This window comes from Prinia subflava, chromosome 1 (assembly GCF_021018805.1).
Source record: "Prinia subflava isolate CZ2003 ecotype Zambia chromosome 1, Cam_Psub_1.2, whole genome shotgun sequence".
In the NCBI taxonomy this organism is placed as follows: domain Eukaryota; kingdom Metazoa; phylum Chordata; class Aves; order Passeriformes; family Cisticolidae; genus Prinia; species Prinia subflava.
Window position 1 is genome coordinate 3,953,046 of NC_086247.1, and position 288,358 is coordinate 4,241,403.

Below are 288,358 nucleotides of genomic sequence, written 5' to 3' on the forward strand. Positions count from 1 at the left end.
CATTGACTGCAGAGATCTTTCTGGACCTATGAGCTACCCAGAGAATGCATTGCTTTGAGTCTTTTCCCAACCCCATTCCCATATATTACACTGAGCTCCCATCACAAAGCTTACCTGCCTGGGAGGCTTGAGGAGGTGTAAAGATTTCAGCAGACATCAGCAGGAACCAGCTGCCACACTGCAGAGTGACTCACGCTGTGGAACTCTGCTGGCAGGAACACAGATGTGCAGGAAGCAAACCTTGGTCAGGCTGAGTAATCCAGGTGAGCACAAACACAGCACCTGAAGGCACGTCCGTGTGTGATGTACAGACTGCAACCCTGTGTCCTTGGGGAGATGCCCTCAGGGGTCTGTGTAATGGCTGCCCAGCCCTGGGACTGTGAACCACTGTCTGCTGTCATGGAGAGGAGCTTCCACCTGCCTGCACTAAGACAATCACATGCACCTTACCTGCCATTCATTCTATTTTTCTCTCAGCCCAGGGATGCTCTGATTACCAATTCAAGAATCCTCTGGTTTGTCCCAAAGCTCCCTGAGATCAGGGCAGACATGGGAGGCTGAGGAGGAAATGGGATATGAAGGCTGGCAAATCTCACCTGAAGAAGAAAAGAGACTGCATTTGTTGAAACAAATTATTTTTAAAACAAATTACTTTTGAAACAAATTTCAAACCTCACTTCTGACACTGGAACTGGAAGGGCAGCTGCTACAGGATACGCAGCCCCACAGGGGTTATGTACTGCCAAGAAGGATGTCCGGCTCCCTGATGCTGTCCCTGACCCCAAATACATCCCACAACTTCCCTTTCACCTCACTGCTGTGTCCCTGACCCACGCTGTGCCAGCCCAGGGAGCTAAACCTGCACAGTGCCCTCCAGGCCACAGAAGGATTTTTGCTGGTGCAGTTCCCAGCATCAGCATGCAGCAGGATCAACACAGAGGACTCAGTGGAAATATGCAGCCTGGTGAGCCTGATCATCCTTTCCAGCAACACCTACCTGCTAATTAGGATCACAAATATGATTAAATCTCACTCTCAGCCTCCTAATACCCCTGTGCCATGCAGAGAACAGCAGTGGATGCCAGGGAGGAAGCAAAGGGCTGTAAGGCAAAGGAACATGAACTTATGAATGACTGTGAGAATTAATTTCCACCATAAAATATGGCTCATAATATGAAATGTCTGTGAACCATCTCACAACCTTGTCCTCCAGCAGTTAATTTTAAAAGTATTAGTTATGGCTTGACATCACCTGAAAGCAGGCAAATGCCTCATTGCACAGCCTGACAGGCAGGGCTGCAACCAGGGGAACCTGCAAGCCCATTAAGGCGTGGGGGCACAAGGAGCACCACGGAGAAAAGAGAAAATGAAGGGCACCAGGGGAAGCTCCTGATGGCAACAGGCACCAGCGTGTGGCTTAGTCATGGGCACAGTGTAGTAGTTTGCCAGACAGGAAAGAGGGAGACCCTCCCATGTGTGGAAGTGAAGGGACAAGGGGAATATCTGCTTGAAAGTTCTCTGGAAGCTTTTCCCGTTGTTTCAGCCCATGCAGACGGGTGGGGAAAGGGCAGTTGATAGGGAGGAATCTGGAGGAGAAGGGTCTGCAGTGCTCTTCTGGCTCCCAGCAACGCCTTGTGCTGCTGCAGGCGTTGATGCAGAAAGCAACACGTGCCAAATCAGTGTGCAAACTAGGGGGTGACAGGGACACATCTGCTGCCTGCAAACTGACCTGGAGGGACAGGGAGGGATGTGAGCAGCTGGATGTGTAAGCACGTATCCTATCGATTAGTGAACGGGCTCCTGGAACCGTCACAGCTGCAGCTCAAATTACTGAGAGGCACTTCAATGAAGAGAAAACCCAGGAACGAAAAGACCTTTGGAAATACCATCAGGAGATGGTTATTTCTAAATCGCTGCCGAAACCAAGCCATATTGTTTGCATAAATTACCTTGGCCTGAAGCAGAAAGTTCAGAGGCTGCCAAGGGCAAAGCCAGACACAGGTGTGAGCTCACAGGAGCTTACCAGTCCCGTGGAGTTGAGATGATCCCATCAGGGACAGGAAAGGTCTAAAGAAAAGCCAGGGTGTGGGAAGAAGGTGTGTCAACGTTCTTGTCTCTCTCCAGCTCCAAGGTCAGGATAAAAATACATGGGAGATGCAGATGTCAAGTTTGGTCTCTGAATGTTTATTATTTCTTATCTAAGTTACAGTTTCACGAGGTGTTAGCCCTGTCTAAGAAGGCAAGAAAAATGGCTACTTCTAACTTGTTTCAAGGACTTTTAAACTATAAGCAAAACCAATTAAAACCCGACGCCTAAGTTATTTTTATTTACAACCCAATTAAAGATCACTCAATGTCCTCAATGCAAGTTTTCACCAACCAATTAGAAAAGATCACCCAAACTCGAGAAGAAGGAGGAAGAAGAAAGGGAAGAAGAAGCACAAAGACAACACCCAAAATCTTCCATCTTAACTCATATGTATTACTATACACTAAAACCCCAAATCTAAGTTTTCACCTTGTGAGATCACACAGCACTACCCAAATTACACACACACACTGTTTCTGTGCTGTCACTCACTTCTTGAAGCCTTTTCCAAGGTCTTAGGTCAAACAAGGTGTTTACTTGACAGCTGGCACCCTTCAACTCAGAAAGCTCGAAGTTTCCAGCCTTCAGATTTCCAGTAAAGGTGCACCAGGTGACCTGCTTCCCTTGGGCACACTCCTGAGACAGGGTCTTTGTGTGGTGACAAGAAACACCTCCAGGAGAGCAACATGGCCTAATCCTGTGTGTAACAGACATTGTGCATCCTTTACATGCAGCCCAATGGATCAATGGAGTTATTCTGCTCCAAGCAGTACAGCAGGAGACCACTCAATGCAGAAACACTTTGACATTCAAATCATCCCACAAAATAGGAGGCTTGCTGTCATTTTCAGGCATGCCACTAAAATTCCACTCAACCCCCTAACCCATGTTTAAAGAGAAACTATTCAGGTATCTCCTCTCTACCATTAGATTTAGGAATAATCTCTCCTGCACACTTGCATCATCCCCAAGGTGTATGTGCTTTTCGTAGTCACCCAGTTCTGGCTCTTAAATAAGCTGTTATGTACTGACATCCTCTAAACTGAACCCAGAAGTGTTTACTGGACTGAAAAAGACATCACCAGATGGCTCCAATATCAGCCTAGAAGGATTTCTGTTCTTCAACAGGCGCTAAATGTGTCTGAAAAACCAGCAGGCTGCAGAGTGTCTGCATAGTCAAATCACCTCTAAGAGGCTTTGTAATTGCATTCAGTTCTGCTGTGCTGGAAAATGAGGATAATAAGCTCAATGTATTACACTTACACTGGGGCTAGACTCCATACAGAGTGGTAATAAGAAACACAGGCTGAGGTTTTAACTGCAGTTAGTGGGGCTCAGCACTTTGCTTAGCGCAAAAGGAGATGCCAAGTTACCTTAGCTCCCTTGAGAGTTACAACCATGAGCTCCTAGGTTCCCAAAAGTCCCCAGAGATGGAGGATCACCTATTTCAGATAGAATCATAGGCTCATAGAATGGTTTGGGTTGATAGTCAGTTTTTCAAATCATTATTGGTTTTGTCTTGATTTGCTCACTTTCATTTCTAGCTTTCATTTTCCAGCTCTGTGCTGATGAAATGTGCTGAGGAATTTACTAAGAGGTTTCTATACCATCCACCAAGAAGTCTTGAACACTTTTTCATTAACATCTCTCTGCATCAAATTATTTAAAAAAAAAACTAAAAAAGACCTGGTGTTCTACTATTTTTAGTCTATTTTTACTGCACCGGAGTTGGAGATCTGGGTGGATAAGTCAGTAGGAGATAAGTGAGAAGACAAGTGTGTGAACAGATAAATCATTCCAGTGAGTTTCACTTTAAATGAGTCCTTTACCTTCATGCCATAGGGTGGCAAACACTTTCTCTCACTGCTATGTCAATTTGAGCAATCCCAACATCTCCTCCTGCTGCCCACTCAGTTGTGTCAGTACAACATTCCATGGGCTGTCCAATAAATCCTGCAGGGATCGATCTGGGATAATAATAACCTGACCAAACATGACTCTCTTTTTTTTCTTAAGCCCTTTTAACCCTCATTGACTCTACTTAGCTCAGTGCTGCCACTGAAAAATTGCACACCAGGCTGCAACAAGAGTGGAGGGGAATAAATCTGAAAGTTGGTTTCAAATTACCTTAGTGAGTCAAACAGCCACATCGTGGTATGGAAATTCAGTTCAGTCTCCTGTTTTCATTTACCATCAGTCTTGGGTCAGAGAATCTGCAGCCCCACAAACTTTCACTCTGGTTGTAGCTCTGTTCCAGGCACAGCCTATTTTTATGTGCCACAAAACCATCAGCAAAACTGGTCCCACCATGGAAGCAAAAACCCAGTGAGGGATGCTGAAATCCTTCTGCAGCCCCTGGGGAGAGCAAGGCATTTTGTACAGACAACATGACACCACAAACACCAGCCCAGGGGTTGTGTGGAATGAACCAAAAGGAAACACAAAACCCATGGCTGCACCAGAACATCATCAATGTCCCTTCCAACCCATTTGTGATTCTAAGACCTCACCTCTGGGCAGCATATAGGCTACAAAATGAGCCCCTCCTGTTAGCTTGGCTTTCAAAGCTGCTTTCTGGGCCTCAGCACTGTGGGGAGGAGTGCAGTGTTCACCAAAGCCATCCTCAGCTGGTTTGTCACCCAAAGTGTTCTCTCTGCTTTTGGTTAGGTACATTCGGAGGATTTTTTGCAAAAGATTTTTCAGATCAGGCAATGAAACGCGGTATATGAATTATCTCACCTCACTTTAGCAGCTCACCAAACGCAGGGCTGGGACACAAGTGGCCATCTGGCTACCAGACACCCAGTGCCATATGGGCTACTCTGTGTCACCCCAGACCTCTATCCAGTGTCATCTTCTGTGACACTGAACACACAGGAGATCTGCGCATTCTGCAGTGGCAACCAGCAGAGCTTTTGTCACCTTTGCTGAGGCACTTAATGTCATTCAAGACATCCACATCTAAACTAAACGAATGGTCTGGGTGCTCATCAAAGATAAAAGTGGTCCAGTCATTGGCATTAAGTATAGGGTGTTGTTCACCCAAACCATGCAGGCGTCTTCTTCAGGACACCAATTACACCCTGTGTTCAGCTGACAGGGGCCTCTCACCCTGCTGATTGCAAAAGTGACCACAGTGGGTTCTCAGGACCCACCCCATAGATCCAAGTTTAGTCAGATGGATCCTGGCACTGGAACAGGTCCTCCAGGGCAGTGGCCACAGCACCAAGTCTGCCAGAGCTCAGACAGTGTCTGGAAAATGCTCTCAGGCACAAGGTGTGATTTTTGGGGCTGTTCTGTGCAGAAACAGGACTTAGAGTTCAATGATCCTTGTGGATCCCTTCCAGTCCAGGATATTGTACAATTCCATGATTTTATGATCTCATGTCCAGGAGTTTTCAGGATGTGGTAGCTGCTTAGGCAGGATTGGCAGGCCTGCAACTCCACCAGGATCATTGCCTTAACCAAGAAGAATTTGCTGACGTGATCATTTGCACCTTTTAGGACACAGACTATCTCAAAATACAATAAAAATGGATGTGTCTTGTAGGGGTCTTCACAGCACTTGACAAAGTTCACTACAAAGATGGTGCCTTGTTCTAAATAGTTTATTGAACTGGTTTACAAGTTACTGGTTCCAGTGCAGGGCCCTCTAAGGTCTTTGCTCCTTGGATGTCAGAGAAGGTCATCCTGTCTGTTTAAGCTGTTGGTGGCTGTTACCTGAGCACTGCCAGCCCAGTGCTCCCAAGACTGTTATGAGGTGGGTCACAGGAGATCAGGGTTCCTTTGCACAGCCTTGGCTGGGAGGTCCAGCAAAGCCTGCAGAGAAAGTCAGCCTGTGGTGCAGGAGCCACTTCTGACTCAAAACTCTGAATTCTATCCAAGTTTAGCAGTTATGCTCTCTGGACTTTTCACCTCTTCACATCGCCTTCTATGCTCATTTTCTCATCTGCATGGTGTAAAACACCATGGGATCTCCCAGTGCTCAGAACTGGGATCATCTTTCCATCACAGTTACCTGGAGTTGCATTCCAGTCACCAGCTTGTCACTGGGAAGTTTCACGCCATGCTGCTTTCTGATGCTCCTCTCATTTCCTTCAAGTTTTTGGGATGTTTCTGTACAACCCAGGCTGTAAGTCTCCGCCTAGCATGGACTATTATTACATTGCCTGCATCATTCATTTGCGTGGCTCATTCGAGACAAATCAAATAACTGGGTACTGCCTCATGCTGTAGCTTAAATTAGAAAGAATAGACCACAAAAACAACTGCAGCGGTAGCAGAAGTGGCTATAAATAAAGCAAAACATTTCTCTTATAAACCTTTATGCCACAGAGGGAAACTGTAGAAGTGGTCCAGGATATTTTTGTTGCTGCTTTTTAATTTGAAATTTCGTTGTTGGAAGTGCCTGCAGACGTAGAGGGTTGTGCAATGTTTTCACTGCAGTACAGCAATTGCTAAGATTAGCATGGTAACAGATCTTTTCAGAGTAAATTGCATATAATTAATAGGAAGCAGGAGGAAAAAAGGAATAATTGCATTTAGTCCAAATGCAAGTTCAGTTCTCCCAGAAGGTGGAATCAGCACTAAGGCCATGCTGAAGACAGGCCTGTTCCTTTCCGTTCCATTCAGCTGGATAGTGGACAACAATTACGTGCCCCTATTGCAAATTTCCATTTCCAATTTGTTTCAGCAAAGTGCAGGGATGTTCAAGATGGAATTTCTTTTAGAGCTTTCCTAGCAACGCTGGAGATTATTGGTTTTTGCTTCTGGCTTGTTTCCCATCCAATGTCAAAACAAGTTAAAGCATTAAAACAACATTTCCCTCTGAAAGAGCTAAAAAAAAATCTGTGCAACACAACTTACATTTTGGCCAAACTCTTTTGGAGTTCATGGTTAATAGGGGACCTAAATGTCCAGCAGGTTGAGGGAGGTGATTCTTCCCCTCTCCTCTGCCCCTGTGAGACTCCACGTGGTGCTCTACATCCAGCTCTGGGGTCCCCAGCAAAGGAGATATTGACCTGTTGGAGAGAGTCCAGAGAGGGCCACAAAAGCAGAGGGCTGGAGCCTCTCTGCTTTGGAGACAGGCTGAGAGAGAAGGGGTTGTTCAGCCTGGAGAGTGATGGTTCTGGAAAGACCTTAGAGCCCTTCCAGTTCCTAAAGGGAACTTACAAAAAAGAGGGGGAGAGGTTTTTTTTACACAGGCAGATAGCAATAGGACAATGGGGAAGGCCTTTAAACAAAAAGTGGAGATATTTAGATTAGATGTTGGGAAGGAATTCCTTACTGGCAGTGGCACAGGTTGCCCAGAGAAGCTGTGGATGCTCCATCCCTGGAAGTGCTCAAGGCCAGGTTGGACAGAGCTTGGAGCAACCTGGGATAGTGGAAGCTGTCCCTGCCCACAGCAGTGGGGTTGGAACAAGATCTATAAATTCCCTTCCAACCCAAAGCATTTGATGATCCTATGACCTGTGCTGAGGCTTCACGACACGTCGCATAATGAGCTTCCATCTTCCCTCCCACTGAAGCACCCAAATTTCCCAGTGGGTCATTGTGTGCAGCAATATGGAGGGACAAGTCCACACAGCTTCTTCCCTCAGCACATCTCTCAGCTCTTCATATCCCCACACTGACATTCCTCCCTGAAGCTGCTGCAGCATCCCAATATTGCCAGATGCACAGCTCAATAAACGTACCAAAATAAATCATTGAGCCAAGGTTTCACTTAGCTGCTGTTATTAATCATTAGCAATAGCTATTGCTAATTAATGTCATTACACATCATGACTATTAATCACAATCTGCTGATGCAAAACATATTGTCTCTCGCAGATAAGGAAGAGGAAGAAAGCAAGTGAGCAATTTTCAAGTTATTATTTTGAAAAATTATGATGGGCAGCGTTGGCAAATTTACATTGCACGCTTCATGCTAAAAGACACGAGACAATGTCTCTGCCCTGGTTGCTGCCTCTCAGCTGTGCTTGTGCAATGCCATTTGCATGAACCCACGAAAACTGGGCATACAGATTTAATATATTACTTAGTATATGACATTTTTTGATGAGACAAGCTCTTAAACCATGGGAGAATGAGACTTCATTTAAACTGTCTCATCCATAGCACTACACTGTTCCCCACTCCCTCCCTAAGTACACATTAATGTTGCCTTTACATCAAGGTCTTTCAAAAAGGGTTAAACTCTTCAGTTCCAGTACAAGCTGTTGGACTGTATGTAAAAATCACTGAGGAAGTGCCCATGACCTTTGCCAGGTAGAAGGTGTGATTAGCTGACCCTAAAGATCATTTGATCCATGAAGTCTACAAAATGCTATGGTGCAGCAAATCATAAAGTGCTGGGTCATTAGGATGTGTTTGTCATTAAGATTTAAACACTCATTAATCACTTTCTTTTTTTCATTATAAGGAAGGAAAGGGAGATTTCCTTCATTTTATAGTTTAATCTCAAGTGAAAATTTAAATGCAGGAGTGGAATCAATTCTGTAGCTCACAAGATTGATTTGTCCCAGACCTGAATTTGCAATATTCCCCCTTAAGCAGGCAGTCAGAGCTGCAAGCACTCCAGCACTCCTGCTTTCCCTGCAGCACGGGTGAAAGCTCACACAGAGCCTTCAGCTACCTGCCTTCACTCTGATGGACATGGACATTGCCTGCTCAGCAACGAAATCTCTAAGCACGAAGCTCTTGGCAGTGTTTATACAGCAATTCCCTGCAGTAGGAACCTCACAAAAGCACAGGGCAAAGGGCAGGACGTGTCTGCTGGCTTTGGGTGCACAGACTCTGGGGTAACGGGGTGCTGAGGATGGTCGTGGGGAGGAGAAGGAGTGAGCCCTCTCAAATGAGGTATTTCTGCAGCATGTTCGGATGGCCACGTCTCCAGCTGCTATGGGAGAAGGGGCTGTTGGTCACAGTGGTGAGCTCATTAAAATGAGATCAATAGAGATTTAATCTAATGCTGAGGATTACTCGAAGTGGAATGCTCAATTAAGTGTGGAGAAAAAAAAAATGTAACACATCAATTGAATTGCCAGCTGATTTCCCTGCTTTATTTGGAATTTAGCCCAATATCGAGGAGGGCTGATAAGCTAAAGCAGAGCTGTGAAAAAACAGCTGATGCTGGGGGTAGAGGTCTTCAAACACCAGTTAAATGTGCCACATCATTACTCACACATTTTGCAGTGAACTCCACAGGTACACAGAGTTTTACTGGGATTATATATTTCCAATTTCCACTTCTGTTCACACCAGTGGCTCTAAAAATATTTGAACGCTGCTAAGGTGAGGATTTGCATAAACAGGATTTGCCACGGCTTTTGGAAAATTGGAAGAGTTAAGTGCGGTGAGTGCTACAAAACTTGTCTTTTCTTTGCAGTTCTTCTGTAATCCAGCCCATTTCTTCCTCTCTGCTTTCCAACCCCAAAACTGAAACCCTAGCCACCTCCCCAGCTCCTTCACCTCTCTGAGCAGCAGCCACACAGGGACAAAGAGGATTCTGTTTTGAATGAAACATTTTATTCTCAAGGCATGAAAAATGGGGGACCAGGAAGAAAGCCAAGAAGCAAGAAAAGAGAAACATATTCATTAATTAAAACAAGCATTGCTTGCTTTGAACTAGGAAAATCATGTTACAAAAAGATGGAGCGATGAGTTCCTGGCTTCTGGAAGAGAAGAACACGCTCCAGCCCCACCAAGCTGCACTGCTGCAGGAGGAGTGCAGGATGCATTCCCCAAACTCTGTAATTGGCAGGCACAGGGCCCCCGTGCCTCTCACAGAGAGAATTCATCCTGACATGAACAGCTCTGTAGCCCGTTGGCACAATATCACAGCAGTTTTTTACTCCAACAAGGCACATTTAATCTCTGCCCAGACATTTCAAAGCAGAGCTGTCTTATTTCTCCCATTAGGGCAGGACACCTTCCCACGCCATTCCCTGAAGTCACAGTTTTTGGGAGCATAGCAGGATGAGGTCCAGCAAGACACAACCTCCCTTGTGAGTCTTCTTCTCTTCCTTTAAGAGCCTCTCCATCCCTAAGGCTTATGATTGCCTCTAAGAAGCTCAGTAATTTCCCATCCTGAATATTCTGCCCAAGCTCCCACACTCTGTCCCCTTCTTCCTGACCAGAGAGGTTGAAAACACCCCAAGGCTGCCCACTGTGAGCAGCAGATGAAGCAATGTTGCCTCTGAGGTTCTCCATGGTCCTTTGTGTCCTGGGTGGGAAAGGCCAAGCACAGAGTTGTCTTCTGCTGCTGATTGCCACACACCCATGGCCCTGTTTCTTTTCTATTTATCACTGTTGTTGTCACTAGTTATCTCTATTATTGTCATCTCAATTTATCTATGGTCTGGGGTGTGCAGCAGGAGTTTTAATCCTGTTCTCCCCATGCTGTTCCACATACTAAAGAGATAGTTTGTTTTCTGGAGTGGATCATGATGGGTGGGAAAGTGGATCAAGGGTGGGAAAGCTCAAGCAGTACCTGTGGCTACAGACTCCTCAAAGCAGCTGATTTTGGTATGTTTTGTTGCAATTCTCTACCCTATTTGGAACAATAGTTTTGCAGACCCCCAGCAGCAATCCCTCCACTGTCTGTTCTTCTGCTTCTGCAAAGTTTTTCTAGAATTTTGACAAAGCTTTTTTGAACTCAGAGGGATAAGAACCACACTGGCACTGGGAGGTTGCATTACCCCATCTGGCCCAAACTGCTCAAAATGCCTGTGGTATTTGCAAGCTCTCCTGACATTGCCACAGGAGCCTCTCAGCCAATCCTGCAGAGAAGAAACTGAATTCATCCAGGATTATAAGGCAGAAGATACTCAGATTATCACTCAGCATTGATGTCTCTATACCAAACTGGCAGAACAGCACTAAAAACCAAACCAGCTGTTCTAGGGTGAAGCAGAGAGATTTGATAGAAATTTCCTCCAAAGTCTTCTTATGTGTTTATATGGAGGAAGAACATCCTGGACCTGTGGGGTATGACATCCTGCCTTGTCCTGGCACTGCTGATGTCACAGGACCTGCTCAGCCTTGAGAGGAGCCAGCAGGGACAGTGAATCTGCTACAAGAGTTTCAGCAAAAATGCCCCCACCAGTGTTTCTGGTGTCAGCATGTTGTCAACAGTTTGTAAAGTCTAGGCTAAAAGCTCCAAATAAGAGTGGCATTTGAAACTTAAAAAAAATCTTACATTTCTTGACTCTAAGCTCCTTAACCCCACGATGAACACACTCCACATGCCAGCAGGTGTAATGCTTTCTGTGGCATGAATAGACATGCAAATGGAATTTAGTAGGACCTACTACTGGGTGAAAGGCAGAAGAGCTTGAGGGACTCACTAGTTGAGTGATGACTACTAGTTGAGTGGTGACTACAACACCCAGAAGGCTTTAACTTTGCACAAATAAAACAGATAAATTCAAAGCAAACAGTACTCCTTGGAAAAATGGGTAAATTATGAGGCAAAAAACACAGTGTGATTTATATATAGCATAAATCTGTATGCTTGGGTTTTTTACAGTCATAAATTCAAGACTTTCTGTAATATTCTGGCAATGTTTTGTCTCAGGGTTATTTTGAGGCTGTTAGGGACAGGGAGTGCCCAGCTTTGATGAAGTGGAGGGTTGCTGGTGCAATTCCACCCTGACCACGCTGTCACCTTGCAGTGGCCAAAGAAAATCGTCATTGGCCCCAGTGCCAGTGTGATTGTCTCTCAAGTGCCAGGATCAATATCTTCATACAGAAATACCACTGTGGCTCAACACTCCTTTGGGCAGCTGAGCAGTAGCTGGTGCTTCCATTCTAGTCCTTGTTAGAGCCAGCAGCAGGGAAAGCTTTGGGAGATGAAGAAAAATGCCCAGACCAGGGCGTTTTCAAGTAAAAGAATAATCCAGAACTGGTGCAGAATCTGGTAGGTCTGCACAGACCTGAGCACACTGCATTGTCCCTGGTCATGCAACTCTTTAAAAACAAGCAACTTTTTGCAATTATTTGCTGGCACTCCATGAAAAGCATTGCCTCCTCCAATTCTTTCTTTTTGGGTTTTTTTATTGAAACCAGGCACTCAAAAAAAAATCCATTTCTATTGGAAACAGGACACGAGGACAGTTTTTGCCTGTGTGGTAATTTTCTTCTTGCAATTCACTCCCGGGGACAGCCTATTCTTCTCCAGGACTTGAAGGTCTTCTCCAGAACAATGAAGGTCTCAAACAAAAGCAGCTCACACAGCTGGGGAAAGGATGCTCGAGGTCTGGACTCCCCCCCTAACCCCTGGTAAGGTCAGTGGGATGGGCTGTGCTGGTCCTGCTTTCCTGGGTGAGACTTCACAGGGAGCTGCTTTACCAAGCCCCAGGGTGGGAATTCCAAGGTCTCCTGCAAGATGGGGTCCACCTTGCTCTCAGACCTGCGGGGTTCATCCCCTTTTGCTGCAGAGAGGTCACTTCCACCAAGGTCAGCCCTGGGCTGAGGGGCTCCCTCCATTTACTCTAATTTGACTCCTCTGTGAAAGTAATTTTTAAGCCACAGTTTAGACTTCCTGGTTCTTTTCGGATTTTTTAACATTTTCTAAGCCAAATCCACCCATTTAGAAAAACACACATTCAGAAATGCACAAATATGTATTTTGTGTGCAGCTCTGGAACACTTAATAACATTTTTTCCCCCTTTTGGACTGCATGCCCCTCTTTAACATGGAAAACCCATTTGTCTACCTCACTGGATACCGAGTGGATAAATACATTAAGTACTTAGAAGCACATTGGCCTCTTTTTTTCCCAGTCAGAGCATCAGCATATCTGCACCTCAGTCAGACTCCGGAAAATCAGTGAACCACGTAAACCACAACACTGTGGGGAGACTGAAGTGAGCTAATGCTCAGTTCATACAAACCACGTGGTCACTGAAACTCCGGATGAAAAAGAAATTGATGACAGAGCCAGGTAAAACTGGCACATTTCAGTGTATTTGTGTAGTTCAACTCCTATTTTCCCTGGCAAGGCAAGACATAAATGGCAAAGACTGTCATTGCTCTCTCCATTTTTATTTCTTCCCTGTCACTCAGGGCCAAAATGCCTTTTTTTGCTGGAAACTTTGCCTCTTCCATCCACACGGTCCTGCCTGGTGCCTCCTCTTGCTGCTCTGGAGCCTTCCTGCCTCAATTTCACAGGTGCAGACATTTTCATGAAATAGTAGTGAGCAAAATCCCCAGAACAGCCACCACAAGCAGACACATTTCCTTCTGCCATGTAACTTGGGAGGGACCTTCCATGTTCAGGACAATCATTTCAGTCCCTGGAATCTTCCATAGTGGGAATCAGCAGGAGCTAAAAACAGTTCTGTCATTTTCTAAGATCACAGGATTCAGGTGTGCAACAGAGCAGATTCTTGTGGCTTCAGCTGGCATCAGCTTACCCTGAAATGTGGATGTTGATGCCCTACAGGGAGTTTTTGACTAAAGGAATGGCCCAACATTAGGCATCACTTAGCTGGGGGTGGCCATGCCATTATTTGTAGATAAAACCCTGGATGCTTTCAGCTTGTGCTCAAAGGGCCTCATGACAGAAGTCCAAAATGGTAGAAAAATCAAGGATTTTAAGCCATTAATGTGAGAAGAATTTTTACCCCAGTCTCCAAGTGTACAAGGCTGCAGGTATGCATTTATGCTACTGAAGTTGAGGGGGAAATTCCCCAGTGATGGTAGAAATAGAAATTCCTTCATGCTCATACACCAAGAAATCTCAGTGCTCTTGACTTAAAAAAAGCATGTCTGGAGCATGATCCTGCAGCTCAGGATGGAGGGATATGGAGATGCCCTGTCTTTGCCCCCGGCAAAGAGGTTGAGCTTTTCTCCTGCAGCATTATTTGATATAAATATCTATTTTGTGGCAGCAGAAGTAACCTACAAGCGCTGGAGTGGCTCCATCCCAGCTTGGGACTTCCTCACCTCTTACATTTGTGTAAAGCTGGAGGCCACACTGGAAGTATCCCATTCCCAGTGAGTTGCTATCACAAAACCATGTTTATTTTTCATCCACTGTGTTTGCAAGTGGGATGTTTTGGTTCTTTTCTTTGGTATATTTAACATGTTTTTACTGCTGAGACAGAAAGGAGTTCGCTATCACCCATGAATCAAAATTCAAGTCAGCACTGGTGGGTTTGTTACCTTCTGGTAATATCTGTGTGAAGAATGCAAGAGAAAAACTGAGTCCCTGAGGGAAAAAACCCCAAAAAACCCCAAAAAAACCCCACCCCTGTCTGCAAGGACAACTCCCCTGGTGCCTCTTTTTGATGGTGACAGCCCCAAAGCAGGTGACAGCTGAGCAGACAAGCACAGGGCTTCATTTCTCTCTTCAGAACAGAATGTGAAATTCAGTCACTTCTGCTGGTCAGGGCCACCTGTTACTTCTAAACTTTTTAATAACCTTCTCAATTGGAGCCAGCTCCCCCTTTGATGTGGTGCTGCTTTCATTAGTACTCATTCAAGGTGAATACCTGATTAGCTATGGGGAGCTGGACGGGTTTATTCTTCTGCTTTTTCTTTCAACTTTCATAACACTTACTACAGACAAAGAGCCCCCATGCCCTTCTCGTGTTAGAAATAAAACAAATGGTATTAGGCCAGAGTAAGTGAGTTTGTCCATGTCTGGCAGTTAAAATGAATTAAATCTCACAGACACAGCTGAACTTTTTGTGCAAGTTTTCTCCATGCTGAGCTTTGTGATGTTTTCAGTCTTTTGGGGCTCTTTCCTCTCTCAAATCCAGGGCAGAATGGCTGGGAACAAGCATTTCAGTGCCCCCCAGCACAGTAACTCTTCTGCATGAGGACCATGAGGGATTTGTGAGCACACAAGGTCTTACTGCAGGTCTGAATTCTACACCTGTAAGAACTGAGCTCTGCAAATGGATGAGTTTCAGCAAGGTCAAGGCTCTTTCTTCCAGTTTTCTAAAACAGACCTATCGACTCACTGGGAAATAGCTCTTCTGAAATGCCAGAGAGATCCTAAATGTCTTTTTATTCCTTCTTTTTCCTGGGAAAATACTGTAATAATAGACAGATTATCTTGTATTTATATGTGTGTTCAAAAAAAAGGTTGTAATTTGGGAAAAAAAATATGAGAAAGCTTTTTTACCAGAGAACTCCTAAGAAATAAAGTCATCTGACCCCTTGCAAAAACTTCACAAGATTTCTCTTTGATTTCCTTCATGATTTTAAGACAGAATTACTCAGAGGCTCATGGAGATGCTACAAGCTGTTGACTGAATTTCAGGCCAGTTTAGACATCACTCCTTCTGCCTTTCCAGAGCCCATAAATGTCTCATTCTAGATAAGAGAATTATCTATCAATTATTGGTGCAAAGGGAAAGAAACTTTCTCCTGCTTTGGAATCATAATGTAACCACAACGGCAAGCACTTAAAGATCCATTCTGCACAGGAAATGCCAATTTGCTCTTTAAAATACTGTGTTACAGCCAGGCAATGGACACATGGGAAGGTGGTGACTTGCCTGTTGCCATTCAACAGAGCTGAGATGAGGATACAGGTCCCCTGAGGTGCATGTAGTGGCATAGCTAAAGGCAGCTTTACATAAAACCTCCAGCCTTTTCCACAATATTTTCCCATTTCACAGTATTTCTGAATTTGAACTTATCTTTCCCTCTATCCTAGTAACATGCCAGGACTGCAGGACCCAAAATTCTCATCTATTGGTTCTAACATGGGGTTTGACAGCTTATGAGGTTCCATACAAAGGCAGAGAGCCTGTTCCTCAAGTGTATCTTGCTGGGACCAGCCTCACCCAGCAGCCTGCTGAGTCTGCTCCCTGTGGCAGACAATGCTGCATCATTCCAGGAAACAGTGTGGAACACTGAATAAACTTTGTATAATCAAATATCACCAGTGTTCTTACCAGCATCTCACTGATTCAGAGATTTCTTAAATCAAAGAACCACCAGCTCAATTCCAAGAGTGCACAGTACAATCTCCTCCCCTAGCCCTGTTCCCTACCCAGTTACCTGGTGCTTCCCCACAAAGCACACAGGCACAGATGGGATGTCACCCCTTGGCTTCTTTTGGATAAACTAACCACTCAAAGTTCTTACATCTGGCTACAAAGCATTTCTGGTGGTCCTTGGGATTGTCTCCAGCTTTTCCCTTCCACCAACATGAGCTCATCCCAGTCTTCAACCTTTTCTAAACCTGAACATACAAATGGGATGCAGCATTTCAGCCATCAAAGGCAAAAATTCCTCCTGGGCTGCCCCCCCAGCTTTCCCTGGTAGTGTGGGGATAACGTAGCTTTGCAGTCCACTTTAATGTAGATTTTATTTGTCCCAATCAGTTTATTAAGTCATTTATCTCACACTGAGTGACATCCTGCCTTTTTAGCAGGATGGGATTTTAATTAAAATTGCCCTCACACATCACTGTGAAATCAAGGTGGCTGGTCAGCTGGTAAAATCCTCTTATAGAAAGCCCAACTTTCATTCTTTTTATGCTGCTTCAATCCTAGGAAATTATCCCTTTGGAGCTACCCAATATATTCATTACTGTGCTGGTCCATCCTCTGCCTCTATTGAAACGGAGTCCCGGCCATATGTTCCTCAGATACCGTCAGCTTCCAGCCAATCTGTCAGAATGGAATCTGAAATACTGTTATCTCGTGTTGGGTGCAATATCTCCTGGGCTAGAAAATGATCACACGTCATTTGAGGAACTTCAAAGAGATTTATTTCTGGTTATATGAGACTTCCAGCATACATCTTTATGATTGAAATCTCCCATTACCCAGTATTTCTTTCCATTTATTATGGATAAAAGCTCCAGAAGCAGCTCATCTCTTAATGTGAACCCATGGTCTGTAATCCCCTTTACACTCACCTCTCACTATATCCCCCTGCCCCAACTTTGATAGTTACAGCTTTAGTATCTCTGCATTTAATACTAAACAGGTCACAGTCTTTTTTCCTTTCTCTTTCCACCTTTTCTCTTGGGCACTCACTGCTGTTCACAAACAGGCTGTAGTCAGCAGTTTTAATGCTCTAGTCATACAAATCAGCCTCCTCTCACTCCCTTTTGGCAATTATCTCAAATTTCTTTTAATGAACAAACATTTGCAATTCCTGTCATAGTCAAAAACATGAAGATTGAAGGTGCAGTGTTCATATAGCCAGCAGAAATTAAACCATTTGCTTGGGCATGGGAATTGCCTCGATGGATAAAACAAATCTGCCAGTGGCATTTTGGAAGTTGCTTTTAGGCAAACCACTGCCCCTGCCCTGCTGCACCAGGCAGTGTGATTAAGGAGTGCTATTAAACATTGTCAGTCAGACATCTGGGGAGTAATAAATAAAATTCAGAGAAGAAATAGAAGTAGAGAGCTGCAGGGGACTCTACAGCATCTGCAGAAGACATTCAGAGCCAACCTTCTGAGCATCCTGCTCAGAGGAAAACCCTTTGCCTTTGTTTGGGCCTCGGCAGGAAAGGATGTTTATAGGCTATGTCTTTTAAAGTACACCACGATTGAGTCAGAGCATGTGTTTACATTTGGTGTTGGGTGTTTTAAATATCTGCACAAAGCCCAAAGGATAAATTACTACAATGGGAAAATAAGCCAATGCAACTTGGTACTGATGCGACAAAATTTAGTGCTGCAAAGCTCATGGGCAGCAGGACAAGCCTGTGCTTGGTGATGCACGTGGTGCAGTGCATCTGCAGTGGTTTTGCTCACAAAGTGAGCCCTGGCAGGTCCATGGGATTTGGGACAGAAAAACACACAAGGTGGTATCAAACACCACTTTATCAATGGCAGCTTTTTGGTCCAAGGAGATGTGAACAGGCCAGAGAGGAGGTGTAGCAGTAATTGCTCCAGGCATAGGAAACTGCCATTCCTGAAATAACCAAAACTTCCTCAAAGTTTCTGAAAACTCTCATCAGAGCTACAGCAAGAAGGAAATGGGAGCAGTTCATACAGGCACTACACCAGATATTGGTATCCCTGTCCCTGGTGGGGAGTAGTTCTCTCCTGGCAGAGCAAAGCATCTTTGAAATCTCAACCAGACCAGGAGGAGTTAGACATCAGGAAAAAATTCTTTACTGAAAGACGGATTGGGCACTGGAATCACCTGCCCAGGAAGTGGTGGAGTCACCATCCCTGGGTGTGTTTTAAAAAGACTGAACATCACACTCAGTGCCATTGTTTAGCTGATGAGGAGGTGTCCAGTTATAGGTTGGATTTGATGATTTCAAAGGTCTTTTCCAACCTAGTTCATTCTGTGATTCTGTAAAATCTTACTGCAATTCATGGAATCATAAAACAGATTGGGTTGGAAGAGACTTTTAAAGTTCATGCAGTCCAACCTACCTGCAATGAGCAGGGACATCAACTAGATCAGGTTCCTCAGAGCCCTGTCCAACCCGGCCTTGAATGTTTCCACAGATGAGGGATCCATCACCTCTCTGAGAAACATTTCCCTGTGTTTTATCTCCCTCTGAGTAAAGTATTCCTTGCTCATAACTAATACCTCCATTTCTTCCAACCAGTTCCCAAGAGCCTGGGCCCATCTCAAAAGAAATTGGTCTCAGTTTAGTGAAGAGGCTTGGACATTATGAAACTCAAATGAATGGGCAGCAGAAACAGGTAAGAGGATTGGAGGTGAAATCTTTAAATAAGCTGGCCCAGTGTTTTCATCAGGAGGGCCTCGTGTGCTGTTCACAATTACTTCCTTCTGTTATGTTTGTTTTATTCTGTATTTTTATACACCACTGATATGGTGGAGCCCTGCCAAAAATGGATGTTAAAATGCCAAAAGGAGGAGAGGCTCTGCTGGAACCTTTCTAAATCAGTAGGAGCCAGGAAGCAGGGAAGCCACAGGCACTTCTGTTCGTGCACAGGTTCCAGCCCCAAAGTGCTGTCTCCGGAAGCTGCATTTTAGCTAATCGTGGAATTAAACCCATAATGATTCATCACAGCTTTAAGCAGGTGCACTTTTAGCAAGGCTACTAATTGCCCTGAGAGAGCTGCAGCCCAAAAAGCCTAAGAGAGTCCAAATCCCTCTGCGAGGCACTAACACTCAGTACTAATTCACACAGAAGACCTTTCTTTGTTTGTTTTTAACATGAATACTGTCCTTGGCATCCTATAAGACATGCTACATTCCCATGGGGATAAATGGAGATTTGTTGCAGCTTTGACTGGTCTCTTGTCAGACACACAACATCTAATTCACTTCAGTATTTCTACTTGTCCTGCTCTGGTTGGATGTACATACTCCCACCATTACACTGCTCCTTCTAGCTGGGAGGGCTCAGATCTTTGATTGCTTTATCTCCTGTAAAGCAAATGAAAGGGGGATGGAGCTGGAGACTGCTGTGTGGCTCAGCCTCAAGGCTGAGTCAACATATCTTAAAGGACCTTTCTGTTTACACAGAATTTTATTGTGGGGTTTCCCCACAGGGAGCACCCAGTGTCTCACTGGGTGCTCCTCTCATCCCAGTCTTCAACTCTCCTATACGTGCCTACCTCTGGATTTGGTTTATGATTTAATCACAGGTTCAGGAAGGATGTGGTTCATCTCAGCTTAAATTTGGTGCTGAACCTGCTTGGGTGAACTGGCCCTGGGATGAATCTTTGCCATCATCAGTGAAAAGGGGAGGGCGGCTGCTCAAATGGAGCTGTTCTCATTGTAGGCCTCACTTTTGGGTTAGATCTGAGGAAAAATGTAGAGACCTGGCCTCTGATTGTCCTTGCTGAGCTAGGAAAGAAAGCCTGTCTGACACAGCACATAAAACGCTTCCCTTCCCACAGCCTTTTCCTCTCTTGTCAGTGAGAAGATGACATTTATATTCACACAGCATTCAGTACGAGGCACCCCCCACCCCATTTCATCCTTGGGCGCCGCTCTAGTAAAAATAATAAACAGCTGAACGTGGTGGTGGGGTTTGGGAATGATTCCAGCTCACAGTTAAAGGACAGACCCGATTATTCCTTGATGAATAACAGCATTTACAGAAGGGCTTTCACCCTGAGGTGTTTCACAAATTATAAACATACATTGCCACATCACAGAACGGGTGAAACAGCCAACTTCAAAGTTTCAGTTGGGAAAATCCCACAGCCAGCCCAGTGCAGGGAGACAGCCACCTGCCAGATAGCAAAGGGCAAGGCAATCCTACACACAGGACTGCTGCTAAACTGGGACATGCCCAAGCTGCAAAGTAGACCACAACATCACCTTTCTTCTCTCTGGAAATTATCTGTATGGTCTTTAAATGCCTGTGTTTAAACAACGTCACTCCCTCGGTGCCAAAGTTGAAACCATCTGTGTTTTATTGTGTTTCAACATGTCTGTAAGGTCCATGTGATTGTTCACCTTTATTTCCTCTCCAAACAAATGTTCCTCTCTATTTCCTTCACACATGCTTGTGCCAGCCACAAATGACTGCTGGTTGCTGCAACTCTACACCAGTGCAAAGACCCAAAGGAGAAACTAAAAACATGCATAAAAGATATGTAAAAATGACAGCTAAAGGAATCTTAAAAAAGATGACTCAGGAGTTTTAGCTGAGAGTGTGTCAGGAAAATTCAGCTGCCCAACTTGCAGTTACACCTTTGAAAACCTGAGAGAGCGAAAGAGCCTGAACCTGAACATGGAAGTGAAGAGTGCACCCAAGGGTGGGTAAGGAGCTTCAAGGTGCCTGTGTCCTGAGGATCCAGCACCTTCCCTCTGACAGCAAATGTGGGACTGAAATGTGCATCACTGACCATCACTGACCACCCATGTGTTTATCCATCTGTCTTCAGGAGCCTGGAGAGGGATCAGAAAATGGAACCTCATGCTCCTATTAGGTAACATTTTTACAGGGGAATCACAGGACAGAAATTTTGTAAAAAGCCAATGATCCAGTTGGTGTCCAACTGGTATCCTTTAGTTTGCATCCACCAGTTTGTATTAGGACTTTTTGCTTTCTAGACGGCTCCCTGCCTGTTCCAGTGAAGATCAAGAGGCTTCAGAGCTGGTGGTGAGCACAGAGGCTTTGCAACTGGGATTTTTCCCCAGTTTTAGGTACCACAACACAGGTTCATTCATTCTCAACTGGAGCAGACTGAATCAGCAGATAGATGAGAAAGCAGCAGGACACCATTATTATTTCTTTATTATTCCCCACTTAGAAGTGAATAGGGAATAATAAATTTAAATATTTGGATGTAACTGTCCAAAGAAATATGCAGGTCATGCAAAAATAAATGCTTCTCAAGAGTGTAGTTTATGAGACTACAAAATAATCACAGAAATGAAATATAGGAACCCCCAAATTTGAGACATTTAGAAACCATCTGACCACTTTCTTCCCCCTCCTGGTTTTCCCAGTGCTCTGACTGCCCAGTTTGTTCTGCAAGGCCAGATTTAGTTTCAGAGTGATTAATTATTACCAGAAGCAACAATTTTTTTCAATCCCTTCTGGAGATCAGAGGAGGAGAAAAAAAATGCAGCTCTGCCTCATGATTCCTGCTCTCAGCAGGGCTGGACTCTTGGAACACCACCAGGAGCTACAGGTGTAGCAAGACCATCAGGAGAGGATTTGCTCCATGTCCCAACTGACCCAACTGCTCACCCCTTCCAAGCTGACCTTCCTTTTCTTTTCTGTTATTTATATGAATGAACTCCTCCCCAAAGAGACTGATGGACGATAAGAACTCAGATCATCCATTACTCACCTTGTGTTGGGTGGCTGCTGTGGTTGGAATGAGATTTGCATGTGGTCAAACACATGGTCCTACAATCACAACCTCCCCTAATTGCATTCTAGCATGAGTCAAAGCCTGGCTGCAGAGATGCTGCCTTCCTATTTCATCCCTGTGATGGTTTCTGTTCTGGCTGCTGCTGCTGCTGAGAAATCCCTGCTTCAGATTAAAACTGAATCTGAAAGTGTTATTGAGCTTCACCACAAACGAGTCATTTTCAGACAGCAGATCCAGTTCCCAGTGGAACAGCCTTGCCCTTGCTGAGTTAAGCTCCCTGTGTCAGTGTTTCCTGTTTTCTCATGGTCTTTGGAACTTTATATTTAAGTCATATACAAGCATGAAATCAGAATTTAGGTACACTAAGAAATATTGGAATTATAAATTATCTAATCCTAATAAAAGTATAGAAATAAATAGCTATGGAATACTGAAAAGGTATCTCTTGGGTCTGTCCTCAGTGAAGGACAGACAGTGTAGAAGACATGATTACACATTCTTGTGCCAAGAAGTGAGACCATGGGATGCGTAGACATTATCTCATTAGCATCCTGTTCATTCTCAAATCTAAATCCAGATAGCAATTGTTTAATTTGAATTTTGTGTGTATGTATCATTTGTTCATTGTCTACCTTTATGTAAAGTCAAGGCATTCAAGGCTGCTGCAGACACATGAATTTCATTCCTGTAGCAGATGAGCAAATTCTACAGGTCCTCTCTCTGGGTTCAAAAGGTGTCTTTGAAAAGGACAAATGTTTAAATTACTCTCTTTGCACCCAAGGAAATGAGTGAATTTGTGCTGACCATACCACTTACAGGTCACTGAAATATGTACCATGACCTAAACCCTATTCCTTCCTTCTCTATCAGGACAAATGCATTAGGAGCATATCATGTGAGATGCTGCTATAGTTGGAGAAAGGAAAGACAATCTGATTAATCTAATTCCCTGATTAAAATCACACCAACACCCTGGGGGAAGAGGACAAAAATCCTGTCTCAAAGTTTCATTCCACCCGTGTTGCCCTCCAGGTTTTGAAGCAGTCACTGGTGCTGCACTTTGTTGATATCTGAAAGGAAGGCTGAGGTTACCTCCAACCGATTTTTTTTAACACCTTCAGATTACAAATCCTTTATGGAATTACAAACAAGAGGTTCTCTGGTTACAAAGGAGTGACATTAACCCCGGAAATTCAGACTCTCTCCCAGGACATTGCTCTGTGGATCATGGAACCAGCTTCCGAAGGGAGAGCCTGAAACACCAGCACCACCTGCAGCAGCCTTTCATCTTGCCAAGAGCAAGGCTGTGGGGGCAAAGATAACTTTTATAACACTGTGCTGGTGTTCCCACCTTGCTGCTGATACCCAAATGTGGCATTTTAATACTGTATCTATCATTGTACCAGTTTTAATGCAGCCCAGGGGAGTTTTGTGTCAGATTTTAAGTCTGACTGATGAGGGAGTTGATGTTGGGCTTCTGCAAGAACTTTGTCTTTTAACAGTACAAAATGCTGATGAAGTAACTAAAACAGTACAAACCCACTGTGAAACACATTAAATGGATTAAGAATTGGCTAACTTCAGGTCTTAAATATTATTATAACCAGAGAAATTTTCTTAGAGTGGGTGTGTGTTTGGACAGGTCCCGTAGGGACTACTTCTTGGCTCTACACTATTGGATTTTATCAACAACTTAGGAAAAAAAAGCCTTTAAATCATTATAAATATTTTTTTCAGATGAAAAAGGCTGGGAAAATGGTCAAAAGAAGGAACCCAGGTCACTGATACCAATGGGTAATTGGCAGTCTGAAGGTAAGCAAGTACAACCAAGTTAAGTCACAACATTGGAGAAAGAAGGTATTTGACTGGTGGGGGGCTGCAGTGGTTCTACACTGGAAAGCCATGACCAAAAAAGGGTTGCAAGTCACAGTGAGTAATCAGCTGTCCATGAACTGACCTAATCTTTGTATGTATAAGCAGAGGAAATCCAGGGAGAAGAGGGTGATAATGTTGTCTGGGTATTCCCCATCTCCTGAAACTGCTGCCAACACATTGTGCCCTGCTCTTGCATCCACAATGCAAGTGAGAGGCTGAAAAGCTGGAGACAATTCAAGAAAGAGGCACAAGAATGTACACAAGTCTGTGAAAGATGAGTTACAGGGAGAGATTTAAGGAGCTTGGTCCATTTAGCTCATCAAAAGAAAGCTAAAGGGTGGCTGGACCCTGATCCAAGAACCTCCAGGGAGAAATTCAGTATCAGTTGTCTTTAATCTCACTAACAGGAATGTCCCATGCCACCAGCCTTGCTCTGAGTTCCCACACCAGGGGCACACCTTGGGCGTGTCCTGCCACCTTAGCAGGGGGACACACTGACCTTTCTCTCAAAGGAGTCCAGGTACATGCTCCAACCAGAGCTTCAGCAGACTCTGACAGGGCCCCCAGCTGCTTCAGCCAGGGACCAGGAGCCTGTCGCACTCCAGATTTTCAGCATGAATGTGGCCAAAGAATTTGGGGCTGGGATCCTCCAGCTCTGCTTTCATTCTGTGGTTTTTGTCTCCATTCTGATCCCGGTGCCAAAGAAATTTTGCATTGTTTGAGAGATGTGAATCTGGTGGCATAGCCTGTCTCAGGACAAGCACTCCCAGAGCTCTCATCTGATCTCTCAAGAGAGAAGCTAAACCAGAAGACAGAGACTGCAGGCTCAGGCAGAGAACTGCTGTGCCTTTTCCCCCAAACTCCAGCAAAGATTATGCATTGACCATCTTGAGCAAGAGAAAAGGGAAAAGGCTGGAGAGCAGCAACACTTCGAAATGTTGTACATGAGAAAGACATTAAAAATAAGTTATTTACTAAGCCCATATCTCAGCAGCATTTATCTCCCTTGTCCTACCTGCCCCTTTTGGAGACCTCTTATCCCATCACTTCAAAGGCCAGCAGCCAAACACGACAGTCACACAAAGGTCAGACTTGATGGTTCACATCAGGATGACTCCATCTGGCTGCAGATCCTGCCTGCACTGCAGTCCCTCCCTTTGTGTGGGGGTTTTCTTCTCAACTCTGCTGGGAGATGGCTGGAAGCACAATGAGAGGAAAAAAACAAAACCGGTGAATATGTAACGGGAACAATTTGTTCTTGGATTTAAGGCTGTCCTCGGACAATACGTAAGGCAGTGTTTAGGTGAAATATCTGACTAATGAACCCTGCAATAATTAATTAATGCCTGGAAGTGATATCCAGGGTTATGGAGAAGTTGGAAGTGGGTGTAACAGAGTGGGATTACAACAGTAGCTGAGAAAAGCCCACACCGTTGGAGGTAGCTTTTCATAGGAGAACAAACTGTGAAGAAAGTACATGCTGAAGAACAAGCTGGATGCTTTAGCACACTTTAAAAGTGTCTTTAACACATTATAAGAATGTGCTAAAAACAGTGTTCCTGTATTTTGCAAGCTGCATATTTTTAATTGCAGCAAATTACTGACTTGCACAAGCTTTAGGCAGCTCTGCTAAAACTCGGGCTGTTATACTTAAGAATAATTGCATGAACTACTTAAATATTCAAACACTGGTGAATAAACAAGTATTGTTATGTAGCAACTTCTCAAGAAATTATTGCTTCTTCTGGTTAAACCTTGTGCTGACTGTAAAGAAAACTTTCTTATGGCACTGCTAAAAACTTCTGTGCAAGTGCAAGATATAATTTGAGGCCTTTTTCCTTAGTTGCCCGCTCAGCTGAATCCTACACAACTGCTACATTCCAAAAGGGCAAAATTGGAGCTGTTTGTTTATTTTCTCTTCAGTGGGAAAACGAAGCTTTCCAGGGAGGAGCGACTGCAGCTGAAATGAATTCAGCATCACAATGGCAAAACAAGAAGTGCATTCATGTAGCAGCACGTTGGAGCGTGAGCGCTGGAGCCCCTCCGCAGCGTGGTTGCTATGGCGTCTGTGGGTGGTGGTGGAGATGACAGGAGAGCCTCAGCAGAAATGCCAAACCACGCTCTAATATATCTCATACTGACCTGCTATTAATTCAGTGGCTGCTCTTTTATCATAAAAGAAAAAAAAAAAAAAATATCAGCTCAACTTTCACTTCCAGAATGGATGTGAAATTCAAACCAGCAGTGGCTGTAGGGGTGTAAATCACAGGACAGAAACTTTAAAGGTTGGGCTTTTTGATGCTAGGGCTTTCTGAAACCATAGAAGGATTGTAAGGAAATGGGAATAAGCTGATAGTTACATTAAAAAGTGACTGTACACTTGCCCATGGATTTTGCTTTAAAATGTAATGATTGCTAGAAATGTACATTAAGTGAAATATGAGGTTTTAATTCCCTGCAAGTTTTTCCTAGGAAGAGGTCAAACCTGTAGCAGAGCTGGGTATTCTTTGGTCCCATTCTCTTTATTTACAAGAACTTAGGAGGTTTCTTTTCCTTGATCTGGAGAAGAATCAATTTAAAAAATTAATTCTTGGCCCTTTCCTTGCGACTGTGTTTACCATCTTTGTGCCAGAGGCTGGGACTTCTTCATCAGCTCCATGGAAGCTGTTTTCCATCCATGTGTCCTGCACATGCATTGTTTGGGCAGAGACAGACAGTTTTGTGTAATTTCAATTATCTGTGTCTTTATCAAAGATGACTGGCTACTTAACAGTTACATTAACTCTAACACAGCTCCACACCAGTCTTGGGTATTGAAATACAATTATATAGGAAGCAGAAGGAACAGATCTGTGTTTTCTACTCCAGGTTAGCCCCCATGAGCATCCTGTCTGGACCACTCTAGTGGCTGATGGCTTTGTGCTTGATAGGAGGTGACACCCTTCCTGCAGGCACACACTTCTGGAACTGCTCTGGAGGCTGATATCAACAGGAATTCAGGCTCTGCTGCCACTGGGATCTTCCCAGAAGAAGATTAAACCTGGGCTTCTCCAGTGATTGTGAGAGGCTGTTATGTGGTGAAAGGTGGGAGTAGGACATTGGTGCTGCTTGCCCTGAGGAATAAAACCACACCACAAACCCGCTCAGCAGAGGATGTGAAACCAGCTCAGAGGTGCCAAGGCTTGTCCTGTCTTTCCCTGCATTGTTTCCTGCCCAGCAGATCCTGGCCAAGGTCACAGGCAGGGATTTGCCCATTTTCATCAGCCCCCAACCCTAGAGCCAGCCTGAGCAGGGAATACTGGGGCCATTGACAGAGAGCACATGGGCTCACTGCACAGAGACAGCCAGGGATTCTCATTCTGTGCAAGCATTTCAGTTCATCTGCCTTTTTCATTCAGGAGCATTAACCTACAGTCTAATACAATTATGTACTATATGCTCTTAAATTTTTAATTAGTTACATGCACTCGAGTTCAAATGGTCCCTTTTTCCCTTGATACACACATAGAACTCCTCTCAGACTTAATGGGGTTTACATGGGTTTATCAAGTGATAATAAAAGCCTAAACATTGCCTTCTGCTGACATTTACTGGGTAATTCCTGCTCTCAGCAGACAGGGAGTGTACCTGGGCACTATTAAGGGCAATGTAACGAGGAGAAAAAAACATTTAAGGTTAATGCTCACCTTTACCCATGTTACATACACGGTTCTTTTGGAAATGTTATGACAAATCCCACAGAAGGAAGCAAATCAAAGGAAAAACTGGTTTAAAAGTCATGGGTGGGTGTTTTCTCCCCTGCAAAGGGCACATCTGTACATTGAAACATCTGGGTGAGTGTCTGTAGGAGGCAGCAGGAGCAGAGCGGGTGGCTGCGTGCAGCACCTCACTCTTGCTCTGGGGGATACTTGAAGGAGATAAGAGCAGCTGGGCTGCTTTGAGCTATTTTCATGTGCCTCCAGTCTCTTGTCAGGCAGGCGTGAAGCAACAAGTCCTTCAGTGCTACCTCAGCATTCCTTGGGGCTGGAAATGGGGTTTATTCCCAGAGAGTGGCACTTACCTCTCCCATCTTCAGCTCTTTGCACCACAGGGGCCTCCCATGTCCCTAAAGCCTTGTTGTCCTTAAAGCATCTAAAGTCCTTCCCCACATACTGAGAAATAAAACTATTGCACCTAAAGTTCAGTGACAGCAATTCCACCTGCATGAGTCTCCCTGGATACTCTGTGATTTCTAGCTACAAAGCCATGGCCTGTTTTTCCCCCTGGAAGTGCCTTGGTCTCTATTGGTGAGAAGAAACCACTAAAATGGGTGTGCACAAGGTGTGTCTCACCCCTGTTCTGCCCAGGCAGTTTTGGGACAAGAAGGGCCACATCATAAACTGGATTACTGAGACACAGCCATTGCCACAATTGCTCAAAACATTTTAAAATCTTTTCATAATAGCAACATTTTTAAATGCTTTGAGGACTGAATTTTGCATTAAGAACTTACTTTCTGTCAAGGTTTTTCATGCAATACACAGAAACACACAGCCTGGATGTATTTTGTAGGTTCAGTGCAGAATCTCAACATTGTTCTCCCAGCCACTTCTGATGTGCCATAGCAGAGGTGACTTATAGAATCATCAAATGGTTTGGGTTGGAAGGGACCTTTAAGTTCATCCAGTTCCAACCCTTTGCCATGGGCAGGGACGCCTTCCACTGGACCAGGACTTTCAGAGAGGCAGCAGGATGGGAAGGGAGCATACAAACACAAGAAAATTTATTCATTGTTCATACAAATTCTAGCCACATGCTTAACCACCTCCCAGAGAAAACCAGATTGGTGTTAGCAACACCACACTTTTATTGGAAAAATCAAACAGGAAAACCTCTGCAGTGCATGACTGCTCCAGGCTGGACTGCTGTTGGACAGATGCTGAAAACTGATCTCCCCAAGCACCCCACAGCCAAGAGGGACACGCATTTATTGTGCCACCATAACACAGCTCCATGGAAGAGCCATGTGATCTGCTGCCTTTTATCCAGTGGCTGAAAAAAAACCAGGAGAGGACTGGGGGGGGTGTTAACCTTTCATTTTGGAAAACTTGCCTGTTCCAAGGGGAATGTGGTGCAGGCTCAGCTGCAGGCAAATACAGCCAGAGGCATCCCACACACATACCAGCACATACACAGGGAGCCATACACAATATGCAAACACCCTGAAATCCCAAACAAATATCTTGAAAATCACTTGTGCTCCAGAGGGAACAAGGGGCCTGCCCACACACAGAATTAACAAGTTAATTAGTGTTTAAATATTTCCTTGCTCTGGTGCTATTACTGCTTCAGTGAGTGTAAAACTAGCAAGAACAAGTGACTGGTGGAAGAAGAATGACTCTGGTTTCAATATGCTCTGATAAATGATAAAAATCATGCAGGTAAACTGTGCATGGTTTTTATTACAGCTTTACTGTGGCATGATTGTGAACTGAGGGAAAAGCTTCTTTTTGAAAGCATATTCATTTTGATCCAGGAGTGACCTTTTAATATGTTCAGGTCCCTGAAGGGGAGACAAAGGTACTTGTGGTCTTCTGTAAGAAAGGATGAGGGAAAAAAGCACTTCAAGATGACATAAAAGCAAGGATCAGCCAAAAGGAAATAAATTTTCACCCACTGAAGTATTCACCAGACTTGATGATTTATTCATTTTGATACATTCCCCTGTGTGACCTCATGGTGGGATGGGGTTTGTTGGTTCTGCCATGAAGACTCACCTGGAGCTAGAGGAGATGGGGGCAGCTCTGCTTTAGCTGGGGGCAGTGAAGTTCTGCTCACCCCTTTCTGCAGTTAATATTTACCCACCTGGGAAGGAAGCTGTGATTTGTTATCTCCTTTGAATGGCACCAGCTGAGGTAGTGCTGGGAGAATCAGAGATGTGCATGGCTCCTTGCTGAGGTTTTTACTCTCCCTTTACGGCTACTGTACAATTCCAGTGGGAATAGATGGATGGTGGAAGAGAGAATGGATTCATACCATAATCTGCACACCTTGGTTTTGTTGTTGGTGGTGGTGGTGGTTTTCTGTGGTTTTGGTTTTGTTACTGGGTGTGGATTTTTTTAAAATAGAATCATTTAGTTGGAGGGGACCTACAATGAACATCTAGTCCAACCACCTGACAAATACAGGGTTGTCCAAATGTTACAGTATATCTTAAGAACATTGTATGAAGTTTTTTAATTCAGTTTTTAATTTACCCTTAGTTTGTCAAGTTTGTAGATTGCCTCTGAAGCAACCCTTTGCACCACTTGTGCTACAAGTATTGAAGTTGTACATTTCTTTTCAGGCCTCTGGGGACTGAGTTATAATTTAGGTGCTTCTGCTTCCAGAAACATGACTAGCAAGTCAAAATGCAAAGTCCTTGAATACTGCATTTTAAAAAAGCGTGAGCAGTGAAGGGTTTGCAGGCTGAAGCACTCTGTGACCAGAATATGTGCTTACCTAGCTAAGAGTGTGGCAAATAGTTTTTCCACAGGACCAAGGCTTTATGGAAACATGCATCAAGGAGGGAAAGGGAAAACGTGACCACTTTAGTGCCTGGCAATTGCTGCCTGCATTACAGTGGTGACAGCCCAACACTTCACAGTCTGCCTCTCTTGAGGGCTGATAAATGGTTTGATTTTATGTGAGATCCTTTGTCTAGAGAAGTTCCCTCGTATCCACAAGAATCAGATCAATGTTCTGAGCACAGCTGCAGCAAGGCAGCTGGCTGCCATCAGGACATATTAATTCACCTCTCAGTGTTCTCCAGCTTTGCCACCAACCCTTTTTCTGACCTTGAGCAAGGCTTTTTATCCATTCAGGTGCCTCCTGATGTGCCTGCAGATGGGAATCCTTCCTTCTTTCAGTGACTGTTATCCATTAGCTAAACCTGAACCTATAATGTGCTTTGAGCTCTTCAGATGACACATCACAGTAGTGCAGGTGTTACTGAAACATGCAGGTAGAAGCACTGAAAAAGTCTGGAAATGACTCTCACAGCCTCAACTGCCTGTGTGCATTTGTCCTTGTTGCATTCTGGACACAAAGGTCTGAGTGTGTTTTTTTCTTTTAGGCATGGAGAAGGGGGTGAGGAATGTGAATATGGCCCAGAAAGCAAATCATGTCCTGGGCACAATCAAAAGCATCATGGCCTGAGTGAAGAAGGGGATCTGCCCTTCTGCTCTGCTCTGCTCTGCTCTGCTCTGCTCAGACCCCACCTGCAGAGCTGCATCCAGCCCTGGGGCCCAGCACAGGAAGGACAGAGAGCTGCTGGACCCAGTCCAGAGGAGGCCACAGAGATGATCAGAGGGATGGAGCAGCTCTGCTGTGAGGAATTGTTCAGCCTGGAGAAGAGTTTGGGGTGATCTAATTCTGGCCTTCCAATACATGAAGGAGCCTGCAGGAAAGATGGAGAGAGGTTATTTACAAGTGCATGGAGTGGCAGGACAAGGAGGAATGGTTTCAGATGAAAATAGGGCAGGGTTAGACTGGATATTAGGAAGAAATTCTTAACTGTGAGAGTGGTGAGACACTGGAACAGATTGCCCAGACAAGCTGGGACTCTCCCAGCTCTGGAAGTGTTCAAGGCCAGGTTGGATGGCACTTTGAGCAACCTGGTTTAACACAGGCTGTCCCTGCCCCTGGCAGGGGGATTTGGATCTGGATGATCTTGAAGGTCTATTTGAAACCAAACCATTCTGTGAAATCTATGATTCTGTGCATATTCCTTAATTTTATTAGAAAACATTTAATTCCTTTAACCATTAAGATAAAAACTAAATAAATGGAAGTAAACCTCAAGGGTTTTCTCCTCCCTTCTGGTTTACACAACTGAATATGCATACTCTAGGGGACTTACCTTCCAACTTTTAATTATACTTAACAGCTGTATAAAGTTGAGCAACCAATATGGGCTTTTTGTGAGACAGGCTCCCTATAGCCCAGTTCCCAACCCAGTCCCTCAAGCATCTTTACTGACACTGTTACAGTGCACAGGGCTGGAGTGAAAAGTCAGAAATTACATCACTTTAATTGATTATTGCTTTTGAGGATTTAACATTTCCAAACTCTGTCCCAAAGGACTATGCCATTAGGAAACTGCAGGCCTTAGAACCCCAAGGGTGCAAAAGGTTTCTGCCACAGCGAATGACCCTGGCCCTATCCAAGGAGGGCAGGAACAGGAGAAAAGAAGGGAAGGGAAAGAAAAGAACTGTTAAACCTGCAACCTGAGGGAAAAGGCAAATACAGCACCACAGACAGACTGTTTTATGCTCAAATTCCAGTTCAGGATCAGGCTCATGCCATGAGGTTGTTGGTGACAGCAGGACACTGCAGTGATGATTTATGAGCTTCCTTTTAGTCCCAATATTCAGGATGGCCCCAGTCTATGTGCTGCCAAACTTTTATCAGGATACAACCTCAATACCAAGTATTTCCTTGCATAAAAATAATAATGGATACTAAATAGGAGCATTTACTGTAAAAAAATAAATATGAATAAAAGCAGAAGATTAAAAGCTTGTTCCTCAGTTGAGATGAACAGGGGCAGCTCTACTCACTTCTGTGGCCACACTACAGCAACGAAGGATTTGGTTCAGATAAAATAATGTACCAAAAAAAGGACTTGATCTTCTTTTCCTCTAGGAGTATCATTAGCTCCTTCCTTAGTCCTTTCCTCCAAAATTCTGCCAAAGAAGAGAGGAAAATGGATGAGTCATTGCAAAGCTGCAAATATTTGGCCAGTCTAACAGAGTAAAAGCCATTCTCCTATAGAATCTCTTCCTCTGTGGGCTCACTGCAGTTTATTTTAGCTCATGAATGAATGTAGCAAGTTGTCTCTTGAAATTCAAGACAAATACTTTAATTCAGAGTGAAAAGGCAAAATAATGAAGGATTGTTGCTCCATGTGCTTAAAAATAAACATCATCAAGCCTGTATTTAAGGATGTCAGATATTCCTCAGGTGACTTTCCGGTAATTCTAATATTTCTCTCTACAGCTGCAGCATAAGACAACAGAAGCCTAAATTCCTCATTTATTGTGGTCAATAGTCATGCATTTGTGTTATTTTTCTGAGGGGACATTGTTCAGCTCAGTAGCTTAAAAATAACACTCCTATTTCTATTGAATTGGTTCTTTTCCATTTTTGTTTCCTGTGAAAAATTTCTCAGGCAGAGACTGACTGAAGTGGGGCAGGGACTGGATCTATCCACAGAAGAATGAGTGCTGAGGACTTTCTCCTAATTTTTACTAGATGTGAATAAAACTGCTGCAACTCTTCTCCAGCCCTAGAGAAAGGGTATAGTCTGCACTGCAGGGATATTACAGATAAACTTGAATTCCAGAAGCTCCACTGCCAAACTTCATGTATGTAAAATTCACTTTTCTACCTTTCCACAACCACACTGCTTTCAAATAGGTCAGTGGTTAAATCTCTCAGGTACCATATTAAAGGAACTTGTGTAAGACAACAGCCCTGTGCACAAAATAAGTTAGACTTCATTTGGGATACAATTACCTAAGAAAAACATAAATAATTGCTTTGAAAGTTTTCAACTCACAAAGAGAAATCCAATGGTAAGAGTGAATATATGCATTTGTGATCAAAATAACAACTGGAAAATTAATAACTACTTTTATTAATAAAATTTTGTAAAAGAGGAGTACTAATTTATACCATGAATAGTTTTAAATTGAAAGAGAGCAAGTTTAGATTTAATTTTAGAAGAAATTCTTTATTCAGAGAGTAATGAGGCCCTGGCAGAGATTGCCTGTGGTTGCCCCATCCCTGGAAGTGTTCAAGGCCAGGTTGTATGGGGCTTGGAGCAACCTGGAACAGTGGAAGGTGTCCCTGCCCATGGCAGAGGAGTTTGAACTGGATGATCTTGAAGGTCCCTTCCAACCCAAACCATTCCATCATTCCATCATTCCGTTCTATCAATGTGTACCTCTATGGACATGAATTTGCATTTTAAGCATGAAATCTGCCAAATGTCTGAAGAGGATTTTTTCATTACATATTTATACACATTTTATAACATATTTACTGCTTCTCTTTATTACATTGTGGTCACATTAATCGGATTTAAATCATAGTGTAAGAAAACACTTAACAGGATCATGAAAAAAATCTCCACACTTGCTGCACCTGCTTGGTAAATAAACAAAGCAGCTCAGCCTGTAACTAACTCAGCATAAACAGATTTTAAAAAAAGTCTGACGCAGGAGCTGATGTAGCAACATCAAAACAAAACAGTAAGGAAATCTTTGCTTCTCTGTTACACACAGCTCCAGTCCCTCACTGAAACTGTAGGAGGGTTTTTATTAAGATACAGATAAGAGGGTTGGAAAAACAACAACTGTAGGAAGAATGAGAAAAAAACCTGGCTTGTACACTTTGTTTTCAGTGTTCAGCAGCTTCAACCTCTTTTCTGAAGCTCTCTTAATTGTAACCACTGGTATCTTCCCATAGGATCACATTGCTATGCCAATGTTATGGACTAGAACCTGAGGCATCAAAACACTGAATGACATTAAAAACTACACGAAGTTCAAAGCAGATAAAAAGACTTAACACTGTACTGCTGGTTCTGACTTGTAAACAATGTGACAGGTAAAATCCTGTATATCTGTTCTGAGAAATAACACTCTTACAAAGTTAATATTGTGATGTGTAAAAAACGATTCTAAATAAAGAGGGTAATATTTCAAGAACAGAGGGAGAGAAACATTTTAAGAACAAATTCTGATTAAAAGCTGTATTACAGAACATACATCTGTTATCAATTCACTTTTCTATCCCTAATGGGGATGCTGATGCAGGATTGTTAGATTGCCCCAAAGAGCAGAACTTCAGTGCAAACTGAAATGCACCTGGTGGGATGAGATGATCTTTCAGGTCCCATCCAACCCAAAACATTCGATGAGTCTGTGATTTTCAGTCAAACCACAGGTCTTCTCTCTCACCTTTTTTTTGGCGTGGAATATTTTTCCTACAAAGTAAAAAAACCCAGGTGAGGTATTGGGGCAGTCACACACAAAGGCACTCCACAGAACACCTCAGAAATTTGTTGTGCTTGTACTGAGAGAACCAGGGCAGAACTGTGTGTAACATGGAAAAGAAAACTATGTCTTCTAAACACACCTGCTATGGTTTTTAGCTCTATACTTTATCTGGTCCAGAGAGTCTCTTCAAAAACTTTGTTTTGCTGCAAGAGCAGTATCCTTTTTCTGCAGACTCCTAAATGAGAATAAATTATCATTTTTTAATTAGGCAACTGAAGAGCTCAAGAAAATTACAATGCTCTTTTATTCCATTTTTATTCCAGCTGTCAAAGGAGCACAGGATGAACAAATCAGAGGAATGGGAGAAATCTTTCTATGTCCTGGCTGACTTAAATTCATGAGGTCACTGTTTCAGTGGTTCCCAAGTAATGATTTCATATGGACAGCAGGCACTGTATGCAGCCATTGTAAAATGAGCTCACACAGGTCAGCAGCCTCTCACCCATAACTTAGGGTAACTCTTTTTACCAAGAGGGAAGTGTAATGCAGGAGGATTTTCTCTGAAACAGGATAGAGGACAGGAATACTCACCCCTGAGAACTGGAGAGGGGCTTTTTCCAAGGGCATGTACTAAGAGGAACAAGGGGGATTGGCTTCAAACTCACAAAGAAATTTGTAGGTAGCACAGATGGACAGACAGAGAATGAAAAATAAAGAAAACTGTAAAGAAAATGAAATAAAATAAAAATAAAAACATGAAATAAAGAAAAAAAAGAAAATAAAGAAAATTGTAAGGATCAGTATTCATATATATGCCAAATCATTCACTAAGCATGAAGTTGATCAGCAATGACCACTAATTCCCCCAGAAAACAGTCTCTCTACTTAATGTACTTGGGTCTGTATTTGAAAACACATTTTCAGAAAATTATTCTCTGGTATCTAAAATGTCATTTGAAGTGTCCAAAAGAATTGCAGAAAGGAGGTCTTTCATTATGATGTTCGCTCAGATGTTGGAAAAAATGTGACAGAAAAAAAGACAAGTTTTCTCAGATGTGGTATTGTAATCTTTTAGCTGATGGCCATTCAGAATATTAGCTAAAATTATCATATATGGAAAAAGCTTACATAGGCTTAAAAATAAAGATGCAGAAGTGTTCTGCATCAGTCATCCCTGCCCTCCTTGCTTGCTGGATGGGTGTCCCAGGGGCCCAGTGGAGATGGGAGGACTGGATCCACACACTCACATCCAACTGCTGTATGTGTGCTGAAATTTGCATTAAGTACAAGAAGCCTTTGATCAAAACATTGCACACATTTTACACATCAAGGGTCTCGAGGAAAAGTGTAAGCTTCCAAAGCAGCTGGAGGGATTTGGGGAGGGATTTTACAGAGAACAGAGTATGATGCAACTGTCACAGTTCCTGCAGAAAACTGACTTGATGTTTTAATGACAAAGAACCAGGATTACATAAGGACAAAATATATTAAAAAAAATAAAGAGATTTTTTGATAGCAGTAGGATCTGGGCTTGGCTCAGAACTGAACGAGCTGAAAGGCTGTGTCTTCCTGGGAAAGCCACCATGAGCAATCCTGCAGTGTAAGCCCTGGGGCTCCAGTCCTGGCTATCCCAGGAGTGTGCTCCACTGACTGGGGACAGTCCTGAACACCCTCCTGAGCCTTTCTGGGCACCACAGCTCAAGGCAGCAAAATTAGAGAAAACAGCAGAATACAAGTCAAAGTATTCACATGTTTCTAAATATCCTTAAGACCTCCATTCCTTCATGCTTCTGGGTCTCAAGAGAATGCAATTTTAAAACACGGGGTTTGATTTGGCTCAGCACCAAGTTTGCCTGAGGTTTAGTTGGGGGAGAAAAAAAAAACAAACCAAAAAAAACCCCCAAGAAGTTAAGTTCAGTGCTGGAAGCCAAAATAAAATGCAAAGGCAAGACTCTGTGATGGGAAGTTTGGCCCTTCAGGAAAGATCATGAATTTCACTTCCCTTGCTGCTGCAATAGGGCTCCACCTGAGAGGGTCCTGACTTCATTCCTTCCTTGGAACCACTCTCACTAAGCCAGTGTGGGATCTTTCCTTTCTTTCTAGAAATCAAAGCTACCAGTCAGTGGAGGGATTTTGTTTGATTTTCTAGAAAGATAAATGAATTCCTGGGTCCCAGGACTGCACCTGGTCATGCTGCAGGGTGACCTGTTGCTGAGGTAAGTGTTGTACAGTACCACTGGGGCAGTGATGCTGCAAACTCACATCAAAAGATTCAGACTCAGTGCTGGGAGTGTTCCCTTCATGCCATGTTTGGTTTCAGCCAGTTAAATCCAGAACAGAAATTGTCTTGTTTTTGTTTTGTTTTGTTTCCCACTGGGAAATCTAGGAGGTTATTACCCTGCCTCTAATTAACACATTAACATTTGCTTTGGAGGTCTTAGTTAATAACAGCAACTCATCAAGTGGGTCCCCCAGCTGCTGATTTGTTTTTTTCACACCAGATTTTTTACCTGAAATTTCCTTCCTGATCCTGTGTGTGTTTTCCAGTTTCCCTTGGAGCTTTTCTTAAGAATTTCTTTGTGGGTTTTTTTGTTTAATAAATTAGAAAAACCTCTACTGGTGACTTTCCATTCAACTCCAATTCCAGGCACTGCTGAGAAATGCTGATATAATGCTTTATCTTTTTTTTTTTTTTTTAATCCAGAAAGAAGCAGAGATGTATAAACATTCACATTTTGGTGCGTTTAATGGTATTTACTATGTACTTTCCCTTCACTAATGGCAGAGTACCATGTAGACTCCTTACATATGCAGTTGACTTCTTCATCTGAGGTTGATTTAGGTGATTTTAAAAAAAGTAAATCCTCTTCCAAGGAAGGATGTTACTGTGTATAATGTGAAATATTTAGCATCTTGCCATTTTCTCTTTTTTTCCCCCCAAATCCGTATTTCATCAGCACAGCTTGAAATAGCCCTACAGTTCAGAGCTACCTGCTCATTCTGGTTGCTTTAATGAATATTTACCATCCTGCAGAATGGTGGATGATGCCTGGCTGCAGCTGTGCTCCCAAACACCGGAAAGAACTCGTTCTCTTCAGAGCCATCACCCCCAGCTCTGTCACTTAATAGAGGGAAAGACAATACATGTTACACTATAATGAAATTTCCTACCTTTTTGTTTATACCAAGTTTAATAAGCCCTGTAAATTAAATGAGGTAATGGCATGGACTGCTCAAATAATATCAGTAGTATTAAACTAAATGTCTTCCCTCCATATTCATTTCATAATAAATTATAGGGGACACTTGTCTTTTCTACCTACCAACAACCTCTGTGTAGACAGAGCAGGCAAGAAAATAATTTTACATTTCTACACAAATTGTCAAGAATCAGAAGAAAACAAGGATCTCAGAAGACAAAGGAGCAAGTCACCATTTATAAAAGTTTAGCTGAGTAAAGATTTGGGCTAATTACCAGGGTCTCCCTCACTTAATTGAGAAAAATAGGGATTATCAGACAGCGATTTGTTGGAATCTCAATAGGCAGGAAGGATGGATGGATGGATGGATGGATGGATGGATGGATGGATGGATGGATGGATGGATGATGGATGGATGGATGATGGATGGATGGATGATGGATGGATGATGGATGGATGGATGGATGGATGGATGGATGGATGGATGGATGGATGATGGATGGACGGATGGATGATGGATGGATGATGGATGGATGGATGGATGGATGGATGGATGGATGGATGATGGATGGATGGATGATGGATGGATGGATGATGGATGGATGGATGATGGATGGATGATGGATGGATGGATGGATGGATGGATGGATGGATGGATGGATGGATGGATGGATGATGGATGATGGATGGACGGATGGATGGATGGATGGATGGATGGATGGATGGATGGATGGATGATGGATGGATGGATGATGGATGGATGGATGGATGGATGGATGGATGGATGGATGATGGATGGATGATGGATGGATGAATGGATGGATGATGGATGGATGATGGATGATGGATGATGGATGATGGATGATGGATGGATGGATGGATGGATGGATGGATGGATGGATGGATGGATGGACGGATGGATGGATGGATGATGGATGGATCGATGATGGATGGATGGATGGACGGATGGATGGACGGACGGATGGATGGATGGACGGACGGAGGGATGGATGGATGGACGGACGGACGGACGGATAGATGGATGGATGGACGGAGGGAGGGATGGATGGATGGATGGATGGATGGATGAATGAATGGACGGGCTACTGGAAGTGCCTCTCTCATATGCAATTAGTTTGGATGAGGCCCCAAAGCTGGGGGGGAAAAATGGCAGAGATTTGTATGCGAGTGCCTTGCAGTGCTGACAGAAACCCTGACTATCACCCTGCTCATGCCTCATGAGTTTCTGCTGAGATTATTGGTTTGGATAATGAAGAAACTTTTCACTGGACATCACCACAGCTCCCCTCTCCCAGCCAAGAGCTCAAATCAGCAGCTTTTATGGAGCTTTCTCTACATTTGACTAAAGCCTGGGTTCTGGAACACAAGAGAGATTCCCTCACACTTTTATCAGTCAGTATGTTGCTGAAGGCTTCTGCTTTGACAAGTAATCTTCTGATGAAGGAAAGTAACAAGAAACCAACAAAAAAACTGTCACCAGGACCTGAAACAGAATGTTCAGGATTTACTACAAACCATCAGTTTGATAGATTATTTTGGGCTTGCCTTCATCCCATTAGAATCAATGGGAAATCTCCCAGGGACTTCAGACAACATCCTTTTTTTCCATATGAAAAAGTGAAACTATCAGAAGATAGAACAGAATGTAAGAATCAGATTCACAGCTCTACCACTGCTCTGGTTTTCTTCTTTCTGCTCCATAAATCACCTAAATAAATCTTTAATAGTTTTTCCACCTGTAAATTGGAGAGAATTGGTACACTGATATTCAGAGAATCTGCAGAGCAATAAAATTCTAAAAATACATGAATAATAACTATTTATTAAAGCAAGGACATTTGAAAAAAATGCCTAAATGAAGAACATTTGTTAAACCTTTATATGAAATCAATTGAACATACAACGCATGACAGAAAGTAGGGATTGCTGCTGTCCTGAATGCACAGGATACAGCCCTGGAGAGGAACTACTTGGGTTAAGGCCTGTTCATCCAGAGAATTATTTGTGTTTTTGGCAGCTCAAATGCTGTTTCAGCTTTCCAGTGTGAAAAATGGGGATAACTATGCTCTTCAGAAGTTTGCTCAGAGGCTACAGCACTCTGACATCTTTGGGTGAAAGCAGAGACAGAGGAGGAAATGATCAGTAATTGGGATCAAATGCTGGGAAGGGTCATTTAGTGCAATTCCCTGCTGTTGGTAACAACTGAATCATAAAAATTTATGAAGCTCCATTTTCCCTTTCATTTTCTCTTTCTAGTATTTATACCACCCCTTCTCTGTATATTAATCAGAACACACACTCCTATTCCACTCAGTCATTTCCTTCCATTTTTACCATTCCAGTCCTCAGGAGCATTTGGTTTTTCCTGTGTGTAACCATGAACATTGTCTTTATTGATGTCTCCCAACTTTCTGGCATCAGTAATTTTAATTAGCACATTTCTACCTTTTCTGGCAAGAGCATTAGTAGTGATCCCAAGACCAATAATTATAAAATGACTGAAATAATTCTTCCCTCCCTCCATCCCTCTGTCATTTCTGCATAGCGATCCAGCTTCAGCAGAAAGGATGCAGTGTGTTTGGCATCCTATCTCCAGGATATCCAACAGCCTGCCAGTTGTGTCCCAGCATTTCTGCAGAAGATTGATGGGAATACTGGACTGCTGTTTAAAAAAGAGTTTCTAGGAATCATTTTTATATGGTGCTCAGTGCATTTGTATCATGCTCAGAGCTTACCTAATGGATTTGCTCCTGGAGGGGCTTGGGACATTTCAGGTGAGATTCACCTGAACAACTGCATTTACTATCCAGGTCCCTACTTGTTCCACATCCCCCTTGAGTTTCCTTATGGTGCCTGGTAAACTAATAAATGTAGGTAAATTTAAGAGTGAGACTTGTCTTAGCATGAAGTAAACTGCCCAGATTTTATCAGTGAAATGCACATTCCAAATACCATGGATTATATTGAGCAGTTCTCTATCAACCTCGCTAGATGCAGTCCGGGAGCTGGACTCGATGGTCCTCGTGAGTCCCATCCAACGCAGGGTATTCTGTGATTCTGTGCCCTTGCCTCCAGTTTCCAGACTCATGGTAATTTCCAGAGGTGGAAATCTGGGATCTGCTCAAGCTCCAGCTGCCTGGGGCAGGCAGGAGAGCAAAAACTGAGTTCAGCAGCCATGAGAGATAAGGGAACAATAAATAGAGACATTTAAAATGGCTCTTTCCCCAAATTACAGAATCATTTAAGGTTGGAAAAGACCTCCAAAATCATCCAACCTTTGAGCAAACACAACCATGTCAACTAAACCACAGCACTGAGTGTCACGTCCAGCCATTTCTTGAACACCTCCAGGGATGGTGACTCCACCACCTCCCTGAGTAACCTCTTCCACTGCTTGAAAACCCTTCCCATGAAAAAATTATTCCTGATGTCCAACATGAACCTCTCTTGGTGCAGTTTGAGGCCATTTCCTCTTGTCCTGTCACTGGCTGCCTGGGAGAAGAGGCCAACTCCCACTTTTCATCCAGAATGTCCAGCTCTGGGCTCTTTAGTACAAGACATGGAGCACCTGGAGTGGATTCAGTAGAGGTGATCAAGGGACTGGAACATCTCTGTTCTATGAGGAAAAGCTGAGGGAGCTGGGGCTGTTCAGCCTTGAGAAGAGATGACTGAGAGGGGACCTCATCCCTGTCAGTGTCTGCAGGGAAGGCTCAGAGCAGGGACCAAGCTCTGCTTGGTGTTCCCAGCAATGGGACAAGAGGAACGGGCAGGAACTGATGCCCAGGGAGTTCCACCATTGCCCAGAGAGGGTGTGGAGTCTCTTTCACTGGAGATATTCCAGAACTGTCTGGACACGATCCTGAGCCTGTGGTCTGGGATGGCCCTGCTGGAGCAGGGAGGTGGCACCAGGTGACCCCACTGTGGTGCCTTCCAACTTTTCCCATTCCATGATCCTGTGATTTCATTATGTCATTAAGTATACAAAATGACTGATGGGCACTCAAATGCTGTGGTCATTTTTAAGGAAATTCCAATTATTTCCTTGAAAGAGAACATCACAGAATCACATAAACACAGACTGGGTAAGGTTGGAAGGGACCACAGTGGGTCACACAGAACATTCTGAGTTGGAAGGAACCCGCAAGGATCACCAAATTCAACTTCTAATGGCCCACAAGGGGACCAAACCCACAACCTTGGTGTTATCAGCACCAGGCTTTGCCCAGAGTCATCTGCCCGACCTGGCTCCAGCAGGGTCACCCCAGAGCTCAGACACAGGACCTGGGATACTCCAGGAAGGGAGAGTCCGCCTGGAATATCGCAGTGTTACAACAAGAGACCAACTGTGCCAGCCGGTGCCACTGAGCGAGGACAAGGATTTAAATTCGCCTCTCGCCGAGAAAATTCGCCAGATCCCGTCAGGATCTGCGCTGCCTCGGGGAACGAGAGAAGCAGGGAGGGAGGGAGGAAGAGGAGAGTCCCTGAGGCGGGCGCGGGGCCGGGACGCGCCCTCCCCACTTGCCCCGCCTCGCTCCCTCAGGGGCGGCACCGTGACCCCCCCCACAGCCATGTTGGGGGGGGAGCAGCGGCGCATCCCATGGTGCAGCGCGCCGGGAGGGCGGGGAGAGAGGCACGGAGGGAGGGAGCGGAGGAGGAGGGAGGCGGCACTGCCCGCGCAGACCCTCCGGAGCCTTCTCCTCCTCTTCGTCCTCCTCCTCCTCCGCCGCGGCTTCTCCTCTTCGCCGCGGCACCGGAGGCGGCCGTGCCCGCAGCGCGGTGAGTGCCGGTGGCGAGCGCTGCTCGGGGAGGGGGCGGGCGAAGCGGCCCCGATTTACATCACGGGGAGGGGGCGTAGGGGGGCAGCGGCGTCTCCTTCCGTGTCCCCCGCCCCAGCCCCCGGCTCGGGGAGCGGCGGCGGCTCCGCAGGGAAGGGAAGATCGTCCCTGGTGCCGCCCGTTCCTGTGTCCCCGGGGAGGGGCTGCCGCGGACACCGGGGCGCAGGAGACACCGGGCGGTGGGCTGCGGGTCTCTCCGGGCAGAGCCCCTTCGCTCTCCGGGAAGGCAGGATGGGAAGGGGATGGAAGAGGAGGAGGCTGCGGGGAGAGGTCATCTGGTGCCCCGCCTGCCCTGTCCCCCAGCCCGGGGGATCCGGCCGCCCCCTGCGCCCTGCCCGCCCCGCAGCCCCGGCCGGTCCCACCGGATGTGTCGGGAGGCGGCGAGGTGGAGCGGGACGGTCCGTAAAGTAAACAAAGGGAAAGGGAAGGGAGGAGGAGGAGGTGTCCCCTCGCTGCCGGAGCCGGACCGCCTGGCTTTGCCCCTTCCCCTCGTCAGGCGAGCGCGTAAATTGGCGCCTGCCTCTTGAAGCCGGAGAGCAGGGGAAGTGCTTGAGGTTTCTTCTCTTTAGGGTTTAGGGCTTTTTTTAGGTGTGTGGGCTTTGGGGGTTTATTTTTGGTTTGTTCTGCTACTGCGCTCGCTGGGACCGTGTGATCCAAAGAGAATCGGGGCAGCGCTCCGGTGCCTTAACCCGGGGACAGCCCCCGGCGTCTGCAGGGGGAGGGAGCGGCGTCCCCTCAGCGCGGCTCGGGCTCGGCCCGGTGCTGCCACAGAAGTTGGATCACACAGAGGAGCCTTTGCACTTCTTGGAGAAATCCGATATTTTTTCTTTTTCCGGTTGTAAATCTGATTTGGGAGTACAGTGAGAATTGGAGCTGTAACAGAGAATCGTTCTCCTCAAATCCCCGCGACTAATTGTGGAGCATATGCTGTACCTTGCCAGTTCTCGCATCTATTCTCTTCCCAGACCTCCTGTGCTCTGGTGATGCTTTTTTGGGACAACGGGTAGACTTTACTCTTTGATTTCCCGTTCTTTTTTTGTTTGTTTTCTGGACGAAGCGGTGTTGGTTGTGTTGTTTCTGTGTTAGCTGCCTCGCAGCCCTGTTTAGGGTCTGGGAGCCGGGTATCCTGCAGGCCCTGGCACTGGAGCCCAGTTTTTGGCACTTCCACTGGGATGAGAGCAGTGCTGCAGTAAAGACATTAAACTAAAAGTTCACTTGAAAAGAGAAACATTTGGGAATTCATATTGAAGTATTTAATGCAAATACTAGTGTAGGAGTGAAGTGGTATTGCAGTGTCCCTTTAAAATTCACACTCCTTTGACATTATGTTGTGGTTGATATATATATTTTTCCCCCTCCTGGATTAATGGGAAAAGTCCCACATTCCTCGAAGTTAATCTGTCTTTATCATCTCTGGTTCTGTTAAACCTGAGTAAGGTCAGGAGCATAACTGGATTGGGGCCACAAAATATTAAATGTTACACAGTTTTTTGGAACAGTTTGTTATGTCACTGATGTTGCCCACATCCAAAATTCCACCACTTCCTTTCCCCACCTGGCCCTTTTGTTATTACCCCTGAAACCAGGCTGTTCCCTGCCCCCTTTGCCTGTGTGATTTGTGGATGGGGAACACAGCCCTTGGATTTCTTGAAGCAGGGTTTGTGGCTGAGATTCTGTACAGAATGTGTGTGTATCTTTGAGATCAAGCCATACAGGAAATTTAATGGACTTAAAATGTGGGATCCTGTTAACAGAACAAAAAGGGAAGAGACCCTGGTTGCTGGACAAATTGTCTCTCACAGGACTGCAAAAACTCCACAGGCAACTCAACAAGAGAAAAACAGTTCTGAAAGTAATTTGTCTTTTGTGCTATTATGTCTTAAATGCAGTTTTTGTGGAACATGGCTGGGACTGATGTTTGTGTTGGTTGACCTGTTATTTTGCAGGAAGGTTAAAATGTATATATGAAAGGAAAATGACATGGTGCTTTTTTTTTTCAAAAGCTCTGTGCTGTTTTTGGCCTCAGCCTTGGGTATTAAAGGTACTAAGCATGTGTAATCAACTGGTAGCCTATTGGAATACTTCATCCCGAAAGGAATATTCTTAGAATAGCACTCATGTCTTGGATGTGTAATTTGCTGAAATAACTTTAAAAATTCTACTTAGTGACTTGGCTTCAGTGTTGCCTGTTGTGGAAAGGGCCTTTTTTTAAAAATATCATGGTTTACCATATGACTAATAATTGAATGGAGCATCTCAGTATTATGAATTCCACGAAGATAACAGATATTTTGGGGAGGATGAGAGGAGGAGAGAAAAGCAGGAGTGTTTTCTAGAGATTAAATAGTACAAGAGGTGGCTTTGATGGCTTAGGAGATTGTGTTCTGTTTTTTTAATGCATCTATGAATGTGGTGGGTTAGTTTTGTCTCCACTAGGAGGGTAACTAAAGGATCAGTAATTTATTTCTTGCCATTTATATAACAAAATGATTTTTCCCCCCTGGAAGGCACTGCTGTGTGTAGTAGTATGGTCTTTATTTTGATATAATATTCATAATAACAATACAGGCTTTTCCCGTTCATTTTACATCTTTTAGGATTTATGGAAAAGTCCTTTTCCCTATGAAAAAGAACTTTGTCTTCTCAAAGTGTAGTTTGGAAGAATACTGGTAACAATAAATAAGTTGTAATTTTGCTGTTAAATGTCTATAAAAACACGCAAGGTTTGAATAGTCTCATGTGGTTTTATTTGTCTTAAATTGGACCTTTGTACTTTTACATTTTATGGAGATTACTGCCTAAAGTGTATTTTCACATTCTGGATAAATGTCAGTCACTGGGCAGAAGGTGCTCAAAAAGGAATTTGTACTGGAATTCATATTCCAGATCTATTTCCTGGTGTAACTGATTTAACTCCATCAGATGTGGTTTCCAGACTAAATGTGTGTTTCCTTTCTCTCGTTAGTGTAATTCTAAAGTTTCAAGTACCACTGAAAACAAGGACATATTGACTTAATTCCTTGAGAAGGTTTTAATTGCAGGTCAGAATTTTAAAAACGACAATAAAGAAATTCTTACTGCATCACTTGGTGTTCCTGTATGGAATAAGAGCAGCAATTATGGAGAAACACTCTAAAAGTCAATTTAGAATGCATTTATTTAGCATCTGAACTACAGTGATCCTTGTCTCCCTGAATGGAAACTTTTGCAGGATAGTTATATGCTAAAAGCTGTCTTTTTTATTCTAAGTGTCTGGGGGAAAAAAACCAAACCCAAACCTAGAACTTTGATGCAGATTAATACAAGAGCAGAGTTTATGAATTGTTAGCAATTTCAGTCGAGTCTCTTGGTTTGTACAGAATGCCACTTAAAAGCCTTGAAAGTTGTGTGTTCTACCAGTTCAATAAATGTGGTTTATTGTATCTGTCAAAAAGACAGGAAGCTGAAGGAATGGGAAATTAAGTGGAAAACATGATATCCATTCAGATACCTGGGTTTAAACAGGGGATTTTGGGGTGTGGGAGAGCAAGGACTTCTGTGGAGATGATCAAGTAGATCTCTATGAAAGCTTTCTTTCCTCGTGTCCTGCTCTCCATATTCAGGCAGTGGTTGATGGCTAATAAGAAAAGCTATGGAAGAAAGGGGTAATTTAGGGGCTGAACAGTTTAAAAACCTGTGAGTTTGGGGTTGTAAGCTGAAATTTTTATGTTCTCTATCCCATTCCTGTATAACTTTTGAGTTTTTTCTACCATGTAGGCTTCCTAATATAGTTTATGGCTTGTCCAGCATTGTACTCCTGATGCTGGGATACAAATCTTGTATTTGGGCAGACTTCTGAGTGTTAGGGCTTTTATTTAAAAGAACCCCACAGAAATATAATCAAACAACCAAAAGCACAAAAAACTTTGTTTGGCTTGATGTGGTTTTGTGGGTTTGTATGAAAGCAGACACGAGAACAGCTGTGATTACCCAGGTGTATGGTAGTGTTCCAAGCTGCCATCTCTGTGTAAATTTTAGCAGTTCATACACCTTTCAGCACATCGGAGGGATGGGTTGTTGGAGGGAATTGTGTGTGGAAGAAAAAGTTTCAGAGGTGGCAGGAGGAGCACAGAAATTGATTCTCTGTGGCTCTGGCAGTGCTTGAGATGTGGAGATGCAGCTCAGTGGTGGCGTCAGTGGTTGGTGGGCACTGCTAGAAGATGACCTGTGAAATGCTGATGGAGCAGAGACCTTCCTGGCTACTGAACATCTCATGGATTATATCACTGGAGAGTCCAGACTCTGCTTAAGGACTGTGAAAAGAAGTGGATACCTGGTTAAAGAGGTTCATTCACAACTGCAAAATGCATCATTTAATTCATTCTCAGCCTCTGCTAAACTCAACTTCTGGTATCGCCTTGAAACCTAGTTATTAGCAGCAAGAAAACAGGAAAAAAGATTTAAAAAATAAAAAAAAATCAAAAAAAGAAATAAAAGGAAATCATCTGCTGCTTCAGATCCTTCCTACAAACTTCAATGGGACTACAGGAAAAATTATCTCTGCCTTCCAAAGACATTTTAGAGGCTTAGATAGTCTGCTTCTAGATTAGGAAGAAAATGGAAGATAGTTTCTGAAATCTGGTTTACAGGGTTTGAATGCAATTTCTGTCAAGTAAAAATCAGAATGGAAGACGTAGTTAACAAATTCTGAAGGCAGCAGGCTTTGTTAGAGAAAGTCTGATTCATTAGTCTGAATTCTGGGTGCATTTAAATGTTCTTCAGCTCTGCAACAATCCATGGCTGAACTGGCAAAGATCTCCTATTTGGATCTCCTAGATTGGATTTCCTTTTTTGCCTATGATTTCAAGATCTCTTTCCTGCCCTTTGATTTTCTGCATTATTCCTCTGCCCCACTTTGTCATGTTCAGTGCAGAATGGGCACATGAAAGAAGTTTTAAGTAGTTTTTGTTAGCTTCCTGTTGCATAGAAGAATTACTTGTTGTTTTTCTTCTGGGAAGGCAACCTGACAAGCACTCAACTCTTTCATTTTGCTGCAGAGTTCCAACTTGGTAACAGGGTAGTGTAAGTCAGTTTAGAGTTAATCCTTCTAATGTTGACTCTTCCCTGCCCATGAGTAATTTAACTCATTTCAAGACCCAGACTAATTTCCTTCCTTTGGCCAGAAGTGTATAAGCAAAACCTCCAACCACTGCTGTCAATCCAGCTACGCTGAACAATAAATTTGGGAGTTTTAGCCTGTGTATGTGTAAAGAGTCCTTAAATGAGGCACTTGTTGCCTTTGCAGAGATAGAAGTGACTGAGCTGAAGCTGTTCCAGTGCTGGGGACAGTGAGAAAGGGGCCAGAGGGCTCTGCTGACTCTGAACTGCTCCTGCTTCCTGCTGCCATGCTTAGGCCTTGCTTTGTTTACCCACACATAGAAATGTGCAATTCCTGCTTTTGTTTTATTTTGCTTCAGAGGAGGAGAGAGGGAGCAGACTATCTGAGTCTCTAAAGTGTCTTTGGAAGGCAGAGCTTATTTTTCCTGTAGTCCCATTGAAGTTTGTAGGAAGGATTTGAAGCAGCAGATTGATTTCTTTTTTTTTTCTTTTTTAAATCTTTTTTCCTGTTTTCTTGCTGCAAGTAACTAGGTTTCAAGGCAATACCAGAAGTTTAGTTTAGCAGAGGCTGAGAATGAATTAAATGATGCATTTTGCAGTTGTGAATGCACCTCTTTAACCAGGTATCCACTTCTTTTCCCAGTCCTTAAGCAGAGCCTGGACTCTTCAGTGATATCATCCATGAGATGTTCAGTAGCCAGGAAGGTCTCTGCTCCATCAGCATTTAATAGGTAATTTTCTAGCAGTGCACCCAAGATTACTCCATTGAAGGTACTGCTGAGAGACTTAGAAATGCCAATGTCTGAGTTACACCCAGTGGTGGAGATTCACATCAATCAATACCTGTTTCATCCTGTCTGTTGTAGTTTTTATGTTCAGCATGAATGCTGAGGCAAGTTTGTTCTCAATAATGCTCTGCAGCTTTGAGATTCTGAAATTCTGTGATCTTCAAAACAGCATTTCCTCTTACTGATTTCAGGCAATCTTTTAAATACTTCTATGAAAGACAGAGTGAAAACATAAATTCTGCCACCATTTTCTTACTTGCACATATGTATTTGATCTTGATTTCTTTTTTATTTTTTTGAACTGTGCAGTTCCAATCTTTCTGTCTTCAGAGGGGCAGATAGTCTGTGTTCTGGGTCAGTATGCTGCAATTTCTATTGCCCGCTTTTGTCAAGTAAAGGTTAATACAGAAAGAAGAAAAATAAAGTTAGTGTTTAAAAGAGTACAGTTCCTTTTTATTTTTGGTTAACCAACCAAGTTGTTTACCAGTTTTTCCCCCTGCTGTTTCTAATACTCTTTTCAAACAAAAATTCCTTTTGCTGGTGGCTGAATGCTCTTGTGGTTCTTTTATGCCTGGGTGTACCTCAGGTTTTAGCAGTCTCCTCCTCCATCCCCTTTGCTGCTTTACTGCTGCTCTTGCAGTGGAAGCTCTTTACAGGCAAATCTACTTCATAATGGATTTCCCAGTGTAGGCACAAAGGGGATGTGTAACAGGTAGCTTTGGCATCCAGTTGTTGGAACTAACTTTTTGTGAAGGTGAACTTCATACTTTAGTTTTGTAGAAGTCCTTACCCCTCTTTCTTCACCCTTTCCCCCACCTAGTTTCAGAACTTGGTGGAGATGTTCTTATATTTTTGCCACTCTAGGACCTTTCATGCCTGGTAACATTGGGTTTGTCAACCAGTGGTGCAGGCAGATGGGAACCCCCAACACAGGCACAGTATCAGAAGTTGGGACTGATCTTATCTCTCCTGTTGGGGCTTTTCTTTCTTTTCAATGGCAGAATTAATTCAGGGGCTGTGTTGTTCATTTCCCTTTAATATAAGGACAGTGAACCCTGGCACAAAACCAGCTCAGTTCTGAGGTGCTTCCTGAGGAGGGTTTGAAGTGCCCATCACCAGGAGGAGCAGAAACCGTGAGGTTGGATCCAAGTTGTTAATTTAAGGTGCCATTTTACAGCCTGGAATGAACCTTTGCATGGCCCTTGCAGTTAATTCATGTTTGTCAGTGTGCTTGTTACCCCTCATCGTGCCTGACTCAGAACAGCATTTGCTAAATAAAATACATCTCATTTTACAGGTATGGCAGAAAAAGGGCTGATAGATAATATATGTACATAGAATTGTACCTCCCAATTAATGAGCCACAAGTTGGAAAGTTTTAATCTCTTGAATTCCATTTTTAATTGTATCAAAAACTATTTAATAGTGTTACATTTTTAACTTGTTTTCCATTGCCAGTTTTCACCCAGGAAACCTTCACAGACTGCTGACATGTGTTGGTCTCTCGCTCTCAGTGAAGCTCTTTGCAAATGTTACAAATTACAGTTTCAGTTCTTACTCTGGTGTTAACAGCTCCATTATGGGAACACTGTTAATTAATGGCTAAAGAAGTAATTCTGAATTTTTATCAGCTCTCATTTTCTATTTCAGGCTTAAGTACTATATCCTAGAGGCTTCTAGATTTCAGTTAGTTTATTAATTATCTTGTCATTTCCACTTCAGTTTGTATAAATCACAAAGCCGGCTGTTTTCTGCACTTGTTCAGCTCTACAGCCTCTGTTATTACTCCATGTTTAGTGCATTTTGAATTCTGTTGTTCAAATGTTATGCTCAAAATCTGATTTTAAAATCCTGCAAGAGCTGCGTGAACTGGGGTGTGCAGGTTATTGATTGATGGGTGCTCAGTTTGTGATTAACCTTGTTCTGCTGGTGCGGGTAAAGAAATGCTCTGCTGTGGTGTAGCAGGGGGGTAAATAATAAATTTACTGCTGGATTCAGCACTGGTAGGATTTAATTAGAATTCTGTTCAGTTTTGGGCACTGGACATCAAGGAAGGGTTTTCTTTTTTTGGATGCTTTCAGTAGCAGATGCCTGAGAATATGACATCCAAGAACTGAACAAATTAAGATGTTAAGACTTAACAAGAGATAAGAAGTTAAGTTATTCCCATGTGTTAGGCTACTACAAGGATAAAGCTGATAAAGGATTACAGGGACTAAAATGAGAATTAGTTGATTTAAACAATGGGACCAAAGACTTGGGTTGCTACCTGGGGAGGAAGACTTCTAATTCCAAGAATAACAAACCATTGGAATAGATTAGGGAAGGGACTTATCCCTGACAATCCTCAAGAACAAACTAGATGTCTGTCAGAAAGGGGATGCTGTGCATTCCTACCTCAGGAGTGGCAGCTTGACAAGGTGACCTCTTGAATCCTGTTCAGCACTGATTTTAGTGATGAGAACAGGTAAAGAATGTGGGGTTGTTATTTGCAGAATGATAGTGATAATCAAAAGGTAGCTGACAGTAACCCCAGCAGCTGAGAATTCTCTCTGTGCTCTCTGTTATCTCTGCAGTTACCCAGCACTGTGCAGCTTTGATGTGAATCTGGCCCAGGCAAAGCAGATTGTGTTTCCTTTGTGGAAGGCTGGAAAATTTTGGGGAGAACTCTTCTGTTAATGAAGCTGTCATGTTCTTCTACAGATGTTATTTGTGTAGGGCTTGGTAAACAGCATTATAACTGGTTACTGATATTACAACAATTAGTTTAGCTGCTGTTTTATTCAATTGCAAGGAGAAAAACTTGCAAGACTTTCAAACTGTGCAAACAAGTTGATAAAATGGCCTTAGGATGACTTTTCTTATTTCTTGCAGTATTGCCCTTTAATTATTAAAATATATTAATATATACTAATAAGATGAGCTTTGTGTTCAGAATAATAGGAACTTCTGTTGACTCTTTGTTTTTCTGTCAGTCTTCCACTCTTCAGTATGATAATTTGTATTTGATATTTTACTACTAGGCTTTGTCTTAATCATAGCTCACATGAATCTGCTTTAAAGCAAATCAGAATGTTCCTCAGCATTTTGCCATGGCAGGAACAAGTTGCTACTGAGATTGGGAAACAAAATTAAGTAATCTTTAGTGGAAATGTGTGTGAAGACAAAATGAAATCCTGGCTGGCTGTACCTGGTACAGCTGCTGCTAAAAGCTGGGATTCATGGAGCAGCCTGCATTTGAGATGATCCTCAGGAAAGGGTAAATGCATGGATCTGGCAGCTTTTTAATTGCTAGGTTAAAAATTAGAGGCAAAAGCTGTTGAAATTAACATTTCAGTGCTGCATCTGAATTTTTATGGTGTCTTTGGGCTAAAAGGTGAAGCTAAGAGTGTGTATCTCTGCAATGTGTGGGAATTTGTGTAAATTGCTGTGGACTGGGTAAATAAATGTCATTTAAGAACCCCCAAATTGATGTAGAAGTAAAGGGAAGCCCTTTTCTTGTCATCTGCATTAAAACCTGTTTAATCAGTTCTAAAAGCTGGTTTCCGTGTTTAGGATTGTCTTTGTAAATTGTGGGATTTCAGGTGGTGGCTGTGGAGAAATCTCCACCAAGTAAGAGGATTGCAGTTACTATACACCTCAGTGAATATGTAGAGAAATTGTTTTATACATATTAATCAATGGTTATCAGGAAAAATCAATCCATTTCCATAGGTGAAAAATACTGTTTTTATTTTGCCCAGGTATTTTGATGATACAATTTGAGGGTTAAAATTTATAAGAGAAATAGTGGAAAAAAGTATATAGGATGTGTTTTTTGGGGGGGGAAATTCTGACTTTGTCTCTTCTCAAACACTTTGTGATTTTTAGATTTAGTCCCTCTATTTTTTGGGTTGTGGATGGAAAAAAAAATCAGTCAGAACCTCTGTAAAACTTGGTGAAAGAGTGAAGTCAAAAGGAGGAGTGGGAAGTAACACTGAATTCACTTCTGTTCCATTTCCTGCCTGGGTTCCTGACAGTATTTCATTTGTATAAGAAACTGAGCTTTGGTACTCGGGAAATTTGCTCCCTTCATGAATTTATTAAACGACCAAATGAATTTTTTTTAGATTAGGCCCCTTTAGAGGAAGCTGGTGTGCAGCACGAAATGAATCCTCAGATGGGGATTTAAATGAAGTGAAAGTTTGGTTGTGTCCTAGGCTCCCAGCTCGGTGAAGGAGGGGTTTCTTTGTGTGACACAGCGCTGCTCCTCTCACGCTGTTCCAGGCTTCCAGCAGCCAGGGCTGGGCCTGGCTCTCCTTTCATCAGGAGAGGAGAGGGAATTCTTCAAGACAGGAGTGTGTAAGGTTGGCTTTGTGTTACAACTGAATCAGCTTTTTCTTCTCTTAAAGGCAAACAAAACCTTTAAACTGTTTCACAATCTGGACAGAGTATTGAACAGAGCTTCCCTTCCTAGGAAACAGATTTTGGAGTTCTGTTACGTGTTTATATGTGTGACTTTCTGGTGTTAAATGGAAATTGCATTGAAGTTCTCTCTTTCAGAACCCTCTTCTACCTCTGTGAAAATAGATACTGAGCACCAGTATTCTTAAGTGGGAGTAGGAACATTGGTCATATTATACCAAGGAGGAGATCATAGAATGAAAATACTAAAAGGGTGAGGACTGCGCAAGTTGTGAAAATAAATGTACATAAAACACATTTCTGTGAATACCTTACTCTTGAAGTTGATAGAAACAGAAAAACAAGGCAAGACCTTGTGGGTGGCTGAGTTGAGACTGGTTTTGGAAAGGCAAGATGAAAGTGGTGAGTTTGAGAAAGGATTTGGAGCACAGTCAAAATGAAGTGGAGAGGGTGAGAGTGGTGCCTGTGTGCATATAATGTGAGTCCTTAATGCACAGCTGTCGCAGGAAATATGATAGTTTTTTGGACTGAGTCTGTGTTACAGCAATTTGAAGTGTTATGTTGAACTTGTGTTCTATGTTGTTAAAGCTTTGTCTTTTTAGCTGATTTTATCTGATGGCTCACGTGAATAGGAGGTGATACTAAGTATGGACTCTGGGTTTGGGTTTGTTTTTGTGTGTGTGTTTTTAGTGTGTTATGGAATTGAGATCTTATTGAAGTTTGTACTTCTTTCCCCAATTAAGTTATAGCAACCTGGTTAAAATTTCTGCAGAAGTACTGGTGGTGCAGCTGACAGTGGCCAGAGGGGGGTGTCTTTTGGGGTGATGTGCTTAGGCTCTGTGCTTGGGTCCAGTGATGTGTGGAGATTCTGCTTCATGGACCATATTCTTACTATGCCATGGTAAGATGAAATTAGTGCTTGTATGCCAATTATCCTGAAGCAAGACTATTAAATCCTCACAGCACTGTCTGTGAACCCTTAGATCCTTTTTGCCTCCTTAAAACAAGTGGCTGGAGAATAATTCCCTATGAACAGTGCACAGTGCACTGATGGAAATTTGTTTGTGCTTGCTCAGTGACTGCCAAAGTTCACTTGATTCAGTTGTTTGTGCAAGATACAGGAGAGTACAGCTACAGGAATAATAACACTGCAGATAACTTGGCTATAATTGTCTCATCTCTGCTAAAGAAGATATTACTTGTGCCCAGCAGTTCCTGTTCTTTCCCTGCACTGACAGAGGTCTTCAGGTCTTTCCTGTCTGCTGTGATCTTTGTGGAGTTTTCCTTTGACTCACTGTAGAGCCAAAGGGGCATCATCAGAGACCACATCAAGCCTTCTGTAAGGATAAAAATGTTGCAGTGCATAAAATAGTTTATTTGCTTTGTTGCTGTGGATCAGAGTTAGGAGAGGGAGTGAAACAAGTAACATTGATCATTAGTGGTCCATCTTAGGTTTTGTGAAGATTCAGGTCATTGGGGTCACTGCTGTGTTGAAATGGAATGGAGAATCTGGGGAGGGATTGGAAGGAGAGGTATTTGTGTGTGAAACAAGTGAACACATTTTTGTGAAAAGCACAGTCAATAGCTTTAAAGATAGCTGGAAACATAAGGAAGCTGAGGAAGGAGCTCCATAGCTAGAAGATAAATTAAGATTTTTACTCCTGGATAATTGTCTAATGACTTGGTGTCCTTGGAGAAGGAGTCAAATTAGAGCGGGAACAGATGACACTGGAGGACAAAACCTTCAGGCCTTGTATATGGACATTTAGATCTGCAGGTAAGGGATCTTTTGATTACAAATAGGTGGAATTCTGTATTGATTTTAAGATGAGAATATGGTGTTACAGGGGTAGATAGAACAAGAAAAAATAAGGAAACAAAACTGGACCAAGTGGGTGACTTGCAGCTGGTTGGGAAAAGTCTAAAAGGGAATGGCTTTTCGCCACAAAAAAGTGTTAAATTCAATGAATAAATATTGTCACTTTACTGAAAACCTTTCCCATATGGAAAAGGTAGAGAAATTTCAAAAGCTATGAAAAATCCCCCTCTCCTCTAATTTTTTTTCCCCTGAGCAGATATACTTGGTTTGTTTGTTTGGTTGGTTTTTTTACTTTTAAGAAACTATTTTGTAAGATCCATACATTTTTTTACAAAAAGTCAAAATAAAAGCACAACTCTTCAACCCAAACCATTTTTTTATGTTTAATCTCCTTTTGACCACTTCAGAAGCTTTCAGCATTTTATCCCTATTAGAAGGAGACTAATTGGTGTTTTAAGAAGTGTTACAACTGGTTGGACTTTAGCATAGAGTTCTTGTCACCACTTGCTTCCTAAATAATTGATTAATGAAATAAATCAATAAGTAACGTGTGAAAACAAATATTGGAAGGTGTTCATGGAAAAGGCTTTTGGTGTAAGGGAGAAGAAATGATCCCATGTTTGAATTATCCTTGCATTACTTGTAGCAGCTAATGAGCAAACGAGAGGCCCTTTATCCATCCCCTGGGATTTCCTTCCAACATCACCTCAAATCACAGTGCCATGCATTTGTACACTGAATTTTACACACATGGGTGGTTCTATTGAAAATCAGTGGGAGAACTTGTGTGGAAAATTTAACATGCCTGTAAGTGTTTACATTATTGATGCCTCAGCAATTAAAATAATATTTTTCTAGGATTTGGTGCTTTTTTTGATGCTGCATGTAAGTCCCATGGTATTACACACACAATTATTTTAACAAGTGTTTTAAGAGTGCTACTGATGTAACTTCCCAGAGCAGGGGAAGGTCATTACTACTGGCCTTGGAAATTAAAAGTAGCTTTTGCCTTATCAGGAAACATCTTTAGTTAAATCAATAAGTGCACGAGTTTCTCAGTCGGAGAAACAGTCTAATGAGCAATTTGCCTTTTCATAAAGGACTTGCCATGATATCATTCCCACTGTGTTAATTATCAGTGTTTTTACAAATTGTCCCAAATCATGACTAATTCCATAAAAATGTTCAGAGCAGGCGTGATTCTGGGGAAAGCTGTTGTTTGCCACTCAGTCTGGCAGAGCTGGTGGGACAGCCTGACTTAGCAGATTCTGTGTTAACCACAAAATCAGGATTTGGAGGCAGTGCCATTTGTCTGATGTAGCATCATAAAAGCAGTTCAAGTTCTTGCTGATTTTTTTTCTCCATGGTATGGATGTGTATTTCAGGTAAATGTCTGTGAGTCTTTTTTCTGATTTTCATGTTGAAATTCAAGTATTTTACTTTTCTCTCCCCCCCACACCCAGTTTATTACAGCTTAGATGAAAACTTAAACTCTGCAGAGATTATTTGAACTTTTTATGTTACTTTATCTCATGAGATTTTTTTTGTGGAAATCTTTAGGTAGCCTTTATATGTGTGGAAAATTAAGTATCTAAGGTGAATAGAGTTTGGGAAACAGTTCTTAGAAATCCAGTTTTAAGTGCATAATATATAAGCTTGGGCTTTCTACTGCTACTGTCTTTGTCCCTATAGTATATATTTGTTTGAATGGGAAAGAAGAAAAACAAAGTAATAAACTCAACTCTCTACATTACTTGGCCCTGAAATTCTTTTAGATCAATTCTTTTCTTTAAGAAACAAACCCCCAGCTTTCTGTGTGTTACGTGTGTATTGAGAAATATCTCTGTATATTTGTTACTTCAGCTGAGAACTGGCTTGGCTGCCCTGTGATGCACATAGCCTGAGGAAATAAATACTTTTCACTAGTTCCTCCCACACACTTTTTATTTTCCAGGGAAGCACTTTCTAATTCTAGATCTAGATGCTGCTAGTGTTTTGAATCACTCATCACAGTTTTCAGCACTCACTTGATTTTGCTAATAAATGTATATTATCAATAATAAAAGTTAATTTTGTGATGCCTTAACCCTTCTCCTTCTTCAAAATAACAAATCCATATAACTTGGGAAATTTTTAGTTTGCTTTCATAGGACCAACAGGATTTCAGGCAACTTGTCTATTTTGAGTTCAAATATAAGTATCTGGCTTCTACTTGACAAACTTTGGTGTTTTGTTTTAGGTTAGGTGGTTTTTTTTCTTTCCTTGGGACTTCCAGCTAAATAATCTGCACTTGTAAAATAGGATATATACTGCAGCTGGATCCTTAGGGAGGTTATCTTGTCTTCATAACACAAATATCAGTTAAATTGCTCTTAAGTTTTTTGGATGTTTGACTACTTTGACATTAGTTAAGAAAATACCCTAATGAACTCTAAATATTTGTTTCAGATTTCATGTTTCATTCCGTATTGAGCATCTGCTGCTGAGAGCTGGAAAGTCTACTTAGGGTATGTAACAGCTAATGATTTCAATTTCACACTGAGTTTTATCCTGGGTAAAGCAGGTCAAGATGAGATTTTGTTGCTGTTGTTTTCTTGTAATTGTTGAAAATCCTGATTGTTAAACAGTGGGTGTTAGAACAGAATTTCTGGGGTTTTTTTCCCTGAGCATCCTGGAATTTGCTTTTCTCTGACAGCCTGTTCATGGTCCTTCCATTTAGCCTGAGGGTACAGAGGTGGGCAGACCCTGCAGCAATTAATTTATTGTTCATGGGAGCAGTTTGCAAGGTGTATTCTCACCTGCCAAAGCCACTTGGCTGAAAAGTGTCTGACCTGTCCCATGTGCTGCCTTTTGGAGCAAAATACAAATAATTCTCTATCCTCATGTTCTGCTTTTCTGTCGTATGGAAGAAATGAGTCTTAAAGCAAAATCTTTGCTGTAGGGACACTTGGCCTAATCTGAAGAAGTTTAGCTTGAAAGCATGAGAATTTACAGCCACAGTATTCTTTGTATTATAGGAATTTATTTCTGGTCTGCATATTTTTGATTCCTTGTGACACCCCACCCCTCCATCTCCAGGGTGAATGGTTATATTGGAAAATTTCAGTTTTACTCCTCAGTGTAGTTGGTATTTCTGACTGCTGTCTTTATTGCTGCTCATATATATGGATGTTTGGAATATTCTTACATTTGAGTGTGGCTAGAATAACTTGTTGGATTCTTATTTTTTCTTTGTTGTTTGGTTTTCCTCCCTTTCTACAATCTGCCCTGTGGTTGGTGGTTTGGGAGCCTGGATTAATTTTTTTTTTCCTATTGCTTAGGCCTGGCAGGTAACAAAATTCATCTTCTGCTACTTCAGGAGCACTTTTGAATCTAACTTGTGGATGTGGTTACCCTTATTTAAAACTTTGATATCGCCTAGTTTAGAGTTGTTAATGTTCTTACCTGGACTGTGATACACTTGAGAACAAAGGAGATGTGGCTGCTTGCGTTTCACAGGAGCAGGCCCCTAATGGGACTTCAGGCTGTGATCTTGTATCCATAATAAATTTATTTTCATTTGTAAGAATCAGCAGAGGGTCACTTAATGTCTCCTGACCATCTAAATTTGCAGGGATAGATACTTTTATTCTTCAGTAGCTTACTTCTGGATATTGTTAGCCTTTCTTAAACATCAGTTTTCAAGTTGATGGTGAATATTTGCTTCTCTTCTACAATTTCTCCCTTCCCTTTACTGGTACGGGATGATGTTTCTTTATATTATGCAGTTTGTTTTTTCCAAGGAATTCCATCTATCCTCACCACTCCAAGGAAAAGGTTTGAGTGGCTTAAAAAATAGTAAACTTCAGTTTAGTCACTTCAGTTGGAAAAAACCCAAAGTATTTCAGATGGAACCAGTACTGATATTTTTATCTGTTAAAATCAAAATTTGTAATCTTAATGCCTCATTTTAATTCTGACTCATGATTCAGATGGAAACTCTTGAAAAATATTTCCTGGACATGGAAAACTAATAGTGTGGGAAATCCAGAAAACAAGGGCAGGGGGTGGGAGCAAAACATTTTATCATATATAAAGGCCTGCAAATCAGATCTGTAATTTCAGGGGGTTTTTTAATGCTTCCTTTAATTTTGTTTGACCTTTTGAAAGGAACAGCTCTGACTGTCTTGATGTCACAAGCGAAAAAGTGCACTTGTATGTTCTGTGAACTGAGGCCATTTGCTGCCTGGAATACATGGTTCCAATGAGTCATATCCTGGTAAAACCATGACAACAAAGTATTTATTAGTTTGTTAGGTAAATATCTTGCAGTACCTGCCTAGATAAGACTTTATAGAAAACCAGCCCAGTGAATAACAAGACTGTGAAATATAACGCAGAGTAAGAGGAAACAATGAAAAATCTTAAATGTAGATTGCAAGTACTTCTGACTTGTCAGGTTTACATTCAAGTCTGTGATTATTTTTTTTAAATTTCTGGCTGGGGATTTGATAGGAGGAAGGGATTAGTGCTACTTGCTCTTAAAAAGTGGTACTGTATGTGCAAATACTGCAATGACAGTTCCAGTGGAAGTGACAAAAAATGTACTGCATCTCTTACTTATCCAGATGCTTTATAAACTGTTACTTTTTGTATTCATATTGCAAAAAGTCAAGCTGTTACTTGTACCATGATAGTATTTTCATCATGTCATCACATACTTTGTTCCACAGAATCACAGCCTGTTTGCTCCCAGGACCCTTGTCTGTTCATGACAGTATTCAAGCCCTCCTCTTACAGGATGGAGTTTTCAAGTGTGCTGTGGTAGTGCTACCCTCACCCATTCATCTTATGGTTTTATTAGTATTTGTACTGGACAGAGTCAGAACTTGGGATGAAAGGTTTCAGTTTTGGGTCTGGGCTCTGACATGCCTCTTTTTGTTGTAACATTTAAAATTTGCACTCAGAGCAGATCTCTTGCTGATTTGAACAGCACTGAAATAATTTGGCAGTTCTGTATTTAACTCACCAGGTATCAAGGCCATAAAATAAAAGCAGGAAACTTGACAAAATGGCTCTGCTAACATCATCTAGAATCCCTGAATGCAGGAAAGGAGGTTGTGGACAGGTGGGGATCAGGATCCTCTTCCAGGACACAAGGGACAGGACAAGAGGAAATGGCCTCCAGTTGCTCCAGGAGAAGGAAAAATGCTTTCACCAAAAGGATGGTTTAGAACTGGAACGGGCTGCCCAGGGAACTGTGTTGAGTCCCCATCCCTGGAAATATTCACAAGATATGTAGATGTGACACTTGGTGACATGGTTTAATGGTGGCCTTGTCATTGCTGGGTTGATCCTTGGACTTAATGGTCTTTGAGGTCTTTTCCAATCAAAATAATACTATGATTCTCAGATAATGAGTGCAGAAGACACTAATCATACAATAGGGATTATGAGCAACAGTTCTGTTTAGCTTTGTAATTCTGATTTATTCCTCAGGCCAGTGATTGAGCATGGTATTGGTGCAGGCATTGTGTTGATAAAAATGTGTAATTTTACATGTACTTATTGTGTGATTTCAAACATGCTAGTCAGCCATTGACAGTGGGTGCTGCCAGCCCTTCCACCTAAGAGCAGCTTCCAAAAGATATTCTCTGGATTGTGTCTCTACTGCAAGTGACTTCAGGTGCTTTCCAGCTTTACAGTTTTATTTCAGGTGGAATTAAACTAGTATTGAATGAGAAACCTTGTTGTATCCAGCGTAACACTTGTTTAAATACAGTATTGCAGATGGAGAAATTAATGTTCCTTTTTTATCTCTTATGGTTAGAAACACTTCCCTAGTGAAATCTCAGAGATCTGGGTTCTTGTGTATTTTGGATGTTATGCATGTAATTTTGTTTTAATACATTCGGGGCTTTTCTCTTGATATAAAATTTATTTCAAAAGATTTCAGTTGGCACTTCAAGGTGTGAAGAGCAACCACTCAGTTCTCAAGTGTAAAACTAATTAATGGGTGTTGCTCTTGCCAGTAAGACCAACATGCTTATAGCTCCTCCTGGCTTCTGGAATCGGAATTTTGCTGGGCTTCCTGGCTGGTTTGTTATTCTGGACTTCTGGGTCATGGCAGGAAGATTTACTGTGCCACCAAGGTTATGATGAACTTCAGCTTCTTCCAGGGAGGCTGGGCTCACACGTGTGTGAGTTCAGTACAGAACATCCTCTTCTCTCAGGCTGGGCCTTTGCAGGGGCTCTGTGCTCTGTCTGTGCTGACAGAAAGAAAATGGGCTTGTAAGGAACATAAACCACTCTGTGTGGTGCCTGCTGCCTTTCTGAGCTCTGTCCTGGCCTTTGCTCAGCATAGCTGATACTCCTCAGCCTGTCCGCAGAGCAGCTGTTGTCTCTTACAGGGGACTAAGTGGGCTTGGGGAAATAAATTTCAATATTTGGGGTATTGTCCTGCATTGTCTCATCCCTCCATGGAGCTCAATAAAACTTCAGCCTGTCTGGATTATCTTGGAATATGTTATTGAGATAGAATGAAGTAGAGCTTCAGTTTTCTCTCTGGAGGTGCCAAAGGTCTTCTGTATCCCAAACAAAATATTTGTTTTGGTTGTTAGCCCTCTGCTAAGTGTGAATAGGGAAACATCAAGCACAAAACAGAGTCTGACTCTGTAAATAGAACGCTTTGTAATGCAGCTTGGATGGGCCTGGAGCAGCACATTCTGATGATGCCAGGGATAGCCATGCAGTGCTGCTGCTGCTCCCTTCCAGGCTGTTTAAATGGCAGATTTAAGGAATGATATTCTAGTTATTATTTGAGGTAAAGTTTGTAGCTCTGCTTCTTTGACAACACTTAGCTTGCACAGTGGTAATACATAATTGGCCTTTCATCCCATGTCTTGGTTAGTGGGTTAAGGTCTGCACTGGCTGTTGTTTATTCTGGGAAATGCACAAAAGTGTTTAAGACTGATCTAAGAAAGTTTCTGAAAGCAGCAGGATATTCTGAATCTTTGAACAAGACCATTCTTATACAAAATAATCAGTGATAACGTGCTCCTCACTGATAGGTGGTGGATTTCTTAACTTCCCAGTGTGTCCAGTTTCAGACACTTAGAGAATCAACTCCCTACCAACCTTGCACGTCCTAATATACCTTGGTGTTGTAAGAAGAAAACCTGAAGAGAATTTTCTGGAAATGTAAGAATACCAAAATTCAAACCAGATGGATTCAAATCTTTTCAAGGGTTGAAAATTTCCATTTTTACCTTAAAAACTGAGTGAAGCTTTCCAGGCTTCTTGTTCTCTTCTATGGCAGTGTGTGTTACTGGTAGAGAATCTCGAATTGTAATGTGGGGCAGGTTGTAATGAGTGTCCTTACAAGAAAAGAACATTAGGGGATACACAAGTACTGACATGTCATAAAATATTTGGAGAAAAAAAAAGCCAGCTTGATAGCAGGACCAGCAAGTGCCAGCCCAGGGGTTGTCAAGGTTGGTTTGTGTGTGCTGTGGCCAGGGAAGGATCTGGGTTATTTCCTGGCAGACATTCGTGGAGAACTTCCTCTGAAGGGAAGTGGGCTCAAGTGCACTTCCTGAAATGTGTTTTAATTAGCAGTGCCTGGGAGGCAGGGAATTTTCACTCCTGGTATTTTAGCCTAGCCCTTATCAGCACTGTGCAAAGTGAAACCATTACTTGTCTCCCTCCTGTTTGGCACACCCTGTTCACAAGTACCAACATAATACTGCTTTTTATTGATTTTCTCCCTTACCTCAGTAGTTTTGATAGAATCACAAAATAGTCTGAATTTGAAGAAACCCACGAGGATCACTGAGTCCAACTCTATATGGCCCATATGGAGATCAAACCCCCACCCTTGGTTTTGTCCCTGTCAAACTCTGACCAACTGAGCCAATAGTCCTTGTTCACTTTTGATTACTAAACCCTCCCTGTTTTCTCTGGTATTACTGCCTTGCTTGTAATCTCATTTTGTTTATGAGTGTTGGTTATTCTTTCTTAGTTTTAAAGCTGGTGGAAAATCATGGGTTGATATTGCAAGCCTCTGATGTGACTCCTTTCCTTCTCATGTGTTTCTGAGACACATCAGTTATATGTGAACACCCCATGTAAAACCTTTGAAATCAGCCTGACTCCCCTTCATGCCTAAATGCCTGTAGATAATTTGGTTTGGTTATTCTCTGTTCCTTTGAGATGTTGCATAAGTCTTCCTGATGCATCACAACTCCTCAGATGGCAATTTCTTTTGCAGCTATTGAGTTTTTGAAACAATGCAGTGTTTCCATGTGCTTCAGTTTCATGAAATCCATTTTCAATAACAAGGATTAGCAAAAAGAGTGGTTCATTTTTTATGCTTTTGTGTACTGCCCACACATACTGCTGTCTTGAGTATAGACTAGATGAATATGAGAAGTGATGTGATTTCTTTTATTTCTTTCTGACCAGTAGCTGTGTATCAGCACCCTCTTTTCCAGGCAAGAAGTAAAGCAGACAGCTTGAGTTCCCTGTCAAGAGTCCAGCCAAATGCAGCTTGGGCAGCATTTTTTTTATTAAGGAGGATGAAGAGTACACAAAGAGGCAATAAGAGTCTCTAGCTGCACCTGAAAATGAATGCATTAAATGCGATGAAATCTTCTGTACCAAGAGGGAGCCTTGATCACCCGGCAGGAGTTAATTGCTGTTCCAGGTGCCACTGAAACGCTGCCCTTTAACAACAAGTGGAAAGTTTATTGTTAGCAGTCCACTCCCAGCTGTGCTGTAGAAGGTGCAGTCTTTAAATTGGTTACCACGTTTCCCATTAAAAAAAAAGGTCATTTCTTATTTTAGGATTTAGATTGTGCAGAGCAAAAGGGCACATAAAAAGTCACGGTTGTCAACAGGACTCCAAGTTTGGCATTCCAGGTTATTTTTGTATGTATTGTAAGCAGGTGGCTGTGTTGTCATTTCCCTCTTTCAGGATCAGTCTACTCAGCTGAACTTTCAGGAGAGAATGGTAAAAGCTTGGCAGAATTATACAGAGTTTTAAGGTCCAAAGGAATTGGGACATTTGTAATCATGGAGTTCTTCCTTCAGCCTATTCCTTTATTCTAAATGATCTCTGTTAAGAGCAATATCCAAAAGGAGTGGTAGGCATTTTCTAATAGTACAAGTACATGATCATTATCCTTCCTTCCATTTCTGAAAGTCTTCTTGTATTTTTTTTTTCTGGTAGTAATATCCCTGGTAGTCTAAACTGTATTGTATCCTAGTTATTTTAAACATAACAAATCAGGCTGTATTCCTATGCCTGTAATATGACTGATGCTGACTCTCATAAATCCCTCTACACATAAATTTGCATTGGTCTCTTAATATGGTGAATAATTTACCTTAGAAGCCTCTGCATAATTATTTTTGGTTTGAAAAACATCCCAAGTAAGCAGGATATTAATTTGCACCTCCTTTTTGTGTGGTGCTAGGGGCTCTGTGTGAATCCAGCTTTGATATCTTTAAAAAAATTTCCTAGGCATAGGATGTATTTGTATCCAGTTTGAGCCTTGTGCTTCTACTCCATGCTAAATCCTAAACAGGAATGGCCCTAAATGAGGGAGGTTAATGAGTAGTGACTTCTGCATCTTTTTGGAAAGTTTTTCTGGTGATTTTATTTTTAATTCAAGGCCCACTTTCTCCAGATCTTGTAGTCATGCAAGCATTCCATGGTATTATTCAATAGAACATTTGGTGTTGGTGGTGAAATCCAGGCTCCAGTTCAGAGTGTTCCTCTTGATAAGGGCTGAAGAGAAGCCAAGCAAAGCTACCTGGAAGATTTTCTTTGGGTGTGTGTGTTTATAAACATATGTGGTGTGAAACTTTCACCAGCTACTCTTCATCTTTTTGAAGGGAAGTGTTAAGTAAGAACTCCACAATAAATCTAGAATTAGAGTGACACAGAAATCACTAAATCTTGATATTAATACAAGGAGTTAGTGGTTTTGGTGTTACTTTTGATAGTAAACACTTAGCTTTTAAGACATAACCTAATGCAGCTCTCCCCCCATAAAGGAGAAAAAAGGACATAAGGGAAACAATAATTTACATTGCTCAATATCCTGATGGTCTCTGTATTCATATATCCATATGTCCAGAGAATGCTGCTGCCATCCCTGCATTATCTGTATATCAGGAGTGTGAGAAATAGGGGTCAGAAAATGCCAGTCTAGCTTTTCTGACTAAAACTCCCACTAAAAAATCAAAAAAAATTTCTGATTGTTACATTCAGAGGAGCATCGCAGATTGAAAAAGTAGCTGAAATGTTAATACAGAGTTATTTTTTCTATTGGCATCTAATGCTTTTCTGCTGTAAGTTCTGCATTTCCAAATTTTTAGTGGGCAAGATGTGAAAGTGCTAGGGTGGGGAAGGAATGTTGCACTGAACTGGATGGCTCTACAAAGTTGCTTCACTCAAATTCCTCACCTGGTTTGTATTTTTAAAGAAAAATTTATTTCCTCAATTTGCATCTGACCTGTGAAATATTTTTATCAGAAAAAACCCTAATTTCTGTGTTATTTTGGTGAGTTAGATGGAGTTTAATTTTGTTACTTTAGTATGTACCTCTTTTTTCCTGTTTTTGTAAAATAACTTTTCAAGATAAATGAGTGTAAGCCTGTGGACATTTGAAAGGCAGTTTGTAGGAAGGACACAAAGTTTGGCCTCAGGGCTAAATTTTTTCTAGTTAATTCTGGAATATTACAGAAACTGAACAAATGCTGGTTGCCTTTGGGGTGGTAAAGTTATTATTTTTCTCTGGCCTGTTAAGTGGCAGCAATGTAGAATTTCTGCAGATTGGCCCAATGCTGGTTTTTGTGTTTTCAAGCATTCATGTTTTCTGTGAAGCTGATCTGATGGCTAATTGAGGTCACACACAGTCTGTTCAGGAAATCCTGGTAACTTTGCATTTTCTTATTTTACAGTTCTCTCACATCATTAAAATTACCTAAAATGTGTTTTGAAGCAAGGATATGTCTTGATCTGCCCACTGTATCTCAGATTTCTGAAGAATGCAGAAATTTAAAGGGAGGGATGGTGTCAGGGATGTGCACAGCCCAAGGAAAGGAAAACCTCTCCAGTACTGTCATATTTCTTATGGTAGAAAGAGAAATATACAGAAAAGAAAAAAGGTCTTGGATGATGCAAATAATGATACACATGAACCATTTGTAACTTAAATGGGTTGGTTGCTCACAAATTTTTGTTAAAATCTAGAGATATTAAAAGACATTACATTGAAATATTCATCTCTAATTCCTGAGGCTGTTGGTAGTGCATGTTAGTATTTATTTCATTTTGTGGTTTATAATATGTACTTTGTGCATAGCTTCTGATACATTTTTAGGTCCTGCACTGATGGCCAATTAAATATTGATTTGTGCATTGCTGGGTTTTGAGCTTCAAAGCACTTCTGAGTTGTGGTAAATTGATCTCCAACTCCAAACTAACACATGGAAGTTCTGAGACCAAGGCATCTGAATTATAAATTACTGTATGTTCTACACATGTGGTTCATGTATTTAACCTGTTTCACAAACAATATTAACTAGGTGGTTGTGCAATTTGCTCTTAAAATGCCTGTAAATATGAAGGGAAAATAAGGAGGGAACAACATAAGAAAGAAGTCAGTGCTGGCAAGTTTTCTATTGGCAAAAGTAATTTTAATTGCATGTAAAATATTTGAAAATTCTGCGCTCCTACCGTTGACACTGTCCCTCTCATGTAATTCAGTTTCCCAAAGACCCCAAAAGACCTCAATTTTTCTGGAGCTTTCAGTCACATATATCAGTACTTAGGCATTAATCAGGGCTGCAAATCCAGCCTGGGAGTGTTCCCCAAATAGGTTTCAGCTCACTCAGGCTCACAACTTAATACACAGGAATTAAATAAATTTCATCATCTGTCATGTTTTTCTTGAATGAGAAGATTTTGTGCCTAAAAATAAATTTTTGTGGCTGCTGTCCGAGGCCATATGAGTGGTTTTTAATATTTTATGCCGTTTAAAAGTATTTGGATTTCTGTTCCTTTGGTTCTTAATAATGTTACAGTTGGCCAGAGGACAATAGATGTGGCTCCATCCACCAGCAGTTTATAAGGAGACAAATGTATCCATTCATGAGCTATGTCAAAGGAGTATCACTGAAACTGTTTTGTGGGGAGAAGTCTGTATTTGCTCATTCCCACTGGGAAATATTTGCATTTTGAATGACTTTAGTTTTAGGGTTTGGAACAGAGGCCAAGGAGACAATGGAGAGTCAAATCCTTTGGCACTTTAAGTCCTGGAAGAATAAAGTCAGTTCATTGTTTCTCAGTATATCTTGGTATTTTTGTACTTTGAGGAAGATTTGGAGGAGTCAAAATTTTAAAATATTAGTATTAACTTCTTCAAAAACCAGACTTCTCAGAAATAGACATTCTGGATGTAGGACACTTCAGGAAGATGAAACTCAGTGGTCTTTGCATTCAAGTGCTTTGGCAAGAGCTTTTGGGTTGAGTCATCACAGTCACTGCCCAACCTCAAAGCTGCACTTTGTGATTTTTGGAACAGTGTCTAATTAATTTGGAGATTTTAAATTTTAGAGCTGTAGGTAATTACCAAACCTGTTGACATTATCTAATGTCTACAGACAGATGTGACAATGTCTTCATTAGAGAAGTGTGGGTGGGAAATACCTAAAATCCTTTTTGGTTTTGCTTTTCTGAGGTGAGCTAAATGAGTGTTAGTTGATACATTATAGTTGTACATCACTGGGTTAAGCCTTTTCGTGTCTGCTCTGTGGCAGAGGTAGTTTGGAGCAGTTGATGCCCTCGTTCCCAGCACAGAAACTCACTTGGACAGGGTGAAACCACTGCAAGTCACCACCCCTGCCACCTTTCTATGGTTGTGTTATTAATGACAATATTGTCTGTTGCAACCTCGGTTTCCTAAATAACAAGGCTTGTGCTGCTTGCCATCTCTCTTTTATCCTCTCCTCCATATATTTTTGGCTATAAAATGGTTCCTACCAAACTCTGCAAGAGGCAGAAGCTTCAAACCTCAGCTGAGTGGAGCTGCTGACTTGGAGCTGCCAACAGCAGCGTTCACACCCAGAATCATGGAATCATTTAGGTTGGAAAAGACCCCTGAGATCATCAGTTGCAGAGGTCTTTTCCAACATAGATGATTCTGTGATTTCCCTTGGATGTCCCCCAGACCTGGGACACTTGGAACTTTGAACTATCCAGAGCACTGTGAAGGAGGGGGTTGGAGGTGAGGTGGATTTCAGAACTGTGCTGGCTTTGGGATAAAGGGGCAGCAGCGATGCTGGTGGTGCCTTCTCCTTGCTCAGGGGTGTTCGGAACACTGCCATGGTGTTGAACATAGGGGTGTGTGGTAAATAATGCTATTAATGCTTTAAATGCTATTTTAAAGTTTCTCAAATTCAATTTTGGTGCTTCTTAACAATGTATTGAAATATTTTAATACTTTAAGAAGGTAAAAGTGTGTTGGTGGTGAAACACTGGCAGAGGTTCTCAGAGAAGCTGTGGCTGCCCCATCCCTTGAAGTGTTCAAGGCCAGGTTAAATGGGGCTTGCAGCAATTGGTCTAGGGGAACCCACCTAAAATCCCACCTGCCTGTGGTGGATGGGTTGGAATTTAGGTGACCTTTAAAGGTCCCTTCCAGCCCAAATCATTCGGTGATTCCACCTTTGCTGGGTTGCTGGGAAGTGCTTTAGTTATCTGACAGACTTAATGTAGCCAGATCTGCTCCAGGGATCTGAGGAGTTCAGAGTTGCCCAGTTTACCCCAAATTCTTCCCAAGGATTTCTGTAGTTTTTCTCTTTGCTGTGGAGACACACTTCATAGGTTTCCTTGGGGCCTCATGACTTCTGTCACTCTGTGGTTCAGGAATTGGGGAAAAGGGAGATAAACGGATTTAGTTAAATTGCGTTGATGTGGCAGTAGAGTTAACATCCCTGTCACTTTGGTGAAAATAATTCTTTTGGGTCCTTTGAGCTTCCTGTGGTTTGCTCTGAGCTTTCAGTGTCCTGTTATTAAGAGCTTGTGCATTTCTTCTTCTGTGGGGTTCAGCAGACAAATACAAGTAGAAATTATTCCAGCTCCAATTCTGTGACAAGTTGTTTGCATATGCAGCCTGAAATTCCTTTGTACTGTCACAAATGCTTAGTTTGCAGGATGACAAAATAAATATTAACTGTACCAGAGCTGACACTGGCATAAGTACACTCTGCAGTTCTCTAATTTGATCTCTTTCCTCATAATCAATGAAAAAAGATGTGTTCAGAAGTTCCTGAAATACTGGCAAACTTGTTCGGTACCTGCCTGATGTTGTGCCAGAATTACTTTACTGTATTCAAGCAAATTTAAGTTTGCATCCACTCTGAACCTGATTAGATCTTGAAGGGCTTGAAAATGAGTCTCTTTAATAATTATTGGAAATTTGGATAAGGTTTTTAATTTGGGCCATTTCTTTCTCATTTATGCCTCAAGCTTGAACTCACAGGGTGAGTCTTATGTTCAGGAAAAATTTGGAGAGGGAAGACTGGGGAACTAGAGACCTCGATCAACTGAATGTTTTTTCAATATTTTAATTTAAATTTTTTAATAAGCATTGCATATGTATTCTGAATATTATGAGAGGCAGAAGATACAGTTACAATGTATGCTAAATAATTTAGTGTGCTTGGGGTACCTGACACTTCATACATGATAAACTGAAAACTAGATTATAGAGTAATTAAAAAATGTTCACCTTCTTCACATTACTGAGGTTAGAAGTGCATGAAACAACTGTCAGGTCTGCTCTGGATCATCATTGTGACCAAGTTCAGTTCTTTGTTCTCACTCTGGAGGAATTCAGTGGCATTCAGGGGATTCTGACTCTGTCCAAGTTGGATCAGAAGCAGAGAAAGCTGGCTCGATTTCTTTTAGTTCATCTTCTCTGTTTTCATGTCTAATGAATAATCAGAAATGGAAAAGCTTTTTGGAGAATAATCCTCAAATAATATATCCTTGTTTGAAATAATAAAAGAAGTGAGCTGATGTTTTTTCATTCTTGTGAAATGGTGGGGCAAGGAATAAACTGCAGTATCAGTGAAGAATTTTAAAAGCTTAACAATGTTTTTCTTGGTTTAGGCTTTATTACTCTTGCTGTCCTTTTTATGGATTATATTTGGGTACAAAAGATTTACATTTTTCTGCTTCCCAGCACTCATTGCTAAGGCAGAAGCCACATTTATACTGTACACTTCTTTGTGGTCTTGAATTCTTATCTTTGTGCAGAAAATATTTGTTCACTGAGTCCAGCCTACGCTGGACTGTACCAAATGCCCTTATATAATTGGGATATTTGTGGCTCTTTTCTGTTTATTCTTAAAGGACTGCATCATGATTCCCTTTATGCTCCAGCTAGCTTGGTTTGCTGATAAGGAATTGTTACACATCAGCAGGGTAGGTATTCACCATTAGTATTGCATTTTATATATCAACAAAGCAAGCTGAAGTAAGATGTAAATATACAAGTGTATACACTATGTAATCCCTTGACATAAATGAAAAAAGCTGTTGCTGAAATATTTGTGCTTTTCAAGTGAAACAGCGCTGGTTCTTAACATCAGCAGGAATAGTAAATTTCAGAGTGTTTTAACAGTAGATGCATTTTGTATTTCATTTTTCTTTTCTAAGAACTTGTGTCTAGGCACAAAATCATGATAGCTTTAAAATACATTTCAAATAAACCTGTAATACTCTGCTTAAATACTTACAAGGCAAGTCAGAGTTTCTAAGGGACTTAGTGATTCTTAGCTAAGAAAGTAATGAGTGTGCTTTGTGAGCAGCACGCCGTCAGGATTCCTCTCCCCGCCGCTGGCTGCAAAATTGGCTTGTTAGTTATTTATGAGGAAAATTGGTTTGACAGCCCTGAAGGCAGAAGAGCTCCATTCACAGTATGAGTAGTGCCATCGTGCTGTAGCCTGGCCATGGGATGAGAGGAGCTGCTTCTTGGAGAATTCTTGGGACCATTTGGGTACCTCCAGCTCTGGGACTGAACTGTGGACGTAACTTGACTTATCTTGGAGCTTCAGACTATCTGTAGAGACCTCCTGACATATTTATATGGCAGCTTTCTGTCACTGTCTTTTCACCTTCTGGGGATAATCTAACTAGTTTAAATTGTATTTTGGGTAGGGGTGTGAGCTGTTTATTTCATCCTGGACCTAGAACATGTTCTGTTCTGACCTGTGCCTTTATCCAGTCTGGGTTTGGCCAGAAGCCTACACAGAAGGTATAAGGTATAAAATGTATATAAACCAGAAGTTTGCTTTGCTGTCTTTGTTCCTTCTCCCTGCTGTCTGTGCAGTTTGTCAGCATTGTACAAAATAGTATTTTAGGAGATCTGACTTCAAAAATCACAGTCATGGCTTGTGTAGGAAGCGTGACTTGGGTTAGCTGCTGGGGGGTAATTGCAGCATTAACTAAAACCCACAGCTTTTAGACTTAGAGGTTATAGCATATCTAATATTTATCTGCCACCCAATATGTAATGAATCTTAAATCTTTCTGCAAGTATTTCTGGTGGTCTTAATCTGTTTCATGCCACAGGCAGGGAGAAATAATGCTTTCAATTTTGTCAAATTAAGTTTTTACTGTGCATTAAATTGATTAAATAGAGCAGGAGATCAAGGCGAAAAATACTATCTTAAATTGCAATTCAGGGCTGATAGAATCTTAATGATGCCAAGCTGAAATTTTTCAGTGGCTTTGTGGAAATGAGAATCCATTAATCATCCGCGCTCGACTTCGCGCGGGGCCGAATCGGAAACAAACTCTTTGCATCATTCCCTTTGCCCACATGAGTAACGGCCGAGCTGGGAAGGTGCAGCCAAGGGGATGTGGGAGCTGCACGTGTGTTGTGTTCTGTCAAACCAACTGGGTCTCGTGTTTGATCAGGTTCTTCCAGAGAGCAGACGTGTTGGGGGCTTCCCTTACACCAGCGTCGCTCCCCGACAGCCACATGACAGAACCAATTAGGAGAAGAAAGCCCGTCTCATGTTGTGTGTGCAGTTCTTCTGTCTGCACTCTTGTTCCCCCACTACCCCCTCTTTACCTTCCTAATCTAGTTTTGTCAGTCATCTCTTTGGGTTTCTTTGTCCTGGTGTATGTGTGTATTTTTCTTTTATTTTTTTATTCTGCCCATGGTTCCTCCCTGCCTCACTTGTCATCTTTTTTTGTTGTCTTAATTCGTTCTCTGTCTATTTTCCATCTGGAAAACTTTATAAAAGGGGACACAGAAAACACAGGAGATGCTATGGAAAAGTTTTTTCTCCATTTCTGCTGGTGCATGAATGTTGTGTTGTGAGGAGAGAACCAGCCTAACACAACTATGGCTAACATGCAACATATTAAGAATTTTCTCAGTTTAGATAAGCACATAATATATTGCTCTGTAATGTCTCTTCTGCTTTTTCCTGATTTGTTGTCTTTACTTGTGTTGCCCCTAAACTCCTGTTTACCCTCTGAGGTAGACTCTGTGCCTTTTTGGCTTACGAAGAACTGTGTATTCTTGTGAAATGACAGAAATAACATCTGGTTTCATCTCCCTGCTAATTCTCATTGCCTTGTGTCTGCTCTGGTGTTTGCCAAATAATTTACTTGACCTAGATGCTTCTTGAATCAATGTTCCTTTGTAATCTCGGTTTTGGAAATCTTTTTTTGACTTTTTATGAAAGCCCCCTTCCCCAGCAGGATGACCCTTGGCAGCATGTTGTGTCTCCAAACACTGCAGTGCTTGGAAGTGGTGTAATCTGTGTCCCTGGGAGGATGTGTAAGACTTGTGGAAACACCCAGATGACATTAAAGAAGTTCTTCCCATTCATATGGTGGTGAATTTATTGGGCTTTTCTAGCACACTGAGTGTCCTTAGTTCCCTTATTTTTTACGTGGTTAAGATCCAAAACCGTCATGTCTTCACTGCAGAACTGATTTCAGTCTCTGTAGCTCTGGCTACAAATGCCCATTTGTTGTGAAGGGATGTTGTGCTTCACTTTGGGAACAAGCTCCAGCTGAAGCAAATTCCTTCTCCATCCACAGTGTCACAGATGGCCTAAGAAAACCCAGGTATTCTCATTACAAATAGATTTCATCTTATTTATTGAGGCATGTTTCTGTACAGAGCAAAACTTTTGCAGCTGCTGTCACCTTCTTCACGTTACTGAGGTTAGAAGTGCATGAAACAACAAAGTGTGAACACTGGAGCAATCCCATTGTGAGCAATAAAACATGTTATTTCTTAGGCAGTAAGTCTGTCTTTCATGGATGGAAGTGTTAAGGCCCTCTCCCCCTTTTTTTTTTTTTTTTTTTTTTTTTGGTAAGAACAATGTGTGTGTAAAGGTGATAATCTCCTGTTAAATTCCGACAAACACCTTCGTGTGTGTTCTTTACTGGAAGACTCCTAAATTTTTTCTCCCTCACTCTGTGCTGGCTGCATTGATTATCTTCAACCTTATTTCACCCATCTGTAACTTGAAATCAGAAAAATGTAGAACTTTAATTACAGCTCCTGAAAAACTGCTGTAACAATGGAATCCATGTGTGGGCCAAAACCATGGAAACGGCATAATTTTACAGTGGTGAAACATGAAAGGAAGTTGACTCGCCCAACTTTCTAAGAATTTGTGTTTTAACAAAAAAAAAACCACCCAAAACTTGCAAAATACTCTTCTAATATTCTAAAAAAGAAACTTTGGGTATTTTTTCTTATTTTGCATCATTAATCTATTACTCTAAATCCTTCTAACTAGTCACCGCTTTAAAACCAAAACAAAAAATCCCACTCTAAAAAACCCTCTCTAAAAAACCCCCTCTAAAAAACACTCAGATTGCAGTTTGCTCTTACACAGCTTTGTCTTGAGCTTCTTAATATTTTGCCTGAAGTAATTTCTCCTTATTCTCACCCCTTCTGGTTGTGCCCTTGGCACTCATTTCTTTACCTGGAAACACATTTATTTTACATTCTGGAACACCTCCGTGCTCTGTGCTAAGTTCCTGTCATACCTCAAGCACAAACCAGCCTTTGCTGACATGTAGAGCTAATTTGTATTTCAGTGCAAGAACTACACAATCCTGTCACCTTCTGAAGACGTGGGTGACTTGTGGTGGCACATTGTGTGTCACAAGTCCTTCACGGAAAATGACAAGGGAGCTTCAATCATAGCAAGCAATGTCAAGACAATGTTTCTTGAAAGAAAAACATCTACTAAAGCTATCACTTGGAAGAACAAGCACTCTGTAGTACAAATAGGGGGTAGCTGCACACGTATAGAATACATGTCTGCAGCTTTCCCTAAGCCTGCCTGAGGGCCTGAATTGTTATGTTCATAAAATGTCACAATATTTCCATCAGGATTATGTGAGTACAGATCACAGTGCTGGAGATATAGATCTGAACTACTGCCAGCACACACATGTCCCTCCTTAAACATCTTAAATGCTTTTAAAGTTTCCTGGGCTTGTTTAAGCACTCCTTTTGTGATAAACCATTAAAGGATAAGAATATTCCTGTAATGTGGCTGACATTAGAACAGTACTTTTGACTGAGTAGGTGTTCTTACAGGTGATGTTTAAGCTTGTGACTTCACAGAGGCACAACAGGGAGTTTAAGACCATGAGAATCACAGAATCATTTTCCTTTGAAAAGACCTTTAAAATTGATAGTTCCAGCTGTTAACCCAGCAGTGCGAAGGCCACCACTCAACCCTATCCTCTTCCAGTGTTTGACTGCCCTTTCTGTGAAAGCGTTGTTCCTAACCAGGCTAAACCTCCCCTGGCACAACCTGAGGCTATTTCCCCTTATCCTATTGTTCATTACTTGGGAAAGAGACTGACCCCCCTCCCCACCTGGCTCCAACCTTCTGTCAAGGAGTTAGAGAGTCAAGATCCCCCCTGAGCCTCCTTTTCTCCAGGCTGAGCCCCCCAGCTCCTGCAGCTGCTCCTTATCAGTCCAGCCCCTTCCCCAGCTCTGTTCCCTTCTCTGGATGTGCTCCAGCCCCTCAATGTCTTCTCATGAGAGGCCTGAATGTGGCCACAGGACTGGAGGTGTGCCCAGCACTGGGGGCAATCACTGGCCACAGTGTTGCTGATACAAGAGATGCTGCTAAAGGAGACCAGCGACTGCCCAGCCCAGCCCTGGCCCTCGATGGCAGCAGAAAATGTTATTTACATAAGAGTTTGCATGCCTGACCCAGTGGCTGGTGGCACCTCTCTCCACATTTGTCTCTTGAAGAATTGCAGGGAGCTCAGTGCCAGCTGTGGAGAAGGCACTCTTGCTGGTTTGAACCTAATCTCCAGTAATTTCCTCAGATGTTCCCTAATGCTCAGACTGGCAGGATTTGTTGAATGGTGGTGCTGCATTGATTTGCTTTTCCTTTTTCTATTTTTTCCTCTCTTCATCCCCCACCCCCTCCACTTGTGCTGTGATCATGTTCACCCTGAGCCTCATGTCCTCCCTGCTAGGGGGGCCCCAGATTTGGTAATGTGGCCTTTCTTGGCAGCTGCTCCATCCCTCAATCCCTTCAGCTGCCCAGCTCTAGACATCTCTTCCTTTTTCTGCTGCAGAGACCAGAACTGGACACAACATGTTGATGCTTTTTAGTTTTGCACAGTAATATGTTTAAGTACCATGTTTTCAGTACCCTTCCTAATGAGACACAAAGTTTTGTTGCTTTTGGCCAGCTACTCCAGATTGAGCTGATGATTTCAGAGAAAACAGTGACTCAGCCTTCCTCCCGCAGTTGGAACTGGAGAAAGTGCAAGTGTTACTTGGTTAAGGAGGTATTGCTCAGAATTTTTTCCCCAGATGCATTACATCACAGCTCTGTGTTGAAGTGCAGCTGCTGTCTTAGCAACTTGCTCAATTTTATGAAATCCTTGTTGGTTTTTTTACCCCCATTGATATGACTTTTGCTTACCGTAAGAGCTTAATATGACCCTCAGGCTTGCACAGTTCACTTACCCATTTTGTGATGCTGAATAAAACCGATTTTTGGGGAACTGCTCCATCCTCTTCTCCGCCCAAACCTCTCTTCCCCATAGACAAAAGGTGCATATAGTACTTGTGTAGATATTGAGACTAAATTCTTTATCTGAGTTGCTTAGATACTGCATGTTCAGTAACTCAGTATGTAATGAGATTGATCCCACCTGCCCTGAGTAATGACTGAGTGATTTCTCTTGCTCTTCTTAATCTCCTTAAATGTAACTTCCACCAGAACCTTTTCATTTAATACCCTACTGTTCAGTGTTCCTGCTTGAAAATTTGGCTTGTGGTGGCTGCATAGATAACTCAGTGGTCATGCTCAGTGATGTGGTATAAATGAATTTGAAGTGTCAAGGTGCATACAGAGTTCAGGGCAGAGTTCAGCTGAGATTGAGGAAAACACAGGTGGATTATTCTGATGGACTTAATCAGAGTTTGTATTTTTTCAATTTCAAAAGCTAGTATTTAAGAAGCATAAGCAGGGTGATTTTGGAGGAGTACCAGTAGGAGGGGGGAAACTGAGATTTAAAACTCTTGAAGGATTTTGTTTTTGGTGTAGATGCTATAAGCTAAGGAGACTCAATACTGATTTTGTTTTCAAATGTGAAGAGGAAAGCAGGTACAAACAGAAGAGTGGGATAGTGAGAGGAATGTGACAGTAAACTGACAACAATTTGAGAAATTATGGAAACAGATATGAACTGAAGGTGTTCCTGAGGTATAGGATGAATCAGCTGATGCTTGTACTGGTGTAACACCACAAAGCTTTTGCATATTTAAAGCCACTTGAGCTATGTCAGATGTGGTGATCATCACACCATAAATGTGCCTTGTACCTGTTTTATCATCCAAACACTTAATTTGAAAAAAACCTCTGTGTGTTTTGTGCAATATTTCAGTTGGCCCTCATTTTTCCTTGCTAAATTTGTGTGGCTTTTGTGTTTGAGGCAGCAGCTTGCCCTAGAAGCAGTGAGTGTTTAAAGAGAACCTCTCAGAACCCAGCACAGGCTGTGCACGTTGCGGGGTGTCACAGCGGTTCACTGTTGGCTGCTTGCTCGTTAACCTTTTCAGCAGACAGAAATGAGAGCATTAAATCATTACTGCTGATACTCACAGCTGAAGCCAAGATTTAAACCAATATAATAAGGGACTCCAGTGCAACGTGCATCTCCTGTGAAGCAGGGCTGTAAACACAAGATGTGTGGTTTTGTATGCTGAATTTCCTCTGATCTGGCTGAAGCACAAAAGAACTGCTGCCTGGTTTAGTGGGTGGAGGTGTCTGTCCTGCAACTGTGCCCCCTGCATCTCTCCCCAGGGTGACAGATGAAGATTTGCAGCTAAGCTGGATATTCAGCTGCTGCTGTGCCTAAGGCAAATGCAATAAATATGTCGATAAGGGAAAAAAACCCCTAATCTGAGTAAGCAAAGGTTTTAGTGCTATTATGACTGACATTTGAATACTGTGTCAGGTATTGGTGTTTGCAAATCGGGGCTGCTACTGAAATCCAAAACAATTGGAGCATTTAAAGACTTGTGAGGATAATAAAATGTTTAGGAAAAATGGGCTTTTACAGTGAGGCACTTCTGCCTCTCATTCTATGTACCTACTAAATGATAAGATTTTATTGAGTTGCATTGAAAATTGCCCTAAAAAACTGCCTCAGTGTGAAACAATATAATAAAAGGTTGTTAACATTCAGCCTTGCAGATTGCTAAATTAGAAGTAGGTTAGATGTAGGTTACAAATGAGATGCACTTTTAAAGATGAAGGGAAAAAACACATATGGAACAACGCAACTGGTGGTTTATACAATCTTTTAATCATACTATAAAAGTTTTTAATAGCTGTTCCTTAATAGATGTGCTGTCAGGATGAATTCATTGCATCTGCAAAGTCTTTGTTCAGTAGATCAGATGGTCATGGATAAATCCTTGGGTTTCTCAACAAATGTAATTTTACTAAGCATGTTTTGAAAGATGACTTGTGTTTTATGTTTAGTTATTTGCTCTTTAAAAAAAGAAAGATATTTTTACATAGATGATGATATCTCAATTTCATTTAAGACCAGAGGAACGTCCTTTTTAGCCTGCCAGAGAATACAGGAAAGGAGATTCTCCAGGTGGTTGGATCCAGCCTCTAAGACAACATCTTTCAGGACCAGCCACACAAAGGCTAAAAGCTGAATAGGCATCTATATTCCTAAATTATTTTGGTACTGTGGCTAACTAGGAAAACGGCATTTTCTGTTGAGTCTGTGATGTTCCTTGTGTAGTTGCAAGGATTGTTATCCAGTGACATGTGCTGCTTGGCTTTTGGAGACTGTGGTCTGTGGTTCCTCGTGTGCTGCGAGCCTTCACTCTTCCCTGGAAAGAGAGATTGGTTTGTGAGTTGAATATCTGAATTAATTTCAAGGGAATGCTGTTAGGCTGGAGTCAGCCAGCTCCTGCTCCAGGAGAACAGGATTAAGTTTCTTGTGGTCTGCTGCTTACCACAGCTCTGGAAGGAGATCAGTGCTGCAGATGGGGCAGAGTCTGAGCCTCTGGAGTTGTCCACAGAGCCATATTCTCGTTTTACCTTGAGGCAGGAATAGGAAGCTCACAGAACATTCCTGTTTTCAGTGATTAGATGTTAGTCTTGGAAGGGAGATTTAAAGTTGCAGCTCCATTTTAAAGAAAACATTCGTTGAAACTCTGCAATGTAAAATGCATAGTTTTATAAAAGCAAATACAATGGTAGAGAGACCTGGTCCTCAGGGCTTCCATAAATCAGAAAAAACTACTAGTGCTGGGATTCACAAAACCTATTTGAGAACTGTAGTGCCCCAAACCATCTCAGTTCATACAGAAGCAATAATAGTATTCTTTAAAATACAGTCCTTTCTGTTCCATAATGAATTCATGTACATTACTGGTTTACTTGGCAGGTTTCCTTTGGCTGAGGAACTTTATTATTTTGTAGCACCTCTAATGCAATTTCAGCTTGTTCCTGCTCTGTTACAATCATCTGGTCCAATATTACAGAAACCTTGCTTGGAAAGGAGCCCTTGAGGCCATCTACTCTGTCCTCCCGATATCTACATGGGATAAAATCAGTTTTCTCTGAGAACTGATTAGTCTTTGCAAAATATCTAAAAGTTTGCCTATGATAAAGAATATGATGTGAAAGTAATTTTTCTTCTGCCTGTTCAAACTGGCAGTTTGCTCCCTGCCAAGTAGCACAGGGAGATACTTAAGAATATAAATGCAGAACACGAGTGATCCCTTGAAAGGATCAGTAGGAGCAGCAGCACTTGAAATATGATTCATTTTAGATTTCACTTTGAAGAACTACTTTGGAGCAGATAAAAAAGTAAGATTGGTTCATGTTGTACAGCTGCTGTAAATGTGGTTTGTGTGACAGCACTCCAAGCACTCAAAAACTGAGTTGTGGAAGAAAAGTCAGTCCAGGCCTCCCTGATGTGAGGGAATCCTTCCCAACAGGACAGCTCTCCAAAATGCTCTAAGTGTGGCCAGAACCCACTCATCATTTTTCAGTGTTAGATGTTCAATGAAAAACCATATTTGAGAATATAGCTAGGAGGTTTCAAGCCAGAAGAGATGAGGATGAGCTGGAGAGGTGGGGCAAACTCAAGGATAAGAAAGTTCCTAAAGTGCCCACACTAAGAGGAGCACCTGAAGGTAATGAACATTTCACTTATTGTTGTGGTGTCTGGATACACAAAGGAGTGAAATTGTTACTGTTATCTTTAGAATCAGGAAATATTTATTTCATTTATGCTGTAATGAATTGACATTTCTGTAGTGATGGTGTTTGCTAAAATTAAGATCAAAAAAAAAAAAAAAAGTGAAGTCCCCTATAGGACTTTGTGTTTAATGGAAATAATTGAGAAATACCATACAACTAACCTAAGTGCACATATGCAGTTTTGAGTATACTGATATGACCTTCAGGCTTCAATTTCTTCTGTCCAACTTGCTTTTAGACCTAATGTATGTCAATTAATGGCAGAAAACAGTCTCTTGCACTAAATTGAAATAGAAGAAGGTGCAGTTGCAGGAAGCTGTTCAGTAAACTTGTCCCAGGGGTGCAGCATCTCTTCAGTTAATGCACTTGTGGGACTGATTTGCAGTGGAACATGGAAGGAAGAAATCTTCACAGTGTTTGGCTTAAATATAGCAGTGGTGCTGATGGTGTCAGTGCCCCATTTGGGAAGGTCCTGGTGCAGTAACAGGATCTGAGCACTGCGTGTGTGAGCCCTGGCAGGGAGAGATCGCAGAGGAAACAGCGGCTCAGGTGTGAGGGACAAATGCTGGAATATGATCACGTCTTTCTTGAAGTTAAAAATATGTGTGTGTGTTTTAGCTGCAGAGCTTTTCTGTGTTTAAATCCTGAGATGTGATTGTTTTCTGCCTGTGTGTATATAATAACAGTAATAACATTTTTCTGAGGTTGTTTGCTGTTATTTTCCTGACATCTGTTGTGAGTGCACATTTAACCAAATAGTCTGCTTCCAGAGTAATAAATGCTGCAATAAAACATTCCCAGTGCACAAAAATTCAAAGAACTTAATACACTTTCAAGTATTTGTAGTAACTTAAATCTTTCGATAGTTGTTAATTATAAATTGAATTTAGACATTAGTTTCTATTGGGGTAGAAAAATTAAAATCAAAAATGGTATTTTCTAATCCACAGTTTTAGGTGCTAGACTCATGTGGCTGCAGTTGTTGGTATTTTGTAGCCTAGTGACAAGCAGGAATTCTTTGTGACTTCATTAAAAAAAAGAGTGTGGAAACAAACACATACAAACAGAAGATAAAATGATGCAACATTTATCTTCATGTAACTTTCCACATAAATTGTCACTGCAAATCTTGTTCTGATGGAAGAAACCTCCCCTCTGTATGTGCTGATTTGGATTCCGTGCAGGACCTGTTGGATTTTCTGCTTCCCGCTGTTCCTGTGTCTCCTTGGCTTCATCTCCTGTCTCAAGGCATTTCTTATATGTAAGATGGTTTTGTTCCTAAGCAGACAGCATGATGAGCATCTTTTAAATGCAATTTACTGTCTTTTAAAATATTGTATTCTCCCAGACTAAGGCATTCAGTATTTTCTCCAGGTTTTTTTGTAGTGTCCTGTTGCTGCTTTGATTTCATGCTTTAAGTGTGTTTCAACTTCGTGTGTTGCTGTTTCATCATCTCCTCAGAGCAGTGCAGTTAATTTCTGAAGTTTTCCATGGGCTTCCTTTAAATTTTAGATGTAATTCTCTTTGGTATTCAAATTTCATCATGTTTTCCAGCCACAGACATGAATTGTAACAATCTGTTGGTGAGAGCAGGGCTAATAAATTTATTAAGCCTTCTTATTTCTTCTAATAGGCAGCAAAGTAGTGACCATCTGCCCCAATAATCTCTGCATCTGTTTCAGCTGCTACACCTGTGATAAAGTTCAGTTTCTATGTGGATTTTGTACCCAGTGTAACAATTTATTACTCAACTTTGCTGTTTCCTTTAACCAAATAACTGTGCAGACCTTTTTTTTAGGTTCAGTTCAGTTTTTCTCTCATTTGTTTTACTGGTTCCCCTTTCTCATCCCCCCACCACTTGTATTTATTTCAGTTTTCATTAGCCCCATGATGTGTGTCCCCAGTCCATGTCCTTACAGACTTGAGTAATTCTTTCTTTCTAGCTCTTTGTGAGTTCTAGTTTCTACTCTGAACTCTGATGTGCACCTCAGTCATGATGATGTGCACTGAGGTGTCAATAGAAAAGCAGGCAGGAACAATATAATGGCTTACAGTTGAATATAATGTATATTTTTTTACTGTATAATTTTTAATATGTTTATTTAGACTCTGAGATAGTGGCCATTGACTCAAGACAGCCTTAGCATTTCCTATAAAAATGTTCAGCAAGTGTGTCTAATGTGACTTGGTGACAAAAATCAGTGTCCTTTCTTTTAATATTATTTCTTGTGTTCTATGCTTATCTGCTTGCAAGCTTGGCTACTTCTCTAAAGATTTAAGAATAAAGAAAACATTCTGCAGAATTTTCTTCATTTGCAAAGACTATCCCTGACACTTTGAGCTCTGAAATTCTGCAGGTGATGATTGTGAATTTTGTGTGTAACACTTCATTTGTGTGTAGTGACCTGTATTCTGCTGCAGTAATTACATTGCCTTCAGTTTAGTCTTTGTCCTTCAGTTAGGTGAGCAAAGCATAATCCTGTTAATGAACAGGGTGAGACAAGGAAAATGCTTTTGATTTGCATGTGGCATTCCTGGCAGCCAGCAAATGGCTTCAGATAATGTGCTTTATTAAACAAGTATGGCCTTGCAGAACAATTATGAGGCCAATGCAACTGTAGAGTTATTATTTTTTTCTGTTTCTAAATTTATTTCTTTATTGTTACAGATATTTCAAGACTTCCCTTGCCAGCAGGTAAGTTCTCTTTTTTTCCAGTTATGTCTTGATGTGACAGCAGGCAGCTTTTAAGGGCTTGCTTACAATACAGTCATGCTTTTATATAATCAGAATATAAGTTCTTACTGCCACTGTCATGATACTTAGTCATGTGGGGATCTGAGGTCAAAACAAAGCCTGTTGAGGTACAGATTTCCTTCCATTTAAATGGTGTATTTTGACAAGGGGAGGAGGTAACTGAGGTGTATTTCAAGGCAGTTGTTAAATATATGTGAGATAGTTCATGCTTGAAGTGACTCCCCACAACGTGGGATACAGTGGCAGGGGAGCAGATTAGGAGCAGCACAAATGGCATTGGGGTGGTTCAGAGGGACAGAGTGCAAGGAGATGGGGTTGGGGTTTTTTGGGTGAAGGAATCTCCCTGGGTTATAACAGGAAAGGTGACAATGGCTGCAGTCACAGGTGACCTCTGTCCGAGCTGCTCTGTTGGGCTCTTCTATCAACGGTGTTTGGAAATTAAAAAACAAACTCTAAATCTAAAATTAGACAACAACACCCCCCAAAACAGGGACCCCACCAAAAAAACCCAACCCTGCTGACCTGATTTTTAAAAATAGCATTTTTTGTTTATCGTTTTTACATTTGGCCTTGAACAAAGTTTTAAAATTCGTGCATTGGTTTGTGCTGTGGGCTGGAGTTGTGATGCAGAGCTCAGAGTGAGGATGTCTCTGTTCCATGGCAGGTAGAATTTGTCCATCTATTCCCTGTTTGTGAATTCTGGAATCCTGATTGGAGTGGACTTTCACTCCTGATTGTTTAAGGGATTGGATATTTGCTGTTAGGCCTGCTGCCTTTTATCCTTGCCCTCTGCCTTGGTGATTTTGCTTAAGTATCCATTCTTTCATTTCTTCTTGCTGGTATTAACACCTGCTCTGAAGACAGCTGCTCTTTCCTGTTGGAATCAAATGGCAATTTCTGTTAAAAGCTTGATAACAGATATTGTAGTATTTTCCACAACAACATCAGAGCAGTTCTTCTGAAAAAAACCCCCATGTTTTCTTGAAGCAGTGAAGAGAAGTTTAAATGTGTTTTAAAGTTTTCTTTTCAGGATGACATCTTTAAAATGATTTTGAATGCTGAGAGTGGTTGTCAAGCAGGCTCTTACGGAAAATATTGGAAAATAAATACCTGGTGTTTGGGTCAGGCTGATAGGAAGATAAGGATTGTTGTTAAGTTTTTTTTCTGCAGCTTCTAGGACAAGGATGTGTGATGAAACTTTTTCTGAGTTTATATTTGGGACTTGAAGAGTTTGGCTGGTGTGAATCTGAGTCACAATGAGATTATTCTTTTCAATTTGAGTCTGTGTGTGGGAGTGTCCTAATTGTACTCCTTAGCTGTGTCTTGCAAGTACTGATAGAGGGCAGAAGTTTTCCCAGGATTTTCAGAGGATGAGCTTTTCCCACGGCATGACAAGAGGCTTTTATAGAGGATATAAAAACTACACACCGTGGCTTACCTGTAGCAGAGATGTGGCAGCACCTCCTGGTAAGGAAACTTGTTTTAAAAAACTGCTTAAAATATTGCCAGAAGGGAAGGCTGGAGTCTCACAGAGGCCTGAATTGTCCTGTGGTGTTACAGTATTTTTATTAATGACCATGGAAATGGACTTGATTTGTCTTTATCTGCCAGTAACACCAACACAAAAAGAGTTATGAGCACACTGGATGATGTGATTAAAATTCAAAAGAAATTTGATAAATTGGAAAAGCAGCCTGGATAAAAGATAGAATATAATTGAATAAAGATGAGGTTCTGCATTCAGATGGGAAGTTTTAATCATCAGAACTCATCTTTGCAATAAATAATGGTATTTTCTTATTTTGATTTTTAAAGAACTTTTTTCTCCTGAGTGCCACTTTCAGCAGTGGACAATAGATGTCACTAGAAATGTTCTCACTTTTGCCACCTGGTTTTAGTGCTCTAAATTTTCATCATAATGTAGTGAGGGGGGGCTTTTGCAGTGGTGGAGACTTTGCAGTAAGGAGACTACCTCAGGTGTCTACTTTATTGTAGCATCTTGTTTGAGGTTGGATTATACATACATTTGGTATGGTCAGTGGTATATCAAGGTCATCCAGAACACTTATTTCATAGCAAAGCCTTGTAAAGAAGGATTGTTTCTGTGCTGGAGAATGCATTAGTTGATGAGATCATTAGTTAAATCATTACTCAGGAGAGTTATCCTGAATTAATCTGTATCACTGCTTTGAAGTTCATGGCTAACTTGGGTTTCTAATGCCTTGTAATCGAGGCCATGGAGATGAGCATAGAGAATTTTTGGAATGTGATCCAGGAGGGGCTTGGAGAACAATTTGTTAAAATATAATATTTTTGAAAGTGAGTAGAGAACACAATTCTCCTGTCTGTAAGTGAAGTTCTCTTGCAACACAAATGTGTTCACAGCATGCCTGGGGGTCATGAAAGATTGGTTTCCTCTGGTTTCCTCAGTTAAACTTTATGTTGACACTGTTGGGATTAAAAACAATCCCTCCTGGATTTTAGATAGTCTCTCCCTGAATTTAAAACAGTGCTAGCATCTGTGGGATGTAGGTGACTTTTTCCAAGAGCTGGTCCTTTGTCTCCTGGTCCTGCAGTGCAAATATGTCTTCATTACCAGAATCAACAAATAGTAAGGAAGCAAGAAACTCTATTAAACAACTAGAGGAAAATAAAGACAAATATAAGCAACAAGCATATACTGGATTTTTGGTTTAAAATTCAGTAAAGCTTTATGCCAAGACTGAATCTCAGGTACAGTTGCTTGTTCTTGATGACTCCTCCAGGTAATATCTGGTGAATCAAATAAAATCTTGCTGACTCCTGACATAAATTGTCAAAAAATTAATAGGAAATACACATCTTTTGCCTAGTTCTAATTTCAGATATATACAGCATATTTGAAGTCTGATGCTTTTGTGTTCACTTTTTGCTGTATAATGTACAATTTAGGTAAGCACCATTTGCACACTGTCATTGTTATCTGGAAATATGAAATGGTTTTGTAACTATTTTTATTTCTAAGTCCTCATTTAGGACAAAAAAAAAAAAAAAAAAAAAGAAAGAAAAAGTTACACAATTTCAGCTCAACCTAAAGATGTTTCTGAATTAAAGGCATGTCCTCATTCAGTCTGTTGGTGTGTTTGGCCTTGCTGCTTACACAGGGCCTGCACATGATCCAATTAATGAAAACAGATTAATCTCCTGGCACTTTCCATAGCCTTGGAACAACCTCCTGCTTCCCCTTCCTCTTACCCACTGGGCAGGAGGGGGGGTGTTTAATGCTGTGCTGTGTAATGGATATTCCTCACCCCAAACCTCCACCTGCCTGTGTGATTTACTTAAATGCAGCAACTAGAATTCCAAAAGCCCCAAAGGGTTGGGTACTTCCTATGATGTTAAAAGATGGAAAATTAAAAATCAGTGGAGGTATTGCCAGAGTTGCAGTAGGCAAGAATTGACAGAATTGAGGTTATGCAGGATTCTTAAAATAAATGTTCACATGTATTACAGAGGGTAATAAATTATGCAACGATTATTCATGCAGCTGAGAATAAACTCAGTAGCATGAGCAGAGAATTGTTGTTAATATCCCTGCTTAAAGGGGGGGGGAACGTAACCAACTGTGTAGGGAGAAGGAAAAAAAGTACAAAATAGTGGCTTTTTGATTTGTCACTTCAGTTTTAAGTAAGAATTAAATACAAGCTGCACTAAGACTGAACAGTTCCTTGTATTTCAGAATGCCTGGCGTAGTAGTGCAGAGATTACAGAAGGAAACCTGCACTTTTTCTCTAAATGTTGTATTTTCAGTAATCCCTTCAAAAATTGGGCATTTTTTTCTTCTAGGAATCTTTTCTAGGAATCAGAATTCTGATTTTTATTCAACTATAAACTTAATTTTCATATGTTTGTAATGGCTTGGGTTGGGAAAATTTCATTTGTGTGATGAGTATGGAACTGAAAACATTGTAATTTATGCAATACTGGTGCTGTCAATTGAGAATAGCTGCTTGCATGCCTTGTACAGCTCTAGAAATGTGAGAGGACTTTTCTTTTGATGCAGATATGGCCTGTAGTTTAAATTCTTTTCACTACTAGAAAGGCAGGTGTTATTTCTACATTTCCAAATTACCTATCACGAAACTGCTATTACTACTGGATGATGTTATTGCTGACAAAGCTTAACTGTCACTTGGAAGAAGTTTCTCTTGTTATTTGTGCATTAAATCTTCCTATTTTAGAATTTTGTTGAGTAGTTTTAATAGGTTAATCATCTATACCTCATAAAATGCATTTTCCTGATGTTATATACCTCTGATATTAGGACAAGCAATGTATTTATCCTTTGTAAACTGTCACTGTTGAATATCTCATTTTTTGTGTTGAAGGCTTGGCAAAGTGACAGCTTAGACCTTGACATGAGATCTGTGTATTTGCCAACCTTTCCAGTGAAATTTCTTGGCTTATTTTGGCTGTGCTTTTGCCACTGCCTTCTTCCCTGCATTCCCATCCATATTTTATTGCTAATTGCACACACAGGGCAAGAGCAACAGGATGATTTGGTAAGAAAAACATTTTTACCAGTGAGGCTGGCCTGTGTAGTAATATTGAGGGGATGGGATATATTAAACACCTGAAGTTTAAGTTAGTTAAAGCTAAATTGTAGTGTTTTTCCTTCAGAAATTTGAGCCTGACAGTTTCCAGGCCGTGTCTGTCCATTTATTCAGTGCATAACTTCACCAATTTGTCTATTATGGTGCTGTCATAGGGGACAGTGTCAAAAGTCATGCTGAAGTTAAGAGGAATGACAACTCTTCATCTGCCAAGCTTGGATTTTAATCAAAGAGGTTCATTAGGTTGATCAGGGATGTTTTCCCTTTCATAAATCCTTGCTGACTATTTTTAATCACCTTATTGTTCTCATTTGTTTAGAATGGCTTCCAGTGTTGTTACTTCCATCACTTTTTGCCAGTAATGGAGGTAAGGGTGACCAGCCTTACTCATCCAGACCCCCCCTCTTCAAGTTCCATTTGCTTTTTTCCAGCTGTCAGGAGCCTCCCCCATTTGCCAGGGCAGCCTGTGAAATGATTTATAGTTAAGAAACTTGCCCTGACTGCAGAACATTGTTTTTCTGGGAGTGTCTGCAGAGATAGAGGGAAAAAGGAGGAGAGGGAGTAGAAGAAAAGAAGCTTCAATATAGAGAATTGAGACTAGTAAAAAAAAAATATCAGGACATAAACCAGGTGTATTGGGAATTATGTGGTACCCGTGGTATCTGCTCTAGACTGATTTTATGCTCAAAGAAAGTGAAATTTGATATATTGGTCACTTCATGGGACTATGACATGATTGCATGAGGAGGCAGGGAGTAAGATTTGATGACATGAAAGATCCTTCGAGTCCTCTGTCCCCTGCCCCTATGAATCTTAACAAGATGGATCAATAAAGTCTGACACTTCAAAATAAACAAAATAAAACAAAAAACCAGCAGTTCAGCACATTCCCCTATCATTTCTTGTAGTTCTGCCTCCCGTGGTGTTGGAGACATCCACACTGCTGTGAGGATTGTTCTTGCTTGTTTCTGGGCAGTCACGTCAAAGTGGAAAAATTCCAGTAATCAAGGGTACATCTTGCAAATGTACCAATTGAATGTATAGGATCTAAGATATTTTTCTTTGTTTTAATTAATTTCTCATTTAGAACAAAAGGAAAATTTTTCTCTGCTTCCTTAGAAATTTTGGTATTACAAATGACGTCTTTAGGAATTAAGCTGCTTGGAGGGATAAGGGTACTTTTCTGAGGGAAAATTGTTCTACTTCTTTTTGCAAGTGGCAGAAAAAGGTGTGGCTGCTCCACCCTGGGTAACCTGAAATATCCTGAATTACAGTTATGCAGTTCAGCTTTGAAAGAAGTCACCTGCACTCTTTATTCTTTTAGATAGTGTATGTGATTTTATTCCTAGTTTGGAAAGTTTGTTTTAGAAATAATAAGATGATATTTATTTTCTTGCTGAGGATGTTGGACAAGAAAATTGAGCCTCAGTGACATGTGGGCACCTGGTGACAGGTCCTCAGCCAGGTTTACCACAGAGAGATTTGTCAGTTTTCTATCTGAGAGGTGGCTAATTATTTCTCTTGTGTAATTAAGGGTGCAAGGAGTGGGGATCATTCAGTGCTTTATTTTAAACATACTAACAGTTGGCATTCTTCTTTAAAAAAAAAAAAAAAAAAGTCAAGTTACAGAGCTTTTGGCCAAAATATAAAAGAAAAAAACCTTGAAAATTCTTAGGGGTTTATTTTTTTGTGGGGGGGAAAAGGGACACCTCGGACAGAAACTATTGAATCTGAACTACAGATTTTTGTTGGTACAATATCAGAGGAATTGCAGCGGAACTTAGAGCTCTGTACTACATGCTGTCAAAAAATAAATAACTTGTAGTAATGTTTTGCTTGGAACAGGATGCTTATGTATTCTGAGAAGATGTTTACCTGTTTTGGTGTCAGAGGAATACAGAGCAAAAATGGTTCCTTGTGGGTTCTGTGCCATTAAATATGGATGGATCAATTAAAAATGGGTGGATATGCAGGACTGGCAGTTCATACTCAGCTGAGGCATTCCCTGAGTGAGGAAGGTTCATTGCACTCTGTACAGCCACATGGATGTTCTTGCTGGCAAACTGGCTGCTGGTGGATGTGCAGAAGCAGCTGGAGGGATGTTGGCAAGGGTTATTCAAATTATTTACTTGGAGATCTGAATTAAAATTTTGTCTGGATTTTCAAAGTTACAAAAATGGGACATTGTGTGGTTGGACATTTTAAAAGGATTTTTAAATGATTTTTGATAAGTGGTTAGGAGTTTCAGGATTTTTTTTTACTTTTGTCCTAGAGGGTTTTCTTGGTTTGTAAAAGTTTTTGTATAGGCAAGGCAGGGGATGTGTATCTGCTAAGAGTGATTGGAGAATTAATCTATCATCATTTACAGGAGAAAAAACAAATCCAAGAACAGAGCCAGCCTCACACATGGAGGGCAGTGTGCTATAATCAGGGCATGAGGATATTTGGAATGAGATTGTGCTGCTCCTTTACAGCAGAAAACCTTCAGTGGCAGTCACTGAAAATGTTTTGTTCTGGTGCAGAATTACTTCAGGAGAAGATGAAATTTAGCAAACTGAAGAGTCCATTAATCATGGTTGCTAAATATGTGTTCTCTAGTCTGTTCTGCTGATGGCCATGATGCATTCACTGTTTTTAAACAACTGTTCCACAGAAAGTGCAGCTTCTGTGAATCTCTGTAACCCCTTGCTGTAGTGTTGGAGTGTGTTACTACCCAGGGTCTTCATAACAACAGCTATGGAGTAAAGGAAGGGTGGGGATAACAGTGTGACTGAAGGAATCTGAATATCAAGCTGGATCTTGTGTAGTTTGCTTATAAAAATGTTAGTTATTAGTGTGTGTTTTGTTCTGCAAGACCTGGGAGTGGCTTGGGATCTTCTCCCAAAATACACATGAGCTTGTTTGAAGAGGAACATCACTGACTACAGTGAACCAAGAGGAAAAACATTGCATAGTGAACTTTAATCAACTGTTTTGTTGTAAGTTACGCCTAAAGTGACCGTAAATAAAGGATTATATGATATTTCCTTTAGTTTATTTTTACATCCTTGACAGGTTTTAATGTAAAGTTTGAATGCTTTCCTTATATCCTTAGCTTGTAACTTATTTGTGCTGGCTTTGTTTGTGCAGCAAAGACTGGGAAAAGGAAGTAATAACAAAATTGATACCTATGGCTCCCCCCTTCCCTTTTTGATTTTCAGGTGAAAATATTACACTTAATATTTAAAATAAGAACATATTTAAGAAAATATCCCATCACCTCATGATAGATGTGATGCGTCTTTCAGGCCTTTTTACCTAGGGATCACTAATTTGAATATGAAAAACTGCAAGAAATTATTTTGTTAGATATAAAACTGATGTTCTTCAGGTTTTCACCCTTCAGGAAGGGTGAAACTTAACTACAACAAAGTCTGTTCTTGTAGCAAGTACATTTTTCCTCAGGACTTCACTCTGATGAAGGGTGAGGATAACAGAAGAGGGCTATTAAATGCCTGTGCTTCCATTAGTGGGCTTGAATTACACTTGAGATGGATGTGAAACTTCTTAAGAAATTCTTACATTGTTTAACTCTGGCACAAAGATGTCTTCCAGATTACATCTTTGTGCACTAATTATTCCTTTAAGAAGATCTTTAAAGTTTCTAGTTATTGTCCACTCGGATAACTTACTGGAATGGTTTCACATGGTTTGGTTTTTTTTTTTCCATGGCAATCTGGGAGAGTTATCTGTGATAACTTTCTGTGAAAGGCTTAATACAGAGAAATACTGTAACTGTATTTCCAGGATTAACAGACTTTATCTTGTGATTCACTTTATTTTGACATGTCTTAGTGAAGCAAATTTTCATGGGTTTGAAGAGCAGCTGAACTATGATCTCTGATCTCCACTGCAGATCTCTTCTGTGGTGACAGTGACAGGACCCAAGGGGATGGGCTGAAGCTGTGTCAGGGGAGGTTTAGGTTGGATATTAGGAAAAGGTCAGAATGCTACTTAGGCCTTTAGTCCCAGTAAAAAATTATTGATGATTATTATTGAAATTTATTTAATTATTGAAATTTAATAGGATTTATTGTTGAAATTCCTGCTGACTATTTCCTGGTCATCTATGTGCCCTCCAAGAGGTGGAGTAAAAGGTATTATTGAAACTTTTGTATTGAGGCTTTGGATAGAAAAGGGTGAGGGAGCCAAATGACACAGTGAGGTGCTAGAGGTAGAGAATACCACTGAGGTTCTGGAATCATCAGTAACATAATTATTGGGATATTTATATAGAACTTCTAAAAGTAGACTATTAAGTAGAAATTGTAAGGACATTGATCAGGCTTTGTCTAATTACCTGTGTCCTTTAAAACTTGAGGGGTGACGCAGTTCTGTCCTACCCCAAGGCTGACATGACTTAAGTTATTCTTTGAAGATATTTAACATATTAAGATGACAGTTTCACATCATCTTCTGCAATTTAAAAATTCTTACTATGCATTTATTTCAGGGTCTTTGAACTTCTCTACTTCCAGTTTAAGTTTATGACAGTTCTTCATGTCCGTGTGGCAGGACAAGGTTTATATTCTGCCTCTGTTTATGCAGTCACTGGTATTTTTTTGTCCTGGTCTCATGTTCACTTAAAAGCTTTAGTATTGAGTTTTGAAATGCATCAAATGGGATTGTAGAGAGAAGTACCAGAGGCTTTTTTGCAAGTTCTGCAGCTCAGAACTGCACAAGAGATGAGCTCTTGGCCTTGTCAGATGCTGTTACATGCTGACAATGTTGGCCCTGTGATGTTTGGTAAAGTAGGTCATTCAGGCTGCCATCAGAAAGGGGTTTTTTTTTGTTTGTTTTTTGATGTTTTGTTTACCATCTGAAGACATAGGATACTTATTTAGTACTTCCTCAGATCTGAAGAGCTGTGCCCAAACATCTCTTTCCCAGCTGTATCAGTTGGTTTTGTACATCTTGGTCTTGCCTACTTTTCATTTTTATATCAGCATTCTTGCACACCTTGCTCAAGTCACTGGGTAAAGCTTGCTGCACTTAAAGCTCAGCTGAGTTTGGAGCTACAGAGTTTTGGAGCTGCATTGGTCTGCTCATCAATTTACTGCCATGAATGGATGGAGAGAGGGGACATGTGCTGCCTTTGACACACTGGATGCTGTTCCATCCTGGAACACCTAGAACTCCACTAATTTGAGCTGCATTTGGTGGTGAGCTCCTGGAAGCCTTTTTCAAAATGAAGCACCAAGTTCTTGTGTTTCTGAGCTCTTTGATACCACTCCACAGGCATTTTCTTAGGTAAACAGAACTTGTTCAGCAGAACTGTGCACTCTTGTGTAATTGGAGGAGCAAATGAGGCTATTTAAGGTGGTGGATTTTGCATTGAATAAAAGATTTTGTGTTAGCTGAGGATGACCTTTGATTGCCTGTAACAGCATAAACTGACTGCCTGAGGAGCTGCTCCTTGGAAGTTTATTGCTGGTCTCATGAAGCACCGATTTAGCTGAAAGCTCCTGAAAAGTGAATTTCCCTTCTTGGTACAAAATAGGAAGAGGTGTTGATTAAAGTGAATAGGAATTGAATTTTCTATGTCTTAGAGGCTGAGCTGCACCTGGCCTCTAATAGAGGTTCTCCTAAACAAAGCATCAAATTATTTTTTGGAATTTTTCAATCCAAATTTTGCTAATTACAGAGGGAAAGGGACATTTGTGCCTATTTAACAATATTTTCTTATTTTTAAAAATATGCTTTTCTTTGCTTGATAGCTCAGGCACTGAATTTGCTTGGTAATAGAGCAGCCTTAGTGCTTGTGTTATAAAACTTTAAAAAGATGTTCTGTAAAAATTAATAATTAATTTTTAATTTTCTGCTTTCTTAGACTTGAAGGGTATCAGCACTGGCTTGTTGATTTATTCTGTGACTCTGGAATTTTAAACTTAAATAGCTCTTTGTTTTAGCCTATAAGAGTTTGTTTATACATAAGGGATTTATGCTATGCTCATCCTTCACTAAGAAATATGATATGAACTGTTCCACCAGTGTGTTTTCATATATAAATGGAATAATACTGCATTATTTTGAGGTCATGGATTACTGCTTTATTCAGTTTGTAATTGCATTTAATATCCTGGGAGTCTGAGGAGTTGCTGATGTTGTATCTGTGGTTTATGTAACACTGGGAGTCAGATTCAACTTTTTTCTAAAAAGATGTTTGCAACTAAAACTGTTTTGATGAGCTGTTATTTTAACTTTGTATTTGGCATCTGGAGGAGAAGCAGGACAAGGAAGACACTTTCAGGTGACACAATTTCTGGTAAATAACTGGGCCCTACGTGGCTGCACAGCTTCTTTACTTTCTTTTGTTTAATTGGTTCTTAGATGAGAGAGAAAGCAGCCCAGATACAACGAGACACTGAAGAGATTTGCTGACCCATAAGCAACTTGATTTTCCTATATCCCCCTTAGAAGATGTGGCTAATTATTTCTGGGTTACCCTTGAATTGATAAAGGTGGATTTTAAGAAACATCTGTAAGGTCAACTGACCCACTCATGGATCCCCTCCACTGAACAAAATAATCCTCACAGAAAGCAATTCCTTTAAACAGCATCAAAGAGTTGGGGTCCTTCCCCTTCAGATACCTTCTACTATATTTACCTCTTAAATGGAAGGTTCTTGCCATAAAAAAGGAAAGTTTTATAAGGTCAAGAAAAGTTCTGGTGACTGTTTGGATTGCTTTGTCTCGCTCCTTCAGTCACCCCACGTCAGAGGCTGAAGATCTGCAATGCAAATTGAAAAGCACAGTGAATCTGTCACAGACCAAAATGATCAGATTTGTATATATATAAATAAGGAATGGCATGTGTAGGATTCACTTTTTCTCTTTTTTTCACCTCTTCTCTCCAGGTCTGCATGAAGCAGATTTTAGCTTTAAGCAATGGAATAATGAATGAACTTCTCAAAGATGTTTAGAGGATAGAAATGGTTTTGTTGGGTGGATTTTATTGTAAATGGCCTAGAACAAGAAGAAACAGATTTTTGACTCAGTGTCCTAAGGAGTAATTTTAAACCTTTTTCAGCTTTCATAGCCTTGACTTTATCCTTCTCTTCAGTAAAGCCTTCAAAAAGTAAATGGAAGGAAGTGGGAGAAGATGAGCAGCTTAGTCCACCCACAAGGAAATCTGCTACAACTTTCATGCCTGAAAACTAATACAACCCATATGGGTTTAAAAAATGGCTAGTCCTTATTTATGGAATAATAAAAATAAAATTAACTTAGTTGCCCTTTTAACATCTGTTGTCTTAACAGCAAAGGCTGGGAGGCAGCATTGCTGCCTGCTCTGCTGCACAGCATCACAGGAACTCTTGGGAAGGGGAGGTATGGGAAACCTCATTATCACTGCATTCCTCCTGCTCTCTCCCAACACCCTGATCTGTTTTCCCCACCTCACTACTACCAATAAATTAGGATTTCAAAACAAAACCAGTGAATTCCGTCTACTACTATTTTAAAATGTAGCTCAAATGACCATAAGGGTAAACAGGTGATAATGGTTCAGAAGGTGACAAAGTGTTTTATTAAAATACTGTACTTTTTGGGAATACCCAAGATTGTCCTACTATTAAGTCCATCAAGTGGGGAAATCTAACAATAAATTCAGTATTGGACTGACTTTTTGCCAGCAGACTGTCCTAAGCAGAGATCCTCAGCAGTTTATATTCTAGAATGAGTTTATGTAAGTGCTCTCTATCTTTCTTCTTCAGGAGAAAAATGGCTAATGTAGTCTGGAGCATGGAATTAAGAGTTTGCTCATATTGCAAGGTTGAAAATGAATTCACAGAGGTGATGCTGCTTCTCACTTGTGCTGAATCATTTCTGCTGAAAAACTGGGCTAGGATTTTGACACTTTAGGTAAAATACAATTTTTCTTTCAGTTCTGCCTGTCAGGATGCTCATAGTTAAATAAGAAAGACCATCTCTGGTGGCATGATGATGATGATGATGATGGAGCTTCTCAGTCTCCAGACACCATCACCCTGTTCTCCTCTGGGCCCTTTGGCAGGGGGTGTTCAGGAGGAGGCTGAGCTAGAGAAGGTGTGGGTGGAGCAGAATCCAGATAATCCAAGATAGATTTCCAAAACAGTCTTAGCAAACCTGAGTTTAGAGTAAGTTAGAGGTCAGGAGTTGTTGTTTTGAATTAATTATAATGCACTATTTTTCAGTAGTTTCTTTGAACAAAGATGATTTTTGTTTGACTTTGGCTAAGAGGAAAGTTAGAGTAGATAATATTTTCCACTCTTAAATAATGTATACATTCAAAGAATAATTAGAATATTTAGAAAAATCTCACACTAAGAACTAACTTGAGGGAATGAAGATGAAAGAAGGTTACACTGCAGTTAAGAGTGTCTGGACAGAGTGTCTGTTTGGGGAATTCTGGATACTAACATGAAGAAGCAAATTAATTTGGATGCGGAAGATTGTCATTTGATCAATAAACATGTTTTAATTTTTAGAACATTCATCAGGCACTCTCAGTTTACAGGCTGCAGTTGTCACAGTAGAAAGCATTTTTGCTTTACCAAAAAAATCCTGCACTTTTTCTAAGGGTAAACTTTGAAAACTTTCTCCATCAGCAAGATGAATGCAATGAACTCTTCTTCCATCTCCTGCATGAATATGCAGATCTCCTTCAAAACAATGCCTTTGTTCTTCAGCTTCTAGTAATTACTAAAGTGATAAACAGTAGACCATGACTAGGACTAGGAATTACTGAGTGCAAAATAATAATAAGCATCCCCATCATTATCATAGAATGGTTTAGGTTGGAAGGGACCTTCAAGATCATCTAATTCCCACTGCCCTGTTAGGAACAGAGTTACTTTATATCAGACCAGGCTGCTCAAAGCTCCATCCAGCCTGGCCTTGAACATTTACAGGGATGGGTATCCACAATTTCTCACCATCTTCACAGTGAAGAATATTTTCCTAATTCTTAGTTTAAACACATATTCTTTCGGTTCAAAGCCATTCCTCCTTGTCCTATCACCATGTGCCCTTGTCAAAAGTCCCTTTCCAAGCCCTGGAAGAGGCTCTGAGGTCTTCCTGGAGCCTTCTCCAGCCTGAACATTCCCCACTAGAGAGTCTTCTGTCTTCCTGTCTCCAGAGCTCCTCCAGCCCTAATGCTGATGTCATTGCTGTGCTCTGGCTGTAGCTCTTCATTTTTGTTATAAAAAATGAAGGGGCTGCTCTTTTCTCCCTTGGAGCAGATCTTTCCACCAAGGGAGAAAAGGTATGGTGGCTGAGGTGTTGCAGAAGATGAACTGAAAAGCAAATTTCTGTTCTGCTCCCCCACACTGCTGTGGTACTGGTATCTGTGTGTTTTTTTCACAGTTTCTAAATCCTGAGTTCAGTTTGGTTTCTCAGGACAATACTTGGACAAGTATTCTCTGTTTGGTTGTGTCCTGGTCCCCTTTCTAACAATGCTCCAACTTGCCAGCCAGTTTGATCCAAATTTGATGAGTAGAGATATTAACTGATGTGAAATAAGTTGAATAGCAGAGAATTCTTAATGAGCCATTTACTGTGGGAGAAACTTGGTCAGTTCTGTGCTGATGAGATTTCTGAGACACTCCAGGAGCTCCGGTTCTGGGCAGAACTGTGGAGAAACTCAAGGTTTGCCAGTTTGTCTGATTGGCCTTTTACATCTTTATTTTTGTTTGGATAAGTGTGAGTGGAAAAAAATTAAGCAACCTTTTATATGGCTCACAATTTTAAAGCCCAAACCCCTATTGTTTAACCCTTTGTTCCCCAAAGCTGTGTGGTTTTTGAAGGTGACATCAATAGGAGACAGGCTCAGCACCGTGAGGAAAATTAAAAAAACGAAATACCTTGATAAAATTTAAAAAATGCTTCTGACTTTTTTCCTCCCCTCTTGCTTTCCCAAATCTGATGCTGATAATCAGTAGTCTTTAAAAGCAGGCTGAAATTGAGCAACCAAAATCACAGTCACAGCAAAAAAGTCTTAACTTGAATTTCCTTGGGGCAAAATGCCATTTCTTAGCCAACCTTGGCCTGTCTGTTGTTATTGGTGTAGTATGAGCTTTTTTTCTGGTTAGAATGTGTGCTTCAAGAAAATGGCCAGTGCTTCTACATGTTCTTAGTAAAATGTTACGAATTCTTTTTTTTGTAATAATTTTTTTTAGGTTTTTCTTTCACAGCTGTTACCGTCATCACTTACACAGAGTCTACTATGCAGATACTATCAGTGTGAGTCAGCAAATGCGTCTTGCACAACAAGAACCAACACTCCTGTTCCACAGCCCTAATATCTGACAGATGTTTCTTACCTCAGTAGATGCTATAATCTGATTGGCATTACTTGAAACAGATCACTTTACATAAATGCTACTCAGATACCTACTTGATGAGCAGTATTTATAAAATGTTGTAAATACTCAATATTAAGTATATTGGAGATGTATTTAACTTCGCAAGTTTATTTTTTTACTTTGTGCCATGTCTGCTGCTCTATCCTTGCCTGCCTCCCTTGCTGCAACTTGGAATTTTGGGGTTTATTAATATCTTCAGAACATAATTTTTATGCTTTTGGCCTTTTTTTTTTTTTTGTGCAGAAAAAGATGATCATGTTACTTGAAAGAAGAGAACGAGCATATGTCTACTGTGTACTTCTTACAATGACAAATAAATATTAAGTAATTTTTAAAAAGCATCACAGAAACACTTGCTTTAAGTGGAAAAATACATAGAGTGTAAAATGTTGGCTAGCTTATAAAACTGAATTCAAAAAATTCTCATGCTATGAAGCACTTAGATTTTATTTTCATTTTGTAGTGTAATACAAAAACAAGAAGGTATGTCCTTGAGAAGAATGAATATAATACAGGTGTTTTATGAGCAGGCAGTATCTCTTGACACTTGGATTGATAATCTGTATTAACCTCATCTGTTAAAAGTGTAAAGAATAGAGAGTCCACACATTCTGTTTATTAAAAGTCTCCTTGGCAATGCACTTACCAGTTGATATTTATAGGGTTTTGTTTTCATGAATAAAATTTAATTTAGACCTTCCCCTTTTTACTTCTTGATATATTTTTATCTGCTTTTCTGGAAAACATTTTCTTTTTATGGAAGAAACAGATTTTTTAAAATATATTTTACACCCTAGAGCACAGATCAAACCAACTTAAGGAAAATGAAGGAGTATCTGGAGTTTTCCTTTTTCTAAGGAAACAAGTCTCTTGCTCAAGGTCACGGAGGGAGCCCATGGCAGAGCTGGATGTGTAAAAGCTTCCATGCCCTGCCAGCTGCAGCGTGAACCAGAGAGGCATTGAGCCTCTTTGTGTCCCCTCTGTACCCACACAACTACAATAATTGGGGTTTAAATATTACTGTAGCATGTTTTGTTTTATTATTGAAGGTAAATACAAGCGACCTTGTCGCTAGAAGCATTTGTCTGTCTGAGTAGCACTGAGGGGCTTGGAAAACTTTGTGGTGGGGGGAGGAAGGCACCCAGGCATGTCTTCAGTTCCCTTTGGCTTTCTTCAGCCCCAGAAAGAGCTTTGTGCCTGAGCAGTGATGCAGAACATCTGATGGGCCTGGTTGTGGCCTAATCTCTCCCTCTCTCTTTTTTTTTTTCCAGTGAATATTTTTTTTTCGTTTAAATAGAGAAGCAGACAATACTGAAATGCAGTTGCTGCTTCCTTTCTTATTTTTTTCTTTTTATCAAGAATTTTGACATACACCACTAATTCTGCAAGGCCAGTCAGTATATTGAGAAATGAGATGGCAGTAAAGAATGGTAATTAAACATATGCTGTAGACAAGTGCATGCTGCTACAAGTAGGCAGATAGGTTAAGTTGAAGGCTGCTGGCTTTAGATTAATTCCCTTTTGGTTCTAGTCTTGGATAAGCCTTACGCCTTACTGCTGAGGGCTGGGAGTGAGAAGAGATTACCGTGGAATATATAAAGAGCTTTAATGATAAGTGTGAGTCTTTTTCCTGTTGATTTTAATACGTGTTCCAGCTGAATCAGTTATTTATAATTTTTGTGAAACACTTTGCTGTGAGTAAAACGGATATTTGCTTTATATTCACATACACATTCTGCCTGGATGTGTGATTATTATAAACATAGTGGCTTTTGCAGTGTTTATACTCGCCAATTTAAAAGAAAACTGTTTGTAAGCAGTTTTGATGTTAAGTGCTGCGAAGTTAAGAAGAAACAAAGGCCGTTCACCATCTGGGGTGAATGTTTGAGGTGAGCTTTGCCTCCTGCTGAGGGGGCTGGCACTGAGCAAGGACTGGCGTGGGCTGCGATATTCATTCTTTAGGGCACAGCAGCACTGCCAGGGTTCGTCCTTCCCTAATCTCGGGGACTGAGGCAAGTGCTGATGGAAAGTGACCTCAATTGCTGCTGAAGTTCGGGGAAGTTCTCCAGCTTTTGTAGGGAAGTTCCCGTGCGTTTAGAGGGAAGCTTAGCGCTTTTAGGATACCTGGTGCTTGTGTCGATAAGCGGACACAGCAAATGTGGAAAAGCGATGGGAAAACGCGGGTGCGGCAGGGGAAGGGGCGGTGCGGGCAGCCGGGAACAGGAACATCAGCGGCGGCGAAGCGGGGCCGCTCCGCAGCCGGGCCGGGCGGCGATTGCAGCGCTGTCTTTGCGCAGAGGGTGAACCGGAGACTGCCGGGCGCGGGCAGCAGACGGGGATTAGCATATTAATGGGAGCCGGGTAATCGCCTCCCGCCCCTGCCCGCCCTCCTCCGCAGGGCTCACTCCGCCTCGGCACCGCTCCCGGGGAGGAGGAGGACGAGGACGAGGAGGTGGATGATGCTCCGGGGCGGGGGGAGATGAGGCAGCGGCGCGGCTTCCCCGCTGCGGAGCGCGCTGGAGCCCCGGGCGGCCCGGGGGACCGCGCTCCCCCCGCAGCCAGGTGAAGCCGCACCGCCCCGGGGAGGGCCGGGGCTCCCTCCTCTGCCCGGGATCCGGCACGTCCAGGCGGCTCCAGCCTCCCCCCGCCAGAGCCCGGAGCGCTGAATCGGGACATTGTGTGCCGGAGCTGGCCGGCATCGAGCACGCTCTGTGTATGTGGCTGCTGGAGGTGGCCGGGCAGCAGCCCCCGAGGCGGGCAGGTGCGGGCTGCATGGAGAAAAGCGGCTGCAGCCCATTCCCCATGTGCTGGGCTAAAGGTACTCCCACCTTTTATTTATATGTGTGTATGTGTGTGTGTATATATATATATATGTATATATGTATTTCCATCTCCCTCTTAATTTAACGTTTTACCACCTGTGGTTCTGTGGGGTTTTTTCCTATCAATGCCAAGCTAGAAAATCAAATATTCTGGTCATGCGCTTGCAGTGCGGAGCTGCCCCTCCGCAGGAGCTGCTTCACCTGACAGCTGGGATGCTTCGGGATTATTTTTTTCTCTCTCTCCGCCTTTAAGAATGATTTGAAATGAAAAGAGCGCTTGAGCTGTTTGGTTTGTACTTGCACTGATGTGAGGATCTGACGGCTTTGTTTGTGATCTTTTTATTTTGAAGGCACTGCAAGGGTGATTCTGCTTTCACTGACCTTTTAGAAGAAGTAGTTTTAAAGTGTCTGATCTTGATCATAGGGAGCGTTTACAGTGGAAGACTCACATCTTTTTACTTGATGTCTCGGAATCTGCCACCCCAATCATCCACCTCTAAAGTGAGACAATAAGTAGCCACAGAGCATGAATTTATTACAATGAGAGGGTTGGACTTGAAATTGAGGCTTAACAATAGTTAGATGGACATGGGAAAGTCATTCACGTGATAATCTTAATTTGCACCCCAAGACATTAATATTTATCACATTATCATCTGGATGTTAGTTGTGTATTAAAGTTGTGGATGTGAGTGTACAGGGATTAAGGTCGAAATTCTGTTAGTAGCCAAAGAATCAAATCTTCCTTAGATGGAAAACAACTGTAAGAAGTTGAGTGTTGTTGGTTGTAAGCATAACTTTCCTCGTGCTTGCTTTCATTTCAATGTACTTTCTTTTTTGGAAGAGAAGCTGGCAGTGAAGTATTGCGTCACCGTAATCTTGGATCACGGACAGCCAGTTACTTCAGAAGTTCAGGGCAAATGTATCTGAACCAAGGATTTGATAGGCATAGCTGCTGATTAGTTGTCTTGAAAAAAAACAACATTATATTTACTCACAATTTTTATTGTCTAGTGATTAGGAGGACACACGAAGAAGTATTTAACACTGACTTTGTCTTGCCTGCTTTCTGCACCTTTCAGAAATATTCAGGTTACATTAGTCTTTGCCACACATTGACATATCACAGTAGCACATAGAGTAGAAGCTACTTAGAAATGGGAGAAGTTGGAACACCACACCCTGGTTTCATGAAGTGCAGAACCTGTCAGCTCACTGGGGAATAATAGTTAGTAAACAATGAGTAACGTAGTGGGAAACAAAGCTAAAACAGAGTGTCCTTTGCTTTTAGGAAAACTTGTTTACCGTGAAGGGGTAACAACAATGCCAGATCTGCCTGTCATAAATTGTATAACAAAACTATTAGATGACATTGGGATTCATCTCCTTGGACTGTTGCAAGGGTCAGGATGAAAGTACTGCCCAGAAAGTAACTTTTAAAAGTACTTAAGAAGTAGAATCTTCTGAAAGCAAAAGAAGAGTTTTTGCCATCTGCTGTTCAGGCTGATTAATATTAAAGTATCAATTTCTCTCCCCTACTCCTGTCCCAGAGGAAGCCCCCAGCAGGGCTGGGGATGGCTGCCTTGGGCCATGGTAAAAGCTATTGATTACCCCCACCCATTCCAGCAATTAAAATGAATTCAAAATGCTCCCACCTCTTCCTCTGGTCGCCTGTGTTCTCAGAGCATAACTTCAGGGAAGATTGCTTGTCCATCCCCTCTGCCCCAAAATCTGGAGAGCAACCCTGTAATCTCTTGTTATTCCTGTTGTGGGGAGAAAGGGGACACCAGGAGTTGCATCGGAGGACAAAGGCACCAGGATCTTTCACAGCTGCCAGTTGTGATGATTTCTAGAAAAAGCTTCATCTCAGCCTCCCAAAAAAATAGGACAGATGAGAAACAGCTTGAGCTATATTTGTCATTGAACGGTGGCCATGCCTTAGTCGATGATTACTCTGTGTACTGTTCACCGGCTTAACCTTAGGGAAATGAGACGGATCTGGCCTACTTTGATAAGGGCTGTGAGATATCTGCAGTCCAAGAAAGGTAATATATTAATGAGAGAACCATTTAGTTCTGTTCTCTTTATTCTGGCTCTTTGGTTTTTATGTTAAAGCTTCAGGTTACCCGTAGAAAAAACTGATAAAAGTTTTAAGTATTTTATAATGTCTTAAAATGTGATCTTGATGTGTATACTTTATTATCCATAACTTTTTTCTAAGTGCTCTGTTCTCTTTTGAACGGGACAGATTAAGCTTTCATTGTACCAGGTGTGATCTCAGCAAATGTTTGTTCTTTGAAAAGGCTTTGAAGTGTTTCAGTGAGTCTGTGTTCATACAGAGCTTCCACTTTTTTTTAGCATTCTTAAATCTGAAATCGTCAAATCTTCTTAGCGATAGCGTGGGATGACCTAATTGCAGCCAATTCTGTGGCTCTATCTGTAGAACTGCAACAGAGAATAAGGTATTTGCTTGCTTTAGAAAGTTTTTGTGTAAATCTGTGTTGTTGCTTTTTTGCTTCCTCTTCACATCTAAATCTAATCTAAGTAGTCTTATTGGATTGAATAATTTAGACTGGATCTGCACATTCCAGATTTGAGGGTATTCTAATGGGTGCATGAAGTGTGTATTTTGTTGCTGGCATAATTCTTCTCAGTAAGTCTGTATTACTGTAGTCAGTATAGGAGTAAGACTTTTTGGCTGCTTCTTCCCTCTCATTAAGTAATTTGAAACTTCAAATGTCAGGTCTTGTGGAATAACCATCCCGAAGCTCAGTTACAACTCCAGGGGATGCTGAAGTGAGTGTCGTGATCCCTGATCAATCACTGCTCCTTTTCCAGCTAAGTGCTGAAACTTGTAACATACAGGGATGTTTCCTTTCTGCCTGTAACAGCAGACTAGAAAGTTGTCATTGGATCATTAATGACTTTTCACTAACATCTCTGAACTTTGTTAAGATCATTAAGAGTATAATGTATTGCACTTTGACTTAGATGCTCTTGCTGGTGAATTTTTTCCTTGTGTTTCCTGTGAATTCCTGCCATTTTAACTTTCACAATAACTAAGTGAAAGCAGTGTAAACATGACAGCCAAGGGTAGTTGGGCAGCTCTGTTATAGGTCTGTGAATTACCCACTCCAAGGAGGAGGAAGTTTCTTGAATATCTTCCAGAAGAGCTTTGTTTAGTCATTTCTGAACAATTAATCGATGTAGTTCAGCGTGTACCATGTGAGTTGTTAGTGAGGAGTGAGCACAGTCCTTGAACTCAGCCCTTCAAACTAACAGGGAAAGTCTCTACTGGCTTAAAATAATTAAGCCAAATTCAGTCAAAAACCTTGTCCTGATTAAAATGAATACTAAAAATTTAAACCTATCTCTGTTGTGACATGTATTTAATCCACTGGGAAAGAGTTTTGCCATATCACAAATGCTGCAATCTTTTTTTAAAGAGAGAAGCAGTCCCAAATTAAATGTTGTGGGTTTATTTTCTGGTGAGCCTTGCTGAGTCAAGGATGTGTTTAGATGGGACCTGCTGGTCATGTGTTGAATATAAGCAGGAGAGTTGGATGCATAAGAGAAGAGTTCAGAGCTGTTTCTCCTTCCTTTCCATATCACATATTTCTGCTGTTTTGCTAAGAGTGATAACTTTCAATCCAACAGGCCCTTAGGTTTTTAGGTGATAGGTGATTACTGAGAGGGACACAGTCATAGAAAATGGAGTAAGGGAAATTGCTGATACTATGAAGGTTGTAGGCAAGTAAATAATCTCTAAAGCAAGATTTGCTCCTTCTTTGATGCAGACATTATATATGTAACCTGGAAATATAATTGTTCTTGTGTATCAGAAAGGAAAAAAGCCATTCTGTTTGTAGGAGTCTTCTGCTGCATCTTCTCGCTGAGCTTCATTTGAAGTGACTGGAGAGAAGTCCCTGCTCTTACATTTTTTCATTGATCTATAGGTGTAGTTTAGGAGTGACATTAGGTGCTTTTTCCTTGGTGTCTGAGGGCATTACAACTAGGAAAAGTCTGGTCTATAATTTGACAGTCTGTTATTGACTGTCATAACTACATGTACTACATTGGCCATTTCCTTGGGAGTGGTAATCTGGGCTAAACTTTTGTTAAACTTAATAATAACTCAGTAGCTTCTTGAGCTGTGAGACTTGCAAACCATGAAAAGCATCTCTTCAATTCTGGGATTATTTTGGAGATTTCTGTAGAAAGAAGAAAAATAAAATTAATCTCATCAAACTACTAATTTTCAAAGGCAGTTGAAAAAAAGTTCATAGAATCACAGAATGGTTTGGGCTGGAAGGGACCTTAAAGATCTTCTGTCTAGTCCCACAACTTCCACTAGGCTGGATTGCCTAGAGTATCATATTCCTGATATTCCTGTATATATTTAAAGGTGGAAAATAATCTGGAAAAGCAAGGGGGGTTCTCCCCTTCAGTGTAACATCACAGCGTGTGGTAGCTCAGTATTCTTAAAAATACAGGAACTATGCAGCTCCGGGAGTCTGCTGCATTCCCACTGGAGTGATTGTTCCATATTCAAAGACGACTGGAATGGAAGATGGAGCTTGAGATATTTTTCCAAGAAAGGAAAGTGATTGTTTTAAGGGCTGGGGGAGCATTTGGCATTCCCTGGGTAATGGAGATGTGTGATCTTATCAATTGTAGCACCTGGTAATGGGCCAGTGAACCAGCTTGGAATTAAATTCTGAGCTGCCTAGAAAAACCCTAAAACTTCAGTAAGGAAAACAAAATGTTTCAAATATCCTTTTAAAGAAGCATTAGAAAACAGGCCTAAGAGCAAAGTGTGGAAGTTGGCACCCAAGTGAATGTTTTATTGTTGAAAGTGATGCATTAAGCAGAAAAGTTAACCAGGAGTTTATGGCCCTAATCACTTTCTTATTCAGTTTATATTTGAAATTTCTTTATCTCAAGTCTCATTGTGTGTCTGTGTATATTCATTTTCGGTATGTAAAATACATCTACAGGCATGTGCATAATTTGCTTAGCCTGGCAACAGTTGCAGTATTTCAACATCAGATACCAAGGATGATCTTTTACCTGTTTTTGTGTTTTTAGCAAATGCAATTCATTGAGCAATGTCTCTTTTGGAAGCTTTTATTGGTAGGACTATGGTACTGAAATTAGTTTTTGTGGCTGATGTTATATTTGGAAGAAATGTATTAGGTTGTTTCAGTCCTTCACTTGCTGTAGTGTTGCTGAAATAGAATAGTTGCAAATTCATGTCTTGTAAAAAATCTTGATGTGCCAGCAAAGAGTATTTACTTTTCATTAATTTTCTCTTAAAAAACCCTCACTAGTATTCCTAAATTCGTGACCTGATGTGTGTTTGTTCGTGGAGTTATTAAAAACTGGAGACATTATAGATTAATATACACTATAACAATACAGCAGGGAAGCCTGTACAAGCTGCTCAATTCTGTAACCCAGCACAACAGACAAAAGCCAGACATAAGGAAATATCTTCGTAAATATTACATTAAAAGAAGCTTAAGTACAGGACATCATAAATTATTTGATTAGAGGAGTTAAAAAAATATTGTATCATTCATAAAGATTTCATCATCCTGCAAAAGCAATGAGATCATTGCAGTATCTCCTGTTGAATCCATGTTGAGGACTGCCAATGCCAGTTTTCCCTGATGGGTTGTCAAGGGCTGGGGTTGCTGAGGTGTGGAGGTAACTGGTGGCTGCCCAGATTTGGGTGATTCTGTATTTATTGGCATACAGAAAAAGGGTAGGATTGTCCTCACATAGATATTAAGAAAAGCATTTCTGTGTGTATTCAATCCCTCCTGAGTCATTTCATTGAAAATAACCTGTAAACAAACCCCCTTTTTTCATTTATTTATTTGATAACCGAGGTTTGTTACTTTGCCAGAAGGGAGATTGCTTAATCCTTTCCCCAAGCACTGTCACTGCTTTCTGAAGTAGTATTTCTCCTGCCAATGATTTCAGATCCACAACAGCAAGCACTAGGGGTTTGTGCTTTCTATTTAAATTGGATCTGCAAATGAAGTATTGTCCCTTGTTTTACCAAGTGAATGTCTAAGGAGAAACAGCTTTTTCCATGGCCTGTGTCTCCTCATCTTGAATAAATAAGGAGTAAAAGCAGTGTGGGGACAGCAGCTACAGCAACTGAGCACTTCAGTGATGTCCTGAGCAGGGTCACTTCAGCAGGAGATGAGTGTAATGAACTGAAGTGTGGCATTTTGAGACTGAGAGCTGAACTTTTTACTGAAGTTGGGTGTGCTGTAGAGCTAAAGGTAAAACCACTTTCCTCACTTGAGCAATAACTCTTGATGAAGCAAAATTAATCACTTAATTGCCAGTATTTGGTAATGGATTCCCATACCGTTTTAGTTTTCTCCTTTAACATCCATATAAAGGTCATTGAAGCAGGGAACATTTTCATCATAAGTGATCGCAGGGTGAGTAATGTTCTGTGGTCCTCTTACATCTTTATTTCTGGGAAGGAGAGTGGGAAGGAACTGGGTGTGTTCTGCAGCTTCTTAGCTGATTTTGGAAGATAAGGGGCAATAGGATTTAAACTCTTCTCACAACCTTTCTGCTAATATGTTTGCAGCACTGCAATGTTCTGTTCTTGCTGGTATGGGGAGATAGGAGGAATCATGTTCCTGAAATCTCAGTGGGTTTAGCTCAAAGGGAGTTTTGTCTCGGCTGTATCAGGATGATTGGTCAAGATAATCTGAAGAATTGCAACAAAGATACTTTGGAGTACAGCAACCTTTTCTATTTGATTGTAACAAATGATTCCCATGCAACAAATTGCATTGCCAGGTACTTGAACAGCAGCTTTTTGTCCATTCAGGTGTTTGATTGCAGCAGTCTTCACTCATCCTGGCAGTATTAAAAGGTCTCTGATTTATGGTTGTATATAGCTTAACCTGTCAAATAGGAGCATGTGTGTGCTGCAGATATCCATCCCAGCCCCTTCCCAGAGGGAACAGGCACTGCTCAGGTGACAGGGAGCTGTGTATCTGTTCCCAGTTCACGGCTGGTTCCTGTGCCATATTTATCACAAGAGCAGCAAAGAAATTAAGATTTGCACCCTCAGCTATTCAAATCAGTGTCCTCTGGCACAGAAGTGGGATGGGCAGGTAGGGGTGGTGCCTGTCAGGTCAGTAAGTTAATGTTTTATCAACTAACCAGGTTTAGCAGAATTTGGGCTTTTCTGCATGTGTTTCTGAACATAAAATTAAGGGGTTTTGTTCTGGTTATAATTGTGAGTACTTAATGCCTGGAGTTTTCTTACACAGAGTCGGGAGGATGCCATAGAATCCCAGAATGGTTTGGGTTGGGAGGAATCTCCAAGATCATTTCACTCCAACCCCCCCAGCCATGGGCAGGGGCACCTTCCACTATTCCAGGTTGCTCCAAGCCCTGTCCAACCTGGCCTTGGGCAATTCCAGGGATGGGACAGCCACAGCTTCTCTGGGCATCCTGTGCCAGGGCCTCACCACCCTCACACTAGAGAATTTCTTCCTTCTTCCTGTTCTGTTCTTGAAATGAAAGATTTGCCCCTTTAATCTTTTACTTTTATATATGTTTTAAATACATACATATAGTATTTCATAGAGTATATAGTATAAAATATAAACTATATTATATACTATATATACTGTTTCATAGATACAGGATATATAAACTGAATATATGAATGCATCATCAGGAAGGCGCTGAAGTGCCATCATCAACGAAGGCATCATCAATTCTTTGGCAGGAAAATATCCATTACTTTTCTTCATTCCAGAATCATTTTGGTGTTTGTACAGGTTCTGGTTTTATGTGGTAGTGAAAACTTTTTGCTGGTTTTGGCTGCATTAATTTTGTTTTCCTGGAACAAGCTGTGTGACCGGCATTGACCAGTAGTGTTGAAGTACCACATGTGCACATCTAAATATAATTTAAATATCTTTTGTCAGTCTAGAGGTGCAGTATAAATGCATTTGGAATAATGCTTATATCTGCCACAACTCACTTCCCTTCCCAGCTCTGGCTGTGATATATTTGTGCAGTTTAAGTACAGGGTCCCACACTGATGAAAACCAAGGTGTTGCAGTAGGAACAGGAGCATTTGCTGTCACTGTGACTAGCAGATAATTTCTGTGATAAACTCTCCTTCAGAAAGTCTTCTACTCAGAATTATCCATTTCCTTAATTGCTTATGCTGAAATCAGTCTGGAACTCTGGAATTGTTCAAACCTAAAATTTGATGGGAAAATAGTTGTGCTTTTTCTGTATCCAGTCTGTTCTGGGAGGGAGCAGTGACTGTTGGAGGTGGGAGTGGGAACGAGCTAGAAATGAGAATTATCTGAAACCAGGAACAAGCACACCCTGGATACTCCTGGATACACAGCAAGGTCATGTTCACAATTCCTGTTTCATTCTGTAGGAAAAGCCAGGCAAGTTAAAACACACTTAATGTTTATTCGGTAGAGAAAAGCAATGGCAAGCAGTCACTTCTGTTTAATCCAGATTTATCTCTAGTTTGTTTTTTTTTAATGTTAAAATCACAGTCAAGCCAAAGTAAAATAAACCACAGTGGGAAGATTTGGCTGTAAATATCTCAGGAACAAGAAAAAAAAACATCAAAATGGGGGAAAAATTCTCATACTTGAAACTGGCTGTAGGATGGCATCATACTTGAGTCTGTATTTATGAGTACACAGAGGTCAAAAATACTGAGTGAAGGGTTTCTGCATTCAGGTGTCTTAAGTTACTTGTGTAGTAGCAATGGCTTGTTCATCTTCAGGAGAATGAGAAGTGCAGGCAGCTATGAAACTTGCAGCCACAAATCTTGTCTTTCCTCAGCATGGTATTGGGAAATTCAGAAAGTTTAGTATGAGCACAGTATTTGGAAACATAAAATCAAGAGGGAGAACACCAAACATCAACTTGAAGTAGTTTTTTATGTCTGCTAAGAATGATAATTTTATTTTATGAATCAGTCACTGATGCCTCAGTCCAGTGAGTATTTTCCTGTTGAGTGATAGGAACATAAACAAGAGGTGGTGATTTTTAGGAATAATGTTACATTTTGGGAAGTGGGAGTCATTCCCTTTCCCTGGTGTGGGAATTATCATGCATTTCAGTTACGTTTCTGTCTGTGGTACACGTGATGCTTCAGCCCTAAAATAATCATACAAAGCAGTAGTTAATCTATAACTTTTTGCAGGTTATTACCAAAACATCCTTGAACATTTTTCCTTCTCTTGTTATGACTTTTCTTTGCTCCGTATATCCAGTCTGCACTCACATTATTAACATTGCTCCAGTTTCCTTGTAAATGGGAATAAAAATGTGCTGTTTTATTTCTTTTCTCTGCTAGGAAAAGTCTCTCTCACATCAGGCAGTAGGTAGGACGTGAGCTGTGCCCTTTTGTTCTCACAAGGACAACCTACTGCACTGCAATAAAGCTGCCCATAAAATGTGTCCTTTGTGAGTGACTGGGCAGATTTTATGGGTCCTTTCAGGTGCTGAATGCTTCCTCCTTCCTCATCCATGGGCACTCAGGAACTCACTCATTCCATCAACACATTTGTGTATTCCAATCTGCTGGAAATCCACATTTGTGTATTCCAATCTGCTGGAAATCCACATTTGTGTATTCCAGTCTGCTGGAAATCCATAGGGATGGACATTAAGGCCCTGCTGAAGAGGAAAGCTGGATTTCTAGGTTGTGGATTTATTAATTATGGCCTGTATTTTCTTTGACATTGGTGGTACAGTGTAATTTGGCACTGAATTTTTAGATGGACTATTTTTTTTTGCTTTAATTATTACTTCTTTTTGGGTTTTTTTCTCTTTCAGACCACAGAGGGGCTGTTTGTTTTATCACTGAGAACTGTTGTGTTTAGCATGTAAGAGAACATTATATAAATGTTATAATAACTTGATTTATAAGTTCAGAGCTTTCTGTCAAAACAACATGTTCATAGGCGTACTCCCAGCATAATTTGTTATCTCCCTTTAATCTTAATTTTGTTGCATTGATCAAACAAACATGAAATTTAAGCCTCTCCTGCAAGATGTGCAATAAGAATGGATAAATTCTGTTCCAAATAATTTCTTTGTAAATACCTTCTTTTGGTATAAATCTTTGCTAAATGCCTTTTAAAACATCAAGATCAATCTGTATGTTTAATATATGCTGTAGAACAATATATTGTCTTTTCTAAGACAATAAAAGAACAAATACAGTTTTAAATTTATGCCTTACTTCTGGAAAATGAGGAAAAAAGATCTTAGCTTTTTTTTTTTCTGGACATTTGCCCAGTTTACAAAAGCAACAACTCTGATTTTAGGTTGGTTTTTCAATATCAGCTATTGCAGGTGGCAGAACTTAATAATGAAGGCAGACACACCAGGAAAGTAGTTTAGCTTTTTTCAAGTCCTGTCCTTTTACATGCTAAGACTGAATTGTGATACACAAGGGAAGATGGATAAGGGATGTTTTTAATAAATTACCTTGTATACCCTAGAAGTGAATAGAAACTGAACCAGAGTTATATTTAGTTTAGGTATTAGTTGTCTACATCTCCAAAATCTTTATGCTGTGAATTTCTTTTGATTAATTAAAACAATGAAGAATCTTGAGTTGTCTAGTTTAAAATAAATAAATAAATAAAAGAGGATTCATTGATGTTGAGAAACCTCTTCCACAGTTCAAGCTGGCTGCAGAAACCTCAAATCTAATGAAGAAGTCCTGAAAGAAATGGAGTTTTCTGTCCTTGATGGTGAAAATGAGTGGGGAAATGGGGATGGGCTGTGCTGCTGCTCCTGCAGTGGAGAAACCGCTGGGATCTGTTCCTGGAGGGTTTCTCACAGCTTCACCCTCTCTGTGCCTGTCTCACTTCTGCTCCAAGTGTCACAGTCTGTGCAGCTCGAGTTGTTGCTGTGAGAAATACATTTTCTACAAAGAAGGGTAGGACAGGGATGCTTTCAGTCCCTGCTAATTGACATCTTAAATTAAGGAATTAATGTTGCCCATTAGTGAATCAGAATCTGCTCTTCTTAAAATTTTCTAAATGTGTAGCATTGCAGTAAGTGGAATATAGTGGCTTGGGGCTATTTGTTTAGGGGCTTGATTTTTTTTTTAAATTTATTTATTTTGCCTAAAGGGGTAGGGTAAACCATGAAGTCTCGTAAGTATGCTGCTCTGTACTCTTCTTTGTATTAGCAAAGTGTTCTTCTGTTCACCTCTTAAAGTGGGAAAACTAATTTCCTTCTGGAGTGTGAAAATCATTTGCAGCTCATTTCTTCGGAGCAAATCGTATTAACTCTTCGTGTCTCAAATTTTCCTCTGAGTGGTGTTGTCTTTGACAGAAGAACATAACTGCGTTTTAAGTGAGCTTTTCTCCTGGAATTCCTGTCATGAAACTCACTTGCTCAGTAAAATATTCTGCAGCTGATTAAAATGTAATGAAATCATGTTTCTGACAAATGCTGAGCATCTTTAAAGACCATACTTTGACATTTGCAAAATAATGGGAAATAATTAGAGGTTAGTTATGCTTGTGCTGCTGTTGACTATGCCAGGCATATCTCAGATTAACCTTTTCCTTTACGTTTCATTGTAGTTACTTGTTCTCTCATGTATTCAAATGGTCTCAGGCTGAAAAGAAGCACCTCATTACCTGTTTAAAGTTCCTGTCAGCTCTTTAAATTCCAGTGCCTGGCTGGAGACCTGTGGATGGTGCCAGGATAGTCAATGACCAGCTATTTTGTTGATTTTGGTGCAAATTATAGGTGCTCATCAGCTTCCTTGTATCAGATGCAAACAAGCCTTACTTGTCTATCCTGTTCCCGGAGATTTCATCGACTTCAGCCCTTGTTAAAGATTCCTGGTCTTTATATTCACATCTGTCCATTTAGTTGGTCCAACTTGTCTGAGTACCAACTAAGAGTTGATAAATGGCTTTAAAGAAAGAGGAAAAAGAGAAGGTTGGAAATTACTCTTGAATTTGTAATACTCATATTTTCACCGAATTATTTTTTGCTTTCTTTAATCTTTGCACTGAAGTAGTTCTTTGTCTCCTTCCTGTTCTCTGTCTCCCCCTTTGTCTTCCTGTTCACCTCCGTCTTGACCAGGTATTGAAAATCAGAAAATGTTATTTAATAGTTTAGCAGCAGAGGCTTAGAATGTCAGTTCTAGACTGTGAACACCAAGAAAACTAAACCCCTACCAAAACCAGAAATAAAAAGGCCCGGACTGATTTATTCTGTCTTAATGTGTAAAAGCAACACAAAAATCATTTAAGCAGCAATAGCAGGAGGACTCAGAGGGAAGCAAGGGCTCCATGGTTGGGAAGAGTGGATGAAGAAGTGCTTGGTAGGGAGGAAAGGGGTAGCAAGTTCTGCAGCTTTGGCAGCAGCAAGGACAAATTATTAAGTTGATGAAGCAGCCTCTGGTGACAACTTACTTACCTTTGAAAAATTCACTCAAACCTCTGTACAAATACACTCTTCAGAAATGATCATGTATCAATTTTGTTGCTTCTAACACAGGCATATCTAAGAAACCAGACAAATTCCTTTAATGATAGTTGGATGTTAAACTATACATGAGAACTTGAACTGTGTGCAAGAAAAAATTTTCAAAAAAACTTTAAAAATATGGTCTGAGGGATGGGACATCTTTAATTTTCTTAGTTTTTTTTAAATTTGTTTAACATACTTATATGACCCTTTAAAAGATTAGAATATGCAGGGTAGGCTTTTTGGATGTGTTCATAGATCGGCTTTTTTATAGGGTTGTCTATTTTTCTGATTTGTTCAGTAAGAAAAATGTTATTTGACTTCTTTTAGTTTTCTGACTTGATGTCAGGCTTTTCCAAGCCTGGAAATCATCATCTTGCACAGCATCTGTTGACTTGGTAAAGGTAATGTGTGAGAAAGCTGCTGAAGCTGTGTATCTGTATCTTTATCTGAACTTTTTGAATTCCCAAGGGCTATATTTGACCTGGAACGAGTCCAGGGAAGGCCACTAAGTTGATCATGGGACTGGAGCACCTTGGCTATGGAGACAGACCAGGAGAGTTGAGGCTGTTCAGCCTGGAAAAGAGAAGCTCCAGGGAGGACTTGGAGCCTCTTCCAGTGCCTAAAGGGGCTCCAAGAGAGCTGGAGGGGGACTTTGGACAAGGGCCTGGAGTGACAGGATGAGAAGAAATCACCTTAAGATGAAGGACAGGAGGTTTAGATTAGATATTAGGAAGAAATTCTTCCCTATGGAGGTGGTGAGGCACTGGCACAGGTTGCCCAGAGAGGTCATGGATGTCCCATCACTGGAAGTGTTCAAGGCCAGGCTGGATGGGGCTTGGAGCAACCTGGGATAGTGGAAGGTGTCCCTGCCCATGACAGGGGTTGAAATGAGATGATCTTGAAGGTCCCTACCAACCCAAACCATTCCATAATTTTTTATTTCAACTTCAATAACAGAAGCAGAAACTTTTATGGATGTTCTTAATGTGAAAAAAAAAAATCCCATCAGTGATTGAGTCTCTTTGGACACCATCTCCTACTTGTGACTCTCCCAGGAGACTGCGTGAGCATGACTGTTGTCTGCAGCCTGTCCTTACCTTTCTTCAGTATCTCTACTGCATTAGAGACTTCCAGAGAGTCTTTTAATATCAGTTTATTCATCTTCATGGATCTTGTAAATACTGATCAAGCTCTCGTCTGGAGTCCTGCTTTTTTTAGGTTCCTATCACAAGGCTCCTGCTCTGCCCCTTCATTGTTTTAGTTGCGCTTCTCTGGACTTCTGGACAGTGCAGAAGATGTTCTGGAAATTCCATTGACTTTTCTGTTGAACATTGAGGCTAAAATAGAAAAAACTTAATCCATAATTCTCTGCTGGCAGGGGATTGTGTGATGCTGAAGACAGGCACCCCTTGCCTTTAGTAAGCATTGACAGAACCTCTCCCAAGTCACAAAGATCCCAATTTCAGCCTAAAATTAATAATCTGATGAAATACTGTTTTCTTTGTTTGGAATATTTAATGTTTTAATCTGTTTGTGCAGTTTTGTGTAATGCTAGCTCCTGTGCAGTTTGTGTAGGGATTTAAGTGTTTCTAGGTACTTCTGACCTCGGTACCTCTGACTTGCTGCCCGTTTGTGGTGTGAAAGGTGTATTGTCACAGCAACATTCAGGTTTTGTGCAGAGATATTTTCATCCATATTAAAGCACACACACTCCTTGCTGAAGGAGGTTTTTCTTCTATTTTCTCTCTAGCTACTACAAAGTATTTGTTTTAAAATAAATTCAAGCATATTAAGAGCACAGATTGCGAATATGTAAGAACTCTGCTTCCTGAAGCTTATGTGCAAAGGTGTTTTAATTGCCAGATCCTTTTGGATTGTGTTCTCAGGCCAAGTCAATTCAGCATTTAAAAACTGCATGTGTTTAAGTGCATCCACCCTCTCCAATTAATATTCCTGTATGTTCTAATAGAGACTTGAAGGAGGATGGATTGATAGCTCTGTGTGTGTGATGTTGGCTTATGGAGGTGTCTTGTTTGTGTAACACCAACTTAATTTATTACCACCTGCTGTTTCTGCAAATGGTGAGATTGTCACACACAAATTGCGTATTTCATCACTGTGATGGTGGGAATTGATTTATTGTTTCCAGGGAAATAACTGAATAGAAGAAAAATGCACTATAAAGTAAGTTGCATCTTTATGAGCTTCTTAATGCCTGTCCACGATCAAATATATTCTAAAAAGGTGTAGTAAATTCTTGTGGGGCTAGCAAAAGCTGCTGACTTGATGCCTTCAGGTTTGCCCAGATTTCTCAACCATGAAAATGTTAAACCAATCACCCCCTGTCTCCTTTTGTACCCTGCCAAGATGAGGATATGCTCACACTGGTGGTTTGGGACCTCAGTGCTGGTGTGTCTGTGCATGTGTCTGTGCTAATTCACCACGGATGGGCTGTCAGAGAACCTGTGAAGACTTGATTTTACTTCTGTTCTTGTAATGTGTAGTAGTTGTACTAGATATTTCTAACCCCATTCCCTGTTTGAAATTAGATAGCTGCCAATAACAAATAAATATCTGGGTTATCTCAGGTGGGGTGAGATGGTGTAGATGGAACAACCCAAACAGTTGCTTTAGTGGAAGAGGCTGATGTAGGTTTTGGCACAGGCTGTGTTTTATTTATGGCTCATGTGTTGCAAAGCATGATAAGGTTTTGACCCCTCCTGTCATGGGAGGCTGGAGAGACATGAAAACAATGCCACATATACTGGGATTGATTATTCTTGTGGTGTTCCTGTGTGATTTCTTCCACAATTGGAAGTGACAAAACTGATGAAGCTTAATTGTACTGAAGCTTGTTTTGCCTTAAGGGATTGAACCCACCTCTTCCAGGTTCCAATTAATTTTCTACCACAGACCCAATATTTTATCCTTTCAAGTACTAAATTCCACTTTCAGAGAGCTTTCTTGAAGGCAACCCTAAATTAAATGTATTTCAACTAGTTAATACCAGTTGGAATGGCTTTCTTCCCCTGGTTTTAGTGACTCAGTTGGAAGTGGAATTATCTAAGTGCAGCTCTTCTTCTTCAGCTCAGAAGATTTAACCCTTTTGGTCGTTTGTGTCTCATGCAAAGCCAAATTTTTAGGTGATCCAACATACATATTGGAGATGGTTCTAGGAAAAATGAATTCATTTTTCTAACATCAGTTCTTTGGTAAGCTGTTGTCTGACTCCTCTCTGTTTACTGTACATTGAGGAAACACCAAAAAAACCCATAAAAAACCACTTAATATTGAAATCGAGTTACTGAAGTGAGAGCTTTCCCTTAAAATTGTGAATTCCTTATTTCTCAGTACAGTGTAAATGTCAAACTTCAGGATCTGTAGTGTGTTGGACATGCTTTAATTGATCTAAACTCAAGGAAGGTTCAATAACCCTGTGTTAGTAGATTGAAGGTAAAAAACTGAAAAATGCTTTGGGTGGAGGCCAAGGGTGTTTTCTTGGATGATGCCAATTTTCAGAGCTTTTCAGTGTTGATGGTTCTGTTCAGAGATTTAATGCCAAATTCACTGGAAAACCCCACAAGGAACGTCACAACTTCATTGGAATTAAAAAGAGCAAAAGCATTGAACGCCCTACTTACAGCACAGAAGTCCCTGTTTTTGTGGAGAGAGTGTGGGGATAAGGGACCATGTCCAAGGGAGAATTCCAGCTGCAGCACTGGCAGGGAATCCAGAAATTGTGTTCTCGTACCAAGCAATATGGAATCATTGGTGCTGACTCCAGAAGTCTGAAGAGGGCTCTGATGATCTGTTTGGAGTGGATGAGTGTTTTGAATTACTTTTTAAATTGTCTTTTTAAGGGTTTATTATATTTTGTTGGTTTTTGTTATAATTTTTAATAAAAATCTTGAAATGGTCCATACAGTGTATGTTTATCTGCTTCTAGCTTGACTTAGCCAGAGTACAGAGTAAAGAATCACTTTTCTCATAATTTTCATCTATATACCAGATACTGGTATACTGGTATACTGTTTTTACTGGCTTTAAAAACACCTGAGCCAGAATAGGCATAAGGAAAACTTTTTACAGGTTATTGAATTTTGTAATAGGCCACTGTCATGCAATGCAGCAGTGAGGCTCTAGTCATGCTGTTCCTCCTGAGCACCTAAGTGCCTTTTATCTGGTGGTTAAAATTATTAAAGGAGGTTAAAAATTAAAAGATTGTTGGAACACTTTGAATTATAGACTGGGATGGTGTCATTCAGTACTATAAACCCAGGAAATCCCGCGTAAAATTGAGTGGTGGCCAAAGCCAAATGCATTAAGCCTTGATAGTGAATAGCCAGGATACCTCACTGCTCTCCTCAGCTGCCTCTAGTTTCAGGCACTTCTAGTTTTTAATTTCAGAGAAGCACACTTGCATCATCCCCAATTCTCGTTAGTTTTTACTATTCTAGAAGGACAGTAAACTCTCCCTGCTTTTATTTACTTCTGAAGGTGTTTGGAAGAAGAGCTGGGCTATGTGGGTCCTCCTTGGAGCAGTATTTCAGACAGGAGTGTTAGAAAAGATTATTTTAATTCACACAGCTTCCTTCACTCTCTTATTTCAGTGTTCATAGGAAGGGCTGCTGCTAACAAGTAGTGCAGCTTCAAAATATATAGAAATTAATTTAAATCTTTATTTAAAATTGCACATTTGTTACTTGCTCGTTTCTCTGGTGCCTTTTGAAATAAAACTGCACCCCTCTAATTCTCTAGAGCTTGCTAGAAGCAAGCAACAGCAAATGCAAGGGGAGATTAGTGTTTATTTGAATTTCAGTGGTGCCAAGGGACCACAGTGAAAGTTCAGAGTGCTGTTGAGAAATTAGGCGAGCATCTAACTGGATACGGTGTTCTAATTAAAGCTTGTACAGACATTGATTTTCTTGTATTCCCAACACAACTGATGTTTCCTCACTATTTAATTTTTTAATATTAAAAATAGAAAACGGTGCCAACTCCGAAGGGAATTGCTGGTAGCGCAGATTATGTAATGTTACAATAAAATTGGGTTAAACGGAGTGTTTAAAGGTACATTGGGACTTAATCCTGTGGGATTTTTAGTGGGAAGGTTGAGTGTTTTGAATGCAGGGTGGACGAATACAAGACATCTTGGGACATTTGATAAATTGCTGCTTGACAGGACAATCATTTAACCATTGGTCAGCTCCTGAAACTCAGTCCCTTCATCCCAAGATGCAGCTACCCCAGTAACAGCTACTGTTCCTCTGGCACAGGGAATATGCCACTGTTTCATTTAATTTCGGTGATACATTTGCTTATTTATATTTTTATTTATTATTGATTTTTAGTGAGTTACACTTGTCTTACATTTATAGGCCCAGGATTGTCTTATTGCTTTGCTTCATGTGGGTCTTGTAGTTCACTGTGTCTCTGAATTCCTCCTTCATTCTCCCTTGAACATTTAATCTTCTAAAACATTCTTACAATTGAAATAAAGGTTCCTATATTGGCAATTTGTATTGCTAAACTTGTTTTGGCTTTGGTCTGTATTATCTTTGATCTGTATTGAGACATAGATTTAGTAACTGTTCAGGCAATATTCCCTGAGGGCAAAAAATGGAATTGCCAGTACGGTTTTTCCATTTCATACTGAAACTCTGAAGCACTTGGTGAGACGATTTAGGCTAAAGTAGGTACTAAGAACTTGATCTTAAAATTGTTTTAATGTGTCTGGCTTTATACCTTGACCTGAGAGCTTTGATAAATGCTTTTGGCTACAAATACTACACTAAAAATACATGTATTTGGAGGAGTAGGGAGAAAGCAGTGACCAGGAGGGGATTAAAGAGGCAGCAAGAGAAATAAATAAATAAATAACTGTGTTCTTGGATGTAGTCATAGCAAATATTACCACAAACAGTGAACATAGCTGAAAGGCAGGGTAAAGTGGAACAAAGGATTGCTCCTTTTTTCTTCTGCTTTTGAACATCAGCATTAGCTGAAAGAAAAAGTACCAGAAAAATAAACTCAGCAGGGAACAAACAGGGACATTCCAACGTGACTTATGGAAATAGCTGAAATTACTGAATGTCTTTGAAGGCTAAAGTGATGATAAAAGGAAGAAATAGCCCTTCACCTTTCTTTCTACATTTCTTCCCTAATTTGAATCACAAACCTAATGGTTTTCTCCAGGTTTCATCCTGTTACACATTGTAACAAGATGTTGACATCAAGGAAATGGAAGAAGAACTTGTTACATACCTGGCACCTTGGCTGCTTCTCTCCTGTGGCATAGATGTGTTTGTATTAGGCAATGGAATCCCAAAAGTCAGCAATGTGCTGACTCTCAACACAGACCCCCAAAATATGGGCTTTGTATGGGGATCTTAGTTAAAATTGTACTTAACACCTTTCCTGTCTGTGAGGTTGAGATAGTCAAGTTAATATTTGCAAGGTGAGTTAGAGCAGGATTTAATACAAGCTGTGAAAATGGATTGAGCTTGAAATGCACAAGATGCTTACTCTCTGATGTGAGATGTATTATGGATAATATGATTTTAGAGTGTGAAATAAATTCTTAATTTAGTTTTTATTGCCAAATAACAAAATTTCAGAAGTTGCAAGGCACCTGTGGAGATTTGTCCAACACCTCAGAGCAGGGTCAGCCTACAGCAGATTGCTCAGGACTGTGTCCAGCTGTGATTTGAATATCCACAGATGGAGATTCCACAACCTCTGGGCAACCTGTTGCAGTGTTCAGCCACCTGTGTAGTGCAAAAACTTTCTCTTTATACTCAAAATGGGAATTCCTGTTTTGTCCCTTCATGCCCATTGCTTCATGTCCTCACTGGGCACCACTGGGAACAGTCTGGCTCCATCTTTACTGGTATTTATACACATTTGGAAGATCCCCCTGGGCTTTTCTTCCCCAGGCCAAATCATCCCATTTCTCTGAGGCCTTCCCTGTATGGCAGACACTCAAATTCCTGAACTGTTTTTGTGGTGCTTCACTGGGCTGTCTCCATAATGTCCCTGTCTCTCTTGTCAGGATGGTAACAAAGCCCAAGGATACATTGCTGGCTCATGGTTGGCTTGTTGTCCAGCAAGACATCCAGGGTCTCTGGAAAGCTGCTTTCCAGTAAAGCAGCATTTTGTGTCAAAGGTGCAATTAATCTAAACGCTTTTATTTACTTCAATAATTATATTATTTGAAAGTATTTTAAGTCTTGCAGCAGGTTTATTACACCAGGACCAGAGAATGAAATGAACTCTGAATTCATACTGTATTTTTATAGATTCTTAACTTTTCTACTAGATTTTATAGATTCTTTCAGATTTGCATAGATTTGAATTTAGATGGACCAAGTTATTTTGCAGAAATGCCACCTGGAAGGGGTGTTAGCTCATAGTCGATGCCTTCAAGCCTAAGATGGGGAACAGAATGTGGAGGTTAAAGAATAATAAGATTTCATAGTATCTACGAAGGACAACATGGAGTCACAGTGTGAATAATTACAGCTTGGTTCCTTGTAACATGAACTTGTTAGTGCTGCATTGTTGGCTATCAGCCAACACTAATAAGAGAAAGTTGTTTATTTTTTCAATTATTTTTATTATCAAACTGCTGATGTGGAAGACATTATTAGCATTGAAACTATTTCCCTTATGAGATGACTCTACTATCACTTTATTAACCAATTTGCAGTTAATTGATTTAAATATTTTTAATGACATTTGACTGTCTCGTTAGTGGAAATGATTTAATTTCTGAGTACTCAAAGCTGGTAGTGGAACGTGACTTAAAACTTTGATTGTGCTACTGGAAGTCACAACACTGACTTTGTTTCTGATCTAGTCAGCAAATGTGGGAATGTGTCAGGAGGAGTCACATTGAGAGGAAATGACTTCTAGAAAGATTCAACTTGCCTAAATCTCAGGAGCTGCCACCACAGTAAAGAAAATCCATCTGTGCAGTAATAGATCTTGTGTTGTAGTCTGGTGACAACTGCAGCATCTCAGCAGACCCACTCAGGATCACCAGGCCAGGGCTGGTTTGCTTCGCTCCTCCCCCAATCTTGGAATAGTCCTTGACATTCCTGAGAAATCCGTGTGATTTCTCTGAAGTGCAAGCACTGGGAGAACAATAGTCTTTCCTCTTGGAAGCTCTAAGGGATGCTGGCACAGAGCCTTGCATACAAAGAAATTTGACCATGCTTGACTTTAGACCATTAGCCTTTTTATACCTCAAGATACAATAAAATGCAGTAGAATTAAGTAATAGAAACATGGAATGGTTTGGCTTGGGAGGAACCTTGAAGAGCATCTAGTTCCAAGTTCCCTGCCATTGGCAAGAGCTCCTTCCTCTAGAGCAAGTTTCTCTGTCCAAAATTTATGATTTATATATCATCTAAATCTGCCTCCTTTTAGTTGACTGTAGCTTGTTTCTGGCCCATGGTAGCACACACTACCTGTCTGTTTAATACCAAGAGGATTAAAGCTGCTCATTTAAACCAAGATGTGTGATTGCAGCATTACACACCAGTCTGGTTTGAATTTAGAACAGCCCAAATAAGCATCGTGGTGTTGTTATCTGAGCTTTCTTTGTACCCGACAGCTCTTGTAAAATAGTTGTTTCACAGCAGCTGTTTTACAAAGTTTTGGCCTGGGGCGGAGTTTTACAATCGCATTACAAACTCAAACCCAGAGGCTGGTTTTAATGGGAATGTTAATAGGTCCATAACCAGAGATATGGCATGTGTTGCTGTATCTGAAGCTATCAGATTTATTGCTGTTTTGGTGCTTCATAAAGTAAGTATTGGGCTTTTTAAAAGAAATTTTAGGGAACCAGCGATGATCAAATTCTTAAGGAAAACTGCTGTTCGAATTTTGTGGAGCGGGTTGTTTCACTTTGAAAAACCTCTGTGAAATACAACCTTGTGAAAACTGACCCTGTACCCAGTACTGTCAGTCTGATGTCTAATTCCGCATTTTGATGAATATGAAAACATTATAATAGTGTTTTGCCTGTCTATTGAAATGACACCTTGTAAGAGCACTTCAGTGTGTAGGTACTGGAGTCTTGCATTGCTTTGCTGTTGGCTGCTCTCAAGGGGTGTAGATTGTCCATATTTATGACTACAGCTAGACATCTGAATGCTTGGTTTGGTGTTTCCCTGATAGCTTTTCTCCCTGTTCTTCAGCCACATAAAACCTGATAACTGTGTGTATTTAGTGGATGGAGTGTGGTGAATTAATACTAAAGCGAGCATTCTTTCAGTTCTCGTCTGTGAAAAAATGACTCATTTTGCTTTGTGTTGTAGCAATTCTCCCTGCTGCTTATGTAAACTTGAAATAAAGCTCAGCAGTTTCAGCAGGGACCTTGAGGTAGGGTGGGTTGTTCTGAAGGCTGCAGAGGATCCTGCACAAGGTCAGTGGCCTTGTCTGAGCCTGAAAACTGCAATTTCATTCCAAGCATTTGGACTGTTCATCTGCCTCAATTTGTCCTGGTGAAACTCCTTACCCTGCAGACCTTTGGGGTTTAGCAGTGACTATTTTAACCTCAGAGAAAAGCAGTCCTGCACTTTGGAGCTTGCACAGTCTTGTTGTTTTGGTGTTAGTGTGCCAGAGGGGAGATTTTTGTTCCTGTTTCAGCTTTAAAGTCAATGTTTGTGTGAAAACACCTCATGGGCTCCTTTGGTGAGGACAAGTCAGAGTTGCTGAGGGGCTCCCGGCATTTTCAGATCTGTGTCTGTTCATGAGGGGTGGAGAGGAGGAGAGGCTTTAATGTGGGCCTAAGGTTGACTTAATTCATTTGTATTGATGGCCAGCAAAGAGGAACAATAAAGCTGTAGTGGTTTCTTGAATTTTCACAGAGATAGGAAACTGGCAGGTGAGGCAAGTCCCTCAAGGGTCAGACTGTGGGAGAGTTCCAGAGAGTCTCCTCGGCTTCTCTTACCATCTTCCCTGAGGGCAGGACATTAGAGGCCTTTTGTCTGTCCACTGTAAGTTCTTCCTTCCCTTGGATGAACTCAATTCAACCATTTATTCAAGAGGTAAAGACATCCTGCCCAGATGGGCTGTTGTTTCTTCTTTATCTGGTGGGTCTGAATTAGATAGATGCTTAAGACTTCCAGTCGGGTTTTAGCCTCACAAATGTTGTTATCTACAGTCTGGAGATTTCAAGCCTTGATATTGCTGGTGCTAATTCCTGTTAGCTGAGCTCATGGTGTGTTTTGACCGTGACTGGTGTCATCACCAGCTGCTGCTGGAGGGGAGATGCTCTCCCTTCAGCCTGATCCCCGCTGCCTCTGCTTCTCTTCCTGTTTGGCAGCTTCGGGCAGCCGTGGCATGAAACTGAGCCAGTCCTGAAAACCAAATCACCTGGGGTTTTGTTTTGATTTTTTTTTTCCCCTGATAATTTTTTGATCCAGTTTTTTGGGAGGTCAGCCGAGCACCGAGGCAGGTGACAAGGCAATGGCTGAAGCTCTGAGGGGCAGCCAGGCATTACAGGAGCTCAGCTGGAAGCAGGGATCTCTCCTGTGCCTCTCAGTGAGTTAAACCAGGGCTCAGGCGTTCAGTTTACTACCAGGAAGGCATTCAGAGCACTATGCCAAAAAGATCAAGTTTAGTTTATTTTTAACTTCACATTTTCAAAACTGCCTCCCTACTGGCTGCTGGCTGTGAGGAGGAGGACGTAGGGAAAGCTCTGTGCACTTGTCCAAGCCCTGGAGCAAAGCCCTGCAGTCCTTTGCTCTCTGCAGCCAGCAGACTGGAATGATGCTCTAGACTGGCAGGCAGGGAGGAGGTACTCTTTGCTCTTTTTCTCTTGGACTGCATTGATTTCGCAGACACCATCTGCTTGTGGCTGACTAATTAGGAGCAATAGCCAAGAGGCAATTTTCTTCTTTCTACTTTGACATGCAGACTCATAACCACGGTCTGTGCCTTTTGCCATCAGGCTGGTGGAAGATAAAACTTACCCACTTGTTCAGGAATTGCTGAGAGGAGGAATAGCTGTGTTCTTAGTAATTCCTCATGGAATAATGAACTTGGATCCTGGATGGTTTTGTGTCCCACTGGTTCCCAAACTAGCACAAAAGGAGTGAAGTTTTCAGTGTTTTAGCCTTGAAACAGGAGAGCCTGGTGTTGCTGTGTGGATTTTTAGTAGAGCCTTCAGTTCAGTGCTGGAGTTTCCTTATGCCTCTTTAGGGGCTTGTTGTAAGATCAGACTTGGAAGATTTTAGGGATGAAAATTCCTGTTTGAACTAAAAGCTGGTATTTGGTGTTGAAGGCTTTGTCAGGGACCTGGGTTAAGTCACTGAGAAATGAATGGAAGAGGTTTTGCTAAAGATACCATTTCTGTAAATAATTGTGGTGTTCAAGTTCAGATTGCTTCCTCCAAGGGACTTGCAATTTCTCTGGCAGTCATCAAGGTAGGTTTTTATGTTTGTAGATACATAAATATTTTACTTGCTTTCCAAAAAAGGAAATTAATTTTCATCATTTTCTGGTAAATAAACGCCTTGCATGAAGAGGTATAAGATTCACGCATAACTAAAATGAATTTCTTTGTTGTTTCCCTTTCCCTAGAATATGACAGATACCTAGCATCTAGCAAAACCATGGCAGCAGCTTACCTTGACCCAAACTTGAATCACACCCCAAGTTCAGGTGCAAAGACTCACCTCAGTACTGGGATGGAGCGGTCCCCAGGGGCCATGGAACGAGTCCTGAAGGTTTTCCACTACTTTGAGAACAGCAGTGAACCCACCACGTGGGCCAGCATTATCCGGCATGGCGATGCTACTGATGTCCGAGTAAGTCTGGTTTTAGCATTCTTATGTCATCTTAAAAATCTGGAAGCAAATAAACACAAAGCTTTCATGGTTTGTTTTAAAACAATCTTAACCTGTTGTATATTTTGAGTAAATTCGGGAGCTTGAAGTGGTACCAACCTGTGTGACACCTCAAGGCAGGAATGAGTGCTGGCATGAAAGTGATGTTAAATCACATTTTGCACGTTTTAAAGAAATAAGAAGAAATTAATGTGTTTAATTGTAAGATGTGGGTATTTAGGTACTTAAATGTTTAATATAATGTGCATATCAGTTATGGAAAGAAATACTGTTTGGAAACTTATTGCCCCATAGTGTGGGCAAATGGAGCTCTTCAGAGTCCCTTTTTCCCCAGAAAGTCTGTTTGTCCATCCTCTTCCTCTGGTAGTCACCTGATGCTTGTATTCTTAAGATATTGTCCTTCAGTTCATCTGTGGAAAAAACCCAAAGGTTGTGACTTTTTAAAGAATAAATATCCGTAATCTCAGAATTCTGTGGGAATGTTATATATGCATGAAAACACTGTTGTGAACTTGCATCCTCTCGAATGCTGAAATCTTACCTTTTCTGCATTTATCCTTGAAATTTTTGAGGTATTGTGGTATCTAAACTGTAACGAAGCCCAGTTTAATATGTCAAATGCTTTTGTGGTTTGCTTGTTTTTTAATTATCCTGCAAGAGCATAATCTTGCAGGATGGTAGGTGGTGTGTGGGGTTGTTTTCTGCTGTGAGATACTTGCTGTGGAAGCAGGTCCCCATCTGCTCCTTTCTTCCAACAGTTCTTCAAATTCCACTGCAAAGATGTGATTCTGCTGGAGGGGAGAGAGTTGTCACAGAATGAAGGAGACTTGTTTTCTCCTTTTGCCCTCCTAAGTTTCCTTTGTGCAAGAGAAAATGAATTTTTTTAAAAAGCCCAAAGAGTTTTGAATCTTTATCTCCCTTTCCCAAAGGAGAGGCCCAAGAGCATTCCTCAGTGGAGGAGGTCTTGTGACCTTGATCACAGACCTGTGAAATCCAAAGATTTTCATTGGTGATGATCAGAAAAATCTGTCTCTTTTCAATTGAATAAGCTCTTGTCTATGTTCAGGGATAATTTGGTGAGTGGACAGATCAGAGGTTCAGCAATAAGAATCATTATCTTCAATTGCATACATTTTTTTGTGTGGGGTAAAGTTTTTTGGGTGCCACTTGAAACATTTTTGCTCCCTGACTTAAGTATTAATGGTTTGCTATCTCTAATCTGATTGATTTGTTTCATAAAGTGCATTACTTGGTACAAGAGGAGGAAAACTATGTCTCAGTACTTTTTTAACCTTGCAAACATCTCCTGTGGATAAATGTCCAGGGCTCTTAACGTGGTACTTGAATGGAACCTGTCTTTCCAGAGAATTATGTAAAACCCTGGAAAACAAAAGCAGAGATTAAATCTGGTTTTTTCCAGCTCTGGAATACCTGTGGTTATGGACTTTAAGAATACAAAACCTGGAGTTGCTGTAAGAAATTCAGTGTTGAGTTCAGTTGGCAGTTATATATCATTTTTTAAAGCAAGAATATGCCATTTTTTTAATAAAAGCAGGATTAAAAGAACAGGCATGTAGCAGTTACTTGAAGCAGTTACTTGCCTTAATTTTTAATTTTTATGTGTACTTTTAATTGGATGGATGTTTCCAAAAAGAATGGGAGTTTTGTATTGTTCTGATGGGTAGCTGTTGAACTTCCTTCTTTTAGCAAATGTCCTTCTTTTGTTATTTTGTTAAACTGGGACAGTGACTATTGAATGTGAACGCGCAGGTAGTAAAGGTCTAGCACTGATGTATTACCATGACATTTATTTTAGAAACAGTAAACCCTTGTTGGAGTACAAGCCTACATTCCATTGGAATGACTGCTGTTCGACCAAGCTGAATAATTTAAGATTAAAATAGCCTGTAAGGTTTTTATGCCTCCTTTTGTGGAGGAGACGTCTGCCATTTCTTCTGATTTACAACCTGAGGGTGGAGACTGGTGCTGGGTTTGTTTCCAAGGAGCTCTGAAGGAATATTCAAAGGTGAATGTCTTTGAGACAGCTCTGCAATTAAAAGGAAAAGAAAAAAGATCTTCCAAGACTGCTCCCTGGTCAGCACAGCAGCTGGGGTGATGGCTGGGGAGCATTTCCAGTATTTGGGGTGCATTTCCAGTATTTGGGGTACATTCCCAGTGTTAGAAGCTCGACTTGGTCTGAAATCTCCAGATGAGCCATTAAAGGTGTTTCTTCTGCTAAAGCCAGAGGACTTTACGGAATGTACCCAGGGAAAGTAAAGTTGGAATTTCTTTCCTGATTTGTGGTTCCTAAGATCATCTAAGAAAGTGTGGTTTGCCTGTGTGAATGAAGAATGTGTTTGAGAGTCAAAGCAGTGACAAAAAGGGCTTTCCCTCTCAAAAAGAAAAGGGGGGGGAGAAAAAAAAGATATCATATCCTAAGCATAGAGTAGAAACAGTGATTTAGCTGTATACCTTCTACACAATTCCTTGGTCACGAAGGGAAACACTTTTCATTGAAACTCAGATGGTTAAGCTCATATGAATAGAACTCAGCTTTCTGTGAGTCCCTTAAAAGGCTGGACTGTGATTTCTTTGCTGTTCATCTTAAAATATCTTTCACCAAGACAGCAGTGTGGCTACATGTAGGCTTTCCTTTGAGGAGAACTTTGGGCTGTGGACCTCTGCTTATTCTGGATGGATTTAGTCCCTCAAAGACAGCTGTTTCCTCAGAGGGATGGAGGCTGTACTCGGCAATGGATGCAAGAGCAGCTTCTCAATTCTGGGAAGTGCTTTCTTGGATTTCAAAGAACTGGAATGCTCTCTTTACCCTCTTTGGTGTTACACTAAAGACAGGCTTCATTTCCAAGAGAAAGAAAAGGCTTTTATGAATGTGCAAACACTGGTCTCCTCCTGTGAATGTGTACGTAGACACAGCCAAGCATTTGCCAGGGGAAGAAAGGTTATTTATCTTCATTGTTTGTCTTGGTATGGCTTGTTTGGATGTGGTGTGAGGTGCTTATGCACAAAAGGATTTCCAGGCCTGGGGCTTGGAGAGAATTGCAGAGCATTCTCTGCCCTGCTCACAGCCTCAGGTGTGGCGTGTGAGGAGATGGGTGTTGCTGAGATGGAATTTTTGGTCTCAAGTGCACTCTGAAAGTAAATACTGCCACCGGGTCTTGATCAGCACTTAGGAGAAAATCACCTCTGTTTTCAGATGTGGTTGGAGCAGAATTGTAACCATAATTAAAATAAGAAAGTGCAATGCATTGAAAGTAGCAGACTGAGTGGGTAGAGAAGATCTGGGATTTTTAGAAAACAGGCATTGGAAAACCTTGTGTGAGTCCTTGCAGCTGACTTTTGGTGAAGTGCAGATCTTCTGTGTGGTCTGATTTTCCACCCCAGAGGTGCCCAGCTTGCATCAAATTACACCTTTTTAAAAACTTCCAGCCTTTAAAGCTTCTCCTTGATTACTAACTAGTAGTTGTGAGAAGTAAAGACATTATTTATGTGGAAATAACAACCACAAATCTCAAACCAGGTTATTGGCAGACATGTGTGTACCTTGATTCTTGGAAAGTTTTTTTTCTTACGATTTTGTTATACTGTTGAAAATCTAAGCTGGATAGAGATAGCATTAGATTTGTCAGATTTGTCCTTATTTTTGTAGTTGGAGAGAGCATGGTTAGAGCTCTTGAACAAATAAAGATAGTGTTTGGGGTTCTCTTAACCTGTTCTCAATTCACATGTCTCTATCTTCCTTTTCTACGCAGCACCACCTTGAAATGTCAGCTTCCTTAATGCTGACAGAATAAGAACTCAAAAATCTCAATTTAAAAAGTACATCCATAGGTAAGGGGAGGGATATTATCTAATTAAATAAACCCTAAAATGCAAGGAGCATGCCTTGGCTACATCCCATCCCATTTGTGAAAAGACCAGAGCAAATTCATCAGCTTCCCTACCCACTAGCAAGATCTGACTTCTCACAGGTAGAAGACGTGTGCAGGCGGGAAGTTTGTGTATTCTGGTCTGTTCCCTAAGCTGAGCCCTTCAGGGGAAGGGCTGAGGCACATCCAGCTGGGTCTTCACTAAAGGAGTTCATTCAGCTGCATGACTGTGTTCCTGTGTGTTGCATCTTCTTTCCTGTGTGCCTCTCCCATTCAATCCATGCTGCACTTTCACCTATTGGTGCAAGAGAGCAGAGTATTTGATTGGAGATGCAGTTTGTGGTGGAGGAATGGAAAGATCCTGTAGTGCAAAGGTCTGCAGTTCAAATGCTGTCCTGGTTGAGACACGAGTTTCACCTGGCAGCTGTGCCAGCTTCCTTCTTGCTGTTTGTTTTCTCATGCTGCCACCATAGCTGTGCTGGCATAGGTGGTGTGACTGTTTTGGCAAACTCAATCCAAGTTAAAATGAATGATTGTTTTGCTGTTGTTTTAAATCCAGATCACTTCTGTAATCTTGTTAGCTGCATTGTCTTGCAGACTGACACAGCTGAGAAGGCTGGGGAGAGAAAGGAAATGCCTGTTTATGCTGGCACCGTGCACCACGAGGGGATAGAGTATTAAAGCCTTATTGATGAACATCCTTTGTCACCCACAGCAGTGTTCCTGGTTTTCAAACATTCTCCAAGAAGGATATTGCCTGTTCTGAAAAAGGGCAAGAGGCTTGTTGGTCTAACCTCAGTTTCAGATGTGATTCCACCCACTCACCTCCAAGTCTCTCCCTCTTCTTCAAACCCGTGTTATTCAGAGCCAGTATCTGGATGAAAGGAGCCAGACATGTACTGTGGCTACTCTGGAGCACATCTGGGCTGCACAATCCTGATCCTGACTGACAGTAGCCAGTTGTTGAACCTGCTGCTAACAAACTGTGGAATGACCAGACGTGCTTTATTGCTGCTCAGTTCCTCCCGAGCCAGGAGCTTGAAAAGAGAATGGGCATGGGGTGGAGCTGCTCTGGTGTATCTACTGCAATCTGTCAAGGAGATGCAAATATTTTCATTGGATAACTTTTGGTCACACAAATTTCTGTGGAAAGAGGCTGTGAGTGCTGGCAGGAGTCAAAGCTGCATTAGTATTTTTGGTGAAGTCAGCTCTTTACAGCAATGGTTGCATATTCAAATCTCATTTCTGTGTGTGTACTATGATATATGTGCTTTGAGGCAGTGGAACTATTTGATGTATAGAAGCAGACTGGAGTGCAGCAATTCAAACATCAAATGTGTGTAAAAATTTATAAAATCATTTCTGGTCCAGTATAAGAGCTAGAAAATTGGTGTGATTTACTTTTTTTCCTTTCTTTTCTCTGCTGTGTGCCAGCGTGAATTGTACCAGATAACAAGGCATGGTTGTATTGTTATTTTGTAGGTGCCTGCCTTCTGAGAACCTGAAAAAGGTAGCAAGAATCCAAAACTATGGATCTTGAAATGTAATCAAAAAGTTGTATGGTATAGTGATAATCAGTATACTAAAACAAAAGTACCCTTGGGCTTTAGAATGCCTGTTTTACTTGTAATACCCTTAGATGAGACACACATGCAAAATAACATTTTAAACGTAATCTAAATAGCCCTTTGACATTTTTCTGAAAACATCTAGCTCTGTAGATGGCTTCGAGTCAATGTCCTGCATCAGTGTTTAACTGTACAAAACTGGATCCAGGGGGGACTTAGACTTTTGCAAGTGCATTTGAGGATAGGAAGTAGTGAAATACAGAATCACAGAAAAAATCTGGGTTAGAAAGAACATTTAAAGGTTATCTATTCCAGCCCTGCTGCAATGAGCAGGGACATTCTCAACTAGGTCAGGTTGCTCAGAGCCCAATCTAAGCTGGCCTTGAGTGTTTCCAGGGATGGGACATCCACCAGATCTCTGGGCAGCCTGGTCCAGTGTTTTACCCCCTCATCATAAAAAACCTTTGTCATAATACCTAACCTAAACCTGCTCTCTTTCTATTTGAAGCCATTTGCCTGTATTCTATCACTTCATACCCTTGCAAGAAGTCCCCCTCCAGCTCTCTTGGAGCCCCTTTAGGCACTGGAAGGGGCTCTGAATTCTCCCTGGATCTTCTGTTCTCCAGGCTTAGCAGCTGCAACTCTCTCAGCCTGGCTCCATAGGGGAGCTGCTCCATTCCTCTGCCTGTCTTGGTGTCTCCTCTGGAGCTGCTCCAGCAGCTCCGTGACCTTCCTGTGCTGGGTCCCAAATTCTAAATTCTAATTCTAAAGGGCTGGTGCAGCTCTGCAGGCAGGGTGTGAACAGAGGGGCAGGACCCCTCCCTCACCCTGCTGCCCACGCTGCTTTGGATGTTAAACTTCTGGAAAACTCAATTTATTGTCAGCTTTTCAAACAGTGTTGCATTTATTTGGGAAGTATGCAGTAGGATCAGAAAATTGCTGATTAATCCAAGAAGCCTGTGAAGCAGGGCTGCACCAGCTCTGCACTGTCAGTGCTGTCAGCGTGTGCTTGGAAGGTTCCTCGTGGAATTCTGTGTGGGTGTGGAGAGGTATTTGGGATGACAGATCCGAGTATGGCTTGAATATGAAAGGCTCTGAGGCACTGGGGTGGATGTGTTGCTTGAGCTGAGGTGTCTGTGCTGGAATGGTGACAGGATCCTGGCCACCAGGACAGCCTGTGTTCACTTCAGGCTGTGGTTTCAGTATGAACTTGCTGGGCTTCAGGGGCACAGTTCTTGTACAGCCTCATCAGTTTCCCAGTCTTGTTTATCATATGATACACAAACATGTTTGCTGGATAAGCACTGTAATGAGAAAAAGAGGAATGTGGGCTTTTTGCTTTGACTGTCAGTGTTATCAGAGGACAGCCCACATTTTGGTGTAGTGAGCACATTCTAGAGTTCTCTGTTATGGAAATGATAAATTCATTTTCATCAGACCCTTGCCATTCCCTTTTGTTCAGCTTTTCATTTAAGCCCCCCATATAAATCTGTCATCAGGAGTTACAATACTTGATATATAAATAGTGTTTGACATGTTTGAAGTGCTGCACAAACATTAGCACGCTGTGCCTATGTCAGAGTTGCTACTTAAAAACTTTTTTCTGGTGCAGGGAACTTTCTCCTTCCTACTAAATAAGGAAATTAGGTTTGTAGTCACACTGGGAGTATATTATTCTGTCTTCAATTTATTCATAGTAGCACATCAGTCTTGTTAATTTACAAGCAAGCAATTCATTTTCACTCATTTACAGAAGTGAAGTATTATTGATACATACTGGGAGAGCCAAGGGTACTCTGTGCCTTTCGGCCTTTCTCTGCTCTGTCTTGATTTTTCAGCATTCTCCTTATACACTGTACTATAAATTATATTTTTGGACACATTCTCCTAATTTAGGGCAAATATTAATCTATTTTTTAAAATTAGCTGGGATGCATATCTCTGGGTTCTTTGGACAAATGAGTAAAAATGAGTGCTATCAAGTTTTCTATCTATAGAAAAAGCTTTTTCTTCTTCTCTCTGGGGTAAAGGTAGGGAAAGGTCACCTATCCCTTGCCTGTTATTGATAGGAAATTCCTCTGAAGCCTTCCCCCTGTCTCTTGCTCAGCTGTACTAGTCTATTTTATGTTCAGGATGTAAATGTCAGCTTCAGAAACCTAATTAAAATCAATGTGATTACAGTAAACCGCATTCAAGTGGCAGATGACTGTGTGACTTGCCTTGCAGTTGTAGGGAGCTGCCAACACACACACACAAAAATTCCTCATGGGAATTTATATTCATGTAGGGATCCCCTGTACCCAAAGTGAAATCTCATTCTGTATTAGTTTTCTGCTGGAGTCAAACTCTCCAAGAAATACTTCTAGCTGTGATTAATTTGAGGTCAGAAGTTTGTCATCCAGGTTGAAACTGATGGTCCTGGCCCGATTTTTTCCACTCAGCAATCCATCTGAGGAGCTTCCTAAGCTGAAAAGCTGGTTGCAGTAGAGTCTGGAGAGATTTCAGATTTCTTTGGCCCTGCTTCCAGCTCAAAGATTGTGGTGACATGTCTCAGCAGGATGCTGTAGTTGCCTTTGTGCAGTGGTTAAGCAGTTCAGTTGTTTGTCTGGAAACTTCTGATTACGAATTCTCCTCACCGCCACAGAGAACATGGGGCTACCTTGGCAGGGCTCCTCACAGAGCCACTGTGGAAGGCACAGAGGCTGTCACCCATCCTGGAGTGGTGGCAGTGGCTTTGTTGGACACTCCAGGCATCTCCACTGGGTCTGTGGAGGTTGCCCAGGACCCAGGGAGGCTCAACATGTTATTTACTGCTGATGGGAGTTAAATGCACTGACCTGGGGCTGGCTGCAGTGCCAGTGCAAGCCTTGGGGATTAATCTGGGACTGGTTGGAGAGAGCAGCCAGGGCTGGGGGAGTCCCTGGGGCTGGATGAGCCTCCCTGTTCTCTGCTGGGTTCTCCTGATGGGACGTGTGGCTCAGAATGTTTTAAAATTCACATCTTCTGGTTTATTAATAAAGAAATATATAAGCAAATGGATGTTTTACTAGAGACTGCAAAGCAGCCATTTTGAGTGTCTTAATCACCATGTTTCCTTATTTCGCCAGTTTTTGGTTCTGACTGTGGGTTGATAGCATCTGAAATGCAGCTTTCCTAAACAACAGCAAAGAGAAGCACTTCATGTGTTTGTTTCATATAAAGCACCACTTCTTCCTTCCTGTCAATACATGGCTTTTAAAATATATTTTCCAGCACTTGCACTTGACCTCCTGTGCACCCATTCTGCTGTCTCCTTAGTGTTTGTGCTTTTTCTTGAGTTGCAGCATGTACTAATTTTTGCTAATTATTTTCTTGGGCTGACAACTACCTTGCCACATACCTCAGCCTTTTTACATAAGTCAGAAAATATGTCTATTTTTATTTTTGATTTTTGATTCTGTGACAGGTTTAGACTTGATTGATGATACAGAAAAGAGAGAGGCTTAAAACCTCACTCGATTTTGGTGGGAATTAGGACATCTGACTTCTTCAGTCCTTTTGAAATCCCAGCCTGAAGACTAGAGAGGGTCTGAGATGCCCATCTTGATTCTTTCCTGATTAAGCACTAATGGTTTCAGCTAAGCCTTATGCATCAGTAGTCTCAGTGGTTTATGGTCATAGATAATTTTACCATAATTTTTTCCTTTCCAAAGCCATTTCTTATCACAGCAGGCATAACTATCATCTAAGAACATGAAACTCCTTTTTCATTATCAACTGACAGTGTCAGGGATGGGGGAGGGATGGATTTCCAAAACGTAATGCTGTGTGTTACATGCTCTGTGCAGGGTGCAGGAAGAGATGAAAATGAATGAATCTTCTCTGTTTGCATCTCGAAAAGCTGGCACCATTCCCTTTGGATGAGAGCTCGCCTGCCAAAATGTTAGGCTTTACTAACTGAGCAGAGCTTGTCCTTTGGGTGAAGAAGAGGTTAAATGTGCCTCTGTCTCTTCTGAGAGTGCTTGGTGGTGGTGAGTGTTTCCAGGGATACAGGCAACTGTTCTCCTTTGTAGTTTGTGATACGAAGAGCTTCAAATGCAGGCAAGAAACAAACAATTTCCATTTAATGCAGATTTAAAACATTCACTGACCTGATAATAGACCTTTGGAATTGCTGGGGAAGGTTGCAAGAAGTGAACTGCTTTAAGAGGAGACAGGATGAGTAATTGGAGGAGTTTCACAGAAGGCTGATGAATGACAGAAACAATGCTTGGCTTGGGAAATCCACTGGGATAAAAATAGTCTGAGGTTAGGAGAGCACTTGGGGGAAGTGTTCCTGTGAGCACTTGGGGGAAGTGTTCCTGTGTGCTTGCCTGGTGTTGCCTCATCCCCTGGCACCCATCTGTGGCTGCTCTGGTTCCTCCCTGAGTTGTTTCACCTTGAGTTGTGTTCCTGAGGTGCCTGCAGGGAGCTGCTTGTTTGCATCAGACCTTTGTCCCAGCAGCTCAGGCCCCTTGTGGCTGTCGGGACAGGCTGTGGCTGGTGGGTCTGTGGTGCTGCCAGCTGCTTGAAAGTTTGGATTTGCCCAGAATGTTGTGAAGTTTCCCTCCCACACAATACCAGCCTCTGCAAGTCTCCTGCTTGCTTTGCTGCTGCTGCCCATCTTCCTTCAGGTCTGGGCTCACCATCCACATAGCACTGGATGTCCAACTCCAGGGCATGAGAGACAAGGGAAATTTGGAGCACTGCAGGTCCTGAACCAAAAAGATGCTCCTGAGGATGCTCATATTGCTGCTCTTGGACACAGGGTCCTGTTGGGCTTGATGGAACCTCTTCTCACTCAGTCTCTATGAACTTGCTAAACAAGGCTTGTGTTTCCTTTCTGTAGGCTTGAAAGAATTTTGTTTTACATTTTTCTGTGCACTGTGTTGCTTCTGAAAGATTATTTAAAGGTTGCAGTTTGAGGAGATGGATGAGCTGATTTAACAGCTTGATATCACCTCACCAACAGCATGATTCCACTCCTACACGTGTCATCTTCCCCCTCTATTCAGATTTAGTGCTTCCTTAATTCTCTTTTTGCAGTTAGTTTTCTGCTTGCTTAATTTGCAAAATCAGGCTTTTAAACAATTTCTTCAGGGTATAAGACAATAAATTTTGGGAAGCAATCACAAAGTCATTTAGGTTGGGAAAGACTGCTTAGGTCATCAGATCCAACTATGAACCCAGCACCAACGACCAAGTTCACCACTAAACAATGTCCTCAAGTGCCACATCCCATGGTTTTTGAACTCTTCAAGGCATGATGACTCCACCACTTCCACGGGCCAGCCAGTTCCAAGGCTTTTACTTTTTCAGTGAAGAAATTGTTCCTAATACCCAATCTAAACCTCCCTTGGTGCAGCTTGGGGCAGTTTCTTCCCATCCTGTCCCTTGTTTCCTGGGAGAAGAGTCTGACTTCACCCTCCTGTCAGGGAGCTGAGGAGAGCATTAATGCCCCCCTCCGAGCCTCCTTTTCTCTAGGCTGGGCCCTCTCAGGTGCTGCTCACCACACTTATGCCCCAGAGCCACAGTGTCATCCTGCAGAAAACCCTCACCTAACTCACTCCAGGCCACCTCTGGCTCCTGCAGGACTTCCTCTGGTTGTGTGCTGGTGTTTTGCTGGAATTCTGAGCAAGAGTCAGCAACTTGTCTCTGCGTGCATCTGTGTGTGTGTGTGTACCTGTAGGAGTATTTTCAGTAGGAGATTTTCAGACCATTACAAGCACAGAAGCAAAGGCCTGTGAATGCCTGAGAAGTGTGTGGGAGCAGAGGTAGCCCCTGCTGAGCTCTGAGCCCCTGCAGCAGGGATCTGCTGCCTTGCAGAGAGACACAGCTTCCCTTTGCCGGGGTTGTGAGGCAGCAGCAGAGCTCCTGCTGGCTCCCTAATCGAGATAAGAGCAGGACCTCAAAGGTTGCTCATCCCTGCTCCACTAATATTTGATTTTTAGTTACTGCTTGTCAGACCTTTCTGATGTCTGACGCGGCAGTCTGCTACAGGTTTATGTAAAAGGTTCCTTTCTTGGGCAAGAGATCCTCAAACTCAGAAATTTACCTCAGGGCAAACAACATTTGTTGTGTTTGAGAATGTTCCCAAATAATTGTCTCTTGCCTGGTTTTATAAGGGATCTCTACTGAATCTCAAATGAGCTGGGGGAGGAGGGGGAAGGAAACCAAGGGGACCTATGAAATCCTGGCTGCTGGGGCACTGAAGAGGATGAAAGTCCAAGATGATTTTCTGGTTCTTGATGGGCAGTGACTTTTAAAGGCTGCTGGTGGGGTTTTTTTTGAACTAATACATCTTGCTTTCATCTACAAACCTGCTTTTGAAATGTTGGCTTTTATGTTACTCTGTTTTACATAGAGGAAATACTGGCCTAAATCTGATAAGATGCATGGAATGTATTTACTGATGTTTTCTGAAGTTGTGCTGGTAAATCTTCAGCAATTGTAACTGGTTGTGTGAAAGAGTAGCTTACAATAAAATGTGTTCAGCATTTTTAATAAAGTTGTTACCTATGTGCTGCTTAGTATCTTGTGTAGGGCATTACATGGTAATATTTAAAATTTAGAAATATATATATATATTGTATTTTACAGCTTGTAAGGTGTTTGTGTTTCTCTGTTTTAGGGCATAATTCAGAAGATCGTGGACAGTCACAAAGTGAAAAACGTGGCCTGCTATGGGTTACGGCTCAGCCACCTGCAGTCTGAGGAGGTTCACTGGCTACATCTGGACATGGGGGTGTCCAATGTGAGAGAGAAATTTGAACTAGCCCACCCTCCAGAAGAATGGAAGTAAGAGTCTAAGTCTGTTCAGTGTCAGTCAGATAAGTCTTCCTGCCTTGTTGTAAAAAATACTCTGTAATTTGCTTTAGTAAGACAGATTTTGCAGTGGAATAGAGCTGGTGGAATGGGGAGAAATAAACCCACCAAACTGCTCACTGAGAGCTGTGAACAATGTTTTCTTTGCTTTAAAGGGGGTTTGTTGTTTTAAGGGGTTTCCTGCAAACTGAAGAGTAACCTGAGATTTAGAGGAAACATAAAATAAGAATAGAAATCTCCTAATCATTTGTGCTGAAATCTGCAAGTTTTGTCTTACTTAAAAGTCTTAGGACAAGAATGCTCTTTCTAGTTGAGGTATAAGCAAATAGCTGCAATTTTTAAAAGGATAAATCTCGTTCTTTAAATAAAGCTAAAAGGATATTGTTAAGTACTGGTTGTGCTTATCTATAGATTGAGTAGGAGAAATATTTTAAAGAGTGAAATGCAGTCACAAATCATTTTATTCCTCCACTGTTATGAAACTTCTCAGTTGTTAAACTTACTTATATTGAGGCCCAGAGCAATAAGTGATATTTGCCTTCCTTCTGACTGTGATCTTCTCAAGTTATACCAGGAGCAATGAACAGTAGAAAGATAACTGCAGAATTTTGGGGGTTTTTCATAGCCTGAGTACATTTGCTGAGGTTTTTCATGATGCTGGTTAGTTGATTAAAAGAAGTGGCATGAGCTAAGTTTCTTCAGCTTTTTAGGGAGAGTAAGCTGGTGGTGCCTACTCAGGAGAGGAGGGAAGGAAGCTCTGTCCACTTTCTTGGTGGAAAGACAGGAGGAAACTAAAATTTATTTACAGAAAGACACAGTAGTTTGCTAGAGAAAATGGAGAGCTCAGAGTTGTAAAATACCAATAAACCAAACAGAGATGAAACCAAAGAATAGATTACTGTGGTTGCTCATTCACTGCAGGGGCGTTGTGCATCTATTTCTGTGGTTTATCTTCATAACCACAATCTGTGCAGAAGTTGCTGGTTATTTTAGAGGCTGCACATACCTTCTGCAAAATAACTGTAAATAGTCTATATTTAATTTCTCACAAATGGAGTTACATTCTAGCAGATATCGCAGTTGGCAATCTTCAGTTTGTAGATTCTCTTTAGGGTCCCAATTTCAACAAATTCCACAAATTCAAAGAAATTAGGAATGTTTAGAATGTGTGTTTCAGGGATGTTATGTATTTTTTTTTCTGTGATCTACATGGGCATTTTCCCTCACATGAAATCTTCCATTGATTATATTGTGAAATAACAGCTTAGAAAAGAGAAGATTCCTGAATCCTTTCTGTGGTAGTGGTGTTATCATGTGGTGATGAGATGTGAATAATTTATGTTGTTGAAATTTGTTACCTAATGTACCAGTGTCAGTTCCATTTTTATAAGATGATACAACTTGCATGGTACACATTGCAGAACACATTTAATTGGTTTTAAAAACAAAGTTGGATATTGTTTTGAAGCTTGTGGAAAGGAATTGTGTAAAATGCTCATGAAAGAGCTATGATAGGGTGTAAATTATTCAATACCTTTCCAAGTGTCATTTAGTGTGTTATCAAATACATGCAGCCTGACATACCTTTTAAACCCAGAGAGATTTGCTGTGCATAATCAAAATGCTGCTGTCATATTTGTAATGCCATAACACAAAGTGTCTAAGATCATATGACAGTACTTGTAGAAATATTTAGATTACTGAAGGGGAAGTAGTCTTGGAATGGTTCTTAAATTAAAAGCTTCCTATAGTGTTAGTAAACCACTAAATACCTCACGTGGTTGTTTTATTTTTATCATCCAAATTAAAGGGTTGTGTATTCACAGTCTTCAGAAATTACAGCTTGGAATTCTTCTGGACTAATCCAGGTACTATAAGTTATGTGGATTGTCAGGTTACATGAATTGTAGGTTGCACACACAAAAGTTACCAGAATAAAATCCATCACCCAGCTGGATGAGCCAGGGTTAACAGGATGTGGGGCTCTTAAATCATAGATAGCACCAACCCTCATCATTTTGTGTGGTACTGAGCACTGAACAGCAGGCACAGCTGCTGTCCTTCATGTCTCCAAAACTGCTGTGTGCCACAGCACTGTTCCTTTTGCTGGTATTTTGTGTCACACAAAAGAAATACCAAGAGGTTCACGTAACAAGCTGTGTGCCTTGGAACATCCTGTTCCCCACAGGGAACCCTCTGGCTCTGTAGATCAGGTTTGTAGAGCAGGTCCCTGTAACCAGGTGACATCCGTGCTCTGACAGGTGGGAGACACCCCAGCAGTCCTGACTGTGAGTTTTGGTAGCTGTAATACAAAAGCCCTGGCACAGATACAAGGCCAGATCACCTGTGGGATGATTTAATGAGTTGATCTAACAGATCTCTCCTTCTCCTTTTTCTGCACTTCTCTTTTCTCTGGCTTCCAAGTATCCAGTCCTTTTCCTTTCCTTCTGTGAGCCTTGGTACTCCTGCGAGCTGATGCAGTTCATTAAACTCAAAACTTGCCCTCTGTCTGCCCGTGTGGTTCTCATCTTCTCTGTTCTGGTTACTTTTCTGTTGATGTGAACTGAATCAGAACCTGCTGGAGTCAAGGTTGGGACTGACAAGGTTATTTCTTCCAGTGGCACAAGTTATTAAGAGTTGAATCATCCTTTTTTTTTTTGCTCCACCAGCTGCCCTTATAGTGCTTGTTTCTGGCAGGGAAGCTCCCAGAAGTGCTCAGTGGTGTTCATTCTGCTGTGGATGGGTCACTTCACTGTAAACTTGTGAACTCTATTGATGCCCACCTTTGTGAGGTGTGTCAGAGTGGTTCTGAGCCCCAGTGGAGGGGCAGAGCAGCAAGCAGAGTGCTGATCTTCCAGGAATCATTTGTCAAACATAATGGGAGTGATCATCAGATGAGATACTTGCTCCAAAAGCAGACCTGGTTAGTGAGAAAGGGACATGTCATCCTTGTCAGTTGGCTGCATTTCAAAGACAGTAAATTTAGAGGATGCTGAAAATCGAGCCCATCCTTGAGCTGGCCTTTGGAAGTCGTCTTCATTCCCACAGGCCCAGGCAGAGATGAGGTTATAAATAGGTAATGAAGGTCACTCACGGTGACTGTCCCAGCCGAGCTGCTTCGCCTTACCTGATATTCTCATGAGATCCTGCTGCAAAAAGCAGCACTTTCGTGGCTGATCAGGTAAAAAGACATGTCCCTGTAAAGGACTGAGATTGATTTTCCTCTGTTTGTTGGGGGTTTTGGGGTGGGTTTTGTTTGTTTGTTTTGCTTTGTTTTTGTTTGTTTGGTGTTTTAATGCCAGACAGTAATGGTGTGTTCTGCATCCTAGAATCACAGAATTGTTTGGGCTGGAAGAAACCTCTAAGGTAATCAAGCCCTGCAGTTCACCCAACTATGCCAAGGCCACTACTAAACCCTGTCCCCAGGTGCCACACCTACATGTCTCTTAAATCCCCCCAGGGTTGTGATGCCACCACTTTTCTAAGCAGCCTCTTCCAGTCTTTGATGGCCCGTGAAGAAATTTGTTCTCGTATTGAATATCCATTTTCTGATTTATAATTCAGTCTAAACCTCTCCCGATGCAACTTGAGATGGTTTCCTCTCGTCCTACCACTTGTTACTTAGGAGAAGAGCCTGACCCCTACCTAGCTACCCTCTCCTGTCAGGGAATTGTGGAGAGTGATAAGGTCTCCTCTGAGCCTCCTTTGCTTCCTCAGCTGCTCCTCACTGTATTTGTGCTCCAGGGGAGATTTAGGTTCCATATTAGGAAAAATTTCTTAATCAAAAGGATTGTCAAGCACTGAAACAGGCTGCCCAGGGAAGCAATGGAGTAACCATCCTGGATAGTGTTCCAAAAAAAGTGTGAATTTGGCACTTGAGGACACTGTTTAGTGCGGAACGTGGTGATGGTGCTGGGTTGATGGTTGAACTCGAAGATCTTAAAGGTCTTTTCCAACCTTAATGAGTTTTTCATTCTAAAATGCACTAGATTATAGAACTCCCCAAAAGGAAGGAAGGAAGTATTTTACACAGACTTGTTTTATTCAATGTCAGTCTGTGCAATTGTGCTCGGTAGTTGATTTTAGTGGATATAGCAGAATAAAAACCAAAAGAGGCTCTGCTTTTCTGCACTGGGTAGTGTGCTCATGGTGTCTTCTCTCCCTGACACATTAATACCTGGAGGTACAGTTTTGCTGATACCTAAATTTTAGTGGATAACTAATTATCTGCTGATCATGAAATGTAAAGGCTGATCAACAATAGAAGGTGATTCTCTTACATATGAGAGTAATCTGTGAGAGTTTGTCTCAACTGTGACGTTGAGTCTTTTTTTGTTTATCTGTGTCTGTATCCTTGTGCCACAGAATGGTTTGGATTGAGAAAGGCATCTAAGGATCACTGAGTCCAACCCCCTGCCTTGGTCAGGGACACCTTGCACTGTCCCTGATTGCTCCAAGTCCCATCCAGCCTGGCCATGGACACTTCCAGGGATGGGGCAGCCGCAGCTTCTCTGTGCCAGGGCCTCACCACATTCAGAGCAAAACATTTCTTCCTAATATCCAGTGTAAATCTGCTCTCTGTCAGGTGTTATCAGCCTCTTCTGCATTTCACTCTTTAATTTAACAACATGTTTTCTATGCACAGGAATTATGAAATGTATTGCCATACTACAAGACATCATTCTAGTATTCTTTTTTTTTTTTGTATGCAGTGTGTGTGTGTTTACAATTTCCAATTTTTTTCCTTATTTTAGTGTTTCTAACAGGACAATGTATTTTCAATGAATTCAGAGGAAATAAGGATATTGCAACTTCTGCTTGCAGTGGAAACCTAGGCAGCATTTACCCCTAGTAACTTTTTACCAAATCCCCATTTAAATCTTGATTACAGGCAGCCAAATCACTTGCTGAAAAGAAGTTCTTGTCCTGCTGAAACCAACAGATTGAAATATGTTGTAATATTTGCTCTTATCATGAGCAGATTGTTAAATATACTTACTTTGGGAAGTACTGTTAGGAGTGTTAGTTAGGATATGCTGTGTTGGCACAGCCCAAGGGATGGAGACATTCATTATCAGACTTTCATTGAAGGAATGTGTCAGAGGAGGAAGCAAACAGTCTGTGTCAAACACCGTGGGCTGTTACCACAGGACAAGCAATAATACTAAATTTAGGAATTGAAAGCAGAAGTTTATGACAAGAAATATTACTGAATTTAAGGACTAAAAGCAGAAGTTAAGGTTTGAGAAAGGATACAGATTTGGTGTAGGTCATGGGTCAAGGGTCATTCTGAATTTCCCTCCCTTCTGGTGTACAATTACTGTAAAAAATGACTGTCAGGTTCAAAACTGTTTGGTTTTTGCATGTGTCTTGACAATGAACAAAGGAGCAGGAAACCTTTTTACAGAGAAATCCCTTAAAAACCTAGTAAAAATCCAGAGGTGAATATTAGAACGTTGATCAGAGAGAGAGCAGAGTCCTGTTCCTTGTTCTCCTGTGGGACGTGGCTCCCTGGTGAGTGACACTTTTTGTCACTCCTGCAGCAGCAGGATCAGCGTTTTAAGCCCCTGCTTGTGAGAAGCAGAGATAAAAGCTCTTCCAGGGGTCATGTCAGTGCTTCTGGCAGCTCATCTGTTGTCACCTAACTGGGGCCTCCCCATGGATCTGGAGCTCATCTGCTCCAAGTCTTGAGGCTTCAGTCCTGTCTGAAGCCCTGAGAAGGCAGCAGGGCTCTAAGTTTGCTTCTGTTACAAAGGTCCTGTGTAAACATCTCTATGGAATGGCAGTCACAGATAAATTCTAGTTTAATTCTCTTGAGCAATCGAAAAGGAAACTTTCCATTAGTTTTCTAAGGGTTTTTTTTGAGTTTATTCCTATTTTTAAGAAGGTTGTGAGGAAATCTTAATTTTAATTCTGCTCAACAGTCTCTTTTTCTTGCTTTCTAGATATGAATTGAGAATTCGGTATTTGCCAAAAGGATTTCTAAACCAGTTCACTGAGGACAAACCAACTCTAAATTTCTTCTATCAGCAGGTATGTTCAGTTCTTCTACTTTGTCTTTTACTGACTTTTCTGAATTTAGAAAACTTTAGGTTTATTTATGTGAGTAGGGTATTACTGCAGAAACAGAAAAATGGGAAAAAAAATAAGGTTGCATATATAAAGCAGAAAGGGCACAAAGCCCATGGCATCTTTCTACTTGAGAAGTGGTGAGGAATATGTTCCAAAAATAGGTGATTCTGCAGGTAGTAATTGTCATAACTCAGGTAAAATTTACTGTTGTTCCACTGGCTTCTTACAGTTAATTCACACTTGATTAAACTGGTTAATTTCTTTATTTTTAAAGTGTACATAAGTGACAATTTCACTACAACCCATCAAGAGCTTTTTCCACTCACATTCTTAAGTTATTTTCTTGGATTTAAAATCTCCTCTGGATTACTAAAACTGCATAATAGTCAAAGTTTCTATAAATTAGGCACTAAGTTCTAATTTTATTCAGGTAAATGATTTTAATCTGCTTTTAGATCGACAAGCTCACAATAAAACCTCCTGGTTTTTTAGGGAGTCAGGACTAAAATGTCAGGATTAACTTCAACAAGCACAGTTGTGCATAGACATTCTTGTCTTAGGTAAATTGCTTTTAATTTTTTTTAGTGTGTGATGCAATTTTTGTATTGATATATGATGAAGGTAACTTCTAAAAAGACACTTCTCTTGCAGTGCTTCTTTGAACTCCACATTCTAGTTTAAATGATTTGTGTGATATTCTGGATTCAGCCTAAAATGTCTGAATTTTCATGAGTTTTTAGTGTGGTACTGCCAGGGGTTCTGGTACAACAAAATCATGTTCCTTTTTCCTTTAGTATCAAGGGACTTGCTTCATGCTGGCTTTAAACACAGGAGATTTGAGTTTCCCATGATGCAAAAGTGGGTGATGAGCTCCAAAATAATTTCCTGAACTCCATCACTTTCCTGTTCAATACCTGGCAACCCTGAAATGTCCTCTGGTTTCTGTCTCAGGGAACTGTTTCTTTAAAGCAAGGAGTTTGAAATGCCAGAGGAATATTTGTTAACTTCTAACTAAATTTGGAGAAATCAAACAGATACAAGTGGCTCAGACTAGAAGGTTTTTGAAGGTCATCAGGACCGATAGGCAAAGCTGTCAGCTGCCTGGATCTGACAATGCCCTGAATCCCAGTGCTCTCATAAAGTGAAAATCACAGGTTCTTGTCTCCTTGCTCTGCTCCCATTTATTTTCTCTTCCCCTTTCTTTATCACCTTATAGTGAGGTATTTCTGAATCCAGTTCTTTAAAAGTCCCTGCTCATTGTTTTGGGGTGCTGTGAGGTATTTGGGTCTCTGTTGTCATGGAAATCAGGTGCAGAACTTTCCAGAGCTGTCATTCTCTATCCACGATTCTGCTTTGCTCCATAAATTTCACTTGTCCTCTTGCATAAACTAGGACAATAACTTTTATGTGGTAAAGTGTTAAGGCAGCAGCAGTGACGTATGAAAAGAAGGCAAGAGAAGAATTTAGGCAGTAACACTGCATCGTAAACCAGACCTACAGCAGAGGGGGGAGATGAAAAAACAGGGAAAGATGTTTTTTCACATTCTGTTCCTATCTGTGTCATTCCTGCAACATTTTAATATCTTCTTTTGCTAACCACTGCTCTCAATCAGATGTATCATGTTGTGTGTAAGAACAACAGAATGTACAGAATTCATGTATGCATGCATAGATATCCTGAGCTTTCTGCACAGAAGTAACTGTCAGAGAGAAGGAGTATAGAACCCAGTTACAAAATTTTAAAAATCTGACAGAAACAACACCTCTGCTGTCAGATTGGCTTTTCTCAATGTAAAACTCAAAAGACATTGCTGTCTTGTGTCTTACAAATGAGTAAAAAAGATTTTTGTGAGGACCAGATGCCTGTGATTTTCTTGTCAGGATGGGACTGGGAACCCTATTGCTAACTTGGTAACAGCCAAACACCTTGTTTGTCTATTAAATGTGTAGCAACAAATTAGAAGTTCATGGAGAAGGAGAAGAAATGTGATTACCTCTGTCACCCATGGATTTTTGAATTGTAATGATTTTGTTGAATCTGAGTTGCAAGCCCCAGCATTGTTGAAAAAGAAAAGTTTAAATCCTCAAGTGATCTTCATCTTGTGGAAGAGTACAGAACATTTTGTAAAGATAACAAAATGTTACCTTAATCACTGTCAACAGACAGGGTTTATTCATCCAGTTCACCCAAACCACAATTATCAGGCTGTTAAACCCAAAGCTGGCACACGTTTGTGCCTTCACATGCATGACTACTCCCATTCACTTCAGCAGTGCACTGCCCTGTGCAAATCGCTGCATTTCAGGCTTCTCAGCTTGGCCTTGAGATGTGAAAATCACTATTTTCTCCTTGATTCTTGACTGTTTTAAGGATGCTGTGACCTTTCTTTGTTTTTGAATATTCTTTACCTTCAAGGGTCTCAAACAAATCAAGAACCTGTGCCCAGAGCTGTTTGTGGCTTGATGTGCTGTGATCGTGGCGCTCGTTCTGCCATCTGCAGTGGGCGGGAGCTGCTCTTAATTGGAAGTGTAAAGCAGGGCACTTAATGAGACCTTTCATTCTGCAATCTGTACAGCAAGGGATTAAAATTAGTGTGTGGGATCAGGGGGAAGCCACACAACTTGTTAATAACATCAGAATCAGTCCCACTAACGATGCCGTGCGGAGCCTCTTGTGCTCAGGCTGTGCCTCAGCTTTGAGGCCAGAGATGGGGAGAGGCTGATCTTTAGGTCATTCCCCTTCACTGGAGGAGCTGTGTTCCAGTCATGTCATTTCACATCCCATTTGAGAGCTCTGATCAACAAACTAATGCTGGAGCTGTGTCTTTTTGTTTTGTTGCTGCTCTCTTTGGCAGGTGTCAGAGGTAGTGGGTGACAGGATTCAGGGGTGTCATCTCTTTTTTCAATCTGTGCAGCATTTAGGGGGTGATTCTGCATTGACTGCATCACTCCCTTGGGCCCAACTGCTTCCAGTTCCAGCCAAATTAGGCAAATTGGATCCCACCCAGTGCTCTTGGAGTTGTGAGGCTGGAGTATTCAAAAATCAGGAAAAGCCAGATTTATGGTTGTCTGCACAGTTGGCAGATGCTCACTGCACAGGTTTGATGTGCCAGCCTTCACTTGTGTCCTGTGGTATTGAATACCCAAATCTGAACCCAAGTGAGCTCTAATCCCACCCACAAAACCTTCAACATGAAGTACAGCGAATAAAAATAAGTTTTATCAAGGAGTAGCATAATTTGTGTGTGTGTTCTGTTGACTGTTTTGTAGATCTCTAATGAAGATATCTAGGTTTTTGTATGATTTTTTGAAACATTTTTCAGAGAAAACAAACATAAACATACAAAAGGAGAAAATTAAAAATCACAGGTTTTAAGTCATGAAATAAGATTTCACCATTTTCCTGTCCTTTTTGGGAGGATTTTCAGTTGCTTTAAATCAGTGTTGGTGAAATTCCTAATAAATGTCTTCCTGTGTTCCAGTGACATGGCTGTTGGGAAGTGGGAATAACAGGGACAGACTCCTCTATTTTGCCTTAGTAGCTGAGTAAGGAATGAAAGCCATATCTCAAATCAAGATAGAACACAGCTTTTAAAAACATTCATGTAATGAGAATCAGACGTAAGCTACTTGAATTGCCTTCCTTTTATTGTGGGACAAGAGCCTGCACACATTTATCCTTGAATAACATGTTAGGCTGCAGTAATTGGAGATGGTTTATCCCTTGATGAAAAGGGAGTAAGCATCTGTATGGGGGGTGGGGGCAGCTCTTGGGCATCAGCTGTTCCATTGTTGCTGTCCTTGTGCTCCAAACAGAAGACTTTTAAAGTAACTTTTTGGGGTTTTTTTTTTTTTAGATCTCAGCAAACAAGGAGAGGTTTTTTTTCCCAGAGTTGAATTTTTCTCTGCTGCCTTGTTTAGCCTGCAGTGTGGAGCTGCCCTGGAGATGTTCATAAATATAATAAAGGAGACCACAGGACTGAACTGTGTTTTGAATTTGCTTTTTCAAAGTAACTGAAGTTTCTGAAAGAAAGCATTGCAAGTAGGGGATGATCTTGAAGTTAGGGCACATCAATGATGCCCTGAGAAAACTGAGCTGAATTCTGTGCCATGAGGGCTCTGTCTCACCAGACAAGTACACTGCAGGTTCATTTTCATAAGAAAACTCTTTCTAAAAAGAAAAGAGAAAAAAAAATTACTTATTAAGAAAAGAAGTAAGGGAAAAAACATCCTCTGACAAAGCCAAAAAGTTTCTTGTGGACAATTGACACTTCTTTCCTCTGTAGTGTCTGTAAAGATTATGTTCACATTCAGAAGGTATTTCATTAAATGAAATATCTCTTTATGTTGTGGCAGATAAATACATCATGCAAATTAAATTATTTTTATAACTCTGTCCCTGACATGTAGGAAATTTTAAGTCCAGGCAATTACTGTAATAACTTAATGATTAAAGTTTTATAAGGCTTAGGTGCATGCCATGTAATTTGAAATGCAGGCTGGGAATTAGACTCTTTAACCTAATTAAATAACAACATCACTTACACCCTAATAAAAATAGGAGACCTAAAGCAAATGACTTTGACAGGAAAAGCTTTGACGGAAATGAAGGACATTTGGAGAAAAGCTGGCGTTGCTCCTGATGTTGGCAGCCTATTTAAAACAAAAACCCCTCAACAAAACAAAAAAAATCCACCCAAACCCAACAGACCTTTCATGAAGACTCAAAGAGACATAAACTGTGCCCTACGGGGAGATGGCAATATAAGAAGTGCAGCTGATTAAAAAGATACTGAAAATATATTTTTGATAAAAATACAAATGAATCTGAACCTCTCCTGACTGCTCTTTACAGCTTGAAATGACAATTAAAAATGAGACTTCCTTGATGGGGGTAGGTTTCTGAAGTTGCTGAAATTCACAGGGTCCCATAAAGTACTTATTTTTTCCTGTAAAAATTGATTTACACTCTCAAAACGATGCTACAGTCTTGTTTAAGACTCTGCTGTTTGTATAGTTGTGGAGCTACTTTGGCTATAAATGTTGTGTGCCCAGTGTCTGCTTTCCCTTAGTGCTGTGTGGTTGGAATGTGAAACTTCCTTCCTTAACACCTACAAGATCAGCCAAGCTCAGGCCAAAGAGAAAGGCTTGCTTTGATTTAAAATTTCCACCTGTCAGCCAGAGTGGTGAAAATCATCCTTGTGAGCTTTTCTTGAATTCAGCCTGATAAATTTAAAATGCCAGGGTTTCCATGTACTGATGTGTGGATATGTCTTTTTAGTAGCCTGGAACAAATTGTTACTGCAATTAGCACATGAAGTTGTGTATAACGACAAAAAGAAACCCACAGAAAAGTTGATTTACATTGATGCTTGGACTTGCTTGATCTGGGAACTCGCAATTGTGTGTTGGGAAGGAGAAGTATAAAATTGGGAGCAATAGGTTGAGCTCTGTGTGGCTCCCAAGAGTCCAGTCCTACTTTGTGGAAGGGCTGCGAGGCAGCAGCGTCTCTTGCAGTGACATCTGGAGCTCAGCCCACTCGGACAGACGGCAGCATTTTTAGCTGCTGTGCCCCTAACAATGCCTTGTCACAAGTTGGTTTCCCCCCAGCCCATCTCTAATGCCCTTATTATTAGCAGAGGAGCTTCCAAAATTAGTTAGAGATGTCAAAGATCACCCCTAGATAATATAGAGACTGTGACCTTGGGACACGGAGAGGAGGAGCAGCTGAGGGCAGATGGCAGATGAATGTTATCCTGATACTGGATCTGGGCTTTTAACTCCCCTAGATGAGGCCAAAGCCCTAATTTTCCCTAATATTGACTTATCTCCTATAGCAAATTTAATACTGTCAGATGGGTAAATAGAGGTGGGAACACATATGTGTTTCCCTCCTGTGTGTATTTTAAAAACTACCATTATGATCATTAAGGTGGCTCCTAAGGATACTGATGACATTAGGGGCAGGCATTGGGCTTTTGTGCATATGGGGCTTCATTCAGAGCAGATGAGGCACAAACCTTTCAGGGTTAATGCTGCCTCAGATCTCTGAAGCTGTAGTAGTGAGAGTTGAGACCTTGTTCTTGCAAGCTGATTTTGTAGTGATGAAAGTTTGGTGTCCTCCATGAGCCTGCTGGTGGAAAACAAGGATGGAGGAGCAGTTTGGTCCTTACAGATATCAAGATTTATCCTGGGTGACTGTTCCACATTAACTCAGTCATGTGTCTGTCCTGCAGTGATTCTGTGGTGGGTTTATCACTACAAGGAACAATGAAGGAGCTGAAACCAGAGATTATCTGAGATAATTCTTTCACAGAAGAGTTGTGTCATGGATTGGGGTGGAATTATGTGTCCTACCTGCTGCAGGTGCAGAGCAGAGCAAGTCCTTCGTTTTAAATGGGAAATTGTGAGGAAAATAAACGAGCTGTACTTGGATTTTGGTCTTGGTCACAAAAGTGGTTGCTGAAGATCAGCTTTTCCCATGGATGTATTGAGATATTCTGGTCTTTCATTACAGCAGCTGGAACTGGGAAATTGTAGGAATAATTTCTCTGGATTTTGGTGGGATGGGTGTCACCAGAAGTGTTGAGTGTCTGTGTAAAACAAAGATTCTGGTTGGACCCTGTGGCGGCCGAGGGTGAATTATAAAGTACAAAACCTAACACCAAATTATCTTCCAGAGTGAGAAACTTGAATGTTTAAAAGCAGGTGCCAGAACACACCTCAGCTGTTAAAAATAAACCCAGGGAAATTACTGAGAATAAATAAATTGTTGCATATACAGGACAATTAAGAGACAGGTTGTATTTTTTTAATAAAAAATTCACTAACTAAGCAGAAGTATATAATTTCCCAATATATGAAAGGACTAGCTAAAAATAAATACGTAGAACAAATGGATAAGGAGAAAGTGATGTCATATAAACCTTTGTTTTCATGCTTCATTAGATGATTATAATTACTGTTTGTGTGCTGTGTACTGAATGGAGTACAGAAGACATTTTCTTTGGTTGCTTATCTGAATATCTCATATGTTGGGGTGATTCTTTTTGAGTCTAGTCTTAACTCTTCAGTGGGAACTTAGTCACTGAAGAGTTGTTTAAATGCAGTGTTCAAAGCAGTGCAATTTTGAAAAAAAATAGAAATAAAGAAGGACTAAGTTGTGCAAGTAGGTCATAGAGATTGAAAGAAAAGCAAGAGAAATAGATTGCTTATTTTTAAACTGTCCTCCTGAAAAATTGGAGTTTATCCTGTGGGAAATTTCTTGGTAACATTAAGCTGGGAAAGCCAGCAGTGGCTAATTATTGGTATTTTCTCTTTTTGAGACACCATTTCATAGTGCTGTTGCTAAAGAATTTACACAGTATTTATGCTTGAAAACTCAATGTCAAGTTTGATAATTTTATGTAATAATTTATAAGGCTGTAAACAAGTTTAAGCCTAAAATATCTTTTTAAGACACAGTATCTAATAGCTTTTTTTAAAAAAATCCCTAAACTGGAAGGCATTTGCCAAGTTCAGAATTATTTTACTGTTGCTCTTAATAAAGAAATCTAAATCCAGCATGGTGTTTTTATGAACTGCTTGTGAGCCTGGGTGAACCTTCTTCTGAAATACTGCAGCTGCATAAAAAACTCGTGTGCAGGAAAATGAAGCAGATGGCTTTTGAAAGTAGCAGCTGGTATATAAAATACGAGGCCAGTGATAGATTTCTCCTTAAATCATAGCATAGGGCTGTTCTCTAATTTCTCCATCTTCACAAGCATGGGCTTTCCTCTGTTTTCAATTTTTGTATTAAATTGTTCTGTCTGGAATTTGCTGTCCATTTCTGTAGCTGGGAAACTGCCCATTATTTTCTAGTAAATTTTGAGAAGTTAGAAGTGACACCATCAGTAGTTTCCTCATTCAAGTAAAAGAACTGATATTTTATAAGTCTTGACATCAGAAATGAACCTGGGTTTGTGTTTATATGCCTGTCTTCCATGTGGGAAAAGCCCTTTAGTTCATGTTGTGTTCACCTCCTTTCTTTTGTTGTGATTTAGGAGCATCTTTGAACTCTTAATGGCCAAAATACTGGAGACAGAAGAGAGATTTCTGTTTGGCTAAAAGAAAAGTGATAAAAAATATTAAAATACCGTTAAGTATAAAAAGTATTTTAAATAAAGTGAATTGTTGCTGAATATCAGGGCAGTAATAAATCAGGAAATATGGTGTAGGATTGTTAGATTTCAAAATCCTTTTTTGCCTTGGATATTACTGCCCTTTCTAACTATTTATTCACTGATGGTGCATGATTAAATGTGGGTGGGTGCATGCTGTGTGAGGGGACAATAACAATTTTTTTTATATTTTATCAGAACATGTGAAAGACTTCTTTTTCCTACATCTGAGAGGTGCCTTTATGCTTGGCATTCCTATTTTCCCCACACTGCAGCCCTTTTTTATATCAGACTGTTCAGAGCTGTCGTGGCCAAGAAGTCAACTCCAAATGTGAAGTTCAGGTCACACTTTAATTCTGATTTGCCACCCCATGAATGAGCAAATTTCGGTAGAGTTGCTTCCTCTGACAGTGGCACTGCAGTGGAACTCGCCTGGAAGCCTGAAGCAGTTTTGATTTCCATTATTCCATGTTTAATGGAACTTAAGTAGACTAATCCTTTCCCCCCAAAGCATGCACCTGCTTGACTGTAAATCTGACTTAAACTTGTTAGAACATACTAAAAAAAATCCAGGGGAAAAGGTTCTTGAAATCAGCACAGCAGTTTGCAGCAATAAATTACTTTTGTTTCTTATCCTCCTTTAAACTCTTTTCCAATATATTTTTTCTCAGGGAGTTGAGATAAGCACATTATGTGGGAATACAAAATGAGTAAGCCAGTGGAAGCAAATATGTTACAAGCAACATACACCAAGTGACTCACTGCAGATATCATATTTTGGGTTTTGATTGTTACCAAATAAAAAGTATATAGGATTTTAGCAGTGTTGACACTTGAATTCTTAATCCTGTTGTCAGTCCGAGTGTTTGCCTTGTTGATCTTTATTCATTTTTATTGCTGTAACATGGTAACCATAAAGGATTGGAGATAAATACAGACTTCATGTAATTGAATCCTTGCCAGAGCATCTGGTCTCTAGTGTGGGGTATAAATGATGTAATGGCACACAGGTTTAGCAGGAGCACCTTAAAGGCTTTGTTGGGCTTGAGAAAGAGATCAGGGGTTGCTGTTTTGGTTCTGTGTTTGTCCACTTGGGTTTTTGGGGTGGCTTTTTCAAAGCCAGGTTTGTGTGACAGGTTTATATTAATCAGTTTTGTCTTACAAACTAGGTAAAATGAAGATGTATCAAATAGCATCCTGCAGGGTTTTTTCTGATTTAGCCTTTGGAGAGCTCCCATTCTGAACAGTTAAACTGTGGAGGAGATTATGGCAGTGGTGCCTGATCCTCTTGAAAATGTGTTTATATATCTATGTATTGTGTGTGTATATATCTATATATTTATAGATGGATGTATTCCTCAGCTTCTCCAGGTATTGCACACTGTTAGCTGAATTTCCAAGCCATAGGAAGTGCTGCCAAAGGTCTGCACACACTGCCAAACCAATATGACAAATTCACAGATAACAGGATCTTCAGAGCCCACAGAAAAGATTCATCCTCTCTCTTAACATACTTCCGAATTTGTAATCAGAAGAAAAAAACCTGATAGGTTTTTGTTAGATTTCTAAGAGTTCAGTTTTTGTGCCTTTGTATGTATATAGGCTTTGTGCTCTTGAAGATGGGGTCTTTGTTTGTCTAACCCAGAAAATATTCTCATTTCTCTCGTTTAATTATATTAACAATAATAATAATAATAATAAAAGTTATAATTGAGCAAACACAAAAGACTTCTTGGAAAACTATTCAATTGCCTTGTGACAGTGCATTTAATTACCATTAAATTATCTCTTATGTCTCTTCCACTTAATATTTGCTCAGGCTTTTTCCTAAGGAGATTGTTCTGAACCTCCTGTGAAATTCTTATCTAATCTCTGTACAGGCGTTAGTTCATGCATTGATCTGATGCCATTTCAAAGAGAATAGTCAAGCAAAATTAAAGGTGATAAGAGAAGTTCTCATTGGTATTCTGGGAGTAGAAATGGAAGCAGGTTATTTTTTTTCCTTGCTGAAATTGAAAGGAGAATGTGTGCAGGCGGGTTTATAAAAAAGGGAAAAGCCAAGCACCTTTGGCTATCCATAGTAGGACACTGTTAAATCCAGGCCACTGGATTCTTACCACAGGTTTCCTGAAGCTTATAATCTTATATAACTCACAAAATTTAATCACTAAAATAAGTAGGTGCATATAATGTAAAAGACTTCTTTTTCCCCTTCTATTTTGTTGGAAGGGGGGATGGTCTATTACATTTTCTTAGTCACTATCTGATGTCTGTAGTTGCAGAATCAAACTGGGAACATGACTGGAATTTGTGAAAGCTCACAAGCCGCAGGGCAAGAGGAGATAAACCCCAAACTTTAAATATTTGGGTAATGTTGCTTATTTATTTATGGACTAGGAGGCTAGCAGCATTTTAAAATCATGTTTGCATGAAAGTGGAGATGCTCTTAAGCTGTTTAGTTTAACAAATCGAGCACTGGAGCACTGGGATCCACAAGGCAAAGAGCTGTGAAGATAAATGAATCCACATTTGATCATAATACATTGGGCTTTAAATTAGAATTGTTCCTGCAAGTGGAAGTTTTGTGTGTCAGGACTGAAAATCTACTTTGCTACTGCCAGTTCTTCTTGAACACCTCAAATAATAGATGGGTAATGGCTTTGAAATTTCCTGGTGATGCAAAATTGTTAAAATGATTCAAAAAACTGAATCTGTAGTTAAAAAAACCACAAAAAAATTAACAAAATGTAAGTGATCAGTCAATAGGTATTTGATTTGGGTGGATGTAAGGCAGGTTATCCAAGGGATTTTGTGACTAGGTTTACCTGGTAGGTGAAGTAGTTTAGGCTGCATATGAAGGTGAATTCTCAGAAAAAGGACATGAGAATTTCTGCAATTTGGGTATCAATGTACGATCTGATCTCATCCAACACTCTTTTCATTTTGAGGTATCCCCACGTGGACCTGAAGGTGAGGAGGGCTGTGCTGTTGTTCACCACCCACGGGTGTTTGCAGAGTCATTTATGGCAGTCCATGGAGCCTGAAACTCCAGTTCTGATTTACCTGCCCTGAGCTTGTGTCTGACAGCTTCAGTGCAGGACCAGTTCAAAGTCCTTTCTCATGAGTAGAAATCCTGGTGTAATTTATTACATTTTGCCCTTTATAGGATCGTAGAACCATTTAGGCTGTAAAAGACTTGGAATATCAACCACTGGCCCAGCACTGCCACATCCACAACTGAACCATGTCCCCAAGGGCTGCATCCATACTTTGAATGGTTCCAGGCATGGTGATTCCAGCACTTCCCTGCACAGTCTATTTCTAATCCCTGACCACCCTTTCAGTGGAGAAATCATCCTGATATCCAATCTAAATCCAATTATTTAAAATTGTCAGCATAATGAAGAGGAGAATTATTAATTCATATTGTGTATACTATTACTATGGGAATACAGAATTATTATTTCCATATGTGTGTACAAATAGCACACTACATGATGCTGAAGGGCAATTATTCTCCTGTCTCATTAGTATTTGTAGGAATTGAATTGAGAAGAGTTAAAAGCTCATTATTTTGTCATATTGAGTGCCTGTATGAATTCAAAAGCAAAGAGTCTTTTTTCTCATGTTTCAGCTATTGTAATAATTCATTTTCTCACTCTTGCACGGTTTATCATATTTCTTCTTTCACGTCTTTCAATAACAAATTAAAACTTTCCATGCAATTCAGATCCAGGAAGTTTTTAGGGATTTGTTTGTAGCTGGGAGCAGGAGGGAGCTGAGGGAACACTGGTGGATGATCACAAGCTCCCAGGAGGATGCTGAGTGCAGAACACCTCTAGCTTTGGATCCACTCTGCTTCCTTATCTCCCAAACAATGCATTTCATAGCAGTAGTATTTGAAATAGCTGTTCTTACACTTGTCATCACTCCACAAGCCCCCTTGGTGGAGTGTGCTGCTTTCATTGCACACCATCCCCTCTCTGATCTGCCAGTCAGTCACACGGAGTTTTTGGGATTTTTTTTTTTTTGATGTTTTCACAAGGGGATAACAGGAGCTGTGAAGGAGAAGCTGTGGAGATTTGTTACAGGTGCAAGATTTGCAGAGTGAAGTTCTGGGGTGCTGGTTCTGTTCTCTCTTACTCCCTGAGGTTTTTGTTGTTCTTGTGTATAAATTGGTTACTCTAGTGTGGTGAAAGTATTACCTAAAATTGGGATTCTGCCCACATTCATGGTGGTAAATAAAACACGTCCAGGACATGGGATAAAGATTTGAAGTTTCCTGGTGTAGATGGTCACCACCCAGTTTCACTCTTGCTTTTCTTGCTAGTTCAGCGTTATTTTATGCCAGAGTGCAGAACAATTTGTACATTCTTCTCTGTTTACTTCTATTTTTATTTTCACTGTAATTCCCAGGAATATGTCAGTTTTATTTGCATGATTAGATCTGCTTAGACAATGAAATCCTGTTGACCAGGATGGTTCAAGAACACAGCCTGCCTTCTCCTAGTTGGAATGCAGGTGTAACCATCTGCTCAGTTCTCTGTGAAATTTGATTATATTTAATAAAACATAGCCAATATTGACATAGATAAGGAATTTTTCAATCAAGTTCATCGTGGTCAAAATGTATTTCTTACCAAAGTGCAGCTCATTTGTGGAAAATATGAACACTTCTTTTTTTCTCTCCCTGGACTGTGAATTGTCATTCCAGAAAATTAAGATGTATTCATTTGAAAGTTGTTTGGGGAGTATTTTAGTCTGTGTTGGCACTGAACTGATCTTTCTGTGATGCCTACCTGCTTCTTTTGCTGTAGGTGAAAAATGACTATATGTTAGAAATAGCAGATCAAGTGGACCAGGAAATTGCTTTGAAACTAGGTTGCCTTGAAATCCGGTAAGCTGATAATTTAATTTATTATTCAACATCTTTCTGACAGAATATATACATTAATTTTGAAACTGCTTAAAGTTCATCAATTTCTGACCAGTAGAGTTGAATAAAACATCATAAGACTTTTTTTGCTATGAAGCAGTTTGAAGAAAAACTGAATAGACTGTATTGTAACTCATTTCTAGTGATTTTTAAATTAACATTATTTTAAAATTTTAATTAATTACATCTTGATACTGCCTTTTGGGTGAATTCTTCGTCTGAATAATTCAAAGGCCTGTAGAGTACACTGAAGTATGCTTAAAAAAGTGCATCTGTGGTGTTATTTAGTAAATAGTCTTGTGATTCTGCATATATAAATCCTACAGCTAAAGAATGTAATTACAGATAAATGCTGCTACCTTTCCTCTCTGTATTTACTCAATTTTTAATGTGCTGTTTTGAAATGATTAAATCTTAAGGATCCTTTTGGGTGTTTTTGGTGTTCTTGTCAACTGTAGAGACAGCTGGAAAATAAAGATAAATATATCAGATTAAAAAATCCTTGAGAGAGTTCCCAGCTTTGAAATGCATGTGTTGAGTTTTGCTAATTTATGGAGAATTTCCAGCCTGAAACATTTGCTTTAGTTATGCTGATGTCTCACAGAGGGAGATTAGGGAAGAAGTAAAATTGATAAGAAATGAATGACAAATGTAAACTTGTTAGGAGAGAATAAAAGTGTCTTTTGAACAGCACTTTCCAAATTAAAACAAAATTTAGGCTTATGAAATTTCCCAGGTATCACAGGAGAACCTGATGCCTTTGTTACAAGTTTTGCTGGTAGCCACAAAGAAAACAAAAATTCTTTGTCTGACTGCACACTCCTTATGCACTTACAAAATCTCTGTGCCTTATTTGAAAACATGTGATGAATATAATAATCCGTGATTATGTTGTCAGCCAGGTCCTGCCTTCCCTCCTTCTCAACCTGTGGCTCTTCAGAGCATTTTGATGAGATATTTCTCATAGATGAACGACTGAAGCTCTTTGAATGAGCATTGCTGCTCCATTTTCTCTGTGAAAACAACAATCTCAGCCCTCTCCTAACAGAGCTTTCTCTTTATTCATTTACTTGTTAATGTGAATGTGTCTGGATTGAAGCAGTTTTCATCACTCCCTGCTTCCCCTGGTTCTCTCTCAAGGAGTGCAGGGTGAGGCAGAAAGGAGCTGCTGAAGGCCAGGTTAGGTCACTTCTTTTGGTGGCAGCAGTGGTTTAAAATGGTTCTGAAAAGGCAATTAATTTGTAAAATAAAACCTGATCTGTTGAGGTAGAATAATAATGTACTTTATACTTACCTTTCAATTCATTCTGCCAATGTTTTCTGATGCTGAGTGGAAGTTTTGATGATGTTGATGTTGTAGTTTTAGGCTGAATTATCCAATAATTGTTGCTTTCAAATGTTTTTCCTGGCTTCAGGAGATCCTACGGAGAGATGAGAGGCAATGCATTAGAAAAGAAGTCCAACTATGAAGTGTTAGAGTAAGTATTGTGCTCTAGCTTGAGGTTTGAATTGTCCCTTCTCTGCATCAGGAACAATAAATTCAATTCAGTGACAGAACATTTCTGTTGTATTTTTTCTATTTCATCAAGGTTGTTAAGATGCTTTAATATAAGAAAAGGATGATGAAACCCATTGAGATGTAGAAGTAGGAAAAGTGCCTTTATCTCTGGTCCAGAGAAACAGGTTTGGAGTAGTTTAAACTTGATCAGGAGGCTTACTGTGGTTTTTAGCAATTTTGCTAATGTTTGTGGGGTTTGCCAGCTCTGGTTGTGAGGTGATTTTATTCCTCAGTGTTTTCTGTGCCCAGTTGCATTCTTCAGCTGTGACTCGTTTGTGGTAAAGTTTGAGTTACTTGAAAATGTTTGTGGTGTTGTTGTTTCTGTCTGCTCAGTGTGGGCATTTTTTGAGTTGTGACCTTCCAATTAACAAGGTTATTGTTTATCTATGTATCACAAATTTAAATAAGACCAAGGAGCATCTTTGTATTGAAATATTTTGTTCACTTATTCACATTGTAGAGGAGCTGGCTTCAGTTCAAACAAGCCAAAGTCCTTCAGCTTTTTAACAAAAACCTGAAAACTGGTTTTATTTGTATTTATATAGTGGATAAAGTTTCAGACATAGATGCACCATTGATATGCTCCTCTCTACTAACTACCCTTGTGAAAAGATCCTGTACAGTTTAACACATAATTGGGATAAAAGGTTGTTGCAGCAGTGAAGTCTCGATTTTTTAATCCTATTTTTAATGACAAATGGGTGCTAACTTTCAGAGATGTGTTGGAGGAGGAAGGCAAGATTTTATACAACAATGAATAAGTTTAGAAGGATTTTTGAGGGATCTGTGATATTACTAGTTAAAGATAACTTTGATGAATAGCCTGCTTATTTGGTATTTCTGTAGTGCTCCTATATTTATCCAGATTTTTTCAAACTTTTATTTTGTTTGAATTAGGGTTATTTTTAATTTATTTTTTTAAAAACTTCAGGTTTTTGTCTGTAGAAACAGTAGAAATATCCTGGTTGAGGAAACATCACAAAATGAGAAAAGACTAATAAAAATAAAGAGGATGAACAGATAGACAAGACTAAAAGGGGATATTAAAAAAGATTTGAAAGTATATGACTTAAGGTTGGTGTAGTTTACATAAATATGTTCCAGTAAGAATTTGTGTATTTTTAAGTAATTTTTTGGTAAGTCAGAAGCTGCAAGCATTACTAATTAGGTTAATGACTTTGGAAACAATGAGACAAAGGAAAGCAGGATCATAACAGGCCACACAAAATATAAATCAATAATTATAACAGGTGAGAGTTCCAGGAGGACTCAGTGCGGTGCTGTTTCCAGTTTAACAGTGATTTCTTTCCTTCACTCTGTGTTTTCCAAACAATGACTGCTTTGGTAGGAAGTAATAAATTACTGCTGTGAAAAGCAAAGTGAAGCAAAATCCTCATATGCAAAATGTAACAGTTAATGCCATGTAGAATTCGATGTGGAGAATTGTGCATTTCAAAAGTTCCTTCTTTTTTGAGAACCAAGATGTGATCTGTATGGGATTTAGCTGGGAGAGATGAAGGATAAAACCACCTTAAAGTGACTATACTACAGATAATTACAAGCTGGAAAGGGTCTGCAAAAAGTGCCAGTGGTCCCCAAAATGCATTAATTTGATCTTACCACCTTAATAGCCCATAAATGTTTATTGTACAAGTAATATTTATTGCTCAAGTGAGGCTTTTTGGTATTTTCTGTGGGGGGATTGCTGGTTTTAGTACATCATGAGGCACTTAACCAGCTGAGAGCAATTTTTAAATGGCCCTTTTTTGCATTGGGTGTGATTGCTGCTTGCCTGCCTTTGTCAGATGTCTATTTGATGTATATTTGTCTTTGATCAGATTGTCGTACGAGAACGGATCTGGATGGGAAATGGTAGATGGGATCAAATTGTTAAGTAGCCTTTAATAGTTGGGCCTTCATGGAGTGAAAGAAGAATTTTTTCATAATAAATGTGAAGCCTGTTAGTGAGAACAGGGATAATTACAAGTACAGAAAAGGGAGCTGTAGGAAGGAACAGGTGCAGCCACAATTTGGTAAAAGGCGTGTTAAAGTCTATTATGTTAATCTAACATTACTTTTTTTGTTGTAACTTGCATTGAGGTGAAAAATACATGATATATGCTGCCTACAGCTGCTTATCATTGTAAGACAAGCAGTATCACCTATCTGTAGTTGGTGTTTTATTAATCTGATCAAAGTTTGTGCATTAAAAAACCTGAATTTAGATTTAAGCCTGGAAGTAGGCTGGAGTAGATGAGGTTGAGTACAAAGCTGGAGTAGAACGGTGTGAAGCAGGCTCTCAGTGCTGGTTATCTCTTGTTGGCAATCAGAAACCAATGTCTGAGTCCTTCATCCAGAGCCCTGAGCTGTCTCCCTTGTTGGCCATTCCCCACCCAAGGGGAAGGAAGGAGTTTGTAGGCTTGTGTGTGTAAAACTGTTTGTATGTTCCAATTTCTAGTGCTTATTCTCTTATTTATAAGTATCCATAAGCTGTTGCTGGCCAGGGCATTAAATCTGTGTGGTTCTTTCATTAAGTTCTCCTCCAGTAAATAAATTTGCCATCTCAGCTAAACACAGGAAATACTTTATTAACAAGTTTTGTTAAGTTGTGGTCTGTTTTGCTCTGTATAAGAATTTCTTCTCAGTTTGTTGCACCCAGATCTGTACCAAAGGCTGCTCTACAGCTTGTCCCAGTAATGAATGAAGTGAGGCTGTGGCAGCCGTGTGCTGCAGGCCTGTTAAAATAAGGAATACCAGGGTGATGGAAGGTGCTTCATTTCAGAAGCACTCTCTCTCAAATGCTTAATGTTGAACTAATATATCCCTGTCAAAATGTCTTTGCATATTATTTAGATGGTAATAGTGTGTTAGATTCATTTAACTGTGTAGGATGATAAACCGAGTGTCATTTGCATTTGAGAAGAAATGCATGGAAGGAATTAACATTTATGAAGTTTTATAATCCTGCAGCTTACTGTCATTGCACAGATGCCAGTGCTGCACATGAACATTCTGCTCCTCCTGGCTGAGGATGTTTTTAGTATGAAATTGTATACTACTCATCTTCAGAGAGCTTTAAAAATACCCTGGTTTATTCTTCTGAGGGAGCTTTTTTTATTCACTTTCCTGTTGGCTTTGTCCTTGTGCCGTTAGGTAGCAGTAAATAAATCCTGAATATCTCCACTTGCTAGCAGCTTTTCCTTGCTTTGCCAAGTGTAAGAATTCCAGATGTATTTCTGTGTATGTTCAGAGCATGCAGTCATGGCAAGCTCGCTTTCATACTTGTTCCAGAAGCAGATAAGAATATTTGAAAGAGATGATAACATCCTAAATTTAAAGGAGAAAGTCAATAACACCTTTGAGCTATAAACCCATTTCCTATTTATACTTTTCTCTTAGTTTTTCCTTGTTTACATATGAGTTTTTTGCACTTGGTTGTTTGCACTAATATCACTGGAACTTCTCGTGAAGCTGATGTTCAGTTGTAGTGACACAAGCACACGTCAGACAAAAGCTGCATGCAGCACATCAGAGCATAAAAATATTTCTGGTTTTCAAACCAGGGCTGCAACCCAATTTATAAGTGTGAACATGAGCTTGATCAATTCAGTTTGCAAAACCTGAGCTCTCAGTCACCTGATTTACAGTTGCAAAAAGTGAGATTGCATGCAAGAAGAAGTTGGTAATTTAAATTTGCTCAGTATGAGGAAAAAATAATGGCAGAAATTTAAACAACTCCTTATTTATAGTGATCAAAGGGTAAAACAGTAGTGGAATTGGCACTCAGCATGCTTAGTGAGGTGATATCATGAGTATTCCTTTATATATTCCTGGGTTCCTTAGGCCATGCTGGGGTTTTGAGCAACCTGGTCTAGTGGAATGTGTCCCTGCCCATGGCACCTGGATGGGCATTAAGGTCCCTTCAACCCCAAACCACTCTGTAATTCTTTATTAGACCTTCTGCTCCATTCTAATAGAGGTTTATCAGGGTTTTCCACTTTCATGATGTTCCCTTCTCATCTGACTACATGCTCTAAGAATATATTTTCCTGTATTCTTGAAATTATTAAAACATGTACAAATAACAGTTTTTATTCTCAAAACTCCTCTGTGCCCAAGGCACCATTTCAAATAACAGACTTTCCACACAGGTACCTGGTTAAATGCAGTATCTTTTGGGGTTTAAACTAGAAGATGCTTCTGTGCCACATTTGATGTGGAGTGGCTCTAGTTAGAATTTTAATGGTAGTTTGTTTGTTACTCTGAGATTTTCAAGGACCTTGTTAGGAAAATGGTTTAGTAATTGTATATGCTAGTTAAAAAACAAAACAAAAAATAGACCCAAAGCAGCACCCTGAAAAGAGAAAGATGATACTGCACAATGTTTTTGATGTTAATTCTGTGTTTATTTTTCTTTCAGGAAAGATGTTGGTTTGAGACGATTTTTCCCGAAGAGTTTACTAGATTCAGTGAAGGTAATTACAGTCCCAGTCAATCCTATACTGCTGTAAAGAAAAAAGTGTCAGAAATCTGAAAATTGCATTATGGTTTTTACTGTACAGTTCCTCAGGGAATTGCTGTGCAGTTTTGCTTTGTTTAAAACCATCCAGGCTGTCTGTTGGATTGGTGGGCTCTAAATCCCACTCACGCTGCTGGCAGGACAAGGATAAAGTGATTCACACGGCCTTGCTGAGCTGCTGGGAGAGGGGCACAGCTCTGCCTCTCAAACCTTGGGGGTAAAAGTGCAAAACAAGTCCTTGGAGCCTCTTGTATTAAATAACTGGGTTTTTTTTCTTCCTTCCCTAAAAGAAAAATGAGACTTCTGGAAGAAGAGGAAGGGAACATGTAAAAAAAAAGAATATTTTACTCGGAACTTGATAAATTTGGTGCCTTCCTTGCTCAAGACTGTATCCATCTTATTCAAGGGAGATTTCCAGTAATTTCTGCTTATGTTAATCCTAGCTAAGACTATAAACATTACTTGAATCTCGCTCCCATTGAAGTCCATATGTTCTCAGAGTAAAAAATGCAAATTTTTCTCAACATGTGTTGAAAAGGGGGATTAAGAATGGTCACCAAGTATTTTACATTTATAGCTGCCTCAATATGAATATCCTGGTGAAATGCCTCTTACAATTCATACATGAAAGTATAAATCATAAGTTGCTATTTTGGAGCTGGTTTTGGTAAGCAGTGAAGCTTTGTAGAAAGAATAAAATTCAACTTGAGATTTGGAGAGAATCTGCATTGTGATTTAAATGGGTAAACACAAAAGGTCTGTCATGACAAGGTTTTGTTTCAAAAGACTTTTGAAAATCAGAAGCTAATGAAGTCAAGTGGATTTAAGTAATCCCCTCTGCATTTTAATTTAGGCAATTATCTGAAACTGTATTTTCTGCTAACGGGAAAAATTGTGGTAAAAGGCTCCAGACGTAAAAGTATGAATAACTGTCTCAAAAATAATATTATGGAGCCAGAAAATTGACTGACCAAGAAAACTGCACTTTGGAAATCCTGAAGTGGGGAGAATGGCAGAAAGAAGTAGCAAGAGTTGCCAGAAGGTGAAGCTGAGTGGAACCTTGTAAAGACATGAAAAAAAATGTTGGACATGTGAAGAAGAAAAACAAGGGAAGGAGAAGTGTGTCTGCTTTTCAATGAAAATGAAATCCCTATTGAAAACAGTGCAGGATTGGTCCAAATCCTTGAATTGCTCTTCCACTTTGTGAAAACCAGGGAATTTGAACTGGCAGGCAAAGGAGGGTTCCCAATAGCTGTGAAATATAAAATTAATTATTTCTCTCAATTCTCTCTGCTTTGAACAAACACAGAGGGGGAACAGTGGTTCTTAGAAATGCTTTTAAGAGCAAGTGCATTTCACTTGAAGTTGCTATTTGCAGGTATTTCGGATAGATGCCTCTGTTATGGAAGAAATGTGGTTTTGGGGGCTGTTCAGCCTGGAGAAGAGAAGGCTCTGGAGAGACCTGAGAGCTCCTTCCAGTGCCTAAAGGGGCTGAAAGAGAGCTGGGGAGGGATTTGGATATGGGATGGAGTGACAGGACACAGGGAATGGCTTCACACTGACAGAGGGTGGGGCTGGATGGGATATTGGGAAGAAATTCTTCCCTGTGGGGGTGCTGAGGCCCTGGCACAGAGAAGCTGTGGCTGTCCCATCCCTGGAAGTGTCCAAGTCCAGGTTGGATGGGGCTTGGAGCAGCCTGGGACAGTGGAAGATGTCCCTGTCCATGGCAGGGAGGTGGAACAAGATGGGCTTAAAAGTCCCTTCCCACCCAAACCAGCTTGTGACTAATGGAGTTTCTGTCTTTACACCTGGCTCATGATCTTAAAATTTAAAGTGACCAGTTCTTCTTGGTGGACTGAGAAGAGGCAGATAACACATGCCAGTATTCCTGGCACTAAATGTGATGCTGGGATTGGTCAGGAAAACAAACGACGGACAGAATAAAGTATTTTTCCTCAACTGAGTGGCTGAATTATTTGGGACACCTTGAGCTGGCAAATACTTTTTTATTTTGTTGTGTCTTGCTCTTGGTATTTGCCAGTGGTAATCTAAGGCTGAGGTTTGCAGTTGCCTTGAAGTTGGTTTTCTGTGTAAAAATAAAGATAATAGGGAGGTCCAGTGCAGTGTCTTGAGTTCTAACAAAGCCTGAGGCAGCTCTGGGTCCTGATTGCCAAAGGCTTTCTTACCCTCTCCAGCTCTGCAGCCTCCTTAATGATCCACCTGATAGTTGGTTCTGCTAAATTGACAAAATAATTCAAAATTACACCAAAGTCATGGATTTCTTTGTTAATTTGACAGTACAGTGTGTGCCAAGAGGGCTTTTTTCTAACCTATATATGCATCCTTGCAATACTGATCATTCTGTGAATATGCAACACCCTTGGATTACTGCTACTGGAGGAACTCCTAAACACTCCACGTGAACATTTCTGGCTGTTTTGACTTCTGAACTTCTGTGAAATTTCTAAAATGAGTGGCTAATCTGTCTGGAAGTGCTAATAACCAAAGGAAGTTGGTATTTGTGTAGTCCCTGGGGTGTTAACAGGCAGTGTGGGAGACTAAAGAGTTTTACTGCTGTTAAAATGGGACATTCAGATATGTGTGCATGGAGGAACAATGGTAATTCCTGTCTTAACCTTGACATATTGGGAAGATAAGTGTGGTTTTGCTTTCTGTCCTTGCTGTTAGTTGGAAGAGGTATCAGAAATGGGGTTTTTAAGATTATTTAGTCACTTTAGAGAGATGTTTTTATTCACAATTCTTGATGGCATGTTCAGATTGGGGGCATCTTAGATCTTACTGCTTCTCAAGCCCTGTTTTTATTTTCATATAAGTGGCTGCCTTTCAGGGATTATACATTATGAACAGGAAGATAATTCATTTTTTTCAAGTATTAATTTAACTATCTTTTGTGCTGCTCTAAGTGGTTATTTATAAGCTGAAAACAGTTAATAAAGTGCTAGACAGCACAGTTAATATAGTGTAATTTAAATGTTTGGTTTACTTTTTAGACTGAGTCTGCTATTTAAATTTCATCTTTTTATATTAAAGGGTTTTTTTTGCTTATTATCAGACTGAAAGAATCCACTTTATTATGGATAGTCTGAGTTATTGTGTGCAGAGATTAGGATACAGCTACAGCTGGCTTGTTATTGCCAGGTGAGAGAGAGAATGGTGATTTATGTTTAAAAACTCACATGAAGGTATAAGTTATTTGGCTTTTTTTTGTATTGGGACACAGTTCAGAAGTTGAGAGAAATGATGAACTTAAAACAAATAAATATTCCTGGAAGGGTTAACATATGGTCTTTTATTATAACTCATTCAAAATGTTATTAGTTAGATAGCCTCTCTAAAATATAGCAGAAATAATGTTGATCCTAAGCAGAAGTTAAAAGGCAGAACTGCTGCTTACATTTTGAAGCTTTTTTTATTCCTTGAGAATTGTCTGCATTCCATTGATAAGGACACTGTTAGTGCTACTAAGTGACCAAAACTCTTAAAATGTCCCTCAGCTATTAGATTTAAAATAATTGTTCTCCAAATGTTTTAATACACAGGCCAAAACCCTACGGAAATTAATCCAACAAACATTTCGACAATTTGCCAACCTCAACAGAGAAGAAAGTATTTTGAAGTTCTTTGAGATCCTCTCTCCAGTGTACAGATTTGACAAGGAATGCTTCAAGTGTGCTCTTGGTGTAAGTAGAGGAATGTGACAGTCACCAGAATACATTCTGGAATTATAAGTCCAATTGCTTTTGCTTGGTTCTGCAGTAATTTTTTGCTTACCTCCTGTTTTCATGTAGAGACAATTGGATTTCATTAGCAACAAACTGTATTTATAGATTTTATTTAGAACTTTGTCCATTGACCGTTTAAAAAAAATCACCATTCATTAGTTGGGTAAGAATTGTATGTCAAATAAAATATTTTATAGGTGCTTTGTTTGTGGAAGTTGAGTAGTTTTTCAGCTGTTTCCACAAGGAAATGAAATTTCTCAGCTTCTGTTAGTAAATTTTCATCTAATAGCTGTTAATGTCTACCTATTTCAAGCAACTTTTGGGGAAGCTCCAGATCTGGAAAGTTTGTGAAAATGGAGACTCCAACAGAAATTAGAACTTGAATATCAACGTTCATTAAAAGAGGAAATAAAGGAAATACATAGTTCTCTTGTAGACTTAAGATAAAATGCAGTTTGGGTAGCAGAGTTCCCCAGGAAACAGTCATGAGGGGTTTTGCCACTTACAGAACTACTTGATTTTAATACAATTTTGTTTGAAGAGTTGAAAAGCTTCTAGATATTATTTACTAAAACCTGTAATTATCACACTGGATGATAGTATTCCATAGCAAGGCCTTGTCTTACTACTGAAATTCTGCCCTTTCTCCTTTGACTCCCAAGTCAAGCTGGATTATTTCAGTGGAACTGGCAATTGGCCCAGAAGAAGGAATCAGTTACCTGACAGACAAGGGTGCAAATGTAAGTCTGCTTCTGTTTTGTGGGTTTTTTTGTCAGTCACTGTGTTAACAACCATGGCCTGTTGTGAACTGGATGTCACAGAAAGGGAGTGACCTGTCTGATCTCTGGGTTAAACACAGCAGAACTCTCAGCGTGTACAGCTCTTAGTCAGATATTAATTTGTGATTTGGGATCAAGGGAAAGGCACTGGTGTCAGGTACAACAGACAGTGTCAGCTTTAGCACTGAAAATTTGTTGGCTTTTCTACCCAGTGAAGTGCTCACTTGCAGAATTTGAAGCACTGGTGGGGACTTTTTACCAATGAAACGTGAATTATTCCGAGTTGTTCTCTTTCTTAGGAATGTGTAAATGCAGAGCTTGTTTAACCAGTTGCTGAGCACATTTGTGCAGGCACTTTTATTTACTTTCTTCATACCCTTCACAGCCATTTCCTTACTTGATTCCAGCTGTGTTTCAGTATTTCCTGTTCACCCCCATGGTGCAAGGGAGCTCTGCAAGACAGATCCTTCAGCAAAATGCTTGGGAACTTTATAATCTCAATTAAGCTGAGCCCATGTCCAGCTTTCTATTGAAATAAATTAAAAGCAGTGAGAAGATGGGGAAATGAGGAATACACAGCTGAGACCATACATACCTTTTCCAGCAGTCTGGGGGGATGTTGGGAATGTGTCAGCGTGGGTTCCATGTGATTTTTACCTGTTCAGTTTTCTCTGTTGACATCCAAGAGGTCGTTCCCACTTCAGTGTGAGCCTGGCATTGCTCAACAGTGACCTCTGTGGGCTCAGTGGAGCTGGATTCCTTTTCCACACACTGGGTATTTGTGTGTTGTGAGGGAGTGGTAATGAAACTCTAGAAAGAAACAGAGAGCAGATTTCTGCTCGTGTAGTTTGGGGATCAAAGTGTCCCTGTGCTTTTGCAACACCAAGGAGAAAGGCAGGCTATTTTGCTGTAATTTTGATTTTTTTCCTCATTTTTTGCATTGTCTTTCTGCAGCCAACCCATCTAGCTGACTTCAATCAAGTGCAAACCATTCAGTATTCAAACAGTGAAGACAAGGACAGAAAAGGGATGTTGCAGCTCAAGATAGCAGGTGCACCTGAGGTATGTTAGTGAGATTGTAGGTGGTGATAAACTTGCTACTTTCTTTTTCTTTGCAAGGAGTGGGGTGTAGCATACTCCTAATGTGAATATTCTCTGTATTGGACCTTTGTTCTGGGTTTAGTTTTAAAATAGATTTAAAGTTGTTTACATGTTTAACATTCTGCATCTGGTGCTTGTAAACTTTGATATTCAGAGAAGAAGCTTAATATAAAAATATTAGCTCTTAAATGCAATTTAATAGCAACCTGTGCATATTTACTGCATCCTAGAGAGGAAACAGAGCAATTCCACTTTTATGTAAAGGGGAAATGTGAAAGAAGGAAAATTTATTCCCTTTTATTACATGGAAGCAGCTCTGGGAGTGAAATCAAATGTTTTCCTTGGTCCAGTGCACCAGAAAACAGTGATAGAACAGGACTGAGGGAGGGTGGCAGATCTGTGCAGGGGATGATAAATGTTGGTGGTATTGAAATTAATAGCTTGTCTGTATGTCTGTCATCTCTTTTTGCACTGTACATATTTTATTTTTTTAAAATCTTTTTTGAAATTGGGAAGGGCTGTTTTTAGGTAAAGAATAAACTGCTGCAGAGGGTGGGAAAAAAGATACCACCTGTGAGAGCTTTAAGGAATAAGCATCTTCAATTATAACCCTGAAAGTTATAGCAATTGTTTCAACAGTGGTTTACACTTAAAAAGCCAAAATTATCACTACATTTAGGTGGAGGGTTTTACCAGCTGTGCTTTCTGAACCTGCTGTTTGAAATTTGCTGCCCAGAAGTTAAAGCAGAATCTCTCTGGTGCTTCCCCGCTCACCCCCATCCTTGTGTTTACGCTTTGCAGGCGTGTGTGAAGTTGTGATGCAATGACACAGCTGTTCCACCCAGTGTTTGCAACTACAATAATTCCTCTTTGTTGCTGCCTTGTTTTCTTCCCCCTCTGTAGCCTCTGACAGTGACAGCACCATCCTTAACCATTGCAGAGAACATGGCAGACCTGATCGACGGCTACTGCCGGCTGGTGAACGGCGCCACACAGTCCTTCATCATCAGGCCTCAGAAAGGTGAGCACACTCCATCCCTCCTCAGAGCTGCTCACAGCTTCCTTTGCAATAAAATACAAGATACCAGGTAACAGAAAAATCCAAACTTGGAGGCTCTTTTTGAGGTAGCAGAAAAACCCTCACTCAGAGGTTCTTTTCTTTCAGGGAGGAGTCATGAGGAACACCGATAGTAAATAGTCACTTCATTAAAAATTGCTTAGTGGCTGGTAATTAAGACTGATGTCAGTAATTAGTGCTTTACACTGATTCCTGACTTAACTAGCAGAAGTGAATTGTAATTATTAAAGGCACTCCTAACGAGGGTGTGTTATCTTATAACGTGATTCCCAATATTTAAGTGGAAATTCAGTGAGGTTGGTTAGGATGCATTTGGATGAGGTGCTGACTGGTGGTAATTTTTTAGTTTCTGCTTTTCTCCTAGATACTCAAATATCTCCATTTAAAAAATAAAAACCTTGAGAAGTCTGATGAGTTTCTCTCATAAAATAGAACTAAAGCAGAGATATATTTTATAGTGTCTATCAGTTGTTTTTGTAGCATCTCACAAGCTGCAAGCAGTGAGATGAGGTTGCAGGTATACCTCATTTTAGAGAGAATTTAATTAAGTTTCATTAGATTTTTTCCAGTTTCAGACAGCTTTTTATATTGAAAAACAGGCAAGCAAAGCTGCTTAAGAATGAAATTTTCTTCTTCCATCTTTACCTATGGAAATTCATCAACTTTCCTACTTTCTAAAACAAAAAACTATTTCCTCCTTCTATGTTTGTAATACAGGAAAGTACACAAACTATCCCAGCATCTCTCCAATGTGAAACTGAGTCTCTTCTAGCCACATTCTTGCTTTTTTCTGCCACAGGTTTTCCTTGGGGTTATGTTGTTAGCATAATTCAGGTCTTTTCCAGGTCCATTTATCACATCCTACCTGTGTGTGGCACAAAAAATCCCCAAACTTAAACATGGTCATTCAGTAATAAAGAAATGTGATCTTAGGGTGTTAGATGTTTTGACAGCACATGGTAATTGTTCAGATTATTCTTAAATTTCCATATTTTTTTGTTACTTCTGACCTTTAGTGTGTGTGAGTGACCTTTAGCTCCAAGACAAGCAGCTTTGTTAAAACTTATGTGAGTTGTGCAGCCTTATCTCCACACAAATGAAAATCTTCCCTCAACACAAACTCAGCTCTCCAAGCCCACCTGGTGCACAGCTTGGTGATGATGAACCACTGGCCCCAAAATCAGACACTGAAAGGATAGGCTAGCATCAGAGATAATAACAGTGTATTGTTCTAAAAATAAAATATGCATCACAATCCAAGATTTCCATGTCACTAGACTAGTGTGTGCCCGTGAGTGGAGATCTTTTGTGCCTCTTCTTTTCTGACAAATCATGGTTTGGGGTTTGCTACAATCCTTATTATTCACTCCCCAAACTTTCCTTCTAATTCCAGTGGGTTGGCTGTTTTCCAGCCTCAACTGTTGTAGTAGCCACTAACTGATCTTTTAAAACTTTTCCATGTTTACACATGACCTCTTCCCTGAATTAATGGACAGCTCTGACTCTGTCCCTGCTTTTCCTTTACGGAAATGTGGACTTTGTCCAGTTATTGCCACTTCCACACTGGTGGTGGTGCCCATCAAAATTGACCTGTTCTATTTGTAATTTTTCTTTCTAATTCCTGTCTTCTTCTGACCTGACTTTCTTAGCAGCAGCTGCTACATCTTCTAGGCTGACTGAGCTCTCTGAGGGTCAGTATTTCTGGTTTTCCTATGCCCTGCACTGAGGTTTCTGGTAGGTGTGAATGCAGGATAAATCAATGCTTTTAATGCAGGCTGTTTATTCGTGTACTATTCTTATAACACAGAATTCTAGCACAGAGCAAATGAGCAGTGACTGAACAGGAACATCAGGTAGCACTTTGGGAATACTCCTCTTTGTGCATACATGAAGAGAGCCCCTCTAATTAAAATAATTTCTGAGTTTCTTTCGTCTCAGGTTTCTTTTTTTGAAGTTCATAGCAATATCCAACATATTCATTAAACATTTCATAGGAGAGGTGTCCCCATCATGATCTGCATTCCCAGATCCCTTCCACAGTGAGTTTTGACTGTGTAAGACACATCAGAAACAAATCATGGAGCAACTCTTGATCCCTGAGATTTGTTTTATCCCCGTTTTGAGCTTTCCCATCCTTTGTTGTAAATTTACATTTATTGCAAATCTCTTCATAAATTGTTGTTCTTGATTACTAGCAGACCTGGTTTTCTGATATCTCTCATGCTATGCGTTCACAATCCAGTTCCTCTTAATTTGGGGAGAGCACTGGGTAATGTTTTAAGACACAGCCAACATTTGGCATTTTTCCATTCAGTTTGTTTTATTTTTCATAAATATTTTGATTGACAGGTCTCTTTAGACCAGTGTGGAAATGTTACACTTAATATTTCTGTTTCCATTATCACACTTACCTTTTAGAGGCCAAGAGCACAAATGAAAAAATTCATAAAAAGTCAAACTGATTATTAGCTTGTAGGTTATGAGGTGTTTATCAGTCTCTACAACTACTTGAAAGAAGATTGTAGCCAGATGAGGGCTGTTCTCTTCTCTTCTCTCAGGTAATAAGTAACAGGATATGAGCAAACTCCCCAAGTTGCTCCAGAGGAAGTTTAACTTGGATATTGGGAAAATTTCTTCCCCAGAAGGGTGTTTAGGGACTGGAACAAGCTGCCCAGGGAAGTGTTCAGAAACACCAAATCTAAAAATAGTTTGTGAAGTTCTCCATTTAAGTGCTTTTGTTTTCACCCAGATTTACCCTGGGCATCATTTTCATTTTAATGGAATGATAACAAATGTTCCCATTCTTGGGATACTGTTACCTCCTTAGTTGGCCCCTCACTGATTTTGCTTTCACAATAAATTCAGTCAGGTGAGACAATTTACATTTCCCCTGGCATTTCCAGCCTGGCTAGGACCACTGGGACTGCCTGGGTTCTTCTGTGTCCAACATGGAGCTGTGCTCAAAGTGGAAACACCTGCACAATCCAGTGGAAACCCCAGTACAGCCATGGAAATCCCATTTCTTTAAAGGAATATAGAATTGGGCAAAAATGTTGTGGGTTTCAACTTGTGAACAACAACATATGCCTTAACTGGGATGCTGTTAGTAAGAAATTTTGACTTCAGACCTTCAGGGGTACTAATGAATATTTGGTATTTTATTTGGGATATAAACTGTAAAAAGATGAGCACCAGCTTGGGCACCAGTGCCTGAAGTGAGCAGTTTGTATCCAGAGAACGTGTAGGCGTCTGCAAGATCAGGAGTTCCATACAGATTATTTTTTTCTTTAATTATATCCACTGATAGAGGAGGCATAGAATGACAGAAGAATCACAGCACAGTTCAGGTTTGCTGATACCTTTAAAAATCATCCGGTTCCAACCTTGTAGTACTACAACCCCTGTGCACCTCTGGTATTACTTAATAGTTATGAGGTTTTTTTGATGCCTGGATGCATTTTTGTGGGGTTTTTTTGAACATCTGCTTGGTTTTCCAGCTTCCCCTGTCCATTTACAGCCCTGCACTTGACACATCTCCAGCACACAAGTGGGGTTTTCCCTATAGCCAATCCCTGCAGATTCCAGGCAGTTCTGGGTGCTCCTTCCTTCTGCCAGGGCTGAGCTGCCTTGTCCACATCTCCCAGCCCCATCAGCCCAGGGATGAGGGTCCAGATCTCTAACTCTGATGCAGATGAGCACAAAACCAGTTATGTCCAGTGGAATTCAGCAGGGGACAGTGAAAAGGGAGATGATCAGATGAAAAAGTTTCGGGTATGGTGGATCCATGTGTGCTGCTTGATTTCCCAGTGGATCTGGAAGCAAATACTCATTTAACTTGGGTCAGAGTCTCTGCTTTTCTCTGTTTATCCTCATCTTTTCCTCACAGTTTTCCAGACTGCTTCAGTTCTTCTCATCTTTCCTTCACTTTCTCTTCAATTCCTTCACCTTTCCTTTGCCTCTTTTCTTCTTCTTTGAACTCACTGACTACATCACACTACTGCTCAACTTACTCTGTAAGACTGCTTCTATTCACACTCTCCCTATCTCACAAATCCAAGAAAGGATTTGCTATTGCAGTGGAATCAAGATTTTGTTTTGTTATCAATTATTATGTTTTATTATGACCCTTGCTTTACACTTTGCACTGATAGGAAGCTGTTCAGGAAGTGGAACGGAGGCTTGCAGGAACAGAATGAGAGTCTCTTCTTTAATGAAATTTAATACCACAGTGCAAAGTCAGATTCTCTCTTTATGTCCTTTAGATCCTCTTTGATAGGCAGTAGTTGACTTCAGCACACACCAGCATTACCACCTGTGGTATTTCTCACTTTCTTAGCAGGTTGGAGGAGGGAAAAGCAGTCAGATCTGATCTGAGCTCAGTACCTTGAACATATGAAGCATTGTGGCCCTGCAAGTGTTATGAAATCATTCCTATCAAATCTAATGAAATCATTCACTGATCTTTCTGAAGTCCCCAAATATGATACTCTACAAAAAAAAAAAAAAGCCTTAGGGGAAATTAAAATTCCATCTTTAGAATACAGTTTGAATAGTGTGCAATTAACATGCAATGGAGCTACATATTAAAGAGCAAGGCGAATTATTTTGAATAGCTGCTTATTAATTGTGCATCCATCACCTTGATTTAAAAATACAGAATGAAAAGGTTAACTGTGCAGTTTAGTGAAGCTCTTTTAACACAGGGGAAGACTCTGTGTTCCACCAGTAACATGTGATTAATCAGCACCATCTAAGCCTCAAATCCATTGCCAAGTGTAACAGCAGCATTGGAACAACCAGCAGTAGCAGCAGAAATTGGTGTAAGCCAGAACCCAAGATGATTTCACAACTAATGCTGACAGCTGTAGGTGTCATGTAAAAATTAGGGTTCATTTAAGTGTTCTTTACAGCCCTGGGGAGGCCTGCACAGCAGTGGGCAGGACTCTTGTGCCTGTTCCTTCAAGCTTGGTGTCTTTTACCCAGTTTCATCCAGGCTGAACCTCTTGTGCCCATGACTTTCTCTTTTTTGGGTACCTTTTCCCCAGGCTTTTACTGCCAGGCTGCACCTCCACACCACTGGTCTCATATTTGTTACTCCACACTATCTCTGAGGATCTTTGCATTTTGTTTCCTTCCAAAAATAGATAATTTATCCTAACATATCCCAGTATCTCTGTCTCCCACCTGTTTATTTAATCTTACTGTCCTTGCTCTGCCCCCAGTTCCAGGTGCTTGCTCTTGTCACCTTGCTGAGCTGCTCCAGGGCTTCAAAATAGCAGCTTCTGGTTTCCCTTCTTTTCTGCAACTTCCTTTTCAACACCCTCCATCAGACAGATCAAAACAGATTGATGTTGCTGATACAAATGGTGCTTTTCTTTGTGTAGACAGCAGAAAAAATAAGCCAAAATAGTGTACTTTGCCATGTTGAGTGTGGCTTTTGGGTACTGGGCATTTCTCTGCTCAATCCCTTAGTACACAAAGGTGAGATGTTTTTACATCTATAATTCCTGGAAATTTTAACATGGGAGGAATACAAATGAGAATTTATGTGATTTTGTTAAACAGTGTACATCACCATTTTTTGCACATGTGGCCATTCTCTCAGGTCACTTTATCAGAGCTGCTTTGATTTGGAGAGTGAAACACACTTTATTACCCCTTTCTCTGCTTCCCTGCATACCCCAATCTATTGAAAAGGTGTTTTGCTAAAGGATTAGTAACTTCCTCACAGGAATAGCAAGGATTTCATCAAATCCAATAGGAAAAAAACCCTTGAAAATGTACATCCAAGCTCTTACACACATTACCATTTTCAAAGACAGACTGGCAAAGATTTGAATATAGTGTACAAAAAGCTGACTTACTCTGTGGCACAAAACATTATTATTGTATAGTCTCAAGCCAGTGTGAAATCAATATGATAATATGTGCTTTAATGATTTATTTCAGTTGTCTTACTTGGAAATCCAAGTTGGATTCAATTGTTTTATTTATATGTTAGCACTTAGGACATCTTGGAGATAAAAGAAAAGCATTTCTTACCAGAGAGATGAGATAGTGTCACACCTTCTGCAAGTGATTTATTGGAGTTATTTGTTAAGAATAAAAAGAGCTTTTATATTCTGTGTACATTGTTTCCTCAGATGAGAGTTTGCCTAAAGGTGTGAGTGGGTAGGAGTTGTTGATGTGCTGCTCTTTATATATGTATAGAACATTCTTTTTGAGCCACCTCAGTTTTCCTGAGAGATTGTAATGATTATTGTTTCAGGCAGGTGTATATTTCACTTTGAGAGAGGTTATTTGAAAACTTGCAAAAGCTTTAATCCTGTTTTCTTCTTGTTTACACAGAAGGTGAAAGAGCTTTACCATCAATACCAAAGTAAGTTTTGTGCTTTCTTTTCTTATATATTTAAAAAAAAAATGTTTTGAAGAATAGTGATGCTTTCTGAACTTCCTGCACGTGCCTAATTTTTATTGTTGCTTTTGGATTTTGGGAAATAGCAGGCAGGGCATAAAAAGCTCACAGTAGTATTAAACTACAATGATACCAGAAAGAAAATCTGAGGACAAAAGAGCATAATGCATCCATCATACTTGACAATAAAAAAAGCAGGATGTTTTGGAAAAGACTTGACTGGAATCCAGGCTATTTCTTTTAAATCCATGAGTAAATTTAATTAAAGAAGTGATACTAAACAGTTTTTGAATTGTGGTTTCAATCTGTGAGTCAGTCTGTGGTCTTCTTTTCCCTAATTGTCCCCTTTTTGGCTTATGTGAAATACAGAAAACACTTTTTGCTGCTGTCATAAATCTGTCACATTACCTTTTTCTAATAAAACTTCCTTAATGGGACCAGTTGAAGTTGGGATCTAGGTTCAGTGTAATAAAGAATAGCAGTTATTAATTTAAATATTAACATTACATAGTAAATACCTCTTTATTGTCTTAAATATGGAGAAACTACTCTCCAGTAATCATTGTGGATGCCTAGAAAACATCCTATGTCAGGCAAACAGAGATGCATTTTTCCCCTGCTTGGTTTTATGGTGATACTTTAATAAAGGTGCCCAGAGAAAAGTTATCTCCATCTAATAATTCTTACAAAGTGGGCTAAGATACCTCTCTCCATTTTTCTTCTTCCCAAAGTTTAAGGTCAATAATAAATTTCTGATTTAGCTCTGATTTAGACTATTCCTTATGTTGTTGGAGTTGGTGGTAGGCAAACCTGTAATTGTAATTAATGTAGGCAAGACTTTAATTCTTCCTGATGGTTCTGTGCTCCCCTGGTGTCGCTGGCTGGGTCTCCATCCTCTCTGGAGGTTGTCATGGTTGTCTCATTTTTCCATGGGCAGTTCCTTGTTGTGACCTTCTAAACTTTGGTCTTCAAAGCAAGACACTTTTTGTTTTGGTTTGGTTTTTTTTGTAATCTGACTGTTCTCAGTGGTCACATCCAGACCCAGTTCAGAGTCACACATGAGCAGTGACCTCCTTGAGCTGTGTCAGGCAGAGCCACCCCTGTCCCCTGGCACGAGGTAACTGCTGAAAAATGACATTTAGTGATTGATAGTGTTTTACCTCCTCCTTTGTATTTTGGGACAAGGGCTGGGCCTGCTTTGACCCACTCACCTCATTCTGTTTCTTCCCTTATTTCTGGAAGGAGTCCAGAACTATTTTTATTGCTTTCTTAACTACTGGATGGAGTATGGAATACAATTTGTTAGTGATTAGTTAGTGAATTAGTGATTGCACACAGGTTCTGCTGCAGCCCTCACTACCAGGCAGCTTTCTCATGATGTAGAGAGATGGTAAAATTCAAAGAAGAAAAATTGAGGCTGGAAGCAGTAAAGTCAGTTAATTTAGTGTGCACTCATGAAACAGGAAAATTTATTTTTACTTAGATAGACACAAATGAGAAACACAGAATAACTTTCTAATTACATTTTTATTTGTAAGGATTTCTGGGGTAAAATAAGATTTGAAGGAGAAGCTTCTCATTTTTGGGGCAGTTTACCAAAACTAAATTTGTACACTTGAGTCTGTTTAACAAGGGCATCATGTGTGTCCCAAGCCTGGCAGCAGAGCTTTTATCAAACACCCAAAACTGCCAGCCAACAGCATCTTGCATCTGGGAAGCTTTGCCTTTGGCAGCTGAAATTCCTCATTTCTGAAGGCATGAAGTGCAGTGCTCTCTTGACCATTAAAATGGTGGTTATATATGTAAGTGATGAAAAATTGAGAATTTGTTAGAATTTCTGATCCTTATAAAAGTTTATGTGTAACATAATATATCCATAACATAATGAACATTTATATGTGATGAGCAATACATTTATACATAATGAACAATATATAATATATTCATAATGAACATTTATATATAATGGGCAATACATTTCTACAGTATAAATATATATACATACCATAGTGAACATTTATAAATAACTGCATTTAAATGTGATTGGTTTCCTATGTTTGACATGTAAATTAATTCAAAGTAGTACAGGATAAGTCTTTTTACAGACAGAAACTCAATTCATACTCCATTTCCCACCGTTCACACAGAAAATACAAGCACAGTCAGGTTACACACATCTCCAGAGCGTGCCCAGTTTAGGTTTTGTGTTTTTCTTGGAATTCAGCAGCTTTCTGTGAATGTTTGTGCTAATTAAAGCCTGCTCTCACTCCCCCAGATGGGATGGAGTGGTAGATTCCTCTCTGCCTTCCCCTGCTGGCCCTTGGCTGGGGAGGTGGCTCAGCCCTGCTGAGGACAGGAGGTTGGGATGAATTCCCAGTGCTGCTGAAGAATGCACAGCATTCAGCGCTTCCAACTTCTGTTTTCCAGGCTGGCCAACAATGAGAAGCAAGGAGTGAGGTCTCACACAGTCTCTGTGTCAGGTAAGGCTCACCCAGACCCAGGAGCTGAGGTTATTTCTGGAACTGGCAGATGTGCAGGCAGCTTTTCCACTCACTGCTGCCCCAGGGCTGCTGCCTGCCCCAGCCTGGAGCTGTGCTGCCCTCGTAGAGCAGTTTCCAAAGAGAAACTTTTCTGCAACAGCCACATCTGTGCAGTTACTTCAAAGCCAGTCAGAATTTCCACTTGACTTTGTGATGAAGTAGAATGTCGTTGGCTAGAACTGAAATTACCTGAGTGTGTGCTAATTGTGAGGGAGCAGCTTTGAAAAGGGAAAATAGACAATTAAATATTAATCATTGCTTTACAGAAAGGAGAAACTTAATAGCTGTTTTTCTGTAGCTGTTTAGATAAAAGCATTTAATTTTTGCTATTGAAAATGACAAGTTAATTGAAGGATGGGTATGTGAAGTAATGTTGTTTCTGTTCTTTATAGGCTTCTAAGAATTCTCTGAGTTAACATGGAGTTTTTAAAGTTTTTATGCTTAAGAGAAAATATGTTCCTGTTATAGTCTTAAATAATTTTGAAGGATTGATTTTTAGTAGTGTCTTAGTAAAAAATGTATTTCTATATCAGTAAACATAATATTTATTAAGGAGATTTTATTGCAAAAATGTATTTACATTATGATCTGTTCCAGTAGGTTTCTGGTATTTGGTCCCAAACTTGAGGAACCAATACTGTGACTCAGTGGATTTCTAACCCCTGACTTAGAGGGAGGCTTCAGCCCCATTTTAACATTTATGTGAGCATTTAGTGGCAAATACTCAAAACCCCAACATATTTCATACAATAAGGAGGAAAGATACATAGACATTTGATTAATTTCCCACTCCTCAGATTCCTTTCCCCACCCTTACCCACTTCCAAAAGATGTTTGAGAGTCAGTGCTTGGCATGGGAAGCCCAAATAAACAGAAACTGCAAGAAAGCAGGTGAGAGGATCAGAGTGAAAATGAGGATAAAGCTGCAGTGGGTACCAGAGCATCAGCAGTTACTCAAAGAGCAGCTCTTCTTCCCTCAGTGCCTGGCAAGCAAGCATGCTAGATCAGGGAGACAAGCATGAAGCATGGTCAGCATGTTCTCTTTTGGTTCTTACCTGTGTGGCTGATTTTAGCTGTTAGAAGGGTTGAAATTTCTGAAGTGGGTAGTGCTGTGCTTTTTAGTTATTCTGCTCACCCTCCAAAAGACTAATCTTCAGGACAGAACAGGCTGTCTGCAGCCTCAAATTCTCACTCCTTCAGTTCTTCTGAGAATGCTGATAGTACTCTTAAGAATGAAAATAATAATAAATGCTGACTTTATGATCCTTTCTTGCTTGTCACTGTGACTTTGCAACTTTAGGTATCTTCTGCTGAAGTTCTTTGGTGTTTCAGAGGACAAATGCTTCTTTTTTAAAGCAGCATTTATAAATTTGTGTCTGAAGTTAGTTGTAATACCCCCCTCTGGCACTGAGGGCATCCCATGAAGGTGGATGAGGGGGAAATGAGAGCTTTGCTGTGGCACCACAGAAGTAGCAGTGCTGGAGGTGAGCTGGTTGTTCAGGTGAATGTCAGGGACACTGAGCTGCAAAGGTGGCTCCTGTGAGCAGTGCAATAAAATTAAACCAAAAAATAATCATCCTCATTCTTGCCAATACCAAAATCAATTAGGTATTATTCTTGGAAATGCTGCCATAATGCTGGAATGGTTTAAGCCAAGTCATTTAATGTTCAGTCTCAAGGGTTTGTTCTTCTTGAAATGTAATAACACAGAACACATAAATACTTTTTTTGTTGTTGTGTTTTTTCCCCCAGAGTTATTTGAAATGCACTGAGTATGTCATTGTATTAAATTTAAACCAGAGGCAGATTGCTGAGATGAACCCCCCTGACAGGAGTTATTCTCAGGAGCTGCTTTCTGTAAGAATCTCTTGAATCCCCAGAGGAATCAGTTTGCCATAAATGAAGTGAACTTGATGTAGACGTGGAGAAGCCTCTCCTGTTGGCAGATGGAAGGAGGGAGGCACTGGCTGAACGTGATGCTCAGCTCAGCCCTGTGCCAGGTCAGCAGAGCCTGCCAGCAGCCAGGGCAGGGGCAGTGTGAGGGTGCTGCTGTGGGTGCAGAGCAGGAGCTTCTCCCTGCTGACACTGCAGTGGCTCAGAGCCAAAGGTTTCAGATCTGATGAGCTTTTGTAGCTCAGTGACATCTGTAACTGCTCCACGCCTTGATGGTTTAAATCCTAAATTAACTCTGCTGTTTGATTTCACTGACACTGCTCCCCTTTGTTTAGACCTCTCTTGATACTAAAGATAAATAGCAAAAAATCTAAACCAGAGGCTCAGCAAAAAAATTAAGAAGTTGGAGGTATTAATAGTATTAACATGCTTTGCTTGTTCAAAAAAGAAGCTCCACAGTGAATTCCCCACCAAAACTGAGATAAACCAGCAATATCCAAACCTAGTGTGAAACATGACTTGGTGGTTTGAAAATTCAGGTGTTTGTCTGAAGCTTTATAGGTTTAGAAAGGAACCTGTTAATAAAAGACACCTTGTCTTTTTGAAATATTTATTAACATACCTTGCAATATTTCTGATCTAGTGAAGTGAAAACTTGGTATTTTCCAAGTGCTCCGATATTCCAAAGCACACAAAGATAGAAGGTTTGTAAATACTCCTGATTTTTTTTTCTCCTCTAAAAAAAGGCCTTTTCAAACTAGTGGAGGATGAAGTTGGTTTCAGGAATCCAAAGCAGCAGATTTCTGGATCTGGGAGTCTGTGTGCCACTGAACCAAGTTTCACCACACACCTTTTACTGCTTCTGTTTCTTCTGGTGTTGTCTGCCTTGGTTCCACAAATTCTCTGTTCCTTGCAGTGGACACTGTCTTTGTGTGCAGCTAAGGTGCCTGCCAGATTCCTCTCCTTTTTAAAAGCATAATAATTTTATGCCTCAACACATTTGTAAGATTGTAAATAACTATGAATAAGCTAAATTAAATTAATTGGATTTTAGATTTCTTTGGTAGCCATCCGATGTTTTGGCTGAAGTTGCTGTGATTCACCAGAAACAATGAATGTTTTAGCTAATAGGTAATAGCAACTTTTACCTCCTTCTTCCTCTGCATCTGCATTAAAAAAGAGTTCTTTGTACTTAGCCAAGAGTGTGCACTCAGGAAATGGTAAGGCGAAATTATTTGCTTTGTGCAAATAGTATATCAAATGTGTAAGAAGCAGCACACCAGTTAACTCTAATTTTATTGACTATATTTCCACTGTTTGACTTGGAGACACCTTATTAAAATGCTCTGCTGTAGTCTAAAGGAACTTACTTTGGCCAGCAGTTTGTTTTTAAATAGCAAACATTAGCCTTGGTAAGGTGATCTTATATTTCCAGATACACATATTTCCAAAAATAATAACTTATCCAGTCACTTACATGTTACACAAAGGTTTTCATGAAATGCAATCAGTGCAGCAGTAACTGCTTGCTCTCTTTTTACATAAATTCCTTCTGACACAGAGTTCTTTGGTTTCTTCTGCCCCTTCCTTGCTTGTGTAAATATGACCAAGAAGAATAAATATGCTTTTGCATCCCTTGGTTAATCTCCATGTCTCCTTGGCCCTGGAGAATTCATGAATTTTTAAAATCCTAGCTCAAATGCTGCTTTCCATGCAGTGCCACAGAATGTGACATTTCAGGCCCGTGTGTTCCAGTGAGCACTGAACAGGCAGAGTATTGAGCAGGTCTTGGCAGGTTCTTGGCAGTGCTGGGTTTATGGTTGGACTCAGTGATCTTAAGGGTCTTTTTCAACCTAAAGGCTCCTGTGATTCCAAGCAGTCCCTCCTGGCATTTGGATATTCAGGTACTGGTGTAAAACAGTGTTTTTGTGGGGAGGGAGCTGTCACTGGGAAGGTGACAGGAAGGGGGATTTGAGCTGTCCTGCAGTAGCCAGCACAAGGGACATGTCTGAAGGGGATTTTAGGATGTCCCACAGGGTTGGGCTTGCAGAAGGTGCTGATTTTGCAGCTTTAGAAAGAGCTTATTTGGTGAAGGAAATAAAAAGATCTCTGAAAATATGGTCCCTGTTTCAGCTGATAAAGCAAAGTGTTCAAGGCACCTGAGCAGCAAACCCCAGGGTACAAACCTTTAAGAGGGAAATAAGTGTATTAAAGAGAAACTGATTTGTTATCCTGTTCCCCAGCTGGTGCAGCTGGTGTCAGTGACACAAGCAGCATTTTAAACTGGAGGGGGTGCAGCTCTAAGTGCATCATGAAATGATGACAGGAGTTTGTATTAATTCTGGTTGTGCCATTGCCTCTCTATCCCATGGTTTAGATATATTCAGTAACATGCTCTGTGCAGGATTTGATCTCTTGCAGCTGAAGGATTTTAGTATCCTGAAAGAGGGGCTTCTCAAAAAGTTTCCAGGTTCTGCTTTAAAATCACACATTTATAAGATAACATTGGTAGACTTTAATCACTGTGATTAACTCCTGATCAGGACAGTGAGATGGGAGTTCTTCTGTAAGTGCTCCTTAGGAGCAGATCTGAGATTTTATCATGAAGGGAAAAAACATCAGTGGTGTAGTTTGTGAGTAAAAGAGACTTTCAGGATATTTCCTACAGAGCAGAAGCCAAATGTGAAAACACAACAAACAGGAGAGGAAATAAAAATGAAATCTATTCACCTGATGTCAGTGTTACAGCACTTCAGAGTGCTCTGATTGAAGGAGATGTTGGCACGTGAAAGGACCTGTCTGTCCTGGGCTGAGGCTGATCACCAGCAAAGCTGTGAGCAGGATGGAAAGGCAAATTCAATTTTATTGAATCACTTCTGCTTGCAGAGCACAGTGCAGGCTCTGTGGAGTGATTCCTGTGCTCCACATGAAGGTCTGCCCTGTGCCCAGGTCTGAAAGAGTTTCTTGTGTAGGATTTGTATTTCTTAGCTCCTTTTGAGTTAATGGGTGGGGAAAAAGGTGGCTTTTGCTTGAGGTTGAAAAATTGGCAGTTTTTTAATGTCCATTCTGTCAAGACACTCCAAAAAGACAAAGCTGAGAAGTGTAAGTAAATTTTTAGATGACAAATTGTATCTTGAGCATTAGGACTGTGTAAACTCAGCTATGTTGTACTCCCCAGGTCACTTTTGAAAAGAAAGTCTGAGTGTCTTGCCATACATTACATAGTTATAAATTCAACTTAAGTAATTATTAAGTAATTTGAGGAATATAAAGACTTTGTTAGAGCTGTAGCTCTGCCATATGGTCACAGCACTTGGAGACATTCAAGCTTAAAGTTTACTGCAGATTAATTTTACAAACCTTGAGCAAGTCATTAGTCTCCAGGTTCATGGAGGAGGGAGTTCTTAATGCACCCAACTATTTCACTGATTAATAAGATAATATAGTTGAAAATGCCCTTAATGCTAATAAATTGCAATATTTCAAATTCTCATCACAGTTGAATACACTGGTGCTGTTATCTTTTTCCTATTTTAGCCTGACTGACTAAAAGGCTTCTTTTCATGCATAAAAAGACCAGAATGAATTGTGGTGACAATCTGAAGAGATTCTTCCATATCAGTGTCCAGGAAGTTCCTGCATTGATTCCATCAGCCTGTGGTGCTGGTTAAGGAGTTTTTACTCTCCTGTGCCCCTCCTTTGTGAGCCTCTCACTGGATTTGAGCAGACTCTTCTGCTGTGCAAGGGAAGTATTCCATGCAGGTTTGGGGATTTGTTGTTTATGTAGAAACATATTTGGTGTGCCTACTCCATAGTGTGCATTTGAGTTGAAAAGTTCAAAATTTAATAGATTTATTCTTTCTATATGGTTTTTTTTTCAGGGTTTTTCCTCAGGCGGGTTCAAGAATGTACAACCAAAGTAGAATGGGATATTATCAGATTCAGTTTCCAGTATTTGTTATCTGCTCATACAAGGAGCTCCCATAATAACTGTCCTGTAAAAAAGGGGCAGTAAAAGCCTGGTTTCTTTCTTTCTAAAATAGTTATTGCACAGAAAAAGTGATTTTTTCCTTTTTTTTACTTCTAAAACTTTTTTCACAATAATTTTAGTGAATTATTGAGTAGAGGAACTAAATAAATAAAGAATTCCCTTGCAATTTTCAGCAGCATTCTTGAGCATCAGTGATATCCTAGCTTTAAGTTGCTGTGGAGGGCTGGAAATCCTTCTAAGCTGTATTCATTTCATTAAGGTATTCTCTAGACTCCTGGGAAAGTGTTAGAACTTCTATTTTTTAAAATTTAAAATCAACTCATTAAACTCATTAGAATCAACTCCCTTTTGTAGCTAGACTTGCAGATGTGGTAAGTTTAAGACAAAGCATCTTCCATTTAATGTGGCAGAACAGTTGAACAAACTTTAGACAGCAAATCAGAAAGGCAGAATTTGAAATGCAAGGGAAGAGTTGGAACATCCCATCACAGGGCATCAGGGCAGGCACATGAGGAATTAAAAACACCTTTACCTGTGCAATAAATAGGTAAAATAGGTTTATTTGAAATAGGTTTGGTCAGGTGTCAGCAGCTTCTGCCACCCACCTGTCAGTGTGAGGGCCAGCAGCATTTCAGCACTTCAGGCTAAAATGAGCTCTGTAGCCTGAGCAGGCAGGTCAGGAGCTGGAGCATCTCTTCTCTTTTAGAGGGCTTGTGTAGCCTGCAGTGACTCTATACCTGTGCTTCTGTTTCAGTACAGGGTGTTGGGTTCCCTCATTCTCATGGCAACACCTTTTCAGCAGACACTTAAACCAGCTGCAGTATTTTTTCTTTTTATAGTATGCCTGAAGCTTTTTGCGGGTGTTACCTGAGGTTTGTGCTAGAATGACAGTGCTGACAATTGTCTGTCATGTGATGTTAGGAAGAGAAGTCCCTTGGGAGTATCAAGGGGGGAAACTCAGAGTGTTCCCCTTTAAATTGTCTTAAACCAAGACAAATGGAAATACTGATACACTGACATAGTCAAGAATTTTGCCCTCTCAATGCACCTTTTGTAGTTTTTAGCATTGAATCTGATTAATGTTCTTTCTCTCTGATATCTGTATTTTCCCACTAGATTGATGATTCCTGTTTGCTCAGTCACCCAGCAGTTTTTATGATAGTTTTTGTTAATTGTAGAAGTTATTTTTATTAAAATGTAATTCTCCTTTTCTACCCTTCCTGCACTTCATTGTCCCAGTAGCTGCTGCTGTGGGTTTGGGCTTCTCTTTTAACACCTGCATCCCCACCCAGCCTCTGTAACTCTGGGTGACTGGACCTCACTCCTGAGTTTTGGTTGTTAAGAGCTGCCAGCAGCAAGATGCAGGTTTTTTATTTAATTGACTTTTTAAACCACTTCTCACATTTCCTTGTGGAGAGGAAAAAGGGGAAAGCAGAGAGGAGCAAACAGGTAACAAGAGAAATAAAAGGAGCAGGTATCCTCAGGTGCTCAGTGTCATCTTGTGTCCTTCTTTCTCACCTCGTGTGGCTTCTTTGTATTTTTTCCTACTCCAAAATTTCCCTTGTCCTGATTAGCACTCCTGATAAGCACTTTGCTAAAAAATGCAGTGGGGTGACTGGGAAAGGGAGCAGTGAGGGTGCCATGGGCTGTTCACCAGAGATCCTTGCAGAGCTGGAATATCCATTAGCAGGGCAGGTCTGCACTGGGAAAAAGACTCTGGTGGCAGATTTGAGATGATAAAATCTGTCAGTGCTGTATTTCAGGAGAGAGGGAAACCATGTTTTCCCTTGTTCTGTGTAACCCTGCTGTGTGAAATACTTCTTTTGTGTTGTTTTAAGGAGAGCCAATACATACTTGTTGAAGTCTGGTGACTGCCACTTAAGCTGGAATGTAGCTGTCATACAAGTCTGACAGAACTTAAAAGGCAAACTTGGAAAAGCAGGTTGCACTTCTGGGATAGACAGTGTTCTTTGTGATGTTAATGAATGGTGTACAATAGCTGGCGTAATCCGACTTTTTAATGGGTTCTAATCTTACTTCTAAAAACTGAAATATTAATTACTGTAGAAAGGAATTTAAAGAAAAATTTGAACCAAAAATGCTTTATAGTTTCAGAGACGTTTGTATTTTCATTTGGGTATATGGTATTGTAATGCAAACCTTTACTTTTATGTTCGTTCGTTATAGATGTTCTCTTCACTCTCTTTTCTTTTATTTCCAAATAATTTGTTCCTATTTTTTTTCTCTTTCCTTTTCTTGCCTCTTTGTAAAGGAGTCAATCACTGTCAGCATAAAGTAAAGAAAGCTAGACGCTTTCTGCCTTTCGTCTTCTGTGCCCATGAGTCGCCGCCCAAGGGTACTGCTCTGCTCTTTGTCTAGGCTGCCTTATTAACCCAAAAGCTGAATATACTAACTGAGTTACTGTTTGTAAACTACTTTAGCCTCAGGTAAACAGAGTTCCAAGAATAATTTCGTTATGTTTTCCTCATGTTGAATTGGATTTTCGTGCAGCATCACCAGCTTGCTGGTCCCCGTTTTTATGGGGAACGTGTTTTCAAGCATCAGATGTTACAATGACAAATTGTTTTATTTATGAAGTTATGCAGCCCTTGTCTGCCATCATTTTTTTTTGTAAATATATTTTGACTTCATTCTTGGACCCCTGACACAGCATGCTTATAGATGAAACAGAAAAGCAACAATAAGCATCAGCTGAAATCACTTTGAATTACACACGGACTACAGCGATGCTTTTGGCTGCGTACTGGTCCAGCACTGATCTAGACCAGTTTGGCTTTATTAGGGGTAAGAAGAATTTCCTCTTATCTATAAAAACTGTCTCAAATATTTGCCTTAGCTTGTGCTGTGGGGTTTGGTGTGCAGTAGGGCTGCTGCAGTACACGTGGAACCCGGTGTTTGTTTGAAATCTTCCCCGTAGAATCGCTCTCTTTGCCACTCGTTTAAATTTCAGCCTTGTCCAAGTGCACAATGCTCTGTCATTAAAACTTAGATGGTTCCATTTCTCACTCATGTCTTGGTGATAAGCTCAGGAGTGCATTTCTTCTGGAAGGGTCAACACCAACTCTGCTTATCCAAAGTCCTCAGTGTATTTACAGAGTCAAGTCAGACTCATGTGGCTGCAGGAGAATTGCTTTAAAGTATTGAACAAACCCGGAAATTGACTTTTCTTAACAATGCATTAAAAGAACTAGTTCCAGTTCCAAATTTAATTTTTGTGTACCTTTGTGTTTGAAAGTCATTAACTCTGTTTCATCATAAAAGCTTCTTAGAGTGTTTCTCTGTCCCTTGGGTTTTAGGTGAGAAGTCTTAAATTCTGCTGCTTTTCTGGTTTTTCTTGGGTCAGGTATATAAGATAACTACAGTCTGAATACTTTTGGATTACTCATGAATTTAATAGTATATTTTCCTTTCCCCCTTCTCTGTCCCCTCTCTCTCCCCCTCTTTTTTCTCTCTCCTTGCATGCCACCTGGATCTGCAGATGAAATTAGTGGGGACGGTAATATATTTTCTAGTCTGTGTGTTACTAACGTGCAATATGCAACTCTTATCTCCATATACCACTTAATGCACATTTCAGTAATACATTTTATACAGCTTTTAGTGTAAAAAAAGTGGTCTGCTTTGGGTATTAGCTGATAAATACTGTGCTTTACAGGCTGTGCAACTAATGCTTTCTGCTAAACTGGAATTGGAAAAGGAAAAAATCTATTTCAAACACACAGGGATGTGGTGGTGCATGTGTTTGCAATGAGACTTGTGGCATGATGCAAAGAAGGTTTAGAGGTTTGGAAGTGTCCAGTTTGATTGAAATGATTACATCATCATTAATTAATTAATTAAGTGAGATCAGTGGATGTAACACCTGAGAAATGAGTCTACTGAGTAATGCATTAAAGGCATCAAAGTGCTCCTTGCATTAAAAGAAGCTGTACAAAATAGATTAATGCAGATTGAATACATGAATATTAACCAGGTTTCAGCTATTCAAACTAATAATTTTAAAGGCAGATTTTCATGTTTGGGGTTTCCTTTTAAAAACTCTGAAACTTACTACAAAATATTTAACTTCTGCAGACTTCAAAAGTCTCTTTTCCTCTGCAAAGAAGTGGAGTTTGTTTTTTTAAAAGAGATTTTTAGTTATTTTTCTAAAGAATTCCATCTGAAGTTGGGAAAGAATCAAACTGCTGCTGCTGCTATCATATGTACCTTTATTCTTCTAAGTAGGAGGCACTAAAAGGGCATAAAAGCAATATGCAAAGGAGGGTGATAAGAGGAAATAGAGATCACATCTTGTGACCTTTCTTTCAGTAAAATGTGAAGGGGGTGTATTAACTTTTCATCTCCTTTCCTTCAGATATAAGCTAAAGATAATACCACACAATTTTCTTCCTTTTCTTAAACATCAAAAGGACTTTTTTTCAGTCATAAATTTAAAAATTATATTTCAGATACTACCTCTACATAGCTTTTCGTTGGAACTTACCTTCTTTTATAAATTACAAGCTCTGATAAATGGAGAAAATTATCAAAAAGGGAAGTTCAAATGTGTGCCTAAGGTCATGGATTAGCTATTATGGATTTAATACCCTGAGATGTTTCTCCCCTACAGTTTAATAAATGCATTCAGTTTTAGCAAAGCTCAAATTGGCTCATTCATGTGTGGGACCACCACTGCCTTCTCCTGAAAGCAACTTGTTCATTTTGCCAGCTCCAAAATCATAACAAAGAATGGTTCTGAGTTTCAAAAGTGCAGGAGGGCAGCATGATGAGCCCTGTTCTTAAATCTGAGTTTTTCTAGACTTGCCAAGGACATCTGGAATGGCTGAATTACAGCTCTGGAGAGTGCTGTAACACATCCTCCTTTGTGCAGCAGCCTGGAGAGCCCAGCCCAGCTCAGATTTGCTTCAGGCTCTGTGTAGGTTCTGGAATATCTCTTAGCAGACACAGTTCTGGGAGATTTGGTAATAGTCTCAGTCTATGATTAATTCTGGGCTCAATCCCATCTGTGGGGGAGGTCAGTTCTCTTTGTTCCAGACCACTTCAAGCCCATCAGTGTTAATGCCTTGACTGAATTTTCCTCTAATGCCCAGAAACAATGCCAGCCATACATAGGAATTATTTTTTAATATATTCCTCTCCAGAGCGTTAAATGTGAAACAAGAAATATTTGTGTAGTTAATTGCATACATTTAATTTATTTGGATTGATTATGAAGACATTTCTGGTTTTGTGATGGTTTTGGGCAATGTATCAAAACCACGTAAAGTGCTCTGTGCTGTTCTGAGAATGCTTTTAGTATGAATTAACTCATTAATTTAAAATAGATGAACAAGCCCTGCCATTGATCACATTCTGAAGGCACTATTCTGTAACCTAGTGTGGCAAGTGTTTGAGGTCTTTTTAGTGGCACCAGTGGCACTAGTTTGGTTTCTAAATTTTAAAACTTTTTCTTAGGGATGTTTACAATATTTTTCATCCAGTCTGTTTTCTAACATAGATTAAGAACTTTCTGATATCTTCAACAGAATCCTTTCACAATATTAGAAGGATACAAAGTGATTTATCTCCATCATGTTGGGGATTTTTTTGAAGCTTATTTTTTAAATCAAACTGAGGCTTGTTTTTACAAAAACATTAATTCATCATGTAGGGCAGAAAATAAAATACTGAGAAAGAGATAAGTGCTTCTGGAGTGTTCTGCCTGTTCAGAATGATGCAGTCTTTATAATTTATTGCATTTTCATTAGGTGAATGTGTTTTGCTATATCCCAAATAGAAATTGCCTAGAATTTCCCTATTCTGCTTTTACAACACCTGACATATTCCTACAGGAATTCAAAAGAAAAAACAGCTTTAATTTTATTTAAGTAGTAAGAAACTAGGATCATAAAAATACACTTACTCCCTGAAGTGTGTTGAGCTTCAAAGGTTATAGGCAACCTGTAGTTTCCTAATCATTGAATATTGAGTTTGCCTGAAAACTGAGCCTCCTGCTTATCTGTGTGTGTGATATTGATGAGCCTTGCTCTGGTTTCAGGGCTGGCTTGAGCTGAGGGACCATCCCATCCTTCCTCCCACTCACTGGGACTTTGTCCCAGTCCAAGCCATCGCTCTGGAAATGATGCCAGGGAGCTGTAGGGATGTGTCCAAAAGCTCCAGGGCAGAAAGGGGAAAAAGGGGAGGAAATCATGACTTCCAGAGGATTTCCAGTGTGTGATCACCTGAAATCAACCACAGAACCTGCACAGGGGGTTTGGACATTACTCAGTTTTGAGAGTCTCTTTTTGTGTGAGTGGAATTTGACAGCCTTGAAGTAAAAAATGAACCCGCTGTTGTGGAGTGGCTTTAAAACCCCTGGAGGAATTGATCTGACCTTTAGGAAATGACCTGCACACACTGGAAGTTCTTTAAGGCAAGGGAAGGACCTTCTGATATGACTTGACACCATTTAAACGATTTTGAGGACAGATGATGTAAAAGTCACAAGTTTTAAACAGAGGAAGAAGTGCACTGTTGTTTTTCTGAAAATTTTGGGAAGTTGTTTCCAAAACCTGTCCATGAAATCTTCAAATGAGTCTTGACAGCAAAACTAGTGGTGGATTTCCACTAAACAAGGAAAATTATAAGAAAAATGGGGAAAAGAGTGTGGCTTAAAAAGCTCTTTGTGCTCTAGAAGACTCTGTGATAAATAACTCACCTGGCCACGCTGACAGTAGGGGGAAGCTGCCCTGGAACATCATTGGTGTCTTCTGCCTGTTTGACATAAAAAATAACAAACTGTTATTCACACTTTATTGAAGGTAAAGCAATTTAACTCATTCATAATTTTTTCTCTTTACTGCACTGGAATTTGGTGTTAAAAAGATTTTAAATCAACAGTTTAGACGGGTCCCAGTTGCAAAACTTGAACTTTATTGAATACAAATGAATCTTCCTTTTCTTTTCTTCTTTGTCAGTGCATCTATGTGATGTAATGCAAATGGCACTGAGGTCATTATCATACCATGAATTATGCATGAGCAAATTTTAGTCATGCTGTATTAAATGTGACCTGGCAATGCTGAACTTTGGGTTTGGGACATTTTAGCCTTGGTACATTGGAGATGTTGTTCTGGAGAATTGTTTTCATCTGCTTTTCCCGAAACTCTTCAATTCCTCCCTTTGCAGAGACTGATGACTATGCAGAGATTATAGATGAAGAAGACACTTATACAATGCCCTCAAGTAAGTGCCATGGTTAACTTGGGAACTTTCCTATCCAAAAGCTTCCTTGGTTTAGCAGGGACTGAAATATTTCAGCCTTATTTAATAAATGTGCAAAGAAAATGTTCTGGTTTCCTGCTATCTGTGATTTCACAGTGAAATTATTTTTTTTGGATTATGATGCTGAACATAACACTTGAAGATTGGATAAGATCTCTGTGATGAGAGCAAACAATGTGGATTTCTGTCTGACTGTATCTCACCTTGCTCTGTGACAGATGTGGTGCTCCCCAGTTCCATGAGAGAGGAACACCCAGCTGTACCACATGCAATTTTGTTAAAGATGAAAGACTGCAGGAGCAAAAACAAAAATCCAAAGTTCTGCTGAGTCTTCATCTTTGAAGTAAAAACAGTGGTGCTGTCGCCACCACAAGGATTTTGTGTTACAGCCTGTTTGAATTATGATATAATCCCAAACTGTCAAGGCCAGTTCATTTAACGTGAAAGTGCAATATTCTGATTTTAAAAGCTGCATCTGGGAAATTCCAGTTGCATTTGGGAAACCAAGGATTTCTCTGGATGCAGACAATCCATTGGTGCAGAATTCTGCCCAAACCATCAGGCTTGGCAGTGTGAGAGGGGAGGATGGTGCTGAGCTGGGGCCACATTCTGCTGAAGGACCATGAACTTGCATAGATTTCTGAGCTCACCATGAGGCAGAATGTGTCATGATCACTTCAGTGATCACAGCATTATTTCCACTGCTGTGGAAAATCTTTGAAAAGCAAGAATATATGTTTTGCAAAACATATATATATATTTTAACATCAGTATTTGAAAAGCAAGAATATATGTTTTCCAGAAATAAACTGAGCATTTTTAATGTCTTGCAGTTAAGTCACTACATATTCTATTAACATAGTTTCAGGATCAAAATATACTGTGATAAATGATATCCTATATTTTTTTTAACAGATTAACTTTGTGTCATTTATTTCCTTCTCCCTCCCCCCTCTTTTTATTTAAATTCTCATGGAAGTAATTACCTGTGGGCCCAGCCCTGGCTGTGCTGAACACTTGAACACGGTTTCAATGCAAAACCCCTGAGATGGGCTGTGGGGGGAAATTCATTCAGTGCTTTGCTGGATTAAAAGGGTCTCAAGTGTTCAGCTCCCAAAGGACTGAGTCAGTAAAGATCACAAGAATGGGCCTGTGACTTCTGCTAATGTAAACTTTAAATTACATCAGTATATTTCTCTTTTATTTTTATGTTGAAAAATGTTTGTCCTGTTTTGATTTTAAGAAGCTCTATCTAAGTAAGCATTTGATTTTTCTCTTAATTGCACTGCAGAAAGCTATGGAATAGATGAAGGTAACAGGAGACCCTTTACCCATCCCTGTATGCTTGCAGTTTGGAATGATGTGGAATTTTTAAGCTTACTATTCACTTTCATTTAATAAACATTATTTATTTATAGTTAAACCAGTTAGCTTTGGGATTTTAAAGAGGAAAATGCAGTACTTAAAAAAGAGATGAAAAAGGCATTTATCACCCTGTTAGCCAGCTCTAAATGACATTACTTCTGTAGTGTTGATGATGTCAAAGTCAAGGTTATGAAGTTCTAAGCTGGTTGCTTATAATTTTTTCTCTGAATAATACAAGCAGAGGTGAAAACATATACTGTGCATGCTTTTCTGCTATTCCTGAAATATTTTTCCATGTCTGCTAGAAATTAAATTGCAAATGAAATCATTCAATTGCAATTGATTAAATGTTTTGCTGAAGTGCTGAGCCATTTTTATCAGTAATATTCTCAGCCTATTAAACTGTGACGTTAACAAAATTGCATAAGGCCACCAAACATCTCAGTTTTACTTCAGTTACACACTGGCAGAGGTGTAGAGCACTCAAAATTTCACTCTTTCATTTTGTCTTTACTTGCCATGCTCTTGTTCCTGTATTTTTTTTCTTGCAGTTACCTCTTTAAAAGTTCTCCAGGCTTTTTTGATGGTTCCAAAATCTAAACTAGCACACGGTGGAGTCCTCTTAAACAGCCAAAGGGATGTGTGCTGAGGCCTTGTTTAACATCATTGGTGTTGCCTTAAACTGTTTGTGTGCTTTGTCTTTCACCAGCTGTAATGAAAAAGGATTTAATTGTGTTTATTGCACTGAAATAAGTGCACTGGAGTTAATTTAACAATGGAGATCTCACAGTTCTTTCCCCGTTGCTTTGGTTCAAACTTTTCAGAGGTTTGAGAGGTCTCCACTGTGTGTGTGCAGCATCTCTATAGGTTGGTGTGCAGCAAATGTTTAATCTTAGTTATTCATATGTGAGACATTTGAGTGACTTACTTTGAGTTTTGTGTCTTGTGGATTATTTCCTTGCCCTTCAGCAGAAACTTAATATTTCAAGTGCGTTATATTCTTGTAGCCAGAGATTATGAAATTCAAAGGGAGAGGATTGAGCTGGGGCGCTGCATTGGGGAAGGACAGTTTGGAGATGTGCACCAAGGAGTTTACATGAGCCCGGTAAGCCTCACTTCTCAAAGAAAAATTAACAATAAAGCTTTTCAAGGTAAAAAAAATTAAAGAGTATTCCTTAGAGGTCTTGGTCTGAATCTTCCAGAACAGATAAAAATCTGCTTCAGTGACAATATCGCTGTCTCCCTCACAACAAAGGGTAATAAAGTTATGTTTTCCTGAAATAAAATACAAAATACTTGGACACTGGTCCAGCAAAATCCCAATGCACAAGAGTCACCTCAGTGAAACAAGGGAGGTTGGCAGGATTTGTGTAATTTACAATGATGCTTATCAGTTTTTATTGAAAGACTAAGATTTCAGTTGAAATAGATCAAAGATTTTGTGTAAAGTATCAAGAGAAAGCTGCCAAAACTAGTGAATTTCAGCAAATTTCAGGTTTGTAATACAATAAATATTTCATATTAGAAGAAATTGTTGGGATTTTTGATAGATTATACAAAAATTCTTGTGGACAATAATCTAGTTGTAACTTCAGAAACAGCTGGTTTGGGTCCTGGGCTTGGCGGGTTAAATAATCTTCAATGCAATATTTAAGTAAATAAGGATAAATGTTCTATTTCAGACAAGTTTGAAGTCTGATCTGATACCTTTATGTAGAAAGCTCATCTGATTACTTTGCATTGAGAGAGAATCTTATTTTTCATGTAATTCTGTCCAAATTAAGAGGAGTACCAAGGAGTAATGGTTCACTCACTTGGGGCACGGTGGATAAATCTAGAGGTCTGTAAAACTAATTAAAGACCCTTTTCTTATGGACTGTTGTTTTGAAAATGTCGGCTGACTACATTCATTTTTGTGAATTGGAAAACAGATTTTACTCAGGCATCCTTTTTTGAGATTTTTAAGCAACCACCTGTGGATTTATTTTATTTAAAAGAATTTACTTCATTCAAGACACTGGGATGTGTGAAGGTGAAGCAGAACAGTGATGTCATTAAATTTTGATGTTCTGGTCACAAGAGTGTAACTTACACTGGGGGAAGAAATCTTAAAATCAATGTAAGATTAGTTCTAATAACGTGGTGGTGTACCCATTAATATGTTCAGTTTGAGTGCACAAATATAGGGGATATTCCTTGCCTTTTGTTCTGCTAGCTCCAAGCTGAATCTCAGAAATGTCATTTGTAAAATCCTGATTCTAGTGCAGCATCACCTCTCCCAGTATTCCTGAGGGGTCACAGCCAGACTCTAAGTGTAGGGTATGAATGGAAAATGGATTTATAGACACAGGATCCTATTGCTCAGCTGTAAGCAAGCCCAGTAAGATTGTTTTTAAAGGCTGATTAACTGTGGAATTAATCCCAAAGTGTCATTTAAAATACCATTTCCTGCTCAGTACAGAAAACATGTCCAGTCTGATACATTCTCACTGATTTATCTCCTTCTCCAAAACCAAAAGATCAACAAAACCCCAACATCAGGCCTTTTCCAACCTTTATTCTTCAAAATCTCTTTGCTGGTTGCAGACACTGAAGTTCTTCCTTTTAGTGCTCCTGTTGGTTAAAGGATATTTCAAAAAACCTGATGTGTAACACAGGAGAGGGATGGGTCTGGCAGGCATCCAGAGGTCTCCTCCCAGGCTGATTGTTCAATCCTGGTTTCATAAAGGAATAAAATCATTATTTACTGTCAGGGTTTTTAGTTAGTTTATGGGAATTTGATGTGTGAGAAAAGGATTAGATCAATATTTTCCTGCTAATTCTCTTTTGTGAGCAACTTTGAAAATAAGACACTTCAGCCTGCAAAATATAAATACTATTCTAATTCTGGTAACTTTTTGTCTATAAATAGATTTAAAATAGACCAAACATGAGCAAAGATGGAATATAACTCTGAATCTTCATCTCCTACTGGCCTTAAAAATTGGTTGAGGATATTCATCAGTGCTGTAGCATTTTGTGCAAACTGCCCATTAAACAATGGACAATTCCCAGTTTCCCACTTGGAAGGAGAACATCCAGGTCCTTGAACAAGCCCAACCCTAATGAAGCTTAGTTTTAAAACACTTCAGCTGCTCTCAACTCATCGAGAACTTCTCATTTTTGGATATTCAGAGGATGATAAATCAGATGTTCATTTGATTTTAAATAGATGTGGTTCTGTTGAACCTGGTTTTAAAGCCTTGACCTGACTGTGAAAACAATATGTAATAATTTTTGTTTTACTTTCCTTTGTAGTCTGAGTTCACAATTACAACCAGTTTTTCCTCTGAAAGAGCCACAAAAAGTCTTTAATTTGGCTTTCTGGGTTGCTTGCTTGTATAAGCCAAGTGTAGTTTTTAGGCACATATCTCTTTTTTCCTCTATTTATGCTAAATATTGTCAAGAGTTTACCTCCTCAATAGCACAAAAAGTTTACGGTACTATTCAGTTAAACTTACCATCTTTTGGCATAATTTTTCCACAATTTAAACAATGGTTTAAAACAGATTAAATATTTCCAAGACACATTAGGTGTAAGTGTTGTATGCAAGTGTCTTGATTATAATGGCATTTTAACACTGAAGCTTTCAACATGTAATTTCTCAACTAAAGGTAATTTATTTAATAGTAATTTTTTCCAAAGTAGTTTTCACCAGAATTTTAAGAGCCAGCTTTTGGTGGGTGGTTTTTGGTGGGTTGTATTTCAGCTATTTCTCAATAATGTTTTTCAGGAAAATCCAGCTATGGCTGTTGCAATCAAAACGTGTAAAAACTGCACTTCAGACAGTGTTAGAGAAAAATTCTTACAAGAAGCCTGTGAGTATTAAACAACTTCTTTGGGGATCACTTCTGTAACTGCTCCTTGCAAAGACTGTGGCCACCTGTGCCAGAAACTTCTTACACTGATGTAAATATTTATTAATATATAGCCTGATGTTTTCCCCATGTGCCAGGGGACTGCTTTACATCCTTGCCTTGCCCATGTGTGTGATTGGATGTGGGTTCTTTGATTTTCCAAATTCAGTGATGATGTCTGACGCCTGTAGGGCTTTAGAACCAATTTTGGAATATTAGATCTGATCCTCTGTTTCCTACTTTCTCCTTAATGAATTAAAAAAACGCAGCACTTTCTCCAGTTCATTGCTTTGGAAGGTCGGGTAGTTGTCCTTGCTAGAAATGTGTCTGTGAGAGATCTGCTTTGAAAATTCAGAATTAAAATCTATGCTAGAATAGACCATTTTTCTAAATAATTGCCCACAAATGTTGCATTCCCCAAATAGCACATTTCATGTGTGGAGGAAGGCTTTTTGTTGAGGTGAATAGGAACAAAACCTTTTTAAAGAATATTAAAGTTACTGATTCCTCTGCTGTTTGCTTTTGCTAACAAATTAAGATTTGGCACTTAGGCCTCAATTTTTGCCTATTTTTCCTTGCTGTTGTATACCTCTAAATGTTGTAAAGGTATTGTATTTTATCAATAAAGTAGTTGCTTGTGGTCAGATGTTACAGTATATTTTATTCACTATTCCTTTATTCAAGTAATTTTTTCAGCTCTTTCAGAAGACCTTTGTTAATAGCTAATGGATTCTTACCTTTGAATGTCAGAGTTTTTGTAAATTACTGTAATTTTTCCATTGCATTTCTATCTGTTGGAACAGTAAATAGCATTGCTTACAGTAATAACTCAGCAGTCACAAGGTAGGCTGCTGTCTCCTGGCAGTGTAGAAAATAATTGCTCATTGAATGCTCCTTATTATGCTTCAAGTTTGACAGATTAGGAAATGCTGCTGTAATCGACACATAAATAGTACTTTTCAATTTTGATTTAATAGTTTTGCTATTTCTTCTTCCTCTTTTTCATTCTAATTCCCATCTGTTGCCTTTGTCTTGTGTTCAGATTGCAAATCCACTCAGAACTGCTGCTTACTTCACTGAATTAATACATTTATTTCCTAATATTTTACTATTAGGAATATTCAGCTATTTGGAGGTTTGCCTATGGTGAAGTTTTCAATGCTGAAAAAGCAGGTTAAATCAGATTTTAAGATAGATTCTTTGCTGAGGGTGGTGAGGGCCTGGCACAGGTTGCCCAGAGAAGCTGCCCCATCCCTGGAGGTGTTCCTGACCAGGATGGGTGGGCTTGGGGCCTTGATGGTCCCTTCCAACCCAAACCATTTTGTGATTCTGTGATTCACATGTCATAATGCATGAAACATACTGAAATTAACTCCAGGGAAAATAAAAGGATGTAATGATTAAATCAGATTTTTGTCTATATTGTAACCTGGCAAACATGTATTTTCCAGTAATTGAATTATACAGACTGTTTTTACCTCCTCTTCCAGTAGAAAGGCACAGATCAACTGGTTGTGGACTGGTTTTACAGATTATTTTATTAACCTAGGTTATGTTCCTAACCAGATCCAAGGCTGAGAGGCAGAGCCTGACCTGGCTGGCCTTTCCACAGCAGTTTGCATTTTTGTGAGTGGAGAACAGCCCAGCTCAAGCAATCTGTGTTTCCACCTGCCCTCACACATGGAATATCCAGACATTACTGCTTGCAGCAGTTGTTTGAACTCCTGTGGTTATCTCCTCTGCTCATGGGCTAAATGCTTTACCAACAGCTTGCTTTTTATTTTTAAGAAATGTTTTATGTAACACCCTGAATTCTTTGATTTCCTTTCAGTAACAATGCGTCAGTTTGATCACCCTCACATTGTGAAGCTCATTGGAGTTATTACAGAAAACCCAGTCTGGATAATCATGGAGCTCTGTACGCTTGGAGAGGTATGAGAAATCCTCGTGCAGCTCTGCCCTCCTCTCTTTTAGCTCACAGAAAAGGCTGAAAAAACACTTCACAATACTAACACATGCTATCAGGCATGATATCATATTCCTTTGCAGAGTTATAGACTCAGAAACAGGAGTGGCAGCTTTTGACCTCCACGGGGGGAACTGCATCACCTCGTTCCAGAGTGATTTAGTCAGAGTTTTCAGAGCATTCAATTGCAGTTCCAGAGTGAGAGCATGACCCTCTGTCAAGATGATGATAATGTGATAATCAGTTCAGCAGCATTTGCAAACATACCTTCCAGAAGTGAAACTGTCCATCTTTTATTCTTCCTGAGTAATGCTGCATTTTCCCTTGAAACATTCAATTTCTTATGTTGTTTTTTTTTTCATGTAGAATATCTGCAGCAGAGGCCTTAGATAAGATGACTTCCCTCATTATTATGGTTTTTGGATGAATGCTTTAAAGAAAACTAGATCTCACTTTTTATAATCGATTTCCTTGAGACACGTTTCTGAAAATGTGAGCTGCAGGGTTATTTTATACAACATTATATGATTGTCATTGCAATTATCAAACTGCAGTACATTTTCCAATAAAATTAGGAGGGATGGACAGAAAAACCTGTAGTGGAGAAGTCACTTTCTGTCAATAGATTTCCTTTCCAATGCCCAAATCACTTTTCAAAGCCTTGTTTTGATGTGTAAGGACACTGGAGTGTCACCTTCCAGTAGATCCTGCCTGCCTCGTACTGGGAATAGAGCTGACAAATACTCTACACTGATATTGGCCACTCTGAGCTAAATACAGTTGTTTTAGCATGTATAGGTTAAAATTAATTATTCAAATGAATGCTTCTGAAACAATACTGATCAATCTGTGTTTGGGTTGGCCAGGTCCTGTTCAGTTCTGGAGTGATTTAGGCCATAAATGGAGGCTGCACTCAGGGGCAGAAAAAACCAAAAAGTCCAAGAGTGCTTCACTCTAGAGCAGCAGCAGCAGATGCTTTTCAAAAGGAGACTGAGAGGAATGCACAAAATTACAGTTATTTTCTTAGTTTAACAGTTTTCATGTAGAAAAAGTGCTTGAATTCTAATGCAGAGTCACAGTTCTTCATGGGAAGTGGTTTTCTTTTCTCCATCCAGCCTTTCAGGCAAGGAATTCATGCCCACTGATACTCATGTAAACATCACAATTTGAAACATGCCTTTTTCAGTTTTGTTGTTTTTTTGTTGTAATTTCTTTCTCTTTTTTTCCTCCTTGGTGCAAACAGCTGAGGTCGTTTTTGCAAGTAAGGAAGTACAGCTTGGACCTGGCCTCTCTGATACTCTACGCTTACCAGCTTAGCACAGCTCTTGCCTACTTAGAGAGCAAAAGATTTGTACATAGGTAAGATTTCCCACACATTTATCTGTACCTGTCTTTTTTTATGTGTTACTGCTTAAAATTCTAGGGAGTGCCCTTTTTGCAGCGGTTTCCATTGAAATGACACCCTTTTCAAGGGTGACACCTGCTGGTTCACTCCTGGATTGACTTGGAGCTGATGCCAGATTTCAGTGGGAATCATTTTCAGTTGTTGCTTTGTGGTTACAGTATTTTTTCAAGCTGTGAGTCAACTGTAATCATTCAAATATAGAAAAGCAAAACAAGGGCAGATGGCTTCTTAAGTAAAGAAGAGGGGAAATAAAATATTTATAAAATACAAGTACTTGCTTAACCAGAAAATGAACCTAAACTTCCTTCACAGTGTGTTTTGAATTTTATTCCCTTGAATATGAACATGAGTTTCTAGGGAGAACAGACTGGCTTCAGCCTCTTATTGTGTGCAACTAAGAGTTCACAGAACTCCAGTTACTAACTACAATTAATTTTGAACTTAAGCAATTCACTTTTGTTTAAGTACTATCTAATTCTGTGTATGTGTTGTGATAATGTATATGCAAACACTTGCATGTAAAGTAATAGCTATGCATAGATACATAGATAATTGTATTAAAACATCATAAATAACAGCAGGGGGGAAAAGGAGGCTCAGGGGAGGATCTTGTTCTCTGCAATGACAACTTGAGCTCCTTAGCAGGAAACCTCATACGGGACTGTGATCTTAAAGCAGTTCCTTACCTTTGCAGGGCAGGAGGGAAATTTTCTTCAGGTGATGATACTTCACCACATTATGTCCTAAAGTTACAAGAAATACTAGAACTATTTTTTCTGTTTGGCAGGGATATTGCTGCTAGAAATGTGCTGGTGTCTACCACTGACTGTGTGAAATTAGGTGACTTTGGTTTATCCCGATACATGGAAGACAGTACTTACTACAAAGGTGAGGTCACCTCTGGGTCCTTCTTGCAGGCCAGTGAGAACACAGTTGCTTCTCACTGGAGGATTACTATTATTTTGAGGATTTAACCACATTTCTTTGGTCTAGCTGGTGCATTTGTCTAAAAAAGCAAGCTATTCAACAGTTTAATAATGACAGTAAATTCCTCTGTGTGCTTAAGAAGAAGGATCACAAGGTGTGATTTAAGGTACAAAAAGTAGCAAATGCACATGTGGGTACAGATGAGTGCTGAGTTTGTGTAGTCACTGTATGCTGTGTACTTCAGATGCCATTGGACTAGGGAGATTCAGTACAAAACTGCCTTGGAATCCTGCTTTTGGCCCCATTTTGGATGGAATACTGAGCTTTGGTATCTCCAGCAGCTGAGAGATGTCCTGCAGTTCCTGATAAATGGGAAATGCAGCAGGAAAATAAAGGATGCATGTTGGGTACCAAACAGTAGCATTCCAAAGCTGGTGTATATTATTAAACCATGATAAATCATAAATCTCATCTTTAATATTTTTCTGATTTCATATCTTTTAAATTATCCATTATCTGTCCCCTTACACTCTGTTGTGTTTCCTCATTTCATTTGTCTTGCTTGGCTGAGCTACATTTCGTCTTTTTAATTGCTAAGAGGGGAAATAATTTTGAGATTATTATTTCTTGGTGTGTTTTGGGGTTTGTTATTGGGGTCTCTAAGGGAGGTTTTGGGGATTATTATTATTGTTTTGGCTTTTGTTGGTTCATTTCTCCATTTCATATAAAGCCAAACAGCCTTATATATCAATATTTAAAGTACTTCACTGGAGATTGGTTTTGCCTGTGAATTATTTCACTGGGAACAGAATCTATTTTTGAGCTCTGTAGTGGGGATAAGAGCCTGCCCTTTCTTGCCTTCCCTGTAGCTTCCAAAGGAAAATTACCCATCAAGTGGATGGCTCCAGAGTCAATCAATTTCCGACGGTTTACCTCAGCCAGCGATGTGTGGATGTTTGGTGAGTGAAAACCAAGTGGGGAGGGTTCTTTGTGTCCTCTTGGACAAGTCCAGTGTTTCATTTTGACTGCTATAAATGAATAATTTCCAAATATTTGTCACAGTTTTTACTGTGTATTTTGAAAATCCAGTTTCTTCCAGCATGTTTTGCTCCTCTGTATTTTTCTTTCCTTTTCCTCTTCAATAAGCCTGGATTTTCATGGGCCTTTTTACTTCTAGTAAAAAGCTGACAGAAAAGGAGGTGCAAGGAAATTAGCTCATAATTATGACAGAGATTATTTTTGTCTGTTGGTTTTGGTTTTTTTGTGTTATACCATTTGCTGTTTCTCTGTTACATTTTGAATTTTCCTTTCTGTTCATACACATTTCCTTGCTTAATGTACAGATCATCCTATGAGATACCCAGTTTCCAGTTCCTTAATGCTAGATTCCTGCTTTTATAGGAATTTTATAGGAATTTCCTCCTACAAAATACAACCAGAAGCTCATTAAATATCAGGATAAATGAACATCTTGAAACCTCAATATTTTTTTCCAAATATACAACATTTTATATGAATCTGATGTCCTGTGCTCAAACTGGTGCTGACTGCTGGGCTGTACAGACAGAACACAAACTGCGTTAGGGAACAAAAGGGATGAGACTTGAAATAAGAGCAGGACAGTCAAGTAAGAGTTCACCTTCTTTGCAATTTAAAATTTGAATGTTTAGAAGTGAAGGGTTTATAATAGTTTGAAGAAAACTCTAGTAGTGTCAGAGTTAGAAAATGAAGCCTATGGAACATTTTGGCCAATTCTAAAGTGACAGGCTGTGTTCTGTTAATGCAGTTTCAATAGAAACTGGTTTGTTACATGTTTTCAGCACAAAAAATGTGGACCAATGCCAACGCTAAAAACCCCCATAGTGAAAATGTACTCTACATGTTGAAACAAGCCAGTTGGAAGGAGTCAGAGGGAAAAGCAAACACATTGTGCCTTGTAAGAGAGATTTGAATATGAGCAAGCACTGGTTTAGGGCAGGTAAAAGACTGTGTGAGCCAGCTGTGGGTCACTCTGCCTCCTCAGTAGGTGAGGCTGGTGCTGTGTGTGTGATCCTGCTGCAGGTATGTCCAAACCAATTCCCTGGTTAAATATATTGGAAAAAATTGCATTATTACTACAAAACTGGGGTCAGTCTCTCATTTGTCAGGCCCCATTGTTCGCCCCCAGTGAAGAAAATGTGTTTTTGTGTGTGTTCCTCAGGTGTGTGTATGTGGGAGATCCTCATGCACGGGGTGAAGCCCTTCCAGGGGGTGAAGAACAACGATGTGATCGGGCGGATCGAGAACGGCGAGCGGCTCCCGATGCCTCCAAACTGCCCTCCCACCCTCTACAGCCTTATGACCAAGTGCTGGGCCTACGACCCCAGCAGGAGACCCAGGTTTACTGAACTTAAAGCACAACTCAGGTAGGCTTTGACTTCTGAGAGCTCCTTTCCTTTGTTCACAAATGCTGCTTTTCGTTTAATCTTCTGTTACTGTGGTTTGGTTCTGTGGAAGATACGAGGCACGGTGCTTTGAGTTTTTATCTTCAGACAGCCAGGTTGTTGCTGGTCTTTGGGAAAACTGGGCCTTATCTGGCAGAGAGAATGAGATTAGGCAATAAATTCAAATAACTGGAAATATGAATCACCTTCTTTCTCTCCCAAGAAAAACTCCACATTTTACTAGCAATTTGTTTATAATTTTAGCTGCAATCCTTGGGGAAGGAGGTAAAAAGAATTTAGAGTGATTATCTAAACAAACATACTGTGGAGTTCTGGGGCAGAGATGTATCTTAAATAAATGAAGCATCAGGTGAGTGCTGTTGGAAGTAATTTTCTTGACATGTAGCACAGTAGTTGCAGTCACAGCTGTCACAGGGCAATTGCAGAGCCTGCAGTAAATGCAGCATCATAGACAGAAATTCCTTTGCCCTTTGTAAACCAGGATATAAACTGCCCTTGTGTTTATCTTGGAGTGAGTGTGAGTACACACCTTGCAGAACAGTCTAAATTCACACCTTAGTTTATTCTGCAGTAATATATTCTGTGTGTCTGTATTACCAGCCCCAAAGTGGGAGGGATATTTAAACTTTGAAACATCACTGAGATAATGTGCAGGCACATTTGATATTTGTGACCAAACTGGGTCACAGTTTTATGGCTTTTGGATTTCATGACTGCTCAGGATGTATTTTGCATAAGTCAGTACAAGCTTTGAGTAACACTTAGGTTTTGCACGCTGACAATCCACACTGGGAATTCTTGACATTTGTTGCCGAATTCTTCGTTTTTACTTCAGGTTTTGTGTAAAAGCTGTGCTTTGTAGCATGTTTTATTTTCATAGTGTCGTGTTTTTGCTGTTACTGAATGTTCATGGTTCATGATAATTCACTGGTGGTTAAAATGAGAGACAATTCGAATATAATTATGATGCTATCTCAGAACTGCTGTATGGAGAACTTAAAGACCTTAAAGTTCTTTTCTATTTCTTAAAATTTCATGCAGTTCCGCCATCTGTTACTGTGGGAATTCCTGTGTAGACCAATAATTTGTAGAATTAAGGGAAGACTTGACCCTTCTCACAGATAATTTCCCATCCTCTTGACTGTGAGGAGTTAACACGAAGGGAGGAATGTCAGGGCTGGGTAGGGATTGCAAGAAAAAGCTGTGACACAGTTGTGTGATTCGGGTAGTTGGTGGAAATTGGCAATGCACCTGCTTTTTCTCCCTTTTTGGCTCTGAAAGTACAGGATGATTGATAATTTGCAGCCAGGTTGTACTATTAACTTAAAGCTGGTTGGCACACATGAGAATGAAGTCCTAAAAAAGTGACTGAAAAGATGGATGTGTGTGTAAACCCAAGCAGGGAGAGTATCTCACCAGAAAGGGAGGAGGATGAGTAAATCCAGAGTGTGCCCAAGAGCCTGGCTGTGCTCAGAACCAACACTCAGGGCATGCAGCAAGGCAGGGTCTTGCTGGTTACACAGCAAAATGTGTCAGTGTGCCTGGGTGAGCTCTGAAACAGGTCACCAGAAAGACTCTGGAATTTCCATGCTGGCAGACGTTCAGATTTGGATTGGAAAAGGCTCAGAGCACCCAGCCCTTGCTGTGCTGAGCCCAGCTCCACCAGATGATCAGACTTGAGACCTCCAGGCACCCCTTCCATCTCATTCTGTGTGAAAAGTGCACCCAGTGTTTGCTCCTCTGGTCATGCTGGGAGATTTGAAGCATTGTTTACAGGCAACCTCTTTCCTGGGACCACTGCAACCCTAAAATCCAGTTTTTACTCAGTTCCCACCAAAGCAGGGAACTTTCTGCCACTCCAAACTGGTGACCTTTATCTCCCAAATTGAGGCAGCATGGTTGTCCTTAGGGCTGCTTTCTGCTGCTCCAGACAGAGCCAGCCTCTCTCTGGAAAGGTTGCCAATTCCCTGATGATGAGGCAGTCTCAGGCAGCTAGGGAAGATTGGGTTTCAGAACTCAAATTCCCATGAACTTGCAAAAACAAGCCATTTCCCTGGTGGCCTTTCCCCGTGGTGTTGCTGCTGCTCGTTCTGGATGCTGCCCAGAGCAGTCTCTTCAAGCTGAGAGCAGGCTGGATGTTTGCTTGGAGCCAGATACAGCACTGCAGTATTCATTCCTCTCTGGCTTAATGAAAAAAACTCCACAGCTTTGGGAAAAATCTTCTGCATCTGGAATAGCATTGATGGGAGCATAAGCATTTCACGTGCTCTCTGTTATTTGGTGTTTCATAGTAACAGCTGCTTTGCCCAAACTGAATTTGCAGCTGATTGTGCAAGGCAAAGGTGCTGATTTCTGCACAATTTATTTGTTGCTACATATGAATTTAAGTACTGTTATTAGGGTAGTAATTTTATATCATTTGATCTGTCTGAAGTGGATGTGGTTGAGTCAGTCTTCCCAGCAAACACAGAAACAAATGGGTGGATTGTGGATTTCCAAATGTAATTTATCCTCGCATTCCAAGTCCCTTTTTAAGTGGTGGAGGGGGGTTAAAAGTCAGATTAGGTCAGGGCAGTGAGGTGCTACCCTGCTACTTCAATGCTGACTTGTCCAGAACTAGAATTAGGATATTTTTAATTGGGAATTGTGTGTCGCCTTGCTGGTTTTGTGCAGAAGAGAGTTTTTTTGTCTTGCACTACATGGTAAATAATATAAAAGGATTTAAATTTTAAACTTTCAAATTAATGACATTTCTTCACATTTTTCACTGTGTCATGGAAAAAATTTTGTGTAAAGTATCTTTCATGAACCTGCTCTGGTACAAATAGCAAAACAAGGAGCAGTTGTGTCATTGCAGAGGTGAGAGTGTCACTGTGACCCATTGTTGGTCACAGGTTTTAACAGACTGCTTGACCCCACGGGCATCCTGGGGCTGCAGGCCACATTGAAACAGCTCTAAAAAGAATGGGGGGGTGGAAAAGAGACAGATTCTGGGCTTTTAAAGTCTGGTTTTATGACAACAGTGGGATAATTAACTGATGAGAACTGGACTTGAGCCTTTTTGTCACTGCATTTGATGTAGATCCTGAAATGTTGCTTGTAAATGAAAACTGGTAAACGTGAGGGCAGTTTGAGTCTTCCTTTATGACATTCTGACAAAAAAAGACTGTAACACATATTTCAGATACATGATGGAGGCTGCAAAACGCTTTACTATTCTTCTGTTCTTTGCCTGTGACCATTAGGAATAGTCCATAATCCATATAAAAGTGCTTTCATATTAGAACAATATGTGTAAGTATGTTCGTCTGCATCCAACTTTGTGTTTCTGGTGGCTGAGGGAGAGAAGGAAGCTGCTTGATGGGGGTCAGCACTTGATGTAATTCCCACACCACTGTAGCAGGAGACACTGGTGCTGCTGTGCCTTTTGGATGATGAGGATGCAGTTTAGTATTTTAAATATTCCTACACTGAAGGTCCCCATAAATGTTTCCTTTTTGCTGTCACAGGCCAATTTCAGTAAAAATTCTTTGCAAATTAAGTAAGTTTATCAATTTTGGAAAGTTTTAATAGTTGAGATTTTTTTTGAGTCTTCACCTTGCTGAGAAACTGAGTTAAATTTGTCTGTGCTACCTCAAGGTTTGCTAGGGGAACCATTGGGATAGAATTCTCTGCTTGCTCCTCTTTGCTGCTAAAAATATGTACAGTTTGGGAAAATATGCCTAGATCTGACTTCTCCTGACCTTCTGCAAATTCTAATAAACTGTTCAGAGAACTTGAGCAGCTGCACTGAGGAAACGTCAAAAATATCTCTTGGCACACTCTTACTTCATCCACAGACCGGTCTTCCCTTTGTGAGAACAAAGACCTTTCTGTGAGTCATTTCTATTCCTTGTGGTTTTTTCGAGTAGTGCCTTCTCTGAGGCATTTCTATTTTATATTCTTGTCAGCACAATCAAGGGCATCCAAGTACAGATGCTGCTGCAGCCCATCAGCCTCTGACTGGGCTGCTCTGGGCTGCTGGGAAAGAACCTCCTGATGGCACGGGCAGTGGGAGAGCAGGGAGGATGAACTGCAGTTTAAGGCAAAAAGCTGAGCCTGTGTTAAGAAAAGGAAGTAATTTCAAAAGAAATTCGTCATTTCTGATGCTACGAGCTGATGGTGTTGCACACTGGGGCACCACAGATAAAATGGCTTTGATAGCAAAGCAGAGAGAGGTGTTGGGGTTTCATTCCTTTTTATGGAAAACCAGGACTGTGCTGTGACAAATTCCAGACATGGCCCCAAATTGTCAATAAGCCATCTCTAAATTTAGCCAGCTGCTACCAGCCAACTCCATTCTATTCTTTAGCTCAGATGTGAGCAACTGCTGTATCAACAGCTTGGTTAAAAATCTATGTTTTATTCATTTCTCATTCATTAATCTGAGGAATTTTTTTTGTCTTGTTTTGTTGTGGGCTTTTGAATCCTGAGGTCTTGCTTTCAAAGGTGATAATTGTTGTTCATGGCTGTGACTGCATGTTGGCTGCTTTCTCATGCTCCATAAAAACACGAGATACCTGAAGTGTGAGATGGGTTTATAGCAGAGAGGTTGTGCCAGTTCTTCATGGGTTCAAGTAGGGAATCTTGCATTTTCCTTATTCTGAAGGAATAAAGAGATAAAATAGAAGGATCCTCTCTTCATTCCCTCTGTTGGGCTGTGTTTCCATGGTGGTTCTAGCAGGGTGACTTTTGCAAATAGCTTGTCTGATTTTGCTTTTGTTCCACATTCCTGTGTTGCTTCAGCAGTGATGGATTGAAATTGCAGCAATAGTTATAAACTTGATTTAGCTGCAGTGAGACGAAATGACTTCTCTGCTTTTCACAAGTGGCATAGTTTGGGGTTTTTTTGGCTGAGTAAGGAAAAGCAAAGTTCTTGTCTCCAGCAGGAATTTATTCTTGAAACAAGCAGTGAAGTTCCACGATGAGAATAGATTGCTGGAGTTGATCTCATCCCCTGAATGAGTAATTCTGGGTGGTTGTTTAGCAGACTGAACAGGAGATTATAAACTCAGAACTTAGCTTTGTTTCTGGAAACTCCTGAGTGATAAAGAAACTGGAGTAGCTCCTCCACAGGATTGTCTTTACCCTGGGGACAGCGATATGGAAATAATCTGCCCTGCTCACATCTCCAGACTGTCCGCGTAGCGTGCGGCTCCAAGGAATTGGCAGCTCCCTCTTTCAAAGCTTCTCTCGGAGTATTTTTCAAATGGCAAATATCCAACATTAATAAGCCACATAGCAGAGCTGGGAGGAGGCTGGCTGTGGGGGCAGCAGGAGCACGTTCAGCTTCAAACAGGCTTTTTAATAGTCAGAACAGTGGTAAGTAGCAAACTGGTTTTACTACTGTCTTGTACTTTGTGAAAATGCAGCCTTTTGACCTGAATGCTTAAAAGCCGAGTGATTTCTGTCAGATCTCTCTGTTTTGCTAAATTGCTTTGCTGAATGTGTTCCTGGTTAGGCTAAAACGTAAGAACTGAAGAAGTATTTTTGACTGCTTTCTTTAAAAAAGAAAAAAAATTCCCAGTGATCTGAAGCTCTTGAGTTTCAGTAAAGAACATTTTCAGTTTGTTTTGAACCTTTGCAGCAGTTCAGTAGAATATTTTCTTGTGAAGATTAAGCTTTCATGCAAGTAAGTGTTTGATTGATTATCTTTGAGGACTTCTCTGTGTAATTGTACATAAAAAGAACTTACTGCAAAAAAATTGTGTGCAAGATCAGTGGAAGCTTTCTGAAAATTTTGTTTTTGTTGTTAAAAGCGCCCTGGTAATCCTATAGAAATATTTCTTCCTGATACTGGTTTTCAGATGCAAAAGCAGTGTATGTAAAAGAAGTTTGCCTTTCAGTAATTTTCTAGCATTTCAAGTACTGTTTATTAGTGTGAAAAATGCGAGAGCTGTGGGGGGAGGTTTGTTAGTCACTGAAACTGGAGTTTTACTTGATTGCAATATGTTTTCCTTAGTACAATACTGGAGGAAGAGAAGCTGCAGCAAGAAGAACGAATGAGAATGGAATCCAGGCGACAAGTCACGGTATCCTGGGACTCAGGAGGATCAGATGAAGCTCCTCCCAAGGTAGCTAAGAATGCAAGTTACATGTGATTTAAAAAAACAAGCATAAAACTTTCTTTTTATTCCATTTATTTCTTCAAAGCCTGCCCTGATGGGTTGGTTCAAACCACGGCATTCTGGCCAGTTCTGTCCCCATCTGGGAATCCTTGCCTGAAATGACCCAGCTCTGCTTGAACTGTGCTTAGAACTGATCCGTGCTGTGATACTGCATTAAAGATTTTCTGTTTCTACTTTAAATTGTAAAAGACACCCGTAGTTGCCACAAAACTGGCTCCTGCCCTTTGCTTTTCCTTCTTTCTCGTAGCACTCTTGCAAATTCTTGGCTAATGAGCTCTCAGGCCAGCGGGAAGTTTATTTATAACACATTAGCGACAGGACAGGAGTCAGCTAATTGCATTTTCCTTCTTCTGGACAGAAAATTAGGGGTTTGTTTCCAAGAAACGTACGTGGTTTAGTTTCCACTTCGTTTCCATTTCTGTTTGGATGTCACTGATGGGTTCTGCAGCTGTAGGAGTCCAGCCTCACCAGTGGCTGAGCCCTCTTCCCTCTCAGTGACTTGTCTGCTCCCCTCAGTTATTTTTGCAAGTTGTTCCTTGAAAGTTCAAGCCTGTATTTTGAAGAATTTAATTTTTGTGCAGTCACCACTGTATTGTCTGTGTCCTGATAGCTCGTGGTGAATTCCTGGAGCTCCCAGGTTCTGGAGCTGATAATAATAATTCCAGGAGTACTTGTGTGGCACCTTGTGCTGCACACATTCCCCAGCAATCAAGAAAAGCAATTTTCTCTTTTTGGTTGGTTTTGGTTTGTTTCGGTTTGAGGGGAGGGGGGAGATTTGTGTGTGTTTGGGGGTTTTGGGGTGTTTTTTTCTCCATTTCCAAGTTGTTGCCTGATGGATCAGATTTCTGAGCTTAGTTCTGCATTTTAATACCTTGATGGCAAGCAGGAAATGAGGGCAGTGGAATTGCTGCTTTCATTTCAGAGCTAGAAACAACAAACAGTCCATCAACCTTTTTAGTCATCTGAGATGAATTAGCAGGATTTGGTGTTTATCTAAACAGACAATGTTCCAAGTTACAGAAGCAGATAAACTGCATGAATTGGACCAGTATAATACTTCATTTGAAATGAACACCTTTGTGTGTGATGTATGAACTGAAACACTTGACCAAAAGTGTGTTAAAAATGCAGTTAATTCTGCCACTGGAGAGAATCTGTTTTGAGGGGGTTGCTGTGTCCTCCTGTATTTCTGATGCTGTTGTTGGTTAGGCTTTTTTTTTTATACATTTCTTTTCTGTAAAATATGGATGTGCTTAATAATGGCATTGGAACAAGTGGAACGTTTTAGGTAGGAGTTTTTAAGTGTCTCTTTAATTATTATCTAATTTTCTAATGTAACAACTGGGTTTTTTTATTCTTCTGATGATTCATTGTAAGAGTTGCAGATTGTTACAGGTCTTAAGCTCCTACACATTCTCAAACAATTACCAGGTCTCACAATCCATACTTTGAAATCACTTGTATCTCACAGTGATATTTCTGTTAGAAACCAAAGACAGAAAACATCCTAGACCAGAATGAGAATGAATTCTTTCATCAAGCAATAAGATAAAGATAAATTCTGCAGTCTCCAATTAATGTGGTTATCTTTAACTGTCAGAAGGACTGAGAGAGCCCTTTGCAGAATGATAAAATTTGGGGTTTTTTCCTCTCTTTGGTTGATTTCTCTCCTCCTGAAATACTCAGCAATGCTGCTCCTCATTCAAAAAGAAACCCTCAACTGGTACCTTTGGAGATTCAGAATATTATCAAAAGCACTTTCCATGTTGAGGTAATTAGTCACACAGAAGTTAATTATCAGAACTAACTTTATACCTCAGAATACCACAAGGAGATAGCCATGCAAATAAATCCATCTGGTTTGTGTTATTCTTACTGAAGCAAAAGAATTTACTTTTGGGAACAGTCACAAAAGCAACAAACTAACAGCAAAAATTGGAAACAAGGCTGTATTGCACCTGGAAATTTGATTTAAGACTTACATGCTTTGATGATGTTCTCTCTAGAGTTAAACAGAACAGAGCAGGTCATTTAGTGCAAGCAATTAAATAAACACAAAGAATTCACAGAGCAAGCATTATTTATTGACATACTGAGCAAACAATTCAGCTGCATCCATTGCCAAGCAAAAAGAGATGAAAACTTAATTTTAATTGTTTAAAAACCAAGTGTTTATAATTACAGAAAATCTGTTTGGGTTTTTTTTAAGTTTGCCAAACCTGTAAATGTTTTTCTCACTGAAACATAATTTTCTGGTTTTAGCTGTGTGTGTTTAATGATTCTAAAATTTCCTTTTTGTTTGTAGCCCAGTAGACCTGGTTACCCCAGTCCCAGATCCAGTGAGGGGTTTTATCCAAGTCCACAGCATATGGTACAGCCAAATCATTACCAGGTATTACATTTCATACCATGTGTGTATTTTTTTCACAAATGTGGGTTCTCTATCTTAGATGCAGCTGCTAGGATTGATGCACTTCTTACATGGTTTATTTTAATTCAGTTCTGTTCAATGAGTTTTGTTTTACATAGGAAAAAACCCCTAACTGAGCCTGGTAGGTTTATTCCAGATGGCAAATATTTCCACATCTGATGTGGTGCTGAGATCCCTGAAACTGCAGTGAAACACATCAGGCATTTCCATATTTATTGAAGGAGTGTGGTGTTCATGTTATCATTTGTGCTGAGCTGTGAAATCACTTGCTTTATAAAATGGCATTAACTGGGGGCCTTTCCTTGGGGTCATTGATGTTTTATTTTCTGTGTTTTGATAGCTGCTACCATTAGCTCTTGTATACTCACAGGTTTTGCTTTTCTTCATAAAACTGCTGAAGAAATTGAGAACAAAAGTTTGTCTTTACAGGACTTGGAGCAATTTTAGGTTTGTTCAAGGCTACAGCCATATTACAGCTGTCTCAGTCAAAGGGATTTTTTCCATGAAGAGAGGGAGGTTTTCATTGATTTAATAAGTACTTCTGGCTCATTAAAACTACTTGGATTTTCCTGTGGAGAAGTTCCCAGGCCACTCAGCTCAGCACACTAATTACATGCTGCCACTCAAGCCCTAAGCCTGTATGATACAGCAGGGGGTACATTTTTATGTGGTTCTGAGGGTGATGTTTGCAGGCTCCTATTAACTGGAACATGAGCTCTGCATGTGTAGCTCTTTCTTATGTATCTATAGATTTAGTTTTGTCCTCAGAGGACTTTGATTTCCTTGACTGCAGAGGTTAGAGCATGCTGCTGGTTTGATATCAGCACCGTGAAATACTTATCCTCAAAAGTTGTATTTCTGTTCTGTTGCAGTTATTCTAAATCAGTTATGTTATGATGGGCATCCTCAAAAACTTCAAACAGAGATGTCATATTTTGGCTCAGCTTCCCCCTTCTGATGTTGCCTCCCCTTCTTCCTTTCAGTGACTGCTTGAATTGAGTCATTTCTGTGCTTTCATGTTTGCTGTCTTGGAGGGGATGTTTTCATTATGGGGAAGCACAGGTCTTACTAATATCTCTGTTTTTCTCTTTGTTTTTGCCCATGTGGGGTTTTTTGCCCCCTGAAGGTGTCTGGCTACCCTGGTTCTCATGGGATCCCAGCCATGGCAGGCAGCATTTATCCTGGGCAGGCTTCTCTCCTGGATCAAGCAGATTCCTGGAACCATCGGCCTCAGGAAATATCAGTGTGGCAACCAAACATGGAGGTATGAGACCTGACACATCTGTTCCTGTGTTCTGTACACTACAATACACTTTTTATTACTATAAAATGTATTACTTCTGTTATTTAGGTGAATCTCTTATAGGAAAACTGAGTTTTTCTGGTGCTTTTAAAATTGCCTCACTGCAATGGGCTGGGAGTCAGGACTGAATTGTTTTTTAAACAAATCTTTCTGTGTGAGGCTGGGCATGAAGTGTCACTTCACATGAATTCTTCATGAAGTTGTTACTACTTATCTTAACTGAGTGATAGCAAATATTTGGTGTTTGTTAAGAGAAGACTTTACTGGAACTTAGAGCTGTTCACAGAGGTGGGAACACTCATGTAAAAATACCTCTTGGGAGATACTGCTGAAGGATTGAGGCTTCTTTGTAACTTACCCAGAAGAGAAAATGAAATGATCTGAAAGCCTGCTCCTGAGCTGAATTCCTTGTGGGTGCTTTCCAGCCTGTCATGATTGCACTGAGCTGCTGGGGAACATCAAACTAATTCCCCCTTTAGCCTTCTGTCTTTTTTTTCTGTTCTCCACTGTTGTACACTTTTTTTATTCCATTTTTTCCTTCCACAAAGATTCAGTTTTTGCAGCTTCTGTCTTAAATATGTTTCTTCTCTAACCAGCTCTAGTCCCTGTGTTCCTGATAAACATTGAAGTGATCTCTGAGACTTACCTGTTAAATACAGGGAAGTCTGTTACCAAATTTCCCTTGGCTTTTTTAAAAGTACTAATTTCTACATGATTTCCTAATGGTTTCCAGTCAGCATTGGGGTATGATATGTGGAGTATTTGTAAGCTTAAGACGGGCATAAATATTCAGTCAAAAATTCATTAAAAATGGTTTTGTGACATGCTTTGCCATTGTTGGCTAACACTGAATAGTACATTTGTTTTGATTTAAAAAAAATTATCTTGCAGCTTTTAACATCTGGATGGTTACATTCTTGCTCAAGACCAAGAAAACAAAATTGATAAGTCTGGTTTTGTTGTCCAGCATAAATGAAGTACAATACAGGAAGTGACAATGTTGCTGAAAAACAGAACAGAATCTTTCAAAGCTTTTTTGGTTGCAGTGACTAAGAGCAAGGCAGATAAAAACTTTAAGGTTGGAAAGAGTTTCTTTTGCTGCTCTGCTTCAGTTTTTGAGGAGCTGAAAAAACTCTGCTCAACTGCTGCTGAGCATTGACTCCTAAAAAGCTTTCCTTTTATAATCTCTAAGTTCTTGCACCTGTTCATGCACATTTTAAATTGTGAAACTGAATAAAGTTACTGTGGATTGTAGGATTCAGGCACTTTGGACATCCGAGGGATGAGCCAGGTTCTCCCCACACACCTCATGGAGGAGAGGTTGATACGACAGCAGCAGGAGATGGAGGAGGATCAGCGCTGGCTTGAAAAAGAAGAACGATTCCTGGTAATTCTTTATTTCACAGACCTCCTTAATTCCTCCTCATTTTTGGTTTTGTATTGCAGCTGGCTAAAACTGGTCACTTCTGTGAAATGAGAAAATTTACAGGACACAGGACCCTCAAAATGTGGGTTTGGAAACAGGTTTTAAATAAGTGTTCAGCTAGTGAGAACTGTTATTTCAGATATCTTGAACAGCTGTGGCTTTTGGTGAATCTCACTTTATCCAGCTGGGTGTTTGTGGGGGGAAGTTGTGGGTATAATTCTGTGCCCATCTGAAGGTTGCCTGTTTGTTCTTGCATAGAAGGATCTGTGTTTATTCCACCCCTAAAAAAGATGCCACCATCAGCCATCTAAAGGCCCTGGCTGTGCTGAGAGTTGTACCCAGTCTTGCCCTGGAGGAATAATGGCACATGTTAGTGGGAAGAAATAATGTAAAAGAGAGCTCTGGGAGGAGGGGAAAAGCTCTGAACCTCACCACAAGCAGAAAAAAGAAATAATTGGTAATGGGATTTTCTGATTTTATTTCTCTGCAATTCCACAGTTCCTTGTTGTCAGTGCCACTGGTGTATTTCTTTGCTTCAGCTCTGGCTTCCTAGCTGTCAAAATTCAAGTTGTGTGTTAAATTTCTCCTACTTGAGGCTGATGGCTGCAGATGGAGTAGAAGGTGGGAGTAGAATGTTACCAGGAGCCTGTGGGTGCCTGAGCCTCTCGGGACAGGGGAGAATTTACAGTGCTGTGGTGTAAATTTAAATTTACAGTGTGGGTTGTGACAGAGCAATCCTGGGCTTGATCTTAGACATATTTCAAGGAATGTTCCAGTTTGGAAATCTCCTGTGTTGTAACTACTGGTAGATGCCCCCATGGCCAGGACATGTTCTAGCTGAGATCCACGTTGTGCCTGAGCTAAGAAGTGACTTTTGATTAATGAGTGTGGAAATTGGTTTCCTTCAAAGTCCACTTGGGAATTTGCAGTTTCCCATTGGTATGACAGCAAACAAACCTCTGTGCCCAGATTGCTTGGTCTGAAAAGAGGGAGGGGAAAGGAAAATTTCTTCCCTAATTTAGGCATTAACTTTTCCAGTATTGTGTGGCACCAGTTGCTTGTGACCTGCACAACCCAGGAGGTCAAACTCATCCCACTGATGGTTAAAATTTTAAAGCTGGTCAAGAACATTTTGTGGAATCAATGTGCTTTCTGGGAATGAGGCATTGACATTGCAGCTAGTGGCAGTAGGTTGTGTGAGAACTTTCTGCAGAAAATCTTCTAATTTTTTGTGTAGAATAAATGATGATTATTTGTAGTGTCTCTTGATTCAGCCTCTGGACCATTAGGGTGTTTATCATCCCCCAGATTGATGCTGAGAAGGAACTTGCTGATTTTTCTTTTATCTGTAGTACAATCATAGCAATTGTTTGGGAGAGATTTGCTGTGTTTCCATTTTGTATTAGTTTTATTGTGAGGAATAAATGATGCATCTCTCTTGCATCTCTTCTGTTGAAGAATTGGAATCCATAAGAGATTTCAATTATTTTTCTTTCCACATTAACATTTTGACTGTACAGACTTTGAGGTTCACCCTTGAATGCTTACTACAGATTTTCACTTCATGTTAGAAGCTAAAGGAGCTGCTGGTAGCCCCAGGGTGCCTTTGAGCCCCATAGCAGGATGTGTGTCAGGAGAATATTCAATTTATAGGTGGGTGTTTCTTGGAAAAGGAACGTGGGTGAGTTTCTAGGTTTGACCCTGAGGAAGTGAAGATGTACAAAAGTCATTGTGGGGAACCACTCTTGGAAGCCTTGCAGGTCTCCTGAAGGATATCCACATTTCAGACATGAGAGTCCAAACATGAGGAAATAAGCCATTTATTGAGGCATTAAAGCCATGTAATGATGTCCAGCATAGAAATAAGCCAGGTATTACACACAGATCCTCCTTGGCCAGTGTCCTCTAGTGAGTGACAATTAACATTTCTGCTCTGGGAAGAAGGGCTTTCCCTATTTTTATTCCAGGTGATTTAGGGAGAAGAAACCTGGCCCTTCCTTGCCTGCTTTAGGCAGGTTTCAAATAGCATTTGTCCTTTTCAGTACAGAGAACAACAGAGTAGAGCCAGATTTTAATATTTAGCTTACTTAACTATAATATTTAACTTTTGTAACCATGTGTAGTGTTCTGAGTGTAAACTGTCTGCTTCCAAAAACAGCTCTATTTACTCAACCCTCAGGCTTTACAGCACATCCCACTTGTACTACTGAGAGCTGGACTCACAGGGGAGCAACTGCAAATCATTTATTGTAAGACACTGCAACAAGATGAAAAATCCTTTGTGGGTTTCTGTTAGTACAATTTTTGTTTCCCCAGAGTAACACCAACTTGCTCACGACTTGAAATTTATTGCTGCTTCTGCAGGGGGAAAACACAACTCCTATTAGTACAGGGATAAACAGCACTGATGCTGCTGGGAGGGACTCCCCAGATGGGGAATTCAGTTGCAGTGGCATTGAAATGGAAATGTGCTGGTCCTTGGGGAGCTTGTTATCAGTGTAAGCAGTTTGCCTGAAACTGGTCTTTGGAGAACGTGGGACTAGTCAGTACTTGAAAGGATAAAAATGTTGTTTTCAAGCTGCAGCCTCAACAGAATCCAGAATTCTGAAAATTCTGCTGTAAAAAGAGAAAACAAACAGGTCTTTCCTCGTGGGAAGGTCCTGAATGAAAATAAATCTGTTGTGTAAAAACTGAAGAGTAAAGGAGTGTTTGATTTTAAATTGTACCAAATACATTCATTGGAGACTGAGGAGAGAATTGGTGGTTGATTTTGGGGGATCCAGGATTGACACTCCCTCCCAGCCCCTGACAGGGAGGGGAGGCAGCACTTTGGGTCTTTAATGGACAGCTTTAATGGACACTGATTGAAACTTGTGATGATTAAATTTTCATGCTCTATTGATAAAAGTGCTGTGGAGATGAGCATCTCCAGGAAGGACAGAAATAGGTGAATTATTTTTAAGAAAGCTGCAGTGGAGACACAAAACATTTCTGCACCTAAAGCTTGATACAGATCACTACAGGACACAGTCTCTGTCCAGGGTACATTCAGGTGGGAGATGAAATGGCTGCACTACAAACCATCTAAAACAATCAAAAATTATCTCTGAACATTTTTCACTTCTCTTCTTTTAGGCCTATTTAATTGCCTGCTCCTTCCTTTATTTGGAGTTACCAGTTTGAACCTTTCTTTCTGGCTGTGCTGATGTTTTGTACATTATTTTTAATCAGATAAATAAAGATATGTGTGTGCATGCCTGTTAGTAACTCCTCAGCAGACAGAACAGTTTTGTACTAAGAAATTTACAGTCCTTTCTGGGATAGCTTAAGAAGAAATAACTCACATATTTTCCTTATCATGCTTGGGTTCGTTGGGGTTTTTTTCTGAAATTCCCACATACTTGTGGTTTTGTCCTGTTTTGACACTGAGAACTGCAATTCAAGTCTAATTGATGTGAACTGTTGCTAAAATAAGATTCTAATTTTAAGCCTGAGAAAATCCCACCAAGACATTACAATTCAGCATGTCCTGAGAACTCCAAGGCTTGCATGTTCTTTTATTAGCAAATAACCAGAAATACTGGAAATAAAGTGGATTATGTCCCAGTTTGTCAACATACACATCCTGTCTGAAAATTCCTCTTGACATTTTCAAAGATTTTAGATAGCAGGCTTATTTATTTTTAAAAAGATCCATTTACTTCTGAAGGACTTTGTTTTTCTGTAAGATTTTAACAAGATACAGTTCTTTCTCTCGGTGGTTTTTGGACAGTCCAGAGCCATGGCAGGGACTGGAAAGATGGCAAGGAGTTCTTTGGGGCTGTGAAATGGTGTGTGAAGTACAGAACAGGATTGGTGTGAGGCTGATTGTTGTCCTAGAGAAAGTTGCATTAAACAACTAAAGGATCTCAGTATTAAAAATTCAACAGTGCATCGCTGTCGTGGCAGCATGAGGGGCTCAAAGCTCTTGCAACTGCAGAAGTGGAAGAATTGCTGCTAAATAATACTTTAAAATACGATAGGAGTTTGATCATCAAAATCCCCTTTACTGTCAAATATCTTGCCTTCTGACATTTCCATATGTACAGAAGAACAAATCAGAAAATCATTTAGTCAAATGGGAGTTGTTTGAATTTATTAGACCATTAAAATAAATAAATATATAATTGGGACTTTTCTTAGTCATTGGACACAAAAGTTGAACACTTCTGCTCCATGTGTTCCTGGCTATCCAGGTTTTGATGAGGCAGAGGAAAATTTTTGTGGAAGTTGAAAGAAGTTTATGTCCTACTAAAAGATTTTTTCCTTATTTCCAAGGTGTAGCTGTGCTGGTCACAGGGGCTCAGGGTCCCTCAGGTTTGCCATCACCCCCTGGCACTTGGGATCTGCAGTTCAGGATCAGGTTCTTGGAGCCTTGTTGGTGTGGGGGCGGTCAGTAGGACTTGGGATTTTTGTTGATCATGTGTGAAGCATTTGTCAAGTTAATAATCACCATTTTTGTGATATTTTGTGAGCGTTTGCAGCTTTTCTGTGCAGCAGTGCCTGGGCTGTGGGTTGGGGTGTCCTGGAGGGAACTCAATGTGCTGCACGCTGGCTGCTGGTGGAGACTCGGGGAATGGAATTGTTGCTGTGATTTGGAGACTTTGGATGCTGGAAGGAGGGACCTTCTCAGCAAGACAAGGAGAGGAGATGGGTATTCTGTCTGCTAATCTAATTTTTTTGCTTATATTACTAGGAAAAAAAGGTCCTGTTATTTGGACTAGTGTGCAGTTTTGTGCTTCTGACTCTTAAAATGCTCAATATTTCATTGTCTCTGGAATCTGGTCTGAGGGACATGGTCTAGATGTCCAGGGGAAGGTTTTCCCTGCCTGTAGCAGGGGGTTGGAACAAGATGATCTTCAGGGTTTTTTCCAGCCCAAACCATTCTATGGTTTAAAGTGCATTTTTTGAGTAATAAATTGCTGTAAATGCAAAGAGCATTAAAGACCTCTGTGATAAAATAGTCTTTGGTTATTTCCAAAGAGTTTGGGCACATCCCTGGCTAGAAATGAACATGAAATGATGGCAAATTGTGAGTATGTATAATAGAAATGTAGTTTGTCGTATGCTTTATATGGATATTTAACAAGGATAGCTATGTGCTTTAGCTGAAAAATACAATGAGAATTTACCTGTCTAGTGAAGTTTCAGATGTGCTCATATCAAATGATGCTTTAATCAGAAAAAAATTCCTTCATGGTAATAAGGAAATAAACTGGAGATGAGTCAGTGGTAGGCTTCATCTTGAAATTTGTCACAAATTCCTGGAATATCATTAGGAAACTACTTGTGTCTGTTTCAGTTCTTCATGTTTAAGATAGGGTTAAATATTTCCCTGTCTGATATAATTTGTCTATTTTTAATCTGCAAGTTCTTTCAGGCAGTGGCTGTCTCTGGCTGTGCCTCATTCAGTCTGCAGAAGACTGAATGAAAATCCCAAATGTAAGCCCTTCTGACAGACTGGCAGCACAACTGGACTATTTTTAATGACAGAAGATCAATATTAGTGTGTTTTTGCAGGAGCCTTCTGCCCTGCTGGTTTTTAGGGTCATTTCATAGGATTTGTGAGTTGGAATTATTCTTTAGTATTCTTAAAGGTGGAATGAATCTCAAATAGCTTTAAACAAGAAAAGGATGTGTTTGTCCCCTGAAATTAACCCTAAAAGAACATGTGGTCAGTGGTTTAGTGGCACTGTGTTTAGTTACACCTACATTTCTCTAAATAAAAAATGTCATTTTTTATGTTGCATGTGACCATTTTATCTCTTGAGTTATCAGTGACTCCTCATCCAGTCTCATAGGAGAGAGTCAGATAAATCCTGTTTTTAAGTGCCAGAATTTGTGCACAAGAAGCACATTGTAATTCTGCTGAGCTTGTGTCTTCAGATCAGTGTTAACCTTGGCTTCACATCCACTATTCCTTTGTCTTTCCATGTAATCAACGTTGTCCTTGAAGAATAAATATAACAAACCTGAATTTGCTGGGGAGATGAGGGGGGTTTTCCTGTGCAGGGCCAGAAGTTTGACTTAGTGGTTTTTGTGAGTCCCTTCCAACTTAGGATATACTGTGAGAAAAATGACTGGTTTATGTGTGACCAAAAAAAAAAAAAAAATCAGAATTGAATCAAAATTGGTGTGGCTTTATTTTTGCTTTTAAAACCAAGCAAGCCCCGCGTTCCTGTATTGTGCGTAAAAAACATAAAATAGAGATTTGTTTGTTGCTTGTATGGGGAGAAAAGGGCATCTGGATGGCTTTGTTGGCTGGCTGTATCTATATGGAGCATTTAGAGCTCCAGTAATTGGCCCCATTTGCTTGGAGAGGGAGCCAAGTACATTTAAGCCGTCCTGGGGCAGGAAGCGGGAATTAACGTGCAGCGTTTCTCATCTTGTGGTTGGAATTTTGCTGTTGGGAAGCAAGCTTTTTTTTTTCTTTTTTTTTAGGAAAAAACCCCAATTTTTGCTGCCTTTGAGAAAACTAAAATGCAGGTTTTCCAGAGTGGTACTTTGGATATTTATTGGAGTGTTCTTGCTGCTGTGCTGAGGGCGGCAGCGGGGGCGCGCAGGGACTGGAGTGAAATGACATCTGGATTTGTCAGTGTTCATTTTGAACAGGATTTTCCTGTCTTTACACTGCCTCTGAGCTGAGGGTACATCACTGGGTAAGCAGAGCACAGAGTGAATTGTTGGATTTTTGTTTCAGAAACCCGACATGAGGCTCTCCAGAGGCAGCATTGACCGGGAGGACGGAGGTCTCCAGGGCCCAGTAAGTGTGGGGGGATTTTCCTCTCCCAGCTCTTCCTCCAGTTTCCTGGTAGAACATGCTGTACAGTCTTGGGTGTGGGAGATGATTTAAAGGTTTTGCTAAACGTTTCCACTGTTATTATATGGTGGTACAGCTTTCCAGGAGGCTCAGTTTCTGTGGGAACAGCAGCCACAGCAAAGTGGTTCATGCAGCAGTTTGGGGGATTTAGGATTTGTTGGTTGGGTTTGTTTTTTTTTCCCTTGAAGCTGTTCTTGAAACAAATATTAAAATGTTTCCACAAATACATTAATTTCCAAGTGCTCATGTGTTGAAGAACTGGGCCTTTTATTTAAAAATGGGGATTGTTTTCTGCAAGTTATGTCAACAGGAAACAGGATTAAAGTAACTTTTGCAATTGTTTAAATATCTGAAGGGTTTTCTCACAAGGAATGTAAATGTTGCTGTTGTATTACCCAGAAATCTGTCTGGGGTAAATGGTCTACTATGAAACAATTGGAATAAACCCCACAGGCACTCCTTTATTCCCAGACAGCAGCTGCAGCTTGGGTATTCTTTCTTAGTGGTTTAACTCCTGTCTGTTTAACTAAACCATCTCTTCAATTCTTTAATTGTCACTGGAATCTCTGGATCATACTGTTGGCAAAGGGGGATTAGGCTAGGGACTGTTATTGACACAAACTTGGGGTTTCATCCACTGTTTGTCCCCAGGAATGCAGTGGATAATTTAAATTCACCCTCCTTCATTTGGGATGCAACTATAAACTCCTGCCTTGGCTTCAGCATTTCTTCACTTCTTAAGAATTCAGGGATTCTTCCTGCCTTTGCAGGCAGGACACAGTCATGGATGAGTGTATCAATGACACACTGCAGCATGGTCTCTGGAGACATTCATGTCTGGAAGCTCCTAAGATTTTTTCCATGAAGTTGGAGAAGACTATTAGTAACCATTAGGCCTTGGATGTTGTTGCATCTTTATATAAGAGCAAGAAAAGTGTTGCTGCATTTTGTGCTGCTCGTGAAGATGCTTTGAGATGCCTGGGAGATTTTCAGGTCATGTCACAGGTTACAGATTCCAAACTGTTCCCAGGGGAAGTCCTGTGTGCACAGATGAGGTGGTCTAGTATCACACTCCATTTGAAAGAGTGTGAAGAAAACACCCCATGGTCATGGAGAAAATGGGTTTTTAAAGAGACTCTAGTTCATGATAACCACATTTCCAGTCATGGAATTGGATCTTGTAGTTCTCAGTAGATTCAGAGCATGACTGTGACATCATTTGCAGTGGAAAATGCTTAATGCTGCTGTGAGTCAATTTGAGTTTCTGACTGAGAGGATGAGAAATTGGGCAGTGATACAAATGAGAAGTTACCACCCACATTTTGGCAGTTCCTGTCTGATCACATTCTTTTGACTTGCACTTTCAATGCGCAATTTTGTGGAAGTAAAAATGCAAGAATTGTTTTAGTGGGATTTCATTCTTCTGCCTCTCTCTTGGTCTCTTTCTTTTCCCCTGAGGTTATCAGATTTGAAATATTTAGGTTAACAGCACAAATCAAAGGTGGAGACATGATTGAATGTCTCCATGTCCCTGTTTGTGAGGTGGCCAACCTCATAGAGGCAATTTCTGTTTTTCCTGTTGCTGCTGACATTTTTAAAAAGCCTTTTTTGTGGTGCTGTCCAGCTGAAACTGTGGTCAAGCTTTGTCAGCACGAATTCTCTCCCTGCAGTGGCAAACAGCAGCTCTGTAGGGATGCCACCTGTCCCTGTTTCCAAAGTCTGAACACTTCCTTTGTCCACCTAAGTTCTAGAAGATCTCAGCTCTGCCAGGCTCTTTTCTGCCCTGCTTGCTTGATTTCCAGCACTCTGCAATTGCTGCCTCTGTGCTTTTAAAAGCTTGCTCTTAGAAAGCCCCTGACATCCATGGACTGCAGTTCCTTCAAAAGCAGATTCCCAGGGGACCTCGCTGTTTCCTGGAAAGTGCCCAAAGTCCGCTCTCTCCACAGTCAGGGTTTGCTGGAATTTTTTCTCCTTTCTCCAGCAATTTGAAACTCAACTCCTTTGTGGTCACCATGACTGAGGCAGGCACTGCTCAGCACTTGGCCCATGAGTCCCTCTCTGTTTACAAACAGCAATTCCAGGAATCACCTTTCCCAGTCAGCTTCCTTAATACCTGCACCAAGAAGTTATTTCACAGAAGTTGCCTGGACCTCTCTGCGTCCACTGTATGATATTCCCAGTTGAATTTGGGGAAGTTAAAATCACCCCTAAAGGCCAGAGGAGATGATACAGAGATATTCCTTAATATTGTGCTGACATTTGGGCTGCTCAGAGCAGTGATGAGTTTGGTGTGAATGTATGAATGCAATTACCAGGGAAAGTCACTTCAGTCTGTTACTCAGTTCTTCCAAGAGAATAACCAAATGGGCCTTGGCTAAGAGCTCTGCAACAAAACCAAAAAGCAAACCAGCTTAGAAGTGTGTTCCCATTACAGAACCATTCAGCAGGAAGTGCTGGAGTCTCTGTTGTGTTGCCATTTCTCCTTCACCACCTTGACCTCTGCAGTTGGATCTGTGGACACAGAGTGGAAATGCCTGTTACTGCCCCACCACCTTTGAGTAGTAAGGAAGGATGAACTGTAATGTAGAGACCAGGGCTGTTGTAAGCAGTACAAAACACATGAAAATTCTTTTATTGCTCTATAAGTAATAGAACTGTAGTGAGGGACTGATGATGGTAAATTGGGATGTATTTTTAACTGGTGGGAAATGTGCTGAGAGCTGGCTGCTCTTGGTGTTTGAGATTGAGATAGTGCTGATGAAAGCTGCAAGCACTGCAGTAACTATATGTTTATTTATTTTATAGGCTGGGAACCAGCACATATATCAGCCTGTGGGAAAACCAGGTAAGCAGTAAGTGCAGATACTGACATTTTGAGTACTTTGTTACAAGTCTTGCAGCAGCAGTAGTGAACAAAAGTTCATGGCAGTATTTCCATACGGGGTGGATTCAGGTCCAGGTACTTACAACACATCTGTGTTTGTGTGCTGTGTGTTCAGGTTCCCCACAGCCCCAGACATGCAGTCAGCAAAGCCAAGGAAGTGTTTAGATCAACAAGCAGGAAATGTCTAGAAGAAGCTGAGTCAGAGTGGGAATTCACCCAGTGTGCAGTTCAGACATGTAAAACAGCAGCAGACGCCTAAATTTGGGTTCTCGGTCTCAAAAGTGAATCACACCCAGGATTGCTGCTGGGAAGAAGTCCAGTTTCCCAGACACACACAGCATGTTGGCACTCAGCTCTGGTACCAGGGGTGTCACCCTCTCAGCCTGGCATAGCTCTGCCCAGAGCAGCAGCAGTTACCCCACAAAAGGAGCTTCAAATATTTTACTGTTCTCATTTTACAATCCTATTCTCATAAAGTTCAGCTCCCACAAACAGTGGATTTACTACAGGACACCTAAAGATGTCCATCTGTGGCAGAGAAGAGCACGTGCAGCCTGTGCAGTGCTGGCAGAGCAGAGGTGCAGGTACATCTGGTGCTCTAAAAACCATTTCTTTGTCGAGCAGATCACGCAGCTCCGCCAAAGAAGCCTCCGCGCCCCGGAGCCCCCGGGCACCTGGGCAGCCTGGCCAGCCTCAACAGCCCCGTGGACAGCTACAACGAGGGTGTGAAGGTAGGTGAAACACCCCCAGCAAGTGGAGCATTGCCAGGGCCACGTGAAACACCCCCAGCAAATCAAACATGACCACTCGGAGGTAGTTTGGTGTTCCTGAAGTAGAGCCCATGGAAAGCAAAGCAACCAAATTTCATGAGTAAATAATGTCATGGGGCAAACACGCCCTGGCAGCTCTCCAGGGGAGTGGGGAGGGAAGGCAGGTTCTCCCTGGCTGTGATTTAGTGTGCTCCTCAGCTAGAACCTGCCCAGGTGAGTTTATTTCTAGTCTGAAGAGTGTATGAGGTGTCCCACATGGACCCAGCTCCCTGCTGAGCAGGAAGGAGCGTGCCCAGGGATCCCAGTTACTCAGATGGTTCCAAAGTCTCCTGTCCTTGGTCACAGGGAGGTGAGACCTGTCCTGTGGTGCTCAAAAAGCTCTTGCTGCAGCACCAGGGTTCTTCAAATCCTGCCAGCTCTGGAGAAGGAGGGAAGAGGGGGAATGAGCTGTGTGAGCTGGAGTGAGATACTTCCTGATGTGCTGTTTCATTTCCCCTAACTAGCAATAAAGCCCAAACTGAAAGCTGACAGTGGTTTTGTAGCAGAGGTGCTGCTGCAGGGTGCTGTGTCCTGCCCCTGCTGCAGTTGGAGTCTACAGAACTGCTCCTGAGGATGTCAGGCACTCCCCAAATCATCCCTTTGTGTGCTGTGCCTTGCCTGTGGGACTCTGCCACCTTTCTAATCTCAAGGAAACAGCCCTGCCAAGCCTGTAGTAAAGAGCAGGAATCCGTGGTGTGGTGGCCACAGCACTTGGGATGAGTGACCCTTATTTTAGGTGATATAAGGAAATAGAGAAAAAGCCCAGTTCATCTGAAAATGAAATTCAGAACCTGCCATCAGAGCAGTGTGTTCAGCACAATTTGATCCCAGCCACTGCCAGCCTGTCTCACTCCTGCTCTTGTTCTGGGATTATTGGAATGTTTAAGAATCAGTGTAAATAGCCAGCAGTGGTGAATTTGAGCAGGATTATTTATTATAAACTGATGCCAGTGCTTTACGAGCTGCCAAGCCTCAGAAAACATCAAAAAGCAGTAACAGATGTGTTACTAAACTTGACTTCTCTAAAATTTCCTTTCTAAATGCTGATGCTGGAACATGAAAAATGTTTTTGAAATACATCTTTATGACAACCAACAAACCTGAGCAGGCAGATACATCAGTAATGACAAGTGAAGAGAATTTGAGTACTAAATAGCTCTTTGAGTAGGAAAGAAGGGCTGCATTTTGTGTTTTTTTGTCAACATTTTCTTGAAATTGGATTGTTTTATTCCCCTTGAAGAAAACAACCCATTACTTTTTGGCATAGCTTTGTTAATGGCTGCAGTCCTAAACTGAGGATGCTCCTAGGGTTCATTTCAGACTCCCTTTTCTGTACACCCAGTTCAGATCCCCTTTTCAGAGAGAACACAAATGAAGAGGATTGGAATTGCCTGTCCTCAGGAGCCTTCAGGGCAGGCTCCAGGGAGCTCCTGGGTGAGGCAGAGTCACCAGTTCCACAAAGAAACTTGGGATTTCTGCAGAGGAGTGAAACAAAGAGAAACCAAGTGCTAAGAAACACAGTGTCCATCGTTTTGGAAGGTTAGGGCCTGGAGTTCCAAGGGTTTGGTTTCACCTGGAATGGGTTCTTGGTAGTTCCTAACCACGGCTGTGATGAGTTCTTGTGCACAAGTTGTGCACAGTTAAATGACCATGTATTTCCCAACATGACTTACCTAAACAAAAAGTTTTAGAAAGGTGAATACAAAATTTCCTGTAATGCATCGAGTCCTGAACTGTTTGTGCAGAGGGATCAGCAGGGTTCCCAGGACAGCTGGTTCCCCAGGCCCTCTGCCCCACTCACACTCTGCTGCTCGCCACACTGGCTTGCTCCTGTCCAGCTTTGCATGATCTCCTGCCCGTGTGTTCAGTCAGGACGAAGCATGGGGTGCATGGCAAACCCTTCCACTGCCCACAGGGGTGCAGCAGTCCTCCTGTCACACAGGACCCAGAGCTAACACCAGTGGCTGCCAGTTCTGGTGAGGATGCGTTTTTGTTGCAGGCTTTTTAACTGGTCTCTGATTGCTACACATGTTTTGGGTTTGTTTGGTTTTATTTTTTTTTCCTGCTGAGTTTTATTAATATTGTTTTTCTTTTTTCCCTTCTTTTGGTAAATTTCTTTAACCTCCCCCCACATTCTGCTCAACCATAGCCATGGAGGGTAAGCAGTGCGTGAGCGTGTGTGTACGTGCCCTATTCCAAAATGTCTTTGCATGTGACTTTGCCAAGTGACTGTTTTAACTTCTTGATTGCTGACACTGATTCGAATCACAGCCTTTCCCTGCTGATTGAGGCAATTGCAGTATTCTTTTTCCTAAGGTATTTTCTGATCAATGCACTAGATTGAATTTCTGTAATAGCTGTTGGTACCCACTTCATGAAATGCTATAAAATGGAATCACCATGTGCTGAATCCTGCACTCCTTCCTTAGAGAAAGCCTCCAAGCATTCCATAATTTCCTCAGGGCAGTGTTCAGGGGCTTGCAGGGAAACATTTCTGGATCTGGGACCTGTCCTGAGAGCCAGCAGTGTCCCAGTGCAGGGAGCTGAAGTGCCATGAACCATCCCAGATCCAGGAGGAAATCAGGAATTTTTAAACTTTGTGCTTGCATTGAGTTGTTGCTTGGACATTCCATAGTAGGGAATAGCTGCTGGAAACTGGGATGCATGGTAGTCCTACACTTCTGAGATACTGAGGACCTTGCAAAGGAAGTTTGCAAGGTTTCTTTCATTTGAGACCTGAGATTATTTCAGTCTCTCTTGGATTTAACTCCAGACATATTCGACTTGTTGGAAGTTTTACTTGAGTAAAGACCACAGGATTTTTAACTTATTAAGTTTTTTCTGATCTCTTGGAAATCAACTGTCTAAAAGCATTCCATGTTTCCCACCTGTACTGGTGACACCAGTTATGTTAACCTGCTGTAGATTTTCACTAACAAAATAATGTTATAGAATCCTGGAATAGTTTGGCTTGGAAGGGATCTCAAGGACGATCTCGTTCCAGTTCTTTCTTTACCATATCAGTATGTTACTGTGTGCTCTGACATTATTTTGGAGTACAAAAAGCCCTTCTGGAATGAGGGACCTGACACCTGTTTGCCCCCACAGTGGAACTTGAATCACTGAGACGCGTTAAGTACTCAGTACTCTAATTCCTCAGATTATTCCCTTCTCTGATCAGAGGGTTACACTGGAAGCTTTTCAGGGTAAAATTTGCCCAGTGTCATTTCAGAGATCGGGTTGAGTCAGAAGAACTAAAACTCCCCTCAGCCCCGGGCCGGGGTTCCCGCCCAGCTGGGGCAGGGCGGGGCCGGGCGGGGCTCGGGGAGCGCGGGGAGCCCGGGCCCTTCCCGGCCGGGAAGCGGCCGAGCCCCATCTGCCGGGCACGGGAGGCGCAGCAGCCGCTCTGTGCTTGCAGATTCAGCCGCAGGAGATCAGCCCTCCTCCCACGGCCAACCTGGACCGCTCCAATGACAAAGTCTACGAGAACGTCACGGGGCTGGTGAAGGCCGTGATAGAGATGTCCAGTAAGATCCAGCCGGCTCCGCCCGAGGAGTACGTGCCCATGGTGAAGGTACGGGGGCAGTGCCTAAAGTCGGGGTTTATTTCTTCCCTGAATGAGGTCTCCAAGTGGTGTAGGAGAAGTTTTCTGCAAAGCTGGAAGAAGAAAAGCTTTGCTGTGTCCGTGGGTTGGGTGACTTGTGGTCAGAGGCCGAGCTCTGCATTCCGTGCCCAGTATTGTGGACAGCACTGCTTCATGCCCAGCTTGCCTGTGCTTGTCCAGGGTGCTGAGTGGTGTGCTGTCTTCTCCACATTTTCACTTTTTATACAAAAAACTTGTTATGAACTCTTTGGCATCTTGTTTTGATGGTGACAGAAGCAGTTACAGATGGGATTTTCAAGTGCCTTAGGCATGTTCCAACTCTCCTTATCCAGATGAGCAATTAAATGTATCCAGTGCCTCTTGCACTCCTAAAATTCTCTCATCTATTTCTTCCAAGTTTTTAAAGTTTATTTCTTTAATCTTGTTTTCTTAGGAGGTTGGTTTGGCACTAAGAACTTTACTGGCAACAGTAGATGAGACCCTCCCAGTGCTCCCTGCAAGCACCCACAGAGAGGTAGGTGCAGCTCTGCTTACCTTTGCTCAGCCATTGCCTTCCCAGTCAGCCTCAGCCCGTTGGGACAGGTTTTGGTGCTCCCTTCTTGTCACAGGCACCTTTTGGTTCCATGGGCAGTCTGAACTCCTGGGTTATAATTCTGCATTAAATGAATTTTATTAAAATTGCTGCATGGACTTAGGTTTGGTATTAGTGGGGATTCTTAAACTGGATATAGTTGTCACCCATAAGAAGGTGACATAAACCCCAGTATTCCTCGGCAAGGAATCATCTGGGGTTAATTCTTAGTGCAGATGTCATTTGCCTGCACACCAAGTCATTGAACAGGTAATTGAGCAGAGCTTGGTGCAGCTGGAAGATTTGCTGTAGGTCTGGATTGAGGAGTGACTGAGAGCTTTCAATGAAGTTCTTAATTAAAAGTTTTCCTCCAAAGCCTTGAATGAGTGTGGTACTGAGAAAGCCAGAGAATGGTTCTGGAAGTGCCATTTCAGAGGTTCATGCTGACTTAGCCATGTGCTTAGGCAACCTGTATCTGCCTCCTTGTTTCATTTTTTAGAGCTACTTCTATGTTCTATAGCTGCTTCAGTAATAAAAAGAGCAATGCTAATAAGGACCTGAAAACACATAACAAGCTCTTAGTGCCAAGTTGAGGTCTAAAATGCCCTACTGGGGTCGTGGTGCTGTTTAACAGTGGGCGGCTCAGCAGGTGCCAGATTCCATCTGCTGCTGCACGTGGTGCCCTCAGCAGTGGCCCAGCTTCGGTCAGGGGCTGTGGCACCGGTGTGAGTGCAGCGTTCCCAATACCCCCAGGGGTGACACCGTTGTCTCGTTGCAGATTGAGATGGCACAAAAGCTGCTCAACTCGGACCTGGCCGAGCTCATCAACAAGATGAAGCTGGCCCAGCAGTATGTCATGACCAGCCTGCAGCAGGAGTACAAGAAGCAAATGCTGACGGCTGCTCACGCCCTGGCTGTGGATGCCAAAAACCTGCTGGATGTTATTGATCAAGCCAGACTGAAAATCAGCCAGTCCAGACCACACTAAGCACTGAGGGAAGAGTGGCATCAGCCTCGGAGTTCTGCTTGCGCCAGGACGTTCCTTCACCTTCCACCAGCAGTGAGGATTAACCCAGTGCAGTCCTGGCCTTCCAGCGCCTCTGGCTTCAGCAGACCTGACCCAGCTCCGCTGGTTCTCTCATTGCAACAGTTTAACCAAGTCCTTGTGGTAGAGCCCAGTGGGCTGCACTCAGATCTTGGTGTTACAGCAGATGGGGTTTGTACAGGAGCCCTCGGGCACTCGGAGCTGGGGCACAGGGCAGGTCACAGCAGCGCACGGGACACGCTTGGCACTGAGCTGCCACCATTGAGCTGCCACCGGGGCACGGTCTCGGAGCCAAAACTGTTGGAGCAGCAAATGGGAGAGATATTGTGAAGAATTCGGGGAAACCTCAGGGCTGAGAATTCTTGCCCACAGTATATGAACTATCCAGACTGGAATTTTTTTTATTAGAACACTTACGTCGCAATATGCTAATCACGATTTACAGAGAAAGAATAAAAAGCTATATTTTCAAGACTTCAGTCATTTCAAGACAAACTAAAGCCCTCTTCATCTTCCTGCCTTTTACTTTTACGTGGCTGTGTGAAGCATTTGTTTGGAACTAGCTGTAGGACACAACTGAACACTCGTCTTTTTCACCAGGATAACGTGCCAGTTCTTTTGTAGCAATGTTGTTTTCCTTGGAAGTGAAAATGCTGCTTTGTACCAGAGCAATTCAGAGCTGCATTTTAGAGGAGATCTGTAACCATTCATGTCCCCCATTTTTATATAATTTATAAAGACAGATTAAAGCCATGATGACTATTTTAAACCCACCGTAGTTAACTAACCCATCCTTTTGTCTATCTTGCCTGGGAGGAGTTACAGTAGAGCAGTGTAATTAGATTTTCCTTGGTTTTCCAGTTATGCCATCTGTTCTGTTAAAATAAAAACCACACTCCCTTTTTGCTGTTGAGGGATATAAATTATTCTCAGGAAGAATATAATGAACTGTACAGTTACTTTGACCTATTAAAAAGGTGTTACCAGTGAAACTGACTCCTTGTTTCATGTGTGTGCACTGCAAAAGAATTCTTCCCTGGGTACGTGTGTCTTTTTAAATATAAATGACTTGATAATACAAATACCTACCATCCTGGCATAAAGTTGTTACAGAAATATAAAAGGTGGGACAGTGCATCAGTGTTTGGTCCAGATGTGGAACAATCCCCCTCCACAACCTTGGGACACCCTTCTTACACACCTGGAATTCTGTAATGTCTCGAGTGCTTTGGAAAACCCATTTGGAACAAGGCCCACACCTTGTGTAACTGCTCTGGAGAAGTCCTGCTCAAAAGTTTTTTAATTTTTGCCTTTTAAGTAGCTCCTTTCCAATGCAACGTTCTATTACCTCCCACACCCACACTTCAGACCAGTTTAATACAGGTAAATACATTCTGTACCTTGCACAACCTCAGCCCTTCACCTGAGAACTGCAGCCGATTTTCCCCCAGTCTGAAAAGCCTCTGGCCATGCAGTGCCACAGGTGCCATGGGAGCTGCACTGCTGCTGCAGCCAGTGTCACAGCACAATGCTGCAGCTCCGTATCCCTGCTCACTGGGATTTCATTCCCCCCTCTGCCCAGAGGCTGGAGGTGCCTTTAGGAGCCTTCACTGTTCCTGTGAAACACCAAAGGACTGACAGGGGGATTGTAAGCCCCAGCTGCACACTCACAGCAGCAGTTCCAGAAGCTGCAGCTAACCTGGACACCCTCCACCCTCTCCCCTTCACAAACATCCACCTGAGACAGGAGTACAAGTACATGGGTTTATTACAGGCTGGTACAAAACTAATTAGTCAAAAAGACCAAAGCCCATGTCATCATCAGATTCCTCTGATTCTTCCTTCTTTTCCTCTTCTTTCTTCTCTTCAGCTGGAAAATAAATGAGATGGGAGTTATTTTCCAATTCATCAGCTCATAGAAGTCACTTGTCACAAAAGCTGTCACATGCAATGACCAATATCAAGCATGAAGACCTGAGCAGCCCCAAAGGACTATCTGTACTATTAGCAAAGTGGTTGTGTGCCTTCAGAATTCATTTTTTATCAAACCTGCAAAACTTTTAAGAGGAGATGTTGATGCTCTGTATGATCCTGATAACACAAAGGAAGAGCAGTCTTAATTCTGAGGGAACACTAATCCTGTACAGTGCCTTCCTACGCAACGCCAGCCTTTCTCGAGAGGAGGGGGTGCGTTGTTTGAGAGCACACACACACTGCATGGCAAAGCCCACATGCAAACAGCTCCTGTAACTGGTGCTTGCAAAGCTGAGGCTGCCCCATCCCTGGAAGTGCTGGACAGGGCTCAGAACAGCCTGATCTAGAGGACAGTGTCCCTGCCCACGGCAGGGGGTTAGAAAGAGATGACCTTAAAGAATGTCCAAACTTAAGCCATTCCACGGATCCACGGCCCCACGCTCCCACCCCTCGGCCGCCACTTACCGGGGGCGGCTCCGCCGGCGGGCGCGGCACCACCCGCGGGAGCGGCGGCAGCCGGAGCCCCTCCACCGCCCGCTCCCACGTTACAGATCAGGCTCCCGATATCAATGTTCGCCAGCGCCTGCGGAGAACGACAAGCGGCAGCGAAGCCTCGTTAACACGGGCGAGAGGTGTGGTAGAGAGCACCACACACGGCCCCAGCGCGGCCCCTCTCGCCCACCTTGGCGAAGAGCCCCGGCCAGAAAGGCTCCACGTTCACTCCGGCTGCCTTGATCAGCGCGTTGATCTTGTCCTCCTGCAAAGAGACAGCGGCGCTCAGAGCCCGCCCGGCGCGGCCCGGCGCGGCCCCTCAGGCGGCCATGCCGCGCGGCCGCCGCCATCTTGTCTGCCCGCACTCACCGTCACGGTGACCTCGTCGTCGTGCAGGATGAGGGCGGAGTAGATGCAGGCGAGCTCGGAGACGGAGGCCATGGCGGGGCGCGGTGCTGGTCGCCGGGTGGTTCGGCCTTAGCTTCGTACGAAGGACTCAGCACCTTGGGCCGCCGCGGAGCGAAAGGGGCCGGGCACGGCGGCGCGGATTTATAATGGCGCCGCACGCTGCGTCATCCGTGACGTCACCCCGTGACCCGCCGCGCATGGCAGGTGCCCGCGCGCGCCCTCCCTTTCCTTCCCCCCCGTCCCTCACCGCCCTCACAGGAATAATTCATTCCTAAAGCCCGAAAACAGCGCCGAGCACCGGGCCCGGCCGCTCCCTCAGCGCTGCCGGGCCCACCCGTGCCCCCCAGTGCCACATCCCCACGGCTTTCCTAAACCTTCAGGGGTGCAGACTCCACCACTGCCCTGGGAAGCCCTGCCAGGGCTGGAAATCTCTGGTGAGGCAATTTTATCGGGATCCAAACTAAACCTCCTCCCCCACAACTATTTCAGGTCTCACTGCCTCGCTAAAACCCTCAATTTCTTTTTTGTATGTAATAAAATGGGAAGAAAAGGCGCAGAATAAGCCCTCAGTACAGAACTGTGTAGTCTCATTTTTTCCAGCCGACCATAAGCAAGAATTTCTTCCTGTGCAGTGACCAAGCACAGAACAGATTGCCCAGAGAGGGTGTGGAGTCTCTTTCACTGGAGATGTTCCAGAACTGTCTGGACACGATCCCGAGCCTGTGCCCTGGGATGGCCCTGCTGGAGCAGGGAGGTGGCACCAGGTGACCCCACTGTGGTCCCTTCCAACCTCCCCTGGTCTGTGGTTCCAGGGTTCTGTGATTCTGATGAGCCTGAGCAAATTCCACAGTTTTGCTCCAAAGGCATCATCAGATTGTGAAAAATAAATGCTCTCTGTTTTGTTGGGGTTTTTTTGTCTTCTCGACAGATGTGCATTCGATGAGCCTCCCCTGAGTGGCTGGGCAGATCATGGAACAGGTTTCCCAGGAGCTGTGCTGGGGCACTCCTGGAGGACAGGGAGGGGATTTGGGACAGCCACGGCTCCATCAAGGTCAAATCCTGCTTGATCAGCCATGACTGAGTGACCACATGGAGTGGACAAGGGAAGGGGCACGGTGTCACCTGTCTGGACGTTTGTAAAACCTTTAACACAGTCCCACACAACATCCTGCTGTCTAATTGGAGAGAAATGGATTTCATGGATGGACTGTTTGGCGGATCAGGAATTGGCTGGATGGTCACATCCACAGTGCAGTGATTGACTCAAGGTGCACATGGAGATCAGTGAGGGGTCCCTCAGATCTGTTTGGCACTACTATGATTTAAACCTTCATCAAAGACATGAACAGGGGGATCAGGTGCGCCCTCAGCAGATTTGCAGATGACTCCAAGCTGAGTGGTGTGGCTGACATGAGGGCAGGATTCCATCCAGGCTGGAGGGGGCTCTGAGCAACCTGATCTAGGTGAAGATATTCCTGTGCATTGCAGTGGGGCTGGGCCATCTGTGCTTTAAAGGTGCCTTCCAACCCAAACCAAACAAGCCATATTATCAAAAATAAGCTTAAGCAAAATTATTCAAAAAAATTGCAAAAAGCTTCAAAGCTTAGAATCCTAAAATGACAATTTTCTATACTAGTGAAGTATATCCAACAGCCTGCTTTTGTAGTGCTCCTTTATAGAAATCTCAGGATTTATTCGACCATTACAAGTAAAAACTGAGGTAGGCAAGAGGGACTTTACCTCTTGTATCCTTCCCCTCCTAAGGGTGATAAACAACTGAGAATTTCACTAAACAAAGATCTAACCACTCCCTGCTGGAGATGATAAATGCACAGTGGTGCAGTGCTTAACTTGTGGGTGCTTATCCCTATTAGTGGGGTCACCAGCTCTGAATTTAAGCATTTACTTAAACCTCCTATTCAAGGCATGGAGCACTTGTCTTTTTTGACAAATTGATTTTTATACCTAACTCAAAGCAGCAAATAAATGCACCTTTCCAGTGGGGTTAAATATCCAGGAGGCTCTGTCATTGCTGGGTGCTTGAGGATGGGATTTCACAGGGACTTGCATGAACCTGCCTTGTCTGTCCCTCACTCCAGGGCTGCCAAAGTCTCCTGTGCAAAAGCCCTCAGAGCTGTCCCAGTGCTCCATGAGATGATGATCTGACTGAAAAGCAGCAACAGAGAAATAAGATTCCTTTTCAACCAAATCAACTTGCAAATGTTGCTGGTCTGGAAGATGAGTACTGGAAGTGTGCAAGCAGTCAACAAAATTATAGGTTTAATAGATATGGTTTTGTAACAGTTCTGATATAACAGTCCTTAAGCTAAAAAATATTAGAAATGCTGATGGGTTGTTAAAAAATAAAACATGAAGACCTAAAATTTTAATGTGACATTCACATAAGCTTAGGCTTTGGTTGGCAAAGATGTTAATTAAATGAGATTTGCCTGCATCCTTGCTTCATGGCTGTCTTGCTGCATCTATTGAGTGACACTGATAAAGCTGCTCTGTAGGAGCCCAGAATAAAGTTCTGATAAACACAAATCACTGTATAAAAGAAAGCAAAACACCAAAAGAAACACCAGTTTTGCTGTTTCCTAAAGCTTTTGGAAGCCTAGGTATCTGATCAGGATTGCTGGTTAATAAAGCTTAATTAATAAAGCTGGTTAATAAAGGGTCTAGAAATTTGCAGTGCTTTTCCCCTCTGATCCTGTAACTGTCTGTACTTTTACTGTTTAACATATCTCTATCCTTTTGGAGCAGAAGTTTCTGTTCTGGATGAATGTACAGCAAATAGATGGAGGGTTAAAAAACCCCCAAACCAACAAACCCCCTTACATTCTTCTGTGTATTCTGCTATTCCAGGGTAGTGAGTTATTTCCAGGGGAAATATGGGGAGCTTTAGGATGATGATAGAGCTGTGTAGTACCAAGCCGTTGCAGCATCACACAGGGCTGTCTTCATGATAAACAAAACAAGGAACTTGGCTGTGAAACTTCCCTGAGGTGGGTGTTTTACACTTGGAGGATGGATGAAGAGCAGTGGCAGAGATCTGGATGTGCTTGTGCATTGCCAAGGAAGATGAAAACATCAGCAAGATCCATCATTATGGCACACAAAGCAGTCAGAAAGCAGTCAGCCCTTAGCACCTCATCCTGAATTTGCTGTGTGAACGCTACAGAGCTGATGCCTGAGCAGCAGAACATCACCAAAGCCTCTGGTGGTCATCAAAGTGGTCAGACTCAAGAGGTCTTCACCAGGGAGACTTGAAGTTAATCCTTTCCTTGTACTTGCTATTTTCTTGCTGCTTATAACCTTCCTGAGGTGATTCTTCTCTCCTTAAGCTGCCTCTCTTCAGCTCTCAGGGCTGCAGTTTCTCAGGGACCAAAGGCAGAGTGTGGCCAGCAGGACCAGGGCAGTGATTGTCCCCGTACTCAGCACTGGTGAGGTCACACCTCGAGTCCTGCATTCAGATTTGGGTTCTTTTCAGGGACATTGGAAACTGTCTGAAGGAACAAAGCTGGGAAAGGAGCTCCCTGACAGGAGGCTGGAGCCAGGTGGGGTCTGTCTCTTCTCCCAGGATGACAGGAAATGATCTCAAGTTGGGCTCAGTGAAGTTTAGATTCACTATTAAGAAAAAAATCCTGCATGGGAAGGATGGTCAGGCATTGGAACAGGCTGCCCAGGGAAGGGATCGAGCCAACAACCTTGGAGGTATTTAAAAGACATGTAGATGTGGCACTCAGGGACATGGTTTTTCTTGGTGAACATCTCAGGTACAGTATTTCCTTCTTTTATCTTCTTGGAAAGTCCTTTTTTTTCCCTAGTGGAGTTTTTTGGGGTTTTTTTCCTTGTACCCAGGTCATTACAATGAAGAACAAAACTCTGGTACTTCTTAAAACTGTAATAACCAGTGTGTGTAACACATCCCCAATAGGTGGTGCTGCATCTTTTCCATCAAGTTGAATTGTTGCATTGTTGGTCCTGATCGCCTGGAAAAGTTGACTTTTTGAGTGAACTGAAGTTAGTAATCTAATGATGATTAGTTGTTTTGATTTGGTTTTATTTTTAATAAATTATTCTTGCAATTCATTCGACAAAAGAAATCAAATGCAGCTTTGTAGCTTAGTAGTTGGGACAGTTATTTGATTATAGAACGACAAAAATCAGGTTTTGGTCCCTCCACCATGGATTAATTGTGGTTAAATATTTACTTGTTAAAATAACCAACAGTTTCTGAGCAGGGTACCAGAACCCTCAAAGTCTTTGTAAAATGTGGACACATTAGGGCATAGAGCCATGGACTTCTTCACTTTGGTTCTGATTTTCAGTTCTTCTGTAAAGTAGAACACAGAATATGTGACAGGTCTAATGCATGTACTTCAGGATAACATCTCTGAGAGATGGCAGATATAAGCCTAAATCCCCTCCAAGTCAAGAATAAAATTTACATCTTTCAGCTCTGAGCAAAAAAATTTGTATCATTGTAAGCAATGACTGCCAGACATTTATAAACTCTGGGCTTTTAAAATTAATTCCATTTAAAATGGGAATGGTTGTTACTTTAGGAGATCAATGTATGTTTTCTCATCAAAAGAAAATTTCTATCATTTGTCACTTCCTATTTGTATATAAAATATTTTCCCTAGATTGCTGCTGCTAGAGATGATTTTTAAATGCTGCTTCTAAATACCATCTTTGCTTCAAGAATTATTAGAACATGCTTTTTTCCCAAATTAATAATTTCTTCTGTGACAGATATCAGTTCTGGGAAGTGTCATCTTGAAATCCAGCAGTTAAGACAGGTATTGTGCCCAAACAGTCACTCGTTTTTTTCTTTAGAAAAACCTAATTTTAAGTGTTTAAGCAGCTGTTCTTATACTACCATATAATTGTTAATACAGCATATAAAGACCATGCATAAAGGAATGCTGTTACAGAGCTTTCAAACCTCTCTTTCAGAACAAACCTTTTCAAGAACTGAGGCCTTTTTGGGGGTGAAATGGCCCAGTAAGACATAATTAGGTTTCACTGTGCTCCAAACCAGCAGTTGTCAGTGACAGAAATCACTGGAAATAAAGCAAGTGACACGGCCCAAACTGAGTGTGTGAACAGAGGTAGAAGAGAGCTGGAACTCTCCTTCCTCACATGCACAGAAATGCAATGGAAGTGCTCAGCACCATGAAAATACACCTGAGCAGCACTTCCACATGGGAAAACTGTGCTTAAGTAAAACAATTTCATTTATTATTTAGCTGACTGTGCAGTTCCACAGTCTTGTATAAACACTGATAAATGCTTTTGCTTATTAAATGCTAAATCCAGAGAAATCAGCTTTAAATCAATACAAGAATGTTCAAGGTTGCCATTCAGGATCTCTGTTTTTCAGGGAACTTCTGAAATCAATTGCAGAGGATCCTGTGGAGCCAGAGAGAAGTGTGGGAGGAGTGTTCAGTATTTCCTAAAACCTCCCCTTCTATTTCACCTGCCTCCTGATGCTTGTTAGCTTGTTATTTTCAAACTGCTACCACAGCACCATAGTGCACTTGTAGCTTCAGTGTAAGTCAGTGCTGAGAGCCAGGGCGACCAAATCAGTCCAGTGAACATTTCCAAAAAGTTGTCAGTGTATTTTATGCCCTTTTCTTTCTTAAATGCAGGTCTAACAGGCACAATAGTATTGCTAATCTTAGAGGAAGTTACATTCCTAATTAGGTTGAAGAGATTGATTTAAATATAGCATCCAAAAATTAGATGTGGATACAGAAACTGCATGTTTTCCTCCTGCCACCTCAGCAGAAAAGCCAAATGTGCCTCAGATAATTCTCTTCTGGCTCTTGTTTTTGGGGATTTTTCCCTATCCACCCTCTTTTTCAGCCTCTTGTAAGGTTATATAGCATAAACCACAAATTATTGATGGTTGTGCAAAAATGTTATCCAGCTCCTCACAGGGAGGCAAAAAGCAACCCCTTTGCCAGCTGCTTTGTTTATCTTTTTGCTAGACCTGCTTGGCTTTACTTTAAAACTAAAGTTGACCCATAATTTTGTCCTTTATTTGTTTATAGTTACTGGTAAATCTTTACTTTCCAGCAATTTGAGAAGCCTGGAATGGAGACAAATCCAAAATCACTCCAGTGGAAACTCTAGTGGTGACAATGGTTTCAGGAACAGTTCACTTGAAGTGAAAGCTGAGCTGTTAATAGCAGCCCTTGAGTATCTGCAAGTATGACCCAAAGGGGAGAGTAAATACTTTGGAACAGTGAGATACTTCTGTATCACTTGAAATGTGAACTGATGAAGAAGGATATTAATTGGCTTGATGAACACTACAAGCTGTATGTTTGCCTTGCCCTTTGGCAGATAATACTTGGTGGAGGAATTCAGTTGACTTTGACAAGTCTTGACTGTTCTGGGTTGAAAACAGCATGAATTTCTTAAAGGCTTCCACATCAGCATAGAGGAGGTGATTGGAAGTATAGATCAGGCCTGTGCTGGAACTCTGTAGGTAATTCCAGTGGAAGTGAATGTCATTAACTTGCTTTTTGCCTCCTTAGCAGATTTAACTTTATTTTTCCTACTTTCTTCTGAAAGGAAGAGGTACTAATTAGGTGACTACAAAAGGATGAGAGTTCCTGCAGGAATTATCATCACTGATGTGGAATCATAGAATTGTTTAAGTTGGAAAATACATGTAAAAGCATCAAGTCCAACCAAGTGCCAAGCCCATCACTAACCCACGTCCCCACATGCCACATCCATGGCTTTTAAATCCCTCCAGGGATATCTTCAGGGGCTCAGTGCACCATACTGATCAGAACTCTGCCTCTTTCACATCATTTCTAGTTTGTTTTCCCCAGTACTAAACTTTACATAAGTACAACCAGACATTATCTGGTTGTACTAAACTTTGCAAGCTTACAGTACCAGACATTATCTGTTTGACAAGGACAATAAGGCAACCCCACCACAGCTGGGTTTCACAGATATGACTAAAAGTGGATGTGGGAACGCGTGAGGTAACTGAGCTGAGGTTTTCACAGCAACAGGAGGAATAAAACAATATAAACAAATCCAAATTTAATTCAGGATCCAGCAGTGTGTGTAGTACTGATATAATTACAGCATACCTTTCAGACATGTAACAAGGAGAGGTAGTGGAGAGAGCGCTAGAGGCACACAGTCAGTTCCCAAGGTCTCACTGAAAGCCACAGGATGACGGGACATGGTCTTAAACTGCGCCAGGGGAGGTTTAGGCTGGACATCCCGGGAGTTTCTTCACAGCAAGGGTGATTAAACATTGGAATGGGCTGCCCAGAGTGGTGGTGGAGTCACCGTCCCTGGAGGTGTTTTAAGGAAAGCCCGGACATGAACACTCTGTGCTCTGGTCCGGTTGACGTGGTCATGTCCGCTCATAGGCTGGACTCGGTGGTCTCCAAGGACTTTTCCAACCTGACTGATTCTGTGACTCCGCGGTCAGAGCTCAGGCGGCGGCAGCGGGCAGGAAGCGGGGGCCGAGGGCAGGGAGCGGGGGCCGAGGGCAGGGAGAGGGGACAGCGGGCAGGGAGCGGGACCGAGGGCAGGGAGCGGGGCCGAGGGCAGGGAGCGGGACCGAGGGCAGGGAGCGGGGGCTGCAGGCAGGGAGCGGGGACAGCGGGCAGAGAGCGGGGACAGCGGGCAGGGAGCGGGGACAGCGGGCAGGGAGCGGGGACAGCGGGCAGGGAGCGGGGACAGCGGGCAGGGAGCGGGGGCAGCGGGCAGGGAGCGGGGGCTGTAGGCAGGGAGCGGGGGCTGTAGGCAGGGAGCGGGGCCGAGGGCAGGGAGCGGGGGCTGTAGGCAGGGAGCGGGGGCTGTAGGCAGGGAGCGGGGCCGAGGGCAGGGAGCGGGGCCCCTCGGCCCGGCACCGCTGCTGATCCCTGCCCTGCAGCCGCGGCCGCTTCCCGCCCGCCCGGGCCGGAGGGCGGAGCGCCCCTTCCCCGTGACCCCGCGGCTCCTCCTCCTCCCCTCCCCGATCCTCAGTGCCGACGAGTAACCTGGATTCCCGGCCCTCCTCCTCCCTCTTTCTTTTTTTTTTCTTTTTTTTTTTTTTTTTTTCCTCTCCCCTTTTCTTTTCCTCCCCCCTCCCGTTTCTCCTCCTCCTCCCCTTCCCCCGCCAGCATAGCCGGGGCTCGGGCTCGCTCCCTCCCCCGTGCCCTCCCCTGGAGCCGCCGCCGCCGCCTCCGCCGCCGCACACGGAGACATGTACCCGGGAACCCCCTCCGCCGGACCCGGTGAGCTTTCGCCCGGGTTTATTTCCCTTTTCCGCTCCCCTCGGAGCGGCTTTCCCAGTCCGTGTCCGGTGGGGAGCCCCGGGAGCCTCTCGCCCCCCCCGGCTCGGGCCTGGCTGGAGCGGCGGCCGCGCTGGCCGGGGGAGGAAGGAGGGTCAGGGCGCCGCCGCCACCTCGGGCAGGGCCGCGTGTCCGGAGGCCCCTCTGAGGGGAGGGTCGCCTTCCCTGCCCCGCTCTCCCTCCCTCCGCCGAGCCCTGAGGCCGGCACGGCTCCCGCTGCGGACCGGGGTCTCCATTTCCTCCCTCCCGGCTCCATCCTGGGATTCCCGGCTGGCCGCGTGTTCTGGGCGGCCGCGCTGCGATAGTTGTGCTGTGGAGGTGAAGCGTCCGCATGTCGGGAGGGCTGCGAGACGTGAGGGGCAGCGTGAGGGGTCCTCAGGCTCGCCCTGCCGTGGGAGCAGATCTGGGAGCGGAGAAAAGGGGACGTGCAAAAAAGGGTTAGCAACTCTCTTAGGGATGTTTAATATCACTTTGGGGAAATACAGGTTGCTACTGTGCGAGTTTGTGCAGTTCATGTGAGACAATGTTTTCTTCCTTTTTAGTGTTAGGCTGTTTCTGTGGTGAGAATCCTTACGTAGAAACAACAGTGTTTGGGTGACTGGCACCTAGTTTTCTTCTAGAAAAGTTTCAAAATAAATGGAACTTTATTTTATGCTAGTGTTCTCATTAGTTTTGCATAAAATTTCTTTCCTTAGAGGGATAATCTAGCAAAGACTGGTGTAGTGAAATACAGGACCTGTAACTGAGATGTCTTTTACTGCTCCTCCTACAGATGCTTCTGTAAGAGCATTCATATCTTGGGATTCACAGTTAGGTGCTGGCTTTTTTTTTTTTTCCCCCACTTTTTTTTCCCCTCTGACTTGATTCTCTCGAATGGGCAGTAATCAAGAAAGACAATCAGGGTGATTATTTTCCTCTTGAAGTAGAGCTCCTCTGTTTTTCCTTGCTCACCGGGCTCTTGCTAGCACAGCTGGCAGACAGGTCCCTACAGCTCTGTGTGTCCAGACTGATGTTCGAGGTCTTGCTTTCACCTGTAACATCATTTGCACATTTCAGTACCCACAACTGTGTAGAAATAGAGGTGCAATCCTTTGGTGGCTTCTGGTGTCGGCTTCTCTTGCTCAGGCACAGGTAAACTTTGAGTTTACAGGTGCTCATGGTGGCTCACATCGTGCTGTTGCTGTGTTCACCTCCTGGTGATAGATTTGTTCAAAATTGTGCTTAAGGAGACAGATAATTAAAAATATTACCAGCATATGGGTTGAGCGTAGTTTTCATGTGTGGGAGACTCTTTATCTTTATTTACTCTCTATCGGATCCTACCACTTTCCCTTTCACTTGGAATGATCTCCCAGCTGGTGGATGCTGTTTGCCATCAGGCACTCGTGTTTGATGTGAAAGAAAATGTTTTCCCCTTCCTGGAACAGCAACCTCTTAACCTCGGCCTCCTGACACTGCCGTACTTTCACCGAGTTCCCGGTGGCTGTGTGTTGTCACTGGTGTGTGCTTTGGGCTCCTGCTATTCTGCTGCCTCCGGCCAAGCTCATCTTGTGTCTTGTTTACTTCCGAGTTTATCAGCGTGGCTCAGCCCATTCCCCCGGCGTGGCCGTGTCTGTGGCGGGGCAGGAGCTGCGAGCTGTTCTCCACATGGTGAGTGAGGGAGGCTCTGCTTCCTTCCTGTGAAATCATCCCCGGACAGCCTCAGCAGCACGGCAGCAGCCCAGGCACCTTCCTGCTCCACTCCACACACAAGGCAGGGCACCTTGGAGATTTTTATTAGAGCCTGGCTGTTCCGTGAACCAGCCGGCAAGCAGGGACTGTGAAGTCCCGTGCCACATGTTAATGTGAAAACTACAAAACCACCGTGTGTGAAATGCTGCTCGGAGGAGAGTGCAGAAGTGTGGTTCACAAGCTCTCACAGAGCCAGAGCTGCTGTGGACACAGGAGAGCTGCAGCCTCTCCAGGTCTGTCAGCACATCCTTGACACCAGGGAAGGGCTCCATTCCTCTGCTGGATGCGGGTCCCGCCGCCGCTGCCCTCTCCAGACACTGGTGATGCTCAGGAGCTGCTTTGCTGTCCCAGCTCCCATTCCGAACTGGACTCTGCAGCCAAGCCAGTGTAAGGGTTCCCCTGGTACTGGCCTTTTGCCAGAGGAACCACTCAATTTGCCACAGGCTTTGCTATTTTAGTACTAATTCTTTCTCTGGAAATAGTGTCAAGCAAGTTAGGAGGCCATATCTGACTGATTTCAAAACATTGTTGCTGAACGTGGAAAGTTTGTTCAAACATGCTGTTATGTCAGGAGTAAGATGGGTTTTATACACGAAGGGGTTGTCATGAAATCACTGTTTCCATAAATAGGAAATAATGATCCCTTTTTGCTTTTTTCCAAATACCATCTGAAATTGTGACTTGCTGTTGAATTTGCTGTGGCATTGTGTCCCTACCTTTTTTTTTTTTTTAGCTTTAAGAAAGTGTGAAAAGTAACAAACTGGAAAATCTGAAAGGGAATTCTTTTTTAAAGAAAAAGCTTGGTACTGCTACTTTTTGGTGTACCTTTTTTTTAGAAGGACAGAAAAATGTCAAAGTGGTATAATAAAAGTACTGTCATTCAGTTTAAAGACTTGATTAGAAGCTGCATAAACTTCTGGAACTTGTACTTCTAGATCTTAATGTATTTATGAATGCTAAACTTTGTACACCACAGATTTCTCTTTTTTTCTTTGAAAGGATATTTGGTTTTGCCTGATGCTGAACATCTTATTTTATTGTTGAAGCAGCAGATGTCTGAAAAAGAGTGTGAAGTTGATTATAGCTTTGCATGTGAAATGCCAACTTTTTTTTTCCCTAGCACAAGGAACAACTTTATTAACTTAGGGAAACTAAAGTTACTTTCTTGTCATTTAGTTTTAAGTTACCCTTTAAACTAAAGTTTAAAGTTAGGAATAGACTGTTTAAACTTGTAAGTCTGTTTGGGTTTTCAGTGCAGGTACTTGTTTTTACGTTCCATATATTTTCTTGAAGATTTTGGATGTTGATTTTCTTTGGGAGTCTTCAGTCTTAAAATGTAGTGCAGGGAAGAGTGTGCTAATGCCTTAACTGGGGTAGTAGAAATGGCAATATCTTCATCTGGAGGAGTTTAATCCACCAGTGTTCTCTTAACTTGTGTTTCAGTGGCACCAAGAGCTCCCCTGTACCTCCTGCTAAAGTTCTGCCCTTCTCTCCTTAAAAAAGCTTTTTTGTTATTGGGAGTGGATGTGGACTGGTCTTACTCTGCTGCTGGTATCACAGAGTTATCCAGTTTCTCTGGCTTAATGTTAGACCATAAATTAATGCTGGAACTCCTTGTAAGCTGCCACACAAAGTGGAGGGAATGAAAACTTCATATACAACCTGAGCCCTCTTCGTTTTTGCTAAAATTGAATTGTATCTGACAAAGTCACAGCCTACAAAACACAGCTTGACTGTTTCAAATGTGCTGTTGTCATGACCAATATATTTTCCTAAGGAAAGAAAAATTCTACATCATTGTGTTGCCTCAGATAACTGTGTTGTCTTTAGGTGGCTTAAAGATGAGGTGGTTTGAAGGAAAGATAATTGGTGGTGTCACATGTGTCACCAAACTTTCTCTTTTCCTTGGTGAACTGAACTATGCTATTTACTATTGAAAAGTGAAACATCTTTTTCTGCAGTGAGTCTCTTGCTGACTCTGTGGTTACCTGGGATTTTGTGCACTTACTTTTACTTCATCTTGAAGTTTTTCACTTTTGCAGGACTGTTGTGTGCTCGTACGTACTTAGTGGTGCATTGGAATGTACAGAAGCAGTGCAGAGGAACACCCAAACCTTCCTGACTTTAAGGAAAGTTCTTTTTTCACAGTTTGTAGCCCTTCCTTCACTGCTGTCACCACCAGTCTGCCTCTCTTTCACAGAAGGGTGGAAAAGATATAATATATAATAATATAATAAAATTAAAAAATATATAAATGTTTTAACTCACATAAAATGCCTTAGATGATCACCTGATGTTCTTGTACCCCTTAGAGCTGTATATGAGGGAGAGATTTTTCCATTTCAGAAACCAGCCCTTCTAAACCCTTCTGGCCTTGCAGAAATTGCAGAGATCAGCCGACAAACACAGTAAACTCCTGCTAAATTGGCTTTGCAAACACAAATTAGCAACTTTACATGCCTGATGAAGGTCCTGTTCGTGTTGGCTAAGCCTGTCCTGACAGCTTCACAGAACTTGTAAGGCCTGTCAAAATTTTGGTGTTTTCTTCCCTTACTTCATGTTTGAGCAAAATACTTAGTCCTGTTTTTAGTGAAGAAGTTTCTAATACTTAGCCCACCAGAAATTACTGCGAAATCTCTAAATGAAGAAAAGTCAGCCTCCAGTATCTTATTTTTGGTAAGTTACGAACTAGAGGGAAAAAAAAAAAAAAGCTGGTGGAAAATATTACGTAGTTTTAACTGTAGTGGCTGTGGGTAGGGATCTGTTCCATGCATTGTTCAAATAATTTGTTTTATTATCTTGCATCCTTTCTGATGTATTCACAAAGCAACCCCCTAGAATTTAAAATATCTCTTACCCTATTGACTAGGGAAGCACAGCCCTTTGAACTCATTGCAAAGAGTTTTGGTCGGGGTTTTTTTTTCCCCACATACATTGTAATACACAAATTCGAACTTAAAAATTTTATTATACATTTTATACTGCAGAAATTGGGAAAAGACAGACGTGGATAACATCAACCTCAGGTAGACTGTGTAGTGTCTCTCATGTTTTGCACCAGAGCTGTAATTTGTGAGTCCCTTTGGTAGCTATTTCTAAGAAGCTGTGCTTTGAAGAGACTTTCTAGTACTGTCCAGGAAGTGGAGGTTTTTAAAATCCCTGAGACAGAGGTGATGCCTGTATTTTTATATACTCAGCACTGTTTTAATCAGTGATGTCTTTTAGTCTGTTTAGTGATCACCACAGATTATTGCAACTCATTGTAACCTCTCTATTTTAATTGTTTTGCTTTTATTGTTCTCTTTTAGAGATAGAACAATATTTGGTGCTTTCAAATCAAAAGTTTCTTGTGAGCATTATTTAATCTGTTTCTGTACTCTGTCTTTGCATTTCATATTAAGCAAAATGACTTCTCCTAAATACCCTTCTTTATATCTGTGCTGCAGCTGTGAAGCCACGTGAGACCTGGTGCCCAGGCTTTCTAGGAAGGAAAGTTTTGTTTGGGGTTTTTTTTACTGTATGACTTCACAAAATTGGACACAGCCAAGGTAGAAGCAAACCATTGATTTAGATGGGAGAGTACTGTGGATCCTGGCATAGTCAAGTCAGTCCAAAGCTTGATTTGAGGTTTTTCTTTTGAATTAGGTACTCATTGAGCTGTCCACAGTGCTACCAAATTTTGTTACTATTTGGGTTGTGAAAGGGATTTATTTATTTTTTTAATCACAGATGTGGTGAGAGTAATTTGTTCTCTCCTGTTGTGATTTGTTTGTCCTATTCTGTTTTTTGTAGTGTTCCTCAGTTTTGTTGTGTCATGTTATATGGGAGTTCATTGTCACCTGCAGTTGTTGGGGACTGGGTCACAACATTAATAACTCTGCAGTATGCAAGTCTCTGTCTTTGGGAGAAGCATTACATTATTTAACTTTTTAGATATACAGAATAACTCCAGTTATGGGCTCTACCTCTGCAGTTTTGGGCTCTATAGTTTTTCCCAAAAAGCTCTCCTAGCACAACCTGATTGAATTCCCTTGTACAAGCTGCTTTATAATCAGAAGGTGGAGAATATTCTTAATAAAATACGTGTAAGTCTGAAGACTCTATGTTGCCACGAATTTAATGTCCCATTGTGTCACTTCCAGCCTGTGTTGGGTGTGACAAGAGGAGATGAAGAGCAAAACTGAAGTTTTCATTTTTTTGAGAAATAAGCAAATCTCAGCATGTTATCTTGGGAAGCTTGAAAGCACACTTCTGAAACTTGTATGTGTCAAGGGATATTTATGATTTTTTATGTAGTCTAGGAACAAAGTAACTTTTCTGTGGCCACTGCCTTGGCAGTGTTGGACACCGTGGGTGGCTCTGTTTGAGCTGTTGGTGTCAGAGGTTGGAGTATTGCAACTTTTCATCTCAGCAATGCTTTTTTATGTTCCTAGTTTAGTTTAGTCACAAAATGTACGCGAGAGCTTATTAATGTGAGAAAATAATGAAATTTAAATTTTAATTTAGTAGTAGGAAGTGTGTGTGGATGTGCTAATTTAGATTTATTTTAAATAAGCCAATTTTAGAAGAATTCCCAAGAGTGGAGGTTTCTCTGGCTTAGCTAGATCAATCAAAAAATTGTTTGAAGTTAAACCTGTCATGTAGATGAATAAAGCTTTAAAACATAATTATTACTGGGGCCTTGTTATATACATTCTGAAACTTGTTTAGCAAGTGTTTGCTATTAAAGGGCAGGCATCTGTTCATACTGAGGGTGAATTCCTGTCTAAATGTTGCTGTGTTCTTGACTTTGATGATGAACTTATTTCATTGTTCTTTCATACAGCTTGTGGTTTGCAGTGAATGCTCCCTTTCTATTGGTTTTGTGGGCTTTTTTTATCAATTTCTCTCTGGTTGTACACTCTAGCCCCATCATACTCCTCCATCATCTCTGAAATCCTCATGGAGGGCAGGGCCTTGGGAGAGCAGGGGGTTTCTCTTGTTTGTGGTTTTTAACTGCCACTAAAACCTAAGATTTCTCAATTAATACTATTTGTCAACTTCAGCTCTGCTGACTTACATATTTCTGTTGTGAAGTCTACTGAGAGTCTTTACATAGGTGTAAAAAGAAAACCCAAAAAACCACCAACCCTCCAAACCACAAGCAAAACAAAAATTAAACAGAGAAGAAATCCAGGTTCATGCAGAAATGACAATGCAGAGGAATTAATCTCTCAGTGAACCAGTGCATTTTATTTTGGGGAGAGCTTCAGTGTTTAATGAGGGAATGCTTAGGAATAACTCATAGGGATTCAGAATATTTGCATAAGGGTGTGTTGTTTAAAAAGTCAGAGCTTCTTTCAGAAGGAGGAAACTTCCCGCCAGGGAAAGGAAATGAAGCTTTGTTGTCTGGGTCTCGTTATGTGATAAGAATACAGTGGTGGTGGGTTTTTTCCTGATTGTTTGACTTGCAAATTCCCTTTAATGTCCAATTTCAGGGAGGCCTCTCTGTAGCAAACTTTCATGTGACTTTTTTTACCTTTCATAGCTGAGTTTTAGTTTGTGTCAAGTAATATGAGAACATCAGTTGCTTACAAGAAGCAGGTGGAGGAAAAAACCCTGAGGTGTAATGGAAAAAAAATTCTGATAGGGGATTTCTGCTGCCAGCCTACACTGTAATATCTCAGTTATTCCACTGTTAGGAAGCAGCATTTTGCCCTCTTTGCAGTGATGCTGAAAACCACAGCCCTATCTCTGGAAACCGCAGGAGATACTACTGCCTGTTGAAGATGCTGCTACAGCTGCTTTCACTATCTGAAATGATAAAATAAAGCACAACCTTGGCTCTTAATTGGGAATTTTTCTATTCTCAGACTGAACCACGGGAGTATTCATGTGTTTGTAGATTAATCTAGTGTGGGTATGGGAAAAGATTTTTTTCCTAGGAAAACATGACTACTTCTGAGTTACAGCTCTACAGCTGAGTTTTGTATATTAAAAAGTTTTTAGGAATGAAGGCAAGTTAATTTTTATTTTTAGATTTTGCACAAAAACACTGTCAGTGAAAGTCTGTGTGAGTATGAAACGTGCTTGCAAAGGTACAGCTCAAAGCAGAACCATCCTAGTTTCTTTCTGTAGTTAGCTGAGGACAAATCACTTCTGTGTTTCATTAAGTTGTGCACAATGTGAATCCCACTGGGAACACGGATCTGGGGCCTCTGTGGCACCAGTTCCCAGCTGGTGAGGAAAACCATGGAAAACCATGCCAGTGGCCATGGACTAGAGCCCAGGCCATTAGAACTCGTTCATTCAGTGGAGCTGGTGTGCATGTGGCACTGCTGGCTCTAAAATGCAGGAGGAGAGGCATGGGGTGTGATGGCAGGGAAGGGAAAAGTGTTGGGGGAGCAGCACTGCTGAGAACTTCTGGTTCAGGGGATTTAATCTGTGCAGCATCTGCCTATGAGCTGTAATGCAGAGCCCAGTTCTTACTATTTCTGAGGAAGAAAAAAAAACCTCTGAAAGCCTGAGCTGTGGAGGTAATGGAGTGTCAGGGTGAGCTGTACAGGTCTGTGGTGTTGTGTGATGCAGCTGGTGTGTGCAGAAGGTGTTGAAGTACCCAAGGACGGGGCTGGGGCCACGTCCCCCTCGCTGAGCTCAGCTCTGCACCTGCATTTACTGTGGATCCTGGAGACTAAATGGAATTGCTTATCTGTCTCATGTTCACACCATGCAGTGATGGAAACTTGAGGCTGTGTGTTAAAGTTTTTGGGAGGGTCAATCCTGATGTATGAAGAAGTCATGCATTAGCAGCCTTGCAGTGACTCAAATTGAAAACAAGTAAACACAGTGAAGGGTGGATTAGGCTGTTTCCTCCACGTCTGTGCAGTTCCAAGTGTCAGGTAGTACAGAAGGAGGGGGAGCCACATTTATTTCCTAACCTAAAGGCAGACAAGGGGTAAGGGAAGCATAATGTGGGATGGTGAACATGGAATTTCTGGTTTTGCCTCCTTTAGAGGAGAAGCAGCCTGAAGGGAGCAATAGATGCTACTAGGTGGATTGGGGGGTTTTGTTCCCCTTAAAAGATGTATTTATTCACTTTGGGTCTTTTGAAATGGCAAAGAACAGAGATTGTATTGAATGGAGGCATTGCTCTTTATGAATGCAGAAAATACCATTATATTCTGTATTTCAAATTGTTAGGAAAGACATCTGGAATTAGTTCAACATCATTTTCTAAGGCATGGAAAAGGGAATAAATCACGATGGTCAAATGTGATAAATAGCACTAAGAATGTTCTCCATTTCCCCCTTCATTGAGTAGAGGTTCATCTGAAGATGGAGTTATTTTGTACTTTGAATTCACATTTAACTTCAAACTGGGCTGCTGACTTGTGGGTAAGCCGTAAGCATCCCTCCATTGTTTCATGAGGCTCGCTGTTTGGATGACTTAATTCAAACTGCAGCTTGTAATTCAAAGCATTTCTCTGTGGCCCTTCAGAAGGGCTGTGGTAGGACTTAGTAAAATTCCACGTGCAGGGATCAGTTAAGGCACCTGGTTTGGGAGCAGTGAGTATGGAAGTTCTGCATTTTGGGTGCTCCTGTGGTGCTCTGCCAGTGCTCACCCTACTTGTAGGTGGTGAGAAGCAGCTTGTTGGTATTTCAAAATTTGGAGGCTGACTTTGAAGGTCAAGGCTGCAAGGAGAATGTGGGAGGAAAGCAAAGTACTAACACTTGTTGTCCTTTGCTGCTTGACATTGTCCAGAAGCAGCTTGTGGGCTGGAAAGAACCATTCTTAGTTTCTTGTCTGCTGTGTTCTGTTCTCTTCCTCTTCAGTTCTTTTGTTCTTACGTATTCTTTGAAATGTGGTCCTGACTTGAAAGCAAGCTGGATTGATGTCTCGCTTCTCCCTTTGATCTGTGACTGCAGCTCCCACCGCTGGTGTCTGGGAGGGATTGTGGTCTCAGTGGATCACATCACTCCTGGCACCGTGGAGAGATCATGTCTGTATCTTACAGAGGTCAAAAAGGCATCAGGGTCACCAAGGGAGCTGCAGATCTGTAACAGACCTTTTATTCCAGACAAAATCATCATAGAATGGGTTGGGTTGGACCTTTAAATGTCATCCAGTCCAACCTGCCTGCCATGGGCAGGGACGTCTTTCAGTAGGTAAAAGGGTTGACTTGAGAGTTAATCTTGCTTGAATTCTTTCACAGGAAGTGACAATTATTCAATAAAATGATGTTTGGTGTAGTCTACTGAACATAATGAGATTACAGTTATGAAGGCAGTGCTGTTTATCTAACACTTTCACTCTTTGTTAAGGTATTTAGTTTCATACTACAGCACTAAGGAATTGGAAGCACTCTGGCACAGTAGCATCAAACATCTCAGCAGTCATGCAAGGGACTTAAAATATGACCAAATATGAGGACAACTTGTTCATTTTTGCTCATCAGTATTAAACCAACCCTTTCTCTTGTAGTCCACCTTGGCACATGCAATGTACTGTGGTTAGAAAGTGTGGTAGCTGTTCACTGAGAGACCAGAAGAACCTTTAGAGAGGGGTTTCATCAAAAATGATAACTGAAAATCTGATTACATCATCTCCTCTGCTGTCTTTGTGGTTTGTTGAATTCGTGGAGATTAATAGATAAGTCTGTAACATATTTTTTTGTTGTGCATTATCTAATCAAGAATGTTATAGATTGACTGAAGAGCTGCTGGTTTCCATGCTCTAAAACATCCTTCATGAGCAGCAGACACAGGTTCCATGTAGATTCCTGTGCCCCCAAAATATCAAGGAACTACGAGCTGCAGCTTTGGGTTTCCCTTATCTCTCAGAAAACACTGCCAGCCTCTCTCCTATCATTCCCTAACGGTTCTTAACAGAAAGCCAGAAATTAAACTTCTTTATGAGACCCAGACTTCAGAAAACTTGAAGACAGCCTCAAGTTTTTCTACAGTTGGGTCCCAAAAAGAAAAGGCTGAACTCCCTGTATCTTTTCACTGCTCTGACTATGCATGTGTGACTAAAATACATAAAAACTTGGCACACATCCTGTCAGGGATCTGTACTGGGTATTTTCCACATTCTTTCTGAATCCTCTCTATTAGTGGTAGCTAAATAACTATTTGTGGAAATCCTGTTTCCCCTGGTGTGGGGTGTCCCCTCTCCACGTCTCCTTTTCTCCCACTTGAAAGAGCATTTCCAGAAGGGGATATGACCCCTTTGCAAGCCCTGTGACAGGGCACAGGGGGAAGGAGCACATGGCACAGCAGGAGAGGTGAAGGGAATCAGGGGTGTCCAGCCTTAGCAGGAGCAGGGGACAGGTGCTCCTCCAGCTTCTCCAGCTGGCTGAGGGGAGCCTTTGGAGCAGAAGGAGCCAGACTTGTGGTAGGTGCATCAGAACGGCAGAAACTGGACACAGGAAACTCCAGTTGAGTAGAAGGCAAGTTTATTTTACCATGGGGGTGGAACAGATTGTAAGAGGTATTGTGGAAACTCTGTCCTTTGAGATATTCAAAACTTGATAAGTCAGCCTGGCTTCTTCCCACCTATGTTCTGTGTTCATGATCCTCTCTTCCTCTGCAGCAGCTGCTGGAGGCTGTTCCTTTGCCAGTCTCTGTTCTTTTAACCTGGTCATGGTGAACACATTTGTCATTTATTTCCTGCAGTTCTGGAGGCAAAGTAGCTGCTCAGTAGTTGAGGACAAGTTATTAAATCTCTTTTTTGCCCAAGGAGCGATGCATCCTCGCTGGATCTGTGTGATGGCATCTGTGACTGACCTGGAGGCAGCAGTGAATGTGCACAGGGTTCTACCTAAAACACCTTTTGTGATCATCTGGAAGAGCAGCCCCATTATCTGATATTGGAAACCTTAACCCAAAGTGATGCTTTCAAATAAGGCTTCCTTCACCTTAGTTTCATTTAGAGATTATATATTTTTAGAAAAATGGTTTTGTAGAATCTTCCCCTTGGCAAATGTAGATGGCATGAGCCCAATGCTAAAACCTACTGAGAGTTGTGAAAACATCACCTGATTATTAAATATGAGTTAGGACTTGCCACACAAGGAAACTTATTGATATAATTGCACTGGTGTAATTATGCTCAGATGGTTTCCTGTGTCGACAAGCCCTTCCATGCAACTCGTTTGGCCCCTTCTTATTTAGTGACTCATTAGGCCTCTGACTGCACTTTAAAATTGCCTAATTCTTTACTAAAAAATCTCCAGTGTGCAAGTTTAATGCTGACTGGCAGCACTTCCAGCATGCTGAGCAGGCCAGCAGTTAAGCTTTAAAAAATGGTGAAGGACAAAAGAAATGAATGCTCCAAGTCTGGGAAATGCTTGTGGAGCACATGGTCCTGAAAAACCATCATTACATAATTGTGTGGGTTTTGGAGTAGAAGCTTGTCAAAGTGTGTGGCTCATTCACACCTTTTATAGACTAGGAGTGTCTTGGCCTGTTCACTCCCTGAGTCACTTTTATCTCTGAATTTCATCTTTAGTGATGTGCAGGAATAAGAGCAGCCAGCCTGGTGTTTGCAGTGGTTTTCAATTAGCAAAAATTATTTTTACTAACACAGCACTTCTGTGATTATCCAGGTTTCCTCTACCGCCACCTTTCCCTCCCATCTTTTGACAGACTAATTTTGCTTGATTGCTAATTTTATTTCATAAAACTGCCACAAGACTGTTATTTTTCTGATATCTGTCTTTTCCAGATTTTTTTGAAGAAATTGCTGCATTTAAGATTGATAGCTATGAACATTTAGTTTATGTAGATGGGATGAATTATAATAGGAAGTCTGCTTTCTTTCCTGGTAAAAGTAAGCCTGAAGACAGCATACAGGCACTTCATTATTCCACACCCAGCTCACCTTAATTCACACCTTGAAAATGGGGCTCATGATGGTTTCAATCATCATATCAAGGGTGAAATGTTTTCATTATTCATTATTCATTTTATCATCTGGCAAATGAGTGAGGAGCTTCCAATACTTATCACATGGATGCTCCAGTTTATTAGTCTTTCATCTTTTTTCTAATCCCTTCTTTCCTTGACAGCACTTTAAAAGTAAAATCCAGGAATGCATGTAGATTTTCCAACCCTTTGAAATCCTGCCTCCAGAAGCAGCATCTGTGTTCATGAAGGCGTCTCTGCATGAATTTTGGCAGCTTTCCTTGGGCAGGGCATCACTTCCAGCTCAGATGTCCAGTGCTATGCTCTGTAACACTCCTCACCAGGCTGCAGAAGCTTCCTGGTAGGAGCCTTGGCACTAAGGGAAATATTCCTGTATTAATAGAGCTTCTGTCACATTTAAAGGTGGGTGAGTGATGGGAATTCTGCAGGAGTGTTTGATCAGGGAGATGGGGCAGCTGAATCACTTTGAATGCAGCAGTTGTGCCTCCTGATCAAGGCTGAAGGCTTCTATCATCTTTTGATAGAAGGTCAAGCCTTATTTCTCTGTTCTGTCAGCACCAAATCCAGTATTTTGTGATTCTACCCTTCACAGCTGCTTGCTGTAATAAGTTCTACACAAGATAGTTTTGATTTCGCTTTCTTAATTTGAGGCAGTAGTCCAAAAAGTGAATTCAGCTCAGTGGTTGCAGTATTTAGTTTTTCTCCCTGGAGTTCAGTTCCCACCCCTCGGTGCTGCAGTTGACACATACGTGTCTGTTTGAGGCGGCAGAAATGTAGGCTGAGCGCTTATCGGGTCACTGCTGCTGTTTAATAAACAGTACTTATCTCCTTCAAGCAACACCCTGCCCTAAATAAGTTTTGCCTTGGGAGTTGAGCCAGAAATAGCTTCCCCCCTCTTTTTTTTTTTCATTTCTTTAATTGGATCCTAAACCCCAAATAATTGAAAAAACTGTAGAAGATGAAAATAGAGGGTGGCAGTGGTCCTGCTTTCTGGGCAGCTTGGTGCTTTTTTATCTCAGTGAGTCATGCAGGTTATAAAACTGCATTCACATCTTTCCCCAGGAGTCTGTGCTTCTCTCAGCACTTCATCTTATTCTCAAAAACGGGGCTGAAGCCTCACTTTCATACACTGTTTGTCACTAAAACTCCAATGCAGGAAGGCAGTGGTGTTGTTGAGCAACATGTGTTCCTGTTGATCCCTGAACACTTACAGATACAGCTTTGTTACGCCCCTGTGAAGCACTAAACAATCCCATTTTAAAACAGAGGGAAGATGTATTGCTTAATTACTGAATTACTTGATTTGGCAGCATAGCTTGTGGAGATGTGTGTCCTCTTCCATCATGCCTCTCTTTGTACTTCCAATTTTTAAGTTTAATATTTTTGACATTTTGAAAATCAGTCGTGATGTACCAAATCTGGCACGGAAGAGGGAGAGCAGTGGAATTGGCATGTGGCAGTAGATACAGAAAAGTTAGAAGTAATAAAAATCATCAGGAAGGAGAAAGGAAATCAATATATTCATGACAGTTGGCCAGGTAATAGTGGTAAGGCAATGTGGAATGCAGAGTGTGGCTAACAAGAAATGGAACTGGTAAAATACAGGAGCCTGGACAGAAAATCAAAATATTTTATTATGAGAATCATGGAAATACACAAAAACCACAGAGTCAAGTTAATGACTAGGACATCATTTTCAAATGGGAATGTTCTGTTACAGAAAGATGGAAATAAAAATGTGTGCATTGGTGATCCATACAGGATTCAGCAGCAGAGTGACTGAAAGTGTATGTGGGAGACAGATTATTTTAAAATTTTGGGAGGTGGGGAGGTGGAAGTGATGGCAAACAGGATTCTGGAGGAGTAGAGGTGGCTGCTTTGTGCACATCCTCTTGATCAGATTTGAAGGTGGATCACAGAAGCCTTTGGTGTATTGCAAGTACAGATACATGTGGGAGTATTTTCTCTGTTCCTTCCCAGCTGTAGTGATAATGCTGTCAATAACTCTGTTAGGTGTCCTATCCACAGCAGAGGATCCTTTCCACTGAGTGACACAGACACTGGGAATTTGTCACCCCAGACAGGGGGATGTGGTGACTGCAGGGCCACCTGAGCGAGTTAATCACCATCAGAAGTCAGCAGAGGGCCTGGAAGTGTTGGGAAAAGGTGAAAATTGATGTCTTAGAAATCAGGATGTGGAGGAATTTATTAAAAAGAAAAGCCAGAGTTTGAGCAGAATGAGTGAGCTGGGTGCTTTGTCTTGCCTGGAGGGATGGAGGTGGGTAAGGTCAGATGCTGCCCATGGCAAGACCTGGTTACAGAGAAGAGCTGAGGTGATATTTGGCTCCATTTTTCAGAGCAGCTGTTGACACTGCAAAAGCAAAGTGGATGAATAATACTCAAATGAAAATTGCTATATTGGCATTGAAGGCAAAAACTGAAGTACTGAAACATGAGGTTTTAGGTTATGGAAATGCAGATCTTCAGCAAGAAGCGACTTTAGTGTGTTGATTGAGTTAGTGTTGGAGAACCACAGCCTTTCACAGCAATGTTTATAAAAGGGAGGGAAAAAAGGAAATTGGATTTCAGTAGCCTAAATTAAAAGGGTAGATGCCTTAGAATATGCTGGGGAGACAAGATCAGAAATAAGATTTTTAAAAAAATAATAACAAAACCCTTTATCATTTTCCCAGTGTCAAATCTGATTAATATTTGGTGCATGGGGAGATTGGTGCTGTTAGTGGGGTGGTAAAAATAGGGAGACACTCATGAGTGGGAAACTGGCCATGGGAAGTGTTGAGGGGTAAAGTGGGGAGTTGATGCTACTAATGTTGGGAGTGGTCTTATTATTTCATTAGCAAACACTGCATAAATGTTAGGAATAAGTACATGAAATTTCATCAAGAGGTATGAGAGGCATTGTCAGGAAAAGGAGAATCTGAGCATCATTCAGAAAGCAGCAGGTTAATAGATACGGATTAAAAAAGTAGATATATTAAAGACAACATAGCTGGAAGTGAATGGGGAATTGGGAGATGATCATAAGCAGCTGAAATGGGTGCTCATGCCCTCAGTGGTCACTGGATGGCCTTCACAAGGCAGTGGTACAGCAGGCAAAAGCAGGTTAGGGCTCATTCATCTGCCTTTTCCTCTTGAGAAATGGGAACCCCAGTGTGGTTAGCACTTAGTCTTCTCCAGGAAAAATGACTGGAAGGATGAGAATGATGAAGCCTGATTTATGAGCAGGGACTAACAGGAATATACCCTAGAATTTAGTATTAAGTGGGTATTTGGTTTAAATCTAGAAGTACAGTCAGGAGTACTCAATATGAAGACCACCAAATATAGCCTACCAACAAATAAATAAAAATGGCATTTTCTGAGCATTAGAGCATCAGTTCTGGAACAGCTTTCCAGCAGAGAAAGCCAGGGTGGAAAAGTGGTGACTGATTTGGTAATGAAGGGATGTGAATTGTGTCTGGTGCTAGCAGAGAACTGAATTTGATAATCTTGGGAAACCACACCTGGATTCTTACATAAGTAATGAGAAACCTCCTGGGTTATTTCACATGTGAAGATTTTGCAGCAAGTTGTTGTTTCTCCAGAGCACAGAACACCTGAGCACTGAGGTTGCAGAAGTTTTGAATACTCAATACCTTACACACTTCTCTGTGGATTTTTAATGGACTTTCCTGGATTGAAACAACAGCAAGCAGCCATTGTGCTTCTGCTTTGTCTGAGCAACAGCTGATGTTTGAGCTCGTGAGCACAGCAGCAGCAGAATATTTGCTCTGTTTTCTGTGTGAAGGAAGCAATAGGATGTAGTTTACTTCTAACATGGGATTTTGCAGAGAGCTGCAGCATGGAGGAAAAAGGTGGAAACTATTGTACAGGTGTTTGCTCAAATAAATGTGGTTAGATCTGTGTTAAAATGAAGATTCTTCCCTGCAAGGAAGATCTTGATTCTTGGTTTCTTGCTTGGCCAGTGAAATTTGTACCCAGCTGACTTGTGATATAGGAAAATGCAACTGATTTTAAGATTTTTTTCAGTGGGGCTAGGAAATACAACAATTATGAACCAGCATGAGAAAGAGAAAAATTATCTCCTGAAAGCAGGGTTTGGGCTTGTTTTTCATTTTTTAGGTTGTTTAAAAAGAGTCATGGTTTAAATGTGCTGGGCTTCACTGGTCCAGTAGCCTGTAAATCTGCTGAAATGTCAATTTGGGACAGCTGATGGCTAAAGTTGTGCTTTCTCTCTTTTGCAGTGCTCACACCTCCTCCCCCATTGCCACCACCAATCCAGGGATATGCCTTTAAACCTCCTCCTCGACCAGATTTTGGCACTTCTGGGAGAACAATCAAACTGCAGGCCAACTTCTTTGAAATGGACATTCCTAAAATAGATATCTACCATTATGAATTGGATATAAAGCCAGAAAAATGTCCTAGAAGAGTTAACAGGTAACACTGCACTTTGCCTTTCCTCAGTTTATTTGCAGTCTTGTTTTTCTTTGAGAAAGCTGGAGCCAGGTGCCTTCCCTGATGTCTTGAAAGATGTGTCTGGCTTTATTCAGTGATTGTACTGATCACTTCCATTAACAGGATATGTATATCCTTTTTGGGTTTTTCTTCCAAGTCTTTGCTTGGATTGATTTTGTCAGAATTTTGAGGTGCTGCTGATTGAAGCTGCTGGTGGCAGGTGGATAAGCTGTGTTAGCTCTCTTGAAGCTGGGTCAGTATAAGCCAACTTGATAAAAATGATTTATTATTAGCTGGTTAAATATTGAAGTGTAGTTGGCAGGGAGCTGGTGTTAGCAGCTTGTTTTCCCACCTTTCCCTACTCACAAGAGGAGGCAAAACCCATTTGTTTGTGGGAGAGGATTGTGGAGTTACTGAAGCAAGTAAGAAATTATCCTTCATCAGCAGATTCTATATAAGGGAAAACTGTGCTCCTGAAGCAGATAGCAAGGTGAAAAGATGGATCAGCTGTCCAGGGAAACAAGCAGCCAGGTCTTGCATTTGGCATCTGTGCCCTGTTGGAGTGTGCAACTTCATTGACTTGAAAAAGAGGCAGCATTGCCAGAAGTGAAACTTGAGAATGAGACTTGGCACCAACTGGAAACCACAAGTGTCATCATCATAACTCCACCTTGACTGTAGAGGATTGGAATGGCCTGTTTATATATTCAAGAGCAAAGCCTTTCTTTGTTAAAAAAAGGTCACATGGGTGGAATACACTGTCATGAAAATAAACAGTGTGGAGTCAAAAAAGCCACCCGAAAGCCACAGATTTCCCAGTGTGATTTAATAAACCTGAGGGCATTCTCCACTCTTACACTGAGGAGTTGGTAATGATGGTGTTTTCACAAAGCAGCATCACTGTGCTTTGCTGCCCTGGGTTTTTTTTCTTCCTGTGGTGATTTATTGTAAGTTTAATTTTTCAGCTAGTCAAGAGCTAAGGTTAATTTTAAAAGCAAACACTGTTGTTCAGTGTATGAAGCTGAACTCTGTTCTTGCCCAAGGACAACTGCTGATTTCACTGAGATGCTCTTCCTGCACTGGAGCACTGCAAAACACTTGGTGCAGTCCTTTTTTCATAAGGGGAGCTGTGAGAGCTTTGCTTTCCTTAACTGCTGTCCCTGCCACCACTGCAGCTGATCCAGGTTGCCTCTGCAGCTCCTCTGGGAGCCAAGTGCTGCACAGCTCTGTGTTTCCTGTGTGAGCACCTCCCTTACACTCCAGTGTGGGGTGCTTGCCACAAAACCTAAAGCACTTTTTCTCACTGGAAAGGCAGATTCTATTCAGTAGCAAGTTCTTCCTCCAGTGCCAGCTATGACCTGCTCTGCTTGGTCAGGTTAGTCCCTCCTCTTTGGTGACAGGAGCAGATACAGATCTACACACATGAAATGCCTTCTGCAGTGAGCAGAGATGCCATAGATGCATTCAGCAGTGGATGTTTCTCAGTGCAGTGTTGTAAGAATGCAATTTGGATTCACATGCTGAAGAGTGTTTTATTTCTTTTGAGAGCCTACTGCTCTATTCTGTAGATGTACCTGTGTTTACCTGCACCTGGGTTTTTGTGAGCTGTGACCTTTTGGTCCTTTGTCTATACCTGTATTTCTGTGTGTACAAATACATATGTACATATACAGGATTATGCAGGAGGCACATGTAATCCAATTCTGAATGATGATTTTTTACAGCTGGCTTAAAGGTTTCTAGTATTTTGGTTACATGATTCACATGTATATAGTAATTAATTTTTATCATTGCTTTATATGATATAACCTCTAGATAAAAGAGAGCGAGATTTTGTTTTTTGCTCTCCTCCCTCATCAGGGTCAGCTTTATTCTTCAGTTTTACTGCAGCTTGTTCTGTGACCCTGCAGACCCCACTGCAGGGTGTATCCCCTGTACATGTGGAACTTTCATGTTCCATACAGACATGAGCTGGAGCAGGACTGGAAAACTCACCTGGGACAAGGTGCTCCTGAGTTAATGCAGTCTAGCTACAGTTCTGTACCTGTGGCAGAAAGGCCACATCTGTTTGGGTAGCTGGACAGGCAGAGTGAGCAGTATGAGCTTGGTTCAGCACTGTGGGTGCTCTCAATTTAATTTTTGAGGATTTGTGCAAGGTGAACTCTGCCTGCAGTTGCCAGCCCAGTGTTCTTGGTGAGCCTGCATGAGCTCGGTAGAGCAGTTGTCCCAAAGGGCTGAAGTTAGTGAAGTGGTAAATAACTCTTCTTTTAACTCTGCATGGAGAAAATAGCTTATTTTTCATTAAAATATCTCCACCCACAGCTGAGAAGCACCCTTGCTAATTGTGGATGTGGTTTGAAGCTTGAAAACATTAAGTGGAAGTATTCATTTTTTATATAAAGCAGTTTACAATCGGAAGAACTTGCTCAGGAAGGAGTGTGGGGTTTCCATGCTCAGTCTTAAACTCAAGGTTGAAAAATACCTCCTTCCTCTCAGCCTCCCAGTTACGTATTTGTTCTGTCAGACCCTGCAGACCTGAGGCAGATATTACTGGGTCAGGTTTGATTCATGCTTTGCAGGAGGTCAGCGTTTCTTTCAGTGGCCCCATCTTATTTTAAGATAAACCTTGGGACACAGCAAAGAAATTGCCAATTAAAACAGTCTTAATTATTTTCTCGAATGGGTTCAGTTTTATTTCAGATTTTGCAGCACTGTAATACCTACCTGAGTGCTGGGTTAATTACCTTGCCAAGTCGGGGTGCATGAACCTGCAGCATCTGTGAGCTGGTGGTTTCAGCAGTGATTTCCTTTCTGTGTCACTTCTTAATGCCCTTTTGCCTCTGACTGTGTTAAGATTGCAGCCTGCTGATGGATTTTGGGTGTTACAGGTAGACTGAAGGATGTCTCTCTGGGACATTGGCACCAAAACACCTTTGGCATCACAGAGTGTTATTATTCCAGCTGACCTCTCACTGGCTGCTGAACTGCTTTGGATGTAAACACTGGTTTGACAAGAGCTGTGAGAGTGGTTTCCCCATTCATACAAAAAAGGAACCTAATTCCAGCTACTCTTAAATGAATCTGTACTTTTAGTATTCACAGCTCCACTGAATGCACATACCCACTTTTGTTGGATGGATCCCAGTTTTGTTGTGCGTATGAAAAAAAAAACCATTTAAAAATCATTTTTCTCAGGGAGCTGCAAAATGTTTTATTGCCATTGTTGGCATAAACTGCTGTCCTGACACTGGGACTGTAAGCTGGGATAATGATGTTTTTGAAAGCTGCTCAGGCTGCTGAGCTTTTGGTCCAGGGTCCTCTGCAGAAAGGGCTGTAGGACAGGAGAGCTGAAGCCCCAGGATCTACCACACACCTCTTGTTTTGAGCTTGAGAGAGTGTGAGCTTTCACTTCACCACTTCCAGTAGGTCACAGAAAAGAGGAAGCAAAGTTTAAACCCCAAAAAACCCTAAAAATAGCAGTTTCAAGAGAACAGTTTAGTATGTGGGAAGGTTGCTTTCAGTTCAGATCAGTCAACCAAATTTTGCCTTTAATAGACAGTAGTGGACAACCCTTTCATTTACCTAATGCCTCTTGGTAAATATCACTGTTAGTACTCATCTACTACTTAACATTCAAAGTGAAAAGTTGGATTAACTTAATCTTTTTGCATTTTCAGAGAAATAGTGGAGCATATGGTTCAGCACTTTAAAACCCAGATTTTTGGGGATCGCAAACCAGTGTTTGATGGAAGAAAAAACCTTTACACAGCTATGCCACTTCCCATTGGGAGAGATAAAGTAAGTTTTAAATAGAAAAAATTCTAGAGATTTTAACGTGGTATTTGCAGAGTATTTCTAATAACTAACAGAAACTGATTTTCTCTTTCTGATTTTCTATTTCTGGAGTAGATGTCTCTGTTGTTGCCACTCTGCTCGGGGTGTGCTTTGCCAGGACACAAATATGAGCTTGTTGCTATCCCAGTGGTCACTCCCTGTTCTGTATCCCTCATTCCTCCCTCTCTTTCTCCCCTCTGGTGTGGTTTCTGCTGCTTTAGGGAGCTGGATCAGCTGCCCAGACACAATCTCCAGAGTGGCTCTGGGGAAGAAGGGAGAGCACAGCTGAGTGTGGGAGAGAGCAGGGACAAGAACTGCTCTGGGCAGCAAGAAGCTCTTGTGTCACCTCGCTAATCTCATCAAGGCCCACTCTGAGCTTATTCTCACTCTCAGTAGCTGAAAGAAGCTCCTCCATCTCTCTGTTGCCTGTGTTGGAACCACTCCTCCCTAATCCTTGATGACTGTGAGCCAAATTGATTTCCACTGCACAGTAATCACCTGCAATCTTTGCCCCAGGGCTGCTGGAGAGGGCTTGGGCTGTGTTTGGAGCTCCTGGTGGGGCAGTGACCTCTTGGGGCTCTGGCTGTGCCCATTGACTGCTGGAGTGGAAGGGCTCTGTTGGAACATGCTTACACACAAGCCCCAGAAAATGATTTAGCCTAGAAAATGATTTAGCCTGTGCATGTGTCATCTAATACCAGATTGAATTTCCTGTGCCTTTTTTTTTGTTTAGGTGAGTCCCTGAGGGAGGGCACAATCCTTGCTGGTTCTGCAGTAGTCCCCTTCTGCTGGGGGTGCACAGTTACAGGGGAGGACTGTTCTGTCTCACAGGAGTTTATTACAGCTTAAATAGACAAAAATAAAACATGAGGGGGAAGAGAAAGACAGAGAATTGTGGAAACTGGGAACCATTCAGGCCCTCTGCAGTTCAGCAGCTGTAGAATAGTTCAGGCTGTTGTTTGCTGTCTCATGTTGGATGCGTGTGCAGTGGTTGACATAGTTAATCGTTCTACCTGAATCAAGCTCTTAATCTCATATTGTAATTTTTATTTCCTCCCAATCTATTTAAGTGAATGCCATGCAGTAAAGGTCAGTCTCTGCTCCAGTGTTAATTACTTTTCATTAACTGATAAGGTAATGTCTGGGAAAACTATAAAGGAATCATTAAAAGTCTTAGAGTTTTTTTTCCCCATGCTTTCACATAGAGTATTCCAATTCCTACAGATTTAGCACACAAGACTGCAAAGTATTTGCCAAAGGTGGAAGGGTACTTGGTGAGAGTCTCTTAGGGTTTAAACAACTCTGGATATGTGCAGAGTTATCTTATAATACTTTAGAAGTGGATGACTGACCATGTATGTTATGACAAATATGAATTTTTGCATTTGATAAGTAAAGGTAAATAAGAAATGGTTTATTTATACATGAAAACAGGGATCAAATTAATATTGTGACTTTATGAGATGCAAGTTGACCCTCCTTGCTCTGATAACCATTTTGAGTGGGATAGAGTTAGGAAAATCTTCCAAGTCAGCTTTTTACCATGTGTTTTTTAGTGGAATGGAGTCCTGTTTGGTCAGCAGGCACAGGCACAGAAGGAACATTTCATCCCAGAAATCATCTCCTCCATTCCCAGCCTTGCCAGAACAGTCAATTGGAATGGGGAGTGTTCGTAGAGGAGTTTAGCATGAGGTAGTTTCAGGTGGTTTCATCTGTGGCTCACATTTAGGCTCACTTTCAATAAACTCCTATTTTTTCCCCTGTTTCCAATGGTTATAGGGCTTTGTCAGTTGTTCTGCTCTACAAATATTAACATTACCCTGGAGGAAAGAGCTAATAGAGGTAAATCTTTAGCTGTTTTAAATCAGACATGAGGAAGTTTAGCTTAATGAAGGAAATTTTTACATGGTGCTAAATTGGTTTAAGCATGATTTAAACCACTATAAAGCTTGTAGGTATTAGGACTTTCCTCCAGCATAATTAGATTAGGTTTCTTTAGTGTTTTTTTTTCTTTTTGACTGTTCTGTACATAACTTGTAGCAAGTTCACTGCACATCTGATTACATTTAGGATCATATTGAAAAGATTCACAAACATACAGTGATTAATCTATGTGGAAGATCTTAGTTGACTTGCAGTATGCATTGTTAGTGGAAAAACTGATGCTAAACAGAGGGCTGACACCAAATTGCCAAGGTTTTTTTCCCCCTCCTGTTGCTCTTTTAAGTTAATTAATGCACTCTGTCCCCACCTCTTGTTGGTAGTGGTTGTTCTGGGCCTGGGGTTTTTTTGTCCTTGCCGGTAGCAGTGCTTCTTTTATATCTTCTTCTCTATAAATATTTTTCTGCTTGGCTTTTGTGGTTATCAAATCTGTTTTCATTCCTTCCTTAGTGTACCTTATTTTTACTCTTTAGTTTTTCATTTTTTAGACCTTTTAGAACATATTCTATATTTAGAAATATGGAATATGTCAATATTAACATAGTATTTTCTTAGCTTGTACTTGTACACATTGAGAAGAAAGAAATGTTTAGGGCACTGTCAAGTTAGGAAGATCTTAGAAGTCTCCTCTTTCCTTGTAGATTCTGCACAGCAAACCCAAGTCACCTGTAATAGCAGCTTTGTGTTCAAGTCCTGCTTTATTGTGTATTTCCCTAAAATGTACTTCTACAGTTAAAAGCTGGAATTTAATTTTACCAGAACCTGGAAGTTTTCTCACCTAGCAAGATTCAAGAGCAACTGATGTATCTTAACCTACATCTTCATTAGTCATTTATTAGAAAAACAGTAATTACCAATGAGCAGAGCAGCAGTTTGAGATGGAAATCCTGCTGCTATTCCCTTTTCTAGAAGGAAAATGTTAATCCTGTCTGTGGCCACTAACTTGCTCCTCTGACTTTGTCTTTCTGAAGTAGTGCTAAAGACTCTGCACATGACAGAAGCAGAGCTCTTTCCTGCATCCATAGTTTGTTGTTAATCTGTTTTTCTCTGAATCCTGGAAAGGAAAAGCTCTTGGATTAATAGAGAAAAGGTACATTGTATGCTCAGGGCATGATAAAATAATCATGTGATGTTGCATTTATTTTATGGAGAAGAAGAAATACTAAGAATTCCTCAGAAACACATGGTCATGTTTAATCTTTATTTTTTTTAAACAGTGATAATGCTGATTTGTGTGAGTCATTCAGACCACATCAGCTTCAAGACCTATTCTTTTTAAGAACAGCTTTGAAATTTTTCTCCCAGCTTAATGATTTTTCACATCCTTACAGTAAAAGCCCTTTCATTTAGCTCCTTTAGTTGTAAAATTGTCAACTTTGTTGCCGTTTAGCAGTGGGTCGACCAGGTAGCATCCTGGCATTGTAAACACTTCTTTTAATTGGGAATAGAGAATAAAACATGTCTTGTATTTTGCTTTAGGATTTTTCCCTAATAGTAAAGGACATAGTAAAATTCTCATCTAAAACTACTTTGTCCTAATTTTTTCATATTTTGCTTACTTTGCCAAACCGTGAGTGTGTTCATTTGTCCTCAAAAGTACAGAGTGGGATAAATAAAATATTACTGAGAGAGGAAAAATTCTGATAAGCAGTGCCTAAAAGTATATGTAAACTTCTGGATGTGGGATGTGAATAAAGGACAATTTTTTATATTATCATGATTTTTTTTAAATTGGGTGAGATATTTAATAAAAAAATAAAGAAGAAACACAGAAAGTTATATTTAAATATTACTTATTTTAGCAGTGACTCCTAATTTAACTCATTTGGAGTTGGACCCAGCAGCAAAAACTGTTTTGGGCCAAATTCAGCAGCCACAGCTCTGCTAACTTTTACTGGCATTTGCAGTTGGGCACCTGGAATAGAAATTCTTCAAGCCTTTTATTTCCACTAGGGTTGAGGATACTGCAACACAATTCTTCATCTCCCATTCCATCATGGTGAAGGAGTTTTGTCAATTGATACCAGAACCAGGAGAGGAAAAAAAATAAAATGATTTTTTTTTTAATAGATTAAGGGCACCAAAGTGTTTAATAATCAGATGAATTGTGTATTGCCAGTATTGGGAATAAGAATAGAGTGGTTGGGGTGGGAAGGGACCTTAAAGGCCAGCCTGTTCCAAGCCCCTGCCTTGGGCTGGGACACTTCCACTAGACCAGGTTGCTCAGGCAGGAATGATGAACCTTAATTTGGAGGAGAGGTGTAAAGGAAAACGCAGGTCAGGTGTGATAGACATCTTCCATCTGCTGGAAATGAGATGCAAGTTGAGGACTTTTTGATGGTGTGGTGGAAAAAACCCTTGATGGAAAGCTTCCAGCCTGTGGGAGCCGCAGACCTGTCCTCTCTTTGCACTGCTCTCAGCAGGGTTGATCTTCTGGGCCAGGCTCACAGCAGTGACCCCAGGATTAGACTCAGTTCCCATTGCTCTCCCACAGCTGTGCAGCTCTTTCCTCTGCTGGAGTCTCCCTGGGGAGAGATTCAGCTGTAATATTAATTCTGGGTGCCTGCTATAGAGGGTCAGCTCATTTTTGGGGGCACAAGGCTTCTTATTTGTGTTCTATATTTCCTTCTTATTTTTCGACCAAAGAAGCAAATTGTTGTTGCAAGAGACCAGATGCTGGCAGATATTAGCTTGCTATTAGTCACCTATTATTTTTGCTAATTACAGTTTGCCTGTTGAGTGGACGCCTTTTATATTTAAATTGCAAGCTCCCTAACAGGGGAAAATGCAACCTTTTTGTTTGTATCCAGCACAAAGGATACTCTGATCGTGTTATTTCTTGTAATCACCCCCAGACCGCCTGATCATTTCAGACAAGCCTTAATTTTAGTCGGCTTAAAAACTTTGGTGCTCAGACTTCCTTTGTTTTAGGAAAGAGGAGAAATCAGCATTACGAGTAATTACAAGTAATTGGCTGAAGTAATTTACCACGATGTAGTTTGAAACTGTTTTTTAGACAAAATTCAAAGTAGGGCATAACATGGCAAGGAAGTGCCCCTGTTCCCTACCTGATATCATCACTGGTACTTGGGAGTTGTAGTTTATTCTTTCTTTTCTTACTTTAAGAGTTTTGGCTTGCTGGCTTTTGTGGGTTTTTTGTTTTGTTTGGGTGATTGATGATTTTTTTTTCTCTCTTTTAAAGCTCCTTTGAAACTATGTCTGCAGCAGTAGCATGTCAAGCACTCTGGTGCTCTTGAGAGCAAATCCCAGAAATTCATGAATCATGGCAGGTGGTGACACCCCCTGCTTTATTTTAGGCGTGCAAGAGCTGACACAAGCAGTGATGGGATGTGTTGGGGATCACACAGGGAACACACTGGGCTCTGTCAGGAATCTGAAATCAGGTTATGGGATCTTCACTGAGACCCTGTTGATACAAGTGCCTCCAAATCCCAGTGGTGCCTCACAGAGGAGATAGATGCCAGCTGGGAGGCACTCCAGCCTTCTGAAATACCCCTTTGGGAAGATGGAGCTGTAAAAGGAGGCTCTACCTGATGTGTGTTCTTGTTTCATCCTTGCTTTTGTCTCCTCCCCCGCTTGGCGGTGCTGTTCAGAGGAATCCATTGTCCCTTCTGATTTCCCCCTTTCAATGGAAAGAATCATCTTGGTTTGTTGTTCGGCATTGTTGCAGGTGGAGCTGGAGGTCACGCTGCCAGGAGAAGGGAAGGACAGAATATTTAAGGTGGCCATAAAGTGGATGTCCTGTGTGAGCTTGCAGGCTCTGCATGACGCTCTCTCCGGGCGGCTGCCGAGCGTCCCGTTCGAGACCATCCAGGCCCTGGATGTGGTGATGAGGCACTTGCCTTCCATGAGGTGAGGAGGAGCCCTTGAGGTGCTTTGGGTGTCACCTGATGGCTCTGGGGACACTCTGTGCTCCCATGGCCCAGCTGTGGCTGTGTGGCAGTGGCAGCTCAGGAGGCCCTCGGTGCTCTCCTGCTCACCTGGGGAACCCAGAGCCTCCAGCCTGGACACAGAGCCTTTCCCAGATCTCAGAGTGGCCCCATGTTCGTGTGCTCTGAGCTCAGGAGAACCCAGAGCCTCCAGCCTGGACACAAGAGCCTTTCCCAGATCTCAGAGTGGCCCCATGTTTGTGTGCTCTGAGCTCAGGGGATCCAGAGCCTCCAGCCTGGACACAGAGCCTTTCCCAGATCTCAGAGTGGCCCCATGGTTGTGTGCTCTGAGCTCAGGAGAACCCAGAGCTTCCAGCCTGGACACGAGAGCCTTTCCCAGATCTGACTGGCCCCATGGTTGTGTGCTCTGAGCTCAGGGTATCCAGAGCCTCCAGCCTGGACACAGAGCCTTTCCCAGATCTCAGAGCAGCCCCATGGTTGTGTGCTCTGAGCTCAGGGGATCCAGAGCCTCCAGCCTGGACACAAGAGCCTTTCCCAGATCTCAAAATGGCCCCATGGTTGTGTGCTCTGAGCTCAGGAGAACCCAGAGCCTCCAGCCTGGACACAAGAGCCTTTCCCAGATCTGACTGGCCCCATGTTTGTGTGCTCTGAGCTCAGGAGAACCCAGAGCCTCCAGCCTGTACACGAGAGCCTTTCCCAGATCCCAGACTGGCCCCATGTTTGTGTGCTCTGAGCTCAGGAGAACCCAGAGCCTCCAGCCTGGACACGAGAGCCTTTCCCAGATCTCAAAATGGTCCCATGTTCGTGTGCTCTGAGCTCAGGGGGGCTCTGCCATCTCCCTCTTTCCTCTGTAGCCTTGGAGAAGGAGGCCCTCCCCCAGTGGGAAGTGCTTAGAGGTTGGTGGATGTGGAAGGGTGGATTTTAAACAACTTCCCACCCTGTTCTTGTGATCCTTGGACAGATGTTTATTGCCAATTTTGTATAAAGGTTACAGTGCTAGGGGGACATCAGTGTCAGCCTGTGTGGTTATTTTGATAGGAAAGAAACACTTGAAAATTATTTGTCTTTCAAGTGGGAACCTACAGCATTTTCAGTCACACCCAAGAGATACTGGGCTTAATTCTGCTGCTGTGACAAATGTCACTTAAGACCACTGTGTAAATTATAGTCAATTAGAAAGCAAAGAATAAAGTTTAGTAGGGCTGAACTTTCCCATATCAAAGCTCTAAACAGGTAATGAGTTAAATATACGTAACTGACTTTAAAAAGCCTTGTAGTATGTTGACTTTATCCTCAAATTTAGGATTAAAAAAAGTAAAATTACTTTATTTAGTGTTTACAGCACAGAAAACAGCCCAGAATGTCACATATCTTTGTTCAGAGGAAGACATTGGCTCTGAATATGATTTGTTTGCTATTAAGTTTGCTGTACTTAATTATCAAAATGAAGGATGGATCAGAAATATTTGTTAGATCATTTATTTACCTTCATATAATGTCTATAATTCAGAGTATGAAGAGAGATTGTTACATTGGTGTTTTCATAACAGAGACTTTTAATTCTTTTCTTATGGAGGCACAGCTGAAGTTTTAATAGAATACAAATAAAAAGTTATTAATGCTTTTTTGTTGGAATTAGTAGATATATTAAGGAATATACTGAAAATGAATTTAAACTTGAGTAGTAGCCAGTTTATTACTGTAACAAGCTGGGCTTTGAGAGGTGTAACCCGAGTCTTGCCAGGAATCTCAGATTATTGGTAGTTTTAAACAATGACATTTCTGTGCTTTTGTGAAAAGGATTTTGCATCAGTTATGGCTTTATTGCAATTTTTGGTTTAGTTTTATGATGTGAATTTATTTACTTTCTTGCAGGTATACTCCTGTGGGGAGATCTTTCTTTACAGCATCAGAAGGGTGCTCAAATCCCTTGGGTGGTGGCAGAGAAGTTTGGTTTGGCTTCCATCAGTCAGTCAGACCTTCATTATGGAAAATGATGTTAAATATTGATGGTAGGTACTAGGAAATATTTTCTTGTTCCTTCTTGCTCTTTAATGGAAAAGCAAAACTTTAGTTCCATTTGTTGGATTTCCTAAGAATTTCCTCTGTGTTGTTGTAACACACTGTTAATGTTTTTGTCTGCAGTGTCTGCAACTGCATTTTACAAAGCACAGCCAGTTATTGAGTTTGTCTGTGAAGTTCTGGACTTCAAAAGTATTGAAGAACAACAAAAACCTCTGACAGATTCCCAAAGGGTAAAGTTTACCAAAGAAATAAAAGGTAACAAAGAAATTACGTACAGCTGCTTTATTCAGTATGATATGTTACAACTATGTGTTTTAAATATTTTCTACAGCAGTTGCCTTATTGGGAGGCAAAAAAATAATTTTTTTTTTTGCTTTTGAAACCTATCAGTACCAATTCTAAACCCTGACAAAAATATTCCAGTTCCTAATCTGATGATTTCTAAGTTTTTACAAAGATTGGGATTTAATAGTGTTTTTTTTAATTACCCAGTCTTAAATTTTTCCAATTACTGGTGTCAGGTTTTTCATATTTCAGTTTTTACTAATAATTTAGCAAAATATTTAACGTTTGGTTTTATAATAATAATTAGTGTTTTTGCATACTTAGGCATCTGTCCTGCATATACTCTCCTGCAAGGAAATAAGTTATTCTAGTGTGTAGTGACTGAATCAAAGAGAACAGGAGGAAGAAACCTTACTGGTTTTGTTCACTGAAGGCTTCTTCTGCAAAATGGAGATCCTTCCCTCCTGATACTCTTGGCAAAAAGCAAGCAACTTTAAAAACAATAAATCCATAAATCCATCCTGCACCTTCATTTTGTGTTTCCAAAAAAAAAAGTCAACAAAATTATCTTTGCTCAACTAGAAGTTAGCAGGGAAAGTTAAAATAGATCCTGAGTTTGCATTGGTTGTAAATGTTTTGAAAGGATGATCAGGCACTGAATTGCTTCCCCATGGCCTCATTCCCACGAGCTCCTGGAGAGGCTGTTTGGGGATTCCCAAACAGTTCATGAGCTCAGGCTGGGCTGTAAGAGCTGGAGGTCTTACAGACCCCATGTGTTTAGACAGAAAGTGTAAATAAGGGGTTTTGTTTCAAGGAGCTTGTGTGCCCTTTTTGTCCTTTCCCCATCCTGGCCTTCCTTAAGGTACAGAACTGGAATTTGCAGAATGTGCTCAGAGTCTTGTGTGAGCTCTGGGGGCTTTGGGATTTCATCTTGTCTCTGAAATTCCATGTTGAACTTTGCCTGAAGCTCAGGAGTTTTGAATTTCAAGACTATAAATTGCTTTTTTAATTCTGTGTGTGCTACCCTTTGGGGCTAAATAGAATGGCTTTATTAGACTGTTTAACTGGCCTTGTGTAGCAGTTTAGGGCTGACACCTTGATTTTGGAGAAATGGTGATTTGTGCTGTCCCAATTTTTAGGTCTGAAGGTGGAGATAACACACTGTGGACAAATGAAAAGGAAGTACAGAGTGTGCAATGTCACCAGACGACCAGCAAGTCACCAAACGTAAAGTATTTTTCTGCTTTTTAAGCATAGGTTTGATCTCAGGCTGGAAAAATGTCTTGCCTGCCTTACTGAGATGGGAGAAGTTACCTTGAAAAATTATGCTTTCTTTGGTTAATACCTTTAAATGTACCTCAAAAGCATTTTCCCAATTTTGCTGTTCTTTATGTTCTGTTTTTATACTATAATGAATATCATGCCATTTAAACCAATTGCACTTTTTTAGATCTGGGAGGTTTTTTTGGTTGTTTTTTTTCCTGTCATTTAGGGATTTCTTTAAAATTGGAAGGACAGGGTGTCCTATTTGGTGCCTAATGTTTCCCACAACTGGAATAGAAAAGGAGTGCCAGTTGGGATCAGCTTCCTGATGTTTGCAATCTCTTTTTCCTGTGGAAAAAAATGTTTCTTTTTAACTACCAACCAGAGATTTGCAGATAATTTGAATATGGAGACAGTGGTTGCCATTTTTAAGGAAGTAATATAAGGAACAAAACTGACACCAGCTTTTTACAAGAAGATAACTGATCAGTATCTGAATCTGGTATTTAATCATTTGAGCTTTGTTTCATCCTCCTTCAATAAGCTTAACTTGTGCCAAGGAGTGTATTGAGGAGCTGTGGGGGAAGTATTTTGCATGAAATAATAGCTGCTTTCCATATTTGCTTTCCAACAGATTCCCACTTCAGCAGGAGAATGGACAAACAGTTGAATGCACTGTAGCTCAGTATTTTAAGGACAGACATAAATTAGTTTTACGTTACCCTCACCTTCCATGTTTACAAGTTGGACAGGAGCAGAAACACACATACCTTCCTCTGGAGGCAAGTAAACACATTGAAAATTCTGTATTTTGGGGCTGAGGGAAGGTGGTCAGAGGGAAAAGGGTTCAAATGTTGGCAAACTGTTTTCTGAGCAACCAGACTTTGAGAAACTCTGTAGTGCATCAGTGAAAGAAAAGCCCTGAGCCATAAAAACAGTTGGCCTGTGCTTCATTTTCTTTCTGTGGGGAAATTTCAGGTGTGCAACATAGTGGCAGGACAAAGATGCATAAAGAAACTCACTGACAATCAAACTTCCACTATGATCCGAGCCACTGCCAGATCGGCCCCGGACCGGCAGGAAGAGATCAGCAAGTTGGTGAGTGTTGTGTCAAACGTGAGGCAGCTGTAGGAATGGGCTTGATTTGGCTCACCCTGAGCAGGTACTGATGTTTTTGTGCACTGCACACAGGCTCTGAGCTTGGTTTTACACGTTTTTACCATTGCAGATGCGGAGTGCCAGTTTTAACACTGACCCTTACGTCCGAGAGTTTGGGATAATGGTGAAGGATGAAATGACAGATGTGACTGGCAGAGTCCTGCAGCCTCCCTCCATCCTCTATGGAGGCAGGGTATGTCCAGTGGGTTCTGTGCAGTCTGTCATGGCCTCTGTAGTGTGATTATTTCAAATTAAGTGTGTTGTGTGCAGTGTGAGAGCTGCCACGCGTGTATTGTTCAGAATTTAAGTTTAGGTTCTCAAAGTCCTTAGATGTATTGGCCAGTTTGCTTCTCTCTCAACTGCTGTTTTATTTCTGAAAGTAAAGCTGGGTTAAAAATGCCCCTTTTTTGCCTCAAACACTCTTTCATTGTGTGTTGCAAGAAGCAGCCTGTAAATAGTGGTTCAAGTCAATATGGATGGAGAAGAACAAAGACCATTTCAATTATCACTGTATGTATTTGAAAAGAGGCTGAAATATTCCTGAACTTGTGGTTGGTTTTGAATATTCTGGGTGGAGCAGCTGTGTTTAGGGCAGCTGTCCTGAGGTATCATCTCTGTCAGCATGGCTTTCCCCAGAGCCATCTCTTCCTGTTTCAAATATTTACCCACAGGTTTTTATTTTACAGTAGCTTTTGAGATGGCCTTTCTGACATAATCTTTCTCCTGTGGTATCTCTTAAAAAAAGCTTGAGAAACAGAATTTTCCATCAGTTATATACTGGGACTTGTTGCAAGATGAAAGCTTTAATAGCTGAGTGGGATAACTTCATTTGTGGAGGCTTTTGATGAACCTCCTCAGGTCATTGCCAGCTGAATATAATTCTGTCCCTGTGCACAACAGATTGATGCCTCCAAACCCATAATGGGAGAGGATCTTGAGTTTTCTGCCTAAAATTCTTCAGATGACTCAGGCAAAGAAGCTCAAACCTCCCTTCACTGGCAGGTTAAGGTACCCCAAGCCTGACCCTGGTTAAGGGACTGCTTTCATGAATTATTCTGGCACCAGCAGGCTGGGGGAACTTAATGGCAGATGAATGTTGGAAAGTCATAGAGGGGAGGTACTGCCTTGCACAGCTCTGTGCAAAATCCATTATCAGATTCATGTGTGTGGCCTGAAAAATGCCCAGAAGCTTTAGTTGTTGCTGCTAGGTGAGAGGGAAGACATCATGGCAACTTGTCTGAAGCATCTATCAGTATTTATTAAGGTAATTAACATCACCAAAATTACTTTAGCTGCTTTATTACATCCCTTGTCCTCTAGATAATCCATCCCAGTAAAATCTGCTTGGTGGGAGAAATAAAAGCGTTGGGCAGGTCCCAGTTTAATAATGATCGCCTTTCTCAGCTTGTTCATATTTTTTCTGGAGTTGTATGGTTGACATTGAACCACTATTTGCCTCTACTTAGTGATGCATAAAATATTCATAGTACTTAAATTAACTTTCCCTTGGAAAGTTCACTGAGCAGTTGTAAAGTCACTGTAAAAATGTAGGTTCTTGTTAATGTTCCCTACCAAGCATGAATCTTACTTTCCATATATAATTTCTATTTGCTGGTGATAAATACAACCAAAGGCAATGATCAGCAATAAAAATGAACAATGTGAGCTTTATTTTTCAGCTGGCTAAGAAGCTGTCTTGTTACAGTGATAAAATGATTATTATGAGATAGGATGGATGTTTGTACAGGAGAGAGAATCACCTGAGGGTATAAATCACCTGCCAGTTGGAGGGAAATGGAAGCAAAGCTAATTTTGGTTTAGCATCAATCAAGTTTTGCATTCATGTTTAATTTTTGCTTTCCACTTCCAGAATAAAGCAATTGCTACACCAGTGCAAGGTGTCTGGGACATGAGGAATAAACAATTTCACACTGGAATTGAAATAAAAGTTTGGGCAATTGCCTGCTTTGCTCCCCAGCGCCAGTGCACTGAAGTTCATCTTAAGTAAGTGTGTTCTGTAACGTGCTGATTTTATCATTATGGATGCTAATGCCATGATTTCACTTTTATCAAAAATGTATTTTTGATTAAATTGTTTAACATATGGCAATACATCTTCTGTCTGTTTGTGTTTTGAGTGATGCCAGTCTGATTTCAATGCCAGCATCAGGAAATGCTCCAAATCAGACTTAACAAAAGCCATTTATGCTCTATGGCAGGTTTCTGAGCAGTGAGGCCTTAGGACAGAGTTGAAGATAAATGAAATGATGTAATGATGGGTATTTATCACTAAGTGTTTCTCAAGAGTGACAGCTATGTGTGTTCTCTTAGGTTCCTTTCCTGATTCTGTGGAGTAGGTTTATTCATGCAGAATTTCTTTAAAAGGAAATTTTTTATCCACAAAACCTTTTCCTCTTCAGAGTTTCTGGAATGTGCAATTTGCTGCATTTGCCAAATGAGTAGGACTGGTTGTTCTACTGAGTTTAAATGTTTGAGTGAAACTTTCAGGTTTGGTTTACCTTTGGCTGGGATGCGATCGTTCAAAGACTGCTGTGACAGTGACATCTGCCATGGCTCAGGGAAGGTGTGCAGGCCCAGATCCATGTCTGAGCCCTCCTTTCCCATGCAGCTGCTCTCCCTTCATGCATGGACAAGTGGAGCTGCCCTGGCAGGGATTCAGCTGCTCTCTGGGAGGGGAATGCAAGGCAGGGATTGCTCACACCAGGGGCATTGCCATGGCAGTGTTCCTTCAGATGATTTGCCGAACAGCTTGGGAATTTTCCCCTAACAAGTGGGAATCTTTTTACTGCCCATTGTGTGAGGAGGGGAGGGACATGTTCTCTCCAGGCACATGTCAAGAACTTTCCCTTCCGTGATGCTTCTAGTGGAAATGCTGTGTAAGCTAAGTTAATAAGTTTTGAGAAACAGGCAGAAATCTTCAACATAATGAGCCAAAATAAAATTATTTGGATGGCGTAGAGTGAATTTGTGTTTACCATGAAAGGACATTCCTTCACGCCAGGAAAATGTCTGCATCCCATTCCATCTTGTTGAGCAAGCTGGAACTCGAATGCTGCTGATTAATCAGAGTAAATACCTTCAAATGCTCTGAAAGTCCTCAAAATCATCCTGCTTTACCTCTTGGGAGCAGAGAGAGAACCTTTCCTTGTAGGCACTGTAGTTCCAGATGGACTTTTAAGGCTCAAACCCTGACTTGTTTCAGACTTAAATGTTGAAATCACAGAAGGGTTTGGGTTGGAATAAACCTTGAAGATCATCAGTTCCAACCCCTCTGCCATGGGCAGGGACACCTTCCCCTGGACCAGGCTGCTCCAAGCCTGATCCAGCCTGGCCCTGAACACCCCCAGGGATGGGGAGATGTTCTGCCACTGCCTCTGCTGTAGTGAATGCTTGTTTTTCCAGAGGAAATACTCATTTTCTGCAAGGAGCCTCAGGCTGCAGGGCTGAAGCTCACAGGCTGTTATGATTCATGCAAGTTAACAATGGGTTTGGGAGAAGCTGAATCTTCACAACCCTCTCAGTCAGTGGCACCTTGTGGTGAAGATGAACAATGTTTTAGACAACATTGTTTTACCCACTCCAGCTTAATAAAAAGGGCTTTTATCAGTGAGCTGAAAAGGCTCACAGGTGGAAGCCTCTGAAGAAGTTGGGTTGTCTCCATATCTGACCGCTTCCATCCAAGGGTGACTTTTTTTTCATCAGCCTAGGAGGAGATTTACCTTCATCTCCAAGATCCACATTTTCTCTGGTATCTATGAAATTGTGCATTATTATGGATGCTAAAGCAATTCACTGAGATAATTGCTGGTAATTTCTGTTGGTTGTTTTCATCATGAAGAAAAAAGAGAAGAACTCCACCTATTTCTGTAGTGGGAAGAGATGGAATTATGTTAGAGCAGGCTATCCCAAATTATCATTGTTGCAGTCTTTTTCAAAAAGTATTTTATCCTGTATTTCCCATAGAAATAAGGTAGAATTTGCTTTGGAAATGAGGTCTTTTAAATTAATGGTGTTATTTATACACCGTATTTCCTATCTTTCCTTCAGTGACTACACAGGCATTGTCAATTAAAGATGCACTTGGGGTTAAATTCCCAGATTTTTGCACAGCACAACTCCGCAAGTTTAACATGATTGTTCCATTAAAACCAAGATCAAAAATCAAGCTGGGTTTTTCCTGCCTGGTGATGTCCTGTATTTGTGTGCATCCCCCAGGTCCTTCACAGAGCAGCTCAGGAAGATCTCCAGGGATGCTGGGATGCCCATCCAGGGGCAGCCGTGCTTCTGTAAATACGCGCAGGGAGCCGACAGCGTGGAGCCCATGTTCAGACACCTCAAGAACACTTACACTGGCCTGCAGCTTGTCGTGGTTATTCTGCCAGGAAAAACACCAGTCTATGGTCAGTGAGTGGAAATGCTGCGTTTCAGTTTCAGTTTTGTGAACTGTCCAAGGGAAAGAGGTTTAATGCTGGTTTAACTCCGTAAATTCCAGTTAGGGAATAGGCTGGGAATTAATTTTACTATTTTTGTTGTGCTGCATGATGTTTTATATTAAGACCTAATTATTTTCAGTGTGTTTTCTATGCTTTTAATTTGCTTTTCCCCATTGTTCCTTTGGGTTGCATTTGAGATTCAGGTTGTGACAAAGCCAACACAGGGCTTTGGTGAGATTGACATTGATAGGCAGTGGATTATAATATGCTTAATAAAACTTGTGTGCTGAAAATTCCAAGTGACTGAAGAAGTAATGACTTCAGGAACTCTGTAGCTTTTAGAACACCTTTACTTACTCACATAATCTCTCTTTGGCAAAAAAATGTTGAGTGAAGGAGCTTTCTGTCTATTTTTCTTGCTATTTCAATTTTTTAAGTTGGGTTGCAAGGCTACAGGTGCACAAAAAGTGAAAATTCAGCACCTAAACTGTTTTTTGGAATTAGTGTATTTTACATGGCATACACACATGGATTTTAATGTTTTATATAAACCATGCATTTTCCAGCTCTTCCTATAGGCAGGACTGCTTGTTTTCCTGTGCTGCCTCTCTCCTTTTTTCACTTACCTTGCCCAGCTGGAGCAGCAGCCACTGTTTTTCTCCCATAGCTACATGGACTCTTCTCTGATGGATCAGATCTACCAAGCAGCTGCAGATTTGTTTTATCCCATCTCTCACCATTTTAATATAGCACAATATAATTTTCCAACTTTAATATTATCTCTTACACGATGAAAAGCGATTAAGCAAGGAACCTTAGGGAAATAGTACCTTTTCCCCCTTGAATTCAGCCTGCAAAGGAAGTGGCTCATCTCTAATTTGTACAATAGAAATTCGGTGCAAAATGACTTTTTTACTATTCCTGTTTGGCATTAAAAGGGAATTCTTCTCCTCCATTTAACCACTGAGAGGATGTGGTACCGCTCTCATCTTCTTTCCTTGTCATTATCTTTAATTACAGTAATTTCTGCCCCCTCTAATCATCTCTCCTTATTTTCTCCCTACGCTCTTCCATACCCTGCACTTCCCATACCCACAGTCTTGTCTTTTCTCCTCTTCCCACCCTGCTCTTTCCCTCTCCTGTTGCCAAAGAGGGTGGTTCATCTTCTCTGAGCCACTCTTGGAGCCTGAATTTCTTCCCTGAGTGTAAGAGTATGTGGCTCTCTGAAAGCCTTGAAGTCTCAATTTTGTTGTTAACAATAGGATTTAATTTAACTTTGGAATTGTACAGTACTTAATGAGTTTCTTGGAGTTTTTATGGACTGCTAAACTGGCCACTTTTCTATGCAGGTGATAAACTTGCAGTGAAGAACTGATAAACTGCATGGCTGAGCATTGCTCAGCACTTTACTGTTATATTTGTGTTACTATTCCATTGTTTAATAATGCAACAAGTGCTCAACAGCCTAATATTATCCACATTGCCCACATCATTAGCCAAAGCTGATGATACAATGCTATGGTTGTAAAATAAGAATTAATTTAAAACTTCTTAGTTAATATAAGCCAACAGTGCCTTTAGTTTAGGACCCAGTTAGGTGGAGCAGAGCAGAACTGGGGGGAGGTTCTGGAGGCTGGATGGGTTTGGGGGTTTCATTGTGTTCCTGTGAGCTTGAGCACCATTTTGCCACAACTCCAGGTGTAGGTAACTGGCACCGAATTCAGGTCTTCTCCATTGTTTAATTTGCAATTTGCAAATCTCTTCTTTGTTTCTCTCATTCCGTAGCGGAGGTGAAGCGCGTTGGCGACACGGTGCTGGGGATGGCCACTCAGTGTGTGCAGATGAAAAACGTCCAAAGAACAACACCACAAACTCTGTCCAACCTTTGCTTAAAGATAAATGTCAAATTAGGAGGCGTAAATAACATTCTGCTGCCACAGGGAAGGTAAGTTCATCTTCCAGAGGGGAAGAGGTTATTGTGTTGCAAAGAGAATGTGCGTCATGCTGAGGTAACTGGGAGCTTTTTATCTGTCTTAAGTGACTCTTCAGACAAACTCTTTTGGCTTCTATGAAATAGTTGTGCAAAAGTTAGGTTATGAAGACAGGAGAGGAATACTTGTTTCTGCTGAAATTTATAACAAAAGTGTTGTTTCAGTGATCTCACCACTGAAGTACACAACTGTCACTAGAATGAAAAATCTCTAATACTCTGTTTGCCCTGAGTTTTCAAAAACAAATAAGAGATCACTTAGAACAGTAGTGCCTTTTCTTTGGTCAACATTCTTCTCTTTGAGCCTCTTAATTGCAGTGGAGGTGTCAGCCTGTCCTGGGCCATGGACTGTGCTCTCAGAATTCCTGAGTTTGCTGGCTGTGGAACCCACTGTCCCTCAGGTGTCCTCTGCATTCAGAGGTGACATTGCCGTGAAGGTGGAGTACTGGGATGGCCCTGGGTGTGCCAGGCTCCACAAGAATTGCCCTCACCTTGTCAGGGTTGTTATCGTGCTGTCCGTCCCTTCCAAAAAGTACCTCCAGTTCTGTCACTTCCCTCAGCTGTTGGATCCCTTCCTCAGGTCTTCCAGGGCATTCTGTGATGATCCTGCATTCTGTCTCTGTGAACAGCCCTCTCTCTTATAGCCATTAAAGCTGCTCCCAGAGAAGAAGGGGCCCTGGCTCCCTCAGGAGCTGTGTCCTGGCTCAAGGTGGTTCAGCTGGAACCTGGACAGCTGCAGTGTGTGGTTCCATGGTTCCATGGCTGCACCATCCCACTTGTCCCCTCTGAGGCAGGGAGAGGGAGGGCTTCCCGCCAGCTGGGGAAGAGAATTCCCTCAGCACCCTCAGTCTCCTCCCAAACCCCCACCCAGTCTGGGGGTTCATTTCTGAGATGGGCAGAGGGGCAGGGTCAGGCTGTGGGGCAGGGTCAGGCTGTGGGCCAGTGCCCCCTGCCCCTGTGGCAGCAGCTCTGTTCTCTGGGGTAGATGCCAGGGTGGTTACCCAAGACATTCCCACCTTATCTCTAAATGCTGAATAGATCAGGCCTGTCAGCAATGCTTCCCATTGTATGATATCAGCATCTAGAGAAAAGTTTGAACCTTTGAAAGGTGGTGGGATACATCCAAAGAAATAAATGAAGGTTTGGGAAAAAACTCCCCCCTCTATTGCTTCCTCACAATGGGCACCATTACTGATGAAACCCCACAGACGTGAAGTTATTATGTGATAGTTGTCCAGCCCTGTGTCCACATTCCAGAGGAAGTTTAAAATCCAGGAATTGCTCACCTTATGGACCCATTGTGCAAACTGGATAACAGCCAGAGTAGCCTTAGCCATAGGATCCATGTTTAGATAAGGAGCTGCACATGGGGAAAATGTAGCCACAAGCCTGTGCCAGCCAAACCAGGGTAAGTTAGACCACACAGTGCCTAACGAGGTTTCAGTGTTCAGACACAAAATTGGGTTACTCAGGAAATTATTCCTTTTTCACCATTTCCTCTTGATGCCCTTGAACCCCACATTGAGCACCAAAAACTGGGCTGGGTTAGCAGACAGGTGTCTGCCAAGGAAGGTGGGAATCTTCCTGGAATGGAAAAATGACCCCCTCCCTCCAAATTATTGTAACTTTGGGGGCTTTCAGGCAAAGATGTGGGTAAAGGAATAACAGGTTTTTTACTAGAATATATATATATAGATAGATAGACAACAATAACAGCAATGACAAAACCCAAACAACAACACAAAATTAACAGAATTCCAAGACACTCAGCTGTGGTTTTTGTTTCTTAAGTACAGTCCATTCATCGTCTCTTGGGCAACAAAAGGGAAGAAAATTCCGTGAGAGAAAAAAAAAAGTAAAAACCCAAAAAAGCCTAATCCCCAACATTACCTTCCCATTTCTTTTAAAGAAGGTCTGCAAACAGATTAATTTATCTCCATAACCATTAAATCATTCCCCCACACACCCGCAAAGAAATTACAGTGGCCTAAGATTTGCTGTTTGAAATTGTTTTATTAGGAATAGAGGTGAAGTTTAAATCTTGTGTTGCATTGCTTTGGTGTTCTCTCTTGGTGCAGTGGTTTAATATCTTAACCTAAAGATTGGTTTAAAACTTTCAAGCTCAGTTTTAAAAAAAAATCTATTTTGCAAATAATAATTTTAATACCTACTATTTTTGGACTGCATTACCGAAACTGTTTTTTTATTTGGAAAAATATTTTTATTCATAGCATCTGCATAGGGGCACAGTCCTTTAATTTTCTCAGATGCCATTTGTTAAGGGATCAACTTTTACTCCTTTCTGTGGTCCAGTTGATAAAAACTGCAATTCTTCAAGTTAGAAAAAACTGGATATATTTTTAAACTTTTTTTTTAAATAAGAGCAACAATTAGCCGTACTGTAAAAATCTGCCTAAGTATTTAGCATGAGAACCTTAATCAGGATTTTTAATTACTGCCGCAGGACAAGTGACCAACTCTGATCAAATGCCAGTAGTGAATGAATTCACTGCAGGAGTACAGAGTGCTGTTTATTAGGGTTTTAATGTGCTTTATTGAGCATAAATATTGCTGCTTCTACAAATCTCCCTTCTCTTTGCCAGACCCCCAGTATTCCAGCAGCCTGTCATATTCCTTGGTGCAGATGTAACTCACCCACCAGCTGGGGATGGGAAAAAGCCTTCCATTGCTGCAGTGAGTAAATTGTGTCCTAATCTTTCACCCCAGCTCCCTCCTGCTGCTCAGCTCTAATGCATTTTATTGCTTTCAATCCTTTTGTGGTCCATTGCTTCTGATTGCCTAATTATAGCATTATAAATTATTTTTCTGCAGGAATTTGTTGAAACGTCGGAGAGCTTGCTCTGATGCTAATTACTTAAGTGTGTGTATTAACTTGTAAAATGCCTGAGTTGCTGATACACAGAGGAGCTTTTCTGGGAGCTGATATTTATCAGCAGCCTGATAATGAGCTGGTGCATGATTAAATCTGCTTCTTCAGCACTTAGAAATGTTCAGAATTTCTTCATTGCTGATAGGGAACTAGGCTGGCTCAGCTGTGGTTTCTGGGGACTCAAGCTTCCAGAAAATGTGCAGTAATCTCTAGAAAATGTACTTCTTAAACACAGGGAATAGTCTAGCTTGTGTTATGTCAAACACCTGTAGTGGCTGCTCAGGATTGTTTAATAATGAAGATCTTTGGTGATTCTATGTATCTGTTTTAAAAAGTTACCTCTGTGTGTCCAGGGAGAACCGGGTAAAGCTGTGCCCACTTGTTTAGGGGTTTTTTGTTTGTTTAAGCCCCATGCCACTTTTACAGAATATAGATGTTAACATTTCATTAACAGAAAAATCCCTTCCCTTGATGAAGGGTGTGGCTCTTTCTGTGGTCCGTCACCATTTCAGTTTAATGGATCTGAAACTCGGGTTTCAAACTCCCGTGCTGCAGTCTGCAATAACTTCATGGTTTCATGGCATCAGTGCTCCAAACAGTATTTGATTTTTTTTAAGTGCCTGTAGATGCAAACAGGAAATGAGTCTTTTAGATTTCAAACAAGCTTTCTCTTTCAGCAGGTGGACTAAACCCAGAGCTGTTTCCAAGCACGTTTTAATTTCAAATACATCTCTGCCAGGCCAACCACTCAGTGTGCAAGATGCTGTTCCAGACAGTGCAGTTATCTCATGAAATACCTTTAATAAAATGCTTTCTGGTTTGATTTGGGTGTTTTTCCCCAGGTTGTGGGAAGCATGGATGCTCATCCCAATCGTTACTGTGCCACCGTGCGGGTGCAGCAGCATCGCCAGGAAATCATCCAGGATTTAGCTGCCATGGTCAGGGAATTGCTCATCCAGTTCTACAAATCCACGAGATTCAAACCCACTCGCATCATCTTCTACAGGGATGGTGTTTCTGAGGGGCAGTTCCAACAGGTGATATTTGTCTTTTGGAAATTCTGATGGTGTTGTTTTGTGCTACTAATGGAATTTTATAGTTCCACATTGATGTGGTTGGAGTTACAGGAAGTATAACATCAACAAATCTGCCCTCAACAAATGTATTGGATTCTAACCAAGCAGGCAGGAGAAGTGTTTTCATATTTTCCATGTGCTTTTGAAAATCCTTTTACCCTTTAAAATATTTCCCCTTACAGAATTATAAGTGAAAAGTGTCGTTATAGCACTCAAGTTGTGTTCCACATCTGTTTCCTATTTAGGATATATTAGTCAGACTGTATCCCATAGAACTTGGGCAGTAAAGAAAAATTAATTCTTTTTTTTAATGAGGATTAATAAATACTGTATTTTCACAGTCATTTTTATTCCTGTTAAAACTAGTCAGATACTTTGTCATATTTATTTTGCTTGCTTGCTAGTAGCTTATTTTATGAAATATTTTTCTATATATTTTAAATACATTTATATACACTTTTCAGTATTTATGTGTGTAAATAAAAGATAGAGAATTGAGTCAGCTTCTCAAAATCCAGGGGGAAGAGAGGAAAAGTCACTTGCTAAACTTGAATTGATAAAATAATCTTTGTATGAACTTTTGATATATCCTCTTTTCAGCTGTCAGTGGTTTTCACTGAATTCTTCATGTATAATTAACCCACATTCCAAATCACTGCTTTTTGGTTTGTTTCACTTTCCCTGTTATTCATATCTGTAGTCCTGCATGGGACTGCACAAATCTGGGCAAAAGCAGCTGAGCACTTTTGGATTTTATCCCTTGTTCTAGTCTGAAAGATAATTAGTCTGTTGTATTCAGCAGCCTAATTTAATGTTCATTTGTATTTGGTAGTTAAAAAGACTTTGACATTCAGGTTATTAGTCCTTGGAGCTGAATAAATACGAAAGTAGCTCTCTCCTGGCTCAGGAAACTGCTGATGTAATTTGCCCTCATTAGGGGAAGAAATTAAGGTTTGGTCCTGAAAGCTTTGACATCTCATTACTCTGAGTGACAGTGCAGGAAGGAACATGATCAGTTCTCTGTGGATAAAGAAAAGAAACCTGTAGATAAATAAGAGTAATTTCATGATGGCAGTGGTTCACGTTGATCCCTCCCCTCTGTGTGTGTGCCTCAGGTTCTCCACCACGAGCTGCTGGCTATCAGGGAGGCTTGCATTAAACTGGAGAAGGATTATCAGCCTGGCATCACGTTTATAGTGGTGCAGAAGAGGCACCACACCAGACTCTTCTGCACGGATAAAAACGAGCGGGTACGTTCTCCTTGGGACCCCAAACACCCAGCAGGAGCCAAGTCACCAAATACTGTTTATTTGTGCTAATTTCTGGGTGGGGGTGAGATTCCCCAAGCTGATTTTTGGTCCTTTCTGTGTGGAAAGAGGAGGCTCCCCACAAATGTTGCTGAGAATGGAGAGTTCCTCATGGCAGAGCTCTGCTCACAGATTGGGCTTTCCACGTTTTTTCCTTCTGTCAGGAGCACTTGGAGCCCACTAGGTTTCAAGGCAATAATTAGTAACTCCCAAAGCTGACATGAAGGTGGTTGTTAGATTAATAAATGCTGTGATTACAGATGTTAAATTGTTTGAAAGTAAAGAGTATTTTGACATTTTGCTTTGAAGAGATTTTGAGAGAAGAGGTGGCCTGGCTGACAAAGAATTGTCCCCTCATAGGTATAAACAGGAAAAGTTACTCCTGTCCTGGAGTGGGAAGGTGAAAAGAATTTGACAAATGAGTTGCAGGAATTTCTTTTTACATTATTCAGAAATACAAATCTTTCTAGATAATTTCTAAGAAGATTTTACAGCTTTTCTCTTTTTTTCTTTCTCCGTAGTAGAGACACTCTAGATTTTCAGTTGGAACAAAATTTCAGTTTTACGCATTCTTTCTTCACTTTCTGCTTTTTATAGATTGTTTTCTTGTGGGTTTTTTCGTGAATATACAGCTGAAAAGAAAAAAACCCTTTGTGTTGTGCCTCAGTGTCTTTGCATTTCCTGTTTACACAGGTTGGAAAAAGTGGAAACATTCCAGCTGGTACCACAGTGGACACAAAAATCACCCACCCCTCAGAGTTTGACTTCTATCTCTGTAGTCATGCTGGGATTCAGGTAAGACATTTTGTTTGGCTTGGTAACTTTTTAACATGGTAACTTGTTAATGTTTGTACTAAAGCGACTTTATCTGATGGCATTTTGTCAGATCTGAAGTTTTCAAGATGAAAGTGCATTTCGGTATGATCATTTAATTTCAGAGGTGAAATTTTGAGTATCAAAAAAGGGGAGGGGATTAGTTTAATAGGGAGCAAGGAAGGAGGTTGTTTGCCTTTTAAAGGAAAAATTAGCTGAAGTGTGTCGAGCTGTGGCTCTTGAGGAAGCGGCCGTTTCCCCGCAGTTCCCCCGCAGAGGTGGAGGTTCAGGAGATGTTTGGGAATGCTGATGAGCTGTGTGATCTGGCTCCAGGGAACAAGCAGACCTTCCCACTACCACGTGCTGTGGGATGACAATCGCTTCTCGTCGGACGAGCTGCAGATCCTCACATACCAGCTGTGCCACACGTACGTGCGCTGCACGCGCTCCGTCTCCATCCCCGCGCCCGCCTACTACGCGCACCTGGTGGCCTTCAGAGCCAGGTACCACCTGGTGGATAAAGAACACGACAGGTGAGTCCAGGGGTTGGGATTTTTACAGCATTGGAAGGCAGTGGGCTTGTTAATTCTGGGATCAGTGGTGAATCAGAGGGTGGATTTGCTCTCACCACTGATTTATGCTGCTGAAACAAAGCAAAAGATGTTCCTGTGCATGCTGTTTTGTGTTTCAGAACCTGGCTGGTGCTTCAAGGGTAATTAATGTTTGATCGTTCTGTTCAGTAGAAACTAACGATACAGAAACATGTGTGAGGAGAGGCAGATTAAACAGGGTTTCCCTTCCTGCCCCCAACCTTGGTTTTTGTTTTTCCCCCTCCCTTCTCTTTCAGTGCTGAGGGAAGCCACACTTCTGGTCAGAGCAATGGCAGAGATCACCAGGCCCTTGCCAAGGCGGTGCAGGTGCACCAGGACACGCTGCGCACCATGTACTTCGCGTGACGTTCTCATGTGGGGCGGCTCGGACGAGGCAGAGTTGGATTCACACCAGACCAGCTGCACTTAGACCAACAGATGCCCACCCCAGGGACAGCCAGCAATGAGTGATGCATCTTTATTCTTTTCTTTCCCATTGCAAGGAAGCCTTCCGTCCAGAATTTCAGACTTGATCACAAACTGCGTTCGCGTACCGAACCCCGCTGTTGTCGGAAATGTGGTTTGCCAAAAATCTCTGAGCTGCTTGGTAGAAAACAGACCCAGATTTTATAATTAAATCAAGAGCTGCAATCTCAGGGCTTAGGGAAGACAAACAAAAAACCAAACCCAACAACCCAACCCACAAAACTCCCCATTCAGTTTGCTGTTCATTGAGTTGCTTTTGGTAATTTGGCAAGATCTGATTCATACTGAGGTTTGATGAGCTAAAACGCTGTGAATCAGCTTTTAGTACAAAGGAAAGCAAAGCATCTTTTGAGTATTTATGAAGCCTTGAGTAATCTAGATGCATTTACAAAATTTTTATTTTCAAAATAAGAGCGTGACAAAATTCTGGTTTCTTAAACGTCTTATAAAGATTATTCTCAGATTATTTTCTGTGTGTCTAAGGGCAAATGTATTTTCTGAAGCTTGTTCTTGAATGTTTTTTATTGTGCTGCATTTTAAAATGTTTTTCATAGCCTAAGAAGAATTAAAAAAAAAAAAGAAACCTGTACCTAAGCTTTTAATAGCTCCACTTAGATTGGCAGAAGAAAATGTGCCATTTAAAAAAATTTGTAAAGATTTTTTTAAAATCATACTGACAGCTAACTTTAGGATTTGTCATACAGGACTGTGACACTTACTTTCCAAAGTCTCTAAAGAATACGGGTCTGTGGTGATAAATACAGTACAATCCTTTTTCACTGTTGTTTGAGTTAATGTAAATTTTATATATGTTTCACAGTATTAATGTGATAGACTAGATGTTATTATTTATTTTTATTTACTAAGGAGTGCTCATTATACTTCTGTTAACATATCAAGAATGCTTTGAACTTAGAAAGTAAAATCCTTCTTGTGGGGACATTACTCTTCAAATGCAAAAAAACAAAAATATATATGCAATCGACGTGGTGAGAGGAGAGAGATGCAGCCAGTGTCTGTTGTAGCTTGGGATTTGCAGAAAGGCTTTTCCAATGTGCACACAACACAGCAGCTTTTACCTCTGCGGTTCAGACGCACACAAGACCAACATCCTCCGTTCATTCAAGCACAAAGCAATTGTGGTTTATTTATATGTGGAGTGGTGGTGAAGCAGGAGCTCTGCTGGAGGAGAGTGGCTCGCTGGAAGCTGGGCAGGAGTCAGAGAATCTATGCAGTAAAGATAAACATTAGGAAACTGAAGTTTACGTAGGGAGGGAGGTGAAACTCTTCATTATGCATAAGAACTGTAGGAAACGTGAGAGTTTTGCCATTCTCTTAGGAGAAGCATTAATTAAAACTGATAATTTAGACAGATGCTTCTGTTAGTTTGCACACTGGATTCATAAAAACCATAACACACATGTAAACCATTGCACTAATGACAATGCCACGAGCAGCTTTAGGAGAAAATGGAGAAAGCGCAGCAAACTTGTTTATGCTCACTTGATCTTTGTTTTTCCATAGGATAACTGAAATAAGATGCTGAGAGGCAGGTTGGAAAACCTTCATTCTCTCCCACTGATGGATTTTGCTTTGTGTTTTCCCTTTTCTCCGAGCAGCTGCTCAGTCTCTGTTTGGACACTTTTACCTCTGGCCACTGGGACGGGCGAGTAGCTCAAACCCATGCAGGGCTCTGGGCCACAGAGCAGGTCACTGCAACCAGGTGGTGTTGGATAAGCTAGAAAATGCCCAACCTTTGCTGCATAAAGAGCTTTAGGTACATAATTCCAGTTCAGATCTTCACCTTGTAGCAGTGTGTTGGTTCTCAGTGTTTTGTAGGTAAAATGTAGAACCTGTTAATGGAATTATCATATTTGTGCTATTCTAGCTGGGTGATTAGGCTGCTGG

At 41.1% G+C, this 288,358-nt stretch overlaps 3 protein-coding genes across 5 annotated transcripts; 2 read left to right on the forward strand and 1 right to left on the reverse strand.

Moving 5' to 3' along the window:
* Window positions 1-42,574: 42,574 nt before the first annotated feature.
* Window positions 42,575-231,106, forward strand: PTK2 (protein tyrosine kinase 2). 3 transcript variants are annotated; one of them, XM_063407212.1, is made up of 33 exons: window positions 42,575-42,734; window positions 82,371-82,397; window positions 124,380-124,606; window positions 136,750-136,916; window positions 142,889-142,976; window positions 155,992-156,071; window positions 157,526-157,588; window positions 162,089-162,143; window positions 165,748-165,888; window positions 166,593-166,670; window positions 167,664-167,771; window positions 168,714-168,831; window positions 175,237-175,267; window positions 177,731-177,783; window positions 190,916-190,972; window positions 193,384-193,481; window positions 196,150-196,234; window positions 198,105-198,205; window positions 199,483-199,598; window positions 200,432-200,532; window positions 201,441-201,530; window positions 202,772-202,976; window positions 209,017-209,128; window positions 211,488-211,574; window positions 212,740-212,877; window positions 214,172-214,303; window positions 221,082-221,144; window positions 224,007-224,046; window positions 224,710-224,816; window positions 227,044-227,052; window positions 228,313-228,468; window positions 228,932-229,012; window positions 229,848-231,106. In XM_063407212.1, exons 3-33 carry the CDS (start codon window positions 124,412-124,414, stop codon window positions 230,055-230,057), a joined length of 3,165 nt encoding a protein of 1,054 aa, XP_063263282.1. In that variant the 5' UTR covers window positions 42,575-42,734; window positions 82,371-82,397; window positions 124,380-124,411; the 3' UTR covers window positions 230,058-231,106. The 3 variants fall into 3 exon arrangements, with proteins under 3 accessions (XP_063263282.1, XP_063263121.1, XP_063263196.1); XM_063407051.1 differs by lacking the exons at window positions 42,575-42,734; window positions 82,371-82,397 and adding an exon at window positions 99,910-100,249; XM_063407126.1 differs by lacking the exons at window positions 42,575-42,734; window positions 82,371-82,397; window positions 227,044-227,052 and adding an exon at window positions 99,910-100,249.
* A 758-nt stretch (window positions 231,107-231,864) lies between these two features.
* Window positions 231,865-233,137, reverse strand: RPLP1 (ribosomal protein lateral stalk subunit P1). The gene is made up of 4 exons (XM_063407343.1): window positions 232,950-233,137; window positions 232,771-232,845; window positions 232,554-232,671; window positions 231,865-231,984 (listed from the first exon to the last, which is right to left on the reverse strand). The coding sequence occupies exons 1-4, from the start codon at window positions 233,019-233,021 to the stop codon at window positions 231,905-231,907; spliced, it is 345 nt and encodes a 114-aa protein (XP_063263413.1). The 5' UTR covers window positions 233,022-233,137; the 3' UTR covers window positions 231,865-231,904.
* A 7,673-nt stretch (window positions 233,138-240,810) lies between these two features.
* Window positions 240,811-287,234, forward strand: AGO2 (argonaute RISC catalytic component 2). Its single transcript, XM_063407480.1, has 19 exons — window positions 240,811-241,255; window positions 258,214-258,409; window positions 262,105-262,225; window positions 267,894-268,075; window positions 269,989-270,125; window positions 270,259-270,393; window positions 271,563-271,650; window positions 272,321-272,468; window positions 272,665-272,784; window positions 272,915-273,037; window positions 274,715-274,848; window positions 277,081-277,265; window positions 279,084-279,243; window positions 281,892-281,982; window positions 283,021-283,215; window positions 284,370-284,504; window positions 285,255-285,356; window positions 285,708-285,907; window positions 286,222-287,234. The coding sequence occupies exons 1-19, from the start codon at window positions 241,225-241,227 to the stop codon at window positions 286,328-286,330; spliced, it is 2,592 nt and encodes an 863-aa protein (XP_063263550.1). The 5' UTR covers window positions 240,811-241,224; the 3' UTR covers window positions 286,331-287,234.
* Window positions 287,235-288,358: the final 1,124 nt, after the last annotated feature.

Excerpts from the sequence above, each read along its gene's own strand:
- RPLP1 (XM_063407343.1), bottom strand. The coding sequence starts at position 233,021 with ATGGCCTCCGTCTCCGAGCTCGCCTGCATCTACTCCGCCCTCATCCTG. Across the intron at positions 232,846-232,949 it reads ACGACGAGGTCACCGTGACG|GAGGACAAGATCAACGCGCT; the intron begins GTGAGTGCGGGC and ends GTCTCTTTGCAG. Across the intron at positions 232,672-232,770 it reads GGCCGGGGCTCTTCGCCAAG|GCGCTGGCGAACATTGATAT; the intron begins GTGGGCGAGAGG and ends CGTTCTCCGCAG.
- PTK2 (XM_063407051.1), top strand. The coding sequence starts at position 100,147 with ATGTGGCTGCTGGAGGTGGCCGGGCAGCAGCCCCCGAGGCGGGCAGGT. Across the intron at positions 193,482-196,149 it reads AAGGAGTTTACATGAGCCCG|GAAAATCCAGCTATGGCTGT; the intron begins GTAAGCCTCACT and ends AATGTTTTTCAG. Across the intron at positions 224,047-224,709 it reads TCAGCCTGTGGGAAAACCAG|ATCACGCAGCTCCGCCAAAG; the intron begins GTAAGCAGTAAG and ends TTTGTCGAGCAG.
- AGO2 (XM_063407480.1), top strand. The coding sequence starts at position 241,225 with ATGTACCCGGGAACCCCCTCCGCCGGACCCG. Across the intron at positions 272,469-272,664 it reads ACACATACCTTCCTCTGGAG|GTGTGCAACATAGTGGCAGG; the intron begins GCAAGTAAACAC and ends GGGAAATTTCAG. Across the intron at positions 277,266-279,083 it reads AGGAAAAACACCAGTCTATG|CGGAGGTGAAGCGCGTTGGC; the intron begins GTCAGTGAGTGG and ends CTCATTCCGTAG.